The following is a 288,358-nucleotide window of genomic DNA, read 5'->3' as shown; positions in this document are numbered from 1 at the left end:
TATCTCAAACTATGATTAGTGTAAAGCCCTTTAAATTAGCTTGTTGATTCAGTCTCCTCAATCACATCATATTAATTCTCACAGATCTGTCACTTAAACCTTTCATTTTACTTTAACAGTCCTCAAAAGCCTCATAAAAAACCCCTCACTGATTAATTTCTCACAACCTTTGCATGTAAATCAAAGGATGTGACCACCACAGAAATTGTTGAGAGATTATAATGCACACATAGATATTAAAACTAATACACAAGATGTGTCTGAGGGCTTGATTCTACTTCCATGGAAGTAAATGGCAAAATTTTAATTAACTTGGTGGGTCAGGATAGATCTCTAAATACATTGTGTAAGAGAAACACCTGTAAAGTTTCTGATGATTAACAGCTCTTGAACATTTATCACAGCTTATTTGCATAGTGGGGACGCCTAAGGAATGCCTAATAAAAATGTTTATGTAAGGTATGTATTCTGTATTGCAGTAGTTACTTTCAAACCTTTATATCTTGGAAAGTGCTAACAGTAGAAAGGCAAATACTTTACATTGTAAACATTTCTGGATAAAGACCTTGGGCTAGATTCACAAAGAGCCTTAAGTGTGGTGAGGCTGAGCGTTGTGATTCCTAATGTTTAGGCGCCTAGAAAATCACTGGGATCCACAATGCCTGAGTTTAGCAGCTAGGCTCCCTATACAACAGGGAGAGAAAGAGGCACTTCAGAATGGGATTCACAAAAGCCAGCGTGCTAGGCAGCTCCTCGCCTCAGGTAAACAATCTCTCACATTGGCAGATAGACAATGGGAGATGCCAACCAGAGGGTTGTGTGCTAAGCCCTTTTATGCTCTTATGACAAGTCTACACTTAAAATGCTGCAATGATGCATCTGTACCACTGTAGTGCTTTAATGAAGATGCTCTAAACTGATGGGAGAGAGCTCTCCTCTTGTCTTGGTTAATCCACCACTGAGAGGCTGTATCGGTGTTCTCCTGTCAACATAGTGCTGTCTATGTGGGAGGTGGTGGTGTCAGGTCAGTGTAATTGTATTATAATTCACACCCCTGAGTACTTATACCGATACAGGGCTGTGGTGTAGACCAGAATTCAGAGATAAATCTGGGCTGCATGAAGGCATCTCTATCAGGCCTGGTCTATACAACAGACTTTTGTTTACCAAAGTCAGCTTCTTGTGCCAACACGGGGGTGTACACAGTACAATCCTCCTTCTCCCCTCGCTGCCGCCGATCCAACTCCCCTGATTTTGCAACAAAATAAAACCACCTCACAAAAGGCGTAGAGCTTTTTGTGCCAAACTTTTAGCAACGAAGTGTCAGTGTAGACACCACGCTTGGTTATGTTGTGGTAAATGTCCTCCAGGAAGTGTTCCACAATGCCCATCCTGACTGCTCTGGCCATCAGTTTGAATTCCGCTGCCCTGCAGCCATTCGTCCCAGGAATTTTTGAAATTCCACTTCCTGCTTGGCTGGCATGGAGAGCTCACATTGCATCTTTCCAGCTGACCATGGCAGTTCCACACAGCAAACACTCTCCCTCTTGGAGCACCCTGGAGCTTCTGGATCTGATTGGCATTTGGGGAGAGGAGGCTGTGCAGTCCCAGCTCCGTTCCACCCAAAGGAACTTTGGTACCTACAATCAGATTTCTTGTGGCACGGTGGAGAAGGGCTATGAATGGGACATGCTGCAGTGCCATGTGAAAATCAAGGAGCTGTGGCAGGGGTATCAAAGGCTAGGAAGTCAAACCATCGCTCTGGTGCAGAGCTAAGACCTGCCACTTCTGCAAGGAGTGGGAAGCTGTCCTTGGCAGCAATCCTACCTCCACCACCAAGAGACCTGTGGATACCTCTGTGGGCCCAGAAACAATGGACACCTGACTCAACCCCAACGAAGAAGTCACGGACAAGGAGGTCCAGTTGGAGGACGATGCAGAGCAGGGGACCGGGTCATTTGGTGACGTGGGGAGTCAGGATCTATTCTTGACCCCAGAGGGTTCGAACCAGTCCCAGTCCTCCAGCTCTGGTGTGCAGGATGCCGGGGAGGGGAGCTCTGGTAACTGATTTTTTTGAGCTGATGCTCCTCAGTTACATGCAGTATAGTTTTGTCCTTTGTTCTGTTGCATTATACAGCTGGTTAAAGGGACAGAAATGCAGAAGAGTAGCTGTGTTTGCATGTGCTTCCCATTTCACTGTGCAGCTAGGCAGTGCGGCAGAAAAGTGTGTTAATGCACACCAAGATTGAACAGGAACCCTCCAGACAGATCTCTAGGAAACTTTCCTGGAGGTACTCACCAATTCTCTGCCAACGATTCCTGAACAGAGTTGCTTTGTTTCTTCCCCTGTTGTAGGAAACTTTCCCACGCCAATCAGCAATCCCTTGTGTAGGGACCAAATCGGCACACAGGTGAGCAGCATAGGGACCCGGTTTGTAGCAGCTCACATGGAGATGTACCCTAGCATCCCTGCTTACTCTCAGGAATGAGATTAGCTTCTGTCGCTCCCGCCTGTGGTAAATGGTGGCACAATTTGAAATTTTGTCCCTACCTTCCTGAATCAAGACCCCAAACAAGCACCCAGAACTTTCTCCTAGCTTGTGTGCCCCCTCCCCCTGGGCACAACTCACGATGCCCTGATTGATCATCAAGCTGTGCGCCGTGCCAGGGGACAGTGAGAAAGAGGTGTATTTTACAATAATGAATCAGTGCTCTTACTGCACTGACAATCATGCTTCTATTCATTGTTTATTATGCTTCCACAGATGTCCTCTTGAGGGGAAACCCCTCCACACCAGCTGAGCACCTGCAGCTGATTAAAAAAAAAAAAAGACCACAGAGAAGCAAAGAGATGTTCCAAGAACTCTTCCAGTCCTCTGAGGTTGGGAAAAAAGAAAAAAGGGCATGGAGGCACACTGTGTCCGAAAATCAGAAAATTGATAGGCAGGAGAAAAGGTAAAACCAGGAGCGAGTGATAGCAGGTCACGAGTGCGTGATAAAAGCCATGGAGCAGCAAATGGAGCTGCTAAAGTCACTTAAAACGCTGCAGACTTAATTCATGCATGCTCGCCGCCTCTTGCAGCCAATACAGTGCTTTCCATGTTCTCCCCAAACTCCACCCACACATTCCTACCAAACTCCCGGCCTGTCTTGGTACCCTGTTCACTCCAGCCCTTTAGACAACTTCGAGAATGATAGCTGGACTTACATCCAGCTGTCACAGCTCACACTGCCTCTGACTGCTTTCTCCCCTTCAGTCCGGCTTTTTGTGTGTGTTGTGAATAATTGTTATTTAATAAAGACATACTCTATGAAGGATAAGCAATCTTTGTCTCTTTCACATGGTGGTTGCAGCTTATATATATACAGTACAAGCTTGCTAGCAGTCACGGTATGGCACAGTGCTGTTCACAAAGATGTGTTATTGGTGCTCATTGTCAAAATGTTTCCTCAGCGTCTCCCTGATTCAAATGGCCCTTTGTTGTCCTCCTCTAATAGCCCTGGCATCTGGTTGTTTATAGTCAGCTGCAAGGTTATTTGCTTCTGCGCTTCACCCAGGAGGAAATTTTTCACCCTTAGCTTCACAAATATTATGGAGCACACAGCAGGTGTCTATAACCATGGGAATATTTTCCTCATTTAGGTCTAAACTGTGATAAAAGCATTGCCAGTGAGCTTTTAATCTGCCAAACGCACATTCAACAGTCATTCAGCACCAGCTCAACCTATTCTTGAAATGCTCCTTTCTGCTATCCCAGTTGCCTGTATAAGGCTTCATGAGCCATGGTAGAAAGGGGTAGGTTGAGTCTCCCAGGATCACTATGGACATTTCAACATCCCTCATTGGAATCTTTTGGTCTGGAAAGAAAGTCCCTGCTTGCAGTTTTCTGTGCAGGCCAATGTTCCTGAAGATGCAAGTGTCATGTACCTTCCCTGACCAACCTGCACTGATGTCAGTGAAATGGCCACGGTTATCCACAAGCACCTGCAGCACCATAGAGAAGTAACCCTTTTTATTGATGTACTCAGTTGCAAGATGGTCTGGAGCCAAAATTGGGATGTGTGTGTCATCTATCGCCCTGCCACAGTTAGGGAATCCCATTGCTGTGAAGCCATCCACGATTTCACATATATTTCCAAGACTCTCTGTTCTTCAGAGCAGAATGTGATTAATGGCTCTGCACGCTTGTGATAACTCAACGCCAATGGTGCACTTCCTGACTCCAAACTGATTAACAACCGACTGGTAGCAGTCTGGAATTGCTAGCTTCCACATAGTGATCGCCACTTGCTTCTCCACTGAGAGGGCAGCTGTCATTCGGATGTCCTTGCAGAGCAGGGCATAGGCAAGCTCTGCACAGAGTTCCATGAAGGTGGCCTTGCACATTTGAAAGTTCTGCAGCTACTGCTCGTCATCCCAAGGTTGCATAACGATGCTATCCCATCACTCAGATGGAAAGCGGCAGTGCACTGTGTGCAGATGCTCTGTGAATGCAAACGGTAATCTGGCGTCGTTTGTTTGCATGACACAGTAGGTCAGGCATCTCGGATTCCTGTTCCAGTTGGGAGCTCATGATATACTGCACGGGCAGCCGCGATGTGTTCAGAACACTGACAACAGTGGAGAGCAGTGCAGGATCCGTCCTTTCAGATAGAGTTGGTGGGTGCTCAGGAAACTGGGGCCATTGAAAAATGCCACAAAACGCAGTTGGAAACCCATGGCATGATGGGACGAAAATCACTGCATCATAGGATGTTGAGCCCACGCCCTGGATGATGCATTGCGATTCTCTCTGCCTTCCCACAACCCCTAGCAGCACAAGGTGGCGAGTTACACAGTGGGATAGCTACCCACAGTGAGCTGGTCTCACTGCCAATGCTATAGCACCAATTGTTGTGTTTTGGCGACACAATGAGTGCTGTGTGAGAACAGGCACAAGCGTTGTAATTACAGCGCTTTTTGATCATTGCTGTAACTTGCGTAGACAACACTCTGTAGTGTAGACAGGGCCACAGTCTGGGATTGTCAGTTGCAAGCCCTCTCTTGGTGTTCAGTGCCTAAACCATTTTATCAAGAAGATAGTGGGAGGTGTCTCTGGAGTGGAGGACTTCCCTCATAACTTTTAGCCCAATAGTTAGGGCACTCACCTGGGATGTTGGAGATCCTTGGTTCAAGCCCTTCCTCCTCCTGAGGGGGAGAAGGGATTTGAAGTGGGATCTCCCCATTTCTTAGGTGTACGTTCTAACCATTGGGATATGGGATATTCTGAAAAGTCATTGGAGATAGGGGGACTGGGAGTTAGGTACTTAAATGCTTTTGTGAATCTAGTCCTGTTTTGTAAAAAGCAAGCCACTGACTGAACGCCAGAGTGGTTTGAAGGTCCTGTCAAAGGTAAAACCAGGCTGTAACTTTATCTGTGAGGTTGATCAAGGCTTCCATTATACAAATAGTGCACCCATGCAGGCATTATTGTTACTTTAGGAATAATTACTTTTGAACTGGCTGATTTCTCTCTGTGTAAAGTTTCAGCTATTCTGGGTTTTTTTCCTTTATTTTTCTGCGTATTTAATCTTTTCTTATTCGTTTCTGAAATTATCCTGCAAGGGCCAATTAGAACTTCTACAAAAAGCTACCGGTTGCCAGCCACATTTAAAAATATGAATGTTTTCATCTTCCCCCTACAATACAAAGGTCAGAACCCTCTTGCACCATGTATAGCACTTATGGCATTTTGTAAAATATGTTAAATTCTGTAGAAGGGTAGCTGTGTTAGTCTGCATACAGCAAAAACAACAAGAGTCCTTCAGCACCTTAAAAACTACCAAATTTCTGCGGGCATAAGCTTTTGTGGGCTGCAACCCACTTTGTCAGATGCATTTGATGAAGTGGGTTGCAGCCCATGAAAGCTTATGCCCGCAGAAATTTGTTAGTCTTTAAGGTGCTACAGGACTCTTGTTGTTTTTGTTAAATTCTGCATTAACAAAAGACTAGCCTGTGTATTTTAGGTCTCTGTATCATCTCCATTACCATAGTATCTGTTTCTGTCTTTATGCTATGATCACCATGGTACTAGGCCATCTCTTCTAATGTAGCCAGACCACATGCAAACCTCACGCTAGTATGCAAACTCCATTTAAATCTGATCTGTTTTCCCCTTTGGAACAATTATTCATATGTGCTGCAAGATAAGTTACCTATAATATTTTGGGAATACTGGAGGTACTATTCAACTAAGCAGAAATAAACTAGGTCTAACTTTTATTATTAAACTGATTTTGGCTGGGACATTAAAATATTCAGATAAAAGGAAGTTTGAATAATTGAAGGGATTATGGGGTGCACAGGTCAATTTGGGAGTAGAGTCTAAATTAGGCAAGGGGTATGGGTATGTGTCCAATTTAGAGATTCAGAAACTGCATATTATTATACATAAAAAGATTAAAGAATTTGTTTTAAAACAGCAATACAAAATTATGTGTAAGATTAGAGGAGAACCACCAATACACACTTTGTTTTAAAGTCCTAGAGTGCTACATCATCTCATGAGCAATCTCACATGCCCTTCTCTTGAACACCTATGTTTTCATATGTAACAGGTATATTTTCCCCATAGCCCATAAGACTTTAATTTTGTTATTAGTTTTATAAATAAGATGGTCGCCTGAAGCAATGTCTACCCTGTCAAAATATCAGTCTTTTAAAATGTTGACATAAGAACTTTTTCCATCTTCATCCTCAGGGTAATGCCAAAGGAAAGCTGTGCTATTGGCTGAACAGGAAAAATTACAATGCAAGGACACAGAAATGTCAGAAGTCCTTTACTGTGTCAGTAGACCAGGTCAGAGCCAGAGTCTGAATGTCAGAGCCAAGGGTTGAGACAATCAGAACCTGAAACACGGCTGAGGGTCAGAATCTTAGTCAGAGTCCAAATGCCAAAGCCAAGGATTGAGACAGAGTCAGAGTCAGGAATCAAGGCCAACCAAGGGTCAGAAGAACCTGCTTTCTCAGGCTCCAAGTAATCTGGTTCCAGAGTAGGAGCAAGGCTGAAACAGGACTGGAATGAGGCTGGGTGCAGGGCAGGGTCGGGGCTGGAGGAGTGCAGAAGCAGGGCATGGAGTGAGGAAAGCACAGGGAGGTAGAGAATCCACAGGCATGTGCATTGAGTAGCCACTGAGCTGCTGCCTGCTGCAGCTTCTAGGCTTAATAGCAAGCCCCCTGGCTAACTTAGCTAATCAGATGGCTCTGCAGTGGCCCAGCTGTACTCTGGCTGCCTGATGACTGGGCCGGCACAGCTGCTGGCTCTCATTCATGACAATATGGTATTTAATAACTTTATCAAAGTCAGTACTGCTAGGAATCATTGTGACAATGTAATTTAGTCTACATTTTCAAATGTGACCAGTGATTTTTCGGTGTTCAGTTTCGAGACCTCTTAAAGAGGCCTGATGGCGGAAGGTGCTGAGCCAGCCACCTCCCTTCTGGCAGTAACTTCTGATTACATTAAAGCCTACGTTTTCAAAAGTGACTAGTGATATTGGGTATCCAGCTTGTAAAGCAAGAAAGGGTGATTGGTCTACAGGGGGAAATTCACCAACATAACTGTAGAGCAATATTTATTTATTTATTCTGGTTTATTTAATAATTGTGTGTGGATATTCTCTATTCCAGAATAAAAATGTTTTTATTCTGGAATAATTTAACTATTTTGCTATAACTGTCCTATAGCTGTCCTGTGTACCAGCCCTTAAGAGTCCCCATTTTTTGAAAATCTTGGCAGTTATTTTTTTTGCCCTGGTATATATGTATATTGTATCGATTTATTAATTCCCAATCTATTAACCATGGGCCAGACAAATCACTACTCTCACAACATAAAGGAGATGGAATCTGGCTCTTTTGCCTTGTTGATCATTCCTCCAGTATTAGAGAGTCCCTTTCAAGTGCAGAGGTAGTGCAGCAGGCTTCTAGGTTATCCTTCTTGCAGCCCCCTATGCATGGATGTGTTACATGGCTAGTCTGCTGGCAGAGAGTTACTTGGAGACTTTTGTCAATTGGCACATGTTAGAGCAGCCCCCAGGCTACTCCAACCTATAGTAATGCCCATCAGAGAATCATGAAGTAGGAACAAATTCTGACACTTCCTTGCATACCTCTGAAATTTGGCATGGCAAAGAATTTTGCCATGTAACTCTTGAGAGTGGGATTTTCACAAGTATTTAATGTTATCAAATCGTTCTCCCATCAAAGTGGCACAATTTTGAAGAAGGGGACATATTCTGAAATAAGTGTGTCCACATACAGACATACATCAAAATAAGATAAGGTCTAACACAGGTACATTTGGTGCAAGTTTGCATGTAGTTTAGCCTCAGGAACAGTTCCCAAAGGACATATAATAAAGAGGTAAATGTTTAAATAGAAGGTCTTATATTGTTTCTTTATTAAATGTTATTAAACATAGTGTTCTGATCTGTTGCTAACCATACAGAGTGGTTACCAGTATTGGTGAGTTTTCTGGATTTTTGCCCTGTGGAAAGGGTTATAGGCCACTGGTATAAAATTGCCCTGAGATATAAAAACATGTATATCTAAAACAAATTTCCCCCAGTGTTCCAAAGGCATTTGCTTTTTCTAAGGACTAGATCTATAAATGTTTGCTTTGAAAAAAAGTAACAAACCAAACCAAACCTAAACAAAAACCACTCTTCCACAGTTGGCAAAACAAAGCAAATCTTAAATTTCTTAAACACCAGTATTTCACCCTTGAATGCTTCAGACATAGCTGCAAATAGAAATTCATCATAAAAAAGGTGAATTTGGGAAGACACTTCAATGAAATTATATTTGTGGCCATTTCTGAAGTATTTGAGAGTGAAATACTGGTATAAAAACCTAAGAATAAGCATGTGGGGGCATGATCCCAGCAATGAAGTTATTCCTATTTATACCGGCTGAGGTTCTATCTTGAGTAATTTAAGCCCCCCCCAAATAATATTTGAAATCTGAAATCTGTGGGTACCTGCAATATATATTTATTATGGAAGTGCCACTTTCAGCCATAGCTGTCCTGTTGAATTGATTCATGTAAAAATGCACTTTTTTTCACTGCAAGCTTGTGGCAAACTTGGTCTCACTCTTGAAATCACACAACTTCAGCTAGAGATGATGATGAAAACTAGCACAGCCTATCCTTGCCTTTTTTTTGTTTGCTTATTTTTATAATTGTAAACTATGTCTTGACAACTAAACCCTGAAGCAGGAATGGCAAACAAGTACCAATTTGCATACGTTTCAGAGTGTAGTAAAGCCGTAATGAAACACACGATGGCTGCCAAATAGTGGGTTAATCAGATAAATTGGGTTAGTGTTATATGAAATTGTGTATAGTGTTCAGCCGTACATGGCAATTCCTTCATGTTTGTGTGCTAAGGGCTGGTCTACACTAGAGAGTTTTGTCAACAAAAGTCTGTGTTTGTGGACAAAAGAGTGCTGGTGTACACGCTGCAGTCCCTGTCCTCCCCCACCGACAAAAGTGCCCTATTTTTTTCGACAAAATAAAACCACCTCGATGAGAGGTGTGTAAGGCTTTTGTTGAGGCAGTTAGGGTGATGCAGTGTCAATGTAGACACTGGGTCCCCTTACATCAGTGGGGCTGTCATTGTCAATTTCACTGCTCTGCTGGAGTGGTGAAATTGACAAGAAAGCCCAAGCCCAGGCTGTTGCAAGCTGGGGCAAATCCTTCCTGCTCCCAGCTGGGTGCAGGGTGAGATGCCTGGGCGGTTGAATCCCGGCTCCTGGCTGTGAGCGGGAAGGGGAGAAGCCGGGGCAGCTGGACCCCACTCCCCAGGGGCGAGAAGTGCCAGGCTGCTTCCCCGAGGAATGGGAGGAGGAAAGCCCATCCCGGCTCCCAGTGGGGAACAGGGATGGGAGGAGCCCAGGGCTGGTTGCTGGTGAACAGGAACGGCGGGGGGAGCCTGCCAGAAGCCAGCCTGTGTGGCTTCTGACAGAGAACTGAGCGAGACCAGTCTGTCAGCTCCCCACGTGCGTCTCTCCCACTGCCCCTCTTAAGGTCGGTGGAAGTGTTCCTGGTGAGGACACACTCCACGGACCCAAGAAGGGCAGTGTGGATGGCAGGTAAACACTAAACATAATGTAATTACTGCGGTGTCTGTAAGTCAACATGTATTATGTCAACTTATATTTTGAGTGTAGACAATGCCTAACTTTAACATGGATAGAAGCTTAAGGAGAGAAAAACAGTTTTGGGGACTCTGGGGAGTTTCACAGGCCTTTTTTACCTAGTTGTTTTTCTCGTAAATCAAACTCACATCAGTTTTTAAACATAAATTGCAATCAGGTTGTGCAATTCATGTATCCTGCTATTCCACATGAGATACCTGATATGGATTTTTGCCAGTTACTTTAATGTAGTGGGTTTTTAAAATCTGGTTGTTAGTGTTGAAATGTCACGGAACATTCATAACAATGTTTGAGTCCCATGCACAAAACGTCTTAATTGTCCTGCCCTTCTGTATCTCTACATCTTCAAATAAATCAGCATAGACCACTCTATTTTCCCTCAGTATAAAATTGGTGTTCTGTAGCCTTCTCATACTCTTTCCTCAGTTACGAGTTGTGCAAACAGTCTGTCTGGCATCACCATAGCTGGAAACAGTTGTTGAACTTTCATCCATTAATTTCAAATACATTGAAGACTGTAGTACAGTAAAATCTTTTAATCATCACTAAGGTTAAGATTTTATTGCAGTTATTTTTAGTAAAAAGTCACGGACTGGTCACTGTCAATGCATGAAACTTCACAGAAGCCGGTGTGTCTGTGACTTTTACTAAAAATAATATGGGGGGAAGCTGGGCTGACTGGGCATTACTGAAGCCCGCCTGGAGGGGCGATGAGAGCCTAGCCCCACTGTGGGAGGGGGAGGGTCCAGCAATCACATCCCGTAGTGGCTTGGGGCTCCAGGGTCCACCATAGTGGCTCAGGGCTCTGGGGTTCCCTCATCACCCATGACGGGTCGGGCTGTATATATATTTAATATATAATTGTATATAGACAGTAAGGCTTGGTTTCAGAGCACACAACTGATGATAAAGAATGTTGAATTTCTAATGCCTGTCTGCCATGGAGCACCTCTGCCCTCGGACAAGTCATTTCACCTTGCCTCAGTTTTTCCACCAGTTAAATTGAGAGAATGCCTGCCTCTCCTGAGTATTAAGACAAAACTAGTCAACATACATACAACAAACACTTTAAAGATAGAAAGCACTTAAGCGCTTTTTATTTCACTTCCTCTTTCTCTTTTTTCCTATGGTGTGAGATTTTCCTGTGTTTCTTCTACTGTGTTGTGTATGTCCTGATCCTTCTAACTAGTTCTTTAGCTTGTTCTACTCTAAAGTGCGTCAAATGTAGTAGAGAATCAATCCAACCGTGTAGGACTGTCAGACATCTTTGCAAGAATCTGGGATGCAGCACCAGTTACATTGGGTGAAATTTGGGACAGTTGGAGAATTACAGTTGGAGAATTATGGCCATCATCATCAGCTAACTTGCCTACAAATGTTGAAGAAAAACTGAGAGTTTTTTTCTTCTTTTTTTAGGGAGGTATTTGTACCATGAACATGTCTCTAAGGTTTTATTTTTATAAGATTTATACAGCTACCCCTGCCAACGCTGTAATTAGTTCACACCCTTATTGAAAAGAACAGAAAAGAACTCATCTGAGGTAATGCAAGAGTTCTGGAAACAAATACAGCAAACTATAGTGTGCACATGGCTTTCCTATGTTGGCTGTTTTTCTGGCATTGTGGTATGCTTGACCATATGGTGCAATTTATTTAGGCTGATTTTTGTGGCTGCTATTTATTTTTTACTGGTGAAGTATTAGTAAGCATGGTCCACTAGAACTCGCCATTCTAACCTGACCAGCCACTGTTACCTAGTCTTATAATTATGAATACAACCCAGCGTAAGTACAGCCATGTCAGAAACCAAATTGACATGGAAGACGGAGAGTGGTTAGGGATCTTTATTTTCATTTTATTAATGAACAGCTGTCAAAGAGGATTAGGCCACAGGTTATAATCTAGAAAGTATGACCTTTTGTTTGTTAGTATTGTGACATTTGCAGGAGATTAGATTTCAATGAACTGACCTCAGCTAGCCCTCATGGCTATGAACCAGAGTCGCTTTCTTTCTCTCTCTTTGATGTATGGTGCATGCCAATTTTTTGATTAATCTGATTGCAGTTCTATGTCCATGAAAACCATAGTTGCTTCTTTCTTGATTTAATGTAATGGCTATTCTGGTGACTGATATATCTATCCCATTTGGACATTCCATGGAGAATGTGCCCTGTAGAATAGAAAATCTTTATGCAGCATGCACATAAGAAATAGTAGTAAATATAGTGTATCACTGGAATATTCTCTGGTGAAACACTTCTTTAAAGCTATAATATTACCTTTAATAACTTTTGTAGAGGAATTTTTCCCTCTAGTTATTTAGACTTCTATATACTTTTGTCTAGGCTTAGAATGGATATGCTTTGGCTGATATGTCCTTTTTTGTTTTTGATAAGGCATGTGTGTGCATATGAGAGAGAGTGAGAGATATGCATTAAATGCAAACTGGCAACTGTGTATTGATTAGAGAAGAAAAAATTGATTGACTTGAGTTTTGAATGTAATGTCTGATGTGAGATTCAAATTAGAGAGGAGTTCTAGTTAAACAAATGACTAAATCAAGTTCAGTGTACAAGCAGAAAAAAGTTAGTCAGAGATCTGAGCATCAAACTGTTTTGTATGTTTTCCTTCTCATGAAATCACAATCAAAAGTGAAGATTCTGTGGACCCAGTTTTGTCCTTAATTATGCCCATTCAGCTGTGGAAGAAGCTGTGACTAGTGGAAGATCAGGAAGGAGTACATCATATTGCTTCTACCACATGAATGATTTGGTGATGTTTCTAAAGGGAGTTTCACCTAGTCTTGGGCGGAAGGACGATGGCCATGACAAAGGGACCATGAATTGAAATATAAGGGGACATCCTGAGGTAAAATTCTTCTGATAGTTCACTGAGAGCTCTCTAATAGAGGAAGGAAGGGGTCATCCTACAGTATTTTATTGATAAAAGACTTTTTGGCCTGGTCTAGGGATGTGAGGTTTGCATGTGTAACACCTGCTAACTAGCACACATTAAATGTCTAGTGTAGACATGTCACACTGCCTTAAGCATGTACTGAACAGGCAGAATTTAGGGTGAAGCCTAGGCTACAACGTGACCTGCTCTAACATGCCTTCAGATATGTTAGCTTGTGTCTTAATGAATGCTAAACTAACTTGATTGAAAACCTTACCTTTTTGCCTGTCAAAACAGAGCCTTGCCTTTCCTACACTAATGTGGGCACTATTTCTCAGTTGTAGGATTCAGTTAAACTGAATTCCTATTTCTCTTGCACCTGCGGTATCCCTCAATTTCGCCTGTTGAAACTGATGCCAGATTTGATGGGATAAATCCACCTTGTAATTAAATGCAAATCAAAGCATTTTAAACAGGTTTGGCTCAACATACATTGAGCGTTACAACTCAGTAAAAGAAAAAATCAAAACATTTACAGAATTGGATGTCTGAGGCCTGGTCTACACCTAAAACTTAGATCAACCTAGCTACATTGCTCAGTGCTGTGAAAAATTTCATGCCCTGAGCACCATAGGTAGGTCGACCTTATTCCTGGTGTAGTCATGGCTTCTTCTGTCAACCTAGATATGGCCTTTTGGGGAGATAGATTAACTACATCAACAGGAAAAAACCCTTCTCCTTTTCCCACTCCAGACTTTGTGTCTTCACAGTTTTTCAATAAACAACCTAATGAAATTAGTACATTGGGTGGATGCATTTAATTATCTGGCCATTGCTTAGGTAGCAGAAGCCTAAACTTTGTAGGTAAATGAGATTTTTGTTGAGAAGTTCCTTCTTACAGTCTCCCAATACTTCAGTTTGAGGCTTAGATATTTTAGATTTTTGGTATGCAGCTGACTAACCTTTTGGTAGAGATGGGGGGTGGTGGTGGTGGTGGTGAAGCAACATCTTTTAGTGGACCAATTTCTGTTGGTGAGAGAAACAAGCTTTCAAACTTACACAGAGCTCTTCTTCAGGTCCACCTTACCCACTTTTCTCTTTTATATCCAGGGACCGACATGGCTACAATAACACTGCATATATAATATTTTGGTACACATTTAGCAAATGAACCGTATAATTTATTGTCCCCCTTGGGTAAATGTCATTTATTAGTCATGCTGCGGAAATATCAATGAGCTGATTCCAGTAGATCAGTGTTAGCACTGTAAAACCTACCATAGCTGTTACTAATGGCTTTGTCCCGCACTGTGCAGGTGTGAAGTTTTGCATGTATAAGTGCAAAATAAAAAGTGATGAACAGGGCAAAGAGCACTACTCTGGGCAGGGATGGTTTTAGTTTGGGTTCATGGGTTCACTTGCACCCAAAGAAATCATGAAAGCAAGGGTTCCAAAAAAGTCAAATACAAGGTCACAAGTGCCACAGAGGCTGACCAAATCTGAGTGGAGTTGTGACCCCACTCACTAGGTCATGACACCTGGAGCAGGGAGCCAGGCCCAGTCCTTTGGGATAGGAACCACCACTGCAGAGTGAGTGTGGGGAGGGCTTGCTCTCCAACCCCTGTTTTCCCCTGTACTGGGCCAGGATTAGGGTTGCAGTGCCACGGTTGGAGGTTGCTGCTGTGGGTGGTCGGTGCCCCTTCGTCAGCTTAGTATAGTGCACCCATTCAATCGAGAGGCCACATCCATCCCTGCTTGGGCCAGGGACTTTGTATGTTCTTGTTCTAGTACAACAGGGGCTCTTGCACCTGTTTCTGACTCTTGGGCACTACAAACAATAAACAGTGATCATAAGGATAAATTGAGAGGATGCTGTTATGTGGCCATCTAGTTACTTTGGCCTGGTAAAAGAAGTAAGGCCAAAGAGAGGGGCATTCAGCTATGTGCCTGCGTTGCATCCTTAGGATTGCTGTTATGTCAGGACTGCACATGGAGACAGCATCAATTAGTGCATAGGGCCCTGAACTGGGGCTTGTGAGATCTGGATTCTAATTCCAGCTCTGCTGCTGTGTGAATTTAGGCAAGTCATTTCACATCTGTGGGTGTGTCTCCAATAAGAAAAATGGTGTATTCTTAACTCGAGTTAGCCAACTTGGGGTAACTAACAACACAAGTTAAGAACATGCCTTTCTTCCTATCGAAGACAAGGTTTTCCCTCTCAGTCTTTGTCTTGTTTAGTTAGACTGTAAACTCTTTGGGGGCAGAGGTTTTCTCTCACTATGTTTCTGTTCAGTGCCTCGGACAATGGGGCCCCAATCTGGGACCTAAAGGCTGTACTGTAATACAGATGACGTAATAAATCCATGTTTACCCATTCTTTGCTCACTCACCCCTTTTTCTACCCTAACCTTTTGAGAGTAGGGAATAGATGTGCAAAGAGGCTTGAGACAAAGGGATCTATAGGAAGAGAGGATTGAGAAGACTAGAAAGGACTTGTTGAGGGAGACAATTTATAGATGTAGATGGGTTTGAGATTAAACTGTATATTGAGGGTGAGGAAAAGGAGCTTGAATGTGATGCAGTTCAAGACAGAAAGTTAACATGGGGAAGTGTCCAGTGCCGATGTTACAGGGACAAACCCATGATGTGAGAAGGAAACAAGGAGTCTAATGCACAGGAGATGGTAGACTTGAAACAAGAAATCATGGAAGGCAAGGAAGGTTAGAGCTTGTAGCAGATAGGGAGTAAAAAGGGTGACAGGCTGAAGATTACAAAAGAAGTGACTAGATGTAGATAGGAAAAGAATAAGAATGACAAATGTTGAAAGAGATCAAGTGGTGTTGAGAGAGACAGAATTTGGAGATAGAGATCAGGCAAAGTATATGTTTAGTTAAGAGCAGGTTAAGGGGGCAACAGCTGTGATAGTGAGTGTGGGAGTTAGATTTCCTTGCCCTTTTCCCCCAAAAGCCAACACTTACGGAGGATAGCCCAAAGATCAGTGGTTGATTTAGGCTTTGGAGCATTACAATTAACATAGCAAATGTTCCAGTATATGCCAGGTAAGTGTTCTGTGGACAGAAGGTTTGACATTTCTGACCAGACCTCTTATTCACCAAGTCTAGTTTCCTGCCTCAAACCTATATAAGATCCTTCACAGAAAGGCAAAGCCAAATTAATACCTGGCCATTATACATTGGTGGTGAAATGTTTCCTTCCTGATCCTTGTGATGAACAGTTTATGCCCTGAAACATGGGATTTTATAGTGCTTATTTTAGCATGATCAGCTTTGCTTATTTTCCTTTCCAAGAGTTCCTTGGGAAATGTTTTCAGGAGGGATATCCATTAATTCCTTTGAGGTGTTTTAGTATGCCTATCAAAACATAGGTTGGACCTCTTCCAGGAAATGATGCAGGAAATGTGGTTAAACTAACAAATTACATCCCTTCTCCCCCTCCCCCTTTTAACCCTCCTGGTCCCAATAAAGGTATAAAAGTGAAGGAATTATATGAACCTCTGTTGCTTGCCCATATCTGCTTCATGCTGATTACTTTATGAAATACAAAGAACCTATGAACATGGCAGTAAGAGGTCTCAGGGAGGTCAAATGTAATAATACAGTTAATCATATAATAAGAATCCACTTTAAAACTAATAGAAATAGAATAACTCAACCACTAATAATATAATAATGCATTAATAATATGTTTGATTTTTTTTCTTTCATGTCATTCCCTATTGGTGGCAGTATGAAATATGGTTTTGGGCATCAAGTTTGTGTAGCTCAAGCTGAAGGGAGACTTCAAAGTAGCAGCATGTCACAAGAGAGAAGAAAAATTGCTATCAAAACAGATTACTCTGTGCATACTTAAAAACAGCTTGTAGATTTCCCCCTTTCTGAAGTCGAGTCCCAGGTGGACAAAATGGACTCAAAACAAATCCTTAGTAAGCAGTGTATATTAATTGAGTTAAAGTTATTTCCATTTTAGAAATGATTTTACTCTTCCATTTTTGTACTGGTGTGAGTTAAAAACTTTTATGATTAAAAATAGGACGGATGATGGCAGAATGGATCTGTTTGTGTGTTTGGTACAATGGCTGGAATAACAGCAGCTGCACGGAGAAGTGAAGGTAAACTAATATAGATTAACTAAGCAAAACAAGGGTCTGAAGTCAAACTGTCAGTGGTTCTATCAGTTTGCTCAAAATCACTGCCGTCAGATCGATTTCTCTGGATTGACTGAGCGATCAGTGAAGACCCGCTCAGTTGATCCAGAAATTGACGTCCGAAGACCACCTTCACAAGTGGTGTAGCGCTGCGTTGATGGGAACACGATTCCCGTCGGCGCAGTGCAGTGAAGACGGCACGCAGAAGAGAAGCAGAGAAGTCAATGGGAGTTACGCAAGTTTTTTGCATAGCTTGCGTAACTCCGGTCGACTGCCGCTGAATCTCGGAGGTAAGTGTAGACAGGGTCCTATTCTCTTATACCCAAAATAGCTGAAAAATCTCAGTCACCCGTCATGTTTTAATTGGATATATAGTAAGAATTTTTGGGGGAGGGGGAAAAAGTGGTGGACACTTTTTTGCCATAGTGATCTATATATATTTATTTTATATATATATTTATATTATTTATATCATATATGTAATTTTGAATTGTAAGGAAGTAAGGACAAGTGAAGTTAGTGTCTTCATGTATTAGATGGAAACAGTTTAATAGCAATCTAGGCTGATCTTAAAACATACTGAATCAAACAGGAGTGATTGGTCAGAAGAAAGGTCAGCTGATTCATATGTATACTGTTTGAGATCAGTATATAGGCATCTCACTATCCATTCACATGACAATAGGTCCTCCTAAGTAAAAGGAAAAAGTCTTTTTGGAAGGCACAGCTTATAGTATGAAGAAAAGTATTGTTCATAAAGCCTAAACTGTTTTATCAAACAGTTTTTGTTTTTTTAAAATCGCAAAGATTAATTTTGTGTAACTCTTTTTAAGCCATGTCCCTGTGCACACACAAGTCTCTACTTTCTTTAAAAAAGTTGATCTTAATTAATTGTTTGTGTGTCCTTGATTTGGGGAATGTGTAATCTTTTATAACAAGAATCTTTTCAGAAACTGACACTCTACAAAGTGGTGTTTAATATTTCTGTCTAAGGATGGCAAATTCTATCTGGGGTACAGAGTTGTAAACTGTAAAGATCTACAGGCACATTGAAGAGATGAAGAGTATCTGGCTTCAGAATTCCTTTTCTCCTTCGTTTGAAAAAGACAAGCTTCTGTATAGTGACCGTGTAAACAAGGGGAATGTGGACGATGTATTGTGTCTAGAGCAATGAGAGACAGGTGAAAGCTAAGAAACTGCTGCTTCCGGGAAGTTGGCTATGAGGGCTCTCCAGGTTATTGTCAAACTGAGCTTTTCCTTATTGCTAATTGCGTCTCCGTTGATTTTGTTGTCAGCCTGACAGCAGTCATAAATTTCAGTAATACTGGGATGGAAACTTGACTGTCAAAGTGACCTAATTTATGCCTTTCTCAGGCTGTGGAGGTTTGGAGTGTATGCTGCATGACAATTAACAAAAGTATCTGTATTACAAATCTTACTTTTTAATTTTGTTAAACTGAATGCTTTAAAGGTATTATGAACAAAGCACTGAGAGCAGAGAGCACATCACTTATCAGTGGGGATAAAGAAAAAAATATAAGACTGAACTGCTAAAGATTTGCTTGTGCAGACGTTTTCCCCTAAAGTTTCCTACATTTGCAGCAGCTAGTACAGCTCTGCCAGTGGTAGCAGCAGCAGGTGTGCTACTGCAGACAGGCTGCTGCTAGCCAGTATTGTCTTAACCCTTGTGTCCTGATCTTCATTGGGAAAAATGGTGGTTTTTTAAAACCACGTGTTATCTCACGTGTTAAAATCATAATGTTGACATGGCAAGTTTTAGTTTTAACACGTTAGTTGGTTAATGTAAATCCTAGGCTATAAGTTTATCTATGATTTACCTCAACCAATTACATGCGTTTAAACTTGCCTTTGTTGTATGTTAGGATTTAACTTGTTGACTAAAACATCTTTTTCCCTAGTGAAGACAAAGCCTGTGTCTGTGAACCTGTTTTCAGCAGAGTTAGGTGATTCAATGGTTAAAAAATACCGGCAGCCAGTCAGCGCTTCTTACATTACGACTGCGAGAGCTGCACCAGTGGTAGCAACTCTGGGAAAATGTAAGAGAAAATCTAGCACAGACAAGGCAAAGAATCAACAAAATAGTCTTTGATTTAGTATTGTGGCTGAAAGCAGCATGGATATGGCAAGTGAAGTGCTGGATTTTTCTTTTTTCTTACGCTCAGTTAAAGTTTCAGCTTGTGTCAGATGTTTTTTGAAATGCTGACATGATCAAGGATTGGAACTCTAAACTAGTCAAATGCATAATGCAAATTGAAAAATGTTGAACAAAGCAAACAATCACTATATTTGGAAAAGTATCCTTAAATTCATTCCCTTAGTGAAATCCTGTATCTCTCTTTCAATTGGCATTTCAGGCATACTGACTGAAAGTCTCTGTGGGATGACTGGTTACGAATGTTTTCACACAAGCACATTATCTTTAAAATCGGTACATAAGCTGCTTTTTCCCCCCCAAAAAAAGTGAATAAGCTTGTAAAATAGTGTATTTCAAACCAAAAAAAGTCCTTTGTCTTATAGACAGATCTGATTCATCAAGCAGCATCAAGATAATTGTCACGATTTTCATTTTAAAAAGAAACCAAGAAATCTTGGCACAAATGTAAAACTTTCTGTTGCTGTACTGGCCTGCTGCCTGGAGCTAAATATTTGTCTCATGGATTTTTCTTCCCCCACCGGGAACAGGAAGCTCTGTAACAAATGAAATACATTCAGATTGGTAACCAAGGCCTGTCATTCAGGGAAGAAAAGATACTGTAAATCTTACATAGTAAGAAAATGAGATGCAGTGAGTAATAGATCTCTACTGTGCTGAAATGTGAATGGATGGTAATTATTTTAGATTATTAAAACACGTCCTAATATGGAGACCGTCTTCTTTCCATAAAGAATTAGCAAACGTGTTAAATGGGTTTTAGTTATAGATTCAATAAGAATTCAGGCTGCTATTGATTTTAATGTTACCAGACACATTTTCCCTCAATTTTTTTTCTTTTTTTAAAGTTTAACTTAACACCCATCAGTGAAGCAGGCTTTTCTGTTGCTGAATGAAAAACAACTCGGCCTTTCAGTCTGCGGTACTGAACAGCAGCCAAACAGGAACAGTGAGACCCACTTTTCACTTACCTCCCCCATCACAAAGCTAGTGAAGATTTCTGTGTGCAGGACCTGCGTGAAACATGTTATGGGGCAGATGTAGAATCTTCTTGTCTGGTCAAGGAGCAGTACAGTTATCTGTGTTGATGGAAATGATGACATTAGTGCCTAATGAACAAGAGGCTTCAGTTGTACTCCTCAGTCACCCCTTGTGCCTCTTTCCACAGAACAGCGCTGGAGATGGCTGACCAGGAGGCTGTTTGTCTTATTATCCAGCTGCAAAGTATCCATGTGGCGGTAGCTTTTCTTCTGTGACAAATTACCTAGAATAAAAGAGAAAAACAATTAGATGAAATACTTAAATAAAAACAATACCATCAAAAGACTAGAAAATCCCAGGACACCAGAAGTAAAGAGGAGGTGCTTTTCATTCTCCCCCTCCTCCCTCCCAAGACTTGCTCTGGGCTCCCTGCACAAGGTTCCACCACTTGAACTTTCTTCCATGCCAGGAACAAGCAAATGTAAGAATATCTGACATACAGCAGACCCTTTCCTACTGTGTAGGACTAGGTAGAGGACAAATCACTTCTGTTCCTCTTCAGGTCATAAGGATACTTTAAGTCACAGAACCACATGCCTATGGCTGAAGTTGATTTACTGATTATTTAAAACTGCAGAATGCAAAAATAAGACACAAGTTTTTGGTTCTGACTGAAAATACTGCAATATTCTTGCTTATTGTTTTTGCTTTGACTTCATATTCTGCAAAATCACCTTCACTCATGTGGAAAATATCCACAACATTTAACAATAATAAGCCATTTAGGTCCTTTTTAATCTTCATTCCATCTGCCACTAGCTTTATTTTGTTCTTATTGTATTGTTTTCAGATTGCTTGGATGCTAAAGCTAGGTTGTTTTAAATGCAAAATTTTAGTTGCTCTTGCTTCTCCCTGCTTCTCTTCTGTAGATAGTTATATGTGTTTTTCTGGTTTCTTTTTAGGAATATCATACTGCCTGATTTTGGGGAGGGAAAATGGTTTAATATATTGTAAAGTAAATTTCTGCTCGAAAGTATAAACTTCCATATTTTATTTTTTTCTTTAATGCCCATAAATTTGTCTCCTTGTTGTGGATGATGTATGTTTATGAAAAGGCAGTTTCACTTCAGCGCCAGCCATCTGAAACAATCTGGCACTGTCTGCATCATCAAGGGTGTATCTGCACTACAGAGTGAACTCAAGTTATCTGCCCTTAAATTGCTGCTCTCAAGTTTGCTTATCGCTAGTGAGAGCGGCCACACTGTGAAATAGAACTCGAATTGCTGCATCCACACAGTCACTGAACTCACTTACATGTGGTGCTAAGTCTTGTCGGAGCACAACCCATTGTACTTAGTGCCACAGTAAGCTGAGCTGCTCTGAGTACTTTTCCATTGATTTGTGGGAAAACTTATTTGTCCTTTCTGGGCACACAAGGGGAATTGCGGGAAGGCCCTGGAGGAGTGTGCCACCTGTATCCTCACCACAGAGTGGTTGTGTTAGCAGCTGATGAGTTGTGCTAAATCAAGGTTTTAGCTGACTGGCCTGATAACTCTAGTTAAAAGCATCCTTGCATTTGAGTTAAGGATTTTTGTGTGTATGGTACTTGAATTATAACTGGAATTAACATGCCAGTAAAGACAAGCCCCAACTATCCTATCTTTTTTTTTTCCCCTTCCTTGTTTATATCACAGTATTTCTGTCAACCTTTAAAATTACTCATTGCAATCTATAATTTTGTAATTGTATTAGGGCTTTTAAGCCACTGGTCCTGGAAATCAATAAGAATTCTTCCATTGGCTTCAATGGGCACTGGATTGCACACTTACTGTGTGAAGTGCTTTGTGATACATACTGTATGGTATAGAAAACATTTGTATTCAATCTAATGTTATCTAGTAGTGAATTACTGGTAATGATCTCCCACACCGATTTATAATAGAAACACTTCTGTCCAAGTCAGGTTTTATGTAGCTAGCTTCATGGTAATTTTTTCATTGAATTAAAGTATGGAAATTAAAATAGAATGCCTTCTGTGGTGAGCTTGGGAGAAAACCAGAAGGTTTGGTATTGATTATGTTTGTGGCTATTCTGAGGTTTTTTTTACTTCATTTAATAAAATGCTCATAAAATCTTACCCTCTCAAACCACAGAATTGAAATTTTGTATCAAGAAAAGAGGTGGTTGGTGGTAAAATTACTAAATGCAATGTGAGAATTTCACTGGTGCTAGAGTATTGAACTGTAGGTAAAAGTCAAGAGATCTTTCTCTCTTCACCATCCTGAAACATACCACTAATGATTTTAAGGTTGAAAACACAGATTTTTCTAATGTTTTGACAATATTTCTGTCTTTCATTGGTTTTTGTTTAAAGAAATCATACTTTTATATTTATGTATTTTTGGTAGAGAAAGTGATGCTGAGTGAAGCACAGTACAGATATTTGCTTTACTGTTGTGCTTAGCAATGGTTTGTTTGGTTTTTAAATCAGTCTGTAAACTATTTCACTGTTTAGTTGTGGAGGGTTTTTTGGGGTCTTGTTTTTCTCTGTTTTTCTTCCATTCTCTAAATCAGTCACATCAATGGTTTATGTGATTTACTGATTGGTTTTGGGCTCTGGAATTAGGTTGTAAAGTGCAATGCCCTCGATTCTTGTTTCAAAAGTGTGGTCCCCAATGTGGACAGTAGGTAGTTGGTGTTCTGGTCAGTTCTGGAGTTCAGGTGCCTTTAGAAAGCTGAAGGAATACTGGGGAAATGTGTGTGGGTTTGTTATAAATTGAATTCAAATCTTCCATAAGTATAATATAGGATAATCATTCACAATGAGTTGCTGAAATTACATCCATTGTTAACAGTTGGCTTCAACTTGCAACAAATCCTGTGAGAGGCACAATAACCAATCCATTGTGATTTGTGGTAGCATGTTTCACATAATGATCTTACTAGTGCTTTCCATCCACTATTCAACTTGCTGTTGGCTGCAGGAAGTTTGAATTGCTCTGTGGCCTTTTAACTATTCAGTATTTTATTTTTTTTTCTTAAAAAGAATTCTCATTATAAATCACTACCTTTTAGTCAGTTGGTGCAGCCTGTTCTATGGTGTTGTGAGGCATAGCTGTCACCAAACAATGAATTCAGAATATTCCGAAACAAGTGGTAAATATGAATCTTCTACTTGGGGGGCTATGTTTATTTTTAAATATTCTAATTGAGTTTTAAACTAGGGCATTTTTGGTTATCAGAATTGAATGTGAAACAGGAAGAGGCCAGGGCCCTGTATAGCATTTCTAATTTTGGCAAATTTCTCATTGAAATACAAGGAAGGAAGATAATTGAAAAGAAAAGCATGTGTAACATACTTAAAATAATCTACTCCCCCATGGATCGGATCTATAAGAATTCCTGATAGCTGTAATATCACAGACACCTTCTGCCTTTGGCTGTTTTGGACATTTAAAACCGCAAATACATTTTTTTTATGATGAATATTTTAACTAATCTGTAACATTATATCAGCCCTAATAGCTAGTAAAGGAGAGCAGAGTTCGTGCTTTTTTTTTTTTTTTTTTTTTTTTTTTTTAATTTTTTTTATATGAGCAAGTTGGCACTCTTGGTTAAAAATAAATAACAAAAGAATTACAAAAATAAATATCTGTAGCATCTTAGTTTTTAGTAAAAAGGCATTTGTAGAACTGGCTTTTCATTATTATTATGTTCCAGGAAATGGTGAGAGCAGACCTTTCAGGACAACTGTATTTTGGCAGAAACTTGCATGAAATTTTATAGGCTCTTTGACATATCTGGAATATGTATAAAATGGTAAATGTGCTTCATGTTGCATTTCTACTGACTCTAATGGGAGCTTTGGCTGTGAAAGGAATGCAAAATGGGGTTCTAAAGGAATTGTGAACAAAGTTCTTGGGAGAAATTTTTGTGTACGGACTTTTACAGTTCTTGCTCACATTAGCAATTTATGTGACAGTTGCTGAGACCTGAGTTCTATTTTCAGCTCTGCCACTGGTCTTCTGGGGCAAGTTATTTCCCCTCCCTGTTCCTCAGTTTCCTTACCTCCTTTTTGTAAAGCACTTTGAGATTTACTGTTGAAAAGTGTTATATAAGAGCTAGGTAATTATTTATTAAGATGACAGTCTTATAAATATTTACACTAGAGTTACTTCAAGTGGAACTGCTTGTTTGGTTAATCAGATAACATATATATTTGCAGGATTGGGTCCATAAAGAAGTGGGACTTCTAATATACTTAAGGTATATGTTCTATATTATTGCACTCTTTTAGCATAAGTGTATCTGCTGATATTTTTGTATAGATGTGCATCTCAGCATAATTTCTGAAGTTAAGTTTAACAATGGAAAACTCATGCTTCTAGTTTAAACAAAACAAAAAGCCCAAATAACCCAAAAACTATTAAAAAAAATTACTCACTTTCAAAAATTTTAGCAAGGCTCAGAAGTAACCACATTTTCTAAAAAAGAGTTTTCTCATTTTTTATGATGGAGAACCTCAGCCCTTCTTCCTACTGTGTACATATATTTATATTTTATATTTTAAAGGAAATGAATCTTGATTGGACTCTGATTAGTGGCTTGGCGTACTTCATTTTCATACTGATTTCCATGTGGAAAAAAGCTAGAGACAGACGTAATTTGGGGTGGAGAAGCAGCCGTCCCAAAAGTTTTCTGGCTGTGTTAATGAGATGAAAGCCTGCAAGGCAACTGTAAGAACTGGGAGCAAGATGTTTAACTGTATAATAGAGTGAGGTAGAGAACGGGGGAGGAAGATTTTTAGAACAAAGGAAGAGATGATTAAAGGAAAACAATGTAACACATTTGCTTTCCTTTCCTTCTATTATTTTTTCACGCAGTTTCAGTTTTACTTCTCAGAAGCATTCCCCTCCCAATCACAGTATTGTGCAATTAGCCACGACAAAAATAAATCTGGGGTCTTTTCTCCTTCATATAGTCTCTCTACAGACGCAGTCTTGGTAATGCTTCTAAACTGCTCAGTGTTTAGCTTATCAACCCCAGTCCTTTTAAGGGTTGCAGAAATCGATGGCATCTGGGAAGTTGGGCAGGAGTGGGCATATTCAGTTTATAGAATATATATATTTTTTAAAATTCTTTTTAAGATCTTTGTGAAGTTTTTTGTACAAGTAGGTGTTGGACTGGACTGTCATGCAAATGGGTTGGCAAACTAGTACTTTTCCTTGGTGATTGCATCTTACACCGCACAATGTAAGTAAGCATTTAGCATGTCTCTATACTAGTTTCCCTTCCCCCTTCAAAAATAAACACACAAATAAAATAATTTGTTGCCACCAGGGATTCAGCACCACCAGCAGTAGCAATGGTGGAAGGGATCACATAGACCATCTTACACTGTAGAGCAGAGATCCCCAAGCTGTTGGGGGTGCGTGGAGGAACATTCAGGGGGTGTGGCAGGGCCTACGCCAGCCCCCACAGCAGGTAGGGAGGGAGCACCACCCTGCCCTGTTCTGCCCCCAACTCTGCCCTCAGCTGTGGCTCTGTTCCTGGCCAAGCCCCCAGCTATAGCCCTGGCTTCGGACCCTGGCTTTTGGCCTGGCCTGGCCTGGCTGCAGCCTCAGCCCCATGGCCTCTGTCCTACTCCCAGCCTCAGCCTCTGGCCCTGACAGTGGCCTGGTCACGGTTCCTCTTCTGTGTCATTAGGCACTGCTTGCTGCAGCTTTTGGTCCCAGTCCTGCAAAGTGTGCCTGGGTGAAGGGGGATTCACCTGCTTGCAGGGTCGGGGCCTTTTGTTATTCTGCAAGTTTTGTGCAGTTTGAGGTCTTCAAGGGCCAAGAACACAAAAGTGCTCAACAGTTTAGTGAGAGACCTCTAAACTGTGGCAATACTTGCTTTTTATTTTTAGATGGTTCACTTAAGGCTGTTTAGCTGTAAAGTTTCAAATATTTGAAAAAAAAATTAGATTGGATTAATCTTTTTTTGTTAAAGCAAAGGAAGTTCCACATGCTCGTGAAGATTAAGGGACAATAGTTCTAGTTGTCTGCTGCTGATAGGAATACAACTTTTTTAAAGCAAAGTCTGACTGACTTTTTATGTCATAAAGAAACAGTGAAAAAAAGGGAGAGCAGTGACACAAAGAACATTATTTTTCCTTAGTGCTTCTTATGCACTACAAGCCTGGGGGGAGGGGGGAGAGAGAGATAATTGATGATAGGGGTTGGTAAGTATTTCAAATAGACTTTTGTTTCTCAAACTTTGACATTTATGGGCATTTATGAGCCGTGCGTTATCCTCACACACTTGCCACAACAACATGAATCATGTAATTGATGGCCACTGCAGTTTCTCTCTCTTTTCAGGTTTTATATAAACAGTGTTATATTTTACTACTTCATGCAAAATTGTTTGCACTGCCTGGTTCTGTCAAGTACAATTTTTGATTATTGCACTTAGTTATTAATTTCATAATACCATACATGTGAATGAGCATGACAAAACAAAGATGTAGAGCTAACAGTTTAAGACCCTGATCCTGCTTAGAGCTCTGTGTGGTGAGACCCCTTGACCCATGCACAATCCTGTTGGAGTCAGGAGGCTCCATCCAGGCCCAGGGTCTGCCCACATGGAACAGATCTTGTTTTTAGAGGATGTGACTGGTTGTTGAGCTCTAAGTCCTGTCCCTGGCTTTGCCTCTTACTTGCTGTGTAAAGTTGGGCAAGCTGCTTAACTTTTCTGAGACTTCCTTTTTTCTGTGCTTGTGAGATAGGTGTTATCAGTTACATTGCGTGGCTTAATTAATATTTGTGACATGCTGATTAACGTACTATAAAATTAGATTGCTTACATTATCTGTGTTCTGCAGTATGTGAGATAATGTCCATTCTCTTTTCTTTTCAGTTTACTGATTTTGGTTTAAATTAGTCCTTCATTTTAATTTGTGTTTTCTCCTTCATCCAGAATGATTGTAGTGATATGTCAGTATTGTATGCATATAGACTGACTTTTTTTCCTCTCCTGTTTGCCTCTTATTCATGCTAGATTGGTGGGGGGTGAAATTTAGGTGCTTGTGTTCCCATTTGCTGAAGTTCTCTATGGCCACTCAGGACACATACAATATCCTATTAGCTCTGCTGTGTCAGTGTTGAATTGGTAACTACCGCAAAAACATCTTTTGTTGTTGAACAGCTGTACTGTTTGAAAAGCTATTTCTAGTAATGTTTTTGAATTGGCATAACACTCAGAGATGAGTAACAACCCACAATGCTGTCTAGTTCTAGAACTAAATCAACGTTTCTAATGGTTTGAATGCACAAATGCACCTTCTCTCATTGTATGTTAGTTTTGATTAACTGAATTCTTGAGAGATGGGGCACATGGGAGGAGAAAGCAACATTGTTTGATGTTTGTACGGTTGAGGAGATAACCCTTTTGTCTACAAAAAACCATGAATTCAGATTTTGCCTGGGGATGCTAAATACACAGGCATTAGTGCATAGTGATATGGGAAGTGGTGCAGATAGAATATTGAACTTAGAGGTATACTCCCTATAAATTGGCTGAAATTATAGAGCCCAAGAACACTGAAAACAGTTTATAAACTGTGAAACGTTGTTCATAATCTTATTTATTCAATGCCTAGTTCATGTGAAGACTTCAAGATTGTAGGTTCCCTTATATAATCTGAATTTCTTTTTCACAGTGCTGTTCCTTTGCCCTAAAGTGTGGGTTGGAGGGGAAGGTGGAGAGAGGTGAGGAAAGAATTATTCAGGCCAAGATACTACAGTTTCCTTTGTACTTGAGGAGATGTACCATGTTATAATTCCCATTTTTTCTTTAAACTTTTTGGTAACCATAAAGAATGTGTGTAAGTTCAAAAAAGGAATGGGCCGGACCTGAAATATTCAAGCGTCCCAACTATTCACAGATACTGACAGATCACTCACAGGTGATTTGGAAGCTGTGCACTTTCTCAGGTGTTTGTACCAGACCTGAATGACTTAGGCTCTCTGATTGTGAAACAGTTTTACTTACACAGTTGATCATATGCAATGTTAACAAAAATGAGTTACTGTGAACATGTTCTGGTTATTTTCATGTTACTTTTGTTTTCTTTCTGAAAGTATTTAAAACAGTGGTGGGCCTGGATGGTGGGCTGTCGAGTCTTTCTTCATGGCTTGCAGTCTTCTTCAAGATTAAATAATTTGTGGTTGAAACTTGTTACCATCTGATGTGGTTTTGGTAACAGCGTATGAAATGTTTGGTCTCAGTGCTGTTCCAAAGTCACCAAATCATCCTCTCTGCAAAAGCCACCACCACAATTAGCATGAATTTGTGACCTGCTGGCAGTCTCAGAAAAGATACCAAGGCCAAGATTCTCAAAAATAGATGACTAAAGTTAGGCTTCTAAATTTATATGTAGGCATCAAAATAAGAGGCTTGATTTTAAAAAGTGCTGATTTACAGGGTTCTCAGCCCTTTAGAGTTATGGCAATTTTCATACAATTGCCTTGGATTCCTTCAAGGCCTTTTGGAATCCCTCACAAGCTACTGCTTCAGGAAGCTGTGCAAGGAACAGGGTACCAAGATCAACACACTGCTTCATTGGTGGACTGGTGTCCACACGGGAACACAGGGCAGAACTGCACCTGAAAGAGTAGCTAGTGTAAATGCACTGCACCATTATTGTTTATCCTGCTGCAATCCCAGTGGTTCTGTTATCCAGTGTAATTGCATCCCAGGTTATTTCTCCAGTCAAGGTTTAAGGCATGGTTTTTGTGTTGACAGTAAGAGAAGCTTTATTTGGAAGCTGCCTATTACGTATCTGTGTGGATAGCAGAGGGGACGGTAAAGGTTTTGGGTTGTTTTGTTTTTTAAAGTGTGTGGGGGGGTGGGGGGGTGGTATAAAGATGTATAAAGTAGAGCTGAAAGGATTTTTTTTTCCAGTCTTGTTTATGTACCTCAGAAATGTCATGTCTGGTCTCCCTGGTTTTGCTGGAGGGAATCTGGAATGTCTTGGGTTTTTTTTGTGAGTTCTGACACATTAATTGAAGATGGGTAGGGTGTTGAATTAGCAAAGTATTTTTTAAAATTCAGCATCTTAATTAGACTTTAAAGTTCAAAAGATGTTAACAACAACCTTCTGATAATAAAGATCACTTTATTTTCTCAGTTGCTCAACTTTAAATTTCATGCCTCTTGTGATGTCACCATTTCACTGGATCTCAAGTCTTCCAGCCTACACAGGACCTGAGTTTCTAATATAAGCAATAGATGGACAAAACAATAGTCCTTCTTTATACATGATAAAGAAGCAAAAAAGACACAAGTCCAATTTTTCACACCCCTTATGTGCAGGTCATGTATTAGGTCTCAAGCTATTAATGTGGCACCTTTCATGAGCATTAAATTAACTCATACAAAAGACACGCTTGAGAATTGTATGTGTCATAAACATTACGTGTATAATTTGATTTTACCCTCTTTGTGATAAAGCATAATCGATTACTCATTTCCAAATATATGAGAAATGCTGGGGAAAAAAAGTGAAATAAATTCCACTTAGGTATTTCTAACTGGAAAATACTTTTTACAAATGGTGGAATAAATGATCTTGTATTTTCACACTCTTATTAAGCTGAACCCTTACATTTGGGAAAATGGCAATTTATCTCCTAAGTGCTAAAAGCACTAGAAATTCATCCTACAATTTCTATAATAGCCCTTCTTGAAGAAATCTAAAAAATGTTCCATTAATCTCCTGACCTTTACTTGTAGATATAAATGTTGAATACTTTGAAAGGTGAAATCTTGGGGGATAAAAAAAAATTGATGAGGATTGTCTTAAATGCATACATCCAGTAATACTTAAAGTTTAAATCTGTAGCCTTGGTAATAGTAATTTTGTCTCTTTGCGGAATAACAGCAAGTCAAATTAATTAATAAGCACGCTTAAGAAATAAAAGGATTATTTAGGAAGGTATGTAGGGTCAGTGAGGTTATAATGTGTCACAGCAGGAAAGGGAGCATAGCATGATCATTTGATAACTACAGCTTAATGAAGTATGAAGAGTAGCTAATGAGGTGGGCTGTTTTCTTAAATAAGATGCAGTAGAGGCATTTGAAAAGTAGTTATATTTTTTTTAAATGTTTTCTTTGCTTATATTGGGTGTCTGTTGGAATAAAATTCGCAAAAATTAATGTGCATATAAGGTTTTTTTTTTCTATTGCTCTTCTTTGTATCTGATTAAACTAGATGCCAATACTTCCATGTTTTTGTTTTCTCAACCTCTCCCTCTTTATTTCTACTCTGAGAGCATGCTTTGAAAACCACACCTGTCCCTTGGGCAAGAACCTTCAAGGTTTGACTTGTTCCAACAGATGAGCTGAAAATGAAATGTTTCCAAATTAGAGGTGGAGTTGAGTTGTTGAAAATAAATTCAAGATTGAGAACATGATGATATTCATATTTTGCATCCAGAAGTTACCAGAGTTTCATAATTCTGCCTGAGTCATTAGCTATAGTGCCATCATTTTTTTTGCACTAAACTCCCGTTGAAGTCAATGGAAATTTTGCATAAAAATGTTGGTGGCAGGCTAAGTAAGGGTGACACTGAGTAAGGGCTGGGATTGTTGTTGTTTGTTGTTGTTGTTTTGTTGTTAAATTGTGAAGTTGTATTACTACAGACCCTAATCATGATTGGGACCCTGTTGTGCTCAGTGTTGAATGAACACATAGCCAAGCAAATTAGTTTCAGCAGAAAAGTTCCTAACTTTGGATTGCTTTGGGGAAATAGAATACCATGTAAGTCAATTTTGACCAGTGAGCTCATCAGCTTATTCTTGGTAATTAAATTGCACTTGTCCTTTGTACTTGTGCTTTGCCTGGAATATTTAGGGTCCTTTTTTTGTTTATCTTCCATTAATCTTGATGTTTCCTCCACTTGATGGGCAAATTTCACTTCATTAAGTTAAAACTGAAATAAGACATTAATTTGAAAGACAGAAAACTGATTTTTAGTTGGTCATGAATCTTTGGCTAGGGCTAAGATGAGCCAGCAATGCCCTCTACCACCCTTTGGAGTTGAATCTCAGACCACAAGTTCTGTGCCAGCTCTTCTATTCCCATCTGCTACTGCTTACCCCATCCTGTCACTCTTCCAGTCATTCACCCAAGGTGTGTGCAGCTCATTTTATACTCACAATGATAGTACATAGCACAATGTGGTCCTGGTTCATGACTAGGACTCCTAGGTGCTATGATGCTGCTACTACTAAATTACTTAGGATGGGAAGTTAGTTTGAAGGGATAATTTCAGACAGTACAACTAATAAAATGAATAAAGGTTTTTATATCCTTCTCCATTTTAATGTGCTAATAATTCTTTTTAAGAGTATGAACATCATTGAGATTATTTTAGAAATGGTTTGGGACAGAGATAACTGATTCTTCCCACTCCCCTCCCCCCACTCCCGCAGCCAGTTATCAGGTAGGCTTACTGTACTACATATTTTTGGTCATATGCAATATCCTGTATTTTTATGTAGTTATATATTTGCAGATAGAAGAATCCTACTGCTTATACCTACTTAAACACAGGTTTTGTTTTTCACATTATTTTTATTGTCATTATTGGAATAAATGCACTGTTAAATTTGAAGTATAAAAAGCACTTTTTCCCATCTGTGACTTCAGTCATACAGGCCTCAGTCCTAGAAAATACAGTCTCAAGAAGTGATTCTCTCTGCTATATAGCTGGAGATTTTAAGGAATAAGTTAGTTTCTCAGTTGCCTGTAGTTTCTGGGAATCTGTTGTAGTCAGTTGTGGGATCTAATGGCAAGGTGTGAATTTTGACTTGACTTGTGTGCAGAAGAGGTGATCAGTTCAAACATGGATCCTGCAGGGCCATTCCCCCACCCTGTTTATTTGGCTGTTGTGATGAAGAGGGCCAAACCCAATGAACAGAGTTCATTGAAGACGGAAGTACGGAAGACGGAAGTACGGAAGACGGAAGTACCACTCCGGCAAGTTGTTCCAGCTGGATGGATCCTTGCACTGGTGTAGATTTCAGCAGGGCTCTGTGTGAGAGAGCAGCAATCTGCTAATGAGGAACAACTTGCAGGTTTGAGAGCTAAGTTTGGTTACATGGTTTCTACTGACACAGTTTAAGAAGTAAATTTAAAAAAGTATATATTGTTTATAAAAATCTTACCTATTTTGTCTGTATCCTTCTGTGTTACTGTTCAGATATTGCCTTTATTGTGAGACTGTCAGCTTTTGGGGGCACGTATTGTATCAACCTGTATGGCTGCACGGTGCCTAGGACAGTGAAGGCATGATCTTGATTTAGAATTTCTGGGAGTTACTGCAGTACATATAAAAATATCATAGTTTGCCACGTCCTTTTTTAAGTCCCTCAGTGGCAGTTTTTGTAAGAGGGGACAAAATCAGTTTCAACACCCCCCTCCACTCCCCTAAATGCTTTTATCCCAAAATCTGTTATGGTGGGAATTTGCTGACTTACAATTATATATATAGAAAAGCAAATGCGACATTTGGGTATAGAATAGTTAGAATTAATTAGTTTAGATTAAACTTTAAAAAATGCCTGATTTAGGAGCTGGAGTCACATTTTCAAAAGTGAGTTAGGCACTTAGGCATCCAGGTACCACTTTATATTAGATTTAGGTCTTATCCAGACTGAAAATTGGCTGCTTCAAACATGTTAAAGCAGCAAAACCCCTCTAGTGCAGACACAAAATAAGCTATGCCGAGGTAAAGCTCCGTATACCGGCATAACTCTATTAGGGCTTTTACTGGCATAACTATATAGGTCAAAATATCACATACCTAATAGATGTAATTAAAATGGTAAATTTTTTTAAATGTAGACCAAGCTGTAGTCTTCTAAGTGATTCTTGAAAATGGGACTTTGTCTAAGTGACCTAGGAACCTTTTTTGAAAACTTTAACTTTCGTCTACCTTGAGTTTGCAAAATAAACAAGAGGTAGATTAAACAGTGCATTTTTTCTTTCACTCATTTTTATTGAGAAGTATTCCATTTCTCTTTAAGATGTTCCTCAGTTTTACACAAATACTTTATAACCATAATTTATTAAACATACAGTAAGTAATAATCTATTCTGAGGAACACTGTTGTGCTTTATGGACACTTGTCCTGATCAAACGCCATCTGATTCCCTTAAAGATATTAAACGTGCCCATATTTATTATTTAGCTGCTTTGCTTTTTTTCCCATTAGCACTTACATAGCCCCTTTTCATCTTCAAAGTGATTGACTAACATTGACTAATCTGTGTTACCCCCTTGTGAGGTAGTATATTATCTGCCCTGGTTTACAGATGGACATCAAGGAAGTTTTGGAATTATTAGACCTATGTCTTTTAAAAATGAGCTAAGTTACAGACAGATGAGTGAGAGCTGAATATTTCTTCTCCTCTTTCTCACATCTCCACCCCCTTGCCTCTTGTGTGAATTGTTTCTCCTGGAAATGTTACCTTTGAAGACTCACACCAAATTAGAAAAACAGCTGCCAGCCACACGGTCCTTGTTAAATTGTGCTTTAACCATTGTTGTCCTTGCAGTAGAAGCTAGTGGTTACTTTAGTCTGTCCAAACATTAGTTCTTGCTCAGTTCTCACAAGCATCGTTGTCTTTGTTACTAGTGTGTGTGGCTTGGCACGTGTTATCTATGTTGTATTTTAACTTTGCCTGTTACTGTGGTTATTGCTTCAAGGTTTAGTTTGAAGTTTTTCAGCGATATGAAGGCTTCCTCTATAATTTCCTTGATTTTTCCTCCTTGCTTTTGTATAATTTAATGTAAACAAGCTTTTTCTAAATGACTGATGTATTTCCTATGCCTTGCAAACACATACTCTCTGGGAAGAGGAAGGGAAAGGAAGTTTTGGGGCTGTTTTTATGGTTTTAATTTACTGTATTGTAACGTATACCATTAAGGATACCTCTCCTGCTATAAAACTAATGGTTGGGCAAGTGGTCAATGAGGATATTACTGATATTAACATTTTGTTTGTTTTATAGTTTTTGTAGGCATTTAAAAGCTCTATAGATTCCAATCCAGCTAATTGTATTCATATTGCTTCTCTGTAACCCCACATTTAATAGGACCTTCACCATTAACTTTCACATGCTCATGAGCAGCCCATAATGCTGGAGAATCCAGACTTCTTACTGGAGAAGAAAAGTTTTACTCCTGTTAAAATACGTTTTATAGCAGGTGTTCTCTCTTCAGAAAATTATTATGTAAGCAGATTACTTATTATTCATGCTGCAAGGTATGCGCTTTTAGTAGTGGATGTTGAATTATTTGCAACACATTTTACGTGGCATCAAGAGAATTTTTAACCCTTAGGATTGAAGTGGGCCTGAAATATGTAGTGGATTCTTTATAATTTAAATCTTTAAACCAAGAATGGGTGTCTTTATAAAAGATGCTCTAGATCAGCCACAAATTACTGAGCTTGATGCAGGAATTAATGCATGAAATTCTATGGCCTGTGCTATGGAAGACATCTAACTTGCTGATCACAAAAGACCACTTCTGGTCTTAAAATCTACATTGTAATCCTACCTATCCTACAGATCCAAATACAAGTGAAATGTGAGCCATCTGAATTTATGAACCGGATCATAATTTGGAGATTGAGCTCATTTTAAATTTGCCCTCCTTTCCTTGATGTTAATGTAAAAACTACTAATTTCATGTGTACCACTCCCAAGACGTATTCTTTTTTATTTTTGTAGTACAATAGTATCAAGAGGCCCCAATTGGGATCAGAGCTTTGCAGACATACAATAAGAGACAATACCTGCCACCCCAAAGAGTTTACAATCTAAAGACAAGATGAAAGAAGGTGGTGTAACAAACAAATGGATGGGTTGATGAATGGCAGAGATGGCAACAGCTAAATGTGACCATGCTTAGCATAGTTTCTTTAAAAAAACAAGGGGGGGGGGGAAGGAGAGGGATTCCCACATGCTGACTGGTTGAGAAGGTGGAAATTGGGAATGATTTACAAAGCTAAATAAATGTAAAGCTCTGGGGTAAAATTTTCAAAAATGTCTAAGTGACTTAAGAATTTCGGAGCCTAAGTGCTAAATGACATAACTCACTCCTAAGGCTCCGAACTCACTCAGGTGTTTTTGAAAATACTGCCCTTTTGTTTTTATAGTTGTGGAAGTTAGATAAATTAGGTATTTCCCTGTTTAATTATCTGACTGTAGCAATTTTTTCCACAGTATATATTTGAAATTGTACTCTCCTTCCCCACTCCCTGCTCACATGACTTCATGCATGGTTACTCCACATATAATTACCCTTCGCAGCAATTGATCGAACCAATGACCCTTGCTTCTTTTCTTCACTTAGCAGTTGCACACATGATGCTGCTTTTGCATTCCACAGAAGAATCTGCCAAATTCATCTTTCAAAAGGACATCCAGGGTAAAGATTTTTTTATCTTGTCCTGTAAAAACAAAAGGGATTAACATGTAATGACGTCTGTATTTACCAGTTCAGCAACAAAGATATGATCTGCATAAAGGTGTAAACAGTGAGGTGGCAAAGTTTGCAGATGATACACAATTACTCAAGAGAGTTAAGTCAAAAGCAAACTGAGGAGTTTCAAAGGGATCTGTGACAAACTGGGGTCACAATCCAGACTAGTGGGGGGCTGTATCACCCTACCATTGCTTTACAATGCCTTGCTTGAAGTGGCTTCCTTCTCAGCCACTCACAGCCTTCCAGCATGCAAGCCACACCCAGAGTGTGCGTGTGTGTAAATGCAGCCTGCCAGCTACACCCTGGCTCTCACCAGCCTTGGTCATACCACAAGGTGACCCCAGCACACCCCCAGTTCCAGATCTTACCGCCAAAATATATGTCCTGTACTCCCCAGCCCTCTCTGGATAGTACAACTATATTAGGTCCATTATTCCTTTAAAGGAACAATATGCCAGTTTATTATTTTAAATAGAGTACCCGGACACTCCTGTTTAAACACATTGAATTAAATAAAACAGTAAAACAAGTTTATTAACTGCAAAGAGAGTTTTAACTGAGTACAAATCAATGAGGTATAAAAGTTAGAAATGGTTACAAGAAAAATAAAGATAAAACACTTATTAGTTTCTAATTTAACAAATGATATTAGAGTTCATCAAAGTTTTTCACCACATGCTCCAGCAGATCACTGATCAAATTCTCTAGAAAGGACACCACCACTCCTCCCCCAGTCCAACAGCTGTTTTCCTTTGTGGTCTTAGTTGCAATGCCAGAGACCAACGGGGGAGAGAGGAGGGTGTCTTGGCATGTCTATCCCTTCTTTTTATAGTCCTGTCCCCTGTTTGAGAATCACTTTCAGCTGACAGAAAGGTGACATGCAACCTAGTAAAGAATGGAAACTCCATGCTTTTTTTTTTTTGGTGTTATTTTTGTTGCTAAAATGTACATTTTGTCCATGGGCACCGGGTATTGTAGATGGGGGAAGGCTTAGCCTTCCCAAACAGCCAGGCATGGCCTTGCTCCCTCCTGCTGCATCTGCCTCAGGCGCTGCAGCAGTAGCTTCCCGCCCGCCAGTGCTCAGCCTCCCCTGAAAAGGTAGGGGCTGGAGGGGGGCGAGCCAGCCGTTGGTTTGGGCTGCCCGGCTGGTACTCCGGGGCTGCTGACGGGTGCTGGGGCCGCCTGGTGGTGCTCTGAGGGTGGCTGGGGCCATGCGCAGCTGGTGCTCCTGGGTGACTGGTGCCACTGGTGGGCATGCGGGGCTGGGTGCGGTCGGGGATGCGCGCGGACACTGCTCTGGGGTGGCTAGGGCTTCTGGCAGGTGCTAGGGCTCTGGGGTGCTCTGGGATGGCAGTAGCTGCCGGGGGCCACTGCTCCATGGTGGCTGGAGCCGGTGCTCTGGGGCGGCTGGAACCACTGGTGGGCACTGGTGCTCCTGAGTGGCTGGGGCCACTGGCAGATGCTGGGGCTGTGTGATCGGGGCTGGGCATGATTGGGGACGTGCTGTCAGGGCTGGGCATGGCTGGATCCACCAGTGGGCACTGGGGCCACGTGTGGCTGGAGCTCCAGGGCCGCTGGCACAGCCAGCGTGTGCTGGCCAGGACTCGGGGTAGATGGTGCACCCTATCGGGACTTGGGGTGGCCTGGCTCTGGGATGGAGCAGGGCTATTCCAGCTGCAGTAGGGTGAACTCCAGGTGGCAGTGAGGGAGGGACCTAGCTTCAGGTGGAAGGGGCAGGGCCATGGGCTAGCCTTCTCTAACAGGCGGTTCACCCGGCACCCATGGTTTTGTCCCTGACCCCTTCCTTGCCAAAGAATGGCCACTTAGCAGGTAATGGTCTGTTACCCATGTTGACACCTGGCTGAGGCATCAACTTTGTCTCTGAGGATCTGGTTTAGCCACTCCTCAGATTTATTTGAGAAACGTACTTGAGTCATGATTTCAGTTTATATTCATAACATAACATATAATTTTGCCATGTGCATTTTGCCATGATATTATTGATCAGTAAGTTACGAGTTTTTAAATGATACCTCACAGGGCATATATTGTACAGACATCACTACAATAGTACGTAGGCAGTAAACATGGATTCTGTCAAAGGATCTCATTAAACTGGGTGACTGGTCAAGAAAATGGCAGATGAAATTGAGTGTTGATAAATGTGAAGTAATGCACATTGGAAAACATAATCTCAAATATACAAACAAAATGATGGGGTCTAAATTAGCTGTTAACTCCAAGATCACTTTCGTGAGTGGTAGTGTGGATAGTTTTCTGAATATATCTGAAAATAACTAACAGAATGTTAAGAACTATTAGGAAAGGGATAACAAGACAGAAAATATTATTATGCCACTGTATACATCCATGGTATGTCCCCACCTTGAATACTGTGTGCGGTTCTGGTCCCCCATTTCAAAAAGATATATTAGTATCAGACCTCATCAAGATGAAAAATTTACATTGGGCATGGAGACTGACTTTCAAATGAAAATATAAGCAATACATTTCTCAATTAAAATACTTATGCTTCATTAATATATGTGTAATTATTTTAATAAAGTATAGAGGCTGCGAGAATAATTGGAAAGTTGAAAGAGACACTTACTTGAAGTCTTTAATTTGATTTTTTTTCTGAACAAGCTTTACTTGGGTGACAGGTCAAATGCTGAGTTCTTACAGGTCAGTGATGGAAGCATTAGAAAGAATAAAATCTACATTGATTTATGCTTGGCTTGGAATTTTGAGAATTTGGAATCAGAATGAAATGAACATAGTTTTCAAGCAATTGTGGATCTGTAGCATTGGGATCACTATGTAGGACACTACCAAGTGTCCTATCACTTTAAAAAAACAACCTGACTAATTTGGACAAAAATTACTTTGACTCACACCAACAAAACAATCTAACTGTATAGTTCAGACTTCCTGTTAGTCTGTGTGCTGGATGGGGAAAAAAAACATACCCTCTATTTTAAAAATAAAATAAAACAATGATCTTTCCAATTTTTTTGTAAACTGATCAGATTTTGTATTTTAGTATTATGCTACTCATAAATAGATACTTAAAACCTCCCTGAAACTTGGACCTGCATTAGGACTTGCCAGGCTCAGACACGTAGAATAGTTATAGTATTATTGCAATTCAGTTCAATCTATTATATTTCATCCTTGCTTATATTAAGAACAAGACTGTGATTGATATATTTGTATTTATTGGTTGTGACTGAAAATATATACTGCAAACAGTATACCCACAGCTTTTAGAAAACATCATATGATAAAAGAGTTGCAGTTTTCCCCCCCCTGGACTTTGGCTTCATCTTAGTGTCAATGAAATTGGGCACATCTGCTTCTCAGAGTGTGTTGCTTGAATATGGGTTAAAATAATAGTATTAAATGGAGCTTCATTAAATGTTTAACTATTACAGCTAGTGATGATTAATTCTTGAAAGTGTAGTATAAACTGAAGAGCTGATTCTAGGTTCAAGAGGCTTGAGTAGAAGACTTATGCCATCAGAATACATAACAGAGCGTCATGTGGCCTAGGAATATTGTATTCTTGTATCTTTTATCATCAGTTATGCAGCAGGGGTATAAGAAAGGGCTTTGCTTCTAATATAAATACTATCTTGTTACAATTATCAACAATGTGCAAATGATAAATAATTTTTAAATTAAGGGCAACTTGTTTCCTGGCCTTGTCACTAACTGATAGAAAATAATGTACTATTGCCCGCTTATTTTTTTTTCTGAATTTGTGGCTGTTTAAAACTCAGAAGCTGTTAGCGCTAAAAGTTGAGAATTACTAAATCTTTGTTGCAAGATAAGGCCAAATGCCCTCGAAGTGGTTTTTCCCACATAGGAAACAGGGTGTTCTGTGGTCTTGCACTTGTGGAGTTTCCTTCTAATTCTCCAGCCAGCATACAAGCATATGTAAAACCAAAATTAATAAATTGACCCTCGACCCCACCTATCTTTTCAATTATTAGCCCTCCCCCCGGCTTTACTGCTAGACTTATTGATTAATCCTTTGTCCTCTGTTGCTCAACTTTCACTCTTTTCACTCTTTTTTTCACTCTTTTGCCTGGACTTCATTTCTCATAGTTAGGTTCCAGGTTTGATGGCGTATGAATTCTTAACGTAATGAAGTGGGCAGAAAAGAAAAAAAAATCTTTTCTGGCCTTCTTTATATGCAAGGAGGCAAAAAAAGCCTACATATATAGATATTTTAATTTTTCAGCTTGCCTTTAATGGTATGATATGCAAATTGTTGGAAGAATGAATTACAATTTAATCTTTCCTGCCTTCCAAATTGTTTGAAGAACTTGAGAACCAGCCCTTATATGCCTTTGAAGTTGTTTTTTCCATGAGCAAGGAGTGGTTCCTGTTCCTATCTAGATCTAACTTGAAAGCTTTTTCTTTGGAGCAGAATCTAACAGCAAGTGTAGGGATAGAGCAGGTATCCTTTTCCATTCACTGGAGAGTGCCAAACTAATTCACACTCAGAAGATGACAGATATTTACAGCATTACTAAGATTGTTGCTTAAAATGTAACTTGAGACAACTTCTATATACACTGAGGTTGTCTTTGAGCTTAATAGTGTGGGTTGTATGATTCTCAATATATTCAGTCTTTAGGACTAGGTAAAGACAAAACTGTATAAAAATTGTATACAATTACAGCTTGTTACTAGAATGCACTAAATTTGGGGTCTCTCTCTTTTGCTTGTACCTTGACTCACTTGCTTAAGGACTGTATCCAAAATAAATGAATAATTTTTAATCGAAGCTCCACCCATGTCTGCTTTTCCCGCTTTATCTTGATATTGCAGTTCCAACAGGGTGGTGGTAGTTTGACTTCCCTGATAATGTAGAAAACAGTGTGGGGGAGGGGATGCTTTATACATTGGTACATATCCAATATTGATACAATGGCTTGTATTATTTCCAGATTAAACTCTGGTTCTTTGTGGACATGAGTAATTGCAATTTCCCTTTCATTTAATGCATACAAGAAAACAGCAGTAAAGAGAGCTAAGAGGAAGCAGGAAGTGTGCTATGTGCAAAGCTTTTATTCTGACCCCATGATGTCAATCAAAATGCACCAGTTTGCCTTGAGTTGGGAGATAGGGATGGTTTTAGCTGTTGGATGTCAGCGCAGCATCCACGTCGTATTGTTTTCTATAATAATTTCACGGGAATTTCAAAAGCCGATATCTTTCTACTGGATCAAATACCTATCACTGACTGATATTAGTTCACAGAATTGCATTTTTTCAATTTAAGAGGTGTGAGCTATAATTATAGAAGTTAAGTGGCTAGTATTTTTTTTTCCATAATTAGTTTTGGTTATTTTCTCAAATTTCTGATCTGACCACCTGGAAATTTTAATTTATTAGAACATTAGCATAATCTTAAGAACTCCATAGCTGTGGAGATTATATGTGTCCGAACATTGCTAGAATTATATATGTTAATATTCCATATAGTTCATTAATGCATATAACACCAATTGCCTGCCCTGATGAATCCCCAATTCCCAAACCATCTCCTGATACAGCTAAACCATGAGTCTGTGCAGTTTAAGAGAGCCTGGCTTTGTCTGATGGACACCAGGGACATTGCATGTAGAATAACTAGACACTGAGCTCTTATGTCTGTGTAACTGAGCTGCTATTAATTGTGCTTTCATTAACTCTGTACTGAATGGAAGAAGCTTTTTTAACAAAGCCATGAAATGTTGGCAATGAGTGCCTTGCTGAATTTGATCAGTTCTAATTGAGGGGAAAAGTTTCCCATTGAGGAGCAGAGTTGTTCCTAAGAGTAGAAAGTGGGGAAGGCTATTTCAAATCCATGTGTAGGACTGGTTCAACATTACTTGATTTTTTTTACTTGTTCAGATGGATATTGAAGGGAGTGGGAGAGGGAAGAGAATGTCAATGACTCATAACATATGAAGATAGCAAATTTATATTTTAAAATAATTTTAATATAGGTACAAATAATATAACTTCATATGGAGGTGGGGTACAAAAAGTGATTTTATTTAAAAACAAACAAACAAACAAACAAACAAAAAAAAAATCCCAAAGCAAATATTGTTTAATTTATTAGAGATGACCAAGAAAAAAGAAAAAAATATTCTGCAAAAAAAAAACAAAAAAAAACCCCTCAATTAAAAATTTTGAAATTCAAAAAATTCTGACCAGCTCTACAGCTGGTTGAACAAAGTGATGGAAAGGAAATTGTCAACTTCAACAAAAATTTCCCATGTATTTTGCAACTATAAAAATGCTGTTAATTTCAATTTCGAAAAACTTAAGCAGGTGTAATAGTTTAGTTACATTATCTATCATCCATAAATTTCATAACACACAACAATGACCTTTGTTAACAAAGAAACTTGAAAACAGGTGGTGATAATAGTTCAGGAAACAGATACTGTGGGCTAGGGCTGATAATGGGGGGTTGGTATGGGAATGAGCTGAATAGTGAAGTGTGAAATAAAGAGGAGAGGTGCAGGCAACATTAGAGACACAACTGCATTTTTAAAAGGGACTTTTTAGCGTGGGGCAAAGAGAGAGGCCTAGGTTATCCCAGATTGTTCCTGCTTGTGATATATTTTCTAGTTAGATAAATAATTAGCATTGGATATTCTGGTATGGGAAGAGTGTGTTGTGCAGTAGAGGTGCCAGAGTTAAGCAAATGTGTTTTCTTTCTATTGTATGTTGCACCATATAACGAAATGAACATATAGAGGGGTTTGTCTCCTCTAAACAGTTACTTAGCCCATCTTGGATTTTAGAACTTTAAATCAACCTTCCTTCAGTCTGAGCTGCCTTTTTTTACTTCTTCGTTTAGTTTCCTTTTCTCTTTATTGGACATTTCTGCACAGTTCCTGACTCCTTTGAGAATGGTGGTGTGCAGAATATTGCATTTTTGAGAGCTAAACAGCAGAGATTTGGGAAGCTTCTGTGATGGAATATATCTCTTACTAGTGATGATCTGTGCCTTTGCTGATCAAATTTATGGTTTTATGTTACGTATGAATAGGAGTGGGCAAATGTGTGTCTGCCTTTTGCTGGGAGATTTTGTTGATTTGTACAGGTAGTGAATGAGGGGGTTTTGGTGCAAACAGTCTGTTTGGGGTTATTGTGTGTGCTGAGTTGTGTTGGAAGAGGGATTATGCTCGGGGACTTTTGCAGGTGGCAGATGAGGGGTGTGCGCTGTGGTGAAAGGCTGTGTGTGTTTGTAGTTATTGAGTGTACTGGTTGCGGTGCTTTGTGTGTGGTTCTGAAGACCAGAGGTAGATGGGCCAAGTAATCCACCATCTGTGCAATCGCTCTCATAAAACCAATAAAATGGTTACATGCAAATTAGCTGTAGAATAAGGGTGGTGATTGGCTGCTGTCACAATGGTAGGACTCTTGGCATGGCATAGATACATGCTTTGCTGTTGCATGAGTGTAATTCATAAAGTCAAAATAGCTGAGAACTTAATTTGGATTGTAACAGACAGCAAATCCCAGTGATGATTGAACCTGGTGATATTCTGAACAAAAAAGAGCTCTCAGCCATGCTTGTAGCTGTTTCCTTCGCATAGCACTAACTCAACAGACATTCTCAGCTTCATAGTGACACCAGAGTGGAAATCCTGGAATCTTACTATAGAGATGAAGTGACAGTTCACAGAAGGATTTAGAGAATCACTGGATTACCCCATTGTCTTGCCTATGATTTGGTTTATAACATAGCTCTCTGGAAAAAAATCTGGTTAAGGAAAGTATATTTGAACCGTATTAGCAACAACGGTTTTAAAAAGCACGGTTGTAGCTAGAAAAGTTTCACTCCTAGTGGCCAAGCCTATATTGGCTGAAATGAAGAGATAAGCACACTGAGTAGTTTATCAGTCCTATTCCTCCTGATGAATTTCAGCTTCCTTAGCCATGTAGCCTCCAGTTACTCCTTCACTGGACCAAGATTAATTATGTAGGGAAATGCTCTGGTGCACCTGCTTTTGAAGGAGACTGGATGGGGCTTGTGAATGCCTCTATCTGCTGTTTATTTACTTTGTACCTTTGAAGGCACTTTGTGTGTGGTCAGTTTCAGGGTTGGTCGGTGCCCTCACTCTTTATAGACTGCTTTGGAAGGACCCTGTTCCCCAGGTTCCATGGTCTGAAGCTGAAGAGGCAGAAGTAAATGTGGACCCAAGTATTTTTATTGGTGGAGTTTAGACTCTTCCTGTGAGATCCCTTATGAATAGCAGTACAGAAGGAAAATCCTTGTCTCTTTTTTAATGAAGGAAAATAAAAATCTGTCAAACAAACAAAACCCGCGTACAGAGTATTTAAAGGATGCCCTATAAGAATGTTGATTGTTGGAAATCAGTTATTTTGGAAGTTGATCGTATCAATTTCTATGTTTTAATATTTTATTTGTGTATTAAAAAGTCTGTTTTCTTCATGTTAATTTAAGTATATAGGATTGCAAAGACTCATTACAAACAAGAGAGAAATCTGCCTTTTGTTTTTAAAAAATGCAACAACCTAATAATCATGGAAGCTTTGATGTCCCAGGAGTCTTATCCTCTTAGATGAGATACTACATTTTCAAAGCACGTTTTTTAGTCTGGAATTTCAGTTGTTGGGATTAGCCATTGTAACAGTGTCTTTCCTGCGGGGTTGCTACTGCTTTGTCCTGCTTGGCTGCATGTGGAGGAGAAAAACAATCACAGCTCTTGGAGATGCTTTGCCCTGATTATTAATCTTTTAGAGGGGCACTGGTCCACCTTAGCTTTGACTGAGAAGAATGCCTCTGCGAGGAATACACTTCTGGAGGTCCAGGAAAAGAAACAGCCCTTACTCAGGTATAAGAGAGAATTCTATCAGAAATATACCATGATAGTCTGTCAATTGCTTCAGTTTTTTTGTTGTCACAGGTGTTTTTGAAAGATTTTTTTTTTTTAATATTGATGTCTTTTTTTTTTACTATTTTAAACAAAATTAGTATTTAAATGTACATACAGTGCGATTTCAACAGCAGTCATGCTTGGCTTCCAATAGGAGGCTTTGTACAGGCAGTCCTTTAAAGACCAGAAGTACTCTGTTTTTTAAGAGGCTTAAGATGAATAAAATGCTGGGAGTTGAAGGCTATCAGCGACCCTTCTGAGTTTAATGAGGCCCTTTCCTTATTTTTTTCCTTGCTATTGTTTGGTGGGAAGCAGATCAGTTTTCCAGTGTGCCTCAAACTTTAGAATGCTGTGAAGTAACGAAGCAGAACATTAAATCTTTTAAATCCTGAAAGCGCTGGCAATCTATTCAGCGTTTCACAGCACTATTGTCAATAAAGAATTCATGTGCATTCTCAATGTTGTAATCCCCTGAGTGTGAAATTAGATCTGCTACCAATTTCTTTCTTTCTTATTTCTTTAGTTCTTTTTGGTATCAAATATAGTATGTAGCTTTAACAACCCTATCTGTTTCTTGGTATAAAAAATAGGGGATTACACTTCTGGTAAGCAGATTTCTCTCTCTCTCTCTCAGATATAGAGTTTAATAGTACATTTAATTAGGGTAAGTGCCAATGTGGAGTTCAAGGATGCTGTCCTTATTTAAAAATAAGTGAATATTTGAAGGAAGATTTAAAAAAAAAAAAGTGTATAGTAATGTTTGTTTAAAAAATAAAACAGCAACTCTTGAGTGGAAATCAGGAAAAACTGAAAAGATATTCTTCCATGTCAGGTTTACATTTTAGTACTTTAGATAAATATGTCAGATTTAAATATAGATAATTACAATAAAAACCATGTAAGATACTTTCTCAATCTCTTAAATGGTTTCTTTTCTATTGTAATTATTGTCAGGAAAGAATGCGTGTGTATTCTCCATGTTGTAATCCCCTTGTTTTCCTCGATGCTTAGCTCTTGCTCTTACTTCTTTCTCACTTTGAACAAGCCACTAAGTCTCTGTGTCTGTGACTTCAGCTGTGAAACGGGGTAATACTTATCTGACTACGTCAGGCAATGTGTACATTGATAATGTTTATGCAGTGCTCTTAATATGTAAAGTGGTTATTCATTATTATTTAAAAGGAGCCAGAATGTTTAAAAAGTACTATGAATTAGTGACCAGTTAATTTGAGTAAAATTAACTTTACCTGTTTTAATAGATCTAGAGCTGTCTCTGCATGGATGAGTACAGAGACGAGAATGGAAGGATGTGAATGGGGCAGGATGGAGTGAAAGGCGGGTGGGAGGGGAATCAAAATTTGATTTTATATATCCAGTTCATTTTCTGAATTACAAGGCTACCCCCAACATTCTGAAAACATTTCTCTCATCATACTTTACACCATTATGAAATCTTTCATATAAAAATTTCCAAGACACAGAAAATTTCCAGTGCTGTTGGGGGTGGGGAGGGGAAGGAAGTTAGGTTTCTCTGATGTGATGTCCTGTTTCCTACTTGTGACATATCTAGAAAATACAGATAATTTTTTTTGAACATGTGAGAAGAAGAAATTAATCAAAAAAAAAAAAAAAGTGGGATTTGGAGAAAACATCTCCAAGCAAGGAGGACGTAGGGCTGTACGTCTGTCATAAGGTTGCCTGCTCTGAGGTGGCCCAGTACTTTAGGAACATATGGTGCTTCTGTGATGAGCATGTGGTTTACTGAGGGTTAAGTGCCTATAAGCCAGTCAGGCTATGTCTGTATTTGAGTTGGGAGGTGGGATTCCTAGCTCATGTAGGCATAGCTATGTCACATTGAGCAGAGCTAGAATGCTAAAAACAACAGTCTAGGTGGGGTGGCACAGACGGCCATGGGCTAGCTGCTTGCGTACATACTCAGGGTGTGTGGACAGTTTCGTATTTGGATGGCTAGTCCAAGCTGCCACCCGTGCTACCCTGGCTACTCTGCTAATTTTAATTGAACGTTAGCAGAAGGAATCACACCTCCAAGCTCAAACATTGATGTAGTCACAGATCCTTAGAAGGTCATGAGTTGGGTGAAGAGATCACTTGGGTTCTGCATACGTTTGTGATTAGGTTTATTTTTTTGAATAGTGTGTATTAACTAGTTTGTGCACATCAGAAGCTGATTTGGCTATGGGTAATTCTGAAACAAATTATTGTCCTTTGATTTTAACATCCTACTCAATAAACTGAGATCTAAGTTAGTGGTTTTAAGTCTGAAAAAGAGCTATTGGTTCTTGCCTTTCAAAATCACTTAACTTTTTCATCTGATAATGAAGTGGATTTTTTAAAGAACCATTATAAAAGAGAAGCATGAAAGATAGATTCTGTAGAGTGATGTGAATATGTCTTACAATAAAAAAAAAAAGTAGACACAGTGCACTTTTCTAGCAAATAAAAATGTGGTACCAACAATTGTAATGCGATCAAAGGACACTGATATCATGCGTATAGGAAACCGAGAGGAGAATCTGAAAAATGGACGCTTCTTTATACTGATAAAATGGGTTTAAAGTTCTCTTGCAAAGGCTGTGACCCATAATGAAGATTGATTGATTGATTTTTTTCTTTTAAGTATTTACTTTCAAAACATTTCTGACTTTTCTTGAGCATCGATCCACAGCTACATTCTAATTTTGTAATCAAATACAAAATTCTTATTATAAATTTGAAGTCAGGCTGACAAGGCCTCCACAGATCCTTCTGTTATTTAGTCTGTCTGCTTACGTGCAAGACAGAAACCACTGCATGATCAAAACCATTTAACTCTGCCCCCACATTCTAAATATATAAGAATGCACAGACTTTGAATCTGGAAAATGAATGTAAGGAAATTGCCTAGATGTTTGTCTTCTTTAGGTAGAATTCATATAAAAATCTTGGGTCTTGATACGTGCATTGAAGCAACTGCTGTAGCACAGCAGTTCTCTCAGATAATTTGTTACATTATGCTAGAAAATAGCAGAAACTCCACAGTAAACTTGCCATTAAAAAGGTTTGCCTGCCCTTTGTTATTTAGGCTTGTAATATCCCTGGTGCATCCCTGGTCACTCTTGGAGTCTTACGTTTGGTATAATAACTGTGACTTTTTTCTCTAATGTGGACCTTGCCACGGGTATTCATGCCTTTTTGACTTCCAGACTGCCTTCATGTAATGTTATCCTTAATGATGCTTGAGCTCTTCAGCAGAATCAGAATGTGATGGGCCTCCAGGCTTAGTGGGGTTCTCTGTAGGGAGCTTTACAGTCTCATTGGCTTCCTGTTAATTTCTGGGTATTGATTTGGCTACCTCCTTACCCACATACAGCCGCTGCATCTGAGATCAGTGAATAGACACTTACTAAAAGTGCAGAGATTTAGATGTCTGTGGTCTATTGACAGGACATTGTTAGTTGAGGGTTTCCAACTCAGCAAATTATTTCCCCCATTGATTTGCTGTAGCCAAGTTTGTTGACCTTCAGGACATAGGGCACAGCTCATCTGTTTACTCAGCCTTTGCTTGAGGTGTGTAGAATTTACCAAGGAATCTGTTTTCTGATAGATAGTATTTGTATGTGTTAAATATTACAGATTCTTCCACTCCAGATATGACTCTAGTCACATTTAAAAAATGTTGTAAGTAAATATAATAGACTTCATAAACTGCTGATCTATGGGGAGATTTTTGTTCCTTTGTGGAGTTATAGTTTATCAAGAGACAAATTCATAGAGAGAAGGCTGCATGAATTTATGAGGTGAATGTTCTTAAATTTGTCTGTCAAGATATGCCAGGTGCAGGACACTCCATATATGGTATCACGTTCATTCTGGTCCATGTGGAAATAAGGATTATGGCCAGCATTCTTTGTAATGCTTAAGAATGTCAGTCTGAAGCGTTCTCATAAGAGGTTTTTCCTCCCTCTGTTTTAGGGTATCTGATGGTTAATATTGCAGTAAGTTTGTGGCTTGGATGAATCTTCCAGCTTTCATTACATTATCATTTTAATTGGAATACCAAGCATAATTGGGGCAAAAACACCATATGGAAGTGGGAGAATCCACAGGGAGACTCTGTCCCTTTTGAAGGTGGCCTTAGGGTTGTGTTTCAGGAGCATATTTGAATGATTTATTTATCAAATTTTAATATCAAGCATTATTAGTATACCAATACATGACATCAGGCTTATTTAAAAACAAAGACTATTTGAAATCTGTAAAGTTTTGAAACTACATTTTGATATGTATAATACTTTTAAAATGACATTCTTACCTACATTAAGGTGTTTTAAAACTACAGTAGAACCTCACAGTTACAAACACCTCAGGAATGGAAATTGTTTGTAACTCTCAACAAAACGTTATGGTTTTTCTTTCAAAAGTTTACATCTGAACATTGACTAATACAGCTTTGAAACTTTAATATGCAAAAGAAAAATGTTACTTTTAACCATCTTAATTTAAATGAAACAAGCACAGAAACAAGTTTCTTTACTTTGTCAAATCTTTTTTTTTTTTAAACTTTCCCTTTATTTTTTTAATAGTTTACGTTTAACACACTACTGCCCTGTAGTTGCTTTTTTTGTCTCTGTTGCTGCCTGATTGCATACTTCCGGTTCTAAATGAGGTGTGTGGTTGACCGGTCAGTTTGTAACTCTGAGATTCTACTGTATTTTCTGAGGTCCCTCCCAACCCTAATCTTCTATGATTCTATGATTTGGATAGAGAGGAGGTATAGTTCTCTGGTTAATAATAGAAGGACGATGATATATAGATGATATGATATGATATGATGTATAAATGATGATAAATAAACAATAAACAAAGTAGCAGAGTAAAATTGACTCACATCCACACATTAACATGCCAATAGTGTCTTCCAATGATCTCATAATGCTTTACAAATATTTTCTGCCACTGAAGTTAACGAGGATTTTGCCACTGGCTTCAATGGGAGCAGGCTGAGGTCCACTAATTACTTAAGCCTCACATCTTTGTCAGGTATCAGTCATTTTAAAGTTAAGGTACTGACCTGGAATTCAGGAAACACAGAGTGAAATCTTGGCCAATGAAGTCAATGTGAGGTTTCTCCCTAGCTCTACCAGATTTGCTCAGTGATATAAGTAGGTCACTTCGCTATCTTCTTCAGACTTCTCCATCTGTAATATAGAGATAACGACACCCTATGGGTAGTTGTGTTGCTCAGCTCATTAATATCTATAAAGTAGATTTTGATTTTTTGATGGAAAGTGATATAGGAATATTGATGGTTTATTATTATAAATAAACAATAAACAAAGTAGTAGAGTAAAATTGACTCACATCCACACATTAACATGCCAATTAAAATTTAAATAAAACAAAACTACACAGCAAGGAGTAAGGAAGGCAAGTCAAACACAAATTTACTCTAGGTATATTCATAGAGCTGAAGGTTTTAACCAGGTGGCTACTTCAAATCATGGTTTCTTTCAATGTAATGATTCATGGCGGGGATGATTATTCTCATCTGTGAGAGAAAATTACAGAATCACTTTCCCACTTTTGTAAGTGTGTTTGTCTGTGTGCATATGTAAGAAGACATGGTATCATATACCACTGAGTACCAGAAATGTAATTTTTTTTGCGTATTGGAAGCCAGAGATTTTAGTGAAAGAAATACAGACTTTTAAATGTTGTTCATATTGGTTGATCATATATATTCCTGAAAGTATGGGATTTCCATGCAAATTGTGTAACAAAGACATGTCTTAACGCTTTGCCTTCTGTAGCCTGGGGAATAGTTCTGGGTTTTAAATTTTGTTAGCTTAGGTTGTGTGACATGACAGATCATACTTATCCAGAGTTGAGACCAGATCCCCTCTCTCTGTCGGTGTGGGGAGTGGCTTATTAACCACAGCTTTTTAACGCAGTTTAAAATAATGCAGGTGATGTCTTCTCACTTGTTGGGGGAGAAGCGAACAGAAATCAATATTTAAATAGAAATTATTTATTCAGCAATGAAGAAACTGTAAAAAAAAAAAAAAAAAAAAAAAAAATGTGATTTTTTATTTTTATTGTAGGCCCATATGGATTTTTTGTTGTGGGGGTTTGTTGTTTTTGTAAGTGTACCAGTATGAACATTTATAGTATGCTATAATGCAGTCCTCTCACTAACAATGAAAGTCTGCTTTCTAAGTGAAGTGTCAAAACTTGTTAGTTTTCTTATTTTAAAAATGTTTCTTCGAACTTTCAGTGATGTTTGGTAGCACTGGACATTCTGGTACACTTTTCTCTGGGAGACTATGATACAAACATAGAAAACCCCAATAGAACTGGTGATAAATTTTTAAAAGATTTTTAAATGACAGAATAGCGTGCTGCACATTTTAGGATGACTTCAAGTAATTGGACAGATTTTACTATGACCAGTTTTTACTTATGTAATGCTATATTATTTTCAGTGGATAATTCAGCATGTGGTATTTGTGAGTATTTTGATTCCCTTCTCACCCTCCACCCAAAGGAAAACTTACCACTGCCTTAAACTTCACCAGAAGGATGCTTGTCGCTATTTTAAATCTTATCTGAAAGACACAAGATCACTAATTGAGAGATGGAAATGAAAGATGAGAGAATAGATTCTTCTAAAGTGTAACCTGCAGCCTCAAAAAAGTGCAACATGGATGTCTCTCTGCCCATTACAAGAGTTTTGTGTTTGAAAAATCTAAGCTGTCTTAAGTCAAAATAATGATTGTGTGATCAGCACTGAGAAGCTTATGGTTACCATACAAGATACTGTGCTAGGTTCCCTTGCAGGTTCCCTAATCCCCCGTCATCTCTAACCCCTGTACTCCCCTCCTGTGATCACTTGGGGAAACAGACCTGCATGCAGGGAGCAGCTGGCATTGCTGTTCGCAAAACGCTGCTCCTTTGGGGCTGTGAGGGGGAGGGGAGCGAGGCGCAACATCAGGGCTCCCTGCGTCCAGGTCACTTTCCCCATCTGGGCTGTGTAAGGGGAGTACAGAGAGCAGCAGCTCCTGATACTCCCCTCTCAGCGCAGCCCTGGTGGGGAAATATAAGAAATGTATAATTTCTTGATGAAAATTGTGCTGTTCTTTAGGAAGTGGTAATTTAGTATATTTATATTAGATGTATATGAACAAAGCAAACCTTATTAGAGTTCTTGCTGACTCTTGGATTTGCCAGTGTGTGGCTTCCCTAGAAATCAGGACAAACAGGATAAAAATATACTGGTCATGATGTCTAACCAGCCTCTTTTCACTGTTCACGTTAATTAAATAATTTAATTAAAGAGGAGGTTTGAGAAAAATATTGTAACAGACATGTTCTTGATTTCTGTATGTTATAATAAGGTGTTTATTTTGTACAAGGTTTTACCTGCTGACCTGAGTTTCTAAATGTAGGCTTATTGTGTATTTCTAATGGAATAGTTGGTGGTTACTGATTCATTCAATCTATTTTGTGATAGTTATAGCTATGCAGCTTTCATGATTATGTAAAAAGTGAATAACAACTTCAGTACTTTGGCTTAGGAATGAAAACTTTAGACTTGGGCTGGGTTTATAAAATTCAGGTCAAGGTCCCATCATACAAGTTACAAAACAAACTTTTCTTTTTAATTTTGTAGCCATTATCTTAATGTGGGTTGAACCTATAGAAAACCAGAAAACTTTACTGAACAAATACGCGAACAAATGGGAAGAATGGCTTTATTAAAATCAAAGTAAATGATAAAATAATGAAAAATAAAAGACTCTACCTCCTTTGGTAAACAATGCTGGTAAGGTTTGTCTTAGACAAAAGAGCCTATAGATAATAAGAGTTTGGATTTACAGTGGAACCTAATTTAGTAGTTTCAGTGTTCTTGCACTTATTCACTTCAGATGGAGGAGATTATCATCTGAAGTTCAAGTAAGAACCTCTTTAGAAATGGATTTAAATATGACATGTCTTCTTAGAGCAGTGTATCTCCTTTGGAATGATTTCTTTATTAACTGATTTGTGTAAAATTGTATCTGCTGAGAGATTTCATTTGCCTATAACAAACAAAAGGAAGGGAAAGGAATTCTCTCCCCTTCTTAATGATTTCAGATGGAAATAATTCCTTTAGGGAGGAGATTAAAATTATAAACCTTTTGCATATTGATTTGTTTTGTACATAAATGGAACAACGAAACCTGTCAGAAGACCTGTACTCAGCACAATAACATTTGAGCATGAAGAACTACTGTAAATACCAAACAAACATTTGAAGGATTCTATGTACTGTGTGTTTTTCCTACTTTTGAGTCAGATACGTAGATAATGTTAACTTGCATAGTTCCATTGAAGTCAACGAATATATGCTGATTTACACCAGCTGAGAATTTGACTCAAGTTTTTAAAATTTGAAATATTAATTCATAGTAGGAGTTTCTCTCTCTCTCTTCTGTGTTGAGGTGTGGTTGCTGTATAGAGATTGGTTCTTCTTTGTGACTGGTCAGTGAAGTGTTGCACAATAAGGCAGTCAGCACCCAGCCTCTCTTAGTCATACTGCAGTGTATCCAGCCATCAGAAACTTAAAGCTTCCTGAGTGTCTTGATTGCAGCATGGATAAGAGAATAAATTGTTTTTAAGCCTAGAACAAGGGGTCAGAATAACACAATCAAAGGTTACTGGAGAAATCCATATTTACCTAATCCGCTACAAAATTTTTAAATCTATATAACCCCAGATTTATATTTTAGAAGTATTATAAGGAGTTTTCAAACATCTTGAAAAATGCTTTTTAATACTTCTCAGATACAAATTCAGTATGCCTCAAACCCAGGTTAAATTAGAGAACTCTAAGGATTATTTCTCCAACAGTTTAGTAAACTTTGTTATAATCCCAGAATGTGATATTACTGTAATTTAAAAAGAGCTGAGAAAGTGCCTGGACTTGAACCGTGGGACTGCTTTCTTGATTTCCCATAGAAAGACTAAAAGGAGAAAGAGAAGTGTCTGTGTACCTTGCTCTCTGTTTAGCAAATGTCTCTTTGCAAAGGTGGTGTCTAACATATTTACAAAGTGAACAGTAAAAGTGCCAGCCATTTTAAGATTACTCTATCGTGAAAAATGGTTATTTCGAATATCTAAACCTCGCTTATTGCATTAGGTGGTCTCTGGTTGTGTACTACTGGCATGAAATAGATGTCAAAGCTTCAGCACTGGCCAATAAAGCCCTCTGGATCATAAATATTCACTGCATATTTGGAGATAAGCAGTCTCTAAATTAGAGTGTAAGATTTTGCTGTGTCACTCCTTATATCTCCCTTGAAGTTGATGGAGAAGCTTGGAAAGCAAATTCAGGAAGAACTTGACCGTTATTTTTACCGATTTATAGATTCCAAGGCCAGAAAGGACAGTTGTGATTATCTAATCTGACTTCCTGTATGAAATCGGCCATAGAACTTCCCGAGAATGTTTCTAGTTCTTATCTAAATAATGGGTTGTGCAGGTGGCTAAGCCAATGTTAAGCTCTGTGTTATCCTGTTAGGAGTGTTATAATTATGACAACCTGTTCTTCAGCCTTTCGAGAAGGTGTTTATTTGAAAAAACCACAACAACCAAACAGAGATAAATAGATCCCTTGTAGGCCATCTTCTGTTTTGCTGCCTCCAGTTGATTTTGGTGGGCTACTGTGAACGCATCGCTCAGTTGCTTGTATTTTCCATGCTGTCTTATTCAGTTCTGAATACACTTTTTGGTTGTTGGTGATTGATCTTTGAAGCTCTGAGTGGGTATTCTATGCTCATGCCATACACAGTGAGACATTAGATAATAACATAGCATACTCTTGCATGTAGGTTACAACGTAACACTATTTTGTCTCTTAGAATTCAGAAGGATAGCACACAAGAACCCCAAAAAAGAGAGAGACAAAACAGGCTGGTCCGTAAAACAGAGGGGCACAACACACCCACCGTACACTGGCTGTCTGCAGTGTGATTGCTGCTAGGCCCAGATTGCATGGTTCCCCAGAGAGACCTCAGCCTGTCAACAGGAACCAGAAAAACTGCAAAATTTTAAGTGGCAGTTCACACAGCCCACTTATTGTTACTCCTGGGAGGGTCCCTTTTTCAGAGGTGCTTAGATACTATGTTGCCAATGTAGCAATCTAGATTGGTAGTTACATCAGAGAATGCCTCTTGCATGTTTCAGCAGTTGAGATTGGCTGAAATGCTGTTGATAGTAGAGTTCTCAGAAAACAATTGCAGGACATTTGAAGGCCCTTGTCTCAGCTACCATGTGTTTTGTTCATCACTGGGTAGATGGTTTTTTAATATATTTCAGTTCTGTTTGTGTAGTTTTGTATGTTTTCCTTTCATAATTAAATTATTTCAATATACACTCTTTATTAGATATGCATATAAATATTCTTTCTTTTTCTGTATTGTTGCAAGGCCTGATGCAGTAAAATGCTGGTTAAACTAATGGCAGAGAGAGTAGGTTTTTATGGGTTTAATTTAAAGTATAAACTGCAGCTGACTAGTCTTCCTCTGTCCTCATACCCAGGTTTTGATTTAAATAGTATTGTGCTTTAGGATCTTATAATAAGCAGAGGTAGGGTTGTATCACTGTGAGTCTTAAAAACAGACCATAATGTAAAACAGGCAGGATGACATCAACCTATTCTATTTCGTAAGTGCTATGAACATAGTTACTGCATGTGTAGACAGTGCGCAGTTATGATTCTTTGATTTGATAACTCACTACATAGATTTATGTCCTCTGTACAGTGATATTTAAAAAGAGATCTTTTGTATTTTAAACCACCTGAAATGCTATTTAAGTGTGTGTCAATTTTCAGTTACAACTCTACATTATTTTAATCATGCAAATACATAAAACTCGTTTTACTTAATACTGCAAGTATTCCTGATTTCTTCTTTCCCCATACTCACCTACCTTCTTTTTTAGTTGTTAATTGTTTCCAGATGTAAACAACTTCATTATTTAATTATAGAAGCAGAGGGTGTTTGTTTTTGTTGCATTTTTGGTAGGTATTAGATTGGTTTTGTTTCATACTTTGCTTTTTCACCTTTTATAGAACTTCAGAGGGGTAAACGCACACACATTGTTGTTTCCTTTTATAGGGAACCAAAGTTTCTTGCCAACAATAACTAACATGAGAGCAGTAATTTGGTGAGACTCTGGAGAATTTTTAATGGCTTTTCTTAGCGAGGCTCTTTTACTCCAGAACAGACTTTTATTGCATCTAAGTGCAGAATTGATATATACTGTATGATTCTGTTGATTGCTAGAGAGCAGCTTTGTATAATACATAACACATTCCACAGGTTCTCAGTTACAAATGCTTTACTAACCCTAGTATGGTTTAGCAAATTTAATATTGTTCTGTCTTTAAATAGATATTCAACATGTGTGTGTCTAGTTAAACAAAGGGCCGGTGAGCCATAGAGCAGATTAAAAAAAATCATTTTTCAGTTTGGCTATATAATCTTACTAGGTTTCATTTTTCTTTAAATCCCTTGTTATGCCAAAGTTCCTATCCTTTAATATTATCTCCAAGTTTCCTGAGAACCTTCTGATCAAATGGCCATTTCGTTGGACCCCAGATCTGGCCTATTGTGTTGATGATTCAGAAGTTCCATAAATCAAGTAGAAGGGGGAATTACACACTAATATGTATATGATGGAAATAATAGGAAGAATTTTAGATTCGTGTTCTTCTCCATTAAATTATTTAAAAATCAGTTTCTTCTTCCCTGTATAAAGCTTTGTTCAAAGACCAAAGTGACGCTGGGGGATAGATAATAATTCTCTCTCTTTCCCCCTAACTACAGATGCAGAATGGCCAAGCAGTAGCGACTACAGTCTATGGGCAGGAGTACCAGCCCTGGCCTTCTGTTAGGGTTTTGGGCCTATTGTTGTCCTGTAGATCCTTCTCACATATGTTATCTATAGCCTGTGCTGCTCTGCATATCAAAAATGTGGCATGTCTGCTAAAGTTTGGCCTTGAGTGCTCACACAATTTGGCCCTGACATACCATCCTCTGTATTTAGTGACTACTTATTACACATACAGAATTCTCCCGATTCTGTTGTTTGCTGAATTGATCATGACCACATTTACAAAGAAACCCATGCCTACTGCGTTTGTTCCAGGCTTTGTAAAATGATGGTTTGTCTTTTTAAAGATGAATAAAGTATTTCCAAAGTATTTTGAATTCATCTGATTAAATGGTCTTCTCTCTTCCCCCAGGTCTCTCCACTTTAATATCTCAGCAAAGAGTCATCTAAATATGTGTGCTGCTAACAAAAATGGTGTGAGGGAGAGTAACAATAGTCAATAGGTCAGTTTGGTTTCTCTGACCGTCATTTCTTTTTGTAGTTAATCTGCAGAAACTCATCTTCAGGCTCTGAAGAAGAGGTACAGCTTGTGTCCATCCTCACCTCTTCCCACCAAATCCAAGGATCTGTAGAAACAAATCAATTTGGGGGATTCATTGAACACCTGATGACTCTATCACTTAGATGAAAGGATGGAGGGGACAAATACAAATGAGAAAACTTCAATAATTTCCTAGAAAACAGAAACTTTTGGTTTATTCTTTGTGCTCTCACTTTTGTCCAAGCAATGTAGAAATTACTAGGTATACTGGTTACAAACTTCACAAAGACACTGTTGTTGAATTCCTTTGGCTCATGGTTTTGTTCCAAACTCCGTATTATGGATCAGGAGACGGTGTAGATAAAGAGAAGCCCTGTGACGATGACTCCTAGCTGAGAGGAGGTGTTCAGTAAGAGACAAAAGTTGCTGCCTGTTTTGCCTAGCGCCTGTATCTCACCGCTGTATACACCCTGCTTCCACTGGCCCAAAATCAGGAGCCATTTGGTTTACATAACTGACTGTATGGAAGAAAAGACAGCAATTTTGAAGATGGTTCCATTCTGGTAGCTTTAAAAAACAGACTGATTTATTTTTTTATTTTAAAACAATTTTAGTTTTCAAAAAATGAGAGCTGGATATTAACTACATGGATGGAAAAATCTCTTCTGTTGAAGTAGGAAGCATCTACACTGTAGCGCTACAGCAGCATAACTGAAGCTGTGCTGCTGTAGAGTTTGTAGTGTAGACATAATCTTAGGCTTCTTCACTAATGAGTTTTACAGTGGCACAGCTGTACCAGTGTAGCTGCACCAATATAAGATCACTTGTATAGCTCTATGCCCATGGAAGAGAGCTCTCCCGTTGACGTAATAAAAGCACCTCAACGACATAGTGCTGTGCACGTTGCTACTTAGCCAGTGAAATTTGTCACTCGGGTGTATTTTTCACACCCTTCCGTGACATACGGTTTGCTGACGTAAGTGGTAATGTAGACATGGCCTTAGTTGCTTCCATTTTTGTTCCACTGCTATACTCTCAATGAAAGATATTCTATTTTTGTGAAACCTTAGATCTTTTAGTAGCTTCAAGGGTTTTTATTGCTGCTATTGTTCTAGCTAGCCCAGAGGTCTCCAAACTCTGGGGTGCGCCCCCAGAGGAACGTTCGGGGGAGGGAGCTCGGCAGGTCCTGTGCCAGTCCCCGTGGGGTGGGGAGGGAGTGCCACTCTGCTCCAGTCGTGCCCCCCCCCCAGCCATGCCTCTGGACCAAGCTCCCCAGCAGAGACCTGGAGCCCTCGCCCTAGCCTCGGGTCCCGGCCCCTAACCGTGGCCCCAGTCCCAGTCCCCCCCCCCCCAGTCATGGCTCCACTCCCAGCCCCAGCGGGGGGAGGGAGGAGAGCAGGCACAGACGAGGCGCGAGGGGGGCAGGGCATGATGTACAAATTTGGGGATCACTGAGCTAACTTCATCATTTTATTTGTCAGTGAACTGCCTTCTTTGACAGCTGGTTGAGCCCCATTCTTTGGTAATTAACATCCTGGAAGCTTCTGGTTTCCACCTGATGGGTGTCAACTTGATAATAATGACATTACTATGTAATACTGTTGTACGTGAACACCCCATATTCCCCCAGAAAAATACCCCTATTTTAGGCTGTCTGCACTTAAAGCACTACAGTGGCCCAGCTGCAGTGCTATAGCGCTTCAGTGTAGACACTTTCTACTGGGGGATTCTCCCCTTGCTATAGGTAACTACCTCCCCAAAAGGTGGTAGCTAGCTCAATGGAAGAAGTCTTCTGTTGATCTACGGTTGTCTACACAGGGGGTTAGTTTGGCTTAATTGTCTCTCTCAGGGGTGCGGATTTTTCACATGCCTGAGGGATGTAGCTATGGTGATGTAACTTTTCAGTATAGACCAGCCCTCATCCCTGGCTCTGCTTCCTGACCATGGCTCCGGCTCACCCATTGGCCCTGGCATTCAGCTTCTGATCCCTGGTTCTGACACTCAGCTCTGCTCTTGACTACGTCCCTGGGAGTCCTGTAGGCCTGATTCTTGACTCTATCTCGGCTCCGCTCTTCCCTGCAGGCTTGACAGCCCCCATGACTCTTGCCATTCGGCCCAACTGCCCACGTCCCAGTCATGTCTTGGACACGCTCATTCAGGCAGCATGGTAGTCAATCCAAACACAAGATTTTTGCACTGGGTTCTGGTTCCTCCACCTGATATGCAGAGAGGCATCCTCAGCTGAGATCTTCCAGAGCTGGAGAAACATGGCTGGCCTTCCCTATCCTGCACTCTCTAGTCACTGTAAATCAGCCCAGCTTCCCGTGGGGTAGTATCCTGGTCAGCTATCCATATTGGAGGCGTCACATCATGGAAAACATTTAGTGAGTTAAGAGAAGCTCATTTTTCCATGTTGTGGCTGCCACCACTGTGACTGTGTGGGCCTAACCAGCAGTGACCACCACCAGGGAGGTAAGGAGTATCCATGGAGAAGCTAAACTAAAGTGATGGGAAGGAGACTGATTCGAGCCTGCTGAAGGGAATGGACCTGCTGCTGTATAAGGGCCCTTCTGCCAAAGGTCACATCAGCTGATAAGTGCAAGTCTAGCTTGTGGTGTCTTAAGAAGGTATGGACTCAGCATTAAGTGACTGGACCTGCTATTGAATGGGAGAACCACAGGAGGATGATTTTCTGGCCTTCTTCCCTGCTTTTTTGGGGGGAAGGAAGGGAAGGAAGATTATCTTGCATCATTTTGGAGATCTGCTGATGTCTGGAAGAAAGATGGTGCCTCATCTGAGAGGCAGCAGTTGCAGCTGCTTCCAGCAAGGCGAAAAAACTAGGGGTATGGTGTTCAGTATCACACCTTAAGGTGCTGCTTAAGGAGCTGCCAGAGCAATTCTTTGTTCTGTGGCCAACTGGCTATCCATAACAACAAGAGCTTACAGCTCCTTGCTCAGACTCCCAGTCTGGAAAGCTCAGCCCTTAAAGTAAGTAGGTGCAAAACCCATTACAGTCTGCTTGACTGCCAGTAGCCTGGCTGGCTAAATAGGACCCTTCCTCTTTTCCTCTTGCTGGTTGTTGCCACATCACAAAAGTATTTTCTGCCTTATTTTATTGCTTGTATGATTACTTCCTTTAGTAGACTCAGAAGCTGAAAGACAAGAATGCTGAGCTGATTCAAAGGTTTCCTCAATTTATTTTTAGTGTTGAAAGCCAAGCAGCAGGTGATAACATTGTGAAGAGAGCTTGGAGTTAAAGTTTGGTAAAGGAAATAACATGTCTTGGAACTCAAGTGAAAATACATTTGAACTTAATTTCAACAGGCTGCTCCAATAAATTGTGATATCTAGTTGGCTGAAAAAAAAAGGTTTACCTCAGTGCAGGATTTTCCTAAATGATTTATCTTGGCTTGCCCCTCCTCTAAACTGGGAAGCTGTGTGTTTCCCTCTCTGAGTTCCTTTCTTGGCTGATCTTTTAGAGGCTGTTGGATGCAAATTAAACCTTCTCAGGGGTGAGAGGGAGGGATGGCTTCCAGCATAAAAAAAAACTGATTGTGGAAATATTTTTAGAAAGTTTGGCAAGCACTAGAATGGATCTTTCAGGGACGCTGTAGCCTAGTGGAATGAGCACAGTGCTGAGAATCTTGCTTCTGCTATTGACTCTTTCTGATCTTTCAAGTCACTTCATTTCTGTGCTTCAGATTCTCTATCTGTAACAACGAGGATGATGTTACTTTACCGTTATAAAGTGCTTTGAGATCTAGAGATGATACATGCCATATAAATTTAAAGTATTTGAATTCTCCTTCCCGCCCTGATCTCACCCCATTAAATGTGATTTTTTTTTAATATTAACGTTAGTAGGTATACAGTGCCTATTTTGCTAGATACCCTGGGATAAGTATTCCCCTAACGTCTCTCAAAAGAATGATTTATAACTGATACCTAAAATAAAAATGTCACACTTCAAATTGTGTGTATGTGTAAGCAACATTTCCTAGAGCTTACCAGACTATGCCATATAAAAATACAGGTTGTTGTTGGTTTTTTTAAAATTAATTTAGTGGATTGCCGTTGAATACAGTGGAAAGTGAAGTGTTTCTCTCATAGAACTATTGAAGATATGAGGCTCCTGTTTTTTTGCATGCTCTGGAAATGAGATGCTGTTAACGTAACGGAACCAATTTTCTCCCCAAATAACATTTTCCTCCCTTAAGTGCTTATGATACTGATGTGTTTCTTAAAGTAGCTACTTTAATCTAGATTCAGGGACAGGTTTTGCCCCCTGCTTCTCTGTGTTAATGCACTGCAAGTGACCAGGAGAGAATTCCACTGCTCCCATAGCAGTACCTGGGGTGGGTGTTGAGCTGGGAGTGCAGCTGGGAGAGTCTGCTGCCACTTAAAGCAGCCCCCAAGGCTACTCTAACTTATGAGGATCCCAGAGCGGCCCAGAATCTGGGAGGCATAAAATTATACCCTCCTTCCCCGTTGGGCTGTGCCTTGTGTGCTGCACCTCCCAGGAAGGACAGGGCAGAATTTGCCCCTTACCCTTTGCTCGTTGTAGATTAAATGCTCTGTATAAGTGCAAAGTATTATGTATTTATTTGTGTATTAAATGACACCTAATTGGTCATCTCTTTAGAGACAACAAAGAGTACATTAACCTGAAGTCTGAACTTTAATCTCACTTCTAGGGAATACTCATTCAGTGTTGAGGCCTACCGGCAGGTGCAGTATGCTTGTTCAGTGGCTGCATTCTTCAGAGCTGTCACCAGCACTAAATTAAATGCTCACACAAAAACCAAAGACTGGAACAGCTCTTCATATATGAAGTTCAGACCTTCATGGTAACACAATATAAAAACAAAATTAGTCCATAGACTTTTTTTGCAGAAGAGAAATGTACAGTACTTTATGAGAGTCCCTTAAAAAGTATGATTTTTATTGCCAAGTATAGTAATACTATATGACATGAGAGAATAGAATTGCCTGCAAGTGAAGATTTAAAATGTCTCCTGACATGTCTGTTGAGCCTGGGAAAAGATGCTGTTGGATAAGAGGAGTGAATCACTTTTCATCTGTTGAGCTGTCTACTATAGTCTTGCCACTATTGAAAGGAAACTCTTAGAGTGCTAAAGGTTGCCAAGAATGTAACTTTCATGAAGCCAGTTTACTTTTATTTTTAGTAGTTACCACTTTGTTTGCCTTGCATATTTTTTATTGAATGCTTTTAAAAATTAATTGGTGTTAAATATAATGCATTCTGTGTAATAGTGCTGTCATACAGTGTCTTTGTTTGGTGAGAATGAAGAAGCACACTGTTACCCAGAATTGTTTGGAAGACGTTAGCCGGAGACGCAAAGGTGACTCACAAAGGCTTTGGAGAACTGGCAATTTGCTAACCACAAAACATGGTATTATCTGTATTCTAAAGATGGCAGAGAAAGTAAATCTATTTTCCACTTTTATATGTCAGGGAGAAAAGTACTGTACACTAAAGAAATCTTGTCTCTGCTCTGGGCTGCCCTGCTAAGACTTTTAACGTGGTGGATTTAGCACAAGTAGCAATGGGAGAGCAAACAGACATTTGAGTCTAAAGAATCAGGCAGTTCCTATTAATAAATCATCATTATTATTACAAATAAATGCATTATAAACACATTATTCACTTGTCAGTTTGTCCTCCAGCCAGGTAGGTGGTTGCGTAACAAGCAAGCAGGGGTGTCAAACTCATATGCTATGGCAGGCCAGATTTGAATTAAATGTACTTCAAGTGGGCCATACATACCATAAATCGAAATACTAGGCACAACCATTTTTATGTAGTAGTAGTAGTATATTTTATTTGCTAGATATCAGCGATATAAAAACTGCAGTAAATTCACTTCTACAACTACTACTATTTTATGATTAAAAGAATTGATCAATGATTAAGAATGATAGTACTGTGCGATGCCCCAAGACCACACTGTCCCTATCCCGCCTTTTGGAGCGCTGTGTCTCGTGCACACCGTGCTCCACGTGCTGCCGCCAGAGTACACAGATCTCGTGGCAGCGCGCGACGCCGCAACATCTCGCGGTGTTGTACTCTCTGGTGGCGTCGCGTGACGCCATGAGATCTCGCGGTGTTGTACTCTCTGGTGGCGTTGCGTGACGCCGTGAGATCTCGCGGTGTTGTACTCTCTGGTGGCGTTGCGCACTGTCGCAAGATCTCGCAGCATTGTACCCTGTGGCAGCGGCGCGCGACGCCGTGACATCTTGCACCGTTGTGCTCTCTGGTGGCGTTGCTGCTGTGAGATGTTGCGGCGTCGCGCGCTGCTGCCAGGGGCCGGACCAAAAAGGTTGGTGGGCCGTATCCAGCCCCTGGCCGGATATTTGACAGCCCTGTGCTAAATGTATAGTACATGGTTGTATAGTAAGCATACACATGCACGTTACTCCTCTAATTTTATATTTACTACTGTGCATATATTTATGTACAATATATGAAAACATCTGTTTGGCATTTATTTTTATCATTGGTAGCTTGCCAGACACCAAACGTTTAAAAAAGGGATGCTTATGACAATGTTGTTATAGGTAATTAATTAGGACAGATTTCTAAGATTTTATTTATAACTATATTTTCCATCAGTTCTGCACAGTTAGACTTATGTTAACAAAGGCAGCCTGACTTTATAGGTAGATGGGCTGTGGAACCGGTACCAATGACATTTTTATTTCCTGTTTCTCAAGAAAAATCTAACTTTTAAAATAATATATATTGGCTACTCTTTTTTCTTTTAAGGTTCTTGTATTTAAATGAGTACAAGGGCGATGATAAGCAGAGTCCTGCTGTGTCTACCAGTACTTAGATTTTGCAAGTACAGGGAATAGAATAAAAAGCAAAGTCTATTTAATACCGTTGTGTCTTGCCAAGGATTCAAAATGTTTGAAAAGTCTTGATGCTGATATTCCTCAGTCTTAAAACCATTTCTTCATAAGTGGGTCTCTGTAAAATTTCTGAAGCCCATTCATTTGTCATCAAAACCTCTTCTGGTTTCCAGGGCTGTGTGTACCTTATTCCCCGAGCTGGCAGTTGATAGAGTATGGTCACAGCAATTCACCAACATGCTGTCAGTTCCATGATGAGGGGCTTCAGTGCCCAATTGGAAAAAATGCAGAAATGTTTGTCTTTGAGAAGCCAAAAAGTTCTCGTACTGAGGGATATTCAAGACAACTACCCTTAAATCCAGTAGAAAAATTTTGTTCTGTTCTAACATGCATGCATGTTTTTCTAGTATTTGTAGCTAAAGTCATCTTAATCCTTACAGTACGTGTCCTTTTTAATCAGAGTTCTGTTATTCTTAGATCACGGAACAGTTTGAACCCAGATCAATATGTGCAGTATTGCACAGAAGTGTGTTGCAGGTCATGTAGAAGAAAGCATAGTGAAGGTGCTATTTGGTATTGCTTGTGAGTTGAGATTGACTGACTTTCCAAGAACATCTGAAGAGGAAATTTAATCACTGTAGACTCTCCTTCTCATGATAGCTTTTAAGGCCAAAATCTAATCATGTACAGAACTCTCTAGAGATGAAGAAAGAGGTCAAGATGGACATTAAGTAGTTTGTCTATTGTGTAGAAGTGGAGCATTTTCCACAGGAGTGCGGTATTAAAAATTATTACCAAGCTATAATTAGACTGCTATAATGAACTGGCGGAAATAGCAATGCTGGTTTTTTAGTTGTATAAGAAATGAACTTTTGAAATTCAGGACATTTTTTATTCTCTAAAGCACCCATTTGTTTCAATTTTTTCTCTCCCTCTTGTTGTCTCTAAATTGTTTTGGAAGTTACTGTTTTGGGAGAAGCCCATTATTTTCTTCTTGATTGTTTAGTATCCAGTAAGGGAAAACTAGTGTACATTTGTAATTTCCATAATACATGATCCCTGCCCGCTTTCTTCCATCCACACATTTCATTAGTTAAAACGATACATTGATAGGATGATGAACTGTCTTTATAAATGTAAACAAGAATCCATTCATGGTGCTAATGAACAGAGATTGTAAATCCCCATTTTCTTTCCTCTTTGTGCAGAGTGGTGTCTGATGGCATCTTGTTCCCACTGATGATAGGTTAAAATAATCTAAAAATTGTCACATTTTTAAATGTTAACTGGTAACCAGCAGCCATATTCCTTACCTGTATGGCCAGTGTTTCTTTTATCTGCCAGTGGTTTGACAGCAACATCTTACTGTCCTGCCTGGATATCTTTGAATTGTCGCATGCTTATCTCTATTTAGAATAATGCTGCCTCTTCAGCCTGCACCACCACTACCACTTCCCTTCCCTAATCTCACTTTTTTGGCAGATGGTCATCAGACACTCTCATGATTCTTCAGAGGTTGTATAGGTTCCTGGCTTTTTCCACTCCAATCCACAGTGAGGGCAGACAGGGTATGTGCAAACAGCTTTTCTGGCATTCTCTCTGAACTCCTAGCCCAACAAGAAACTGTAATGGCGAAAAAAGTGATTCAGACATTTCAGAGTTGCAAAAGAATCCCAATATGGATGAAGGAGTGGGTATATATGTGAGTGAGTGGGCGTGGAGATTCTTCTGGTTTATCAGCGTTGGTGCGCCCACCCACATTGCATGCACATTTACCATTCATTCATTATTTAAAATGTTTATTTCTCTGTGTATTTTTAACAAGGCTGTCTCACAGGACTGATAAGGACTCTGCCCCATTATTTAATTTTGGATTACAGTAATGGAGAACAATAAATTATGTATGAAATCTACACCCTCTCCACCTCCTGTACATGTCAGCAACATTCTTCATTATGCTCATTCTCCACGTAGAAATTCTTTAAGCTAGAGCCCATTGCAAGGTTGAGGCGAGATTGCAGCATTCCTCTAGGTGTGGCATGTTTTGGTTTTATTTGGAAAGGCATGGCAGTTTTTGAAATCTGCAGAGTTGCAACATTCCCTACAGATTTGCAAAGCATTAGGCCACTGAAAATGCGCACACTTCAAAAACTTTTTAAGAGTGCTTTTCTCCCTTCCCTCTGGCCCCTGAAATTGACAAATGCAAAGCCAGAGGTTTTATGACAAAAGAAAAGCTAGAAGTTCAAAATTAATGCACAAGCTGACTGTATCATAGAAAAGAATATTAGAAGTTTGATTTGCATAAGATATATGGGTATAACTCCATTAAAAATCTTGTGAAAGAATTTGGCAGTCTTCAGCAGGATAGATGTGAAATGTGTGTGCATTTTAAATAAAGTATTCAGGACTCTGAGACCAATAGGTGTATTTAAGACCAGTCTGTAGTTCTGTGAAGGGAAATCACCATTTAAGTGCACTGTTGTCTGCAACTGGTGATCCTTCTTGTATTCAGGTGTGTAGGTTTCATTTTTTCCTTTTTTGTCTGTGGAATCTGTTGACCATCTTTTTGCCGACATCCTAATCTCAACCTTTTTCCTAACTTACTTATATATATATACACTCATGGGAAGATTGAGATTTACTGAGTATCTTCTGGAGAAAAAGAATAAGAAGTGAGCAAGTAAGTAAATCATTGAAGTGACCTGATTAAAACTGAGAATATGTTTTAGCTCTAAATATAGGAGCATGGTGCAGAGGTGGAAGTGGGATAGTTCCTAACAGACTAAACAAACATTTGCCATCCTTTAATTTCAAATGGTGAATGTGCTTTGGTGCTTGGAATGTGATGAGCACATCACTGGGTACCAATGTCACAAAGCTAGAGAGAGAACTGAATGCTCCTTTTTAAAGAGATGCATGTTCTGCTTTAGGTGTTAGCTGTCAGTCTTTATTTTTTGTTTTAATTATTAGTATTTATTATCAAGACTCCTATTCCTAGTGATATTCAGTAAATTGCATATTTTGCAAACCCAAGAAGTGCTAAAGTAAAAAAAAAAAAAGATTAATTTTTCTGCTGATCTTTAAAATTGAGGAAAGCTTTTATGGACCTAACAAGAGGATGAGTAGTGGGGATCATTCTGAATGTGAGTTTCCCCACCAGTTATATCTTCCCTTCTCTGTTGCTCCAGCCACTCCTGCTTCCCTCAGTTTTATCATTTATTTATCGTTGTTCCACTCGTTTTCTTCTCTACAAAGAGAACACACACAAGCTTCAGGCCCAGTGTTTATATTATACTACCAGCAGAGGGCGCTGCCTGTTCAGTATAGTCAGCATCCTTTCCTATCTCTTCCCTCTCTCTCAAGTGAGCAGACATCATGTCCCTTCCACAGTTTCTCTAGTGCTTATTGAATCCTAGAAATGAGGAATGGGAAATATTTATTAGGCCATCTAGTCTATTTCCCTGCCAGCATGGGATTGTTGTGTATTGCGCATTTACTAATGTACAGTTTAGCTTTAAACATCTATAGCAATGGGGCTGCCACACTTCCTATGGGAAATTTCTACAGCCTAACAAGTTATCCTATCAATACATTTTTCTTGGCCTCACCAAGGTCTACTGAATCTTGAGTTTATGGTATAATCTCACTGCAGTATATTACAGATCTCACGCCAGACAGAAGTATATATGCAGGTAATAAAAATATTTTGGTTAACCTGTTCAGAAATTGGTAACCTTTTTCAACATGCACTAAACTTAAAACACTGCAGAAACTAGTAAACTATAGTATAATTTAGCTCAGAATGATGCAAGTTATATAGAAGAAGAGAGCACACTATTTTGACTTTGTGTTTTCTTTGCCAGGTGCTCAGTGCAGCTACATTAAAGGAGACTGAGAGGAAACTTAAGTAACAATTAGATCCAAAAAAGTACTACAAAATGTACACCTCTTTCTTGGAAGGAGAGACCATGACTAGAAACAGTTGATGGTTTGACTCCGAGAACTCTTCTTCTGAGTGCTGTATCAAAAATTTCAATTGAGTATTTGAGAAAGTGAGGGGGGCAGTGAGGACAAGCTTTGTTCAGGCTTAATGATCCACTTCGCTTCTGACTTGCAGTGATCCTGGTGTTTCTGTCCTTGACCTCTAAGACAATTTTTTCATGTCTGCTGGAATTATATGGGGAAGCTTTTGTGATGTGGTCAAATGGCAGGAGACTGGGGAGAGAGATTAAAAAAAAAATCCTTTTCAGATGTGACTTGAAGCAGAATTGAACTGTGGTTTCCGGGGTTAAAGGTAAATGTATAACAGTCACCCACATCTGTTAACCAAAGAATCCAAGGAGTCTACCCCTCACCTTATTGACTTTTGCATAACAGAAAATTAATTAGATTCTAGAAACAGAGGACTGGCTGCTAAAATGTCTGTCTCTATTTTCTTGTATGGTCTGCTAAACTTTGCCCATCTTCTAGTTACAATGACTACTTAGACTCTTTTGTTTGTATGTTGAAAAAATGCAGACTTTTTAAAATTAAAATTATGCTCTCATTATCTTCCATGACTGGAGGAAAATTTAAATAAAAGCCTCGTCATCCTACAGTGATCAGTCCATAGAATGCCCCAGCTTCTGGAATTCCTTGGTCAATATATATGATTTTTTTCATTTTTCTCTTTCTAAACAATGTAACTTTTCATTTTAACCAAGTCTCAGTTTTGGAAAAAGAGTGGCTGCTTATGGTTTAAAGTGTCTTTGATGTTTTGCCTATGAAGAAGATTTCTGTGTTTATGAAGCCACAACCACATCCACACCCAATTTAAAAGACTGTCTATGGAAACTGGTTCAGCAACTCAGATTGCTGTGGCAACCTCTTAGATGTGGGAACTTCCTATGGGATTGTGGGACTACTGGCTGGAGAAGAATCACGTCTGAGTTTAAAAAAAAAACTAAAAAACTCTCTAAAATAAATGAGATTCAATTTTATTTCCTTACTGGGATAATAAGAGGGTTCACATGAGCTTGTTGTAAAGACAGGATCATCACTCTCCAGACCTTAATATCTCTCATCAGTTCAGTTACATTGTTCTGCAATAGTAATGTTTTTTTGTTCTACTGGTCTACGGGAATTTTCAGAAAATTCCTTGTCTGTAGACAGAAGATGAGATTTAAAAAAAAAAAGTTTGAGCTCTTTTGCCATATGCTATAATTTCCCCTCTTTTATAAACACAATCCAGAATTCTCCACTGTTAGCTTTGGTTTTGATGCTGACACAGTATGCTAACCATGCCTTCTTTTGTGTAAAGTTCCAGAGGGTTAGTTTCAGTTCATGTAGGTATAGCAGCAGAGAGATGTGAATTGTTCCATGGAGCCACCTTGTGGCTCACATGCTGATCATTATATCAGAGCACTCAAAGTTTAAAAACAGCCTTAGCCACTGATTCCAACAACATGAATTCAGTTATTCAAAGTACTGATGTTTATAAGCTTCTAGCTCTGTGACTAAAGTCAAATATCTTCCCAGGTGAAGGAATCCACAGTGCAGCATCTGAGATGATAAACACACCAGCCTTTATGCGCTCAGCAAGAGCTCACATATAATCCTGTAGGCTAGGAGAGGCAAAGCCTTCTCCAAAGTCTGATCTACACTTTGTTTTGCCTGCATACCTATGTCAGTTAGGGCTGAGAAAAATCACACCCCTAAATGGCATAGCTATGCCAGTAGAAGCCCCAGAATAGATGTAGTTAAACCAACCAAAAAGTCCTTTTGCCAGTTGATACAGTTTATTTTGTTTAGGGAACTGGTATAAGCTAAACTGCCAAAGGAATTCTTTTGCCAGTATAATCTGTCTCCACTAAGAGGCTTTACTGGCAGACCTGTATCGGCAAACTCTTTCTAGTCTAGGCAAGGCCTGAGACTCCACATCTTTAGAATGTTCTCTTCCATAGCATACACCAAAATGTCACAGCTCTGTCCAGTTAAGTCTCAATACTTTTAAGTATTTCTTTTGTGTTCAGTGATTGCTTAATTCATTTTTATGTTGGGAGGAGGCTTACTGAGGAATTTTGGTTTTGTATCAATTCTGGAATTTATTAGGATACTACACTTTAAAAAAAAAAAAAAAAAGGGAATATATTTTATTTTTGTTGGGTCGCTTTTTAAAAGCTTATTTTATTTATTATTTGCAAAGCAGTTTTATAGGAGGATTTTGTTTAAAGAGGATAATGGCATTTGGCTCACATTTGTTATTTTTGGTAGTGCTTTAAAACATAGAATTCCTCCTTGTTTGCTTCCTCGTTGTTGATTTTAATTTAATGAGCCTGGTTCTACTCTCCCACCAATGTAAATCAGAAGTAACTCATTTGACTTGGATGGAGTTGCACTGATGTCAAACTGGTGTAAGTTAGAAGGAGAATGAAGCCCATTCTGTTCCAGAAATAAAACTTCTCAAACCTCCCCACTTTACAGTGGATTGTATTAGCCTTGTAAAACATGGTTTGCAAACACATTTAAAATCCCAGCTTGTCAGCAAGAATGTATGGTGCTGTGTATGAAAATGCGGCGGTGTTGAGAGATACTGCCTGCCTTCTCCCATTGTTGTGTTCAAACAAGGTATGAAATGCCTGTCTGTACCAATCACTACATTAATTCCTTACAAGAATAGAGGAGGCTAGGCAACCAGAGAGACAGTACCACATGCCTGCATCTGAAGATCCACAAACTCAAGTCTTGACTTTCTGTGAGCTTGGACTTTAACATTGTTGCAGGTTTACTTTTTGTTGGTCTGACAGTTGAAATATGTGTGGGATGCTGAAAACAATATTGCAATTCAAAAATAAAAGTTGGGTTACTTATCTTTGGTAATATATTTTTTCTATTTCCCAATTAAACGCTGCCCCCCAACCCCCCATCCTTCCCCCTGCTAGATAATCACTAACAAAATATAAGAGTTCAAAACAAAATTCTCCTTTGCAATTAGATTATAGTGGTCTTGAAAAGGACATAGGTTGTTAATGTCTGCTGATTTGTTTGTTTCCTGAGCAATGGCCTAGTAAATAGGTCACTGGAGTGGGAGTCAGAAGATCTGGGTTCTGTTCTCATCTACTGTCTGATTTGGGGCAGATAACTTCATCTCTGCCTCTTTTTCCCCTCTCACCCTTTGTCTTGTCTGTTTAGATTGTAAACTCTTTGGGAGAGAGATTGCCAGTCTCTTACTATGTGTTTGTGTACAAGGTGAGTAACACAGTAGACCAGTGGCTCTCAACCTTTCCAGACTACTGTACCCCCTTTCAGGAGTCTGATTTGTCTTGTGTACCCACAAGTTTCACCTTACTTAAAAACTTCTTGCTTACAAAATCAGGCATAAAAATCTGAAAATGTTACAGCACACTATTACTGAAAAATTGCTTACTTTTTCATTTTTACCATACAATTATAAAATAAATCAATTAGAATATAAATATTGTACTTGCATTTCAGTTATAGTATACAGAGCAATATAAACAAGTCATTGTCTGTATGAAATTTTGTACTGACTTCATTAGTGCTTTTTATGTAGCCTGTTGTAAAACTAGGCAAATATCTAGATGAGTTGATGTACCCCCTGGAAGACCTCTGCATAGACCATGGTTTTGGTTGGGATCTCTAGACCCTACTGTAATAAAACCAGTTATGTTTTCTATATGCATAATTGCTTCAAATAATAATAAGGAACTCTGGGTTATGGTATTATAAGGCTTGTTATCTTTCTAGGCATTTTTATACTGTGCCTATCCAGGTAGATCAATGTGCGTTTACACAGTAGTCTGTAACAGCTCTGAAGGAGGGCAGGCTCATGAGCTTTTGTGTGAGTTATATCCATTGAATTTCCTACTTGCCTTCAAATGATTTTCATGGCTGGATATCATCAGTCACACTGTGTGAGGTGGCTGCAGATAACAGGTTTGGAATTGTGTCTGAATGATTTTCTCATAAAGTTGAGTCTGAGCAAGTATGAGTGATACTCATTTTGGTTGACTGTTTTATGTTCTCAGGTGGCGGTCTGTTGACAGACGCGTTGTGAAAGGTTGAGTCTACAAACAAGACAGTTTCAAGGAGCTTTTGATTTTATTTAATCTGAATGCCTTTGGGCTGTCTGACAATGATTTTGTTAATACCTAGAGAGAGAGAGATTGTCCAGGAAGATCCTTGCTCTTGAACAAAGGTGTTCACACACCATGATCAGTAAGTACCCCAGGGAGCAATACTTATGAATCATGTTGGATAATGTCTAGCCAAATCATCAGAAATGAAATTATAGGAAATGTAGGGATTAAATTAGCACGTGAATGGTGCCAGAAACCACAGCCCAACCAAAAACAGAGGAAGCCTGGGTTTTGTACTAAACTGAAACTTTTTCTCCTTACAGAAAATGTTTTAGTTTGTTGCCCTTAGGGAAAAGTCAGTGGTTTCAAGCCATTTGTATTTGCTTGCTTAAGAACTTTTAGGGAGTTCTATGAAGAATGAAGCACATAGATACTGAGAGTTCCAAAGATGTGTGAGTATCATAAAATATATTCTGTTTTATCTATCACAGTAAAAGTGGAACATATTTTTTCCTTTAGCCTTTCCCTCCATCCCACTCAGCTTCCTCTGGGTTTCTAAGAACTACTCCCTCTTCTCATGGATCCTGGATTCATGGATATAGATGTAATTGTGTTAAGAAAGTGAAAAATAAGGTCTTAATTTTAACCCATTTAATTCTGAAACCTAGATGCTCATTTGCATGTGTAACAGGTAGCAAGGAAGAAACATTGTAGGATTGGAAAGTAATATCATTGAATAGAAGTTAATAGAATTGGGCCCTTGTTTTTCTTACACTGATCTATAAAAGCCATTTATCTTATAAGATACATTTTCCATTTAAAGTATGTCAGATGCCGACATTTTCCACCACCCTTGCTGCACACATGCAGACATTTGTTTTGAACATGGTGCATCCTGTAATAATGGTAATTTAGTCCCTTTCCATTTTCACTTTGTAAATGAAGTCTAAAATCTATACATGGCAATAACTGAGTGTTGGACTGGTTATATTTTTCATGGAGCAAGCCAGTCAATTAAAGGAGACCGAGAGGAAATTATCCAAAGGTACAAGATAATTTTTTTCCCTTGGAGTTGCATCCTATTCCATTTATACATCAGGACAAAATAAATTGTGATATGATGACTGGTGCTGAGTTTATAACATTTGTTATTAGGCTAGTTGCCACTAAAATATATGCAGGAACCATATAATGATATTAACCATATCACAATAAGTTAAAATATCTTCCTGTTCCTGAAATGAAATATCATGGTGAGGTGATATCAAATTCTAAAATAAATGTCCCGTCACCACTTTTTCACAGTGGAAATGAGAACATTTCTCAGCTTACCTTGACAGGGTCAATCACAAGATATTACAGTACTCAAGATATCTCTAATATCTCTAATATCTTGAGATATCTTGAGATATTAAAAAAAAGGTATAAATGTTGGGTTCTTTTTCTTTCTGACATTTGGGCTTTTAGGGTACACTTGGATCACATTTTCAAGTTTTTTTTCCTTAAACATGAGGGCTAGAAACTTGCCTCTTCTTAAATGAAATCTCAGATTCTCACATAAGCAAATGCCACCAGGTGTTGGGACTTCAAGCACACCAAATGTTGCGAGATCAGTAATAAAATTGTGAGAGCTGGCAACACTGGAATAGCTTTTTCACTTGTTTACTTGCAGGAGTGGTGAAAGGCCTCAGTCTATATGTGCATGTGTGCATTACCTCACAGGGTGATTTCAATTTAAATGCAGCCTATTAAATTATTTACAGAAGACAGTTGGCTAACCCATTGTACTGTGTTGTAGGAGCCAAAGGTCACTTTGGTGTGCCTGGCTGATTCATAGGGTAATCTGATACAGTACTTAGCTCTTTGCTTCCTAGCCAGTATATTAAACCATATCCCTATATTATGAGTCAGAGCACCATAACTTTCAGAAAAAGATTAAGCTTTTCTTTTAAGGTTTCTGAAGGGTGTGTTTTAGCAGATTTTACAGGTGTGTGGGAGGTCCATTTCGGAGGAAATCTTGGTGTGTTCTACTATAATGTAAATCCTTAAAAAAACAAAAACTAGACCCTGGCACTTGACAGATAAACATAATCTTATTTTTGCAGCCATTTGTTTTGCATTAGCATTATTTAAATAAGGCAATAACATCTATTAGTAACATTGGTAGTTTCTTTTAAGATGCCATACTATTAGTCTGTCAATGTGGATTATATTGTTTGATGTATATTATACTAGTATCTGTCAGTGTGGATTATATTGTTTGACATAGTATATCAGGAGTTACGGTTCATTTTTGATTGCTGGTTTTAAACTTGTACTCATTTCAGTGTTTTGTCAATTTACAGCATTGTGCATAATCCCATGAAAGGAAATAGTGTCATGATGCCTGGACTTCTTATATTAACAACTTTTCTCCCCTTTCTGCATTTATACTTTGCCCTGTCATCCTCTCTTTCCATCCCCCTCTGACTTATTCTTCCGTTCAAGAGTGTCTGTAAACAGAAAAAATTATTAAGTCGTGTCAGAATTTTTAAAAAAACTCAGCTGAGATGATTTAGTGTTTTTACTTTTGGTAATGAAAAGAGAAGGTAGTAAAACATAGCACAGCCAAAGGCGAAAGACATTTGAAAGCTCAGTCACACCAATGCTGTTTTGTGAGTCTGTTCAGTGAAAACTTCCTGCTAGTGTACACATTTTGTTTTCATATTTATGAACTCAGACTTTTTTACACCACTTTGTTTATCAACAAGTCCTATATCCTGTACATAGAATGTTTGTGCAATTATAGAGATCAATAATTTATTTTCTCCTATCTAAGTCTGCAGAGTTGCACTTGAATATTCTTATTTGTGTGTGTGTAGAGTTCAGAAGTTTTCACTGCTGTCGCAGCTCTTGTCTGCGGAAAGGAGGAGTTTGCTGCCTTTGTGGGCCATGCCTTTAGGAGAGAGAGCCTATCGTATTTCACTCTAATCCAAAGCGATAGCCACGCAGTCTGTTTTATTGTTAGGAGAATCCTCCTAGAGATCTTTCACTAGGCTTTTCATTAAAGGAAAGCAGGACGGATGGGCTTAGGAATCAGCTGCAGCACAGTTTCCATGCAGCAGAGACATTAAGTACTCTAATTTATATCGTACTCTGACAACTTGTTTGATCTGTGGCTGTTTTCCTACTATAACGAGGTATTGTTTCTGCTGAGATAGAACAGACGACTGGATTGCGGGCACACTCCTGGAAAAATATGTCAGGGAGAAGAGTGGGACTGCAGTTTTGGATGCTGAGCGGAGACTGCAGAAAACATGTGCCTTGGTATTGTACTTCTACACAGCACTAATATGCTTTTCTGAAACTCCTGTAAGGTGCCACTTGCTGTTGTTTTTCTCCGTTTTGTTTTATTTGGCAGCTTACAAATTGCTGTAGGCAAAGCAGCCTCAGGAGAGTTGTATTGGCATGGTGACCCAGCTCCATACTGCTGCTGGTTTAAATGCAGCAAGTATTTTTATTGAATGAGTTGGAAGAAACCTGGACGCATCTTGTATTACAAGATTAGCATTTCAACAAGCACTGTGAGGGGAACAGGAGCAAATCCAGAAAAGGGCTTCTCTGACGTTGAGTACTGTAGTTGGCTTTAAAGAAGATGAAAAAAGAATGCACCTCAAGGTCTTTCAAACTCAAACAAAATTCGGGTTCCCTCTCACGTACTGTGAGCTGGATAAATTTCTCCTCCTTGTCTAGGCAGACAAAAAGATTGTTTCGCAGTGATGGTGAGCTCACGTCAATATGTAGGCAGCAGGTAGAAGAGGACGATGAGAACTGGACCTACAGAACTCAGCACAGAAAAGGTGACCCAGTTTTTGTCCACATTTAATTGTGTTCTTGCTTATGTACCATTTCTCCATTAGTTTTCTTTTCTCCCTGTTATCTCCTAAAGTTCCTTTTCTTTGACACTTGGGCTCTTATGACTAGTGATGTCCACTAGTGCCTTTAATCCAAGTCTCTTACTGGGGAGCTATCCACCCTTTTGGGTCCTACCCTGCTATTTTTATCAGGCTTGCTTGATCAAAGCTACCACAACTATGCCTACATGTGCTGCAATTGCACTTCCCAATTGCTGTGTAGACATGCCCCAAGAGGAGTCAGTGTTACTCTCCGAATGCTGTGTTTGAGCACTGAATAAGCAGGACAGAACTGTCCTGATCTTAGCACAATCTTGTAGTGATTTCCTTGGTGTGGTCACATCATTTCTATGGGAATTTGTAGAAATCCAAATGGAAAAAGCCTTGAACTTCCCTGATTGGGAATGTAATATTTATTTTATGGTGTGTTAAGTAGATTTTGTTTATGTATATTTACATTTCCATAATACTTGAGGGCAGGGTTTGTGACTGGGTCGTCACTAGTGATGACTGGTTTGACAGATGTTGAAAGGACCTCTTATTTTGCTACAGTAGCAGTGCCTAATTATGGCACCACTGTAAATTCTCTAACAGATTGGTAGTGTTTTCCTGACAACCTTAATATGTTAACAGGTGATAGTCCTACTGGAAAATGTTAAGCATGTTTTGCAGACACACTCTTGCAGGTGGCTCATAATCCCACTCAATAAAAGGGAGGTGGGAGTCATATAGCGAGAGAGTGTTTGGGGTTTGCACTGAGAGGAAGCCAGTGTATAGCCAAGCCTTGAGTGTTCCATTTGTGAATGAAGCTGAAACCCATGAAAGGAGTTAAGTTTTGACTTGTGCAGACTGTAGCAAAACGTGGCAGCCACCTGCTCACACATGAATCTACTAACTACATAGCAGAGTGAATTTCAGAATTGTCTCCATACTTCTATTGACAGGCTATTGTTGTCAGTGCATTTGTCATTGGCTGGTATACATGGTAAGATTAGTTGATAAACGAGATGAATCATCATTTCTCTGTAACTGCTGGAGGATGGCGAACACTGATTTGTTAATGGAAAGTCTAAGGTGATTTAAGTTGGAACGTGACTTCTATAAGAGCAGATAGGCACTTGAAGGACACTTGCACTTCAAAGTGAATTTTCCTTTTCTTTTTGGCAGCAGTAGTGTGTGTTCAACCAGAACATTAGTTTGACTTATGCCAAGTCAGAAATAAATATGGTTTTAGTAAGTGGTTTGGATGTAACCTCCCCAGCAAGAACACTAAAACACTAAAAAGGGTGTATGCAATTGTGCTGTGGTACCATGAGGGCGGAACTGGAAGTTGATTTGTTCTTTTAAAGGCTGCTGTAACCATTTAATTGCTGTAAAACTGCTTCAGAAGGACCTTCATTTTGCAATTGGCTCCTAATTTTTATTTTTTAGTTGTTGCCAAGTTTGTACAATATGATGATGGCTGTTGTGCTCAAGTCGGTTCTGTTACATTTTGGGATGGTATGTACTATTGGTCACAAAATTTAATGTACACTGTTTATTATTACATTAAACTTTCTTGCACCAGCTAGAAGTTCTTTAACAAGTGTTCAGATGGCCTGGCTGTGATGGGAAAGGGAAAGATGCTGATGGATTAACATAGTGTATTAATTTTGCTGGGAGCATTATTGTGCACTTGATTTATTGAAAATAAAGAAGTCCATTGTACAGAGTACAGGGGGATGGGAGGATTCTTTCTCAAATTGGTCAGCAAGCTATAAAAGCTTGCCTCCTTTGTCATAATGGAGATTACAGTATGTGGATTTTGAGTGGGAAATGGAGGAGGGATAGGTTATGGAGTGCTAAAATGCCCTACGGCGGCTTCTACAGAGGGAGAAGGCTCAAATTTGGCTTAATAATATGTAATGTTAGTTTGCCTAATGGATATCAGATCATACATTCAGTTCATACATTTCTCTACACCATTTGGCCTCATTGGCAGTCTGCTGAGAAAAAGCCTAAGAATTTAAATTATACACTGCTGCAGGTCAGGACTGCATTTTGTCTGAGTTGGGGTTAGGATGAGTTTGTACTCCCTCTGCTACAAACATTCCACCCTGTGCTGTTAGTCATGCACACTCATGAGAATAACCTACCACCAAGTTATGATTATTGATACCTGACTCTTGTGCTGTTGTCTTGTTTATTGTTTTGAAAGACAGAAACGTGATCAGATAGTCTTGTTCTCAAAATAGTACACTCCATTGGACCAGCACATTCCACGTTGCAAGCCTTTGTAGCAGTAAAACTGAGGATGCGCATCAGTGTCTGTTTTAAGTGTAAGATTTAATATACGTGTCACTAAGTTATAAAATGACTTCAGAGAAAAGCAAAATTGTAGATGAGAAAAAGGAGGGGTTTAAAATGCACAGTCTGACTCACTCCGTTAAGGATGTTCTGGTTTTTTAATTAAAATTGTATGTACATAAACAAAAATCTTCAGTGCTGTCAGGATAATTCTTCACTCAACTCTTCTCCTTAGAGAAAATGACTTTGCACATCAAGTTCATAGGACCTCCCTCCCCTTCTTCTTTACCTAATTGTATACAAAGGAAGAAGTTTTAACAGTGAAAGGCCTGGTATAAATGGGCAAAGAGTCTTTATTCAGTCTCTCCTTCTGAGCTGTACTTCTTTCCCCTGTCTTGAAATCCCTTAGTCTTTTGCCACTTTATTGTTCTGCCCATCTCATGTTGCATTCCCATGCCACTGCTAGATGACATGTAAAAAGCAATGTGTTGCTGACTCTCCACCAGCTAAATGGCCAATTCCAGTCATCTAGGAGTAGCAATTCTGAAATTGCAATGTGTAAAGTAATAAATAGGAGGCAGTGAGATTGCTTGGTTTACCTTTATTTTTTTCTGTTTGTTTATTTTAAATTAATTTACTAATTTGGGGGGAAATCTTGAGGTTCTTATTCAGGCAAACTCACTTACATTGAAGTCAGTTGATCCAGTATTTGGTTTATGTCAAAAAACAATTCTAAAGAGGTTTCAATATTCCAATATGAATAGCCACACAATATGCCTCTGTATTTTGGCACATCTAGAACCAATATGCCTCTGCTTTATCAGATGGGAAATCTGTAACTAAACAGATCTTCAGAATGGATAATGAAATACTAACTTGGCTCTGCTATTTGAAATTGCTATGTCTCACTATATAAACCTTTTCCTCAGTAACTATCTCAAGGAATTTTGACATCTCAGATCAGGCTTTTATCACCATATTTCTCCTCCTCTACAGCAATGGCTCTCAACCTTTCCGAACTACTGTACCCCTTTCAGGAGTCTAATTTGTCTTGCGTACGCCCAAGTTTTACCTCACTTAAAAACCACTTGCTTACAAAATGAGACATAAAATACAGAAGTGTTTACAGCACATTATTACTGAAAAATTGATTATTTTCTCATTTTTACCATATAATTATAAAACAAATCGATTGAAATATAAATATTGTACTTACATTTCAGTGTGTAGTATATAGAACAGTATAAACAAGTCACTGTCTATATGAAATTTTAGTTTATACTGACTTTGCCAGTGCTTTATATATAGCCTGTTGTAAAACTAGGAAAATATCTAAATGAGTTGATGTATCCCCCTGAAAGACCTCTGCGTATCCGCAGAGGTACACATACCCCTGATTGAGAACCACTGGTCTACAGGAATCTGAAATTTAGTTTTGATGTTCATTATCTCTTTGAGTTTGGTGTCTTAAGTGGTAGAGGAAATAGGAGTAGGTGAATGTGCCAGGCCCCATTTCTCATCACTTCTTCACGGAAACAAAACAAACAAACAAAAAAAATGTGCTTATACTCTTCTTATTATTTGTATAGCAGTTACATGTCTGCCCCAGTCTTCTTTTCTTTCTACTATATTGGAGGATACAGCAGAGAATGGAAACAGACTTTTGATCGATAATTGGATGGTGACGGATTCTTTCTGGGTTCAATCCTGCAAGTATTGAACACTCTGCCCCATATCCATTTACCTTTAAGCATGTGAGCATTGAAGTTGCTGGGGCTTTTCATGTGCTTGAGTGCTTTGTTGGATTGGGGCCAGAGTGCTCGGCACCTACCAAGCTCAAGACCCTTTGTAAATGGTGTTGGAATTTGTACTCATCAGACATTATCCATTGTATAAATAGTGGCAGGTAATTAAGATACCAGAATACACATGAAATAATGCATTTAAAAAGAACTGGTCAGAAAGGCAGATTGGGTTTAAGGCTTGTATGCAAGGTGCACTAGTCTGCACCAGATCTAGCCTGCACCAGTGTGTCGCGCACTATCAGGCCCATGTGGACCCTGCTGGCAAGCATTAAAAGTGCCCTAGTGTGTGTTAAATGTGTGTGCTTGAAACTACTGTACATTAACTTTTAGTGCGTGCCAGCATGGTCCATGTGGGCCAAGGTAGTGCGCAATATGCTCGTGTGTACTAGAATTTTCACCTCTCTGGTGTGGACTAACGCACCAGGAAGACAAGCCCTTTAGTCACATAGTATCCTGCTCTCTCTATTTTTTACTTCCCACACACTCAGTTCATGTTCCATTTTTCTCTTGTTTAGTTTTTCTTTATCACTTCTCATTACATGCATTCCTGAAAACTGTTCAAGGAGAAAACTGCAAGCCATTATGGCTGGAATCAATAAGAATGTACTCAACACATTAAAGATTAACAGATTGAACTGGCATTGGTATTTGTGGCCATGCATCAATATCATATTAGATTTTCAATAAAGAAGGATTGATGCATATTTGCTAATGAGTGTAGACGATCACAAGATGCTGTAATCCCAGTCTCTGTGGATTGGGGCAGATCATTTGAAAAGAAGACAGTCTTAATGGTCATGCAACTGTTTTGTTGTAATCTTGATTAACAGAGAGCTTACGTTATTTTGTTAATTCTGATCTTACGATTTCGTCAGACATTAAATATCTTATACACATCCCATTCAACTGTCCTTTAAAATTGTAATGTGTGAGAGCCCTTCAGTTGTGCATGTGGGATGTCACTGCTAAAAGGGAGTTGAGAGAGGACTGGATTAGTTTTTGTTCAAACCGTCCCCACAATTGAAACTTCTCGAGATGAGGTGAAACCCTTCAATTTTTTACAAGCCATTGTATCTGTTCTTTAATGCAGTGGTACATATTGGTGTAGTGACCCTGAAGGTTGCACTGGAAATTTCAATATCTCTGAAGGGATTTGAAATGGTGAGACTTGCACATCTTGGCAGAGGACAACATTCACTCTCTTTTGAGATCATCTGTCAAATTAATCTTGTCTATTCTATTTGAGGTTTCTCCGTAGTACCCAGCACCAGACTATCTGATCACTAAACGGATGGACATGATTTTCTTCCCTTACATAATTCCTTGTCACTTAATCAAGTTCTTTTCAAATACCCAGGAAAGGTTTGAGATTAAGCAATGAATAGTTTGGATGCTTCTCTGAATTTATGGATACCCCACCACAAAGCCACGCAATTATTTTCCAAACTAAGGTTGGTAGGCTGAGTCCTGTAGTAGTCTATTTGTGTGAAGCCCATTGGCCTGCTACTGCCTGTCAATGTTAATGAAAGAGGACAGACCTGTTTCTTCTTCCATCATCTTTGCAGTGGTTTTTTCCTTTTGAGAGTTCCAGGCTTCTTTTTTCTAGATTCTGAGAGATGTAGGTCATCTTCATTTTTGTGTGTTTCGCCAGTGTCCACATCTGCCAGTCTTCCTCTGTGACCTCCTATTACTCCCATGTCTACATTCTGTCACCCCTCTCCAGTTTCCTACTTCCCCTGGATGTTACATACAATTCAATTTGAGAGAACTGCACCCTAGGCCTGCACAAGTAAGTTAACTTGTGCAGAAAGTTTGGAATGGGACCAATAGCTTATGTCAGACTTTGTTGTTTTTCAAACAGTTTGTGTAGTTACGGCTAGCCTTGATCCTGTTTGTTCTTCCATCTTTGTTATTCTCTAAGGGAAGGTAGAGAATAGTTGGTTTACGGTCTGTGTTGGTGTTTGTACTGGGGAGAGTGGTTATTTTTTGTGTGTTGACTCTAAACAGCTAAGTTTCAAATACTTTACAGAAGCTGGGGAACTGTCAAGGACATATTTGACATTATATTCTGCATTCTTCCTTTCCCTTTTCAATAAAACAAAACTGAGAAGCTGTAATACAGATATTTTGACCTCTGAAAAAAGCTTAAAGGAGCAACTGCAGCAAATAGAATAATGCTCCATTTAGTGACTATTTTCCAGGCTTTGTGTGTGTGTAGGTGCAATAGCAGCACTGTAATTAAGGTTGCATCTCATTTATGCATTTGGGACTTCTCAAAACCTCTGTAGCCCAGACCATTGCTCCTTTTTAAAAAAAAAAAAAAAAAAAAAGGTAATGGTGGAAAACACTGTTGGAGTTGCTCTGTTCCCCTTCCCTTCAATGTCCCCTGTCCCTCCTATTTTCTTTCCATTTAGCTTATCACCTTCTAATTATACCCTACTGGGAGGGGGGGACGGGCTGGGAAGAAAATATAGTGGAACTAACACGATATTTGCTGCCATAGCATTTGTTCATTGTGCTTGCATGTTATATCCCTGTGTCCACTGTGTGTCTGTATTGACTATTTAGATTGTAAGTTCTTTGGGGACAGGGACCGTCTTTTTGTTCTGTGTTTATATCTAGCACATTGAGGTCCTGGTCCATGACTGGGTCTCGTAGGTGCTCCCGCAATACAAATAATGAATAATAATATATCGGCATTCAAAAATCACTCTTCTGAACTTTGGGCTGGCATGCCTTATCTTTTTTCAGATCCCTATTGCAAACAAACAACTGCACAGATTCCTACCATACCAATTTACTGCAGCAGCATATAGTGAATGACTTCATATGCAATACGAATGTGATATGCAATACAAATGTCACAACAGTTCTATTGATTTTGCAAAAAGATAAAAGGCACTTTCACCTTAAAGATGCTACACCAAGATTTACTGGCAAACTTCTGGACTTTTCCCCAAGCTTAAGTTCTCCAACAAGAGAGGGAGAGTCTTTCTTACAGCTCACAAACGGAGCTACCAGCTCTGAATCTGAGGTGCCTTCAAAGGTGAAAAGTCTCACCCTTCCCCTTGCCATGAGGAAGACAGATAGAAGAGCGGACTTTTCCCTGAAGTTGTCTAAGGAGCTGAACTAGCAGCCTATGCACTTTTTCTTGCTGGTGAACCTCTTGTAGTTTGATGTCTTCTGATGAGCCACAATTAGTAGTAAAGGGCAGAAGCAGGAGGCATTACTGGGTTGGGAGGCATAAATGAGAAGAGAGCATATTAATGTGAGGACATTTTAGTGGGAGCCATTAATAGGCTATTACCTAAGCCCCACCCTTCAGCCTCCCCACATGTCCATGCACACTCTCATTTGTCCTCCTCCAACATTCCCACTCCTTCGGGTATGCCTGGGAGGTCAGGGGAATGTGTGTCCCTTTGCTACTGTCAGTGTCCCGTGACAAACCTCTCTTACCTTGTCAATCAGGGAAGTGGTGTTTTTGTTTGTTTGTTTGTTTTGTTTTTTTAAAGATGACTGTTCCTTTAAAGATGGATTCAAACGAAGTTCAGAAGGTGGAAACCACTGGCATTTTGCTCTCTACAAGGCCAAAACTTCAGTGTAACTCTAAAACTACAATATGTGGAATGTTTTGTTTCCGGCCAAAAATCACAAAACTTGAAACATTTTTTATGCCAAACCTTTTTTCCAATTACAGACTGGTAACTACATGTGGGCTAAGGTTGTGGTGCCATAATAGCATAGGTGGTATGGATAATTACTGTGTATTGATATCAAATGCTAACTTGGAAATGCCACAACTATATGTTAGGTTTGTATTATTTCTCTAAGAATGTATATCAGTCCTGGTAGAGCAGTTATCAATGTTTTAAATTCCCATAAACTTGACAGTTAATGATTCCTAGAATAAGTAGTGATATTAGTGCTGCTTTATTATATCATTACAAACTACAAAGTTAGTAATGCTTTTACCATCTGTGATTGATTTAAATGCTGCTGGTATCAGGTAAGCTTTCTTTAACATTCCAAAGAGAACTTTCATAACTCTGGGACTTAATTTTTAGAATACTTTCATGCCTCAATATTTAACATTGTGTCAACACTTTCTTCAGAAACTCATTTTAGGGATTTACAACTTATTCTTAAAATTATTTTTTACCAAAGAAGGAAACTTGGTTTTCAGAATCTCAACTTGTAAATCTCAGCTTTTCTTCTTTTTTTTTTTTTTTAAAGTCCAAATTAAAAATTAAAAATTTAATTTATAAGTTTTAAGTATGTTTCCTAGATATTTTGACTCAATCTTTTGGGGTTTTTTTTGTTTGTTAGATTATTAAAGGAAATATTGGTGTAATTAATCCATAATATAGACTGTTTTTGAACCATTTATATTTTTAATGAAAAATTCTTTAATAGCATTTTTCTGTACATATATGAACTGATATATTTTAGTTAATAAAATAAAAATAAGGATGTTTAATACACAGACAATGGACTGTGCACACTTAGAAGGAGCTGTTAAGATCTTTTGGAGCAATACTCTGTGACAGATTGCAATGTCTGTAAGAAAAAGTGTTGTGCAAATAGGTCTTGAGGCTTTTCTGTAAGTACATAAATACCTATTTATAAGAGCCTAAATAAGTATTTCCACAAGAGATTGGAATGGCTCCCAGGTAAATCCTACACTGTTCATAGAAGTCAGTCTTTTTTAAATAAGAAAAATAAACTGGTATGTCATAAACACTGTTATATTAAAAAGCTAAATAGTGGAAAAACCCCTAGGAAGTTTAATGTCAAGTTTGATGCTCTGTCCTGTAACACTCTGCCTTTTACATATTGTCATTACTTGAGAACATACAGCTAAAATCAGATGCATTTCAAATGCTTATGCCACAGTAGTTGCCCACGCTTATGCTATATATAAATTTGACCCATAATGTGTTAATGTGAATGTTAATCCTGAATGCCATTCACTTGTCTATCGTTTCCCTACATTTGAACAGTTCAGATATTTCATGTGTTTTTATGCAAGACTAAGTAATTCTCAAACTGAGCCAGCAATTCTTGCTGTGTTTGGATATTTGTTTTCCATAAGGCATGCAATATTTGTCACAGCCTCTGGGGGCATTATGCATTTTTAAAATGCTAATGATATTCAGGGTCATTAGTAGCTTTTCTTGATGGTGAAACAGCTGGAGTTATGCAGAGCCACTAATTTTCACTTTTGTAAGTAATCACTAGTTTTATCTATTGACCATTGTTTTGCCATTTCCACCAGCGAACACAGCGGTATATGGCAAAAATATAGAGGTCTGATTTTCTGGACAAAATAATGAATTTCATCCACAAAAACATGATTTTTTCCATAGAAATTTTTGACATATTGCAGATGAGTCCAGATTGGGATCATTTATCTGAACCCTCCAACTCAGCTTTGGAGGTTTGGATAACATGGACCTATATCCAAGGCATTCTTGTTGCTGATATTGCAAAACTATTACCAGATTTGCCTGTTTTTATCCTTTTTTTCCAGTACAAAGCTATTTTCTGCCTTTTTCTTTTATCCCCAAAAGGGCAGAGTGAGAACAAAATAAGTTTTGCTCTGGAATTGTGATTGTATGTTTTGGTTTTGTTTGTTTTGTTGAAAGTTTTTCTCAGAAACGAAGACTTCTCTTCAGCAGCATTAATGACATCTCCTGTTCAAGCACTTCTTCCCACATCAAGGATATGGTGACTGGAGAACAGAAATTTCTGTTAAAGGAAGTTTCCAAACAGATGCCCCCCACCCCCTGCCTTTTTTTTTTTTTTTTAAAGGATACTGTCACTATTTCAGTATCTTTATTCATAGTCTCTCTGCAGTCTCCTGGGTCTGATGCTGCAAGCTGCGTAGTGCCATCATCTCCTACTGACTTAACTTTAATTTTTAACTTAAGTTTAGATACCTGTCACATGAGGCACTCAGTATCTTATAGAGTCAGTTCTTTGCAAGCAATTTTAATGATGATGAAAAGTTAGTGAAAGAATGTGCTACCACTGTATGAAGGGTTGGGAATCAAAATGTTTGTCACATAAGTTCTGTGTGTTTTTATTAGTTAACTTAAGTGTGTATTCATTTATAGTTATTTGTAAAGAAATATGAAACTTATATGACAAGCTGAAACTTTCGGATTAGCGCTTTCCAATGGAAAAAGCCAATTCTTTCTGTCTGGTTTTACAGTAGTAGAACGTCATTCTGTATGTTGATTTAGTTTCTCATATTTTAGACAACTTACAATTTACTTTAGCAACATACCTTTCTTTGAAATTAGATGTACAGTAACAATTATAATATCTTTTACATTCCACTGTGCTTGTGACTTATAAAGTACTTTTTATACTGTAGCTCTAGGCGGAGAGTTTACATTGATCTCTTTTTGGAAAAGAACGATAGACTGAAAAAAACATACGCCCAACAACTTGTGAACATAAAGCATCTAGATTCATAAGTGAACACAAAAATGTTGTAAATAGAATTGTCCTAAATTGTGTCTGTAGGTGGTGGTTGGATTGGCATGGTTCCCACAGCAGTAATGTTACTCTAGAGACTCAGAAATGTTATCATTTGTTTGCTTGCTCTTTGTAGTAATAAGAGAATGAACATAAAGCTGTTACTTCAGTATAGCAGGTGATTGGTTTTAATCCTTAGAAATAATTTTAAAATTGCATTACCCAGAGATAGCTCCTGAGTATAGAGTTTGCATCTTTTCCTTGTTCTCCAAATTTGGTCCTTTTCTGTTTCTTATTTTCACGTGTCTGGTCCTTATATTGAAATTCTGTTTTATCAGAGAGAGAGACTCACTGTCTTTGACTTTGACAGTCCACTGTTGGCTAACTTTATTTTGTAAATGATTATGTGTGTTTCAGCTAGGTATCATATGGAGTCTTTGTCTGCCACAGTGCTATAGACTCAGTCAGATCAAGTGTACTCTGTCACAGCTTCCACCAGCTGATAAAGTAAAACAAAATTCCTTTTTTACACCAATGTTTGCTGACCATCTGCAGGTGGTTAGGTTACTTGAATTAGTCTTCGGTAACCAACAAGAAGCCTGCCTTCATCCTTGGAGGACTTGCAGCTCAGGCTGCACCATTGGAAGCATGAATGAGGTCGAAGGGATAAATGTATTAGTTATGCAGACAAAAGGAAATTAAGGTGAAGCTAAGGTTAAGAGCACGTATTGGTAACTTACGGTTAAAGAACCTTACAAGAATGTGTAATTAGTTCTAAAGAAAACAGGCTATCAAAAAGGCAGGAGCTTCGGTCAAACCATTTGTAAATTAAGTTCTATCTACTGCATTTGCTCTCTGCTTTCCGTTTTTTGCTACAGAGTCTCTCAATAAAAACATAGAAGCCTTATTGAACTCTGGTGAACCCTTCTATTTTTAGGCGGTCCATAATTCAGGAATTCATGGGTCAGTTCACTTCAAGTGTGGTAGACCTAACCGACCGACTCAGAGGCCAATATATCTTGTGGCTTTTTTTGAGGGAAAGGAGCAAAATTGGAGTTAAATTGGGAACTCGGTTTTAACTTTAACTATGGAATGGTTACTGTATCGCTGCAGGACAGAAAATCTCTTATGTATGACTTATTGTTCTGAAACATATTAACCCCCATCCCAAAAAAGCAAACAGAACAAAAAAAAAATCTCCACAGACATAACCTGGCACTTTGAAATATGTAGAGTACATGCTTGTGGTATATGGCAGAGTTAAATTGTCAGTCTGGGCATAGTCTTTTGAAAACACAAGAAGATGGCATGTTTTCTGTACCAGAAAAATGTAATTAGAATGTACTCTTCCATATCTTTCCACTATTTCTCCTACATATGTCCCAAGTTCTGTGGCCTGTGTTGTGCAGGAGATCAGACTAGATGATCATAATGGTCCATTCTAACTAGGGATGTGAAGGTTAACCGTTCAAATGGCAATCAGTCAAATGGCAATCAGCTGTTTAAACGTTTTAAACAGCTGATTACCATTTAAAGGGGGGAGGAGGGGGAGTGGCAGTCTGGCTCGGCTTCCTGAGCGAGAGCAGCTGGGCAGCTCTTGCTTGCCATGAGGCTTGGAGCCAGGGAGGGAGAGGGGAAAGAAGACAGAGAGCTGCAGCTGGACTCTGCTCAGCTTCCTATGAGTGAGAGCTGCCCAGCCACGGCTCTGCACGCGCAGCGGGGTGGTGGTGAGGGAGAGCTGCAGCTAGGCAGTTTTCACTTGGCACTGGGGAGCCGAGTCCAGCACGACTTTCTCCCCCCCCCCCCCCCGTGTTTAACCGTTTAAACGTTCTATTTTTAGAACGTTTAAATGGGTTTTTAATTAAACTAATTTTTACATCCCTACTTCTGAGCTTGTAGTCTATGAGCAGCTTCTATTTTGGCACTTAACCTCTATGGAACAGATGGTTTTCATAGACTTTAAGGTCAGAAGGGACCATTATGATCGTCTAGCCTGACCTCCTGCACAACACAGGCCACAGAACCTCACCCACCCACTCCTATAATAGACCCCTAATCTATGACTCAGTTATTGAAGTCCTCAAATCATGGTTTAAAGACTCCAAGGTACAGAGAAGCCACTAGCAAGTGACCCGTGCCCAATGCTGCTGAGGAAGGCAACAAAAAAAACCCTGGGCCTTTGCCAACCTGCCCTCGGGTAAAATTCCTTCCTGACCCCAAATATGGCGATCAGCTAAGCCCTGAGCATGTGGGCAAGACTCACCAGCCAGGCACCCAAGAAATAATTCTCTGTAGTAACTCAGAACCCGCCCCATCTAACATCCCTTCACAGGCCATTGGGCATATTTACCGCTAGTAGTCAAAGATCACTTACTTGCCAAATTAGGCTGTTCCATCGTACCATCCCTTATCAAGCTCACTCTCCTGATCAGTCTGTAGAATATGAGAGGGGATGAAGGGCTGTGAATTAAGTGCAGTTGCCCATACACTCAAAATAATGCAGACGTTGAGATCAAGAACCGTTGATAGGGAAGATGTTCAGAAGTTGCTGAGGCCAAGCACTCTATGTGGTGTTGGGGGGGGGAGGGGAGGCAGAGTGAGTGAGAAAAGAGAACTGTCCTCTGAGAAGTGATGTGTTGAATGAAATGGTCACAATTTTCCCAGTGCATAAGCCAAAATCATGTGAAACACTCGTTCCCTATCATAAGGGTGTGTGAGGAAGCTCCGCCCTCTCAATTCCCCTCACACATTAAACCCCATCACTACACCAGTGGTTCTCAATCTGTTTACCATTGCGTTGTGGGCTCTGTGTGTTATGTGGGCCGCATCCACACAATATATATATACTGCCTGTATGGTCTGGGGGAGGTCACATGGGCCACAGCTGTGTGCTGACCGAACCGTAGGTTGAGAACCACTGCCCTGTGGACACCAAGCAGCATGTCCGTAAGCCATGGTGCAAGGAGCTATGCTCGCAAATTGGCAGGGCTGATTTAATTATTACCAATTTAAACCTTGTTCCCCTGCTGGAAGACAACACAACCAGTCTTGATAATGTACTTTGCCTGATTAACTGCACCTGCTGACCACCCCCAGAGAAAAACAAGAGGTTACATGCCTACTGATATAAATGGCAGATCATTTCTGGTATATCCCCGCAGACGTATCCCTTCATGTATACGCCTCCGCTCTTTCCCCTGCCTGTGTGTCTTGTGTAAAATTCTCTTATTTTCCTAGCCCTTTTGTTTTTATTTTGGACATTGTGCTCGGTGGTGGTTAAGAAATGGTGGCTTCATGCTGTATGTCTAATGAATACTAGAGTTTTTGTTGCCTTTTGAGATCTGAAATGTGCCGGTATAAAGCTGTGATTTCCACAACCTTCTCTGTACTATTTCCTTGTTTTCCCCTATTGTGGGGAAATCAGTTGAAGAACAAGGGGGTGGAGGGGAGAAGCTGAGTGAGAGCCTGACACCCCAGAATAGCCACTAGTTGGTGGTCAGGGATGTGAGTTATCCGGGATCAAGATCCTGCTCTGCCTGGTTTTAAGAAGGGACTTGAATCTGGGTTTCCCGCATCCTAAGTGAGTGCCTTAACCACCAGGCTGTTGTCCCTCTGTCACAGATTTAGCTGGACACCCCCTCTTGGAAACTCCCAGAGTGCTGCGAGGTAACCAACTGCTGGATCCTGTGTCTTTTAAGCCCCATGTAGTCTGAACAGAGTCCAAGCTCTTCCCCTGTCTTGGGGTCCCTAGGCATCCTCTCAGGATGCAGATCCTCTAGCACCCCTCCTGACAGCTTAGATCCCACAGTCCAAAACTATCTGCTCTCTAGTACTAATGCTTTTCCCTCAGGGTCTCCCACACCTTAAATACACCTTCTCCCTGGGCTGCAGCTTTGTGGGCATTCTGGGTCCACCGGTTAAGTCTTCAAGGGCATGTGATGGGTGTAACACATACAGACAGACTTTGTACATGATCCTAACACCATTGCTCCTTACTTCACAGCATGAGAAATACACAGATCTGTAAAGAATAAACTTACATGCCTCCCTACCTTAGTTTCCTCACCAATTCTGAACATTCTTTGGGCCAGGGACAGAATCCTCTGAGGGAGAAGGGGGAGAGGAGTGCAGGTCGTTCTTCTGCAGAGCATGGCTTGTCTTCCCAACTGTTGGTTCCCCTCCTCTCCTTCCCCGGCAAGTCAGCTTGCTTTGTCCTTCGTTGGTCCTGCAGCTAATCTGGGCCCCTTGCTATGAAACATACCATTCCCTTCCCCTCTTCTGCCCAGAACTTCCTGTGTGGCTCTGAGTGTTCCCCCTTGACCCACCCAGCCTCAGTAGTTTTTTTAAAAGGCTAGCATCAACACCTTCATGTCTTTGTCCTGCCTTTTTGGATTTTCCACTCTCCAAACAGCAGCCCCTACAGACAAGATGGATAAAACTGGTGGTTCTGGCTTCAGTTAACCCATTGTCCCAAGATGCTTCCGCTCGTATAGGTGGTCGATGAGTGCTAATGACCCTCCGTTGTACCTGGTGAGGGAAGGATGTGACACAGCCCTTGTGAGCAAAGGTGGGAACCACATACATCTAGAGATATTTAATGCCACAGCAATTTTCACAGTAACAACTTCATAATAACAACCATAATTTGTAAATTATACTGACAGATTCCCAAATCGTCATCCCTCTCTTCCTAGACAGATTTCTCATTGAAACATTTCTGCAAAACACGTGTTTTGATAAAATGGCACTTTTCAACAGGAAAAAGTTTAGTTGAAAAAACATTTTTTTTAACCAGCACTGTGGACGTAGAGCTAGAACGTGAGTCATGTTTAATAATAATGCTATGTGTAACACCGACAGACCCTGGTAATCAGCGGGCTGGATCGAACCAGTGACCTCTGAGCCTCTACTGCATGAACTAAAAAGCCATATATATGGTCCTTACCTAAGGCTGTAGCAGACTCATCAATCTCTAGCTGGGCTAGTGCCACTAGAGGGGGACAGAGCACCAGAATAAGCAGGCATGGGTTAAATATGCACTTACATTGCACCTTTCATCCAAGATCTCTTAACTGCTTTTGCTAACTTTAATTCAGCCATACCAGTCTCCACCCCCATAGGATAAGAATTACTATCCCAGTTTTGCGGATGTGTGAAAATGAGGCACAAAGAAATAAAGTGACTTGCCGAATGTGGCATAGAGTGATTCAGTAGCAGAGCGAGAAATGAAGCAGTAAATGTGATTCCCTGTTGCCTGCTCTTACAAAGGGTCAGCTATCCCCTTTTGCTCCGCAGGTTGCAACACAACACAGTTTGACTCCTTCTATTTGGCCTTCTCTGGCTAACTTAGACCTGAGTCCAGCATCTCCTCTAGGTGATGGGACTAAGAAACACAGGTAGGTTTCTAGGCAGACTCCATTTTGCTTAGAACTATGAGAAAGGAAGCAAATGTATCAGACTAGTTGTGTCAAAATGGAAATAGAAAACTCCTTTACTCTCCTTTCTCTGCACACTGAAGGCTGGGTTCTTGTTGAGTTGTTCCTTATTCCATAGATTATCAACCTGGAGTCTCATACAGGTACAGGAAGGTCATGACCTTTCTTTATGGCTAGATAGGAGTGTGGTGGGGGGGTGGGGGAGGAGGATGGCAGGAGAATTCTGAAACTGTAATTATAAAAGTATGTAAAAGGTTGAGAATCACTGCCTTATCCCACTCCGCACATGGCAAGGTACTAACATGGTTTCATATCTCAGTGCAGACAAGGCCTAAAGTGGCAATTTTTTGTTTTGCATTTTTAAGGAGTTGTGTGGGGTTTGAGTCCATGGTTTCAAATCATTAGAGAACAACATGGCTAAAATCCTGCACAACACTCAAAAATATTGTGGTAAATTGTTTCTGGACCACTGAGTGAATGTTCATTGCCATAGGAAAACTATGTCTCAATAACTAAGTATCATCTTCTGTTGCTCTCATTCACGTGTCCTCTTTAGCCCAGAATGGAAACAAGCTTTTTGTTTTTGTTTTGTATGTGTCAGCCAAGGGTTTTTCAGTGTGTCATTTATTGGAAGATAATCAGTGTGTGTGTGTCCACCATGCATTTTAATGTGCATTTCAGGGAAGCTACCTGTTCTTTTTGAGCCACTGATGGTCTGACTATGTTAAATTCTAGTTATTAAATGTGTGCTGTTTGGTATTTTTCTTCAGCGTAAACGAGGTAATCTGATCCTGCCAGGCACACTTCCCTTTCCATGCACCTGACTCTTTTAAGTGTGATTTGCCTTCTAGCTAGTAAATAAAACTGTAGCAGAATAATTCCATGTTTCTCCTACCTTACTTAATCATGACATCCTTACTTTTCATTTTAGCACCATTATTGTCAGCACAAATGTTATCATTATTATTTTATTGTAGTAAAAGACAGTCATCCTGAAAATAAATCCCATTGATTTCTGATGCAAAGTATTATTTAAGTGTAAATAAATGTGATAAAGGTTTTAGAACAGGTGATGGTGAGAGTGAAGCTTTTATTAACACTAAGCATCACTAATACAATTCAGTTGTGTCAATTAACCGGATATAATTTGATAGTGAAGTTCTTGCAGAGCAATGATTTTACATTTAAAAAAAATTTCTTACAGCATCGTCTGGATAATCCCTGGATAATCTTTTGTTTTTCTACATCACTCCCATTATGATGATTTCTTACCTAAACAAAACAAAACACCTTTCTCCCCCTGCCCCTTCTCCCCTTCTCCTTTCCCAAATCAGAGACCCTTCATTCACAATTTTATTCATTCTCCTCTTCGTCCTTATGGTAAATCCTTTATTTCTTTTGTCCTTCCTCTTTGTGCGGCTTCTATGGCTAAGGAATTCCTGAACACATTTAGAAAAGTTGGTAACAGATTCCTTCCTTGACATACAGCAAGTCCTAGAAGATTTTACCCTTTGTGTGCCCTTAACAAGTCAAACAAAAGATAAGATTTACTTATTCATGATTTAGTTTTGTTTGTTCCTTTACTTTCTTAAAGTTGCTGGTAAACATAGTTTTTTATGATAGGCACTTCGCACCTGGCAGGGAGCATTTATTTATTTATTCACCCATCTTTACAAAAAAGAACCTTAAATACTTGAGAATCTTGGTTTGCAATAAACTCAGTCTCCATAGCATGAGTTCTTAATTTGTTTCCAGTAATAGCAAAATGATATCTGTACAAATGCACCTACTGCAGGAGTGTAAATAATTTTGAAATATTAATATTAATTTAGGATTATACTTTTGGTGAGCTTCAGTTAAATAAATGATTGGGTTTTGGCCTCTGTTTGATTTCAGATGATTAAATTTTTAGTGTATATAATTGGGTGCCTCACACAGGGGAGATGGTGCTTTAGGGTAATTTTCAGAAAAGACTAGATGCATGTAGAAACCAATTTCAAGTGTCGCCACAAGTGTTTTAAGCATTTACAAATTATTTTTATTAATTTAAATTTTCACAGTTGCGGGAAATTATGGGGTGTGTGTCAGACAATAGTTATTTAATGACGGTAGATGTTGAGATTAAAAAAGTTAGTTTTATAATTGTTAAAATACTAATTGTCAACATTTTATGTAAAAATGTGCAAAGTAAATGTGCTTCCATCAAACTCTTGAGTTCTCAAGCACCATTTTTTTTTTGTTGTCTATCTGTAAATTTTTGTTTTCATCAATGAGAATAATTTTTTTGTTGGTTTGTGTGTGTATGGTGAAACCAACGTTTGCTGACATCTGCCAATTAAAACTCTAATCCTTCCAGACCGTCTTACAACTAAGGCTGACACATTTCTGCTCACTGGGTTCCTGGTGATCAAGTGCACTGTGGAGGGAACACATTGGATCTTTGTGAGATAGGGTTTAAAAGGTGCTCATTTAACCAGTCAAGCAATGGAGCAGTATTAACAATAGCGGCGACTGGATAGTACATCCTCCTAGGAAAGGATATCTGAATAAGAAAAAGAGAATATAATATAAAAAACAATGTAGTAGCAATCTTTGTTTCATATTTTTGGTAAGAAATGTGTACTTTTAAATATACTTTTAGAATTTATTTTAAGTTGATCAACTTTTGGGTCTATATAACATTGTTTCCCCTCCCAAGAACATCCTAGAAAGTAAATGAGTTCAGGTATATACAAGAAACTCCATTATGTGCTTGAACAATCTTTCATGTCTGTAAATGCTTTTTTTGTTTTAGGGCTTGTCTTCATTTACCTCCGAGATTTGGCGGCAGTCAACCGGAGTTACGCAAGCTACGCAAAAAACTTGCGTAACTCCCATCGACTTCTCTGCTTCTCTTCTGCGCGCCGTCTTCACTGCACTGCGCCGACGGGAACAGTGTTCCCATCGATGCAGCGCTACGCTACTTGAGGAGGTGGTCTTAATATGTCGATTCCTGGATCGACTGAGCGGGTCTTCACTGACCGCTCAGTCAATCCAGAGAAATCGATCTGACAGCGGCGAATTTGTCGCCATCAGTGAAGACATAGCCTTAGTGATTAAGAAAACAGAAGTCTTTGAAAGTGTGTTTTTTGTGGCTGTGGGTATTTGTGCATGTGAAATAATGAAACGGTGTGGTGGTTGTTTTCAAAAGTTGCCTTGGAATGAGGGCCAAAGTCCTGTACTTACATATGTGAATAGTTTTATTACACACTTGCTGAAATCATGCTGAACTTAAAGTTCCCTATCTGCAAACTGTTTGCAGGATAGGATAAAGATCTAATTTTTAGATTACTTATGTAGTAAATATTTACTATCTGAGATATATCAGCAATCACTGTGGTGGTGGTTCTTTACAGGGCTTTCTTTCAATTGGAAATCTAGTCTTTAGTTTCAATACACCTGCTTCAAGGTCCCCCACCCAATTTTGTAGATTTATAATCAAATTTTCCTATTTTTAAAATGCTCTTTTTCCTCAGTTGTTTTGTGGGGGAAATGCACAAAACAGAAAAAAAGTCTCTAGTGAAACTGATTGTATATAAAGTGCTATCAAATGTGCAAAGTAAACAGAAAATAGAGGGAAAAGTATTTTTCTCTAATATTTCAGCTACAATAAGATTTTGTGTTACTTATCACAAGAGTTGGCAATATAATTTTAGTGTGATTTTTAAATTAATGTTGTGACTTTAAATACACCCATGTGGACTTCCTGTAGCTGACTTTTTTTCTTGTTACTGATGATGTGAACATTGTGTTTTTTGTTCTGGCATCTCTGCGAGCTTTTCTTGATGGTAGACCTGCCGAGAGAGTGACAGTTATGTTTTGCAACTTGGTAGCTCTGTGTTTGAATGCACTTTGTAGCCCAGTAGCAGCTGAAACATGATAGAATGCAGATGGAGTAGAAATAGTCCAAATCCAGATCCTTGACAATTGTGAATTTGACAGCTCTGATTTATGGCATCAGTCATTTACTTTTAGGGAAATGGGGCAAGTTGGAATGAATGTTTCCAGAGTAAGAAGTGAGGTTTTATTTGTGCTTTCTCTTTGTAAATATTCTTTTTAAAAAGAAAAATGTAAGTCTTTTTTATAATCCCCTTTCTGTTTACGATTTATAATAATCCCTTTGGAAAGTTGAAATTTCAGTTTTCTTAAACTTTTTCTCCATCCAGTTTTTTTTTTTTAAATTATTATTAGGATAGCTTACGAGTGCTGGACTGTTGATATTTGATATACATATTTAACAAAACAAAATAACAGTGGAATATTTGGTAGTTGTCATCAGGGACTGGCATGCAACAAATTCCAGTGATTGTGCACACAGGAAAAAGAATGAAAGACACACTTTGACTTCTCAAAGTCCTTTTTATTTTTAAAAAAATACCTTCATCCATCTAAAGTATGGATAACAGCCTTGGAAAGGCAGATCCAAGAAGAGAAGTGGGCAATTTAAGAATGGCTATCCATGAACTTCATTATCAGGCCTGCCCACTGAACACTTCACTAGAAATAATGCTTTTATGAGAGACAGCAGGGGCAGCTGGAGTTACATCCCATTATATTCCATTCCTGTGGTAAAAAATTGTGGAATATGCACTTGTGCAGCATTTCTTACTAATAGCTGCCAAGTTTTGTGCCATTCTAGCTATGTGACATTTTATTCAATTAGTTTAGTGAGCTTATTTGCATGTAAATTCCACATAACCATAAACTTCAGCACTTCTGTGAGTTAGGGAAGTATGACTATTCCTGTTTTACAGATAGAGAACTAAGGCCTTGTCTACACTGGCATTTATGTCGGCAAAATTTTTGTCACTTGGGTGTGAAAAACACACCCCCCTGAGTGACTGACATAAGTGTTGCCAGAATAAGCGCTAGTGTGCACAGCACTATGTCTGTTGGTGATGCTCTCCCACTGACATAGTTACTGCTGTTTGTTGAGCTGGTTTTATTATGTCGGTGGGAGACCTCTCTCCCCACTACATGAGCGCTTATGCCGGCAAAATGTACATCACTCGGGGGTGGTGGTGGTGTGTTTTTACACCGCTGTCGGTGGCAAAATCGCTGCCGTCAGATCGATTTTTCCGGATTGATTGAGCGGCAGTGAAGACATGCTCAATCAATCCATAAGTCAATCTATTAAAACCATCTCCCAAAAAAGCATAGCGCTGCATTGACCGGAATGCATTTCCCGTCAGCGCAGCACAGTGGAGATGGCACGCTAAAGGGAAGTAACGAAGTCGACGGGTTGACTCCAGTCCATTTTGCCGGATTTTTTGCGAGTTTTGCCAGCAGTGTGGACCTAGTGTAGACAAAGCCTAAGACACAGAGACACTGAATGACTTGCCCAAGGTGACTCAGTTACAAGCCCAGAGAAAATTTGTGGTAGAGCAAGATCTCTCAAGTCCAGGCTACCATCCTTAGCACTGGACCAGCCTTTCTCTCATTCAGTCCTCCCACATGTCGTCATTCACCCCTTTCTACCTGTCTACCTGTCCTGGGCCCCCCATTCAGCCTTCTTATCTGTTGCCCACCCACTGCTGCCCCTGCCTACTTTGGGGTGTCAGCATTGACCAGGCACACAGAGTAGGTGTGACAGCAGCGTCTGTTGGCTAGAGTTGGGAACTGCAGCTCTTTCTTACATGCCATCACGGATGTCAGCAGATCCATCCTGGACTACAGGAATGCATAGAAAAGCTGCAAGTGCATGAATGTCCTACAAGACACTGGGCAGCCTTGCGAGCTGGATTTATTTTTCCTCTGAGATGGTGTTTTTGGCAGAAAAGTTCTCCAGGTGTACAATAAAAAGGGACATTTCTACTTTGTCATATGGCTATTTTGGGGATTGGTGATCACTGAACATGCTTTAGAGAAAGCTGGAGAGGAGTGAGGATTTCTTATCTGGATGAAACATATGCAAGATATTCTTAGTATTTGTGTTTGTTGGTCAGACTAAGTTATGAGGGATGGCTTGAACATTTAAAAAAAAAATAGACTCTAGAGATACCTGTTAGGCTTTGTAATCTGTCTCCCTGACAGTGCAGGATTGTTCCCTACTGTACATTGAATAATGGTTTGTCCAGCTGAGTTTATACTATGCCAAGTGATGGGACTTCTGCTACTTCCCTCTGGAAACCAATCCAAAGATAAAGCATCTACTTTGCCAAGAATTTTTTTCCTGTTGTTCAGTCTAAATTTTTCTTTTTGTAAATTCCCCTTAGTCAAGTTATATTTATTTGACACTTTAAATTGTTTCTCATAAATCAGCTTCTCCAGGCTCTCGCAAAATTTATTGCTCTTTTGAGTTCCTTCCAGTATCTATCTGTTAATGAGATGCCCAGGAGGGAATGTGCAAATCATGTATAGTTACATCAGAGCTGTATAGAAAAGGATTGTTAGAACCATAACAGAGATGGTTTTATCCAACTCATGGCAGGCTGACGCACAGCTGGGTGCCTCAGAACAGGCAACTCTACAGGGCTGGAGCAGTTTCTAACTTGCTGTTTGTTTCTCTTGTACCATACAGGGCTATTACGACTGCTTCTCTCCTTGCTCTCTATTGCTTTGGCTTTCTGCCTAACTGCAACAATGTGTCAGGTGGAGATGAGGAGGAGGCCAATGGAAGCCTTCGCATCCATGCTGTCAGAGTAGGATCAATACACTCCCCCTTACATTGGAACTTGTATGTTGAGGAAGAGAGAGGAGGGAACACGGGGGAAAAAGCAGACATGATCTGTCTCCCCGACTCTGCCTCCCTAACTACTTCCCTTCCACTACTCATTCTAGGCCAAACTCCCTGGGGAGTCTCCATCTCTCTAACCCTCTAGAAACTCCTCCATCCTCCTTCACAGTCTTGTTCCTTTCTTTGCTGGAAACTCTCCATCTTCTCCCCTTGAGAATGTCCATTTCTCCCAGCCCAGCTAGGGACTTCCCCACCCTCCCTCCAATGACAGCTGGAAGGGGAGCCAGTCCACTGTAGTTGAGGTACAGAAGCTGGCCTGCCAGATGCCCAGAGTAGACATAGGAATACTGAAGATGGCTGTGTCATTCCTTGCAGAGGGGACTCTGAAATCCTCAAACCACTCTTGCATGATATGAAGCCCTTGTGTGTGCAGCCTCAAAAGTGCATTGGCCATTTTTTCCTGGCGTATCACATTACAAATTCATATCTACATTTGCATGTCTAATTTCTCTGTTTGCGTTATTGCTTCCCAAGTCTCTCCATCCCACTGCATATCTGTGATTCTCCCCTGCACTCCCACCCCCAGATGTGCAAAGCTGCCTTTTTTCCAAGTTAAATATCATTCTGTTTTTTTTCTGCTCAAAGTTTTTAATTTTTCTCTAGGACCCCTTGCATTTTTTCGCAGTCCTCACCGGAGTTCGCAGTGGCTCCCAATTTAGAATCCCCTGTGAATTTCATTAATGTTCTGGTTATTTCCCCTTCCAGGTAATTTAAGGAATAGATTTAACAAGACTGGACCTAACACTGATCCTTCTGGTACCTAATTAAATGCCTCCCCCAACTTAATAGTTTAATTGGAGCTCTTTCCGAAGAATCAAAACAGCAAATGATGCAAATCCTCTTAAAACAGCAGTTATGGCAACCAAAGGAATATGTTTTTCTTAGTTTCATTTCTCAGATAAAACGTTGTCAAACCTTGAAATAGGGCTGCATTCTTCCCATCAGAAAAACAGGTTAAGCCAATGGTGCACAAACTTTTCCGGTTGTGTCCCCCATTACCATTAACCGAATCTGTCCATGCCTCCCCTCCCCCTCCATTATTGCACAGCCAGGCCTTTCTCAGCAGTGGAGCTTGAGCTGAAGGCGGAACTGGGAATGGAACTGGGGATGGGGGAGGAGCTGGTCTGGGAGCAGAGTGGAGCTGGGGCTAGGGTCAGAGCAGGGTTGGGGGTGCAGCTGGGCCTGGAGGCGGAGCAGGACTGAGGGCTGAATGAGGTTGGGAGCGGAGTGAGGCTGGAAGCATGGTGCAACCTCCCGGCCTGTCCCCCATGAGGGCTGGCCCTGCCTGGAGGCAGAGCAGGACTGGGCGTTGAATGAGGTTGGGGGAGGAGCAAGGCTGGGGGCAGAGCAGGGCTGGAAACATGGTGCTTCCTCCCCCTCCCCCATGGGGGCTGGCCCGGGCCTAGCCGTGTACCACCTGAACTGTCCTCCGTTTCCCCCATGTTCCCCCACAGTTTAGGGACCATTGGGTTAAGCTAAGTGAGCTCTGTCTCTCAGTCGTGGGATGCACCATCATAAGGTCTACCCCACTTTTCTGTTAGAGAAGTTTATTCCAAAGTTGTAACTCGCTGAAGTAACTTGTGTGTACGGTAACACATACTGAACAATGATAGTATATGGCGAATGGGATTCTGCATGCTATTAGTGCTGCTTTGTCTGTGGTTTCAAGGTGTATGCACCATTTCCTATGTTGGTTTTTGGGGGAGAAGCTCCAGAAGATAATTGGTGTATGCCTGTGCTTCTGTGTTTCACAGTGGGATCTGAATTGCAGGAGTTTTACATACCTGTAAATAATAAATTTAGAGCTCCATTTGCCAGTTATACAATGAGGTCACTTACCCTGAACTCTTAATTGCTCCTTACCGCATACAACTCTTTACCATCTAAGGATTCATCTGCACCATAAACAAAGGGATGATTACTGTAAGAGTAACCATGCCCACACTAGATTTTATCTAGCTGTGCGGGTAACAGCAGCAGGGAAGACGTGGCAGTGCAGACCAACAACTTGAGTACGTACCCATGGTCCCCAATGGATTTGTACTGGGTAGGGTGACCACCAATCCTGAATTGGGTGGGACAGTCCCGAAATGCAAAGTTCAAGTCCCGGTCCTGGGATGAATGACATGAAATGAAATGATAGCATTTGTCGTGGATTCCCTGCAGCACTTCTCTGTGCATGTCTGAGGCTCGGGTGGCGCCAGCCTCTTCCTCTTGTGGAGTTGGGAGGCTGAGGTGAGCCTTAGCCCCCCCACACCCCCTGACCACGAGACCACGCCCCCCGGCTCCTCTTTGCCCCGAGGTCCCACCTCCTGGCCAGGCAAGAAGCTGAAGTCGGGCAGTGGTAAGAGCCACCCAGGGAGACTGGGCCACTGTGGGGAGCCCTGGACCTTCCACCTGCCCTGGGCAGTGGAGACACATGCCAGGGGCTTCTCTTGGGCACCCTAGTCCCCACACCCAGAGCAGGTGGAGGGTCTGGGACTCCCCACTGCGGCCTGGGCTCTCTCAGTAGTTCTTACCATGGCCCGATTCTGGCTTCCGTCCTGGCTGGGGGGTAGGCCTTGGGGGGGAAGAGGAAGGGTGGGACCACAGAGGGAGGCGGGGCTCCTGCATGTGTCCAACTTTTATCTTTTGAAAAGTTGGTCATCCTAGTACTGGGGTGGTGAACCCATGCTGAAGCCTGTGCCACCATGTCTTCACTATTACCCACACTAGCTAAATGAAAGCCAGCATGGGTGTGCCTACCAGCATTGCAGTCACACACCTTCATCTGTAATGCCGGTGTACCCTTAGGTTCTGGTTCTGCAAGCACTTGCTGTGGGGCACAGAACTTAGTGTATCATGTTTAGCCCTACATGAGTGGGACCACTCATGGTGGTAAGCACAATACCTGGTAGTAAATGTTTGCAGGATCAGACTCTTACAAAGGCTCAGCACTTCTCGAATACCTGAGCTCAGGGATGTCTCTCTTAGGAGACACAAGGGGGGTACCCCATGCTCCAAAGGAAGGTAAGGCCATGGCTCCCCAGCCCCAGCAGCCTTTGGAGTACAGCCAGTGCTCAGTGGGTAGTGCCGAATCCCTGGAAGTAAGGTAGCAGTGGGCATGCTCCCGCTGTGTGGTTTGCATCAGCCCTACCCCACAGTTATTCCTGAAAGATACAATTAAGCCCTGAATAAAAAGAGTTAAATCCTACAGTCCTTACACAGGTAAAACTGCTGGTGACTGTAAGGGGGGAGGTTTGCTTGAGTAAGAGCTGATAGGATTTGGCTCACAATAAGAATGCTTTAAACTGTAACTTAAATTCATTTGATATCATGTTTGATTCCCTAATTGCTAACCTTCTTTACACAGGATGTGGTGGTCTTGTAGCAGTCCTCAGCTGGCGTTCAAAACAACTATGAGTAGGACTCTAGGGAGATTTTTGGTATGTTGTATGTATGTGTATATGCATATCTAAATACAAACCACACAAAGCACTGGCGGGGGGCGGGGAGAGGAGAAAAGCCATGCATTCCAGAACAAAAAACATTACAAAGAGCAGAGTTAGTAATTCATAACAAACAGTTGAGTTGGATTAGAGTGATTTATTTTTTTCAAATGCTGACCGATTGGTGGCTATAAGCTGCGTCCACAGCAGTGAAAAATGCTGACTGATGAGATAAAACAATTGCACTCAGGCTTATGCTGTACTGGGGTTGACTAAAGAGACACAGACACAGTAGCCTTTTTTCTTTTCTTTTCTTTTCTTTTTTTTAATTAGCAAAGGATTTTTTCAAATTGGTTGGGTGGGGAAATGAGAAATAGGGAGGTGTCATCTGTGCAGCTCAGAAATCAGTGGATTGGGTAGCAGCTTCCTGTAACAGCATGAGCTGGCCTGCTGCCATGCTTTTCTGGCTGTGTGCTTGAATAGGGTAGGCTGGGGAACAGCTGTACCTAGCACTCTGTGTTGTGCTTGGAAAGCTGAACACTTTCTCTCCTCTTCATGGAACTGCCTCAAAATGTTTTGTCTGAAAGGTGAGGGGGCTTCTTTGGGAAAGTTGTTCCTCTGGTTCTAGCCAGCAGGACTATGTTATTTCATAGGGATGGATTTTAGTGTTAAGATGACACTTTAAAGATACTTGCACCTTTATGTGAGTTTATTTTGTGCAGAAATCAGAGAGTGGCATCAGTTTGTTGTTCCTTTTGTTCTTATGCGCAGGCAAAAGACCCACTGCTTCCTGGCTGGAATTCTCTTGTAGGGTACATGAATGTTCACCAGACAAAAGGTCTAGCTTGCTATATGTGTGTCAAGTAAACTTGGGTAGCAGCTTAATGTAGAGAATATTTCAAAGTACAGAAACTTTTGGAATGGTTTATTATGTAAAGCATGTGCACTGGTAATGCTGCTTTGTGAGCTGTATCTGAGACTGCATCTCAATTTAATTATTCCCAAAATTGGACAGGATGTAATGTGTGTCTTGGGGGAAGTCAGAAGGAAATTAGTTTTTGTCATAATAATGCACATACTCAGTAGAAATTAATTCAGCTGTTTTGGGTGATATATTTTCTGGACCCAGAATAAATACTGAGCCATACTAACAAAAAAAGATATGGTGTGTATGCAAGAGAGAAATAATAATAATTAATAAATTGGGCTTTGTAAGATTGTATTCCTGAAAACAAAAGTGTGGTAGGGAGGAGTATTTTTCTTCTCTATCAGGTCTGTATTTTAGTACTTCCTCAGAAATGATCTTGCTGCTGCTGTCACAGTTTGCTGAAGTGTAGTTCCTGAAAGCTGACTGAGCAAAGAGCTGTTGGGGTGAAGTGTTAGGACTCTGACACAGATTTAATTTTCCATGGGAGAGAACAGTAAAATTAATATTTTATACACACACTTACTTTTCGTTTGGTAAGAACTTCTTGTCCATCTTTCAAAGTTGTAATATCAAAATGCTATCAAAATCATACCTACTCTATACCACTACAAATTATTTGTTACTTATTGTATCATGGTAGCGCTTAGAGGCCCTAGGCATGATCTGGGCACCATTGTGCTTGGCACTGCATTCATACATAACAAAAAGATGATCCCTGTCTCCAAAATCCTAGTCTAATTAGTGCCGTTATGTTTCCATAGTTTCTTGATAGAGTCTTAACTGGTTAAAGAACACTGTTTCTCTGTCAATTAGGTTCATTTAAATTGCATATTGGATATGCTTCTGCACATATGAACGAACTGAGAACGTTGTGTTGTGTTCTTTTTAAAAAAAAACTATTTAGAACATTGGGTTTTCAATTCATGACATGTACCCAACTCCGCAGGCCACTGGAATTTAAAAAACAAAACAAACCCAGTGGTTCTGAGCTGGTGATTGTGAAAGCATTCAGTTATTATTTTATGCAGGATATTAGTTACTGTTTAAACAAAGAAACTCTCAGGAATAAGGGTAACATTTTCAAAAGCACAAAAGTCCCATTTCCAAAAGTGTGCTAAGCACCTAGGAGTCTGTCTCATTGACTGTCAATGAAACTGTCTTCTTCATGCCTAAGCAGCTTTTGAAAATGGGACTTAAGCCCTTTCTAAAATTTACTCTTTTTCTACTACAGAATGCACAGAAATAGAACTTTTGTGGGTGGAAAAAAAAAAACAAAAAAACCCCACTCTGTATAATAAAGGACTTGCAAGTCCTGAATATCCCTTGATTTTTAACCAGTGTTTATGTAAATGCTAAATGCAAGGGAAAATGACTCAACATATGAAATGCATTTTATAAGAGTTTTTTCTTGATGGACAGATTGGCAATGTTAAGATTCAGAAGGCTACTTAAGGATGCCCTTTGAGTGGATGGCTGTAATGGATAACTGTTAAAATACGAACAGTGCATTTGTGATTAGCATTATGATCTTTGTCACACTCAGGGAGTGCAATCCAGACCTGTGAGGCCTTGTCACCTACAACTTGAGGTGCCTCATGAAGCTTTCTTGCTATGACTCCCAACCTGAGCTCCTGACAAACAGCATGCAGGTCACACACTGAGTGTCTGTATCGCTGCAGCCTGCCAGCATTCTCTATCTTCCACCAGCCTTGGTTATGAGCTGCACTGTGATCCCAACACACTCCCAGTCCTGGTTTCCCCCAAAACGTGTGTTCTGTACTGTCTATCCCTCTCCTGGACAGTCCAGATATCAAGTCTGTTGACCCAGTAAGGGATCAATTTATAACAGTTTGCTATTTTAATTGGAGTTATCCAATATTTCAGTTTAAACACAGCACTGGATTAGTTTGATTAAAGAAGAATAAAGCAAGTTTATTTAATGACAAGGAGAGATTTTAAGTGAGTACATGGTTAAAGAGAAATAAAGGTAGTAACTAAAACTTAACGAACTAGACTTGGTTCAAGGTAAAATTCTTACCACAGGTTCTCAGCAACATTGCTGATCAAATTTTCAAGTCAGGGTCACTCACCAAAATCCAAAGGCTGGTATTTTTTGTCTCTTCAAGTGAAAAAGGGAGAGAGCGAGCTAGGGAGAGATATCTTGGGGTGTTTTTGCCCTTCATTTTTATAATCCAGTCACCCTTTGAAATCCATTGTCCTGAGAGTTACCCTTGGATAAAGTTAATTCCTGCTGTGAGGTTGGAGTCATGGGGTCTTATGGGGGAAGAGGTTCCATGCTGTGGTTTGCTAAACTGCAGATAGATCTGTTCCTGCTCTCCTCCTTTACCAAAGAATGTCCACTTAACAGGTGATTGCCCATCAATTTTGATGACATCTGGCTAGAGGCATCAACTTGTCCTTTGTCTTTGAGAAACAGGTTTATCCACTCTGCAGACTAGTCTGGTAACCATTTCAGTCATAATTTCAGCTTATGTTCATAACTTTATATATAATGTTGCTACATACATTTCACTGTGATATGATTGACCAGTGAGTTATTAGTTTTTAAATGATACCTCCCAAGGCATATTTTGTACAGAGATTATTACAGTAGCATGTAGGTGTGAATACAGAGGTTCACACAGTCACATCATCATCATCCAGAATTTTTACTGTATGCATGTATCATCTTAGTCAGTTTGGTGATAAGATGGGCTTCCTGTCTTTCCCATTCCAGTTATGGTAGTTACACTCTGATGTTTCTCCTGTTCTCTGTATCCTCCATAAAAAATGGCATTGTAGTGCCATTTTATTATCATGGGGGATGTTCTCCACTTCCTAAAACAATTCTGAAATCAAGAATTAAAGTAAAAGCTAACATACACTATGCTATAGTGTATTTTAATCTATATTCATGTTTATCATTCTATAGTAATAACTTTGGAGGTACAAGTCTCTTATTTACTTTCACTTCCCCCAGTTTTTTTTCATAATTTTTTCAGTCGTGCCAATCTGTTTGATTTATCCTAATCATTGTACTAAGCTGCAGTTTGGGATATGTTGTTAAATCAAGATACAAATAGAATGATGGGAGACTGAGAGGTGGGTTTGTTTTCTGTCCCTTGAATAGTGCAGCCTGTTTGTCCTGTGGGTATTATGTTTTGTTTTCAGTTCAGAAAGCTCTAGGAGAATTGCATGTTTTATTTGCATGTTTCTATGGCTAGCCACTCCCATGTTGCTGTTCAGTAGGAATTTTCTTCACTCTCTGGTTATGATTAGCATTCATACATAGATGAATCAGTCATTAATATCTATGTATGCTTTGAATCATGTGTGTACTTGTGGGGGCTGTATGGCACTGAAATCCTCCATCTGAACTTGGGCTCACCACAGCTTTATAAGCTTGGTTTTGGGTTCAACATCCCTCTAATTTCTTTTTAAACTGTCATTTGTGCTCACTTTACCATTATCCTTGCCACCCACGTGCAGCCACCATGTCAGTATCAAAAGAAAAGGCACACACTTCAGAGCTACCATCAGTTTGGAATTGCTCTGGCAAAGGACAGCGTTCAGACAGTAGACCTCCGCCCTCATGTCCCCAGTTAGCCAGACTGTTATTTCCTCTAGATGTATCTCAGCTCTCCAGCATCAAGGAGCATTCGTTCTGAAATGGCTTTTCCATCTTAGTGTCCCATTTGGAAGTGCCAGGCGCTAACTTCACAGTCTCTGAGGTAATTCAACAATATTATGATGCATTCATATGAGTCTTATTTCTGGTAGACTGAAGCAGGTCTTATACCGATGTGCAGGGCAGAAGGTGAGCTGTTTTATTGCTCTCAAAGCTTGGACTGAAGAGATGGACATCTAGAAACTAAATATATTTTAGTCCTTATGAGTTAATATCAGGAAGGAGCATGAGCATCAGCCTCAGTTTGTCGGCCTGTGCTGAAGTGTGAGCTCAGACTTTTGCCTAGAATCAATTCTGGTGCTTTACAGAAGTTCATAGTTTACAGCATTTCCGGCCCCATTACCCTTCTGTGAAAGTGGGTGTGTGCGCCCACTGCTGTGAAGTATTTCCATGTCCTTGCACGTCTTACAACTGTGTATTTGGTAAGGGGAAGTTTTTCATACCAATAATAGCAAGGAGTTATGTTAGAAACCATCTATGAAAATTCTTGGGCATGTGGGTTGTTGCTCCCCAAAGGAAAGTTCCATGCTGTAAATGCAGATTTTTTTTTTTTTAATTAAAGATCAGAGGCTGCTCACCAGTTGTCTCATGTGTGTTGTGCGTGTAAAGACATTCCTTGGATTCTTTTCTTGGCAATGGTCTCAGAAAATATCTAATGTTTGGAATCAGAAGCAGATTTTCTCTGATGTCTTGAAACAAATGCATTTTCCAAGTTGAGCCAGGCAAGTGACAGTTTGTACGTGAGATTACTTTTTTTTCCATGTCATGTCTTACATTTTTTTCATATATGCAGCAGCAAATCAGAAGAGAGAGGCAGGGAAGGGAGGAGATTTGGTGTCAGTTAAAGTGACAGCGCTGCCTGCCTGTAAGATTCCAGTCATAATTTAAAACTGCTTTGTTTAAAACTAGGAAGCCAACTGGTTAGTGATGTGTATATTTATTCATCTAATGTGAATTAAATTCTGTCTTTTATTTCCATCTTGGACTTTGAAGTCCTGTGTGTGCTAAGGTTTAGAAACTTTAAATATTGTCTGTGTTTTATTTTGTGCATTATGTGGATCCTTTTAATAATGTACAGCAACCATGAGAGCACAGTTGTTCCCAACTGTGGAACAAGCGATCTTAATAAATACGTTGAACATAATTCACACATTTTTATATTGAAATTGGGAAAATATTAGGTTCTTCAGATTCACATATGAACTTGTCTAAGCTTTATTTTCTTTGTCTTTTTCTTGAAATCATTTTGTTGCCTTTTGTCTCACCCTCTCTGGTCTCCTAGCATCAGCTCTGGTATTTATGAGTAAAGTGATTGTTATCAGAACTGTTGCTGAGTGGACTCTAGTTACTATGAAGAGTGAATGGAATTGTAAAGCAAAAACAAATAATGCATGATTCTGAATGGCTAAAGTTCAATGTTTACTCTGCTCCTTAGTAGAAGGTTGTTTCCTTATAAATAAATGATTGATAAGTTATGGCAAGATGCTTCTTTATGATTATGATTCAGCAGAGTTTGGTAGCCAAGATGTGGTTATTTAGTTACCACCCCTGTGTTCCAGGCTCTTCATCTTCATTTTTTTCCTTTTGTACTTTACCGAGTTGCTCTCTTTTGCTTCCATCTACATAGTCTATTTAATTCACTTCTCTTTTTCCTGTACTCCTTGTTATATTTAGCATCTACTCAGAGAATCTCTACTGAAGTCTACTCAGACTGTAGTTGCTGATTGGCTAGACTGCTATCCTGCTAAGCCATGACCATCTCATTCCATTGAATGGAACACTTTACACAGGCCCCGTCTACACTAGAAAGGGTTTGCTGGTATAGTTACATTCAGTAGTGGTTTGTGAACTTTGGGGCAAGTGAGGCAATTTACCTGCTCTGCAGGGTGGAGTTGGGAGGAGCCGGGGGGTAGTGGGTGAAGCTAGGAGAAAGATAGCGGCAGTGGGGGAGCTGTAGGGTCCCAGGAGAGCAAAGGGTAACTCCCTGAAGAGCCCTATCTGTATCCTGCTCTTGCTACCTGTTGGGCTCTCCACTGTCCAGGGGGCCCAGCTACTCACCTCCCGACATCTCCTGGCTCTGCCCTGGACTTTCAGTGGCTTCACACACCAGAGGTCATAGTCACTCCTGTGATAGGAGAGGGAGGGGGAAGGAGTCCTGGTCTGGATCTGTCCCACCCCAGCATCCTTTCTATGCCAGCTGCCACTGGTTATATTGGTGTAACTATGCCAGCAAACCCTCCTAGTATAGTTGTAGGTTATGCCTACGGAAGAGTGTTTTCTTCCAATATAACTTACACCAGTGCCCTGAACAAAATAATATATATTGGGGATAGGACTTTTTTGTTGGCATAACTGAGTCTACATGAGCACTCCAGATGGCATAGCTGAGTTGGTAAGGAGTGTGACTTTTTCGCACTCCTAATCGAAATAGCTATGCCAGCCAAATTTATTAGTTTACACCAGGCCCTAGTTTAACTCTCAACAGGACATCTGTGTAAATTCCAAGATGAAAGCAGCTGGCAGCAGAGCAATAAAGAGCAGCCTACCCAAAACAGCATGTCCTAGTGGTCCAAGGGTCAGACCTTGAGAAGAGAGGTCTTTTGTCTGCCAAAGCAGAAAATTTTTATTAAAAAAATAACTAAACCCAACTATGTTTTAAATAGAGAAATTTAAAGTGGTTGTCGGTTAAACAACAAAAACTTTGCTTTTTCATGCTGAAAGGAACAGAGGGGTGGACATACAGTAGAATCTCAGAGTTACGAACACTGGAGTTACAAAATGACCAGTCAACCACACACCTCATTGTACCAGAAGTATGCAATCAGGCAGCAGCAGAACTCCTCTGTCCCCCTCCACCCCCACAAAGCAAATACAGTACAGTACTCTATTAATGTAAACTACTAAAAAAAATAAAGGGAAAGTTAAAAAAAAAAAAAAAAAAAAAAAAAAAGATTTACAATGTAAGGAAATTATTTTTGTGCTTGTTTCATTTAAATTAAGATGGTTAAATGCAACATTTTTCTTCTGCAGAGTGAAGTTTCAAAGCTGTAGTAAGTCAATGTTAAGTGGTAATCTTTTGAAAGAACAACCCTAATGTTTTGTTTGGAGTTAGGAACATTTCAGAGTTAGGAACAACTTCCATTCCCAAGGTGTTCGTACCTCAGAGGTTCCACTGTATCAGGAAAGACTGAAAGAGCAAATATTTGTAGCGTGGCTCAATGAGTATGTGAGGTAGCTGTCTGCGATATTTCTATAGGGCAGTGTTTCTCAACCTTTTAAGAAGCAAGTACCCCCTAACTTCTGAAAATTGTAATAAGTACCACTTTTCCACGGGATTTTATATTTACAGACTAATGTGGGCCATATATTGGAAGAAGGGCTGAGTATATAAGGCTGTGATATGACAGATGTCAGATCTAGTGTGGGTAGGGTTACCATCTTTACACCAGGGGTGCACAACTCAAGTATGTACCTGGGCTAGAGGTGGTGTTGGCCAAAGCTAGGAGACCTTGAGCAGCATGCCAGTGCTGGGGAATATAAAGCACCGTGCCATATTTTTTGCTAAAGATAGATTTGAGAGGAGGAAGGGGTGGGAGAGAGAGAGACAGGAAAAGAGGGTAACTGGTAAAATGGGGGGCTGTCATAGTTGTCAATTTCACTGCTCAGAAGCTGGGGGCTGTGGCTCGCTTCCCAGCTGGGAGCTGTACCAGGTGGGAAGTGGGCGGTTGCCGCACGCCTTCCCCAAAAGCCGGCGGCGGCTGCCTGCCTCCCAGCTGGGACTGGGCCGGAAGCGGGCGGCCTCCACCAGGCTTCCTAGGCTGTAGCAGCTGCTGCGTGGCCCCCAGCTGGGAGCTGTGATTGGGCGGGAAGCAGGGGGCGGCCGCCTGCCTTCCCCAGAAGCTGGGGGCTGCTGCCCACCTCCAAGCTGGTAGCGGATGGGAAGCGGGCTGCTGCCACCAGGCTTCCTCAGAAGTCGGCAGCTGCTGCCCGCCTCCCCTTCACTCTGTTTTTCCCTGGGTACCCCCTGTCTGTGTCTCGCGTACCCCCAGGGGTTCGCATACCATAGGTTGAGAAACTATGCTATAAGGTATGACTATCAAAGAGGGAGAGGAATAGTTTGTGGTGGTACCTGGAGTAATGGAGTGAAGCTGAATGGAACAAAAGGAAAATTTTGGGTTGGAATAATGGGGGGAGAATCTCAGTGAAATCAGCTAGGTTGTGGAATAGTATCTGAACAGAAATGTTGAAAGCCCCACTTAACTACTGGTTTTTGTATTACAGTAGCACCCAGAGGCTCCAGTTGAGATCAGGCCTCCATTGTGCTAAGCATTGTACAGACACAGAGTAAAACAAAGTCATTGACTCAAAAATTACAGTGTAAATAGACTGGACTGACTTGGAGTGAAAACAGCATGGAGAGGTGAAGTGACTTTTCAAAGGTCATGTATTAAGTCAGTGGCAGAGCTGAGATAAAACCTACATCTGCCTTATTCACTAGCCCGCACTCCCTTTGTTATTTGCCTGTTGAGTCATTCATCAGCAGACTGGACACAGTACCAAATAAATTTTGCACTGACAGTTGGACAGACAAGAGAGTGTTCTCTCCCATCTCTACTTTTTATTTTCTATGATTCAGTGGTTGCATATAAATATTTTTGTACACCGCAGCCACTGATTGTCAGTGCAACCCTTAGAATTGTTTGTTAACTGCAGCTAAAAAGCCTGCAAAAATAACATGGACATTGAACTTACAAAATGAAGGCTATCGTTTTGGTGTTTTTGTTTTTCCTTTCTTGAAGTTGTGTACAGGTATTTTTACATTTGTGACTGAATTAACAGCACTGGGTTGAAACTAGGCAAAATGGAAGCAGGTACTACATAAGCATCCTATTGAGATATGTCAAGATTTCTCAGTGCTGTGTTGGTATCCTTTGCTATTCCAGATTTGGGTGTTTTCTGAGCAAAGTTAGTCACTCTAAAATGTGTGATGTGTGAATTGTATAGATTCACTTGTGATCTCAGTCAGTGTTTGAACCATGGTCTTCAGAATTTCTTTAGCTGGGGTATTTAGAATCTGGAAGACTTTGATAATATGTAATACAGAACAGAAGAGATTTGACTTTGTCATTTCCTTGTGTGCCACTTTTTCAGTATCTGACTAGATCTCATACTTTCTGAATTCAGACCAATATGAACACAAAGGACAAAAATATTTGATCCTTGTATCCCATTAGTTTACACAGTAGTGCTGTCCACAGTATGAGACTAATTAAAATTTGACTAATTTATAGTATAAAAATGACATAATTGGCATAACTCAGGTATAGTGTTTTCCATATGTTCTAGTTTTGCCTTTAAAAATCTACAGCCATGTGAGCTCAGGGCACTTTAAATTTACGTTGTGTGCATTCCCTTCTCTTCCACTATGTATATATGTGGGGAAAGCTCCTTATTGACATCATAGCAGAAGCCATTTGCAGGTTCACACAGTACTGCAACTATGTAGAGGAATTGGTGGTCATTGAATGATCTGTAGGAGGGTCCTATGTTCTCATTACTTCACTTTTGTTTTCCTTGATCTGCCAATGTTTGTTTTATCATCTCTATTTTTTTTTTTTTTTAAAAAGGGGCAGACAGTGAGCTGGCAGGACAGTACAGATGTTGCTTTTCTACTCAACAGAGGACAGTGGATTCCTGTTAAGTTGGAGCTAGAAGCCTTATTTTAAGGAATAAAAGTGTGCATGCTAGAGAATACACTAAAATTTGCAAGAAAAATGATACGTGCAGCTGACTGGATCCATAAATATTGAAAGAATTTAATACAGAAGTGGCCTGTGAAATAGCATACACATATTTTAAGTAAGCCTATAAATATCTTCACAGGCTTTTCAAGACTTTAAGTCAAGTAATTACTTTGCATTGTTTAAGTATAGCATTACCAGTGCTGAATAGGGTATGTACTCTTCCAGCTTGCCTTTCTCACTGCCATCCATTCAGAAGGCTGGTTTTGCTGTTGAGGAGATGCCATACATTACTTAAGGGTTTCTGATGAACAAGAAATTTAGTTAAACAAAACTTTTAAACACTCAAGTTTGGCTCTTTTTAATTGGCTTGTTTTTACTGCTATTTCTTTTCTTCCCTCTTTTAATCTTCATATAATTTTGTTTTCATAATTGGCACAGAGCTTTTCTTTTTTTATATATCTGCAAAAGATAAAACATTTGTTGTCCTTTGGTGATAAATATCAGACTATTCCAAATAAATGACCTGCCAGCTGCCATGTGCTCATAGCATGTTGAGGGAGCTTTTCGCACATAGCTACGAAAGATCAACTTTGGATAAATAAAGTAAGGAACCCTAGTTTCTTCTTTCAACCTCAGGGTGACACAACTGATACATGGAAACTTGTTATACATGGTTCTCAAACACCTAAAAGGCTTGGGAGATCTGTGACACACCCAGAATAGTTTCACACCTTTATTAGAAGATAGTGGAAACTTTTTTCAGAAGCAGTATAATTTTATGAATAGGCACTATAGTTTAGTTTATCTTTTTTAGTAAGTTTACCATGTTGAAGAGCTTTTTATGTATGAGACATGGTGGGAGAATGGGGAGAGAGTAGCCATGAAAACAATATATTTAATTAGCATATGACATGTACATTTATATACTTTGGTGTGATGTCCTTTGTTTTTTCAGTGAGCTTCCCCGGAAGTGTAAGAATTACACGGAATATTTGCAGAATGTATATCACTGGCCATATGACAAACATTCTGTAGGTTACTTAAAATTTCTACTGATACCCTTTCTGGAGGGCAGCAGTTAATATCTTCTTTTTGGGGTCATCCAATAAGAGTTTTTCCTATCTAGGGTCTGCAGGATTGGATCCTACTTATCTGATGGGCATCATGAACATGACCAAGTATTTATTATTTAGCCTTGCTGTGAAACACTGTCAAAGTGCTGTTTAAACTAAAAATTGTAAACGTTTGTGACTGTTCTACCTGATTTGTTATATTTGTAACCAGCTTGTAATCTCTGCAAAGAACAATATTTAGTTAGTTTGACAAGACCTATTTTTCCGTGAAAACATGTTGACTGGTATTAAGGGATGAAAGTGTAAATTAATTCTTTATTGATAGTCCTGTCACAGCTGTTCCATGATTTTGCCTGCAGTGAATGGGATATCCTGTGTTTTTAAATATTTTGCCACAATAATAACTTTCTTCCAGTCCTCTGGAACTTCCCATGTTTTCTGAGATGTACTGAAAATTCATACGTAGTCCAGAAAGCTCCTCTGGCAACTCTTTTAAAACTCTTGTGTAAGTTATCCGGACCTGCATACTTAAATGTATTTAACTTTAGTAAATGCTGTTTAACATGCTCATTAGTTAGTTAATAGTTATGGTTGCAATAAGTGTTTTATCATCATTATATGATCTGAAAACATCATTGTTTTATGTGGTGATGTTCTAATAGACTGGTTGGTGTATATATAGTTCTTTGCTACATATGGGTGAAATGCCATAGCAACACAAATCTACTTTCTAAGGATATTTCTGGTTAAAATTTCCTTCTACTGCTACCACTGTTTCAACTCCATTAAGTGGTAGCAATTGTAGGAGTGCTAGTTTAGACTTAAGTTCAGGTAGTCACTGGCCTTTCTAAGAACCATGTTTTCTGTGCCCAGAGCAGGTCTTCACAGCGCAGTGCACCTTTGCTACACTAACAGTCCTATTAGTGGGACTGAAAAAGGGGCAAGAAACCTCATAGTTCAGGACAACTGCACATATATTCTGCTTCCGTAGTCCAGCAAGGGCACCCACTTTTAAGTGGCCAGCTCCTCAGCCTCCTCTTGGGAGGAGACCTGCATCTCTCTCTTTACCAAGGTCTATATAGACTGCACAGTTCCCTACGCCATGGGTTCCTCAGCAAGCCAGATTGCCTAAGCAAGCCTGTTGTCTCATGACCAGAACACGGGTGGCTGTGCCTAGTGGCTGAAGTAGAAGTCGGGTATTGTGGTTAGAACATGAGTCAGTAGCTAGGCATCAGAGCTGGAGTTAGAGGCCAGATATGAGAGCCAAGGGTCAGAGGTTAGGATTGGAGCCAAGGGTCAGAACTGGGTTACCTGGAGTGAGGCATGGTAGGGGCCAAGGCTGGAGGCATTGCAGCCATGTGCAAATGCTTTGAGCAGCCACTGAACAACTGCTGCTGTTGCTGCTGGGCGTAAGAGCTGGTCTGCTGACTCTTCCAAGCAATCAGGCAGCCTCCTACAGACCAGTTGCTCTTGTCAGGTTGTCTGGAGACTGTCTCTGCTGCAGGCCCCAATTCCTGACACCTGCTTTGCTTTTTCATCTCAGGCTATGATCATTGTAATTAATTGCACACAGTTAGAAGTTACCACATAACCCTTTAGCAAGTACATTATTCTTAAGGTGAAAGTGTTATAGAAAAAAATTATTAAAAACAATAAAAGAATCTATGCACATGCTGGTTAAAAGACAGGAAACAAAGGGTAGGAATAGATAGTCAATTTTCAGAATAGAGAGCGGTAAATAGTGGTGTCTCCCAGGGATCTGTATTGAGACCGATGCTGTACACCATATTCATAAATGATCTGGAAGAAGGGGTAAACCATGAAGTGGCAAAGTTTGCACATGATACAAAATTACTTAAGATAGTTAAGTTCAAAGCAGACTGCAAAGAGTTACAAAGGCATCTCACAGAACTTGGTGACTGGGCAATAAAATGGCAGATGAAATTCAGTGTTAATAAATGTAAAATAATGCACGTGGGAAAACATAGTCCCAACTATACATACAAAATGATGGGGCCTAAATGTGGTGTTACCACTCAAGAAAACGATCTTAAAGTCATTGTGGATTGTTCTTGGAAAATATCTGCTCAAACAGAACGTTAGAAACCATTAGGAAAGGTATAGATAATAAGATGGAAAATATCATAATGCCACTATATAAATCCATGGTACTCCCATACCTTGAATATTGCATGCAGTTCTGGTCACCCCATTTCAAAACAGATATATTAGGAATAGAAAAAGTACAGAGATGGGCAGCATATATGATTAAGGGTATGGAACAACTTTCATATGAGGAGAGAGTAAAAAGACTGGGACTGGTCAGCTTGGAAAAAAGACGAGTGGGGTGGGGACAATATAGCAGAGGTCTATGAAATCATGAATGGTGTGAAGAAAGTGAATAAGGAGGTTTTATTTATCCCTTCACAGGACGTGTGTGTGTGTGTGTGTGTCTCTGTGAGCCAATTAAATTAATAGACAGCACGTTTAAAACAAACAAAAGGAAATACTTCTTCACACAATGCACAGTCAACCTGTGGAACTTGTTGCCAGGGGATGTTGTGAATGCCAAAAGTATAACTGGGTTTAAAAAAAAAAAATTGATAAATTCATGGAGGATAGGTCCATCAGTGGCTATTAGCCAAGATGGTCAGGGAGGCAACCCCATGCTCTGGGCATCTCTAAGCCTCTGACTGCCAGACTCTGGAACTGGATGACAGGGGATGGATCACCCTGTTCTGTTCATTCCCTTTGAAGCAACTGGTACTGGCCACTGTCAGATGACAGGCTGATGGGTTATAGCCGATGAACCGTCAGTCTGACCCTGTATGGCCGTTCTTGTGTTATAATAAGCTTACCATAGATAACTCCCAACAAGGGCTCAGGCAGTTGGTAAGTCCTTCAACCCCACTAAGGATTTTTTGTAGTTACAATTTCATAAGAGCTGTTAGCTCAGAACAAGAACTCCTATGAATCTGTGAGGTATTCTTTATATAAATTGGTTCCTCTGATCTCGAGACTCTGGGAACAGGTAATCAGCAGACAGTCACCTTTCTTCACGGTGTAGCTTCAAAGGGCTGGGTTTTTGCATAATTGGTGGGTATGAGGGAGGTATGGGGGAGATTTGCAATCACCTTCCCCTAGATATTTTCCAGGCGTTCCACTTCACATGTACTGTCCCAAAAGGTCATTCTTATCTGCCACATTGTTCACTATAGTCCTTTGATCATCCAGGACCACAATAATACATAGCCTTTGCATTTAGTACAATGAACTCCAGAGATACTTAAACTTAATGAGATCTCCCAAAGATATTGCTGGAAATTGCCATATCTGTCACAAGAAAGATGAAGAATTTTAGGAAAATTTCCTAGTGAAGACGAGGCCAACTGTTTATACAGCTGAACCAGAGTTTCCTTTAGTTAAAATGATAGGGTACGTGCTTTGGAGGAAGGATAGAAGTTCTATATTTTCTCAGTGACAAAATCCTGGATTGTCCATATTGTGTCTTGTAGTAATGATGGTGAGTTTTCCGGACTGTTACAATTTCATCTCTTGTGTCGGTACTTATATACTTATGCAAAAGAGAGGCTCCTTAAATTATGAGGGAACTCTAGTTTTTCTTAATTTATTATTAACATCATCAAATGGGATACTCTAGTCACAAATGCATCATTTGTATTTTTTTTATTAAATAAATTAGAATAGAGCCTTCATGATATTTAAATGCACAAATGTATCCTCCTTTAGTAAGTCAGCTTTTGTTTCTTGATGCCTCAGTTATATATATCAGATGGAAATTCAAGATCATAATGAAATGTTAGGTGTTGTTGCTAGCAACGAGTTTACGCATAAATTGCTGCAACTTTTTGTGGGTGGGATGTCCTTTATCATGTAAGTCAGGTACTCACTGGTGACTGTGCGGCCACTGAAAAGCAGCAACTTCTGATGTGGGGGAGAGGAGAAGCAGCAACTACTGATGGGGGGGAGAAGAGGGGAAACACCAAGCAGGGCTTGTTTCAATTTTTTTTAACTCTTGGCTGGTGTTAGGAAGAATGCTGAGCTTGAGAGTGGAAGGATAAAGGGATCCAAACTGAGACTAAAGGGAAAAAAAAAGTTCACATAAGGACATCTGGCTATTTTAATAAAACTAAAAGAATGAAATAAATATTTCATATACTTGCTACCCAGTTGGGTTTTGTGAACTTTATAAGAAGTGGAGTCATTTCTGTTTGCTTGTTTTCCCTTGTCAGGAGTATGAACTTTAAAAAATAAAGCAAACCTTGAATCTCCTAGCTTTACTTTTTGCAATTCTGATTATATTAATAAGGGTACCTTTCCATGTGGTGGCTTTACCACAATCGAATCCTGCAATTAATAGCATGTGAGCAGATTGGCAATAGGGTGTTGGTGCTCTGTGGGCCTGCACACTATGAGTTGCGGGATTGGAACTTGGGGCCCAGATTTTTAAAGGTATTTAGGCATGGATTTAAATTAAGATAAGGCTTTCAGCAATCAGAAAAATGCACACTTGTGCAGATGCTACTGTGTACTTACTTTCCATGTACACTTAGGGATGGGTATGGGATAAGTGGGAATTTGTGTGAGTACATGTATAATTATGTGCATCTGCACTCTGGTGAATGCACATCTCTAATGACACCGCACCCCTCCATATTGGATTTAACTCAAGACCTTCAGCTCCAAACCCCAAACTACTTGAGCTACAGGAGTAACTCCATTAGATAGTCGCAATAGTAGGCCCCAACCCTCTGTCAACTAGCCATTAGAAAGAAATATTGTGCAAGCATGTCACACCCACACAGAATATGTGCATAGTTGTGAGAAGACAAATGCATGTGGATATGACTAAACGAAAGTTTGAATGGCCAAATACTAGCTCTGTATTTTAAGTGTTTATTACATGGTGAAGTAAATGGCTTTAAAAAAAAATCATTTGTTTATGTGCAGATAACTTATTTGTTGAAAGACTGATTTTGGAAACTGTTATAGGCTGGTCCATATCTCTTGATTGTGAGGCTAGTGTTGCAAAGTGGGGAAAAAAACAAAAACTTGGATACCTTCTTTTCTTTCAATAAATATTTTGGGTGGGAACAGAAGTTTTAGAATTTCCTGTAATGAGCAAATTCTGAATTTATTTTTCCTTGTTGCAATACAGACCTGACTCAAGTTTTTCCTACTTGCTACGTTCCTCAATTTTGAAAAAAAGGAGTTAGTAACCTTGTGGGCCACTTACCTGTCAGCTTCACTCTTGTAGGAATACTGTGTTGTAATTTACACTTAACCTGACTGGGGATTACAGAGGAATGTTTTCTGACTGGAAACTTTACCCACAAAAACTTTACCCACAAAAGCTGTAGAAAGAAAACTAGATTTAGCCCCTCACCCATGACTCCAGGGTTTTTAATTTTGGAAGTGGTTGTGGCACTATAGAAAGTTCTCCTTACTCTCTGCCAGTTAGTTTTAATTTAAAATGGGCCTGTTCAATAGTATTTGGATGTGTGATTTTTTTAAATATGATTCTCTACTCTCACCTCCTTTCAAAAGATATAGTTGATTTTTTGTTCAACTTTTTGAAAAGTTTTTCTAATTTACATGTTGATGGATGGAGACATTTGGTACATTATGATTTTCTTGTTGCTTCTTCTTTAAACGAACGTTTTCCATCTTGAAAGCCAGTCATTTTCAGAACATAAGTTAAAAGTAGTTTACTACTTTTGCTTAAAGTGCTAACACTCCTCTTAGTCTCCCTTTCAATTTTTGTGGCTTTGCAATCACATTTTCCTAATATTTAATGTTCTTATTTCAATTTCTGCAGAGGTATTGTAAAATTCCCCCACCAAAAACACAGCAAACTTTAAAGAAAAAACCAGTGAAACTGACAATACACAAGGTGCTGTCAGATGCACAAAGTAAACTGAAAAACCTTTTTTGCTTTAACCTCTTTCAATTAAAATGATCTTGCATTACTTTTAACAAAGGGTAAAGCTTTTGCAAACAGAAGCATGATTTTAAGATGATGGTGTCCTTTTTAAAATGTTTTTCAAAATCTCTTCTCAATCCCACCGTGCCTAAATGGACACTTATAGTGTAACAGGTCTATTAGGGGCAAAGATATCCTTGTGGTTAAAGCACATGACTGGGATTGAACAGAGAGAGAAGTAGAATCAATTGTCAGTTTTGCAGCAGTCTTTCTATTTGACCTTGGTCAAGCCCCTTAACATCTCTGTGCCTCAGATCCTCATCTATAAAATGGGGGAGTATTATCATCTGTCTTGTCTAGTTAGACTATACGCTCTTTGGAGCAGGGATCCTTTTTCTATATTTTCTTACAGTACCTAATACAATGGGACGGGTTCTGACCTCAAATGAGGTCTCTAGGCAGTGAAGTAATACAAATAATAACTAATGTTTTTTTAAAAAAGATGGATAGGTGACTAAACATTGTCAACACAAGGATATAAGATGAAATGAAAGCACTTGGTCCCAGTCTGGAAGAGTGAAAGAATTTAAACTCTGGAATACAGATTCCTTCTGCAGCAGCTGGTCTGATGATTTTATGGAATAGTGTGCTTTCTACATTATCATTCTGGCTTTGATCAGCTATTTTCAGGTGGTCTTATGACTTTTCCAAGATACTGTGTGAGTTACCTACAGAGTATTGGTTTGCTTGTAAAAAGAACAACAATTTAAGACAAAACAAGAGATGCAAAGGGTAGACTGCCTGTATACGTATTACATGGGCTATGGGGAGCCATACCTCTGTCCCTTTTCTCCATCCATGTAAAACAAAACATGCAGAAGCAGTGACTGAAGAATTGGATGGAAGAGGATGTACGTATAACAAATAAATTAGTCTTCAAATCTGCTTTGCCCACTCTTCTCAATGCAGTTCATTTTATTCGGTTATATATTAAGGTTAAACTCCTATAAGAAGATACACAGCTGCATAGATTTGAGGAGTTTGCATGTTGTTTTGTGGTTTTGATGTAGTCTGGAGTAAACCAGTTTGGTTTTACATAGATGGATAGGGTTTGTTGAAGAGGAAGTTGGTCACTGAAACAATGGCATAAGCCATAGCCTAGAATAGTTGGTCTAGAAAAGGATCTATACTTTGAGAATAAGTTATTCTGAGTTGCAGTTTACATTTTGCTTCCTCCTTTATTATTAGCAATAATGGCCAGATTGGTTAACACAGCTATTTGCAGATGAAGAATGAGATAGCATTAAACAAAGATGTCTTAAATCATCTGCTGACACCTTATTGTTGTTACTCAAAAATAATTATCTCAGAACACTATGAGCTTTTGATGTTATTATAACAAAGCCTCATGATATGTTGCAATTTTTTTACCTATTGCTGAACTGAAATTTAAATGTTTTAATTTTCAGTAACTGCATGATTTAATGCACTGTTGTTTAATCTTGTATTTAGAAGAGTCTTGATTCTTTGCCAGGAGACCATATAATAATTCTAACAGCTTGAAATGGAATAAACTTTGTTTTCTAAAATCCTGTTTTCTTTAAATGTTTTAGATTAAATTTCCTTTCTTGAAATAGTCACCCTGTCGGTCTCTCACCTCTTTCTCAACAGCCCACTACAATTAATCTTCCCATATAAATTTTAAGATGATGATTCCAACAAACTGTAAAACAGTTTTAAAGTTTTATTTACTACCTGAGGCCTATCATGTAACAATACAATCTGCTTTGACTGAGGGCCAGTGTGCAGTTACAGTGCCCCAAGAGCAGACCAGGGAACAAATTGTTAGTAATAAGTCATAATTCAGTGCCTTGTTCCCCTTTGCTCGTAGGAAGGGAGGGGAAGAAATCTGCACCAGCCTTTGACAAGGCTCAGGCTGCTTCTGCCTCCCTGCTTCTTTAGTTGCGTTGACTGGCATGGTGGGGGTGGGGAGCATCAAGGCCCCACACATTCCCCGGCCTTGCCTGTTCACCTGCAGAGGAAGTAGAATAGTGGCTATGCAGAGTCTGCTCTCCCACAATGTGGGTAGCCTGTACAAGGGAGTAAGAGGATGCCCTTTGATCCAGACATGGATGTCCTAATCAGGACAGGTTGCCAATGCTCCTAATTATACTGGTACTTCCAACCCTTTTAGGTTAAGGGAGAAAAGGTTCATCTGGATCTTAGGTGGTAGTGGGTACCCACAGCATGAGTTACCCATTGCCCAGACCGTACTGGCAGGCCCATCTTCTTGCCTCCCCTTTGCAGATCGATGATTCCCAAGTCACGAAGATGGATGGTCTTTATCTTTCGGTCGCACCAGGGAATTGGCCCAAGTTAACTAAGAGACTGGCTTTTATCTCTATGACTGTGACTTCCCACAGCATCTCTATTCCTCAACAACTGTGTGACTGTCTCATCCATAGACAGGGTGGCAGTCATGGGACTGAGTCAGTGAGCTTTGTTGGCAGTCAGCCTTTGTTTATGGAACTCACTTGTTGAGGAGATGAAAATGATTATGATTCACACAACAATTGTTCACCAGAACAATGCGTAAAGCTCACTCCTTTGATTTAGCTTTCCTAGAAAAATAACTACTGATATAAGGGAAGAAGAAGGGAGTATTATACCATTTGTTTCAGCCATTTGGATTTTATTATTTTCTTAGGTGCTTAGATGTTATGGAGGTGAGAGCAGTATAAATGCAGTTTGTTTCATCCATTAATTTAATTTTTCCATCATGAAACACTGACCATTAAACCTGACGTTATAGGTATAAAAGTGACAAATCAAGAGGAACTGAAAGCGTATATTAATACAGTTATCTCCAAGAAATGTGTCCATATAACTCTTGATTCTAAATAATTTACGTTTGTTTCCTTCTGATCATTGGACTGAAGTATATTATTCTTATGGAGCTTGACTGTTTGATTTAGAATGAGGTACTGCTAACTTGGACTGCTACTCACCAGATCCACCTTTCCTTTGTTAATAGTGGCACATATTTTTGTCATTGCTCTTGCTGATGGAATTAGATGCCGTCCTCTGACAGGATCTGTAAATCCTAGAGCTAATTGAATTCTTTTTTCAAAACACATTCCCTCATCCCCTTCAGACTGTTGTAAAGTATATATACCATATATGAACAATGGTTCCTAAGCAGTTAATTCTACCACTTTGTCTTAGAGATATGTTTCTTCAATAATTGAGATACTAAATAATATAATACTTGGTGTTTGCAAAGAATACTGCTTTCTACTGTATCATTCTTGTTTAAAATAGTGACATTTATTGATATAAGGTATTATTCAAGTCCAGTTAATGTACTTTTTTGTTGGTGTTGGTGTTGTTGCTAAAATCCAGGTTTTATCTGTGTTTCTAAGATGGCCTGGAACTATTACACTGAAACAAATTTATTGGGGGGGAGATTTACCACATGCTTTCCAGTTGTGTCAAATATATTTTCTTAGATCTTAGCCTTTTAAAAACAACAATAATAATAATTAAAAAAAAACTTCCTCCATGCTTTAAACCCACATTAAGGACAGTGGTCACGAGAAGGTTCTTATTTTAAAAGGTAGCCGTTAACCAAACCACATGCAGTGATGACAATACTGGCTGTAAAACTGAAAACACAGTTTAATTACCTCTGCTAATTAATTCTGCCATCCTGCTTACCTCGAAGAGTACCATATTCCTCAACCAGTCAGATTCATTGCAAGGACACTTCCAGCCAAATAAGGTATTGTATTATTACCACAGAATAAATGTTAAATAATATGCAGTCAGCATAAGCATTAGAATCTGCCTTTCTTTTAGTAGCCCACTACCTTGTCATATGAAAATGATATCTAGGAAATTCCCCCACCGTGCTGAGCCAAATTGCATGCTTGACTGTGGAGTAGTCTGCTCTGGAAATGGTGAAAATGACTTGTCTGATAGAACTAGATGTGTTTGTCATTCTTGGCCAAAAGTGTTGTTTTCTAAGGTACAACAAACAATAGATGTATAAAAAAGTAAAGTAATGCTGAACTCCTTTATTTACACCTTGTGATAATGCTTTTCACACACATTTGCTGTGAATACTCAGTGGTGAAACTGAACTACACTTATATTTTACACAAGGTCAAAAGGCAACTGTTTGCATGCAACTCATACCATATTGTCAACGTTAAAATAAAGTTTGGAAAACAACTTCTCCAAAACCCTCAAAACTTTAAAAATCATGCTGTGATGCTTGGATCCTGCGAGATACTAAATGCCCTTGATTAGAGCTGGTTGGGAATTTACTGGTGAACTTTATTTTGTCGGAAAATGCTAGTTCATTGAAACTGAAACTATTTGTGGGAAAGGGTCAGTTCTGACAACTCACTTGGTTTGATTTTTTAAAAGGTTTTGAAATTGCAAAAAAATCTTGTTTTGACATATTTGAATCAAAAAGTTAATTTTTCCAGTTCTAAATGACTTTTCATTTTGAAATTTTAGTTTAAAAAAATGTAAAATGTTGAAATAGAACAAAACTTTTTGATTGACTGATTAAAAAAAATTCAAATAACTGGTCTGTGAAATTTTTGAGATTTTGACTCTTTGTCCTGATTCAGGACAGGAAGAAATGTTCCAACTCTCAAATTCTTGCGGGACAAGAAAAATGTTTCCGATTCAGCACTTTGAAAGATTGGACCTTTATGTAATTTTGTGATTGATCAGTAGATGACACTACATTTATAATTGCAACCATAGCATACAAAGGCAAACTGAACAGCACTTCTAATTCATAATCCACAGTGGCAGCATCAGAATAATACATCTTTCCATTTCTCAATAAAAGGCCTTTTATAACACTGACCTATAGACCTGAGTCTATTGTTTTGTTTTATTTTTTATTTTGAAAATTCAATTGCACTATGACTTCTAGGTACAGAAAAGCCTTTGAAAGGAAATGAAGATATTGTCACACTGCTGTGTCCAAAAAGAAAAAGGAAAAAAAAAAAAAAAAAAAAGAGCTTTCCCCTGTGGGATTTTAAATCCATAAAGAGATTGTGACGGGATGGTAGTGGGGAGACTACTTTCTTTTGTTACCATGGTAATGAGTTTAATAATCAGGCCTGACACTGGTAATCCTTCCGCAACTGTGTTTGACTTGCCATTTAATGTGAGCTGTAAAATTAGCTGTTTTTCACAGCTGTAAATGAATCCTTTGCTTTAGTGGTGCTTGGGTGTACCAGCGTTACCAGCTTTATCATTCCATTGTTGCTCCAGAAACCCTTTTTCTTTTCTTTTTCTTTTTTTTGACAGATCATCTTTCATTCCATGTTTTCCAATACAGCAACAGCTTCATGAGACCAAGCCCCTAAAATAATGCAGCTTAATAGCTTCTGTTTTAACAGCCACCAATAACAACTTCTCATTAGAACAATTGTCAAATTGCTTTTGCATCTCTAATTACTTTTTTTAACCTCAGTCCCAAAAATGTACAACTCCCTTCAAAAAAAACCTGGTTCACGAATTATACTAACTTAAACAATCTTTCTCAGCAAAAGTCTTGCCTGTGTGGCAACAAGGATAAAGAAGAAAACCGTAGAAGGATTCTACTCATTTACCTATTGCTTATACAGCTGTATTTGTTTGCTTCCTTGTTTAAACGTTGCAAAGCAATGATCCAGCTAATATCAAACACATGACATCGATTGTTGCTGTTAAAATAGCCTTTTTTTAGCTGAAAGTAAATTTGATGACTGAAATACATGTTTAAGTGGATTTTAAATGTCCAGGGACTGCAAATAGTATAAAGCAAAATGTTTTTATTTTTATTTTCAGTAGTATCTTTCGTGTGATCCCCAAATGCTTTATTGGGTTAAATAATAATAATAATGGAATTAAATAATAAATGATAGTAGAAGAAGAGTGAAATTAAGAGACATAGAAGAGAGAGGGAAATGATATGTTCATAGATGAAAACAGAGTTGATGGTGCGGGGAGATACGGGAAGGCTGTTCCAGATGACAAGAACAGCAGAAGAGAAGACTTTCACACCGTCAGTTGAGAAATTACATCAGGGACAGGAAGAAGGCTGGGGACAGAAACAGAGACACCAGGACCGTGGGGTAGTCTGCAAGCAAGTCTGTGGAAGGCTTAACCACCAAAGAGGGCAATTTTGAACTCTGTTGAAATGCACGTGAAACTGGTAGAGTTAATTGGGGATGGTAGTGGTGTGGTCATGCTGCTTTGTAAGTGTGGGAAAGCAAGAAAATTAGGTTGTTTTTTTCCAAAGCTTTAATTCCTCATAACCTTTCAGCCACTTGTTTTAACTTAGATTAATCCTGAATTTTTTTATTTCATTCGGGCTTTGTTCAGTAGAGGGAGAGGTGAATGTGCATACTGGGCTTAGTTAGTTTAGTAGCAAGCTTCTCTGCTGATTTTAGGGATGGATAGTGTTTTGAACAGGTTGTGAGGCAATCCTTCTGCAGAACTTTGGGATTGTGCTTTCAGTTCACATTTCGAGCCTACATTTGACTATTTGGACACCAAACTGGTCAAGTTCCTTCTCTGTGCGTGGCTTTATATCTGGGTTGTTATGCACACCAACACCAGTAGCCTTGGTTTTGTATATTATGTAGTGTATTTAGTTTTTTTTACTGTTTAAATCTTGTGATGCATCATGAGCTCCTATGTGTGAGTATGTGTGCATTTAATTTTTTAATAAAATTAACCAGATGCAGTGTTGGTCACACGCACATAATAAAAAAATTATTTTTAAATTACACAAGAGAGTCAGGAGTGTGAAGTCCACAGACACTCCCAAAACCTTGTTGATTGATGTCTCATGACAGTTATGGTAAAAGCTATTCACATGTTTGAATTACTTTAAAAACTACAAAAGTAAGAAGCTGTGTCAGCATCTCACTAGAAAAGTTCATTTTTATTACATTTTCTAAAACATGTATTGGACTGAAAATGTAAGGACTTTTTGTTTGTTTTTTTTAAAACGCATGACTTAGTATGACTATCTTGGGAATTAAACTAGTGCCCCAGAAAGAGGCAATGTCTGCACACAGGTCTGGGAGCTAGGAACTGCTGTATTCTTGTCCTGGTTCTAACACCAACTCCTTCACTGGTGTAGAACATAATGTTAACCTTTCCTGCTGTGTGTCAGGTTACCCATTTGTAAAATAAGGATAGTAATTCCTGTGTGGCAAAGATGTTGTAAAGATTAGCTAATGTTTATACATCTCTTTGACAAAGAGAAATGCTTATTGTAAGTGCTGAATATTATTTCTATCAGGTAAGCAATAAGTATTAGTTGCTACGTGACAAAGTGCTGCATGCACCATTTTATTTACCTGAGTCAATTGCATGGTGTTGGTGTTTTGTAGACTTAGTCTAGGAAATGCTGTTGCTTTTTAAATAAAGTAGAATCTTTTTTTTTTAAAGGCAAAACAAATTAACGCTTAAAATTAAAATTAACCCTTAAAATAGAATCACTATCAAAATTGAGCTATATGGTGTGGGGAACTGTATCTTTATTGGCTCTTGCAAAAGCTAGTTGGAACTGGTTGTTATGTTACACAGGGGTTCATATTTTGCGATGCTGATCAGTTAGAACTTAGACATTGAAAGAAGAAGACTTCTGTCAGACTGCCGGCTCTGAGTAATCACTGAACATCATGTATACATTTTTAAAGCGCTCCCTTTACCTTTAAAATGTGACTATTGTGCATGCACCAATAGTTCTTGTGGCATTTAGCCTTACGTTGTTGTGATGTTTTGGGGATATTCAGACCAGTAAGGGGTTCTGTCACTGCCTGCCTTGTAGCCGTGGGTGCCTTAATGCTGTTTTTTATGGCTCAGAGCCCTGACACCAATAGCCAGCTTACAAGCATAAAGGTCTCACCCTGGCTTCCACCAGCCTAGTTACTCCTTGCGGGATGACCTCAGTAGCTCTTCTAGTCCAGAGTCTTCCTGAATCCATCTACCCTGAGTTCTTAAACTATCAGACACTCGGATTTTCCCCCTCTGGCTTGTCATCCTTGAAGGTGTGAAACCTGTTCAGTTAGCAGTTCACTTTGGCACCCACTTTGGCACTTTTGCATGCCAGAAACCTGCTTGTGATAAAAATAAACAAAATGTTTAATAGAAAACCCCCCACAGATTCAAAGATGAAATAGTAAGGGGAAGCACACACACACACAAGTTACACAGAAAATAAATATAAAGATGCAACTTCAGGCTTCACAATTCTATATTAGACACATTCTCTTTTGTAATAAAAGTTACCTATTGTCTCTGAACAGTTTCCCAGCGTGCTCTCTATCATAGAGGGGATCCAGTGTTTCAAGGATAACACCCCGCCTAGATGCTGGCCCTCAGCATTTGGATGTCCTTCATTTCAAACCTCTTCTCTTTTAAGTGTTTGCAGTTTATTTTCTTTCTCTCAGGGCTGCACTGTTGTAGCGCTTCAGTCTAGACAGTAACTACATCAACGGGAGGAGTTCTCCTGTCACTGCATGTAATCCACCTCCTTGAGAGGTGATAGATAGGTCGATGAAAGAATTCTTCTGTCAGTCTAGTGTTGTCTGTATGGTGATATAGGTTGGCTTAACAATGCCACTCAGAGGTCTGGATTTTTCACACCACTGCCTGATGTAGTTTAAACCAATCTAATTTTCTTCTGTACATCAGGCCTCAGACTATGGTGCTTCATGGTGGGGGAAATTCCCTCCTCTCTTCATTTTCCTGAACTGGGGGTATGTCTACACAGGATTTAAAAACCCAAGACTGGCTCATGCCAGCTGACTTGGGCTCGCTGGGCTCGAGCTAAGGGGCTGTTTAATTGTGGTGTTGTTTTTTCAGGCTCAGGCTGCAGCCCCGAGCTCTGGGACCCTCTCACCTTGGATGGTCCTAAATCCTGGGTCCCAGTCTGAGCCCAGAAGTCTACGTTGCAATTAAGCAGCCCCACAGTGGGAGCCTGAGTCAGCTGGCATGGGCCAGTTGCAGGTTTTTAATTGCACTGTAGACATTCTCTAGGGTTTTCTTTTCAGTTTCAAGTTGTTTCAGTGTTTTCTCATTAATTCTAATGGTTCACCACTGCCTTTTTCCTAGCTGGCCAGTGGATGAGTATTTGAAGTTCATTTCGAGTGAACATGAGCTTCCCGTAGAGCAGTGCATGTAGTGAGATGTCATCACTCTAATACATGAAATAGGAAGTGCAACTGACCATAAACGAATCAACAGAAAATGGATTTATAAAGTGCTGACAAATGTACAAAGTAAACAAAAGGAAGAGAGAGAAGAAAGTAGAGTATTCTGCAATCATTTTGCTCGCAGTAATCGTAGCAGTTCCTGTAGTTATAAGAAGATAGACAATTTTTAGATGAAAATGTGTTTCTCATGTGTCCCTATAATATGGAAATGGAGAAAGTAACTGTAACTTAAAATAGTAGCAAAGTAATAGTAATTTTCATACCAGTGCCAAGTGTTAATATCACAGCTGATTCATCTGTACATATGCAAGAACCCTCATTTGTACACTGTGTTCTGGTGACATGGTGTTTGCTATGAATGTAAACACAGACAAGTAAATCATTCTACAGGACAAGCAAACTAAATCTCGCTTGCAAACTCATATAATACTAGCAGAGTTTAATTGACCCATCCCATCCACCACATTGATGTTCTTGAGGTTCACAAATTAATTCATGTCTAGACATCACTTCTAAACAGAATATGTGCCGATAATGTTATTAATTAGCCAGTTCATAAGTAGTCTATATTTAAATGACCCAAACCGAAAACAGTATTTCTATTACCTCTTTTGCTACCAGTTCAAAAACTTGTACTCGCTGTCTCTCCGTCTCTCTTCCCTGGAATTAGCAGTGGTTCTCAACCAGGGGTACATATACCCTTTTGGGGTATGCAGAAGTCTTTTAGGGGGTACATCAGCTCATCTAGATATTTGCCTAGTTTTACAACAGGCTACATAAAAAGCACTAGCAAAGTCAGTACAAACTAAAATTTCATACAGACAATTACTTGTTTATACTGCTCTATCTACTGTACACTGAAATGTAAATACAATATTTATATTCCAATTGATTTATTTTATAATTATATTGTAAAAATGAGAAAGTAAGCCATTTTTCAGTAATAGTGTGCAGTGACATTTTCATATTTTTATGTCTGATTTTGTAAGGAAGAAGTTTTTAAGGGGAAACTTGTGGGTACACAAGACAAATCAGACTCCTGAAAGGGGTACAGTAGTCTGGAAAGGTTGAGAGCCACTGCTCTATAAAATACACAAAAGCCCATGAAAATCTTCACTGTATTAATAAAGTCACAGTCATTTATCGCTTTCCATTTATTTATTTATTTTTATAAATCAACTAGTGTTTATGAGGGAGTGATATCAACAGGATATTCAAAGATTTTCAATTAAACCAGTCTACAAGCATTTTTCTTGACATAACATTTATGTATTAGGAATAAATAAGTCTAAACAACCTGCTTATATAATTTACAATTTGAATACAAATACAAGAGAGGGTGGCAGAAACCGGATGATTTCCATGTTCCAAACCCTTAATAAAATCCAACAGGATAACCTATTGATCAGAAGACCCAATAGCATTTAACATGCACTTCTGTAGGCTACAGACACGTTCAATTAGCCATGTTTTCAAGTGTGTGCCCCTACAGTAAAGCTGATACATGATAATGGGATCAGTACTGAAATCCAGTTTTAAAGAGTATATTTACCATGTGGTAGGAATTAATGTCTGCACCAATTCTTTAAGTAAGGAATAAACCTTTTTTTCCCCATGAATCCTGAACATCCACACTGATGATAGGCATGTGGTAGAAGATCATTAAATTCTGAGTTACTTGCAAATACAAAATAATGAAGACTTAAAAAGAAACCGCAGCTTCATTCTTTCTATGTGATAACTACATGATAATTTATTTCTAGTGTATTGCAAACTCTCCCCCACTTCCAGTTCTTAGTTTGAAATTCTTAATAAAAAGAAAAATAAATCTTGTACATTGTCTGATAATACACTATGGGTGAAATCTTGAGTCCACTGAAGTCAATAGCAAAACTCCCATTGACTTCAAAGGGGCCAGTATTTCACCTTATAACTTCAAAAGCAACCTCTGAATAAAATTCTTACTGTTCCACTGCAAGGTTTAATATTTTTCTTTTTTTAAACAAAGGTGTCAATTCCTGTTTCAGCCTTGAGTTGTCATTTACACACAGACCCCCAAAATAGTACTCATTTCCTGTATTACCTGTTTTTAAATAATTTAACTACTAGTAATGTAGGTTATTAACCTGTCACTGCATTCAAGGTTTTGATAGCCAACTTCCTATAACTCTATTTTTAACCATTTCCTTATTTTCAAGCTCTGTTCCTAACAATTAGAAAACAAATTGATTACATTACACATAAAACTGTCAGAGTCTGACAGAATCACAAGAGAATGGGAATTCAGTGGTAAGAGAACACCACCCTATTGTGTCCAGGCATTCCCAAGATCTCAAAACAATGAGTGGTGCTGAATATCACGTGCTATAACACGAAGAAGTGTGGATATAGAATACATATTCTATATATATTATAGAAACACAGAGTATTATAAACATCAAAATTACCGATAATTCTCACTGATACAGTGGATCCACATCACCTTCAGACCTGTTATGTTGACAGTTTATCTTTGAGTACATTAAATAAGAAATTCTATCACTTTTCATCTGTGCAGATCCTTTGGGTAGTACAAGACATCCATATAGCTTTCACACCTTTATTATGTTGTACATGCTGACAATCACACACAGTTTTGATAAACAGCGTCTAGACACCTCAAAGAGAGAACAGGGGGTCGGAACCCCAAAGAATAAGCAGTTGAATCAACTGGTTTTTATAGTGTTGTTGGGTTTAAAAATATGCCAGGTTAGATCTTTTAGGAAAGACTAATGTTCTGAACTTGATGGTCATTGTGAAATATGTATTTATGTATATAGAATAGTATGCTCATGACCAGTACTGCAATTGCAAATATACCTTCACTGCTGTGAGGTGTTGGTGAGAGAAACAAGCTTTCAGATGACCTGAAGAAAAGCTCTGTGTAAGCTTGAAAGCGTCTCTCTCACCAACAGAAGTTGGTCCGATAAAGATATTACCTCACCCCCACGTCTCTCTAATATCCTGGGACCAACACAGCTACAACAACACTGCATACAACATATTTTATAGTGGGAGGTTTTGGGCCTACCCAAAGCTGCTTCTAAATATCAGCAGAAGAGCAGGTAAAACCTTATAATACACATAAATACTTACCTAATGTTACTTTACTTTTGCATGTAAGCAATTGCTATAGTTGCCACAAGGATGTTTTGTGATGGTGACTGGGAGGGGACGTGATCCTGGCAATTGTCAGTGGGGGTTGGGGAAGTGATCCATGAAACAGTCTCTATTTAGATGTGATCCGCAATATGAGAAAAAGTTTGACAGTCTGACATGAAGATGATTTAAAAACACCCTGATTCCTTCTTCCCTCCCCCTGCTCCCAATCCTACCAAAAATACAAAGTAAACCTGTAAAATCAACTAATGGATACTGTTTGCTCCAGCTGGGGATCATCCTACACATTGATTTGTTCTCTCTCCCCCTCCCTTCCCTGGAATTACCAAAATACCATGCTGCCAGCCAATCCTTTAGTAAATAAAACTAAAGGTTTATTATAAAAAGAAAGAGACAAACTATGAGAGAAATGTTAAAGGATTAAAGCAATGAGACACATACAATTGATTTGAAAGTCCATATATATCAGGTTTCTAGTAGAATTGTGGAGTTTGCAGGCTTGTATAGTCCCTCTGGTATACATCCAGTATCTGGATGGGTCTCAGTCCTTTGTTTCACTGCTTCAGTTCAGTTCAGTTGTAGATGAGTTGATCCGGAGGTAGGTAGGTGGCTGAAGGCTGGAGACGACTGAAAACAGACTAAAGATAAAATGTATCTTGGGCAGCTGTCTTTTATGTCCTTTGGTCTTTGCCATGCTGCTTGTGGAATTTTACAGGAATAAGATGGAGTCCGGAGTCACATGAGTAAGTCCTGGTGACTCATCAGGTATATCCCTGGCTTCTCCCCGTGGGCCCATTGTATCTGTGAATTTCTTAATGGGCTTATTAAGCAGGCTAGTGCTGCAGCCATCCTGTCTGTGGTGTCACCCAGACCAGCACAATTTGAAATACAGATATATCAACCATATCCATAACTTCCATTACACATATAACACATGAACATAAACATTATCATCTTACTTAGCACATCATAGCCTTTCTAACAATACCTGACATGGCATATCTCACATGAATTATTATGATTCTGACATATTAATGTTGAATAATGTAATAAATGCCCTCCTCCCCCAATCCAGCCAGCGTGACACCCCCAACACGAGATTGGTGTAGAAGGGAGTAATCAGAGCTCCTGAATACACCACAAGGGCCCCCCGATCCAGACAGCGTCACAGACATATAACTGATTTATTTATTTATTTATTCACTATAAATATAGCCACAGACTAAACAGAGCTATTTCCTACAAATTTTGTAACAAATATTAGGATTCAGATTTTAAAATCTGATATCCTTGCTCCAGTCCACGTATGTAAAATCCAAACATTTACTTTCTTTTTTTCCCTTTTCTTTAATCTGCATGCAGAGAGAATTTAAATGTCCTTAATCAAGGTGGATTCCTTTCAGGTTATGATTCTCTAGCTGTTCATGTTGCAGTGATCATGCTAAGTTAGCCTAGAATAAGCTTCTAAGATACGACCATCTGTGTGTGTCTATAGTACCTGGGTGGCATATAATCTGGGATAAAGCTTAAGAGAAGCAGCAGACTTCAGTGGGAGCACCAAAGAACAAGTTTGAAATCTGTTGCAGATGGATCTATTTCACAGCTCTGTGCTGCTGTGTTTCTTTGCTGTGAGAATCAGGCTGACCATAGGAAAATATTGCTGTGTCTATCGCCTAAAAAGTCATCTGCTTAGTCAGATTATTTTTTATGGATCATAAAATCCTGTTCAAAATAGCTCATAAATTAATTAAATAGTTTTGCTTACTTAAACTGAAGAGGAGAGCAAAATCTTTGTCCTCCATAATCTTTACCTTTCTGTCCATTTGAAAGGTTATGGACGGGTCACTCCTTCTGCTCCAAACTAGCCATTGGGGATACTAAGGACATCCTGTGGAGTAGCATTTTACAATGATTGCTTATGTGCACTGCCTGCCGTCAGACCCGATGGTTGGATGTTTGCACAGAAGCAACTGGCAGGCCAACCGCAATGATGATGAGGAGGAACTTATCCCACTGTATTCAAACAAAATGGGGAATAGTCACATCAAACTGCATGGGCGCCTCAAGAAAAAATTACTGAACAGAGAAGACAATTCCTACTGGCCAAGTAAGAATGGATCAGGTTCTTTTAGTTAATGATTTGAGTTGCTTAGTGTTACGTTCTCTCGTAATCATAATTATTTGGAAAAAATAAATATGAGATAGAATCAAGTCCTTTTAAACAAATAATATTGGTTTAAATCAGTAGTTGAATCAGATTCATAGCTTGTCTAAGTGGATAAAGTGTCACTGTTTTTTTGTTTTTTTTTTTTTTTGCAGGATAGTGTGGTTAGAAAAATTAATCTCATTTACAAAAAATACTGTAGTATTAAACTATGGGCAGTGCTTTTTGCTATGTAACTGATAAGTGAAGATGTGGTGATGTCTTTGTGCTGTGACATGACCACGTTTGAAAGCTTTTGGGAACCTGCTTCAGTTTAATTATTCAGTTTTGTTTTTTTTGTTTTTTTAGCAAAACCGTGTTTTGTATTAATGGAATGTTGCCATATTACTTACATTTTAAAGAACTGGAGAAGCAATCAATATACAAAGCAGAAGATAAAAATAAAACGAAAGGATAAGGTAGATTTGTTTCATAGAGGCTAAATCTTCCCTTTAGATGAAAACTACTATTGGTGCAATAGATGAGTACTTATGTCTCAGGTTTTTTCCACTGAATGTGAGGAGAGGAATTCCTGAATCATAATGAGTCTTTTTTGAAAGCTCAGGTTCCATTAGTAAATAGAGATTGAGATAGAGGACAGAGAGGAAAGAATCTATAATGGTAATGCTCAACTGGCTGTTGTTAACCTCATTGCTTGCCTCCCCTTTTCTCTGTCCATCCAAGCAGAGGCACCCAGCTGTTCATGGAGTGGTTGTTCAGAAAAGTGTAGGAGCAAAATGTGCACAAGACAAGGAAAGCTTCCCTTGCAAAAACCTTCTTGGCTTAATGGCACCAGGCTTTGTTGGAAAAAGTGAATTAATTCATTAGCAACTGTATTGATTTTCTTTTCTTCTTTGCTCTCAAGTTGATCTTCTGATGATGTTTATTTATCACCAACAATTGAAAAACATCTTTTGCCCATACAATACTAATTCTGATAAGTGAAATTAGACATAACTCTAATATCCTGCATTATAGCATTCTTCCGTCCAGTGCCAAGCATGCTTCCTTTGGTGTTGTGTGCCAAGGAGGGAATGATCTTGACCTGTTTTTGAATAGATATCCCTGCCCTGTTTAAACAAGAAATTATTTCTCAAATTGTAATTGAAGAAACATAATCTAGAGTGTCCTTCTGAGCTGAACAGGTCTTCTGTTGAGTTTTGTATCTAAGGGCACAGTGGCAGTTCTGGTTTAGTGAAAGGAGAAAAGAAAAAGAATGCAAAATTATATGAAATATCTATGGTATATGTGTATTGGGGAAAATGCTGAACAATTTCTTATAAAAAGAAATTACGAGATTGTTGTGGCTGATCAGAGCATTTGCTGTCTCCTGCTATATTTTAGGAAACAGACCCACTGATGGAGCTTTTGGAAGAATAAATGCAGTTTTACCAAATACAGATTTAAAGTTGGTTTGTTTTATTAGAATTTCTAATTTGCTACAAAGGACCCTTTGCTGAATTTTTTTTGGCTTTTAATATGTGATTCTGGTGTTAGTTTCCCCTTATGAACTATACAGGATAACTTGTCATGCTACATAGTACAGAGCTGGTCCCTTAGCAATGACCTTTTAGTATCTTTCAGTTTTAATTGCATTCAGGGTATGTGGAATAGTTGTACTGTTTGAACCTGCTTCTTCAGACTATGAAGTTACGATTAAGAAGAATAGATAGAGTACTCACAAATCCTGCACAGAGCTTTTCACTCCTTTCTTTTGTGTTGCATATGTGGAAGAAATTTCAACCCCCCAGGATCCCGTTGTGTCTTAATGAAATTCTCCTGCAAGGGAGGAGGTGGAGGTGGAGCCAGAAGGAAGATAAGAGGTGAACCAATTGTGGAAGCTATTTAGTTACTACAGTATTTAAAGGTATATGTTAAGTGTGCATTGGTGATCTTAGTTCCTTTTTCAAATAAACATTTGAAATTATTCCATCCACTTAAATTTAGCAAGTGTTTTGATCTCTCTTTTCATTCATATTTGAATATTTGTGATTCGTTGTTTGACGGACTGGCTTCTACAATTGGATAAGAGTTTAATGAACTCTGAACCAGGAGTTAGTATCATGTTGTGACTTGGAGACGTTGTGAAAATAAGACCCTAGGAAACTTCAGCCATCGACCCATCTAGTCTATAATTTAGTTTCTCAATATGCTGTGCAGGTTTCTCTCCTCTCCTGTCTAAGTGTATTCACTTTTCTGTTTTCAGTGTTTTAATGAAGTGAGGAGAAGGGGAAGGAATAGAGGTAGGTATCTAACACTCCAAATTCCATACATACAGGGAACATACATAAATGGAGCTACATTAGAAATAAATAACATTAATATACAGAATCAACAACTGCAAATTGTTTGGTTTGTGGCGTATCAATCTGAGATTTTGAGATCCTTAGAGTCAGAATTTACCCCATATTTACTCCCCTGCAATCTTGTTAACTTCAGTGGGGTTACATGGAATACAAGAGAATAACATGTGTCCCAAGTCCAAACCTTTTCAAGTGTTCAGGTTGGCCTGTAGTGCAGTATGAAAGGTTTCGTTAGTTTGCAATTTGTTCATTTTCAACATGCTTCTCTGGAGCATTTAGTTTGTTTTCAGATTATTCAATTATTTAAAATAGTTCTCTCAGTAGTAAATATTGCTTTTTGTTTTTTGTTGTTGAGTTGTGAAATGCTTAACATCCTCAAAATGTTGCAAAATTAAATTTTTCTGCTCTCCTGCTACCACTATTTAGTGTCTAATATTGTGTAAAGAGAACTGCTTGTGCTTCACAAGATGTATGCATTCTGAAGGGACTTCTACTAGCAATAGTTTTTTTCCCTGCCATCTCTCCACCGCATTTCTTCACTTAAGACAACCAAAGAGCATCCAGAACAATCATAACTAAGGCATAAATTGCAAGCACTATGGAGAAGTGTAAACCACCCACATTGGACAAGTACTGAGTATTTCACTTTTAAATAGTAGAGTTTGTTTTATTTTTAAATTTGTCAATGTTTATTTTAAGGAACAAAAGTGTTCAAGAGCTGAAGCAATTTCTGGGAACAGGTAGTGATAACTGCAGAGCACAGTACGTGCTTATTGGCTGGGTTTTATCTCTGTTGATAAAAGCCTCCCATTGGGGTTCTTATCGAGCTGCATGAGAACAGCATTTCAAGTGGTTTCACAGTACTGATTTACCCCACTGAAAAAAGAACTCCATATTACTAAGGTCGTTTTAAAGCATAATGTAGTCAAATTATTGAACTTTTTCACAAGTTAAAGGGCCACCCTTATTTGAGGAGTGGGGAATTATTGTGTGTTCTGCAGTAACATTCCCAAAAGCTACAGTTTAAATTATATCACTTTACTATTTTGTAGAGTAAAAAGCTGTAGTATATTTAAATTTGACATTGTAAAATGTCTATGTTGCTAACCTTGCATTGGTCCAGTGTCTGTGACTTTGTTCCTCTGCCCATATTACTGACCCATTTCTTATAAGTAAGTAGGGTGTGAAATCAAGCAGAGTCCAGGAATAGAAATAATGTGTCTTTCAATAATCTTTCTGCACTCAAGAAAAAAAACAAGCCAATAGGTCAGCAAAGCAACAGTGACAGAGACATCCTCACTTATCCATGATTATAAACAAACCCAGCAGCCTAGATTGGTTGCTGCTGGTTTCCCAATAGAGAAGTTAGGTTGAAACACTGTTTTATCCATGAACTGACAGGTTGTCAGGAACCGGAGGGTGGGTGGTTTGGGTTTGGAGCCTGTTAGCCATGACTTTGTCTGTGACTCTGCACTCATTACTGACCCATTTCTTATAAGTAAGCAGGCTAGTGAAATCAAGTAGAGTCCAGGAATAGAAATCATGTGTCTTTCAATAATCTTTCTGCTCTCAAGAAAAAAAACAAACCAATAGGTCAGCAAAGCAACAGTGACAGTGTTAGATTATGTTTGACATTGGTTAAGAAACTTCTCAGTGTTTTTATTACCTAGTAGCAACATGAGATGGAAAATGTTTTATTTTTGTGTTATTACCAGGGATCCTACTTTTCTATGATAAAACTCCTTCCCCCCCAATCTCTAATAAAAACATAAAAAGACGAGCTTTTCTGCGATTAAAATGAAACATTGAACTTTTGTTTCCCTAGCCACAGTATCACTTGAACACAATGTAAAGGTATCACTTGAACACAATGTAAAGGTATCACTTGAACACAATGAAGCAAGTTCGAAGCCTCCCAGTGCCATCAATCATTTTATAATAAAATTGATAGAATTGCAATTTTTATTTCTTACATATACCAAATGCTTCTATGTCTGTATTCTATATTTTCAGAAAATTGGGTTTGTTTGTTTTTTAAATGCATAAAAAAATAAAGCGAAAATGGCTTTTATACCAACATTACTCACTTTATGAGTTAGTCCTGGAGGCTGATGTGACATTTGAGCTGCATTAAAACATGAACCCCTATACGCTGTTGAGTAACCTCTAAATGTTGCAAGCAGTTTATTGGAGTACGTTTAGCTACGTACATTTAAAGCGCATTCAAAAGTCAACCACAAGAGGGGAAGGTTGTGCACATTGAATAAGTGACACTGATACTTCCAGTAAAATTTAGTTGTTAGTTAATTTATTGTTTTTATTTTTTCACGAAATGTAAAAACTAAAGATTCTCTGTAAAAATGCAAATTCTGCATTTTCCTATGCCAAACGGCTTTCTAGGTTCCCTGGTTATTGCATTTTATGAAGACACTAAATGCCCAATTTTAGGAATTAGGTGCTTTTTTTCCATCTACCTATATAAAAATGTAATCTGCCAATCAGGAAATGTGTGTGTGAGTAAGTAAATTTAAGGAATATGAGTAATTAAGCTAAGTTATAGACCAATTGAGCCTTCAGAACAAAGTCTTGATTTCTTATTGTTAATTGCCTAGAAATGTCTGTTTTTTCTCTGTCTTTTCTATTTCTCTCTAGTGTATCCATCACTGTAGGATCTAAATTTCCCAATTGATAGTCATCATTATTTAAGCAAATGCCAGAGTAACCCAGTAACTTAACCATGACAATGAAGGGATCAATCTTTGCTTGACACAGCTAGATGCGGAGACAAAGGTGGCTGTAAGTCACCTTTATGCCTCTCCCATTCCTGGGTGTACCTGAGTGTTGAACTAGCCTCCTGTGCAAGTTAGAGCAGTCACCAGACTTCTCTAATTTCTGCCCTCAGGTACCATTCTATCAGCTGGGGATCAGCAATGTGCATTGTGCTCCAGCCCAACCACTATTGTGTTTTCTCCCCACCTTGTAGCCCCTTATCCCTGTTACGGGCTGAACTTAACAGATTTGACTCTTTGTATTTGCAATTGAAAAGATAAGTTCTGTTCCTGTAAGGGTCATTGTATGAGCCTTTACTGTAAAGAATTTGGTCAGGATGGTAGGTTTAATACCCTAAATTGTCAAAATTTGGAAAAATTATCTGTAGGGACACTTGGGGAAGAAAATAGAGATCAATTTTGAATGCTATTGAAACATATTGAATAAAGAGTGCTTATGATGGGATGCTGGCAAAGTGGTAAATATACTAAAAAGCAATTAAATAGATGAATAGAGAGGCCTACATGTGGTCAAGCAAGGCAGATGTGTTGAAGGGAGAACACTTCAACAGCCTGGCTGTTAACTCCAGTGCTAGGTGTAAACAAAATCATACACGTTTCTGTTCACTGTAAGAATTTCTCTGAAAGTTCTGTTACCCAAGAAGTAGTCTGTGGCACTCAAAAATGATAGAGAAGTGGAGAAGAGGTTTTGATAAAGAGCTTATTAACATCACTTGTGTGAATCTGAAGACGTCTGAAAGAATGCAAAGTATAGACACATCTTTGTATAATCTCTTAAAATTCGAGCAATGAGTGTCTGCTTTAATCAATCAGGTGGAGGAGCCTTACAAGAAGTTCAAATCTGAAGCAAATGAGGTATGAAAAGCCTGTTGCAGGAGATGGTGGTTAGAGTGTAGATAGAGTATGTAGCCACTGCAGTAGTTTAATCTGATTAAACATACTGAGATGTGCTTTTAATGAATATAGTATATTCTCAAAGCTTTACTATGGATTGCTCCATCCAATGTGTTGTAGTCAACAAGTGTTTCTGTGCAGAGAGCAGTTGCTATAACAGGAGAAAATTGGATTTAAAATCAGATTAAGACTGGAACACAATAAGCAGAACGTTAAACTTTATGGGGGGACAAGTGCAAGCATTTTAAGGACTTTCCTCATCAGTCTGGCAAACACCTAATTGAATCAGGCTTACCAACAAAAATGGACTATGGCGGCATAATTTAAACCTATTTTATCTTGTCATGGTTCATAAAGGTTGCTTCTCAAAGACACATAGCTGTTTCCAGATGAAGTGAAAAAAGGCAGTCCGCTTGCAGTTGAGGTACATGTTCTGCACTGTTGGATTGTGGTTAACTAGTTCTGTGATTGGACTAACTTCTGTTGGTGAGAGAGAGAGACTTTTTTGAGCTTACACAGCGCTTGTCTCTTGCACCAACAGAAGTTGGTCCAGTAAAAGATATTACCTCGCCCACCTTGTCTCACTCATATCTTGAGGCTGACACAGCTACAACGATGCTGCGTAGTCCTCTGATGAAAGTGTTGGTTTTTCACTATGGCCTTTTAAAGCTCACTGTTCAACATAGCATAATATTGGTGCCCAAGCATGTGATTAATTGGTGTCCAAGATGGAACAATTTTTACAGTGGGGGTGCTGAGAGTCATTGAACCAAACTGTAAGACCTGCATATAATGGAAAGCACGTCAAACCAGGAGTGCGAAAGCATCCCCCACAACCTTAGTTCCAGCACCTATGCATGTGATCACATTTTCTGGTAAAGTGTGTGTGTGTGTGTCTCTCTCTCTCTCTCTCTCTCAGAGCTAAAGCATATGTGACAGTGTTGATGGAGCAGAAAGGAAGATTAGCATAAGATTCTCTTTGCAGTTGATTAAGTTTCAAGAAAACTGTTAGTAAAAGTGAAAATCTTAATACACCTCCTTTTCTTCCTTTTCCCCCCTGAGTCATTGTGCCTTCTGCCCACTCTTCTCCCATATGTCATTCTCCAGCACGCATCATGCATTGGAAAGCTGCAAGCTCTAGTAATGCCCTCCTGGAAGGATGCAGTAGGATATTGTCCTGCAAGCACTCTGGGTATAGTTTTCATCTAATCATACTTATATTTGATGTATCTGACACCTACTCCCAGATATTTAGTCCCAATAGGATTTTGACATAGTTTACATTGGAATCAGAACACCAGGCTGATGGAGCACTGTACAGTAGTGCATTACATTGATCAAAAATATAAATACAAATATAATCAAATTCTACATATAATTTCTATGCGGATTGCATAACAAAATGAATTTTAAATTACTGTTTTTAAAAGTAGTGTTGGTGTTAGGTTGAAAAGATTTTTCTCTATTATTAATTAGGACTAGCAGAATAAAATAGTTGGAAATATTTAGACTGGCTGATGCTATGTAAGTCACTTGAAGATCCTCAGGCTTTCTGCTTGTATCTAGATTCAGATCAAATCTGATCTTTTTCTGTCTTTTAACCACAACATCCAAACCCTTCTCTGTATCACTGCCTGTGATATTCATTGCTACATTGTTAGTTACAGGATACAGCATCCTTGAATCAGATCAAGTCTGTCACTAACTCACTTGGCTGCTGGTGCCAGCATTTTTGAAGGAAATCAAATTTACCTTTTACTATCTTTATGGATGGGGATTAATAATACCAGTTTATTGATTCCTCTTAAATATTACTAAAAAATTCTAATAGGATTGGTGACATTAAGCACCAGCAGTGCTGTCAGTTCATCAGTAAACAAAAGTAGTCCATCTTAATTTGTCTAATTACCATCCCACATGTGGACCAGCTGCCTCACTAAACAAAAGCAGTTGATCACACTATCTTATTAATTGCATATTAATTACTGCATTCATCTTAACCATATGGGAGATGTTGCTGAATGCATTGAAGGCTGTTTAATAGTAGGAAAGGGGAAAATGAAATAGTAATTGTATCTTCAGAGCATAAATCTCAGAGGTGGTGTGTGCACGCCTTCCTAATATGATCCATGTGTTGTCCTTCTGCTCTTTCTGTTCTTTGACTTGTACTGAAAATTTGGAGAGATTTGAACAGAACGACAAGTGATCATAATGAAGTATGTCTTGGTTGATTGACTGCAAAACAAAACAAGTTGGTATTTTATTTGTATGCATGTCTGAGTGGTAATTTATTACAGCTATGTCTCTTGTTCAGAGCTGTTAATTATAAGCTCCATGTTACCTAGAAAAAAAACTTGGTGAATGATTCTGTTTATCTCTCTGTCTGGTCTCTCTCAGGTTCTGGTTCTTATTTTAATGTATGGGACAAAGATCTGGATGGGATTGTTTGAGAAGAGAGTCCTGATATTAGTTAGTGATGTGCCAGATATACATAAACAAATACAAAACTACTTGAAGTTCAAGGTTTTATATATTTTGCTACAGACTTGTGTGAGTATCTGTCACCCAAAAAGGACCATTTCGGAGGAAAATTGGACCTATTAGCATAAATGCATCCCCACCCCATTTTTTAAGTTGAAGATGGCTTTTGCATTTGAAACAGGGAACATTTTCATTTTTGCATGTGAGACAAATTGTGGAGAAAAATGAAACACTGAGAATTTCTGTGGAAAAAAATTCCACAAAACAAAAATGTTGATTGCTGCATGTGTTTAGTGTCAACCCATCTTTTATAATGATGAACTTTGTCACTCTTGGAGGCAGGACACTGAAATGCTTGCCAATATTTATTTTTTTCATGCATTGCGAATGCATCTGGTGCCATTGGAAAACACTCAGTAGACTTAAGTCATAGAAAATGGAGGCTAAGAATACAGTGCAAGCACTGACTTCTTCCCTTTCACTCCCAGTCTTACATTATTGTGGTCTAAGTCTCTAGAAAATTCTTATTAGTGTGCATAGCTACTGGATTGCAAATCAATGCGTGCCACAGTGGTTCCCGGTAGATGGCAGTCTTTTGCCTTATGCTAGACATTCACTCTTTGCTGTTTTGGAATGCAGCAAGTTTTCCTTTTAGATTGCAGAATTCAATGAATATAACAGAGGCAATAAGAAGTGATACTTATGTGTTTCTGATAGCATTTCTGTCCTTAGTTTTCTGTTTTACTACCTGTGTGTGTGTACGTACGTACACACAAACCATACATATACACACGTATATATATGATAATTCACATTAACATTTTATGGTTTGTGTATTCCTTTAGATTTTAAAAGGTCCTGATTTAGTTGAGCTAATTATAGAACCAGGCTCAGCAATGTTTAGTATCTGGTTTCTCTGCTGTCCACAGTCTCAGTATGCATTTAGGCTATGTCACATGGATAGAGACATAACTGAAGTGAGTGTGATCCTGCTGGTGCTTTGTAAAACGTGATTGTTTTGCAGCAATGATGATCTGAGTAGCTTTAGTGAGGCAAATGATGTAAATCAGGTGATATGTAGTATACTCTTCAAGAATTAGTTTCATGACAGATGAGCTCTTGAAAAGACACCTGCTACCCTCTATATCTGTACAAGGCCGGTATACTACAATTACGACTGCTATACTACTAAAAAAAAGAAATCTAACGAAAACAGGAGAGCTAAGGCCTATCCTAGTAGTTTCCCCATGCCCTTTGCAAACTCTATAGGAGGGCAGGAAAGTCCTCTTGGAATTTTTAAAGCAGCGAAGTCGCAGGTTGACTTGGCAACAGGAAGGGCAATGGTGGAACTCTTAAACTAGCTTTCTGGGAAGGGTGTGCTGTGAGTGAATGGCTGATTGAATTCCCAACTCCCTGCTTTTATAAAAGGAAGTATGGGGCTGGAACTGGAGTATGCTTTGTCTTACTCAGAAACTTTGAGATTCTTGGCTGATTATCAATTGGCTGCCCCAAAATGAGCCTAGGAACATTTTGGCATTAAAGGCTTAGCCCTACCTTAGTATCAACAGATGGTATTTTGTTTGTATTCCCTAAACCTTTCAAAAGAACAGAGATTGGGAAAAGGTTAGATGAGTATTTTAATACCATATTTAAAAAAATCTTCAGAGTCCCCGTGTGTAGTAGGTAATATATAATTACAAATTCAAAATATATTTCAATTTAGTAAACTCGAGGAATACACTGAAAAAATAAAAAGAAAACATAAAGGTTGTTCAATTTAGAAAAATATTAATTGGACTGGACCAAGCATATTGGCAGAATACAGCTCATAAAGACTAATGCCTGAACAGGTCTCTGATTTTTGCTCATAACTCCAGATAAGTGGTGTCCAGCATATAAAGTAGTGCATTACAATTGCATCTCAACTGTAAATATAATTAATAGATTCCAAAGCCAGAAGGGACCGTTTCGATCCTCTAGTCTGACCTGCTATATAACACAGGCCATAGAACTTTCCCAAAACAATTCCTAGAGCATATCTTTCAGAAATACAGTCAATCTTGATTTAAAAATTGCCTGCGATGGAGAATTCACTACAACCCTTGGTTATTTGTTCCAATGGTTAATTACTCTTTCAGTTAAAAATGTATGCCTTATTTTCAGTCTGAAATTGTCTAACTCCAGCTTCCAGTTATCATATTATACCTTTCTCTGCTAAATTGAAGAGCCCATTATTAAATTTTTATTCCCCACGTAAGCAGGTACAGATTGAAATCAAGTCAACTGTTAACCTTGTCTTTGTTCAGCTAAATAGACAGAGGTCCTTGAGTCTATCAGTATGACACGTGTTTTCTAAACCTTTAATCATTCTCGCGGCTCTTCTTTGAACCCTCTCCAGTTTATCAACACCTTTCTTGAATTGTGGACACCAGAACTGGACACAGTCGTCCATTGTCAGTCACACCAGTGCCACATACAGAGGTAAAGTAACCACTCTATACCTACTTGAGATCCTCCTGTTTATGCAAATCCCCAAATCTTTTACAGAATCCCTGAGTCAACCCTCCTGTAAGCATGGCCTACATTCTTTGTTCCTAGATGTACACATTTACATTTAGCCATTGGTTGCTTGCGCTCAGTTTACCTACTGATCCAGGTTGCTCTGTATCTGTGACCTGTCCTCTTCATTACTTACAACTCCTCCAAAATGTCACGTGGTACCAAGTCAAATGCCTTACAGAAATCGTAAGTATATTACATCAACACTACTATCTTTATCAATCAAACTTGTTGTCTTATTTAAAAAAAAATAAAGTTGGGTCTGGATCATTTGGGTTGATGCTGATGCATGAACTAGAAAGAGCAGATTGAATTTTAGATCTCTTGCTTCATCTGCTGTTTTAGCAGTTAGAAAAACATCATTTTACTTCTAAAGTGAGCAAATCTGACCTGGAGTCACTGAGAGGCTATAAATATGAAACCCCATGATACCATTTTTGCAGTCACTTATTGGAGTGGAGCTGCACTTAATCAGTCTCCATATGTCTTCCATACAGAGAGAGATTTGCTTCAATCTATTTGTCATTTTAAAATAGAAGTCCTGCAAGCACTGGGCTTAATTGTTAGGTTGCAGTTCTTATTTCTTGTTTGAACAACACTTTGTCAACACGGTAGCAAACATTCAGCCTGATAGCTGGATTTGACTCTCTTGTTGTATAAATCTGGCCCTTGAGAGAGACTAAGCATCTGTTGAATTTAATGTTTTGTTTTTTCAAATTCAGTTTCTAACTCTTACGGTTTGGAAGCATACCTTCCAAGTGTGAAGTATGCCTTTCTGTTCAAATGCACAGATAACCTGAAACAGTAATTCTGAGAGGTGCTGACATTTGTCTCAACACGTTAACTCTGAAGCCTAATGACAGTAATTCAAATGACAACTTTTACTATTCAGTTTCAGCAGAAAAGTTCATCTATTGCATTTTTCCTGTTTTGGATGCAGTGACAGATACAGGGAACTTAACAAATGTGATGATATAAAGGCTGGAAACCTAGTGGCGCCAACTTTTTTCTCTCTGATTTTCAGTGTCTTAAGCTAGGTCTTTCCTCGGGGGGGGGATGAGATGCCATTGGCTTTTCGGCTCTTGCTGAAAACAGATGAGTGGGGTTTTTTTTAAAACATGTTTTTCCTGTAGTTTTATATTCTGGTTGTTAGGGGGCTTAACCTTGACTTTGTCCTGAAGATTCCAATTAAATTTGTGACTGGCCCACGGAAAGTTTGACAATTCTGTTTAATTTAAATGATTTCTTTTTAGTTTTTTCTAGCAGCACTCTTTTTATCTGCCTGCCTTTCCTTTTGTTTGTTAAACATTTGAATGATGAACATGAAGGCATTGCTAGACCAGTGATAGTGAGCTGGTGTTTTGGAAGTGTTGGATAGGGCTCTGAACAGATGGTAGCAGTAGTGTCAGATTAAATAATTAAGTAGAGATAGAGACAGATGCACTCTTTCAGTGCACAATATATAAGGGAGTTTTGTAGCAGTAGATTTAACTTGTTGTAAGCCAAACATCCCAATAGTTACTGAGGGAGATTTGTAGTGTAGTGCAGGTTTTTCTCTGGTGTCTGATGTTGGTGAAGATTATTTTGTCTATCTTGTTTTCAGTGGGATTCATTCATCAGAAGGAGATGTTAGTGCTGTTTGGTGTTGCATTAAAAATGTGTACTCAAAGCATACATGGAGAAAGGTTTTTTTCATCTCTTAATGCCTACATTAGGCACTGGCATAGTATTTTAAGCTTTGGGAAATGTTTTGGATATTTTAGGTGTCTATATTTAAAATCTTTTGACAAAGTTGACTCATGAATCAAACCAGCTGTGATAAGAAAATTAGATTGGAGTATGTTTTTTTACATGTCTGTAATGAACTTGGCATGGTTTTTGAACTCTATACATAAAATAGTAATTTCTTATAACTACTGTATGATTGGGGGGTGTTTGGGAGTGATTTTGCACTAGATAACTTCTCGCACGGTTATAAAATAAGGATATTGTCATGTGACACTTTTGTCATGCCCGTGTATTGTGAATCCCTGAGATACTGTATTTCACCCAATACTATATTTCATAGTACTTAATAAAGGTTGCTGAGGAATAGAATGTGTCTTTATCATCATCCATAAATGTGAGCAAAGAAATGAGAGGCTTTTTCACATCACAATGCATCCTAAAAACAAAATTATTGAGGTTTTATTGATTAAGTTTTCCTAAGGGTTGAAACTTCATTCGCATAGACTGCTTCATTGATTGATTGATTTTTATTTTTTTTTTGAAAGCACTGTAATTGAACATTCTCCTTTAGTGGGTCAAACCTTCCCCATGAGTCTACTGGAGACTGCTCACTGACTACTTTCATCTGGCTTTTGTATGTGCCAGTGACCAAAATATTTATTTTTTTAAAACAACATACTTTAATGCTTGAACAACATGACTCCTCCATTTGTGTTTATGTTCATTGCCATAATTAGTGCCTAACTCATTGCCCTGGATAATTTAAGTATAAGACCAAATTGTTTAATAATATTATTGGTATGTAGAGTTAGAGCTCTTTTTAGTTACATTAAGTGAGAGTAGAATTTGGATCATTCTAAACAGCTTTAAAATACACCCACTGGAGCCTGAAATGGAACACACTACAGTTTTGAAACTTTATTAAAAGGTGTCAAGGTTTACTCCTTTCTTCATTAAGTATTGATAATTCTTTGCCTTTTTTCTACTTGTAATTACAGCGCTGGCTGACGTCCACACTGCCCTCCTTGGGTTGGTGGAGTACGTCCTCACCAGGAGCGCTTCCATCTCACTAAGAGGGGCAGTGTGGGGAGCTGAGTGCCCCACCTCCCTGTGGGCTGCCCCACCTCCCCACTCCCTGATCTCAGCCGGGAGCTGGGGAAGCTGCCTGGGGCTTCTCCATTTCCTGCTCTCCACCAGAATGGGCAGCCATGTCAATTTCACGGCTCAGCCCTGTAATTGACAAGGCTGCCAGGGTCAGAAGCAGGTGGAGATGCACCCAGATTTCTTGCCCCAAATTTCTTGCCCAGGCTGAGCGGGAACCAGCTGCCCAGGCTTGTAGCAGTCCGGACTTGGGCTTTCTTGTCAATTTCACCACTCCAGCCCCACCACAATGTAAGGGGAGGTAGTGTCTACATGGACATTGCGTGGCCCTACCCAAGCCGACAAAAGCCCTACACACCTCTCATCGAGGTAGTTTTATTTTGTTGAAAAAATAGGGCAGTTTGTAGATGGGGGGTTAATTACAGTATGTACACCACCTCTGTTTTGCTGGTGACAAAATTTTATAGTGTAGATCAGGCTTTAGGTTGGGAACTGAGGGACAAGGGATATATTTTTGCAGTTAAGTGGGCCTTACTCAAATTGTAATTCTACTTTAATAAGGAAATTGTCTTAATACAATATCTAGTAACAACTAAACCCACCAGCCCCTCCGTGTGCAGTACTTCCATTGGAGACATAAGAGGTTCCATGTGGAGAGGGCTTGCTGCATTGGGCCCTATATTACTCTGCATTTTTGTAAAAATGATTTATAACCAAGTTGAGCCCTGTCTGTGTCCGTTCTAGCCAGGTGAACCAATGTTTAAAGGTGATACTTGTTTTAGAGGTATGAGCAGAGCACTAAATAGACTTAGCAGTTCAAGTTGTGGTCCCAGCTCTGTAATTGATCTGCTGTATGGTCTCGGGCAAGTTATTAACCTCTTTCTTCTCTTTCTCATCTGTGAAAAAGGCCTGCTTAACCACTTTGTGGATGTTTTGAGGATTCATTAGTTAAGGTTTGCAAGTTGTCTTGAGGAGATGAAGTACTATATAATTGCGGCGTTGTTGTTGTTGTTATTAACACTGTTCTGGCTAATGCTGTTACAGCACTGATATAAAAAGGGCATTTTATACATTCACCAAGTGTAAATGTCATGAGCTAGTTGGGCATCAACTATAATTCGTCTCTGAGTGCTGGTTCTTGTGGGTATTCACTGTGGGTGTGCATGTGCTTGGGACCAGAATAATAACCATTCTGCACCTGTGCACTACGCCTCCTCGGGCTGAAAACTGAAGGCATAAGTGGTGGCACGGACTGACTGCCTCTTAGTTCCTGCTCGCGGTCTGGGAAGGAACATCCTGTGGCAGTAGCTTCTTGGGCTCAACTTTCCTGTAAAAAGATTGTAAATAGTTTTAATAGTTTTGTTTGTTAGTATATAGTTGTAGTTTACAAGCGGGGGAAAGGAAGTCACCCTATCCAACCTCCCCCACAGTTAGCCTTCCTTTTTAAGGGTGTCTCATTCCCACCTGCCTGTATCCCTCCTGCTTATTTTTGTTACCCTGGTATATCAGGAATTTGAAGTTCTGTTTTGCATGTTTGTGTTTGAGGACTAGAGAACTGGAGTGAAACCTTTCTCATTGTTCAGCTAAAGGGATGTGAAGGTTTGAATCTTTCACAAAGAGAGATTTTCTCGTGTGTGTGTGTGTGTGTGTGTGTGTGAGGAGTTTGCTGTTGTTAATTCTTATGTAACTCAAAGAATTATATTCATCTGACTAAAACTCTATTTCCTTCTCAATTGCTTAGGTTAAAAGTCTCTTGTGATGTTATAATCTCACTTGTTGTTCAGTTCTCCAGCAAAAACAGGGAAGATCTGATATTTTTTATGTTAAACAAAAGAAGCAGAAACATTCTGCCCCCTTTCTTTTTATTTTATTTTTTTTGCAGAAGATGGGAGCAGAAATGACAGACTTTCTTTATTAGTCAGAAAAGGGGCACAAGCCCCAATTTTTTCCCCTTTGTAGTTCACTTTTGAGGAGGAAGTGGCAAATTTGTGTTTGCTTGATGCCCCCACTCTCCATTTACACTTCCAAGGACATTTTTTCAGGAAGTATACGTGATGCTTCTGTTTTGTTTTTCTTGGATTTGGGTTGCCCATAATGGTACCTCGTTGCAAACAATGCTTGGGTCTGGAATCACACTTAAGTCTAACAAGGTTTCCACCTGTAAAAGAGCACCTTGGAAGACTGGATGCTCACAGTTGTTTTCTGCAGATATTTTAATGGCTTGACACTCATCTCTTTCTTAGCTACATCTTTTAAAATCCATAAATATATTTGCTTTGTTACTCTTAAAGGACAAGTCATCTTTAAGCTATTAATGTTAATTGAATGCAGCATGGGTAGGTTTGAGTCGCTAGATTGTGTTTCAGTGACACGAAGGATGTTTGCATGCCCATGTATTTTATCAAGCAGGGATGGAACGAAAATATCAAACCAGCATCCATATGATGATTTTTAAAAGTTCAGCAAATTAACATTATAAATTTATGAGACTAACCTTTCATTTTAAGGGCATCATAGGGACATTTTAATGAAAAGGAACTGAACCACACAATGGTCTAGTCTAAATTGTTTTCCAATTTTATTTGGTGTTTGGTCATGTGATCAATACGTACCTTGACCAACGAAAGACATCTTCTGGAGACACTTTAGAATGGATGTTGGCTCAGATTGTAGTGGCATCCTAAGTAAATTATGATTCCTCCTTGCACCTTCTCACAGCACAAGGTCAGGTGGTGTTATATGAAATCAGTACATTACTGTAGCTGAATGATTTTGTTTTTTGGAGGGAGACTGTTTTGGGATAGATGGGTGGGTTATGGAATAGACATGAGCAACACATATTGAAGAACAGTTATGGAAGGTTAGTAACAATTTTTTCTTCTTTGAGTGCTTGCTCATGTCCATTCCATGAATGAGGGGACACTTTGGGACAAAAGTTCAGAAACAAAGTTTTTGTGATTGATTTTTGTTGATCTCTCATTTTTCTGAAAAATTTTCTATAATAGAAAAAACAAAATGACAAGACGAATCCAAGTTTTCTATCTGTTTATTTTCACTAGCATTGATTCAGAAAAATCAATAAACTTGAATTTATCTTGCAAATCTGAAGATCTAGATTTTGGAAAGACTTGTTTTTCTTCAACTGCCACCCTAGTTTCTGATCAATTCTTCAGTATAAGTGAAATCTCAGGATCACAAACGCAGCACAGGGAATATTTGCAATTTACAATAAAGAATATTTTCTGATGTAATCTAAAAAGACATTTCTCGGGCGGGAACAAATTTCTTTAAGCTAATGTTCCCTTAACTAAGTGCAGGAATTGGCAGAGAAAAATGGTTGCAGTTGCACCCCTTCATTTAAAACAAAACACTAAAAAGTTGCACATTAGCTAAATGTTCTCTGTTCTCCTTCACATTCTTGCAGTATTTGACTGGAGATGTCCCCACCTGAAGAAACTGCTATTTTTCCTCTGTGTAGCTCTGCCTAAAAGACAGCTGTCTCTCTCTTTTTGGTGACTTGCTTATATGCTAGAGCTAGAGAATGTGAGGGAAGATTTTTGAACTGTTGAAGGAATGAATGAATTAGCTTTTCTTGTGTTGTGGCCTAAATAGGATCATCAGATCAATCAAAGTCTGTTTCTTTTCCACCCTTTCTTGCTTAGGTTGCTTCTCCTTCTCCTCTTCCTCATTTTTCACCTCCTCTAACCTCCTCAGAGTCTGCAGCCCCTAATCTCCTATGAGCATGAATTAATGAGGGAGCTGTTGTGATATCTTTAAATCAATACCTGCTTGATAATCACGTATGCGGAGAGAGACTGTGGGCATACTCCCCTGTGGATTCCGTAGGCCATGGAGCGCTCTCTCTCTCTCTCTCTCTTTTACAGCTGCTTTTGAATAAAATACTTTCCTCTGCCCCCCACCCTGTTTTCTACTCTTCCTGATTCTAGGTTTAATGAATTATAATTTGTTAGTAGCTGGGGAAGTATCATGCTTCATGAAGAGCGAGATTGCCTTGAAAGAAGCCATTGTGAGCGACTTGAGTTCAAGATAGGAGGGCAGCTGAATGTATTGCCACTTGGGAGCGCCTTTGTGGTGGGAATGAACTTTTGTTCTCAGGAAAAATACCCTGAGTTGGCCAGACATGACTGGCTCTAAGGGGGAAAGAACCCTGTATAAGTTATAAGTTATTTATCCCTAAAGGAAAACATCCTGCTGGATCCACCTCAAGGGTACCAAATAGTTGATGGCATGAGGGAAGGTGACTGGAACTGGAATAAACTTGGACACAGTTAGACATTTTTCCATACCTGAGCTGCTTTGTATTCCTTACCCTCTTACAAGAGGCTTTTTTAATTGAAGGAAAGAAGTATACTGTCTAAGAGCCCAATGCTGTGAAGTACTGAGCACCCTCAACACCCTTTGAAATCAATGGAAGTGGAAGACACTCTGCTCAGCCCCTTGCAGGATTGGGCCTACTTTCCAATTTCTTTCACTGGCGATACAGGGAACATGTGCTCAGACTGTGTAAGGTAGCTGACATTCTGATTTAGCCTGGTGGTTGTTTTCTTGTGTCAGCAACAGCTGCTTGGAGGGATTTATGGAGAGATGACTTAGAGAGCAGTTTTAAGTTGTATACTTCCCTGCGCCTATGGTCATACTGTATATACCTTCCTTCTCACGTGTGTGGAAACCGCTTCATATTGCATGGACATATGAGTTGCCGAAGAGTAGTGCTGATATATTTTATTTTTCGGTGACTGGTATGTCTCTTGAGCGAAAACATTTAATTTGATATTGGAAATACACATCTCTCCTATGTTATTTCACTTATTAAATGGAGACACAGTGAAGTAGTTCCCAGTTTAGCTATCCATTTGTATCTTTTTTGTAACTCTCCTTTTAAAAGGTTTCCAGAGCATCAGTGACTTTCATTTCTTTTGGCTAAACAATGTTGTGGCTAAATCGTACAATTTTAACATTTACATTTTGAGCCTGTGGTAGGTACATCTGATAGTAACTTGGCACATCACTCATTGCATGAACTTCATGGTGTTTGTCGTTTGCGCTCAGCGTTACCTACATGGAAACAAATGGTGAAACCCTATTAACTTGAGTGGGAGCAGGACTAGATTCTTTATTTGCTGAGTATTTGCTGAGTTTTGCCTAACACAGTCATGTGTAGTATGATAAACAGAAATAGTAGAGGATACAATACATTTAACACTTCTTGGAAATGTTCTCATCATGCAAAATTGCTGTAGTGCCTTTGACAGATATGTTGTAAATCTGTTTATAAACATCCTAGTTTTGTCTAGTTTTGACGCTTGGTTCTTAAAGCCTCAGATTTTCACAAGATTGGTAGTGGGGTAGAGTTCCGTGTATTAAGTGAATTAAGGTTAGATAATAAAGGAATGCTATCTCAGTGGCCTGCCTTAAATGTCTGAGGAAACAAAATATTTCCAGATAGGTTCACAGGAGCCAGACCTCTTCTATGGCTGTGATTGTCAGGGGGTGTGACTGTCCCAGATGGTTGTCATGGAACAGGTCAGCTGGAAACCTAATCTAAAGAGGGAGGAAAGAGGGGAATGGGTGTAGCGTTTCATGCACTCCATATACAACGGATCGCTCATTTGTAACCCTTCTGTATTTCAAAGATTTAAAACATGTGCATGTCCTTTATCATAATCTACAGTGCCACTGTTATTGGCAAACTTTAAAACAAAACAAAATAAACTATGCTGACAATAGCCAAAAAAGAGCACTCTTCAATTTACCTGAAATTGAATATGCAGAAAGACTTCTATATGGTGAGAAAGCAGAAAAGCACAAGTTTGCCAGTAATTCTATCCGCTACTCCAAAGGTTTTGAATAGGCATTTGTGATACTAGATGATGTGCCTGTTTTAATTACTTGTCTTTTACTTGGTGCTCTAAACCTTTTTTTCTCTCCAGTAAATAACCTGTAGTGTTTCATTCTGTAGTAACAGCTTGGATTAATGATCTCATCAAATACAATATCCCTTACCATTTAATCCTATTACTTTCTGATAACCAAAACCAAAAGGGAAGTAATGTTTTCATTTTATCAAACATTTTTGAATTTGCCAAACACCTGCTTATCTAGCGTAGCTGCTTATCTGGCCTACGTTATCCTAGCATCTGAGCACCTGATAACCTTTAAGGAGGAAATGCAGTTATTGCTTTTCTTTTCATTTACTATTAATGAAATGTGCTGGATTTACAATCTTGGAAATAGAAATTCTCTTCTGGACAGAAACAGCATAGGCAATGACCGTGTAAGCTTCATGACATTGCCCCACTGCTGATGTGCTTTTGGAGAGGCTGGGATGGTGATAAGGTGTTGATTCTCCATACTTATTCGGTCCTTAACTTCTCTGCAGAGCGTGCCAACAGGAGTGCCACTGAAAATGGTGGCTGTTTCCAGGGATGTGGACACCTGTTCTTTAGGAATTGGACTGAGACCATGGACTCATTTCCTTCAGCCATCGGATGATAAATAACATAATTCAGATGTGATGTAGTTAGTCTAGATTTGGGTCAGCACCTAGGCCAGGTCTGCACGTCAGAATTCTGACGGCACAACTGTGTTGGTCAGGGGTGTAGAAAGGTAGGACGCCTGACCAATACAGCTGTGCTAGCAGAAGTCACTCGCGTAGGTGCAGCTATACAGGCAAAGCCAAGCTTTTACTGGTATAATTTGTTTCTGTCATGGGGGATGGGTTTTCTAAAGAGCTACTGTGGTGCTCTGGGGTTCAACCCAGACCAGTAAGGGTTTGGGTCACCACTTGCCCATTAACCCTGGATGCCTCTGTGCTATGCAGTGTGCTCACAGCGCAATAGCCACAGCCTGGCTTCCACCAGCCTGGTTACGCCTTGCAGGGTGACACCAACAGCTCTTCCAGTCCCTAGCTCTCCACAAAAACATCTCACTCCGCAGTTATCAGTCCGTCATCGACTGTAAGGCCAGAAGGGGACCATCATGATCTTCTCATCTGACCTCCTGTACATTGCAAGGTACGGAACATTGCCCAGTCACTCCTGTAATAGACCCTTAAGCTCTGACTGAGTTACTGAAGTCCTCAAATCTTGATTTAAAGACTTCAAGTTACAAAGAATCCACCACTTACACTAGTTTAAAACTGCAAGTGACCCGTGTGCCATGCTGCAGCGGAAGGCAAAAAAAACCCCTCCAGGGTCTCTGCCAATCTGACCTGGGGAAAATTCCTTTCAGACTCCAAATAAAGTGGTCAGTTAGACCCTTACAATTTCGGCAAGACCCACCAGCCAGACACTTAGGAAAGAATTCTCTATAGTAACTCAGAGCCATCTAGAGCCTCATCACTGGCTATTGGGGATGTTTGCTACTAGCAGTTGCAGGTCAGCTATTTGTCATATTAGGCAGTCGTATCAGACCATCCTCTCCATAAACTTATCAAGCTGTCTTGAAGCCAGTTAGGTTTTTTTGCTCTCCTTGGAAGGCTGTCTCAAAACTTCACTCCTCTGATGGTTAGAGACCGTCATCTAATTTCAAGCCTAAACTGGTTGATGGCCAGTTTATATCCATTGTTCTTGTACCAATACTGGCGCTTAAATTAAATAACTCCTCTCTCTCCCTAGTATTTATCCCTCTGATGTATTTGTAGAGAGCAATCATATCTCCCCTCAGCCTTTGTTTGGTTAGGCTAAACAAGCCAAGCTCTTTGAGTCTCCGCTCAGAAGGCAGGTTTTCCATTCCTTGGATCATCCTAGCAGCCCGTCTCTGCACCTGTTCCTATCTGAATTCATCTTTCTTAAACGTGGGAGACTAGAATTGCACAGAGTGTTCCAGATGAAGTCTCACCAATGCCTTGTATAATGGTATTAACACTGCCCTGTCTCTACTGGAAATACCTCACCTGATGCATCCTAGGATCGCATTAGCCTTTTTTCAAAGCATTTTCACATTGGTGGTGAGCAATAGACCCAGATCTTTCTCCTCCTTTGTCATTTCCAACAGATAAGTTTCCATTTTATAGCAAAAATTCTTGTTGTTAGTCTCTAAGTACTTGATCTTGCACTTTCCACTATTAATTTTCACCCCATTTTTGTAACTCCAGTTTCCAAGGTCATCCAGAACTTACTCTGACTGTAACATGCACAGAACCCCAGTATCAAATTAATTGCTCGTTTAAAGAGACAGTACACAGTGACCCGTTAACTGGGGATACAAAGCACAGCTTTATGGTACAGCTGTGTGCACACAAGGAGCGCTTTGCCAGTATTGCATACCAATACATTGCTCTTAGTGTAGAGATGGCCTTAGAGGTGAAATATCTCAATACTTACCCCTGAGCTAACCAGTCCTCTAACAATGGATTCTAAACAAATTCTTCGGCAAACATGAATACTGGCATAATTTCAAGGAGGATTTTTTTGTATATGTGACCTTTTTTTTAAAATTATTTTTAACCTGCTGACTTTCTGATGGTGAGTAACACTGACATGAAATGTGCAGTGTTAAACACCCTAAGTAGACCATTAGAGGAACCACTTACAAATTCCACTACCACTAAAATGATCAGCAAAATCCATCCATACACAAGGGGAAATCTTACTTCGAGTCTTTGCACATCTGGGATGCAAGAAGTGAGGTTGAAAAAGCTCAAGGCCTCATCCCTGTCCCTCTTTTGCATCAGCTGTGGGATGGAAGCCAGCCTGGGGGAAAAGCATGCTGCACCCTTTCAAGCAGTGTAGTGCTTGCCACTCTGGTGTGTGCTTATTCCAGGATGTCCAGATTGTCTCAGTGATGAGCCAGACAGAGTACCTCTGGGATTTGCTGCTATGGAGACCTGCCTCCAATTGTGGCTGTGTTATGAAACACACTTGTGGTTTATAAAGCACTTTGGGGCTCTTTAGTTGAGAGACAATATATGAATGTAAAATATTATAGCTTCCATTCTGCACAGTAGTGATTCTGAGACAAACCAGCAGGGCTGGGAGTTGGATGCTTCTCAAAAGCACCTGCTTCTTCATGTTGCACTGCGAAGGCTAGAACTTGTCAGCTTTTGGGGCAGACTAGGACCCCTGCTGCTGGTATTACTTTCTCCAAAGAAAAATCCTTTCATTGTTAACCCAAGGCAGTTGCGGAACCTTGCTTTGTAAAGGAGGACTTGCTTCTTGAATCCTAGCATTGTGTGACGGGCATGCCCTGCAGAGCAGATTGATGGGGGTACTTAGCATTTTCTCTTTAATGTCAGTAAAACAGTAATTCACTTCTAAATAAGTATATATACTTATGTACAGAAATCTTTAAAGGCATGAGATTAAAGGGTATTTCAAAAAGCCTGTCCATGTCAGCTCTTGCACAAGTGTCATTTGTTGAATTATAGTTTCGTCATTGGACAGAAATGGTTTGATTAGCTTATTACTAATTTTGTTAATGGAGTTTTCCAAGTTGATCCTAATTAGGATAGCTCAGCATGTGACCGAATGAAATTCAACTTGTAAGATTATTGGGTCGTTTCCATCATTGTAATTGTCTATAAGGGGGGAAAAAGTATTTTGAGAACAAGGAAATGCAAGGAACAAACTCCATGTTGGAGACCATTAAAATGCAGGTCTTGGGACATTAAGAAAGTGGGGGAGGGGGAAAAAGGGGGGGGGAGGGAAGAAGGGCATCCTGATTTGCATGAGAATGCAACCTTCATTTACAACTCCATAGAGATTCAATTGTAGAGCCTTGCTGCTCATAAATGTTGCCTATGGAATGGGAGGGAGGGATTGAGGGCGTGTTTGGGAAACAATAATTGAAAGCCTCACTGTCCCAGCCAGTTCAAATTCCAAACACTCACAATTAGCCTGGGCGATACAAAGGATGGATATTAAAGTAACCACATCTCTCTCTGCTACACTGTAAAGACTTTTGGAACATCCTGACAGAGCGGTGAAAACAGAAATTACCTACAACTGTCACTGTTCTGTGGTGAAGTGAAACCCGGGAGAAGAGAGGAAAAACTGTTGATTTGCTGGAGAATGAACTGGACGAACCAGCATTGAGGCAAAAAGCCTGATCTTGGTTCTATGCAAATATGAATGATTGGCTTTCTTTTTTTCTTCCTTCATAAATTGTAACTAGCTGCTCCCGGCCCCCAGGATTATGTTTCAGAAGGAGGCGTTCAGGTTCAAGGATTGTTAATGGTTTCTAACTGCCAGGACAATAAGAGCAACCTCTCAGTTGTGCAAAAGGGAGGGGTGGGGGTGGGGGGGGAAGAAGGGTGTGGGAAGAGACAAAGTTAGTAGGGTTTGCAGAGCTTTGGCAAGTAAAAATCGAAAATCAGCCCCTGCTTGTTACTACTGCTTTCTATGGGATCTAAACTCCAAGATCACAGATAGGCACCTCGGAAATGGTGGTGTTCATCAACACAAAGCTGAAATCTTTAATTAAACTTTTCAAGAAGAAGAGTAAGTAGTTGTGTGCATGCAAGTTTTCTTTCTGGAAAGTTGTAATTTTTGGTAGGAAAAGCTCAATATGTATTTCATACTTCCTAGAAACTCTTATAGGAAAATCTGTATGTTTCTCTTTCACTGCACCTTTCATAATGTGCAGGGGCAGTGTTATTGAAGGAAATGTTCCTGAGCATCTGCTTCTTTGTAAGAGTGAGTGAGTGAGTGTCAACTTACTTTGATTTCCTTTGTCCCTCTGAATGGCTTTGAAGAAGCAATACTTTTTCATTTAATGTAAACTGTTTGATTATGAGATTTGAAAACCTTGGTGTACATATCATCATTGTATGCACAGGTGTTACTCTTCTAACATCTTGTAGCCCCAGCTGTACAGCTGCTGAACATGTGCAGAATTTTGTGGTGCTGTTTCATTGTGTAATGTCATTGTAGTCATAAACTTTTTAAAAAATCATTGAGATTCTTGATTTACTTCCATATTTAGCTGGTGCGATTTAATCCATTGAGACAGGCTAGTTGAGTATGATATGGCAGTCTGAGTGCGTGTAGCACATCTTGGTCGTTTTAATTATGCTCTAGATAAGTGGTGATAGACGTCTCTTAACATGGCACTGAATAGAGCTGGGCAATATGGCTGGTGTCTGTCTGACTTTTTCTTTTCTTATTTCGTAAGGTGAATGCAAGGGGTTCTTTCCTGGCAAGTCAGTGACAGTTAATGTACCTTTTGTTTCCTGTAATGCTAGGATGAATGATATTGTGAACAGGCAGTGAATGACTTGTCTTGTCTGTTTGTTATCATTTGGATTTGACCTGTGATGAGCAAGGACAGAGAATGCAGCCATACACCATGTCAGCATTGTCTGCCTTGCTGCATGAGGTGTTTTCTATCACATCCAATACAATGAAACTATATACAAGAGGGGAGGGGCCAGGCCACGTGGCCAAGCAAACTTATGGGCAAATGAACAGTCCAACAAAAATATTATGAAAACGTTTATTAAAGGATCTGCCAGAAAACCACAGTAACAAGGAAATTCAGTTAAGTCTCAAAAAATGAGTCATCTTTTACCTCATTTCTTGTAGTATCCTGTTGTATTGAGATTCTGAAGTCAATTTGTCAGTTCCTTTATTTTGTTTAACTAGCCAATACATGACTTTACGGTTGAAAATATTCTTCTTGGCAGTGTGCTGTCACTGATGAAATTGGTCGCTTTTCAGATATAATGAAGCTTTCACCTTCACTCTGTGCCTCACAGCCTGTACAGATCCTCTGCCACTATGCAAGGCATTACGTTTCTAATGCTTAAGGATATAACGCTGTCCCACTGTGTTATATACTGTAGTGGGAGCTGCATGATTTAAATGCTGTCCCAACTGCAACAAATGAGAGGCAATGAAAACTCAGAAACAGGGGCAAGAGGTGGAGAACAGTTAGGTGACCAACACAATTTGGTTGAGCCAACAAAACAGATGCTTGGGAGGCAGGCTCAGCTGCAGTTTTTTGCTTTGGAGAGCTGGATGCACAGCATGTGCTCTGAAGGGCAACTGCTGCTCTAGAGGGATCGTAAAATGAGACGCGCACACGTGCACAAACACACACACACACACCCTTTTCCTGTCCCTACAGAGTGAAGGGTAAGACTGTTCAACCATAAAAGTTTATATTGGTAGCAAACTTTCGACGACAAGTAATGTCTCCTTCTCACAGAAAATAAATTATAAGTAAATCCTGTGGTGATGTACTTGGGTTAATTTAGTAGTTGATTTATTACTAGATGATGCTTGTAAAGACTGTTGAACTTGAGAAGCGCTAAGTGTTTTATTTTAATATATTTTTATGCAAATGTATTGGCAAGTTAGGCGTGGTCATTGGGATCATGCCAAGTTGCCATTGTGACCTGGCCAATTTGTTGTCAATATGTGCTGCTGTGATGTGTAAAGACTGTGCGCTTGATTCTGCTCTCACTCGTAATGGTGTAAAGCCAGTGTATCTCATTATCATCAGTGGAGTTACTTCTGATGTATACCAGTGTGAGATCTGAAGAGGCCCAGTCTGTTTCTATATTAGTATCCTCAGTCCCCACCCCTTCTAACCATTTATTCATGGTCCTCATTCAGCTGCATTTAATTTTTGCATTACATTCTCTCTCTCTCTTTGCAGCTGTCTCCAACCTAGATGAAGAAAGTAGGTGGACAGTCCATTATACCGCTCCCTGGCATCAGCAGGAAAATGTATTCCTGCCTTCCACAAGGCCACCTTGTGTGGAGGATCTGCATCGCCAAGCCAAGCTGAACCTCAAGTCGGTACTAAGAGGTAAGATGCCACCAATAAGGCTGTTGCTCCAAAAGAAACAGCCTGTTCTGCTGTCTTAAACAGATGTCAGGTATATTGGATGACATTTGCCAGTGGAGGAGGGGAAGTAATTCTTTTTGCCATAAGAGATGAGTAAATCCCCAGCTTTGCTGGACTGTGCTCTCATATGGAGGGCAGAAAAACCACCTTAGATGACTTGGTGCCTTTATAAATTCACATCTGCCTTCAAATCCTTCTTTTAAAAATATCTATATTTTAAAGTTCTGAATCAGCCCATTTATTGCCTTAAGAAATAGCCAGACAGAATTGGTATCTTTTTCAGGCATTTTATTGATAGTGGTATGGTAGCACATTTGTGGGAGGGTAGCTGCTTTTGAGGTAGCAAAATCAGCTTCCAAGGACCCTGTCCATAGCGTAGCTCCTTGTTCACAAAAATTTGCATTAAACTTTTCAGGACTAAATTCTGCCCTCACATACACATGCACTGCTCTCAGTGAAAGGCAATGGGTGTGCTATTTGCACACTATGGCTCTAAGGTTTTAGGTAAGAATGAGAAACCATGCTGGAGTTTGAATGAATTTCTGTGTTAGAAAGAAACCTTTTTAAAAGTTACTTTTATAAACAATTTAAAAGAAAAAATGTGTAAGTCTATAGAGATGACTTCTTGCTAGCCTGTCCATGTGTCTATGACCAGGGCCATCATTGCATTGTCTTTGGTGTAAGTGACACTATGTTCTGTTGGTGCAGCCATTTGAACAATGGCAGTCAATGGAGAAAAGTTTGTGGGTGGAAGCAGAGTTTTGAGACAGTCTCGGTGCATAGAAATTTTTAAAAAAAATATTTACCCTCAGATAGATTATTCAATAAAGAGGGTATCCCTGCACCAACATGCCATACCTGCAAAGTGCCAAATCCTTCAAGACCCATTGATTTCAGTTTGTGATTTGGTTTGCAGAAAATATTTGTCTGCAGTTGTTGCTTGTCTTTTAAATGCATAGAAATGTTCTTTTAATGGATATGAATGGAGAAACATTTTGTTGCCATATTTTTGTTTGTTTTTGGTGTTTTGTCTGCTTTGTTTCAATTCTCTTACCTCTTCAGTTAATTGGGTTTCACCATTTCTTGTTTATGTGCCTTTGGCTGTAATTTAATAGGGTACTCTTGACAACCAGCATTATTGGATCACACGGGGATCCACAGATAGCCTGCATGCTCTTCTATTTATTACGGGTTAATATATTTGTTCAGTACTTTAGCCTTGAACTATCTCTTGTAGTGGTAGACTTACTGTGCATATGCAGACATGCCTGTCAGTAATTTACAATAAAAAGGCATTTGCCCACTGTAGCTTAAAGAAAATGCTGTTGGTACTTAAAATTTTCAATGTCAAGTCTTAACTACTTGTTCTTCCATTTTCTACCTATCGTGTATCCTGGAAACTTAATCAAAGAAAAATATATGGGCCGAATTTGTCCCTACTGTGGCTTCCTTTACTTTTAGTATTTATATTAGGAATGAATTTCCTCTTCTATCTGTAACAGATTTATATATATATATATATAAACCATATTATAGTGTGCAGTAGGTGCTTTTATGCTCCACTGGCCAATATATAAGCTTCAGAATATCAAAGTAAGTGGCAACACTGCTGCTAGCTTTCCCTGGAACTTTTTTTCTTTAAAATAAATCCTTCAATGCTAGCTGCTAATTACTTATCATAAGCAACTCTTCAAAAATAAATCCATGTATGTACACATCTGAGGAAACTTTGATTAGGAAGCAGGTTTTGGTTTCATGTTTCCAAGGGCTGGTAATGAACATCAGAAGAAAAAAATTACTTCAGATTTACAAACAAACAAAGGTTCTTCAACGCTGTTTTTTAAATTATCTCATAAATGAGATTTCTGGTCCAAAAAGATGATGATACAGTGTTTAAAGCAGATATTTGAATAGTCTGATTTGCATGGTTGAAAGTTAGGGTTCTCATAGCAATATTAAAACTGTCTCATCATGTGTGGGCAATGTTATGAGAGTTGCACCATATCTCTGCAATAACACAAAACGGAACATATGTCCCAGGCTTAAAAAATGCATGTCACCCCTACTAGCTAGAGGCTAATACAAAAGAGATGGGGCTGGGCAATGTTAAGAGGTCCATGGGTGATGCCCTAGGGAGCTCCTCCCACCCTCTCCCCCTTTTCAGTGCAATAAAGGCAAAGAACTCTGGAATTCATACTCTGGTGCTGGTCCCTGTCCCTGCCTGGAGCCTTAAACTGTAATATCAGACCTTCAAAGGCTGATAAATTTGTCTCAACTTCCCCTTCTTCCTGGCATCTGGCAAGGAGAAGGAGCTTCTTTTCTTCTCTGTTCCAAAGACTTGAGGTAGTTTGCCACTCCTCCCTCAGGCTAGGAGGAGAGAGTGATCTCTGCAACTCTGCCTCTCCCCAGAGAGGGGCACACAAGCTCTTGTTAGTATTCTGCCATCAAACTGAAGGAGGTATTGGGTTGTTTATCTTGGCTTACATCATCTCTAGATACTGTTAACATATCCATGCCAGATATGGCTTTAAAAGACACCAAACTGAAGAGCACCACGTCAGATATTTTCACAGACTTCAGTCAGGAAGATATTCCAGGATCATGCTAAAAGGTTTTTCATGAAGTGCCTTTCATGTCCCCATTTAAAGCAAAACTAAAAATTACATTTCATGTTGCAGATGTTGAATACTCTGTTATAGTGGCACCTCCATACATATTTCAGAATCAAAGTGCAAACATTTCCAATGTACTAAATGTAAGTTCTCTCTTCGAGTGATTGCTCATATGCATTCCAATATAGGTGAGTGCGCGCCCCGTGCACGAGCCTCCGGAAGCTTTTCTGCCCCTAGCAACCCCCTGCGGGTCGGCTCCTGCGCCCCCTGGAGTGCCGCGCTCATGTCGCGGTATATAGGGACCCTGCCGACCCCGTGGCCCCCAGTTCCTTCTTTCCGCCCGTGACGGTCTTTTGGAACGCTGCCCCTTGCTTTACCGCAAGTAGCAATCTCCTTTAACCGGTTCTAATCGTATAGTTAGTTGTTAGTTAGTTAGTTTGTTGTTTAACGTTAATAGTTTAAAAAAAAAAAAATTGTTGTAGTTTAACGTAGTTAGTTAGCCCTTACGGGCTCCCGGCGCCATGCCGGGCACTTCGGGATCCAAAGCCTGCGCGGAGTGCTCTAAGGCTTTCCCGATCAGCGACCCGCACGATCGCTGCCTTCGCTTCCTGGGCGAGCTTCATAGGAAGGACAAATGCCGTATCTGCAAGTCCTTCAAGCCCAGGACTCAGAAGGAGCGCGATGCCCGCCTCAGGACGATCTTAATGGAGTCGGCGCTTCGCCCAGCCTCCGAGCCCTCGGGGTCTCCATCGGCACCGAGCATCTCATCGGCGCACAGCGCGCCCCCAGCACCGGCAGCGGCACCGGCGCACAAGGTGCCGAAGAAAAAGAAGCGGCTGGAGGCTGTGTCTATGGACTCCCCCCCCTGCGACTGGTACAGCAGGGGGTACAGCAAGAGCCGACACAGGCGTCTCCACGCAGGGAGCCTCCCCCGACCCCGGGGGGTGGGGGACCTCTCCTGCAAGGGCCGTCGACGCCGGAGGCATTTGTAGCGGCACGGGCTCTCATGGCCATGCCCACGCCTCCATCCCCCCCTCGGCCGAGGGAGTCAGGGTTGGCGTCTCTGGGTAGATCCGTGCTGGGTTACCCCGGTGGGCAGGGGAGACAGGAACCATCGTCTCCCCCCAGACGGTCGAGGACGGGGAAAGCGGGAACTCCCCCTCCTCGCTCCGACCTTAGGTCGTCGAGCACCTCGGTACCGCAGCAACGGGAGCGGTCTAGAGGTTCCGAGAGTAGCCGCTCTCCATCGGGCAACAGATCCTCGGTGTCCCGCCACCGTCCGGACAGCCAGCCGGCACCGAGGGAGGCTGACTATCCTCGCACTTCGGTGCGCAGCCCTCAGCACCGGTCTCCCGGAAAGGACTCTCGGCACCGACCTGGCTCGCCTGCGGAGCCGAGACGCTTGGAGCTTCCACGCGAATGCCGCTTTCGTTCCTCGGTGCGCAGCTCCCGGCACCGAACTCCGTCGCCTAGAGATGACCGGCACCGATCCCGTTCTCGGCACCGGTCGGACTCTCGGCGCCGACCTCTGCGGCGCCGATCAGGCTCTCGGCACTGATCGGACTCTCGGCACCGATCGGGCTCTCGGCACCGATCTAGATCCCCGGTCCGGGCCCGCGCGGATTCCCGGGACAGTCATCGTTCCCGATCCGCAGGTAGCCGTCGGGGTCCAGCTGATCCGGAGCCTTTTCATCACCGCTCACCGTCAGCGAGGGCCTCCAGACTCAGCCCGACGAGGTCCCCGGCACCGCATGCTTCGGTACGCAGGGATTCTCCAGGGCATCGGAGAAGACGTAGCCGCGGGAGAGACCGCTCCAGGTCGCCGACAGCTGACCGCCGCAGAGCCAGGAGGTCCCGGGGGAACTCGTCCAGCTCCAGCCGTTCCCCCCCCCCCCCCCCCCCCCGCCGTCATCGTAGGCACCGCCGCAGCCGCTCCCGCTCCTCCCGGAGCAGATCACTGCCACACCGTGGCAAGGACAAGGGGAAGCGCCCGAAATCGCGCAGCCCGGCACCTTGCGGGCCTGCAACGGCTGCGGCACCCGGACCGGTACGGACGTGGATGCAGGGGCCCTGGCAATGGCCCTACTGGGGGCCATGGCCTCAACAACCAACCCAGGGCACGGTGTCGGTTCCCTCAGTGGCCGTCCAACCCCCACCTCCTAGTCAGGACAGATCGGACTCCTCGGACGAGGGGTCTGACCCTCTGGAGGGTCCTTCTACGGGTCCCCTTCACCAGTCCTCCTCCTCCTCCCCTCCGGACATTACCTCTAGGGACCAGAGAACTCCCCTTCCTGATTTTAAAACCCATCAGGAACTGCTCAAAAGGTTAGCTGATAACCTACAGCTTGACCTGAAAGAGCTTTCGGAGGAGGAGGATCCTCTCTTCGGGGCCTCGGGCTCAGCAGGCCCCTCCTGGGTGGCGCTCCCCGTCCATGACAGGGTATTGAAGGTGGTCAAACCCCTGTGGGAGACTCCGGCATCAGTGTCGGCCACCTCTAAGACGGCGGAGCGCAAGTATTACGTTCCCTCCCAAGGGTTCGAATACCTATACAACCACCCCCCCCCCCGGGTCGTTGGTTGTAGATGCAGTCAATCAACGGGACAGACAAGGGCCCCAGTCGAGTACTCCCAAAAATAAGGAAAACAAAAAATTAGACTTATTTGGGAGGAAGATTTATTCGACGGCAGCATTACAACTACGCATCGCAAACCACCAAGCGCTCCTTGGCAGGTATAATTTGAACCTGTGGGCTTCCCTCCAGAGGTTCCTCCGCGCACTACCATCAGACATGGCGGAGGACTATAATACCATCTTACAGGAGGGAGCGACGGTCGCGGAAGCGGCACTCCAATCCGCGAGCGATGCCACCGACGCAGCAGGAAGGGCCATGGCATCGGGAATCGTGATGCGCCGGTCGGCGTGGTTGCAATCTTCTGGCCTGTCGTTGGAGGTGCAACAGGCCATCCAAGATCTGCCCTTTGATGGCGTAGGCCTGTTTTCGGACAGAACAGACAGTAAATTACACGCCCTCAAGGATTCTCGGGCCACCCTTAAATCATTAGGCCTCTACGTGCCACAGGCCACAAGGCGCCAGGGCAGACAGCGACCCCAACGGCAGCAGCAACAACAGCCTGCCTCTAGACTGCCTCCTCGACCCCCTCCACCTAGGCGTGGTCGAGACCGTTTTAGGCAGTCAAACCGCCGAGACCGCCAAGGCCCTGCAGGGGGCTCCCAGCAGGGCCAGCAAAAGAACAACAAGCGGTCCTTTTGACGGGACGCTCGAGGGCAGCTCCTTAACACTCTCCATCCCACTGGATTCCACTCTACCCTTTACGGACAGACTGCATCCCTTCCTCCGAGAGTGGCAGGGGATAAACTCGGACCGCTGGGTGCTCAGCGTAGTGAGACGAGGCTATGCTCTCCAACTCTCGGCATTCCCACCGGACTCTCCCCCTACCCCGTCCCTCTTCAGGGACCCATCTCACGAGCTACTCCTCGTCCAAGAGGTTCACTCTCTTCTCCGCCTCGGGGCGGTAGAGGAAGTTCCTCCCTCGGAGAGGGGCAGGGGGTTCTATTCCCGTTATTTCCTTATCCCCAAGGCAAAGGGAGGCCTCAGGCCTATTCTAGACCTTCGTCGTCTGAACAGATTTATCAGACGCCTCAAATTCCATATGCTCTCCCTAGCCTCCATCATTCCCGCTCTGGATCCAGGGGATTGGTATGCTGCCCTCGATTTAAAGGACGCCTACTTCCATATTTCCATCCTCCCTGGGCACAGACGTTTTCTTCGTTTTATGGTAGCGGGTGCCCACTACCAGTTTTCGGCCCTACCTTTTGGCCTCTCCTCAGCACCCAGGGTTTTCACAAAATGCATGGTGGTGGTAGCTGCCCACCTCCGGCGCAGAGGCGTCCAGATCTTCCCCTACCTCGACGATTGGTTAATACGGGGAAGATCCAGGCTTCACGTACAGAACAGTCTAGCCCTGACCTGCGCAACTTGCACCAGACTGGGCCTGCTCATCAACGAGCAGAAGTCCACACTCACCCCAGTGCAGCGGATAGACTTCATCGGGGCCACCCTAGATGCAGTCCAAGCCAGGGCTTTCCTTCCCCTGGCCCGATTCCAGACCATGACCGCCATCATTCAGGAGTTATTCAGATTTCCCACGACGACAGCCAGGCGCTGCCTTCAGCTGTTGGGACACATGGCGGCATGTACATATGTGGTGAGACTAGCTCGCCTCAAACTCAGGCCCCTCCAAGGTTGGCTGACTTCGGTGTACACCCCATCCAGACATTCACTCTCCAAGGTGGTCACCATCCCAGCCCAGGTCCTAACGTCCCTCAACTGGTGGACAGACCCGAGGGAGGTACTTCGGGGGGTTCCCTTTGCAGAATTAACCCCATCTGTGACGCTGATAACGGACGCTTCCGACGTGGGCTGGGGAGCCCACATGAGCCGCGATCTCAGCACGCAAGGTCTATGGTCGCCTCACGAGCTACACCTTCACATCAATGTCCGGGAGCTACGTGCAGTCCGTCTCGCCTGCAAGGTCTTCCTCAGGTTCCTAATGGGCAGAGTAGTGCATGTCCTCACGGACAATACAGCAGCCATGTTTTATATAAACAGGCAAGGGGGGCACGCTCCTCCACTCTATGCCAGGAAGCCATACAGCTATGGGACCTTGCGGTGAGGCACGACTTTCACCTCTCTGCCTCTCACCTCCCCGGGGTCAGGAGCGACGAGGTGGACCGCCTCAGCAGGTCATTCTTACCCCGCCACGACAGGTCGCTCCACAAGGAGGTGGTGTCTTTTCTCTTCCACAAGTGGGGCACTCCCCAACTGGACCTGTTCGCCTCTGCGTGGAACAAGAAGTGCCAGAGGTTCTGCTCACTCCGGGGATGCGAGCAGGGCTCCCTCTCGGACGCCTTTCTAATAGACTGGACGGGGCCCCTGATGTATGCGTTTCCCCCGTCCCATTACTCCCCAGAGTGCTCCTAAAAGTCAAGAGGGACAAAGCGAATGTTATTCTCATTGCACCAGCCTGGCCCCGGCAACACTGGTTCAGTATGCTACTGGACATGTCCATTGCCGAGCCAATACCGCTTCCGAGGCGTTACGACCTCCTCTCCCAGGATCGGGGCCGTCTTCTACACCCGTACCTGGACTCCCTCCACCTGACTGCATGGAGGCTATGTGGTTAACAGAGGGAGAGAGGGCCTGCTCAACACAAGTACAGCAGGTTCTCCTAGGGAGCAGGAAGCCTTCCACTCAGGTGCTGTATAAGGCTAAGTGGAAGCGCTTTACCTTTTGGGCGGAGTCCCGGGGGATCTTACCTAGCTCATCGCCCATACAGGCAATCCTAGAGTACCTCCTACACTTAAAGATGCAGGGCCTCGCACTAGCCTCCCTGAGGGTACACCTGGCGGCCATCTCGGCCTTCCACCGGCCGATGGAAGGGAGGTCTATCTTCTCTCATCCTATGTCCTGTAGGTTCCTGAAAGGGATAGAGAGATTATATCCGCAGGTTCGCGACCCGGTACCTCTCTGGGACCTGAACTTGGTTCTCTCCATGTTAACGGGACACCCATTTGAACCCATGGCTACATGCCCTTTGCTAGTCCTGTCCTGGAAGGTGGCCTTCCTAGTAGCCATTACTTCGGCCAGACGGGTCTCCGAGTTGAGAGCTTTGACCTCGGAGCCCCCTTATACTGTCTTCTATAAAGACAAAGTGAGGCTGAGACCCCACCCAGCATTCTTACCTAAGGTGGTGTCTCAGTTTCACTGTAACCGAGACATTTTCCTCCCCGTGTTCTTTCCCAAACCACACGGATTGGAGGCAGAGCAGAGATGGCACTCCCTAGACGTCAGGAGGGCCCTGGCCTTTTACATCGATCGTACAAGGCCATTCCGAAGGTCAACCCAACTGTTCGTCGCGGTTGCTGAGAGAATGAAAGGCTTACCTGTCTCTTCTCAACGCATCTCTGCATGGATTACCGCCTGTATACGTACCTGTTACGATCAGGCAAAGGTGCCGCTTCCCGGAACAGTGACGGCACACTCGACCAGAGCCCAGGCCTCGTCAGCAGCCTTCCTGGAGCGGGTGCCCCTGACGGACATTTGCAGGGCAGCAACCTGGTCATCTGTCCATACCTTCTCATCCCATTACGCCATCGTACAACAGGCAAGAGACGACGCGGTTGTAGGCAGAGCCGTCCTAAGAAGGGCTACTCGACAGTGACTCCTACCCGCCTCCATGGTATGGCTACGTAATCACCTATATTGGAATGCATATGAGCAATCACTCGAAGAGAGAAAACAAGGTTACTTACCAGTAACTGTTGTTCTTCGAGATGTGTTGCTCATATCCATTCCAAACCCACCCTCCGTCCCCGCTGTCGGAGTCGGCAGAAAGAAGGGACTGTGGGCCACGGGGTCGGCAGGGTCCCTATATACCGCGACATGAGCGCGGCACTCCAGGGGGCGCAGGAGCCGACCCGCAGGGGGTTGCTAGGGGCAGAAAAGCTTCCGGAGGCTCGTGCACGGGGCGCGCACTCACCTATATTGGAATGGATATGAGCAACACATCTCGTAGAACAACAGTTACTTGTAAGTAACCTTGTTTTTTTCCATGTAGTTTTGTCGCCCTCTTTAGTGATGATTTCCATAAAGCATTTAGGTTAGATGGAAAAATAAATGAATGTCAATTTCTTACCACTTTCTTCTGCTGAAGCCTGAACCCCTATTACACAGAATTTATCATAAGTTAAAGGAGAAAAATTTTATCAGATCCCCCTGGTAAAATATGGGCAGCACATCACTATTCCTCCACCAGTCTCTTGGTTGCCAACATGGAAAGAGCTCTCCACTACACCATCTTTTCCTCAGTCTATGATTTCAGTTTCTCTCTTCCTGAGAGTAATTCCAAAGCTTCCTTCTGCTGCTACTCATGGCTTACCCAAGTAGCAGCAGAGTGAAATTGACATGATTCTTGTCCGTTTCACCGATGACTTCAGGGGCCTGTACCAATGCACTGCAGATGCATTGGCCAAAGTCTTGTCAATGTTATTCTGCTGTGGCTTGGCAAAGCCTTGCAGAATAAGGAAGACACCTTTGCAATGGATCACATTTGGCAGTTTGTCTTCATAACCTAAAGTCTAGAGATGAGCTTTATCCAACTTAAATTCTGCTGAAATTTTTGGCATTGTTGGCTAGGGCTAGTTTTCTACTTACCATTTCTGAAAGGACAAGTGGATTTTTTAAAGCCTGCATATGTGCATCTATGGTTAGAGAATAAACTGCAATTCTTTGCATTATGTTATGTTGTATTACCTAGAACTCTGTGACTATGTAGTAAAAGGCCCTGATGAAATGCAGTTATATAAAAGCAGTGTTAGGTTGCTTTGGGAACCTGAATTCTGAATTTCTGTACTCTGTGATTAAACTTCACTTTAACGTTGTATTAATATTTAAAATGGTTAAATGTTACATGTTAAAATGAGGTCGGGGCAGTACGACAACTGCTGCCAAAGCTACAGAATGCGATATCATCGGAAAGCAACTAATTGCTGTAGTGTGGTGCGTTAAATTGTGCCTGTTCCAGGGAAGTCTCCTGTCCAAATAGTGTTTGGTCCCAGCTTTTCTTATCTTATGAGATCCGACAGTACCACTGCCTATAGATGCCAATCTGATTCCAGGCTAGTGATTTTTTTGGTTTTTTTTTTTCATTGAGGCCCCAATGAATCGGAAGTAACTATTCAACTCAGGTTACAAATAACAAAGCAGAAGCAGAGTGGTTGGCACTAAAGCCACCTGACAACATATCAAATGTTTGAAATTTTTCAAAACAATAAAAAACACACAAAAAGTTTATTGCTGTCAAGGTATTCTCTGGTGGTCACCCTTTCTAGGAATAAGCACGTCAAAACCTGCTTAGTTTTTAAAATTATATAAGGTCATACCAGTTCACACTGGTATAATTTTAAAAGTTCAGCAGGTTTTAGACGATATTGTTTTATGGGAGGAATGACTTTCAGTAGTTCTCTTTGCATATGTTTCTTGTGCATCTCTTCAGGAAACACATGCACATGTTTTTGTTTGTGTTTTTACTTGGTTTAATTTTATAAACTTAATAAAAATATATATTTTAGAAGGTTTCTGAAAGAGTTCGAAAACTTCTCCGTCTCACTACAATGTGTAAGAGAATCCATTTGAGAAACAACATACAATTTGTATATGCTGATGAATGTTGTATTTAAAATTCTTGCACCCATAAGGCACAGCTATGTCTTTCTGAAACTAAAGTGTGGGAGAAGACCCTGCTTTGCCTGCTTATAAAACTATTTTTAAATATTAATGTCTTGATCTGGCATCCAGATTTGTTCAAACAAGGTAAAGGTGCTAGTCCTCATTTCTGATTTCATGCAGTACGTAAGTACCATTTGAAGCTTTTAAAACCAAGATTATGAATGATCTGAAGTAAAAAACCAAAACATGTAAAATTGATGATGCACATTTTTCATTCTCAAAAAAATGCTGAATGGATTTTGATGTAGGTTTTTTTTTTGTTTTTTTTAAACTAAGAAGCCTTTTAGGCTGAAATCCATGCCTGAGAAATTTCAGCCCATTGTGTGTGTGTGTGGGGGGGGTGTACTTTTCAGAAAAATTATAAATGACCTAAAATGAGGTTCCGGAATAGAAGTGTGAGCTCAGTTGAATTGACTAATAATAATAATTAAAAAAAATCTCATTTCAGTTTATTGCTTAACTTTATTTAAAAAAAAAAACGTAGAGCATCATATTCTGATTACAGTAATTATGCCATTATTTTAGACAGTCTATTTCCACTGCCAAATAACCTGTCTCTTCTCTTTCTTGGATGTGATTGTTTGGTGCAACCAAGATCTTGGAATATCCAATAGAACGGATGGAGGGAGGCAGGGGGCAGCAAAGATTGAAGATCAAACATTGCCGTCCAAGATGCCTGTTTCACTGACCTTCATATCCAAGCTGGTCTTACTGTCCATTCCCAGAGCATTCATCTTAGCAAGCATCTCATTGACTTTCTCACAGGTTCACTATGTTCCCTGGCATAAAAAATGCAGATCGGAACAAAATTATGCCAAAATTCTGTGGGTCTTAGAGAGAACTCTGCAGTTCATCTGAATATTTCTTCTGTGGGACTAGTGGAGGTGAGTGGGCCAAGACAAGTAAAGGAGTGCAGAGACTGTGCAGGAAGTCAAGCTCCCAAATAGATGGTCACTATATATAATGATCAACTGCACTATAAACTCCATTTCAAGGCCAAATGGGTGCTTGGCATGTTTACTTCCATGTTACCATTGGCTTACTGGGTCATGTGCAGAGTTGTGTGGCTCCACCAAGGGGGAGTCACAGCGCATGGAGGATTAATGTTGCTGTGAGCAGCATTAACTAATTCTTTTTTGTTTTTTATGCGGATTTTAATCTGTTACAGAAGAAAAATGCTGCTTGCTGCTATAATTCCTAGAATACTCCCATCACCAGCCCCTTTGATCTTTGTGACCAAGAGGCTATGCAGAGTGGAGGGATTTGCACCTTACATGATCACTGTCCCTTTCCACATGTTGTCACAGTTTTCCCCCACAGTTTTGACTTTTTTCTGAGTAACATGGTAGTACCTAAAGGATCATGCAATGTGACCTTCAACCAGTACCAGGGATCCTGCAGCTGTAGCAGTAATAATTCTGTTAATAGTAATGGTAACACCAAGCAATTGTCTTGTATAAAAAGTAAATAGAAAATAATCCTCAACTAACCAGCTGAACAATAATTTAAAAAGTGACCGGCAGCAAGGACAACAGCAGGAAACACTTTAGGACACATGACCATGAGTACAGCTAATTGGACTATGATGGACTATTCAAGAGTGTAATTATAAATACACTTATCAAAGCTTTGAGCACATGTTTACAGTGTGAGTAACAAAATCACAACCACTGGTCCAGTGTCTAAAAAATAAACCTTCCAGAAATCCCCCGAAACTCACTTTCCCAACACCTTGACAAAATTGGACCAGGTGCAGGACTCTGCAGCTCTTCTCTCCCTCCCCCCTTCCAAACTCAGGTTCTTTTGCCACACCCTTTCAACCATCTCCATCCTCAGCAAAGCTGGGAGAACATATAAGCATTTCAACAATCTGAAGATCACCATATCAGGACTACGGTGGGGAACGTGCCTTCCAAAAATCAAGGATGTGTCACTCAGAACACCATACCACAAGCTTGGGTTTAAACCAGAGGGAGGGAAAGAAGAGAATTAGATGGAGTTGCTAAGGCCCTGTTTGCAATGAGAAGTTGTTTCTATCACAGCAATGAGTAGCTAACCACCAATGTAGTTGCACTGGTGGAAAAAAACAGGTTAGCTGTGCCGGTGCAAATCATGACTTTCCTTATCTACACATGGGGGTTGCTTGAGTGCAACTGCTTCAGTGGCTGGCTATTGATTTCTGGAGTCAAGGCAACTACTCAATGTAGACAAGGCTTTAGCTGGTCACAACTGCCCTGATATCACTCAGGGATAGAGGCATCCAGTCTTTGAGTTAGCCAGGGCTTGAATTATTTAGAGCTTTATTGGTGGTAACCAACATCTTAAACTTCACTCAGAAGTCAGCCTCATCCAGTGCAATTTCCAAATGGATTTAAGGTATAGGCCCTTGTAAAGGACTGTCCGGTAATCCCATATATAATAGAAATATAAAGGACAGGAGGTCCAGTAGATCAACTTCTATGTTATTTATAACATCTGCAGAGGCTTCCTGTACAAATTACTGAGTTGACATTGCAGTTGCATGGATTCAGGTAATTTACATATACTATAGGGATCAGTGCTCCAGGCACCAAGTGTCTATGATGATTCATTAGTTGTCTCATCTTGTGGGGAATGGGGTTTGCTGGCTGTGGCTTCTGTTTTGTGCTGTTAGCCAAGTACAAGAAATGTTTTTAGCAGCAGTGATTGAAATGTTTGATTTATATTCCAGAAGGCATCTGGTTAACATTATAAAATAAAACCAATTTTCCCAGAAAGCCTTTATTATCCCATCCTGAAAGAACCTCCTGACGGGTATGTGTTTACCCTTTGTTTTCTCCATGCCTCTGAGATGAGCAATATTGGGGTCAGCCCCACTCGTGGATAATCCTGTTGAGAAGATTATTGTTTTAACAGTAATCTTGTGTTTCATTAAAGAGCTGCAAAGTAAAGGGGAACCACTCAATATTAACAACAGGTCTAGGCCAGGTTCACAGAGATGTCAGGATGTAAGCTCCTACCAAAACCTTAGTGAAATAAAAGACCATTAAGGGCTAGGAATAAACCATATGTGCTAGCAAGGCCTTGTTCTTACAAAACTGGGAAATAAAAATCAACTTATTCCTCATTATTTTAATTTCAATAATCAAGTTAGTGCCGGTAGCTCTACCCATGTAGTCTATCCTTTTTACTCCTTTTGAATTAATTCACAGTACATCTGTTGTTGATTTTGGCAGAGTTCCATGTTCCAACTGGCCTTTCTCTAAGGAATTAAAAAAGGAAAAAAAGTTTTGAAAGAAAATTGGACAAAACTACACCAAGAAGCTAGACTTCACATGTTGAGCATTGCTTTCATGCTGAGAAATGAGAGCTACTGGGGCATACTCAGAATGCAAATCTATAGCGTTAGTTAAATACCACACCATTCGGCATGAAAATATATGGAGTGATTAAATTTAGACTGATTACATGTTCTCATACACACAGGGTACATTGAAAGCACTTTACACTAGAGTGTTTGACACGTAGCTAAGAAGCAGTAAAAATCCCCAAGAAGAATTTTTTTAAAACCATCTAAAAGACATTTTGTATGTCTGATATTGTTTAACTCACAGCCCATAGCAGTATTGCTCTAGTATTCTTACGTTTATTGAGCCTTACCATTTTTCAAATTTATGTGTTTGGTGTAAAAAAAATTTTTTTAAAAAAACCTGTTTCTTGGTAGCTGTATTGACACTGAACTTTTTTCAACAATCCTGTACCAGAGGCATGGGGATGCTAAGTAGCTTAGGGTTTGTTTTGAGTAGGATTAAAAGTGTGGGTTTTTTGGGAATGTTTTATCTAACACATTTTGAACTCTAGTGTAGACAGGGCAATGTGTACTTTTAACGTGTGCTAGCTGGTCTAGTTGAAGTGGGGGGGGGGAGCCTTAGTTAATACATTCTAACAACATCTCTTTAAATCTTAGTCAAGAGAAATACTTAAGAGAATTGCTAATCAGACCAGAACTTTTCACTTCTAATCGGCTGTTTAAATTCAGCCCAAGTCGCTGCTTGATTTGGTGACCTAAGTGAAATGACTTGTCTCAAGCATTGTCTATATTGGGAATTTTCCCTGAATCCAGTAGCTGATGGCCAGTTGCTGATGTAGCTAATCCTTAATGTAGACAAGGAAAGCTGTGATTTGCATCAATGTAATTGATTTGGATTTCAAGCAGGGCTAATTATCCACTGGTGGAAATCGCAGCTTTCCTTATTTACACTAGGGGTTTGCATGGGTGTAGTTTCAGTGGCTGGCCATGAATTGATGAAATTGACAGAAATTCCTAGTATAGACAAGGCTTTGGTTGAGTTCTTAGTGCAAGAATACAGCCATCTCAGTTGCCCGTATAACTCACATTCTAGTGTTTATCACTCTTACGCTATGTACAGACTAGGAAAATAGATCATGTTTTCACATTAGTTAACATGTGTTATGTAACATGATGTTAAACAGGACTTTGCACCTGGTGTTGACATGTTTTAAAACATGTAAGTGGGTTATTGACTGTCATTTTAAAACATAGCTTTCTGGGTCTATACTAAGTACAAAAACCTGTTTAAAATTGTGTGTGTTAACGTGTTTTAAAACCTGGCCCATTTTTTAGCCTAGGCATGAACTTGAGGGTATTCCCTCAGCATCTGGTTGAGGCCTATTGTAGGGGACAAAGAGGGAGACATTACTCCCAGTGTGGTCGATGTTCTATTTATGGATAAGAGGCCTCCATTTCCAGGACTATCAATATGGCATTTTGCGGGGGATGTTATATGTACTCAGCTTTTTGTTAGCAATATTTTAAGAATCTAGTATGTTAAATTGAAAATGAAGCCAAGTGTGTTAGAAGATATTTTTATATAAACTGTGTTCAGTTGTCTTAGAAACAGAAAATGTCCATAAAAAGGATAGAAAAGGTGGTTATTTTTTATTTCAGCATTGAAAATGCAAGAATAAATGAACATAGAAAAGGCACAGTTAAACTAATTGCATTTGTTACCAGTAAGCACACCAGTGTTACATTCCCATAGAAATTTAAATTAGCTCAAGACAAATGCAGATAATAATTTTGAAGTCTCCCCAATGACAGCTTGTTACAAATGATATTTGTTAATGTCTCTTTTAGCTTATTGCCTTTAGAAAGCTGATTGAGCTTTCTTTATTGGTGAGCCATTTTGATCATCCATTCTGCTGGAATTTGCTGGTTGTGAAAGGGCCAAGTGAAAAAGAGAAAAGAGACAATGGAAATATTTAAATATTGTGATGATTCGACACATGTAACTGGGATTCACCTACTGCAGAGCTCTTTCTCTTCAGTCACGTCTGGATCCTTCCTGAAGAATTAATCAGCAACGCCTTATTTGTCAGATATTGTACAAGAAAAAAACCCAGCTGTATACACCAATGGTTCCCAACCTTTTTGACTCGCGGGCCACAAATATCATTTTTACAACCCTGAAGGGCCTCCAATCTAACAACTCATAAAAAATGTATTGACGTATACAACATTGATGACAAATCACTACATATTTAAAGTAAACATTTTGATGCTTCTGTGCTCATTTGTACATTCACTAATACACCTATAAATTACTCACACTCACACACAAAGCACTAGTGTAGATGAGTGACGGTCACTACACACTGAAGCACATGGCCTGGCAGCTAAGTCACAGTGTGTGCAGGCCAGACCGGAAGGCACTGATTTTTAGAGTCCTGCCCCTCTCTTCAAGCATGGTGGGTCCTGGCTGCTCCGCCAGCAGCCCCATTGCAGCCAGATAGAAGGGGTTTAGCAAGGAGGCTGCCTCCTTGCTGATGTCCCATCCCCCTGGCTGCACACTGGGAAACCCATATGCGTCCTGTAGCCCTGTGCGCTCTACCTGGATACCTAGGCAGTGGCTCCTTTCTGCAGCCAGGAGGATGGGAAATCAGTGCTCCCCTCCCTCTGGCTCCAGCAGGGACCCCAGCATCTAGGGACCCAGGCAGAGCGCTTTGCTGTGCTCCCTGCTGGAGCCAGGGGAGGGGAGTGCTGATCTCCCATCCCCTTGGCTGTAGCAAGGAGCCTGCACTGGTCTTGTAGCCCCACTCCGCCTGCAGGAGGGGAGTGGCAGGCCACTTTGAAAGACCCCTGTGGGCCACTTTTAGCCCCCAGGCCACGGGTTGGGAACCACTGGTATACATGGTGCACTCTAAAACAAACAACTCTCCCCCAGTATGTATATTCAATCACTAAGAATACACACTTTATTATTGCAGTTGTGATTACAAATCCAGGGAGTGAATGCTTCATGTAAAGAATCAGCTTTTACACACACACAGCTGAAAGCCGGCTGGGATGCATAGTTCTAGGCCTAGCCAAAAGAACTGAGAGCTCTGTAGCTTGACAACCATTGCAGTGACAGTGATGGATGTGAGTCTGAGCTGATGCTCCCTAATTAGCCTATGTGAGCACAATTGTCATCCCAATCTGTTTCCGAAGTTGTGGAGTTGAAACCACAAGTAAAGTGGGGAGAAGAGAAGCAAGGAGAGGGTACTTTGGTGCTTTTGTGGCAAAACTAAGCTGATGACTCTTCCTTTCAAGAGGTCTAGACTCTTTGGAGATGACTAAATCCAGCATTTACGCACCTAGGAGCTGCCTCTATCTCTCAGCTATGGATAACCAGTACGATTGATAAAGCAGTAGGAGCTTCAGCATCTTATTGTTCTAGTTATCCCAGTGACCTCATCCCAATGTACTGATAAAGTACAAGATTACTGTGACAAATCTTTCAACTCTGCCATTGATTCGCTGTGTGACCCTGAACAAGTCACTTGGTCTCTGTATTCCTCTGTTCTCTAACTATAAAATGAGAATAATACTGTTTATTCCACTTTGTATGGATGCAGAGTTCTATATAAGTGCAAAACACCTGCAATAAATCTGGTTTCTACAAACACCTTATACTTAATATGACATTAAAAGAAGGGTCTGATTTATGTTCCAACATAGCAACTATGTCCCTTAGTCTAAATGAGCCAAACAGATTGCAGCTAGTGAGGACAGATGGTCCAGTGGATGGGACACTAGCTGGTGACCTGGGTTAATTCCCTGCTGCACAACAGACTTCCTGTGTGGCCTTGGACAAGTCAGTCTCTCTGGGCCTCGCTTCCCCATGTGTATAATGGGTATAACGGCACTTCCCTACATCACAGCGGTGTTGTGAGGATAAATATCTTAAAAACTGTAAGGCGCTCAGGTATTACAGTAATGGGGGCCCTAAAAGTACCTCAGAGAGAGATCAGTCTATCCTGAAACAGACCCCATTTTGCCTAAGTGTCTAAATCCCCATATCATCTGCAAAACTGGACTATCACAGTGAATCTCTACATCAAAACTTGCTTTAAAATATGCTGCAGAGCCATACCACTAATGTCCAATACTGACTGTAAGGCAAGTTCATGAACTTTATCTAACGCACCCATTTTAGACAGAGAACAACAATTTTCTCTTTACTGAGTCAGGAATTCTAACAGCTGTGCTGCCCCAACAGATTAGTTGAAAAATCTTTTGTTCAACAGTCTCTAGGTGGTTTGGTTAATATTCTGTTTAGCCTCATTTTATAGATGGAGAACAGAGGAATACAGAAGTCGATCTAATAAAACCACTTCCCCGAGGGTATGTCTACACTGCTGGCAGCACCGCCAGCAGTGCAGGATCGATTTTTTTGGATTCGATTGAGTGGCAGCGAAGACTCGCTCAGTTGAACCCAGAAGTCGACTGTGTTCATCCATCCGGCAAGAAGCATAGCGCTGCGTCAACGGGAGGGCATTTCCCCTCGGCACAGCGCAGTGGAGACCCCGTGGTAAATAGACGTTAGGAAGTTGATGGGAGATACACAAGTTACTATACATAGCTTGCGTATCTCCTGTCGACTGCTGCTGAAATCTGTGGCCAGTGTAGACCAGGCCAAAAAAGTGTAGCGCTGCGTTCGTGGGTACATTTTTCCCGTCGGCACAGCACAGTGGAGATGGTGCGCTAAACAGAAGTTACGAAGTCGACAGGCGTTACACAAGCTACTCTGTGTAGCTTGCATAATTCCCGTTAACTGCCGCCGAATTTCACTGGCAGTGTAGACCAAACCTGAGATGTTTAAAATCAACGAGAAAGAGTTTTTGACCTCAGGGAATAAAGCAATATTCCAGTCGTGTGCAAGGACGTGTTTACAGATGTTGGTCAGCAGATTTAAGCAGGAGATTGGACTAGATGACCTACTGAGGTCCCTTCCAGCCCTAATCTTCTGTCTTTCTATGAATTTTTCTATGGTTGGCAGGTCAGCTGACTATTAAAATTAATAGCCCATCTCCATGATCCCTCCAGCCCACCCTACTGATGCAAGACACAGTATGAAAGACTGTGCCAAGAAGTCACCCTGATTTTAGCCAAGCTAATTTTTCAGGCATGCAAATCCAGCTGTCAATTTGTTACTTGTTCATTTTTCCCTTCAGCAAAGAGAAGACTTATAGTACAAAGACAATCCCTATGTGCTCTTTTCCACCCCTCTTCTTGGTCCATAGAGCCTCCTCTACTGATGCAACTTTGCATAGAGACATCTGCTCTGCCATGTATTTAGTGCTGGTAGAAATTACCCATGGTCCAGCTGGCATTTAATTTGGGATTTTATCATTTGGTCTGAAGTTTCAGTTGAATTAATTTTCTTTGGATGCAAGACAAGAAGCCTGATGCAGGCGTTTCTGAGCAATTTATTTCTTTTGCTTTAACTACCCAAATGTCTTTAAATTTTCTAAGTACCCATTGTTAAATTAATTAATGAACGCAGGAATTTTTATTGCTAACCAATAAATGCTTAAGATATGGAGAAATGGGGTTGCTTGTATCAGACCCTTTATCTATTAATAATTATACATACCAGTTTGTTTTATTTATCTATATATAGATATAGGTATAGATATAATATATTTCTATATATACATTGATATGTATTATATATATATACATACACACACATACGTTTATGCATACATACATGTATGTGGGTGGTATGTATATTATATATAGACATGCTGATCTTGGGGCTAACGCTGCAACTCCCGTTCATGTGGGCAAAGTTTACTTACGCAAGTAATGGTCTTAGGACTACTTTTGTAAGCAATGGCTCCAGGATGTGTAGTCTCCAAAGGGTTAAAAGGTAGTACATATCTGAAGGCACAAAAACAGCACATCAACTATGGGGGTTTGAGTTAGGTACAAGAAAACACATGAAAATTTGGGAGATTTATTGTGTATGTTCTTGGCATTTATAGCAAATATAACTGTGGAAAACATTCAGAAAATAACTGTAAATCCACTTCACTCTGTTCAATTCTCCTGTCTGTTTAGCTGTTGCTCTATATGGCAGTAAATTTTGCTTCACATAAATTTTCAAGGTATTGAGATTAGTTTTAGCTGTTGGAAATTCTGCTGGTATGAAGTATCAACTAAATGATAAGATTGGGATGGGGAGAAGCTGCACAAAAACCCTTCCAGCCCTTCCCCCAATACATGCACTCTCTTTTGGCATTGAGAAATGCAGTGTGTATGTCTGACTAGACAGACAATGCACAAGTTAATCCTGTTTTTTCACAGTAATACCATGTCAAATGAATTAATGAGGTATCAATTCTGTGCCGTCTGTTCACTCAATTGATCTGTGACACAAATTATGGTGTAAAAATATGGTCTCAAATTGTTTGAAATGCAGTAAATTGCTTATATATGCAGTAGTTGCTACTGTGCATTAACTACTGAGGGTCAGCTAGAGTTTGACATGAGATGGGAACTGTCTCTAATACAAGAATGACAAGTTACCTTTTCCGGGTTTGAGTTTTTATCTAGCATTTTTATAGGAATGGTCTGGATACACACCACAAAGGCTGTTAAGAATTTGCAACGAAGAGGTCCAGTTGTTCATCTGGAGCCTGATCGTCAACCCTGTCCAACTGATGCTAATAACATTTAAAAATGAAAAACTCACTTAGTGCAACAATTCTTAGCTCACTGTTTGTGATGCAACATTCTGTTAGAGAGCTGCACTGACTTCCACTGAAGCCTCTCTATGAACTCCGCTTTGACACACTACACTATCTACAAAATCCCTGTCCTTAACAACAGTAATGGGGAGAGTACTGTGAACAGCTTATGTGCTGTCTGTGACAGGCGTTTGCCTTGCATCAGAATTTAGCAGTGTGGGGTAGTAAGAGGCCCGGCAGTCGTGAGAAAATGGTCATATAGCACCACTGACTGCTTAAAAACATTTCCTTCTGTAATGTGCCTCCTGGATAACACACCTAACCTGTGATCACAATTGTAAAAATGGCATGGGAGCCTTTCAGAGGTTTCTGACCCTGTTTCTCCCATCACAATTGAAAAATAAAATAAATTAATTAATAAATACACCTACCTGTCTGTGTGAATAAACACAAACAAAACCACCACAGCAACAACCTTGGATAAAATATGGCTCTCTGACGTGGGTTATAAACTTTTTTTCCCCTGTCCACACACACAAGAATAAACCATGTTATAACACCTTCTGACAACAATAATTTGAAACAGTTATTTTTGTAGTGTAGGTAGGGCCTTGAAGCTGTAAATATTACTAACATAAGGAGAGAAACAAGAATCAGCACTGAAAGATGATGGAGGAGCCTATAAAATAAGCACACACAGCTATAGCTACAGTTCCATCAGCTTTAGCTGAAAGTTTCCAGTTTCAAAAATTAGAAGTGGCTCTACTCTTTTTCTGTCTATACCTCTTCATTTAGTGATTACCTCTCTCACCATAGGAGTTCACAAAGTTAGTTAACTACAAGAACTATTTTTAGTTACTACAATACTTAGGACTTCTCTATGCATCGGACTTCTCTATGCATATTCAGAAATAGTTGTTCTGGAATAACTTCATATGTGGACACTCTTATTTCAGAATAAGTGGGTCCGCTCATGGAATTATTCCAGAATAGCTATTCTGCTTTAAATTCACATCCTAATTTATTACAGAATAATTTTTTTGAATTGGAAAATTCTGGAAAGTACCTAATTGGGTATATCAAAATAGAAAATTTCAACATTGCAGTTCGTTCAACATGTCAAAAGGATGTTTTTAATTTAGATTCTCCTGACAAGGAAAATCAAAATGTGTTAAAATCAACGTTTATCTGTGGAAAAGTCTCTGATTTTGATTAAACTACTTTTCTAAACAGAAAATATTTCATGTGAAGAATTTTGATCAGCTCTTTTTATAAATCATACAGAGACAAAACAAAAACAAAACAAAAAAAATCCTTAAAAAAACAATTGTTTCAGCTCACGGCAGCTGTACCTGTATTTCCCCTCTATGGTTCAGCAAGGGCACCCACTCCAAACTTGAGGCTCCTCAGCCATCACTTCTCCCTCTTTTTCTCCCACTCCTTCTCCTGGCCAGAGTATTTCCATGCTGCACAGTCCCATGGTTATAGCCTTGTCTACACTAGCACACCCCCTGAGCAACATAAGTTTTGCTGGCAAAATTTGTAGACAAGGCCGAAACTGTATTATCCCCAGCAAAAGACAGACTGTCTAAGCAGGCCTGCTTCACTTTTCTCTTCAGAGATGGTACACAATGTAATTGCTAATAGTTAGAAGTTGCCACACAATTTCTTGTAAGCAAGCACTTTTAGTCTCAAGATAAAAGTATTACAGAAAAATATATTGAAAACAATAAAAGAATGTACATGTGTGCTAATAAGCATACCAGAGATCACCGCCTAATTGCAACCAGGGCTTATTGCCAGGGGATGTTGTGAAGGCCAAAACAATAAGTGGATTCAAAAAAGAATTAGATAAGTTCATGGAAGATAGGTCCATCAGTGGCTATTAGCCAAGATGGTGAGGGATGCTACCCCATGATGTGGGTCCCTAGGGCTCTGACTGCCAGATTGTGGAACTGGACAACAGGGGATGGATCACTTGATGATTGCCCTGTTCTGTTCATTCCCTTTGAAGCATCTGGCATTGGCCACTGTTGGAAGACGGGATACTGTGCTAGATAGACCATTGGTCTGACCCAGTATGACCGTTCATATGTTCTTATGGCTCTGGTTGGTGATTAGTCCTTTTGACACTTTTGTAAGGTTTGAGGCCTCCCTTGGTTTAAACGTCTTGTCCAGAGGGAAGGTCCTGAGTCAGTTTTTACTCAGGCTAATTAACCAAAAATCCTTTCTTTCTCTGTTGGTCCCTAGAGAATCCAGTTTGAGCCAATGTATATGAATATCTCTTGAGATGGTGGTAGCTCTCTGGAAGTGTTACAACCTGTGTTAATTTGCCTAACCACCCCGCCACTGTTCTTAGTTCCTGTAGAGCTGTGGTCCCCCTGCCTTATGGGATTACATACAGTCCTTCAATAGTACATTAAACATTTGCATTTTTAATACAGTGTACTCCTAAAATACTTGAACTTAAATTAGTAAAGTTTAACTAGGATATTGCAGGGAATTGCCATCTGTCACATCACCAGCAACTACAACCCACACTCCTTTATTTTACTTTGCAATTTATCTTTAAAGGCTGTGTCTTCACTTTTCTAGGAGGTGATATTTGGGGTTTGTTGGCTTTTGCAGTGTCATCCTATATTCCAGGGTTAGTTACAGTGATATAAAAAGGAGCTGCTCTCGAGGACAGATCGGAACATATTAGCAGAAAAGCCCACTAACGACAATACACTGTCTTTATTGTACAGACACATTTAGAAACCCAGACAATAGCTGCGACTTTACAGTAAGATCCTCTCAATTTCCCTTTGAATCAGATATATGGCCATATAATATGATGCGTTAATGAGGTTCATAGGGACCGATAAGGAAAAAAATGGTCATGTGCCCTAATTCTGTACCTGCCAAGTTAATTGTGAGACTTGGTCTTGCATTCCATTAAAAACATTGCAATTTAAAACAGGCTTTGTCTTATAGAATTAGATTATTGTATTCAATAAAAGGGCTTTGTGTTTTGGAGGCTCTTTTAGAGTATGATGTTCCTTGCCATTCACAGACTGCTTTATGGATGTCTTCCTGAAAACAGTAGAGGAGTCAGTGGGCAAACCTAGATGGTAGGGTATGAGTGAGAACCTTTTGAATAAACGGTAGAACAAAGCCAAATTATTTTCTGGTTGCAAATTGTAGTTCCATTTAATGATTCACTAAGCAAAATTCCTCCTTAAAAGATGCCCTCAATAAGGAAAAAATGGAAATTTGTTTACATATATATAAAGAGAGGAAAAAAGAGGTCAAGTGGTAGGGAGTGAAGTAGGTCTGAAACTGTTAAATGGATGTTCTCAAAACACCTCTTCTCCAGTAAGCAATGTCAAAACCTGTTTGCATCATGATAACACACGCTGTACAGGAGACATTTCAGTGACTTAGGTAGAGGTGTAAGAAATACTTATTTTTGTTTGTGATTTCCTAATCTCTCAACAGATTCAGATTTCAATTTCTGGAAATGTAAAACTAACAGTTTGACTGGGCAGATCAGTTTGGACGTCTCATCTTGAACATTTAATTTTTCCTTATGCTCCAGCATCTGTTAATCTTGAGCACAATCACGCTGAATATCAATTAGGAAAAGTAAACAGACAGGAGCACAGCTACAGAAATTTTGTTCAGGGAAATGAAGTGATACTGGGATTTTGGCCATTTTGAATTGGGTTTTTTTTATCTTCCCCTCACTTTTACTCTATATTCCTCCTTTACACTGAAGACACTTCGTTTTATGCTCTTCCCACTTGGACTGACAAAGGCTGACCTGAGGTTCTAAGGATCCCTATGATTTGCACTCCTGCCTCTCCTTCTAAAAAACACTGTAATGATTGTGTCTTCCTCAGGCTGGCAGGCTAGGTGAATGGTCAGTGCCAAAGTCACTTAGCAGATGGTGCTTGAGTAGTGAGCAATATCCTTACTCCAAGCGTAGGGCACATTATGGAGGCCTACCAGCCTGGCAAATGAGACCCCCCGACTGTTGCTAGCACACCTCCGTTTGCTGTAGATATGCTGCCATCTGTCAAAACACTGAGCCAGGCCACACTTAAAAAACAATCCTTTCTCACTCTCTCGCTTATCTACAGTCTTTCTAGAGTCCCTGTCACCTGAGATAAATTAAATCTATACTTATATGTATAGAACTTCAAAAAATGTATCCTATTATCTGTGACAGTATTAATGTACTGTAGAGGTTCCTATCACCAAACTCACAGTCAATATTGTGTATTTTCTTTTTAGGTTTGCTGTACAGTAAAAAGTAATAGGTATTGGCCGTTGTAATATGCTATCAGTAGATGTGTGTATGTATGTGAAGTGATGTACATGTGTAATTACAATATATTATATATGCGTATACCTGTGCATATTTAATGAAAAATAGAATGCATGTATGATGTCTGCAGTCTAGTATTATAATTCATATTAGAAACTGTCCAGAAAAAAGATTAGCTATGACTACAGACATAAGGATCAGTACATTACATTACATTACACAGGAATCAAAACCCTTAGTTACAATTAGACTTATATGCATCAGAGCTTTATACTACATACATTTATATCAAGTGAGTTTTATGCTGAGAGAAGTATAAATAAATTGATGTGACACTGGTGTCTATGCCTTTCTTAAACTAGACGCTGGATACAAATAAGAGAGTATGAATAACATGTTGTTTTTTGTTTTGATTGTTCCTTCCCCTCCCATGTGCAGAATGTGACAAACTGCGGAGGGATGGCTATCGAAGTTCTCAATATTACTCTCAGGGTCCAACTTTCTCTTCTTCAAGTGAAGCCTGTGGAAGTTACCAAGATGATTATGAAGAAATTGAGCGAAAGGTAAGGTGGTCTGTCAAACAATTTAAAAAAAACCCAAACAATTAATTGTGAGATGGAAATAAAAATATTAATGATTAATCACAGTTTTAATTGCACTGTTAAACAATAATAGAATACCGATTTAAATTCAGCATGGAAGCATGTTCTCTGGAATGGTGGTCAAAGCATGAAGGGGCATATGAATGTTTAGCATATTTGGCACTGTAAATACCTTGCAATGCTGGCTACAACAGTGCCATGCAAACGTCTGTTCTCACTTTCAGGTGACATAAATAAGAAGCGGGCAGCATTATCTCCCGTAAATGTAAGCAAACTTGTTTTTCTTAGCAAGTGGCTGAACAAGAAGTAGGACTGAGTGAACTTGTAGGCTCTTAAGTTTTACATTGTTTTGCTTTTGAGTGCAGTTATGTAAAAATAATTCTACATTTATAAGTTGCACTTTCATAATAAAGAGATTGCACTACAGTTACTTGTATGAGGTGAATTGAAAAATACAATTTCTTTTGTTTATCTTTTTTACAGTGCAAATATTTGTGATTAAAAAAAATAGTGACCACTGTACACTTTGTATTCTGTGTTGTAATTGAAATCAATATATTTGAAAAGAACATCCAAAAATATTTATAATAAATTTAATTTGGTATTCTATTATCGTTTATCAGTGAGATTAAAACACCAGTTAATCATGACTATTTTAAAAATCTAATTAATTTGCGATAATCGCTTGCGTGAAATGTGATTGGCAGCCCTAGGAAGGAGGCAGGAGACTGGGAAGAATGTATTAAGCGGACTATAAAATCTGCTCTTCATATTATTTATATAGGCTGGGATTTATAAAGAAGATAGATGCCAAACACCCATTGAACTTCAGTGGTATTAGCACCTGAGTTCCTTAGGTTCTTTGAAAATTCCATCTCTCACTATATGTATCTATATGTAAATAAAGGTCCCATTAGTGTGATACAAGGGTGACAGTGTGATGGCCTGGTAGTGTTCCAGAGAGAAGGTGTATCTTACAGTATTAACAATGGCAGTATTTTGAAATAGGGTCATGTTTGTTTTTACTAATCTTTTTGTGATCAAGAATCAGGTGAGGTTCATTAACCCAGATACACAACATGATCACAACATGTACACAGACTTCATACCCTGGTCTAATTTGGTTATATAGTTTCACTACTCAGAAGTTCTGTCCTAATCTATCCCATCTCTGTGTAATGAATTCCAAGGGAATAAAAGATTTCACATTGATATTGGTTTGGCACACTGCCTGTCAGTTTGCTTCATATTGTGTCCTCTGTCTCAACTCAGTAACACTGGGCAATTGTCTCAGAATCTGGAAATTACTGAAACCAGCGAAGGTTGATGGAAAGGGACAGTTTAGCTGTAATATTAAGATGGTTTTGTAGTCTTTATGTGATTTTGGTCAAGATTATATATATCAACTACAGAAACACTATGTTGCATTAATATTAAAGTTCTGAATTAACTGTGTAAAAGCAAGAAAATTGCAAGCTGAGACATGGTAACCTGTCCTTAACTCATCCCATTGTGCATAAGTGTTGGAGCACATGTGGTATCCATGATATTGTATCCTGTAATATCCTAGCACAAAATATTGCTTGCCCAACAATAATCTGCCATTCTTTTGTCAGTTTATATCACAGCCTTAACTTTATCGCAGTTTAGTTTCTTTTTTTTGCTTGTTTAATACTAACATTTTACCATCTGTTTGTGTATGTGTTTCTGTATATAAATAAATAAATTATTTGTGTCTATACTGTGAGTTCTGCAGGTCCTTTGAATTCAATATGAAGTGACTAATACTATCATATAGTTTTTCTATTTCCATTATCCACATCTCTCCATGTCATTGACAGTGCTGCGGCTTTGTTAGAAACTTCAGCTAGGTTGTGATTCTATTCTTACTGTGCTTTATACTATACATTGTAACATCTCATTTACAACTGTTGTATGCATTATGGAAGTAAGACTATCAAGCACTCTATTATGGAAACATTACAATGATAACTTGCAAAGTCCTATTGAAATCAGAGGGAGTCATAATATAATATATGCCTTGTATTATAGAAAGTATTGACTGTATGTTCATAGTTGTTGGGGTGTGTTTGTATGTAAGTAAAATTGCGTGTGTATGTTGAAATTGTTGTAAGTATCTGGTTGGCCTAGTTAGTATTGTAGTCCTTATAGATAAATAGTCCGCAAAGCTGCATCTGTAAAACTAATGAGGTATGATATAACATTAAGGCTGTTTGTAGATGAGCAGACTAATTGCCATGGATAATGGAGACTAAACACTGTCATCCTTAAGGTTTCTGTGGTATGTTGTTTTAAAATGATTTATAATGGAATTGCTAATAATTTGTTCAGTTACTCTATGCATTCCGAAATGTTTAAATATAAATGATTACACTTCATTGAGTGAATAGTCATTTCTATTTCAAATTAAAACAGCTTCCTATTAATCTGTGTTACTCAAAGCATGGTTTAGTGTGAAGGAGATGGACAGATGCAAGGCTGACACAGTTTTTAGTGACACTAATTAACTGAGCACCATTAATTCTCTCACTCTAGCTTAAAACTTAGTAGGATTTATCAATTAGCAAAATTGCAGTGATGCTCTCCCTTCACACTGTACAGTTTCAATGATGCAAAGAAGAACATGAATCTATCTGTAGCAACTTTTTTTTAAACTTTAAAGTGATATTCTGGAATTCTACTCTGTTTGAATTAACACCTTTCAAAAGCCATTCTCTAAAATTGAAGTTTAATCCCATTGGTAAAAATGTCAAAGGCTTCTAAGAATGTAGCTGTAACTGTGACTTGAGCCCATAAGTTTTCATTTGTGGGTAGAAAAGTACTCAAGCAACTGTTTGGATTTGAGCTCCAAGTTCTTCTGTATTGCAGCAAGACTGATTCAATCAGCAAAATCATCCCCTCTTCATGAAAGTTTTCTAATGATATCCGGTGTTTATCAAAAGCAATCAAAGCAAACATTTAACAGGCAGACCAGAGGAAGGGCATATTTTAGTGTTGTAACTGGAGAATAATATAATGTATTAGTGGATCAATGAATTCTCATTTATTGTTTGAAAACTTCCCCCTAAATTAATGTAATTCCATTTTTGCTTCAGGAAAACTATATTATAGAGCATGATAATTTCAGATAATAGAGTCATCTGAAGTTTCCATGCTCTCTAAAAATTTCTGAAAGACTAGATGATGTAGTTGGATAATTCATTTGTTTTTATTCTCTGGACACTTGGCATGAAATCATGGTACAAGTATAAGTATAGTTCTCTCAGCTAAGTCACCAGAGGATGATGATCACATCACACAAAACACTGTACAGTCTGTCTGCTTAGGAAAGGTTTGGACTGGCAGAGTGTCTGGTATTCCAGGTGAATATTCCAGTGAACTGTCAGGGATGTATAGGCGAGTTTATCCAAATTTTTAAAAATGAGAGAGAGAATAAACAAGCATGGATTTCTGAAAGATCGCTTGTATGGTGCAAAATATTTAAACTTCCCTTTTTTCTCATGAATGGCTTCTAAAGTATAGTGTGCACAATATGAACCAAGTTCTTTATTAGTGTAACTCCACTGAGTAGAGTTCATTAAGGATGAATTTGGCCCTTTGTATTTTAAATCTCAATAGTAAAAACTTGCTTGGTCCCAGTCATTCTCTTTTTTTTAAAAAGAAGGCAGAAACTCTCAGTACTTTTGGCCGACAGTGTTTCCTAGTAACAAAGATACAGAAATAAGAATGTGTTACTTCAGTAACTGATTCCCCCTTGCTTTCTGAAAGTGTATGTACTATAGAAATTAAATGTTTGTCTTTTTACATGTTTTTCTCATTCGTTCTTTTTCACTCATTCTTTTTCTTTCTTTTTCTCTCACTCAACAGTCTAGTCTGTTAGACTGCCTGTCTCAGTCTTGCATTAGCGTCTGCTGTTCTTTGGTTCCATGGAGCATCAAGGTACCTAGCCATAATGGAAGCATCAAGCTGTCCTCGTTGTAGCTTGATGTTGCTGTAGCATTAGCACATCTGCAATCTTACTGTACTTTTATTCTTTGTCCATCACCTGCTGCTTTTTCTTTGTAAAAACAAACCAAATTCACCACCAACAAAAGTAATGATAAATCCTGTCATGCCCTTTTTACGTATTAGCTCAGTTTTCTGCAGCCCAGGATTCTTTTTTACTTGATAAACTAACACATTTTCATCACCTTTGCAAACCTATTAACACTTGCTTCTCTTGAAACTGCCACAGTGAGCAGTGTGTTTTATTCAATTCCTATTTGATGCTGATGATCTAATTCTATTAGTTACCAAAAACGTTCACATACTGTGATTTGGAAAAGCATGATTTCACAGTAAGGAATGCCGAATGCACAGAGATACATCATACTGTGCCCTTATTCGTTGGGTGGCAAAATATACTTCACACTTGTTAATAGGGAAGAAAATATATATTTGTCACTTGCTTATCAGAGCTGTTTGTTCTCTTTTCTTTTCAGCATTCTGCAAAGGTGGGATCTGTAGAATTCATCAGTAGAAAGGAATTTATTAATAGTATTTAGACATGGGAATTGACATTTGAAACTGACTTTCCAAGGAGTCTGAAAGAACTGGGTGCCTAGCTTCCTTAGGCCCTTTTGAAAACCCTACATTGATGTTATGGGAGCTCTGAACTGGCTGCATTGGCTCTTGTAACAGTATGGATTTTCACTGGTGAAATTTCCTTTAGTGTATACAGGCTGAGAGAGGCCTGTACTCCTTTGGGAGCCAAAGGTCCTGTGTTATACTGCTTCCTGCTTCTTAATACCCCAAAGATATGGCAGGCTGGCAGTTGTAATGTTGTTGTGTCTGCATAGCAGAAACAAATGTCATACGAGGCACTGTCTAGGAAACCATAAGGCACTGAGGAGATAATGTAGTGAAGAGATTAACAGAAGGGCACTGTCCAAAAGGAAATCTCATGTATATGTTGGATGGGAGTTTCAAAAGGCCAGAGTGATTTAGAGGCATAAGTCATATTGAAAGTAAAGGGATTTATGCCTCTAAATCACTTGGAACTTTTGAAAATCCCACCCATTTTCTTCAAAGGGCGATTCAAATTGTAGAATTCCAATGCACTAGGAAATAAGTAAAGAAACACTAGCAACAGAGGAAAGAGGCGATAAAGGTGATAGTAGAAGACTTGATGCTTTCTTTCTTGCTGAGTCATTTCTACTCATAAAAAAGCACTCCCTTAACAAGATAGTGAGTGATAAAAGTTCTGGGGCAAAGGCTAAGGGGCTGATGAATTAATCAAGAGAATTGCAGATAAGCCTGTCCAGGTTGTCCATTTTGAGATGAATAATGTAAGAAATGCTAACTGTACCTAAAAAGTCATTCCAGCCACCTTGCCTGGAAACAGAGAGAAGGTTAGGTTTCAGATGTTGTTTGAGTGTAGGGGACTGGACTAGATGACCTCTCGAGGTTCCTTCCAGTCCTATGGTTCTGTGATTCTATAATATGAAGTGAATGATTTAGATACCAATAACAAAGTTGGTAAGTGAGACTGAAAAAGGAAAATATATAATCAATAATGAGGATTCTCCCAGATTCAGAGGGATTTGAGGATTGCCACTAATTGGACCAGTAGATGACAAATTTAATGTAATTCACTGCAAATTCATAGTGAAAGTAGCAGTGATCCAAAACACACTAAAATGACTAAATGAAGTAATTACAGAAACTGGGGATTGACCAGGATAGGAATGTAAAGGTGTTTGGTTTGGGTAGGTTGGTTGGTTGGTTTGTTTGTTTTTACAGAACAGCACATGAAGCCATCAAACTAGTATTTGCCGGGAGAAGATACTGCAAACAGGACAATGATATACATGAATAGAAAGCTGAATTGATGCTTTCTTATCCAAAGCAAAGTTCTGCTTATCTGTTCAGAGGAGTTTTAGTCATAGAAATTCAGTGTGCAGGGTGAATGGCATGGTTATACATTTCAAGTTTTTTTGTTGTAAGGAAAAATTTCTAGAGCTTTAATTTGTCATTTGAGAAGACAGGTCTTCCACATGACCTTCTAGAAACCTTTGGGGCACAATCTGTCTCTATTAGGAGATTAAAAGTAAACAGGAAATTTAGGTAGAACATGCTGTGAAATAATCACCCTGGGGTCAATTGCCAGTTAGTGTCTTTGAAGCAAATATTATAAATCTTCTGAGGAAGTAAAACCATTTTATAGGTAATGGGAAAACTGAGGGACAGCATCACAACAAAGTGGTGAAGAGTTTAGAGAAAACAGCTTTGTTGAGCCAATTTCTTTGCGAACCAAATTTTCCAAGGGGGGAGGTCTCACTCCAACCTCTGTTTGAGTTCAAATTTTTTTCTGTAATATCAGTTGTGCACATCAATGAAAAATTGTATATGGTCCCAGTTAATCATTTTCATATGCAGCAAAAAACTGAGCATTAGGCACTAGCTCATACAAAGTTATATGCGTACAAATCAGAAGCCATACTTTGAAATTTGGACCTATTGGTTCAAAAGAAAGGCTAATATGAAGAAGGAAATTTTTTTAAATGGCAAAATCCCTTTCTAATATTTCATAAATACTCTGTTCATGGCTACACCGATTTGCTATAATCTCATAGTAGTATTTCCCCTTGTGCTACCACTGTGATGTAATGTGCCTTATTTGATTAAAAGACATTCCTCCAATTAGAGCTGTCCCTCATCTAATCGGCCTATGCGCTAGTCTAGAAAAGTAGATGACCTTGAAATATTTTTAAAAGGCCTATTTTCATATTTGGCAAGAAATCTGTATCTCCTATAATCGGGCAATTTAGAGATGAACCATTTCAATGCAAAACTGACCCAGGCTGCTGTTCCCCAACACAAACTGCTGTGCACAGTTTTGGTGAGTTTAGGTGAGCTGTGCACAGTTTTGTAAACGTCATGCCTTTTCAGTACATTGATATGGAAAAGTGTAAACAAATAACACCCACCACTACCGCTCTTCACAGGAATATGAAGAAGGGGAAGTTGTGTGCTTCCAGAAGCCAGTACAGAGGGAAAAATTCATCTATAGTTGGAGCCTGATTTCCCACCCTGCCCCCGAAAAAAACCCCAAATGTCCAAAACTCCCTTTTAACTGAAATACAAATGTACCCTCTTGCTTGAGAGAGCAGTTTCCATCAAAACAGCATTTTAGGCACAGTCAGCACAAATAGTGCTTTGAATCACTTTTCACAAGGATCTTCACCTGTGATGTTGTTTGCTCACTTGGCTGGTCAGTTCATTTTCCCCCCCTTAATTTTCTGAACCCTGATTTTTCTGAAAAATGTAGGCAGTTGCCCCAAATCTTTGGATAATCGGGATTGCACCATAGTTATTGTTTTCCCCATCCCAGATGCCTTTGTTTCCCCTCCATCTGATCACTCTACTGTACAAGAGCTTCATGTAAAAGAAAAATATCTGTTCCCTGTTTGTCTGAGTAATTTTCTTGAATGGGAAGAAGAGTTTCTTAACTATCTCTGTCGCTTGTCACACTGGAGCAGCCCCTGGTGATTGCCTTGTGACAGCTGAGATCTAGAGTACAACATAGTTTCAGTGTGACAGTTATCGATTTTGACAGTATCAACCAACCAGAGGAAAAGTAGGTTACTGGAGCTTATTGTCACACACAAAGGGCAAAACTGTGCTTAAAATATGTCCCTTGGCGCACAAATCAAGGAGAGAGAAAAACCTTTGTATGGAAATAATGTTACTCACTATCAAACAGATTCTGACTACCCCATTAAAAACAAACATGCACACCATTTTCCCTATTTGTTCTATTGTACTGTAGCACTACAGGTTAACACCACTTACGGTTCAGGGTCATTTGCCATTTCATTAGAAACCCATTATAACTCAGCTATTTTTTTTTAAATCAAATTGGACTGAATAATGGCATACAAGCTGCCATTCCTTTATGTGATAGTGTTTGTTAGTTTTTCTCGGTTGCATAGCTCATGTAGTTTTGTTATATGTTTCAGTGGTTGGAAAAAAAACGTTGTGAGGGTTGAGATTTTTTTAAGCAGGTTAGACCTCAATCCTCTGCATGAAGTGACTCCCATTGGCTTCACTGAAGCATAGCCACAGGGATCTGCCCAGGGAGCTTCTTGCAGGATTTAATGAACTTATTAAAACTGTGTTGGTTTTTGGAACCACTAAAATATAAATGGAAGTGTCCATAGATCATAAAATACACCAGTATCATCAATATATTATTCAGTAGAGAAATATAGGAACTAAAATGTCTATAGAACCTTCCGTTTTTTGCTTATTTCTTTTAAATTAAAGAAAATCCTAAACTTCAAAGCATATTCCCTTATCATGGAAATACTGTACAGTGTTGTTATTGTCCTAGGCCCAGATATATAATTTACACAGACTTCTCCCCAAATCCTCAGTCTCAGGCCCATAAATGGTGGCTGCGAAGCACCTACAGAGGGTCACAGATTCCACCTCTATAGGTGGCAGTCAAGCTATGAGGAATGAGTGATGGCAGGGGCAGACAGGGATCAGATAGTTCATTGAAGAGCAGGTTTTAGATAATGCCTCCCTAATAAGGGGTTGTTCCTACCTGGCAGAATGACAAGGGGACTGAGTGGGTAACTTCACCTAGCACAGCGTCCCAGTAGAGATTGAAGATGGAGGGTCTTGGGAGGATGGTGGTCAGAGAAAGAAAAGACCCAACACCGCAATTTCTCCTAACACTTAAAAAAGGTTTTGTTTTTCTTTCTAAACAAGCACTTTTCTACAGTTCTCCTCTCTTCTCCTGCCACTGGGGTTTGCTACCATAACCTCCCTGGCCCCAGCATGGGAAGAGAGCTGAGAATTTATGAAAGGTTGCTCAGGGATCTTGACCCTCATCTCCAAGCTTATGGAGTGTGCACAGTGCCCTCTGCTCTGCATATGCACTGCGCAAACTGCCCTTGGAATTAGTCTTTCTGATGCCACCAGCATAGTCACATCAGAAGGGGGTTACATTCTTCCCCTCCCCACCATGCATAGCCCCAGAATTTGGACCACATAGTATAACAAATGATGGTACCACTAAACAAATGTCACTTAGTGCCAAAAAAGAAAGGCTTTTGGCTATCATTTTGGGTAGTGAAAATAATATGTGACCTTTGTTGTGCCCTACCCACCTACCCCAAATAGCGGCATGGATTTGAAGCATGGTCCTTTGATAAGGAATGACTTTACCAGGTATACAAACCCTGACGGTGATAGTGTGGTAATAATTACATTTCCCAGTAAAATTCAGTGTTGGTTAGGGTTTCTTGGTCAGCCCTCGAATAGAACTTAATGGTTTTGTTCCTTGATATTATCAGCATATACCCTTTTCCTTATTGCTGATGTGTGTCAAGGTTTCTCTCCTGTACTTTATTTTAGTTCTTTGCTTCACCGAGCTGCATCAAAAACTGCCTCTTCATAACAGGCTTCTTCTTCAAATTGTGCACATCCTTAAAAAGACATAAGAACAGCCAGACTGGGTCAGACCAATGGTCCATCTAGCCCAGTATCCTGTCTTCCAACAGTGGCCAATGTCACCTGTTTTAGAGAGAATGAATAGAACAGGTAATCATCAAGTGATCCATCCCGTTGGCCATTCCCAGTCTCTGGCAAACAGCAATCCCTGCCTATCCGTGTTATTAGCTATTGATGGACCTATCTTCCATGAACTTTTTTTGTTTTTGAACCCTGTTATAGTCTTGGCCTTCACAACATCTTCTGGCAAGGATTTCCATGTGTTGACTGTGCTTGTGTGAAGCAATACTTCCTTTTGTTCGTTTTAATCCTGCTGCCTATTAATTTCATTTGGTGACCTGTAGTTTTTGCGTTATGAGAAGGAGTAAATAACACTTCCTTATTGACTTTCTTTACACCACTCATGATTTTATAGACCTGTATCATATCCCCCCTTACTTGTCTCTTTTCCAAGCTGAAAAGTCCCAGTCTTATTCTCTCCTCATATGGAAGCTGTTCCATACCCCTAATCCTTTTTGTTGTCCTTTTCTGTACCTTTTCCAATTCCAATATATCTTTTTTGAGATGGGGTGACTAGATCTGCACACAGTATTGAAGATGTGGGCGTACCATGCATTTATAAAGAGGCAATACAATATTTTTTGTCTTATTATCTATCCCTTTCCTAATGATTCCCAACATTCTGTTAGCTTTATTGATTCCCAACTATGGGATTGTTTCCCTCCGCTCCAGTTTGATGTCCTCCTTCCTTAAGACTTTCATCCTCCTCGTCAATACAGAGGCTGTCATATCGGGGGTGGGACCATTATACTGTGTCCTGAAAAGTCTCATCTGTGTACCTCTCTGCCTCCCTTAGCTCCTCCGTTCAGCCATTTTGGTCTCCAAAGCCCGTACACGGTCTCTGAGGGCCAGGAGCTCCTTGCACTGAATGCACACGTATGCCACCAGCCCATAGGGCAGGTAATCATACATGTTGCATTCAGTGCAATAAACTGGAGAGTCCCCACTCTGTTGCTGGATTTCTACCTGCATTTTCTTTTTACTCCTGCAACTCTTTCTTTTGTTGTTTGTTTTTTATTGGGGGGAGAGTGTTTGGCTTTCGTTTACAGAATGTTAGTGAAGTGTATCTAACACCCTCTCCTTCCCCCCAGCTCCCAGTGAACTCCCTTGCAAAACTCCCCATTAGCTGCCCCTGATTGCTAGCTCCTCTGGTCTCTTAGAAAAACCCTGGTTCTCCCTGAGTAGCACTGCCCACTCTTTAAGGGTTGATGGGTGATAAAGGGCTTGGAGATCAAAGCCTCATTAAGAAGTTCTCAGCCTTGCCTAGCAGACAGCTAGGATCAGCACACAGTCCCCCAAACATACAGACCGCATGATATACTTCAGTTAAGCAGCAAGCACACTACAGACAACAGACTCATCCCAAGGGTCACGTAGATGCTCCTCCTTCACCTGGAGAGCACCCCCGCAAAACTCCCTTATTAGCTGCTCCTGTTCGCTAGCTCCATCACTGCTAGATAAACAAGTGCTCAGTTTTAATGTCCCTTACTAGCACATTACTAAGAGAGGCATACAAGGAGGCAAATACAGAAGTTAAGTAATTTGACAGCACGTAATGCAGTTGTTCTGGAAGTAAAAACTGCAAAAAGGACTACATTAATAAATAACTTTATCATTTGCCATGCTCAATCAAGACCGTTACTCTTGCTACTCAACATATACTCTTGAATTTGAACAGTTTTGTTGGAAAAATAACAGGTTGTCGTTTAAAAAAAAAATTAGATCATACTTTTTATGGGCAGGCCATGATATCCTTACTCTTGCTGAGTAGTATCTCACTCCACGAATAGTCCCGCTGTCTGCAATGAGACTACTTGCAATGTCAAGTACTGTTCATTGTGGGTAAGGCTATCGCAATTTGGCCTGACGTTTTTTTCTTATAAGAAATTCATACTGTTGTATACATTTATTTTTGTAGTGCTCGGCCCCTTCTCCAGAAGAGGAAAAGCTTATTAGCATCAGGAGAACTAGAACGCCAGTTTCAAATGAATTTTCTGATATCAACACCCAAACTAACTGGACCAAGTCACTTCCATTGCCAACACCAGAGGAGAAAATGCGACAGCAAGCACAAGCGGTCCAAACAGATGTGGTTCCTATTAATGTAACTGGTAGGCTTTTAATTTTAGTGGTGTTTAGAATGCCTGGGGGGGTGGGAGGGAGGAAGATGGACCCTAGTCAATGTTGTTTCTTTATTTTTATCTGAAGCACATGGTTTAGTTATATCACCTGAAATAAATACAAGTTACTGCACCTTTATTTCAACACAGTGGTTTGTGAACCCTAGTCAGACACTTAATTTAATGAAGGAAAATTCTTATTTTTTAATGGGTTAAAATGAATATTAATGAAAAAATATCCTAAACAGCGTGGTCTTGAAACAAAATAGAAGTTGAGATCCAACAGGAAAATTGCTGCCAATTACATTTTGCAATGAACTACAATGAAAATTTGTAATGGAAAATCATCCATTTTAGTACTGGCAATGATTTTCAGGATTTTCTCTTAAGAATTTATGGAAGGGGAGTTATCAAAAGGTTTCTGTCCCCCAAAGTGGGAGAGTTTCAAAATTTTGAAAAAAAATTATATATAACTATATTATTGATGGTAAGAGACTTATAGGGAAAGCAGTAGGTTGAGGGTATAAAAAGTGTTGTGGGACTGCCTATATTTATGACTGCTGGTAAATTTCCTCCCTTTGTTATGTATGTATTTCATATTTCCTTAGTCTCAGTAATATATTGACCCTAAATGTAAAAATATGTTGTGGGCAATTTTAGCTGCATAGTTCCTATTTAAAACTATGGAAGTTACACTGCTGAAAACCAGCTAGACCCAGAAAAGTTTTTGATGTATCCCAATTTAGAACTTTCATGAAAGATTAAATCGACACTTAATTCTTCCTTGTATATGAATATTATAAAGGTTGTATATTATAGTTTGTTCAAGATATGTGTGTTTATGTTTACATGCCAGAAATAGGAAGATACTCGAATAATTTCTGACTTATTTCTAACCCCCCTATGGCTTCCATTTGACTCCAGGTTTACCATTATATTGTACTCAAGAGTGTGTGATATTTGATTTTGTTTAATAATTAATTCAGACGGGTTGTTCCCCTCTCCTGTTTGATTACTAATAACTGTATCACACATGGCCCTTTTATTAATATATTTTTGTGAAAGCCCCACATAGTTTTAATGCTGAATGTTTCTGTTGGTGAAATTTTACAATGCTATGCAACTTCAGGCCAATAACAAATACTACAGAGAAATCTGCAAATCAAGAGAAAATATCATGAACATTAAAAGAAGATACCAGAAAACAATGAAATGTTTCAGATCAACAGCATAAACAAATACAACACTGAAGTATTACAGGCCAATTGGCATTATCTTGGGAATATAGGATACACAGGTGCAGAAGGCAGTATTATGGGAACAATGGATTATCTGCCATAATCATTATGTCTGAGCATGGCTTAGATATTGTGACAGCAGGAGCACAACATACTTATAAATTGAGTAATCTGCAGTTCACATTAATGACCTCTGTGTACTGCAAATGTACAGGGGAGACAAACAGATGGAAAGAAGTGGGGGGGGTGGTTTCATAAAAAAGATAAAGTAACTGCCATGAATTTAAATTAGCTATATTGGAAATGTTTAATTAATCTGTACAAATTGTACTTGTAATTTCATCAAGATTAATCCAAGTGGTGTAACAAACCCTGCTTTCTTTGAAATATTTGTTTTGCACTCTATTCTTTCTATTAAAGTGATAGTAAGGAGCTCTGAAAGTAATTAGAGAAAAGCAACATTACTCTTAGGTATGTAAACTACTCTATATGAGCCATGAGGTTTTCTTGTCTCTGAAATTATTACTGTGCTACTTTAAAAATAATGAACTGAGAGCGCCATAGTGAAGGGGATCTATCCTTCATTGCAATCTATTATGGGTGTCAAAAAATTTACTCTTTCCCCCATGTAACTTTTGTTTTTATAAATTTCCTATGTTAAATTTACTTATACAGGGGAGGAAAAAAATGAAGAATGATATTTAGTTCTGTGCCACTCTTTAAGCCATGCTGTGCAACATACATAGCAGCTTTTGTTCCCTTGCTTATTCTTTTTTAATAACTGATGAATCTTATGTTGTTTGCACAGAAGTGGGACAAAAATCCCTATTCATTATTATTTGATTGAAATAAAATACTAACCCTAGAAGTGGCTTTTGGAAATTGAAAGCATTTTTGAAAGTGCGTTAATAATGAATATGCTACAAGGCATCTTACTGGGATGTGCAACACATGGCGGTGTGCTGGCTGTTTAGCTCTTCAGTAGGACAGATTGCAATTAACACATTAATATTACAAATCTGGTGACTGGTCTGAAGGTGCATGGTTACTACATTAGGCTGACAAACTGCTGACTAGACATGGTTTGGGAGTATATTCAGTCTCTAGGGTAAACTGGGGCTGAACTTGTTCCGCAGGGATTTTGCTTCATTTTTTAGAGGTGGAGTGGTGGCCAGCAGGTTCTACATGTTAATCAAGAGACATATAGTGGTGTCTGCTGCAGTGAGTTTGCTAGGACCATCATCCAACTATAAAAGCATCTGGTGGTGAGTGGTAAGATAAGTAAGGGGTAAAATAAAGAGAAAGGTCTGATTCTGCAAAGCACTTAAGCATGTGCTTACATCTTGTTGACCTTGTGTCCATGATTTAACAAGTAAGATACAGTGACTTCAGATGAGGACTTCTAAGGACAACTATTATAAACCATTAAGAACAAAAATTAGTATTTTTAGATATCTTTATTAGACTTGGATAAATATGTATTTTAGCCTCAAACAATGCTCAAAGTAAGAATGAAACATCCTGATTTAACTTAATTTGGTAATGATGCCACTTTGTCCTTAACATTCTTCGTTGGCCTTAACATTCATCATCAATATAAATTTGGGCCTTTTCTTACTGCCTTTACTCACACGAGTAGTCCCACTGAAACCAAAGACTGATTGCATGAGTAACGGTTGCGGGATTGGATCCAAAATTAACATAGTGACTTTCACACGTTACATAATCCATACTGCAAAATCAAAGGCAGAATAAGGTAAATGAGGCTGGAATGGCAGTGTTAATAAACAGAGAATTTCCTTCTTTGAATTCTCTTTCATTATATTTAAAATACTTTATTCTGGAGGATTTGTGATTATATATTTTTGTCTTTTTGTTTTGCATTCTAATTTTGTCAGAATCCCACTGTTTTGTTTGCAATTATTTATTTGTTTGTTTTTTAAATAGAAGAAGAAATTTTTGAAGAAACAAAAATCCTTCTGTTGATAGTTCATCCAGTTCTTTGGACCTATAGTAATGTGGGTAGAAGTGCTAGTGGTTCATCTGAAGGCTGGATTAACAAATGATCCTGAACCTTTAAGCAGTAAGGGTCCCAGAATCTCATTACATTTAGTGTATGTCTACACTGGAATAAAAGACCTATGGCACAGCCACAACTGACCTGGGTCAGCTGACTCGGGCTTGTGAGACTCAGGATGTAGGGCTAAATCTTGCTGTAGAGATGTTTGGGCTCAGGCTGGGTGTGGGTTCTCCTCCCTCACAGGGTCCCGGAGCCTGGGATTCAGCCCAAGCCCAAAGGACTACACAGCAATTTTACAGCCCCACAGCCCAAGCCTGCTGACCCAGGGCCGCCGCAGATGTTTAATTGTGTAGCCGTACCCGCAGGGTACATCTGTACTCCAGTCAGGACCAGTGATTGCCATATTTGAGCTAGCCTGCTAAGAATAGCAATGTAGCCCTGATGGCATGGGCTTGGCCACCCAATAAGCCTGCCTGGGAATCTGGGCATGTCCTTGAGTGGCTGGTTCATGCTGCCGTGGCTACCCTGCTATTTTTAATGAGGTAGTTCGCATATGCCCACATGTGCTGCCGTAACGCCTCCCAATTGCTGTGTAAATATACCCTCTACAAGTGCCCTCTACAAGTAGACATCTGCCACAATGTTTTGGGGCCCCTATATTATAGGGCCTGGGGAATTCCCCCCCATCCCAATCTGGCCTAGCTTTAATTAGCAGAACCCTGAACACTGAGATGAAATTGATACAGTCACAAAGATTTTGGTTAGCAAGAATGCTCTGCATTGGGACACAATGATCCATTAACATTGATCAAATCCTTTGTATATGATGAATGGAACTGCTATGCTTATTAGGCATGTGTTTTCAGATGTAAAGTGTTGTAGAAATTATGATATTTTCCACACTACCTGTACAATGCACATCACAATGATGTGAAGTAAACCAGAAGTCTGACAAGTACATTAGCTACTGTGTTATGTGCAGTAGCCACTTTTCAGAGGTAAGTAATTTGGCCATTGATTTTTTTTTTAATTATGAAACAAAAACATAGAAAAAGACAAGAGAATACACGAGGTCAAGTGTTAATAGCACCTGTTTTTAAAACCGTGCCTCCAAATTAAGGCAGATTTAAAAGTGCTTAAACTCATCTAAAGGGAATTTTTATTTTAACAATTATTTGTGGGGGTTTTTTAATTGAAAAAAGAGCTTGCGCACTGCAATCTAATTTTACTGGGGAAAATTAACTTGGCTGACAACTCATAAACCAAGTTTCATCTTATTGTGAATTAAAATGGCCAAGTTGTGAAACCCTGAAAAGTGAGTTTCTAAAGAAATGCTGCTCAACCTTAACTAGAGCGGTGCTGCTGGGTCCCATTATGATACAGTAAATGGTCACTATAAGGCTGTCTTCAGTAATGCACTCTGATATACACATGACACAAGTTCCTCATTCTGTAGTAGTCCAATTATGAATGTTCCATTTATAAGGGTTCAATAGTAACCAGTATTATAGTTTATTAATACTCTTGGCCTTTCACTTATGGAAACTGGGACTGAAATATAGCTGAGATCACAAGTAAAATTAATTTGGTCTCACCCGGGTTCCCAATAGATGTTTATCCACTTTATGAAACAACTATACCAATTTGGTACAGTTGCTTGGCAGTGTTTCCTTGAGAATGCTCGGACTGAAAAAGAGTGCTGCAGGTCAAGATTTAGGTGCATTGGTGGAGCTACATGAGGAATTTACCATTGGTCCTGCCTTCACAAAATCTGTTCCTAAATTAACAGCATTACTTTTTCATTTTCATGGAACAATCAAATTTGCTGTCTCCTCCCCCTCCCCACAAAAAAAATAAAAACCAAAACCGTAAGAGGCCAAATTCAAACTTGATGACTTTAGTGGAACAGCAACTGCTTCAGTCAGATTTGAATTAGGCCCAGGGAGTCAAAATCTCTCATACCATGCACCTTTCTATAACATACATATTCTTCAAGCCTTATTGTGAAGATATGCTGTATCTTTTCCTTCAGTGTATACCCTCACTGTAGGACAGAGCTAACATCATTTATTAATGCCTTTTTTCATTTCTACAATGAGCTAGTGGAAGAAAGTGCATGATGTCAGCGTGCTTGAAAGTAATGTTGCTTTGCTTGTTCTACTACACATTAGGGGAGAATTTCGACCGCCAAGCCAGCATTCGGCGGTCTCTAATTTACACAGACACTGTGGTAAGACGGCCGAAGAAAGTCAAAAGGAGAAAGACTATTACAGGAGTCCCTGACAACATACAAAAGGAGCTAGGTATGGCTCATCAGAACTGTATTCCATCACTATTCATCTTCACTGCTTACCATTACCTGACTAATAACATCTTCCAGTGCTCATGAAGTCAATACAGTCTGATAGCCTATTAAAGTTCCAAATAAATGTGTACCCTATTGCAAAAGGCATGTTAATTCAGGCCAAATTGTTTGTGCATCTAGAAATTCAATTTCTCTGTTTGCTGATTTCAGTCAATTGATGGGAACACATTATTTGAAATAGTTGTGTTACTGGGACAATAGAAATCTGCAGGGATGTAAAATCCATGCAGTTAGACTCTTCCTACAGATTTTGCCCCATGCTCCAGGATATAAGCATCCATTTAAATAAAAATGAAGTGTTTAGGCATTTTAGGTGTGAAGAATGCCTTACCATTGTAAACCAATTAATGGTTGTCTTACTAGGTCTGCTGCCATTCACACTGAAACAAAAATACCCAAAGAACCTTCCACTTCCTCGTTCAGAACTAATTGTAACCTCTTAAATGCCAGCATTGTCAATCCTCCCATTGATCATGCTAGACATACTAGAGTAGTACAGTAACTAGATGTTTAATGAGAATACTTCAGTGTCCTGATGTTCAACTCTTTTGCATGTTCCAGAGGAACAATTTTCTAGTCAGTTGCAACCACACTATTTAGGATTGTGATCTAATAAGTTAGGGATGTTTGAAGCTGGTGGAGCTTTGAGTTTTGGCAAACCCTTTCAAACTTTTTTTTAAAGGCCTACAAAACTAGTATGAGTAAACAAATCTTTATTTTCCCAGTAATTTAAATCCATGCTTTTTCCTGTTTTAAAGATAATTGAATTTTTTCTAAATTATAATTTTTTAGCCAAAGGGACTCCAATAATTATATATTACAATTATAAGAATTTCCAAAAAATTGAGGTAGTGCAAGCTGGGTGCCTTACATCTGATAATACCTCATGTATTGATTATTTTTTCATATTTTCTCTCCCCTGCATTTTTTCCACCCATTTCTTTTTATTCCATTTCCCCCCCCCCGTCTTCCTTCTTTCTGCACTCCATTTTTCAGTCTCCCAAGCAGAACACAAAACTTAGGATGTTTGAGTAGGTTTGAAATTAGGCAAAACAAGCTCACCTGTCCCAATTTCTGACATAAAAAAGGCAGGCTTATCGCAGACTTAAATGGGAAACCCAGGTGCTGAACAAAATGGTGCTGTAAATAGAACAGTTCCCTCAAAATCCATCATCAAAATGTCCCACTATGGGAATCCCACCTTCCTTTTTGCTACCAGACAAGATTCACACACTGTAACACTGTTTTGAATCTTCACATAGCAACTTTATGTTCTTCTTCAAGTACTTGTTTATGTCCATTCCAATGTAGGGATGTGAGCGCCGTGTGCTCCGCTGCCAGAAGCTTTTTCTAGTGGCACATGCTGGGTATGCTCTGGTGCCCGCTGGTGTGGCATCCTCATGGTGCAGTACATAGGCAGCTGCCACCCCACCACCCCCTCATTTCTTTCTTTGCATCAGTGATGGTTGCTGGAATGCTGTTCTTCTCTTGCTCTGCAAGTGGTATGCCTCAGTGGTTGTGCCTGTAATTAGATGTAAATAGTTAGTTAATAGAGAGTAAATAGTTAAGTAAATTGATCTTAGATTAGTTTAAGTACTTAGGATTCCCACCCTGTGGGCCTAGCCCACCCAGTGCACCGGGATATGCCTCGATCTCAGGGCTTCAAACCATGTGCGACTTGCCTGAAGAAAATACTGGTAAGCAACTCACACAACCGCTGACTGAATGCTTGGGAGAGGGACACGTCCCAGTGAAGTGCCAGATTTGTAAGTACTTGAGACCCAGGACCAAGAAAGACAGGGACAATAGACTAAAGTTCCTCCTAATGGAGGCCACATCTTCATGACTTTGCCCTGCGTCAGAGTGAAAACCAGACCCCCAACACTGAACACCTCCTTGCTTAGGAGCGCTCCGGCCTCAATCAGAGAACCACAAATGAGTTGGGTATCCCCAGCACCTAAGACCACCCAGGACCATGACATTTCTCTGGTGCCCAGAAAGTTGGCACTGTTGGCGTGGCAACATTCCCCAGCACCGATGCCGAAGAAAAAGTCAAAGAAATTTGACTGGGGACGCTCCCCAACAAGAAAGAACATGGAGAAAGTGAGATCTGTGACGGACCACTCTCAGAAAACTGTCAGCCAGCTGGCACGGTTGACTCTGGCCCTGAAGGAGGAGCCTGTTGAGTCTGATTCGACCCTGGCAGCACTATCAACACCAGAGGCATTCAAGGCAATGAGGAGTCTCTTGACCCTCCTGGCACTTCCATCTCCTTCAATCAGCTTCGACGCAAGAGGCCGCCTCACAGAGACTGGCCCTGGCCTTGGGCAAGCCGGCGATGATAGCGCGGCACTGCCCCCCATCTCATCCAATCTTGTGAGCCTTGACGCTGCAGCAACAAAAGATGGTACAGCGCAGGTTGTGATCCCAGCACTGGCCAGCGTCCCAGCACCTGCTTATGGTCATGACCTGCTTTGGGTCATGGTGCTGCTCATGGTCACGACACTGCTCTGATGTGGGCATCGTGGACAACCCAGGCTTTTCAAGGCTCCCACACAGGTTGCTCATATTTGGTGTCCTCTGAGACGAGAGCATCCCCTCCTCCCTTGTCGGTGCCAGCAGCGGTGGTGATCAAGGTCCATGGTACCCCCATGGGGGACTTGCCACCACTGGAAAAGGTCCAAGACCCCGGGACTGTCCTGACCGCCTCGTCCTTCTCCCCACACAAAGCTGATGCTGGTATGTCCATAGCTCCAATGCAGGATGATTACAAAGCCCACCAGGAGCTCTTAAAGAGACTGGCTCGAAACCTCAGTCTGAAGGTGGAGGGGATTGATGACTCTGCCCCAGTCTTGGGGGACATATTGACATCCCACGGATCAACAAGGGTGGTCTTGCCTTTCAGTGAAGCCATCTTGAGCTCCTGCATCCCTTCAGCCATAGCAAAGCGGGTTGAGAGGAAGTACTTCGTACCCCTGAAACAGTCACGAGTATTTGTACACGCTCCCTCCCCCAGGATCCCTGTTTGTGACCGCAGCCAACGACTGAGAGAGGCAAGTGTTGAGGCGCAGCTCCTGGCTCCAATCGTCAGGCCTGCCCTTGGAGTACAGATGACCGTGCAGCACCTGCTGTTAAAGGGTAACTCCCTCTTTTCCGACCAGATGGATGTGTGACTTCACAATTTAAAGGACTCTCATGCCACCCTAAAATCTCTGGGCCTCCACATGCTGGCCTCGTCCCGAACGCACTTTAAGCCCCAGTCTTTGGGCTGTTTCCAACCACCACAACAAAGATAGGACTTTGGATGGCGTAGAAAAAGGGGCTTTAGGAGGAGACATCCTCATCACTCCTCGTCGGTCCCCACGGCTACAGCCACGAGGCAACCTTCGGGCCCTAGGCAGAACTTTTGAAGGTGTGATTGGGGGCAACGCACCAGTCCAGAACCTGGATTTTACCCTGATCTTTGAAAACAGTTTATCTCACTTTTACGAGGCATGGGTCAACATCACCTCAGATCACTGGCTGCTCTGTACGGTAGAATTGGGATACACCCTTCAATTCTTGTCTACCCCTCCTTTCCACCTTCCCTCCCTGTCCTCCTTCAGGGACCCTTCTCACGAGAGACTTCTAACCCAGGAGGTGCACCCTCCTGAGGGTGGGAGCAGTGGAGGAGGTTTCTATGGAGCGAAGCACGGGGTTTTATTCACGCTATTTCCTGATCCCGAAGTCCAGTGGGGATTTCAGACCGAACCTCATGTCACTGCACCTGATGGCGTGGAAGCTTCATGGTTGAGCAAGGTGGAGTGGGGCTGTTCAGCTCTTGTGCAGACAGTTGTTATGAGTAGCAGGAAGCTGTCAATCAGATTGGCGTATCTGGTGAAATGGAAGAAGTTCTCGTTGTGGGCATCAAGGAAAGGGGTCCTGCCAAACAAGACACCCTTGCCTCTTATCCTGGACTATTTGCTCTGCTTGAAGAAAGAAGGCCTGGCAGTATCATCTGCACGAGTTTACTTGGCTGCAATCTCGGCTTTCCATCCACCAGTAAATGGCCAGACAGTAGTTTCTAACCTGATTTGCTCTCGGTTTTTGAGGGGTGGGAGCATTTATACCCCCAGGTGTGTCAACCTCTGCCTCCCTGGATCCTCAACCCGGTGCTGTCAAGGGTCATGAGGCCCCCGTTTGAGCCTATGATGACATATTCCCTGCTCCATCTTTCTTGGAAAGTAATCTTCTTAGTTATCATTAGTACAGCTAGGAGGGTTTCAGAGATCAGGGCCCTTACCTCTGAACCACCGTATACTGTCTTCTTTAAGAACAAGGTGCAACTTCGACCATATCCATCCTTCCTTCCTAAGGTACTTTCACAGTAGCCAGGACATTTTTTTCCCGTTTTTTTTACCCAGAGCTGCATACTACCAAGGAGGAACAAAGGCTTTCCTCTCTAGATGTTAGGCGTGCCTTGGCTTTCTACATAGAGAGGACCAAACCATTTCAGAAGACCACTCAATTCTTCGTGGCAATTGTGGAAAGAATGACAAGGGATCCAGTCTTAGCTCAGAGATCACCTCATAGATTACATCATGCATATGCCTGTGCTGTGATCTGGCAGAGGTTTCGCCTCTTCACCTAACAGTGCATTCCACAGGGTTGCAAGTTTTGCGGCACAGGTCCCAGTTCTGGACATCAGCAAGGCAATGACCTGGTCCATCCATACACATGTTCACTACACACTGTGGCATCACACAACAGGCAAGGAGTGAAGCTGCTTTCAGACAAGCAGTACTACAGTCTGCATCAATGTGGAACTCCGATCCCACCTCCTCATGGCTTGGGAATCACCTATATTGGAATGGACATGAGCAAAGCACTCAATGAAGAAAAAAATGGTGACTAACCTTTCCGTAACTGTTGCCCTTCAGGATGTGTTGCTCATGTCCATTCCAAAACAGGCACACCTGTCCCTCTGTCAGAGTAGCTGGCAAGAAGGAACAGAGGGGGTGGCAGAGTGACAGCTGCCCCTATATAACTTGCCGTGAGGATGTCATTACAGGGGACACCAGAACCAACTGGGCACATACCACTAAGAAAAATCTTCTGGTGACAGTGCACCTACATTGGAATGGACGGAGGTGAGCAACATCTTGAAGAACAACAGTAATGGAAAGTTTAGTAACTGTTTTTATACTACCTCTTGATGTGATGATGAAATGACATTGTTTCCTACCTACAGTAATTTTGAGACTCTCTTAATGTCCTGAATGCTAGGCTTGTAGGATGCAAAACAGACCTGGGAAAGTTGGATTTGCCATGTGAATTCTGAAATGAATAGCAAGCCGATTAGGGAGCACTGTGTGGAGGATGTCAAATAATTGTGACTGAGTTGCAGACAAGACGTGGAAAATCGTGCAAAAGTAATAATGGACCTTTATTAATTGTGATAATTTGGAAAAGCCAGAGAAGACCTATTTGTTTAAGAAAATTTGCTGGAACAATGTAAACACTCACGTACTATGTTATGTCTGCTAATTTTTTTGATAACCAGACATTTTTACTGCAACTATATTACAGTCATTAATGCCCGGGGGCTGACAGCGGGAGCCCCGCCATGTGCGGGGCTGTCACTGGGACACTGGCCGCTAGCCACCTGGGGCTGATGGCCGGGATCCCACTGTCAGCCCTGTGCTGTCAGCACTGCTTGGCTGACAAATTGCGATGGAAGCCTAATATTGAGGGATCTGCAATTTCTACAATATTGCAATTAAGTAGGGCCTTATCCATTCTGTTTCCCTAACCGTATCTCAAAAACAACTTCTTGTTAAATATTCCACGATTCATTTTGTTGGAATGTGGATCCAGATCAATTCCAAATCCAGCAATTACATTGTGCTTGTCTACAATCTCCATGTGATTTCAACTGAATAAATCCCTCTTCATGTCTTTAACATTGCTGTGAATGGCTGCAGTGTATACAAGAACTGGTATATCTGGAGACACCAAAGCTGCCATGTGCAGGCTAAATAATCAACCCATAGCAGACTCTTGTTATATCTTATTTGTGCTTCAAAAGGAAACAAATATGAGAGAACCAAATTGGACTAATTTTATTTGTTGTTATGGAGCTTTCAAAAGACTTTATAAGACTATACAGTTGGGATTTTCCCTGCATTTCTCTGTTTCCTTTTGACAAAAAAGACAAAATATAGCAAAAGTCTTTGTTTGACATGTATTTGGTGTACTTAGTGAATTTGATGCCATCGGAATTTAACCAAATACACTAAAAGGGAACATTAATTGTACCCATGAAGATCCCAATGAAAAATATCTTTAAACATTTATATTTTAGCATACTTTGGAGCATTGTCATTTTGCCATGTTTTCACAGGTGCATTTCAATGATGAACAAAGTGATCCCTATAAATAGTCTGTAAAGCACTTTGAGATTCTTTTGCATGAAAGGTGCTCTGTAAACATAATGTCTCATGATGGCCCTTCACTTGTCCAGTAAAATAGGTGTTCTCATATCCACATTGGACTGGATTTGGGCAAGATTCAGAGTATCAGACTACTAGAGATACCATCTAGAAACTGCAAAGGGACTAAATTTATATATGTTATACTGTTGCTGAACAATAGTAACTCTTACTAACAAAAAGTGGGAAAATGGGTATTAAGAGTTTGTTAGAGTTTGTAGAAATTTGATTATTTTTTCATAGGTCTAAATTATCTGCATTAGCTACATAGACACCATGTCTAGACATACAGCACTGTCTGGTGAAGATGCTCTGTGCCGACAAGGGAGAGCTCTTTCATTGGCATAAAAAACCCACCCCTGCGAGTGACATAAACTATGTCAGCGGGAGAAGTTCTCCTTCTGACATAGCACTGTGCACACAAATGCTTATGTCTGTGTAACTTATGTCGCTCAGGAGGGTGGTTTATTCACCCCCCTGAGTGACATAAATTATGCCGACATAAAGCTGTAGTGTAGACATAGCCTTAGAGATAATGCTCCAAAGGTACATATCTGCATGCCTTAGCTTTGCTAAAAGCTCGTCTATACTTACAGTGCTGCAGCGGCACCACCGAAGTCCTTAGTGAAGATACTACCTATGCCAACAGGAGAGGTTTTCCCATTGGCGTAGGTACGCCACCTCCCCAAGAGGCAGTAGCTATGTCAGCGGGAGAAGCCTGCCCATCAACATAGTGCTGTCTACAGTAGGAGTTAATTTGGTATGACTGCATTGCTCAGAGCTGTGGATTTTTGACATCCCTGAGCAACATAGTTATACTGATATATGTTTGTAGTGCAGACCAGAAATACACACACACACTCAAGCAGCTACCTTCCATCACCATTTCCTGTATCCCGCTATAACTCTTCTCTGGATGTCAGGATGTAGCTTTTTTGGAACTGATGAATCTGGGTTACACCTGCCAGGAAGAAAGAACATTCCCTTCTTTTTCTTACAGAAGAGCAGATATCAGAGAGAATCTACTGCAAGCCTCCCCTCTTTTCACCTCTTTGTGAAGTTCACCTTCCTTTTCATATACCTCTAGGTTATGGACTGGACCAAAGTCACCAACATTTTTTCATACTTTTACAGTACTACTTCAGTTACTGTGTACATACTGTGTGCTGACTCATTTATTAGGGATTTAGGATTTAAACTGAACCAATGCTGCCTTCACCAAGACCTGAAGCTGTCTGGCTTGCAGTTAAGCTTCCCCATAAGCCTGCACCAAAGCAATACCAATGGGTTACTTCATTCAGTTATTCCAGGCTCTAGGTCTCCTACGCTCTCTTCCTTAATAGCAAAAGCTATATCTCTGCACTGGTCCTACAGCAGGAATTACATCTAATCCACCATTATTGGAAGCAAAGAAGGGCTTTCTTCAGCACAACAGGGATAGGTTCAGTAGAGTAAATTGCTTCAGAGTTTCCTTCCTCGCTTGTTTTTTCTTTTGTCAGGCTTGAAGCACACTTTGATTCTTTCTCCTCTTAACAGCCTGGCAGCTAGCCTCTGCCCTGTTCTGGTCCTGAAAAAATCCTCTAAGCATACCATTTCTATCCATGACTGCTGCTCTTGCAACACATCTTCAATAATAGGATTCGCCACGCTTTTCAACATGAGGTCCAATTCAGTGTCCTGTTTTTTATTCATGATAACTCTTTTTAAAGGAAATGGTTTAAGGGCCAGAACTGAGATCAGAGGCTTTACTTTAGCTCCTCTCTCTAGCACCTGCTTCCCGATAGGTCCCCAAATACCAGAATTATTTGTGACAACCTATCAGTGGTCAGGATAGATATATCTGACAGCTGAAGCCAAAATGGTCACTCCCACACTTGCTTTCTGGTAGGACAGATCAAATCATTTGGTTCTCACCAACCATCCATAAAATGTTCTAATCGTCACTTTTTTACTTGTTGCCATTCATTGGAATTTTTTCTTGTAAACAACAGCTGATAGGAAACAATTCCTGTGAAGTCCTAGGAAATCATCTCAGCAAAATTTGAGCAGCTATGACCCCAAATGAAAATAGGCTTTAATAAGTCAATCCATAGGTGTTTTGTTTCTTGGGGGGCTCAACTACTCCACCAAGTTCCTGAGCCCTAGTAATTGCTGTATACTGACAGAAATATTTTTGGTTTGCACCTGATCACCTTCTCAGCTAGAACTCCAGATGACTAGAGGTTCCAGAGAAATGTGTATGGATTCCATGCAGTGGTTGGCCACTCAAGCCATGGAATTTCAAATCCTGGTGGTCTCTCTCTCTCTCTCTCTCTCTATATCCTACAAGGTCCTCAGAGAAGATATTATTTCCTTTAGGGGCATTGGGCATTTATGCTGTTCACTGGTGGTATGTCTGATAGGGCTGCAGCTTCTGAATATCATTGAGATATTTGGTTTTGGGCTTATCCATTGTACTTCTATAGTACCATTCATCTGAGGATCACAAAGAGCATTTCAAACTCTAATGAATTCACAGTGAATTACAACACTCTTAAGAGACAAATAAATATTATCCCGTTTGCGGATGGGGCTGGTGAAGCACAGAGAGGTTAAGGATAATAACCTTGCCTGAGGACAGAGGAGCGCCCACAAATTCATATACTTGTAAGTTGATTTTTGTTGTGTAGATATTATAGATTGCACACTTCTGCAAGTACCAGGGGAAAACATAGAGGAGGAAGTAACTCAGGCTGTTCACATGCAACAACAGGGATAGTGCTAGCACTGCACATGCAGCATTCCTTCACTCAGCTTACCACCTTTGGAGAAGGCCTAGTAAGTAGGGCATGAGTAGAAGAGCTAAGTTCATGAACATGTCTGAAGCATAAGTGAGAAGTGCACGTGCTAGAAATAATCATACAGCCAGACAGAGAAGGTTTGGAAAGAGAAACTGCTTATATATTTGTTGAAACAAACAATATTTATAACAACAGTACTACTAATTTTTCTCTTATCCAGCCCTTCCATTTGCATTCTCTTTTTACCTCCCAGTCGCACCTTTTGATGATCCTCCTTAATTAAGTGCTGCTGCTCTTAGAGCAATTACTGCAGAGTAGCATGAGGCTCTCTCTTCCCGCTGCATTTCATCCAACCCTAGGGACTTAAATGCAAACTTTTTTCTCCAATCTGCATGATTAATCACTAATGGCTAAACGCTTTGGCTATCCAAGTAGGCATTAATGTCAGGGCAAGACTGAGCTCCGTCATGTGATGGGGTATTTTACTTTTGTAAACCTGTCCCAGGTCAAGTGACTGGGGTCAGGAAATAAAGTTGAGTCTCCACTCAGCACTTCTGATTGGCACCCTATAAATGTATGAGCTCATCTTGATTCAGTATTCAGTTTTCTCTGCTTGCTCATGGAGTGCGCCCTATTTGGGTGCCTCTTTAGTATTCCCAGTCTGGCAACAGCGAGGTTTGATGGGTAAGATACTAAGCCCAGGTCTCTCATGTGGTAGTGCACAGCATTCATCACTGAGCCAGGGGGCTAGACATCACCATTTTAAAACTCCATACATGCTGATCATTATTCTCAACCCCATTTTGCTTCCATGGAAGTTTTTTATCTAGTGCAGCTACTTCTGACTCCTCAACATCTGTAACTCAATTTTAATTTCTGAAAAAAATTGCTGATGTCTCTGCTTAAACACTATCGTATCTGCAACCAGATGGGCTTTTAGCTGGTTCTTGGTGTCCTTCCAAAGCTCAAATTCTCTTCCAGCATTTGGTATTGTGACAGACATCTTATAACTGTTATTAGAGGTTTCTAAATTTAATATTCAATTAATGGTTTGAGCTCTTCCCCAGAAACTGCTGCTGAACAATACACATTCCAGAAGCTGTAGCAACAAAGGCAGTTCAGGCTAAGAATTTTCAAAAAGCCTTCATAAGAGTGTGTAAGAGACAATCTGGCATTCAATGAGGAATACCAAACAAACTGGGAACAATAACACCCTCCCCACCCCCAAATTCCACCACGCTGGGGTAAACCCACAGCATTTTAAGAGCGGCCCAGTGAATTCCCACAGATTTCCCTGCAGATTTCTGTTGTCCCTGTTCAAGAAATGGAACTGAAAACAGGTACATAATTGTGCAATTAGACAAGGATCACCACTCCCACTGATTTCAAAGGAGGTTGTGCATTCATCTGGGGACAGAAACAGGCCAATGCAATTTCACAATTTGTCACTTAGTCTTTTTTTTTTTTTTTTTAAAACAAATTCTTTAAAACCTCAAAGTTATGTTCTCTTTAAAAACAAAAAGAAACTTTTCAGAATATATTTCTTGAATTAGCCTACGGTTTAAGTCCCTTGTCCTTCAGCTATAGTCACGTGAGTCTCTGACCTTTGCACCTGTACAGAGCCCCACAGATTTCACTGGGACTCCACACTGGGTGCCTGTTACAACTGTGGAGCCTCAGTTAAGTCATGGGGCTCTGCAAGGGATATGCCTACATGAATCTGATTGCAGTACTGGGGCCCTAAAGTTTACCTACCTTGAATCAAATTTTGCAGTCCTTGAATATGCATAAGGACTGTTAGATTAGGCCCTAAATTGTTCTTACATTTTATTTATATATTTTGTTGTTCCTGGAAACAGTTTAAAATTTCTGTGCATATTTACAGTAAATACATTTGTCCCAGTAACTTACACTCTAAAATTTCAGCTTCTTGTCTGGGGTCAAAGTCTTTGGTGTTGTCCTGCTTTGTGAATGGTACTACTATGCTGAATATTTAGTTTTCCTATTTGTAGCATTTTAAACAACAAATACATGTGTTTCCATGTATTTTTAAAGCTGCTTCTGTAAAGGAACAAATTTAGCTTACCTTTACAATATATATACTGAAATTAAATTGTCTCAGCCAATCAGAATGCAAAGATACCGTATAGCTACTGTGATGCATAACTGCAGTTTATTTTTACACCGTTTCCTGCATTATCACAACTGTTATTTCTCTACCTATGTAATACACAAATTCCTTATCTCTAACTGGCTAATAATAGGTGACACCTGGTCACATCACAGGGGCAGGGATCTTTGTGCTGTGTGTTTTTATAGCACTGTGCAAAATAGGGTCCTGACCCTGTAAAATAAATACAAATAATAAGAATATGATTATCATTATTGTAGGTTCTTTCTCAATAACTAGACTCTGATGATGGAAATCTCTACCTTGATTGACTGCTATAGTCCGTCTGCTCTGATAGGCTCATGCACTTAGAACTGTTTGCCAGCAAAACAGTATCTAATCACACTTCTCAATCCCTTGGCTGAAGCAGAAAAACTGCATTTTCATGAGAGCAGAAGAATCTACACACGGGCAAACAAAATGGGCTTAAAACTGCTTAAAATTTACTTTTTTGCTGTGAAAAAAGTAAAAAAAATTGAGCCTTTTATGTGCTGCTTTCCTCCTAGAAGCACCACCCCAAGTAGTATCCTTCCCTTCTCTCCCAAATACTGTTCACTTTGATAGATGCCAAGAATAAAAATAATTGAATAAAAATAAATAAATAAAAAAAATATTTAAAACTGAATGGGGGAAGCACTTCTACCAATCCAGTTGTGTTTAGCAAATAAGAAAGAAGACAGGTAGTGGGAGAGGATGCCAACTCAGACACGCCACTGGGTCACTTCTGAGAGCAGCTTGCAGGCAAAAGTTTGAAAGCAACCATTTTCTTCCTGTTCAACTGCTTTTAGTGCTGTAGCATGAGTCCAAGTCTGAGACTCACTGTGACAGGTTTCAAAACAGTGTAAACATACCCTTAGACACAGTCTCTTTCCTTTGCTTCCTCTTCTGTTTGTAACTTACTGTAGTAACACATCTGAAGTGGGAAGTAAGAATCCTTCCAATCCAGTTTTAAATGCTGTTTAAAGAACAATAAGAACAATTGTTTTTTCTTGGCACAAAGACCTATAAAGATGTACATTTATAATAACCTGATGGTCCTTTCTGTTGATTTAGTAATAGCTGTATAGGGCTTCTAGGCCCTACAGCAATACAAATAATAAATAACTATGATAATATATCTTGAACTAATACATTCTTCACCCTTTGTCCTCCAAGTTTGTTTATCCCAGGCTATGGTATTTGCCCCATAAACAGGAAGCACAGCAGTCCTCAACATCTGTTTGCTTTTTAAATAAGGGCTGCAGGTATTTGATGGTGCTGGGCATTAGATCATCAGCTGAATGAGTTTTCTTGTTTCTCCCACCAGTTTTCTTTTTTCACTGTAGATACAAAATAGTTCCAAGGCGAAATGGTATTTAATCTTTTACAGATCTAGGTAATGTCTTTGTTTTATTGCTTTCTTTAAACATTTGCTTTATTTGTGATACAGCAAAGCCCATTGTCAATACTTATCCCACACAAAGATTTGAAGAGGTACTGGTGCCTTCTGAAAAGACTGAAAATAATAGTGTTTAGAAATAGTTTTGCAGATTCTAATATTTTTTAGATTTCTCTTCCCTTATTCATTGTTGCCCAAGATGTTAGCAAAGAACCAAATTTACATTTCTGAGGCTTTTGTCTGTTCCTGCCCTTCTGGAAGTGGTGCAGTATTACTCAGTGTGTAATGTAACGGATTGCTGTGGAAATTATCATGTTATAAACAGAGGATGTTGTGTGGAATAAGCAGTAGATTCCATAAGCTAACAGTCTCTTGTGATAAAGAAAATGGGAAGATAAATGTAGAAAATTCACACTGCATAAGTAGAGTTTGTTGCTACTGCATGGTTTTTCAGAAGGCATGAACATCTCTCCACAGCTGTATAATCTCCAAGAGCAAAAGGAACAATGACCTAATAATGAATATTACTATAATGTCTTTTAAATTAATAAGAACATGGAAGTAGTGAAGTAAGTACTTGTGTTTCCAAGGAATAATTGTTGTTTTATTTTGACTCCAACAGTTGGCACTAGCCAAAGTGACTTCCGAGGGCATTCAATGTATGTCCCAGGTCACTATTCCACACTAGGGAGACTAGACAGCTATCACTCGGCTACACAGCGATCTGAAACCAAGGACACCAGCTGCCAGACAGAGGAAGTCAAAGTTGTACCCCCTTCAGTGAGAAGAATACGAGCCCAGAAAGGACAAGGGATTGCAGCCCAGATGTGTCAGTTCTCCAGTTCATCTGGAAACATGTCTGTGATGAGTGATTCCGCCGGGGTTATATTTGCCTCTCGCCTAAATAGCGACATGGGTTTTCACAGCCTGCCTCGACCTGGAGCAAGAGTGTCTCTGCAGTCACTAGAACAGAGGCAGAGCATCTCTAGCCAGGCAGAAGACATAGCTGGCACTTTGCCACACCAGATAAACAAGTTGCAGGTTGATGATAGTGTGATCCATATAAGGAGTAACCCTAGGACTGGGACACTGCCAAGGCCAAAGTCCCAAGAGGTGAGAAGTTATGAAAGTGAAAAAGCTGCAAGCCCAGCATGTGTGGTCTCTCCTCATGCTACATATTCAACCAGCATCATACCAAATGCCACCATATCATCCTCTTCAGAAGTGATTGTTATTCATACCACCCAGAGTGCTGGGCCATTGGATAGTAAAATCACCAGCTCGCCTTCCTACACAAAGCCCAGAGATAGTCCCGTTGCCAGCAATGCAGTAAGCATGAAAGAAGATCACCATTCTTCCAGTGGTAACTGGAGTGAGAGCAGCTCAACACACCACTCGCAGACCTCAGATACTATCTCAGCCAATGCTACCATGATGCTCTCTCTTGGCGACTCAGCGGTCTCTCTCAGCCCCCCAGGAAAAGTGGAGAATGGGTCCCAAAATATGAGCTATAGCTGTAGAAACAATCACACTTTCCCAGGGCACTCCCAGGATAGTGATGGCAGGAGTGAATCGAGTTATCCAGGGGACAGATCACAAAGCAATATGAACAGCACAGAGCATTGGGTGTACAGATCTAGAGAAAAGGAGGAGACTCCCTCACACAAGCCATCCTGTGCCACTCCAGGTTATTCCACTCCTGTCAGCAACATGAGTAGCAGCAGCCTAGAGAGAACTTCAGTCAAAGAAGATTCAAGTTCTCTGTATTCAGTGGACCATGACGGCTACTACACTACCATGCATTTGGACTCTGGACTCAAGTCAGGTAAACCATGCAGTAGCAATAATGGTTTTGGAAACCCTAGGCACAGTGTAATTAACGTTTTTGATGGAAATGAGAAGAAAAATGAAGAAGAACGGTCAAGCCATGGTGACAAATCCCTCACACGCAACATCTCTTTGAAAAAAGCGAAGAAACCACCTCTTCCACCATCCAGAACAGACTCGCTCAGAAGGGTCCCGAAAAAAAAAGCCCAGTCCACCGGACAGGTACTGGATGAAACACTAATCGCCACCCTCCAGCATTCACTGCAGTTAAACCTTAAGTGCAAAAATGGTAGCTCCCCATCCCAAAGTCCATGCAGTGATTATGAGGATCCCTGGGTGCTGCGCTCTCGCAGCCAGAGCTCCGTCAGTGCAAGTAGCAGCATGATGTCCACAACGGCTCCAAATATGTACTCTCTCTGTCCTGTCACTCCATCCCAGAGTGAAACAAGCAGCATCAAGTCGGAGTACGCTGACCAATGGGGTTACTACAGTGACTATGCTGGGATGTCAGATGATCAGTTAAAATGCCCAGTAGCTCATTCTGCAAGCACAACAGCCACCCTCAGTGATTATCGCGTCAGCCACCTCAGTGATGGCTCCAGGGCTTCTGCGCCCCAAGTGGCCAGTGGACTGGCCAAACCAAAGAACGCTTCCCCGGAGAAGTCTCACAGAGTTACGTCACCGTCTAGCGGCTATTCTAGTCAGTCTAACACACCCACAGCACTTACTCCAGTGCCTGTGTTTTTAAAATCCATGTCACCAGCAAATGGGAAACCCAAACTGAAACCCAAAGTGCCTGAGAGAAAATCTTCTCTGATATCTTCAGTATCCATCTCTTCATCCTCCACTTCTCTTTCTTCCAATACATCTACTGAAGGGAGCGTGAACATGAAGAAACTGGACCCAGCCCTGACCTCCCCTCCTGATGCTGCTGGTTCTCCTCCTCCGACCCCTCCACGTTCTCCTCATCATCCTCTTCCTCCTCCGCCCTCCCCCCCAGCAGATGGAATGGATCTGCCTCCACTCCCAGCCTCCCCCAGCTTCCCTCCACCCCCGCCAGAGGCTGTTATAAATTCTTCCTTTCCCCTGAGTGTTCCATGGTTTCCTTCTCCTCCACAGGAAACATCCTTCAGTCCTTTTTCTGCCCCTTCTCCTCCCCTGTCATCTCCTCCTTCCTCCATTTTCCCCAGTGTAGTACCTCCACCAGCACCACCTCTTGAACCCAAACTGACACAAGATGCCACTAAATACTCACAATGTTCTTTTAAGAAATGTAATCAGGATGATTCTGACTGCTGTCCAGTGAAACAGCTAGCCAACAAGCAAGACTCCGGTAGGCCTGTAATGCCCTTAATAACCACCAAAGCACTGCAAATGGTACAACTGAAGTCTGTGAAAAAATGTACAGGGGCACAGGCTGAACAATCAGCTGGATCTGCTTCTGATGCCAACTCTCAGGAACAAGCGACGGTAATTTTGTCACCACAGCCTTCTGTAAAACCGTCTCTTTCACTAAGGCTCAGTAACAGCCTGGATGAAGAGATGAAAACTCACAGTGCTTCATTCAAAATCTTAGATCAGACTCCTCCTCAGAGGTCACTTCCAGGTCTCGGTGGCAGTGCACCTGAGATCGGTAGTGGCCAAAGACCTGGAAATGCAGCGGATCTAATACAAACCTTCAATGCTGATGTATCAGGAACAAACACTGAAGAAACACCTCAGTCTCCTGTGCAGAATGAAAAATCTCACTCTGGCCTTATTAGTACACCATTTCAGGGGCCATGGGGATCTCCATACAAGACTCAGGGTATATCACCAAACAAGAAGCCACCTCCTATTTCAAAGAAACCCAAACTGTTCCTCATCGTGCCACCTCCGCAGCTAGATTTTACAGCAGAGAAAATAGCTAAAGGGAGTGATGCTGTCAGAAGCACATCAAGTCCAACCGGGAGAGAGACCGTTGTTGCATATTGCGAAGAAGCAAAAAATTGTCTCTCAGATGGACTTGGTTCCAATGAGATGGACTCTGGCAGCTTCGTTCCTGAGGGAGGAGCTGCTGGTTCCACCTTCTTTGAAACAGTGGAAACCAATGTCTGTATGGTACAGCCTGTTGCATCACCAGTTCAAGAAGCTCCCAAGCAGGAGCAGCAGACCACTTCGGATGAAGGAAGCAGTTCAGACAATGGAGACAGCAGCAGTAACACTGACAGACATCCATCTCAAGAAGATGAAGGTGGTAAGTCTGTATTTTTATCCTTCCGGTGTAGCAGGAGCTAGTTTAGTGATGGTGGGGGTTGGGGAAGTGCTACAGCATTCAAATTTTCACCCGTAGAAAGGGAGGTCCGAGACTAAAAATCATAAGGAAAATCACCAGACTCAGATTAATCCCTGATAAAGATTCTTTCTCTGGTCAGAAAAGCGGTGGATATAAAAGCAGCAGCGTTTTATTTAACTGCATCATCTATTTTAAAAATCCTATGAAAACATGATTAGTTTGAAGAATTTCAGTGACTTGTTTAATGGAAGCCCTTAAAAAAAAAAATCTTAAAACATAATTATGTGCTCTGTATATGTAAACAAACATAGGCATTTCAGACACTGCAGTTCCCTCAAAAAAAAAAAAAAAAAATTGCTGTGAAATCACTGAGAAAGCAGCAGTATGTTCAGTATATCCCTGGATGTTTCGCTTACTGTAGTGAAGAACAGGGTGGGCTGCTTTAGTGGAAAATGCGCAGTTTAGGACTCCAGTGACAGCCCGTTTGTATTTTTCATTCCTTCTGCATAGCTGAAGTGTTTGAGTCGGACACAACAAATAATTCATCACTGCCAAGCAACAGTTACAGGGCAGGGAGAGAGGAGGTGATGACGCCAGCTAGACCGAGAACTACTGAGGATCTATTTGCAGCAATTCACAGGTACCACAGAAGTTGCTGTCTGTGTTGCTCCATCCACTAACTCTCTCGCAATTCAATTAATAGTCTCTTCCCAGGAAACCTAATTTTGATCATTTTTGTTTTTACTGCAAAATCCCCTTTATTTTCCAGTAAATATCTGTAGTAGGAAGTCAGTAATAAACACAAGAATGTGCATTTTTATTGCTTTATAATAATATTTAACTAATTCTGCACTAAAAATTGTTCACAGTTAAACCAGTTTTGATAGTCCCAGAAATCTCCTGACCCCTGAAAATGTCAAGTAACACCTTGTGTATTTTGTACTATTCTTAAACTGCCTGATTAACTTTACTGTTGCTTTCTTTGTGTATCTTTTTGTTTTCATTCCCTTTCCCCTTCATCCCTTTTACTCTCCTTCGCTGGTTATATGGTGCAGTTTGGGACAGAGGCTCAACGCTAATGCTTCATGGCAAGCGTGGCTTAAACTGGCAAGTAACATAATATATATGTCAGTCATATGGCAAAACATATGACAAGTGCTGGATTATAGTTTGCCATAATCCAGTCTGTAGTGGGATATTTTGTGTCAAATTGGTTTAGCAATGAAAAGTGCAATACAGATTCCATGTATCCATTCCCCTGTTTAAAAAAACAACTCAGGAGGTACCTAATTTTTCATTTAGTTTTCTTTAGGTTTAAAAAAAAAAAAAAAAAAAAAGCACTTCAGTGAGAAGCAGGCGCACCATTTAACCAGCCAGTCTGCAGAAAAAAATGATCTACAATTGGAACAGTTGAAGAACTTGCATTTGGAATGTGTGTGGTGTTGGTGCCATCTTATGGCCATGTCGTTTTCTTCAAAACACATAGGGGCTAAATTTCCAAAAGATCATTGTAATAGGTTACTTGTACTCCCTAGGAATTTAATTAGTTAGTTTGTGTACACCTGCATGGTTTTTCCATCACAAATGTTATAAAGCACGAAAAATCTAGTGGCCAATGCACATGGCTAGGAATCAGGACAACCAGGAGGCAAATATTGTTTCAGACATATCACAATTTGGAGTTTCCATAACTTTTTGATATCCTTTAGAAGTTGGCCCTTAGTATCTGTTCCTTCTAAGAATGGATTTGTCATATTCTTAATATGTATGGCACTCATTGTGAAAGTAACAAATCCATTCTTAGAAGGAACAGATACTAAGAACTAAATGCTATGGAATATAGAGAAAGCGTTGAAAAAAGAAAAATTTGGATACATCTGAAGCTGAAAGAATTATTGTACAAATGAAATGTTGCTTCTTGAAGGCAATATTTTACATTATATACACACAAAGGTTCACTCTGTATGGAATATATACATGGAATTAATGTGTATGTTTGTGTGTGTGTAGAGGCAGATATATCTATACATACACATACATAAATTTTAACTACTTGGAATGAAATTTCCCATGTCGGATGGGTGCCTGCTTCACCTGCTGAATTTTTAGGAAAGTTTCGGGGGGGGGGGGGGGAATGGTTCAGTTGTTTTCAAGAACAAGACTAGGAAAAAAATAAGGTTGTTTTGGCCATTTTAAAACACCCCCTACATCCCTCTTCCCTTCCCCCCATTTCATTGAGAAGCTCTTGTGTCTCCATGCTTTGGAGCTAGGGAGACCAGATATCCCAATTTTATAGGAACAATCCTGATATTCAGGGCTTTGTCTTATATAGGCGTCTATTACCCCCCACCCCATTCCAATTTTTCACACTTGCTATCTGATGACCCTATTTGGATTCGCAGGGAGGTCAACCTGGATTAGAGATGTTGCTTTTTGCTCTCCCTGTGAAAATCCACCAAACCAGATTTAGCTGAATATTAAACCTCTGAAAATCTTGGTTTGTGCATGCTCCAGAGAGGTTTGTTAATCAGGGCTGGCAGCAAATGTTCCATCTTCACTGAGCGTACTGCAATCTTCTAAGAGCTCTAGGCCAACCATACTGAGTGAGCTCTACGCACTCAACCACAGTGTTCACTGAACATGCTTCAGCCTAGGACAAGAAGGACTTTTCCTGCAGTTCTTTGAAATTGTAATTGTGTCTCTTTGGTGGCTGCATGAAGCCTGGGCTCAGAGTATGCCCTGTTTGTGGCAGCGTGCCACAATTTTTCCAAGGAACTTAAGTGAGAGAAGGGAAATGACCATTTTTAACCATTTAAATGTCAGCTAAATCTGAATGGAATTTCATGGGGGGTCAACGGGCATAGACCCAGGGGATTCTTCCTACGAAATAGCAAAGTCAGGCTGCAAACAGTGGAGGTGCAATATAGGGGTCACTACAAGCTACCCCTGTATAAAATATAAATGCACATACTAAAATCCAAGCATTATTTTCCCTTGCTGCATAGGCCCTGACACAGAGATTGACTTAGATAGGGTGGTCCTGATCTTGGACAACACTGGTACAATATTTTTTCCACTTATAATCCTTAACATTGCCTATCCTTCCTCAGAGCGGATGGGTGCCAGCACTGCTCTTTTCTCTCAGCTAAAAAGATATAAACAGCAGCATCTGAAAATTACACCAGTTACACAGTAAGTTGACCACAGGTGTGTAATAGGTGGGATACACCTGAGCTCCCTCAACACAAAAGGAACTTGAGACCACTCCCAAGTCTAGATATCATGTGGCAACAGTTTCTTGCTCCCATCAACTTAGCCAATGTACTGTATTTCAGTATCTTGTTTTCTGTTGGTAGGTCAGAATGCAAAATGCATCTGAGCTTGCGGTGGAGAAAGCTCAACCTCTGGCAGAAATGGTGATGAAAAATTACATCAAAATGTCTTGGTGCACATAGAGTTGTACCATTTATGGTTTTAATAAGGGGAATGGTCTGTATTGTACAAGTCTTTTCATAAATAGTAACATGTAATTTCTTGTATAAATCTTGCATTTGCAACAAGTGCTGAGAGTCATTTTTAATCCTTTGGTGACACTCTATATATTATAATATAGCATTAATACACTTATCTATATGCATTCTTACTTAGTCAATGTAATCTTGTAAAATCAGGGGCAATAAAAATCCAGTTCCCACACACTTAAGCTTTTCTGATTTTTGCTGTGTTTTCTATAGTTTTCATTTTTAAATTTAAAATCATGTAGCTCTCTGGCTGCAAAGATAGATTTCATGTTGTAAGTTAGCAAATTGGTCTGTTCTTGGCTCTGTAGTCAAACAGATGGGAAATGCAGAGCACCAACAGCATTCTGAACATATGCCATTTATCTTGAAGGCCTGATTTTAACCATTTAAATTCTTTTTTAAAATCATTTCATCTAAAAGGATTATCCAATTCTTTTTCCTCAATTTTATCTTTTGTGTTGTTAACGTGAACTAACTACATCCCTAAACTCTCCTAAAGGAACTATGAGCAATAAACAGCATGGGTTTCTAAAGAATATGTGCCAGGCACACTGGACTGATATGTATTTTTTATGATCAAATACCAATATTAGTGGACAAAAAGAATAGAGCCTATGTCTAGATTTAGTGAAGTTATTGGCTTCAGAAAATCTTATTAGGAAAATACGTTCAAATTGGCTTGGACATCAGTGCTGTCAAATACAATAGATTCACTACTCCTATTCCGAGGAATAAGTATAGTGGATTGCTCTTTTGACTCCTTTATGCCTCAAATATCTGTTTTTATATATATACAGGTTTAATGATGTCATTAATAGATAAAACTGGAAGTATAAATATTTAGTCTACATCCCTTTTCCTGGGTTATTCCCCTCTCTGTTTAAAGGAAACTTACTATCTTGTTTATTAGTTTGTTGAATAGACTTCCTCATTTATTTGGGGGGAATAAAATTTATTTTTATATTTAAAATCTCAGATCCAAAAGGAAAGTCCTTGGCCGCAAAGATTCTGAAGATGACCGCACCCATAACCATTCTCCTTCACCCCCAGTAACACCCACTGGTGCCTCCCCAAATCTAGCTTCCCTCAAGCAGCCAGGATCAATTCAGAGAAGCATTCGCAAGAGCAGCACCAGCAATGATAACTTCAAAGCCCTGCTGCTGAAGAAAGGGAGCCGCTCAGACACCAGTTCACGTATGTCGGCAGCAGAGATGCTGAAGAATACAGATCCGAGGTTCCACCGAACGAAAGCAGACTCCTCCCTTGAGCTTCCCGACAGCCCTGGAAGTTGTTCACCCAGCAAGAACAAAAGGGCCCAGGAAGAATGGGCCAAGAGTGAAGGCCTAATGCCAAGGAGTATGTCCTTTTCTGGCATTAGGTATGGCCGGTCGCGAACACCACCCTCTGCTGCCAGCAGCAAGTACAACGTCCGGAATCGTATCCAGAGTAGCCCCATGACTGTTATTAGCGAGGGAGATGGGGAAGCAGGCGAACCAGCAGAGAACAGGATCTGTAGGAGGTTAGAAGAGCGGCAAGAGAGGCACCTCGATGTATTCAACAGTGATGAAATGGACATTAATGATTTTCCATATGCTGAGGAGGCCAGTTTCAATGAGATCCAGGCTCCAACCCACTTAGACTTAATGACTCGACGGGTAAAACCAAATGCTTCAAAGAAGTGTCTAAGCCCTTCAGATGAAAAAAGTTAAGAAGTGAGAACAAAGGCATTTGGTGTTAAGTCTTGCAGATGGTATAGAGAATGAGTAAGGAGTAGATCCTAGGAGAAAGCCCAGTCCAGAAGAGTTTGTTTTGCTGAGCATTTATTACATGAACTTTATATGTTTGTTGAACACTGGAGCACTGATTGCTCTGCATAATTGGGTTGGGTAGGACTTGCTTTGAGTAGGTGGTCTGCCGCTTTAAAGAAAGTAGCAGTTGAACTTTTTCATAAGCCTTAAAAGTCCTGTCTGGGCGAGTTTCCTCAGATCCTGTGGAGTGTGAATTTTTTAAGACTTTGTAATTTTAAGATTTTGTAAATTTAAAGTAACCCTAAAAAGAGGATGGGAAGCTTCTGTGGTACAAAGGGGCAGTTGCTTTAAAAGGCATTTTATTTCTGCGGCTGGGGAAGAGGCTGAGAGCCGTGGCCTGTTGGAGGTAACAGGGATGGGGCTGCACAGTTTTTGTGTGCACGCACCTGTTAATTGAAGCATGTTGTGTTAATGTCAAAAGGTCAAAAGATTATGAATTGGTGCAGGTATATTTTTCCAGGGGAAAATATACTTTAAAAACCTAACACAGGAGAGTGGGCACAGTGGTAACACAATACTAGCTGCTATGCAGCAGTAGCAACTGTCACATATGCACTCTCATTTCCAAGTGAATTGTTTACTTGATTGAAAATTGAGTGATCCCTTAGGAGAACTGAAATAACTAGATGCATATTTGTAAAGAGAATGTAAGCAAATAATAGGAAAATGGGAGAGGAATAAACAATACACTGCCAGAGTTGAAAAGTTTCATGTGTCTGAAATAAAAATCACAGAACATGAATTTGGGAGCTTGCACTAGAAAGCGGTAGATGGAGCCTTTCCATTTAAATTAAACGTGGGAGTTACATTTTGCCAGACATTTTTCTTCCATTGATTAAAATGGAAAGATTTATTATAACTTCTCATCACTTGAAATGTCAAATATTTGCTAACTTTTGGTTACCAAAGAATAAGTTAGTTATTTTCCTTTCTGATTTGCCTGCAGTATTTCTTTAAAAAAAAAAAAAAAAAACACAAAAAAACCCAATAATTTAGCAAATTTTGTTTTATTTTATTGTATATTTTACTGATGGTAATAGAAGTGTTTAATGGTTTTCATTTGTAAAGAAAACAATTGATTAAAACTGAAACATTGGCTGGAGTGTTTGGTTCATAGTAGGAAGGAAGCTTTTAATTTTGAAAAGGAATTTTGCATCATTTGATGGTTTGTGCAGTTTTTATATTGTTTGTAAATAATGGAAGCTGTTAAAATACCTTTTGATCTCACTTTAGAATTTATACATTTTTAGACTGCTTTTAAGAAGAAAAACCCTCTTTGTAGATTATTTATTTTAGTGAAATATGCTTGTAACTCCTTTCTTCAATCCCTTATTTGTTAGTAATGTAAATTTCAGGGGCCTTCACTTAACTCTTCCCTTCAAAAGAGGGGGATGATGACAATGCTGTGACTCTGCTTAAATAAAACAAGGCTGCCAATTGCTATCTTGTCTTTTGAGTTGATAACATCTGTCAAAAGTGGCATCCAACATTTTGTGCTCCTCTATAGAAAACCATGCATCTAACTACTAATAACCAGTTCATATAGTGAAACTTAGCAAAAATTGTTAGATGCCACTGAAGTGTATCTCTGCCTCCCATTTCTACATATCTTTTGGGACAAACCCAATAGCAGTGAATAGGACAGAAAAAATCCTAACGTCTCCACCCCATACTGTTTACTGTATAATTTTCTCACATGTTAGTGTTCCTCCTTTCTTCTTTGCTTCCAGTCCCAGGGAACTAAAGTTCTAGAAGCAGCAGATGAGGAGTTAAATCAGTGGGAGCCAGTTTGCTCGTAATACAGGCTCTGCAGTGCTGCATGTCTAAATCCCTGGAACAATGGTCAGATGGAACAGTGCATGATAAACTTTCTAAACTTCAGAGATGTTGAGCAGGTGAAAATAACAGAAATAGGCATTTGATTATTGGAACCAAGTAAAAACTAATTCAGGTAACCAACATTTAAAATAATTGTTAATACTGATCTGAGCTATTTACAGCTATAAAGACACATTGCAAAAAAGGGGACAAGTGCTACATGTTAAACGCAAGTTGTAATAAAACAAAGGGGAATCACATGGTTATTTTTCTTCCCATGTCAATCAAATATTAAATGTAGAGCTCCATAATTTCATGTAACAATTAGCACTTACATTTTCAAAGTGCTGCACAAATGTCAACTAATCTCATAACACCATCCTGAGAGGAAGGTAATGATTCCCAATTTGCAGATGGGAAACTAAAGTGCCTGATGCTTCAAGTGTGCATGTGAGTACATGTAGGAACGGAGTTCAGTGTGAACTACTCACGTGTCTGTGGCTGCAGCATCAGGCCCTCAGACAGGTACCCAAGCCACCTAGCAAGCAACTCAGTGGCTGATCAGGTATACAAATAAGAATTTAGGCGTTTCTGGTTTCCATCCCTTCCATGTGTTCAGTCGCATCTCCATAGTTAAGACTGAGTTGAATTTTGAACTTATATAAGACATATTCAGTATTGCAAAAGTAGAATAAAACAGAGACAATCCAGGGATGTAAGCAAAAGGGAAAGGATGGAATGGGAGATCAGTAGTATGTGTAGAAACTGGTGACAGTAATAAAATTAATATTTTCTCTCAAATGGACAATAAAAGTTAGCAGAACAGAGAGAGAGTTCGCCGTATGAAGAAAAATTGAAAGGACTAAGACTATTCAATTTAGAAATATGATGAATGAGAGCTATTAGAGGTACACAAAATTAATGAATGGTACAGAAATGGTAAACTTGGTGCTCTATGCACCCAATTTTCCTCTAATACTAGCACAAGGAACATCTGATGAAAATGAAAGACAATGCATTTAAAATTGTTAAAAGGAAAGACTTTTTTACAACACATTCTTACCTTGTGGCAACGTGTTTCAGAGGCCAAGAGCTTAGCAGAATTAAAACAAAACATTTGGCTAAGGAGACAAGCCAAATAAATTTATTAGGATTTTTTTAAAGAATGCTTTAGTCAACTATTAAGTGAGGAAAACACTTCTCGAAGAGCAGGTTATTCAATAATTGTCCACCACTGGGTTTCTTGTCCCTTCTTCTAAGCATGTGGTACTGGCAACTGTCAGAAGCCAGGGTACTGGACTAGATGGACCACGGGTCTGATATGACAGGGCAGTTGTCATGTCCCAAATAGTAATATATAGCTCTCATAAATTATTAGAATGGATGACTTGGAAAGGCCGAGGCTTGTGTTGGCTGTGTTGTGTTTATGTGAGTTGCTTGTTACATTTTGAAACTGTTATTTATGTGAATGCAGATATATCTCTTTTCTGAGGCTGACTGGAGTAGAAAGAACCATTTCAAAGTTGAGTTTATCCTCCAGATTCTCCTTATTCTCTTTTTATTCTTTTGCATTGCAAATATTAGCATCTTCTGTTTTAAAAACTTGATTTCCTTCAATCTTACCTATGCAACAAAGTTAATATTTGCAATGCATTTTGACAATCAAAAATAACATGACATGATTTATTAAAACAGATACAGTGGCCTGTACTGAATTTTCTGATATGTACACAACTTCTCCTCAGCAACTTATTCTTTAAATCAGATATAATTTTGTCCACAGGGTAATGTTGGAAGGCTTGTTTGCATATCCTCCAACTAGTTGTTTGACTGTTGATGTAAATCAGAAATGATTATTGAATCTACTTCGCTATGAGGTGTTTTCCTCTTTTTTAATCTTTTGCTCACTTGCCTTTCTATTCCACTGAATATTCTCTCCAGTTTGCTCTTTAACTAATTGTACACTCTACAACACATGAGCACAGGGAGCCCAAAAGCAAAATGCAACCTGAGTCCTCAAAATTATTACTAAAATGTATTCATAACATATACAAAATTGACATGACCCTTTTCAGACAGATTATAGATCCTCTGCTCCAATAAACTTACCATCTAGGCAAGACAAAGAATATACAAGGGACAATAGCTCAGATTGAGGAGGAGGTGGAAGCTATTGGTTATGAGACGTTAAGGAAGGATTTCTGGAATAATTGCATTTGAAGGAGGGGAGACTGTCTGACAGACACGTGTGCACACTGTCTAAGCATAGGGATCAGCGTGGGAGAAGGCACAGAGCTTAAAGTGGCAGGAGAGGTGGGGAAACACAGAGAACAGAAGAAGAGGGGTTAATGAGAGCAAGATGTAATGTGTGCAAGATTGTGTATGATCCTGAAGAGGAAGGTTGGGGAATGATGTAGTCAGAGCAGTGTCAAAGGAAAATCCTTTTAGCTGCAGGATTTTTATGGCGTGCAGGGAGAAGAGCAAGGAGGCCAGAAGGAGACAGGTAGTTAAGGCCAAAGCTGGTGAAAGTTTTAGAAGAGAGGAAAGGGCAGATTCTGGTGATATTAAAGGAGAAGAAAATGACAGGATGTAGTGAGTTTGGATATGGCAAGTCGGGGGGAGAGAGGTCAAAGATGACATGGTTATGAGACCGATAGGATAGTGGAGTGTCAATAACAGAAAGGAGGGGTTGGAGAGGAGCAAGGACGTGAGTTCACTTTTGGAAAGTGAATCTGTGATGGGACGGAGAGAAGAAATGCTATATAGGCAACTTGAGAGTCAGTGATAGTGTCTGGAGGGGAAAAGTTAGGCAGAGAATATTAGGAACTTTTATGCACAGAAGTGGTGCTTGAAACTCAGAGTAGATGCAGTCATGGGGACAGTAAGTGTTAGAGCATGGAGGGGGAAAAAGGAGGGGCCAATGATAGAATTTTAGCAAAGGAAAGGAGGATGTAAAGACAGCACAGAGTTGTGGAAGCCAAGAGAGGACAAAGCAGGGGAGAAAGGTAAATCATGAAAGGCATCAGATCAAAGAATGATGGAGACAGAACCCATGGATTTACCTAGGAGAAGGTCATTAGTGCCCTTAGGCAGGGCAGTTTTAATGCAGCAGAAAGAGCAGAAGCTAGAGGGGAGGGGAGATCAAGGAGAGAGTTGAAGAGGGATGTCAATACAGCCTGACTAGACACTGCACTCTAGGATTTGGATGCAAGATAGTTGAAGTAACGATGGAGTCAAATTGGGACAGGGCAGGGGAGGGGAGGGGAGGGAAACAAGCATGCTTCAAGACACAGAGGAAGGGGGGGGCGCATGGAGAGAGAGCTATTAGAGATAAAGGAGACAGAACCAAAAGAAGTTTTGGATATAGGAACATATGAAGACAAATTGAGGGGTTAGATAGAAGCAGGCAGAAGGGAGACCTTAGACTTGGAAACTGCTACAGAGGAGGAGAGGAAGGAAAGAGTTTGTCAGCTACTAGAAAAATGAATTCCATGGCAACCTTCTGTGTGTAGCTGGAGGTTGAAGATAACTGACTAGCAGCAACTTTTTTGGCTTGTGAGGCAAACAATTTAGACTCATCTCTGAAGGAAGAAAAGGGCAGGCAAATATTATGGTTGTGTACATGTTTCTAATGATAAAATGTACAGGCAAGTCAAAATCACCTCTCTGCTTATATGTCCATCTCATGCTAGGCAGACACATTCTGCGCATATTTTTACAGAGGTTGGAAGGCCCATCAAGCTACCAGTCATGCTAACCTAATGAACAGATCACTAATAAAATTCCCTTCCTAGAAAGAGGCAAGATTTCCTGCCATGTCCCAACTGCAGGCCTTGTCTATGTCAGTTTGACTAATTAAATTGATCTAATTAAACCAGTGCAAACTCCCTAAGGAGATTCCCTTAAACCAGTTTGACTGTTCCTTAGCTTGACTGATTTAAAATCAGTTTAGTTAAACCTGTGCAACTTTTCCTGTTTAAACAAGGTTTTGCTCTTGTAAATTTTCCAAATTCCTTTGAACACCAGCCCACATTGATTTAGATAGAGAACCACTTCCTAAACCCAGAATATATGTAATCAGGACAACAGTAGTGGGCAGAAGGTAATCCCTCCATGCTCCATCACTTTTCCACCTGAAAAAAACATGAATTGAGCAGACATCAATGGTACTTCATGGAGAACCACCATGAAGGATATCCTGGTGGTGGCAATTGTATGCTCAACCAGCCACGGCTACTAGCCTACAGGCTTACAACTTCTCTCAAGAGGCTTTGGTTATGGAAAGAAAGAGATCTGGATTCTGGGCTTGAATCTGACAGTTAGGTAAATCTCTTAACATTGTTTTGAGTGAAGATAAGCTATTCTGTCCATGTGTAACTTAACTGTGTAGTGAACATGCATGTCTTCTCCAGTATGCTTTGGGTAACACAAGCTTCTGTAGAGCCATCTTTTTCATGGCCAGCACCACTCACTTCTTTAACATCAATTAGATGGGATGGGGCACTACTTACAAACTTTAAAACTAATTACATAAGATTATTAAAACTGGGAACTTCCCCAACAAAAAAGTTAATTAAAACCCAATTAAGGTTGCTGTGTAATTATGTACTTACCTATTCCATCATTTTACACAACTGAAGCAGTTACAAGAAAAGACTTGAGTAGCTGAAGCATCTTAAGTCTTAATCTGCCCATAATTTTTATAAAACATATTTGTTTATGAAGCACCTGTTTCATCATCATACAACCTTAACCTTGACCCAAAATGAATATTCTTTCATAGTCAAGACAGCAAATTCTTCTAATAGAAAAAAGAAACATCTCGGTTCCATCAGTTTAAGAGCATTATTAACACTAGATCAGATTGGACCTTAAAAAAGGCTATTGAACTTTTGCCACAGAGCGTGGAACATGACAGTGGTCACTCTGGGAACACCTACACTGCAATTAAAAACCTGTGGTTGGCCTGTACCAGCTGACTTGGGCTCAGGCTAAAGGGCTATTTAATTGCAGTGTAGATGTTCCTGCTCAGGTTGGAGCCCAGGCTCTATGACCCTGCGAAGTGGGAGGGTCTCAGAGCTCGGACTGCAGCCCAAGCCACAATTAAACAGTTCCTTAGCCAGAACCCTACAAGCCTGAGTCAGCTGGCATGGGCAATCCATGGGTGTCTAACTGCAGTACAGACTTACCCTCTATGTTAAGAATCTGAATTAATATATGCTGAACAAAGAAGAAGGCAAAGGTGGAAATTGTTTTGAAGGAGAGTAAACAATTTTATAGTACTCCATTATGCAATAAGTACATTTCATTCTCACAGATGATTACATTCCAATGGCTTTTTTCAAACAACCTTTTGGGCCAATCCCCACTGAAGTGAATGGCAAAAGTCCATTAATTTCAGTGGGAGATCGGGCCCTTTACCAGTGAAATTCAATCTGTATAGATAATATCCCACCGTACAATTCCTTTCCTCTCTAATATACTACCCTTATTGAAACCAACTTTAGAATAGCATTAGACAGCAGAAATCCTAACTACTGTAGAACCAAGAGAGGGAAAAATCCAGTAAAAGATATAGGTTTAAGAAGTACGTACTTATAAATTAGATCTTAAATGTATACCTCAGGTTTTTAATAAAAGCTTGACATTACTGTGTCTGGCAATAACAATTTTAGGAACACTAAAAAGCTCAGGAAACTCTAATTTAAATTAAAAAAAAAAACCCAGCAAATAAGAGAAACAAAATAGGCTTATCTGATCTTCTCTGCAGAAAAACAATGCTTCTGAAGCTGCAGCAATCCCTTGATATTGTTTTCTGTTGGTCTCTTCATGTTCAGTCTAATACAGATTGTAAACTCCTCAAGGCAGAATTTAGGTTTTTTATTTGTTTGGAAAAGACCCTGCACAGGCATGATGTTAAACAAATGTTAGTTTAAGTGAAATTAACTTCAGGAACAGTAATTCCTTTTTGAAGCTGTGAGAGCATTGAGATTCTGGGGTTGGAAGGAGTATCTACTTCTATGCAGCTACCTCATGTCAATTTAGAAGCAGCTTTGATGGATTCTAAAGCCAATCCTAAACAGCTCTCCTAAAACAGGAGATTGCAACAATGTGCTGACATAAATACTTCTGTTAATTTGGGATGACAATATCATCAAAGGATAAAAGCTTTTAAAGTGAATGCACCAATAGTCACCATGAACGTATATTACCGTCTTAGTATAAAAAGCAAAGGTAACAATTGAAATGATTTGAATATACTAACACTGGATATATAGGTGTCTGTCCTAGTGCAAGAAGGCAAACAATGTATTTCAGAAGGCAAATAGTGGAGGCTTTGAGGCTACAAAAAAAATATTACTAGCAAGGTGTGGGTGTATTATATCACTATCTATACTCTGACCAGTGTAAAGCTGTTAGCTGTTCAGTGGCCAACAGGAAATGGTTAAGTGGTCTCAGTTCAACTTGCAATGAACAGCTGTCCTCATCACAGGAGCCAACATAATAATTCTCAATACCAGGCATCCTTGCTGACAAATTGGGCATAGAGGTCCAGGATTAAATAGACAAGAGGATTGGTCAGGTATTGTCAGCGCAGTAGAGTGTAGTTTGTCCCGCACTGAGGAAAGATGTCTTGCTGCTGCCAATATAGCAACTATCATGAGCACTAAATTAATATTTATAAAAAATGGACTGTCAGTCTAGTGCTGGCACAGTATATGCCATCATGTAAGCTGTGAGAGTTCAAACTCAGCTGCTCCAGTAAACAGCTCATTTGATCTCTACGGGCAAGAATCTAAGTAGTCCAAGGCAAGCTGAATTTAAGTTTTACAGCAAGGCCGCCCTAGTGTGGCAGACTGGAAATGCTACACCAACTACATTCATTGTTAAAAGGTGATTAAATTAAACATGAACATAAAATTCAGGACAGTATCCCTTTTACATATTACTTATTTTGTATTATCCCCCTTTCAACTTTTTCTTTTGACAATCCATAAATATACTATAGATAAGCGGGATAGTGCTACATTTTCTGTTACACTGAAATAGCTAATATTGCTTTTTAAACTGTCGTCTTTGAGGTAATAACCCATTGAGATGACCGAGGCAGTTCGAACCTCTGTTACTGCTTTTCTGCCAGTTGCAGATAAAACCACTAGGTTCTGGTTTTCTTCACAATCATCACAGATACAAACTTTAAAAAAAAAAAATAAAAGCTTACTGTGGATTACATTTCTGTGGTGAGGGAAGTTCCTTGTGTTATGCTGTAGCAACCTCTCTAGGCGTGTGGTAAATTGTACTGATGAATTTTAGGAGGAGGGAAATAGGGAAACATGGTGTGAAGTGAAAGGAACAGAAAACATTTTATAGCTTTCTAGTCTAAATGAGCGTGACCAGTCTCAGACTATTGACAGAATGCGGAAAATGTAGTGTCATTTGAGAATAGGTACATTTTAAACCTGCTAGATTATAATCTGTCTAGATGTTTAAAAAAAAAAAATTTACTTACAATTTCCAGACCAAAAAACTGTCTGAATAAACTGAACTTCTGTCTCTAAAGAAAGCATTTTGTTTCCTATTCTTGATTGCTGGGGTTTCCATTTCTCTTGATAAACCACACCTCATTGTGTCTATTTAACAATTTAAAAGGACTGTCATAGCCAGCAGTATAATAGACCTTTTCATCAAACACTTTCCCATCCCGCTTCAAACTTTTTGCTAGTGTCAGTAGTTCTTCTTGGTTCTTTGTGGCATTGGAATATCCTCCAAAGGACCTGTCAATAATAATAAACAGCAAGAGAGAGCATGAAGAAAGGTTATCACTGCTAAATCCAAGATTGTGCTCTGGGCTGCTTGCTCACATCCAGCATGGGTCTGCAGTGACTTTTGAAACTATATAGTTCACCCCCACAGAATTGTTCCCTAAAACCTGTTTTCTAGTGCTTTGCCCAGTTTAATCTGTTTCAAATGACAAAGCTTTTGCAACTTCCCTTAAAATACCTCCATACTAACAAATTTTACCACTGGGAAAATGGGGTATCTTCAGGCCTATATGAGAGCTGTTCCTCTTGATGCAAAATGAGTAAAATGTATGACCGCACTAGTAAAGAGTATTGTCTTGATGACCTGAGAGTGCCACTGTGAAAAGCAAAATTCCAAGAAACATGGCTTTGAACATCCAAGATTAACGTTCAAGAACAGGGCTAGATAGATGGGACTCTTTCCCCAGCACTCATTTAAGTTTTCTTTTCAGGGGTTTGTAACTATGGAAGCTCTGAAGCTTACATGGAAAGTGAAGTTAGTTACTTTATGCTTGAAAGTTAACTTTCTCTCAGAACTCCTTGTTTTGGTTTAGATTGGGGTGGAGGCGGAGAATTGATCAATTAATATTTTACTATATACTTGAACATATATTCTTAAATGTTTTAAACTGGGAAAAAGTATAGTGGTTTTTCCCAATCCTATGTCTTTTTCATAATTTTTTAATTCTTATATAGCAAAATATAAAAGGTATCATTTTTAAAAAGAATGCAAGAAGATCTCCATCCAGGGATGTTCAATAAAATATTTTCAGGACATGATTTCTGTATATTAATTACACTTACTTGGCTCATGTGAAGAAAAGGTATGAGAATACCTTGGATTTAATTACAGGTTAATATAAAGCAGATTACTCATTCAATAAAGCATGTGTATGCACCATGTTATTCATCAACTGACTGCCACAAGTTGGCAGACACAGTTTAGCTGAAGAATATCACATTGGGTTAAGAAAGTAAAGTGTCAGGACTACCTCTTCTTTTGAGGAGAAAAACATTTTTGATAATATATAAACTGTCTTCTGCACACAGACTTATTACCTGCACTTTGCAAAGTTAGAGTAGCTAATACATACCTGACAAACACAGTCATTTCTGGTCTGTTTTCAATGAAAATATCAGACTCTGATGGCTTAGGTGGATCTGCTTGATGATCAGCTGGTATATAAAAAGAGACTGTAATGGTGGACTCACAGAATGGGCCTGCACCGGGATCCACGTGGCACGTTACTGGAGCTGTCATCTCTATCTTCATCCCTATCAGAGGCAAATAAGCAATAGCTCACTGCTCCGTCAAAAATCTCAGGTCAGCTAATGTATAATGTCAAGAATGAGAGAGAATGCACATTGGTCGCTTTATCAAAGGTTGCCTTTGATTTATATTTAATAAAAGGTAAAGAATCATTTTAATTCATACGTGTTTGCTCTACTGTTGCATTGTATTAGGATTATCTCCATCATCTGCCTGTAGCAATTTTTAAAGAAAATACTTAATGGCAAATTTCTACTTGTTTGTAGCAGATCCTTCTGTTTTGACTAATCTTCCACTACCACAGACCAAACCTCTTGTCTACACTTGCAGTGGCACACAGCTGCATGCCGCAGTGAAAGGTAGGGTGCATCCACACTGTGAAAGGCTCTGGCAATGGGGAGGCAGCAGGGAAATGTTCTGGCAGCTCCCTACTGGTGGAGCCTTTCACTGTACTGAGGAAAGGCTCTGGAAGGGGTAAGGACATCCGGGAAAGACTAACACCTTTTCCTGATGCTTCCTCCCCCTGGAGCCTTTCTCCACCAGAGCTTTTCTCCACTACCAAAGCCTTTCACTGGGTTGGGGAAAGGCACTGGCAGTGGGGAGACAGCAGGACACTACACTGCTTAAAACAACAGAGCCAGTTAAGGTACATAGCTTAATTGTTCTGGTGTGTTTCTACTCACCTAAGCCGTGCCTCATCATCTTCACTGCTATTTACAGTGTGCTGAGGGGTGTGCAATGTCTCTCTACATACTGCCATATGCCTACATTGCAGCTGGAAGAGAGCCTTGCAACCCAGACAGACGTGAGCTAGCACACTAAAAATAACTCTGTGGATGTTGTGGTTCTGGTGTAGGCTTGGTTCCTTCTAGGCTTGAGCTCAGGTAGCTAGACCAAGTGACCACTCGAGCTAAACTGTCCACACAGCTATATTTAGCATGCTAGTGCTCTCTACCCTGGCTCAGAGGGTTGCTCTAGCTGCAGTGTAGACATAACCTTAGTCTAGCAGTATTCAATACTTGCTCTCAGGAGGAGATCTTGGAAACAGCTTTTTTTTTTTAAACGGGTTAACTGAAAATTGAAATTACTTACGCAGTACAAAAAACAACAAAATCTAATTTTTTTTTTTTTTAAGTAGTTTTAGGTCCAAAGCTTATTAACTAAAAATTAACTCAGTTTGGTAGGAAATGCCCTCGGCGCTCTCTAAATCAATTGCTCACTTTCATGGCAAATGCATCACCAGCTATATCTCACCTTTGTAGAGGTTCTATGCTACAGAGCAAAATAATGTGTAACTGTGTTATCAAAAAATAAACTACATGTCAATCACTGATGAATGCCCTCAAATAACAGTGGGGAAAAGGAACCTTCAGCACATCACTGGTTTCAAACTAATTTCCAGGTTCTAAAAATCACGAGCCAGCTCCCACTGCTTTGATAAACCAATATGCTGTGGGCTGGGGCACTTCTGCATGGGCTGCAGGTAGTTTAATGGACAGTGAGAGTTTAGCTATTTTGTTTTCAGTGAATGGCTTGGTTGTGGAGTTTCTCTTCCAAGGGGGTATAAGAGCTACAGGGAGGAGCTCTGCTGCCTCTGTCTAGAGAGCAAGGTTGCTGGCAAGAGACAAGGATAAGGTCTAGGGAGAAAGCAGGCCCTAAGATCATGCCTTGGACTACAGGCTCTGAAAAGACTCCAAGAGGGGGTGAAGTAGCCACAGGAAGCAGAGAAAGCTCCAGTGGTAACCGTGGTGAGTAGAAGATAGGTAGGAAAGACCCCAGGGAAACAGCAACAAAGTCAGAGCTTGAGCAGACCGTGGTTGCTAGGCAGAGGGTCCCTGGGCTGGAACCTGGAGTAATGGGTGGGCCTGGGTTCTCCTACTGCCCACTGGAAAAGTGGCACAGAGTGGGCAGTGGATCAGAAGACTGTGATACAGTTTGTCCAGTTGGCCTTTATTACCCTGGAAGGGGAAGACCATAGTGACCTGGCTAGAGGGCCAAGTCACCAAGAAGGAATAACCTTATTACAGAGAGAGAGACACCATGGGGTGAGCAAGCAAAGGAAAAGGGTATCAAACCAGACAGAGCTATCTCCAGACACCAGCACAAGCAGTGGTGAGTAAACCATATGATAGTGCATAACATGTTTTGTTATTTATTGTTTACTTTTTCAATAACTTACAATACAAAAATATTCAACCATCAATAGCGATCAATCAGAAGCCAAGTTTATGGGGAATAAGAACCACTGGTAATAGTAAGGATATTTAATATTTGATTTATTCCAGATGCTATATTTAAATGTATTTTTAATTCTTCCTCTACCCTCTACAATGAGAGATTTAATAAAGCCCATTTAAAATGCTACTGCTTATTTCAATTTAGGTGCTAAGGAAGACACTTGGTGTTAATACAGTGTTTCTTAAAGTCTAGGGCATGCACCCATTTGGGTGGAGTGACTGACTGTTTGGAAGATGGGTGTGCGGTGAGATCTCAACTGTCTTCCAGTGGCTCAGGTTTTTTTTTAAAAAAACCCAACAAACTCTCAACGGCTGTAATAACTAAGAAACACTCCTTGTTTTCAAAGTTAACTAATACAGAGACATTTGCCTCTACACTAGAGGGTTTTGTTCACAAAAGTCAGCTTTTGTCCACAAAACAGAGAGGGTGAACACACTGAAATGCTCCCCCCACTAATGTAACTCCCCTTATGCTGACATAATAAACCCACCTCAATCAGAGGTGTAGGGCTTATATTGGTTTAGTTAAGGCGACTTGATATCAGTGTAGACACTGCATCCCTTACATTGGCTGCGGTGCTGTCATTCTTGTCAATTGCACCACTCCAAGCTCCCCTGCCAGCAGCCTTGGCACTTCTCCACCTGCTCCCTGCAGGAGCCAGGGTAGCCTTGTCAATTTCATGGCTGAGCTGTGAAATTGACAAGGCTGCCCAGCTCCCTGGCTGGAGTGTGGGGCAAGAAGCTAAGGCAGCTGGACCCCCACTCCTCACAGGTAAGAAGCCCTGGGCAGCTTTCCCTAGGAACAGGGAGGAGGGAAGCCCAGGGCTGCTTCCCCCCTCTCCTGGCAGGGAACTGAGTGGGAGGGGGGGACAGGCCACCAGAAGCCTGTGGGGCTCCCAGCAGGGAGCTGAGAGCCCGGTCTCTCAGCTCCCCACACTGGCCCTCTTAGTTCGGTGGAAGCGCTCTTGATGAAGCTCTATTCCACTGACCCAAGGAGGGTAGCGTGGACACCAGCCACTGCAGTAGAGTGGCTATAAGTTTTTCTAGTGTAGACAAGGCCTAAGTCTGCACAGAGTCTGAAACAATAGCTCTGGGGTATGAGCTGCTCCATTTATTTCAAAAGCTGCTAATACAGAAGCTACTTTAATTGTCCTGCATTAATTCTTTCATTGCTCAAAGCAGAAGGAAGGAAGATCTACACTATAATCACCAGCATTCCCAAAGTGGAGTGTGGAAGAAACACAAGAGACTAATGGAGATATAGAAGATGTATAGATTAAGAGGTATAGCCATTGCTATAACATAGCAGGGTCCCAGGTGACAGGATAGGCTTTTGTTTTCCTGAAACCAGGCGGGGGGGCTCCTCAGCTCTCAGGTTTAGAAACATTGAGAAGCATAGCCCTGAGCATCTTACCTTTCTCATTCTTGCCCTGAATATAGTTAAAGAGCTTCATGAAGCCAGTGCTGATAGCTGAATCATAGTCCACTGATTTAACAGAAGTGCTAATCCAGTTAGCTGGTTCATACCGCCGCACTTCATAATCTGAAGCCTATAAACAAACAAAACGCTATCTAGAATAGTACTTCAAATAGTACTAAGAGTGATTAGAAGTTTGCAGAAACAGAACTCATTCACTTTTACACCACAGATTTAGCATTGGCATTACTACTTTCCTTATCTAACAAACTTTTTTTTTTTTTAAAAGGGGTAGGAGTATTAACTTAATCAACCAGCCTGACATTGCTGGAGAAAATGATTAGGTACCAGGGAGTTAGAAGAGAGAGAGAGCCCAATTATCACTCAAAATCTTGAACAGTGTTGCAGATCAAGTTCAGATCAAAACATTAGAGGGTTTTTTTTATTTTTAAAAAAAGTCAGGAAATACTTGGAAGCTTTTCTCAGTGTTAATTTATCCAAATTGTACATTACTGTAATGGTAAAGAACTCATTTAAAGGGGAAAAAGCATACATACGATAACTAAAACCCAAGATTACCATAATGAAACTTTAATCTTTCCTTTATCTTTAGTCTTTCTTTGTTCACAAAGTGCTGTCAGAGAATCAGTTTCCCCTGGTTGTTTTGGGGGTGGTGGAGGAAGGGGGACTTTGACTGAGCCAAAGAAAAGAAACTTAAAAAAAAGTTATTGTAAAGATACAACCTGTCAGATCTGAAACTACTTCTAACTCTTAAAAAAAAATCCAATTGATGGTATTCCTTTAACAAGGAATGCAGCCTAACAAGGAATGCAGTCTGGTATGCAATATGAGTAAAGAGATAGTATAAGGTTAATAACTTTTTTTTTTTTTTGGGGGGGGATTTTCTTACCAGATACCATTAATATATTGGATTAGAAATTCACACTTTTTTGTATGACACACATTTTACAATAGTACCTCTCAAGGCTCACTTCCCCTCCTATTCATAAATACTTGGACCACCTTTGAATGATTTCTGTGACAACTGCAAGGATTGCTTACATTGAAAAGTAACATTAGGAAAATCAATTGTTTTTAGTTGTCTTTTAATGTAGTTTTACATAAATCTTTTTCAGCTATTAATCAGCCAGTGTGTTGTGACAACTCACAAGCTTTCAGTAAACCATGCATCAAAGTTTGACAGTCTGTGCCTTACACTACTAATATGGAAAACCTTAAACAATCTAAGGCTGTGATCTCAAAATACTTGCACTAGTGCATAACTTTTCTCATTAAAGTAGTTCCCTTGTTTTCAGTGGGACTACTCATAAGAGAAGTTACATGCTTGCATGAATTTGGAGGACCAGCACAGGACATCGGGCACTCTGGAAATTTGGGTTCAATTCCTATACTAACCACTGACTTCCCAAGTTACACTGGGCAAATAACTTAAGAAAACTAAGGGGCAGAGAGATTATCTATAAACAGGTTTAGTAGTCCCTCTCTACCTCACAGAGACATTGAAGATAATTATTAATGTTTGAGATTCTCAGAGCTTGTATAGATGAACAGTTAGTGCATGGCAGGTTAGGGTGTAAATCTACCTTACACCAGCATGCCATGTATGAATTGTGCACTAAGTCACTATCTATGTGGATCCTGCTGCTGCTCACCAAAAGTACCCTAGTATGCTTTGATCTACACTGCTTTGAAACAGGAGTAGGTCAATGTGCACTAGAGAACTTGTAACGCACAGCAACAGAGTCCATATGGACACGGTGCGTGATATGCTAGTGCAAAGTAGACTTACATCCCAGTCTGCTGTGCACTAACTGTTCATCCAGACAAGCCTTCAGACATTATAATAATGGGGAGCAATACAAGTGCTTAGATACTGCTTATATTTTGTGTTGCAGTTTGGTCAACAAAAATAAACTCCCTGGTTCCAGCTTTTCTGACTTTAGTTAGCAAAAGCCTGTAAAGTTGGGATTGCAAAACCAGAGCAAAGGAGGTGTAAAACTGTTTTATTTGCCTTTACAGGACTTCCACTGAAGTAGTTCTACTGATTTTTAGGTTTAGGAAACCTTTGTTTACCTAATTTAGATTATAACCATAAACCAACCTGACTGTACTTAATGTGGTTACAGCAACCTTAAATTCTGCACTTACTTGCATTTTATTTTAAAAATGCAAGATTTTGGTTGCATTTAGATTAGTTTTCTGTATCTTTGATTCTAGAGGAACAGCTAGCTAACTAGTTCTGACACCAGCGAGAGTGTTGGTTTGCATGGCTCCAATTGCAGGTGGAAACACCCCAGAATTATAGCGCCGCATAACTTTTTGTAATGCATCTCACCCTGTTATAGCTACTGGAAAAAATCTACCCACTGCAGTGTGGTATCTTGTAACTCTCTAGTGAGCAGCAAATGACTTGACTAAAATTCCTGTGAAAGAGCCTGTAACTTGACTTCTCCACTCCCTCTTCCCTTCCAGGCCCCCAGCTTCCCGCAATGATTAGCCCTCGTTGAAGATCAGTAGCCATTTGGCCCTTTTGTGTGATCAGCCGCGCTCGCCGTTTCTATCACACAGCCCCCAGAGTGCCAGCCTCCTAGCACGCTGAAGTCCTGCCCTGTGTGATCTGTCTGTTTCAAGCAGAACATTATTTCCCTGCTCTTCTAAACAGCGGGGCTACAGCGCTTTAACTCACGGGCCCCGTACCGCCCGCTTCTGCCGAGAGCCGAGCCTGGCTTGCCCTGGCCCGACCGGAAGACAGCTAAAAACGAGCGAGCGGAGAGGCGTTTTCACCTGGCTTGGCGCCGCTGCCCACCTGGGCACCTCCAGCCCCGAGGCGAGAGCTCGCGCGTTGGGCTTCAGCATGCTGGGGAAAGGAAAGCGGGGCCAAGTTAGCGGGGCATGGCCGGCCCGGCGCCTTGAGCCCCTCTCCCGCCCCCCACCCGCTGTGGGGCTCCCCGCGGTGCGCCGCGCCTCACCCAGCCCGCCGCGGGGAGCAGCTCAGCATCTCTTCCCCCGCCCGCCCGATCCCGGGGGCCGGGCCAGCAGTAGCCACACGGCCTCTCCTCCCCGCCTGCTTCGGCATCTCTCCCCCATGCACCCCCTGCCCGTGGCGGGAGCCCGCGGCTGTTCCTGCCTCCCGTGCGCTGGGCGAGCACGAAACCTCCGTCGGCCGCAGCCCGCCCGGCTGCTGTGCACGGGCCGGGCCCCGCGGCGAGGTTTCAGAACCCCGGCTTATGCAAGCCCCGGCGCTGGGCGCGCCGCGCCGCACGGGGGCCAGAGGCGAAGCTCCGGGACCCCAGCGCCGCGCCGGGACCGGCTGCAGCTGCCACCTCCAGCAGCCTCCAGCGAGGCGCGCCGCGCGCTGCCTGGGGGGAGGGGGCCGAGCCGCGCGCGGGAGAGACGCCGGCTGCTCCCCGCCGCGCGCCCAGCAGGGGCTCGAGCGTGGCGGCAGCTTTCTGGTGCCCCCCCCGCCCCACTCGCTGGCTGCCCGCGCGCCGCTGTTGCAGGGAGGGAGCCTGCCTGGGTGCGACGCCGAGCGGCGGTGGGTTGGAGAGTCCCGCACAGCTCGCGCCAGACCAGGCAGCGCCGGCGACGACGAGTGACTCTCGAGCGAGGTGGGTGGACCCAAGGGCTGGGCCAAACTGCGCGGAGGATCAGTGGAGGGAGCTGGGAGCTCCCGCGGGAGGGAGAGGCGTGCAGCATCTGCCGCTCACTGGGCGTGTTATAAACAGCCTGGGAGTGCACTGGGGTGGGGGCGGAGCATCAATGGGGAGGCCCAGAGGGGCGATGGGGCAGGGTTGCATAGGTGCTAGAACTAGGGGTGCTGCGGTTGGGGTAGCACCCCCCCTAGTTAAGTGGTTTCCATCGTTTACAGTTTGGTTCCATGGCTCTCAGCACCTCACTGTACACATTGTTCCTGCATCACTGCAGGGCTGTACACAGGGTGACCAGATGTCCCAATTTTAGAGGCACAGTCCTGATATTTGGGCCTTTTTCTTATAAAGGTGCCTATTACCCCCAACCCCTGTCCTAGTTTTTCACATGTGCTGTCTGGTCAGCCTAGCTGTCTAGGAGCCTGTCTCACACCGCAAAATCCTCCTTTGCTGCAAAGGGAGAGATTAAACGCGCCCGCCCCCTATTAGGGTTAACCGGAGCCTTAGTAACTGGGGAATTTCAGAGCCAGGCTAACACTTCTACAGAGACGTTTGTTCCCGTGAGGCTGAGTGGGTGTGGTCCTCTAGCACCCTTGCATGCACTGAAAATCACACTCTGTCAAGTCTTAAAAACCAAGTCCCTACAGACCTTCCTACCCCCACCCTAGACACCCTTCTGACTTCAATGTGAAAAGGTCTTAATGGCCTCTATGGCAGCCTTTTAAATATGAATTAATCTGGCTGTTTATGAGTTCGAAATCCTTTCACAGTCATCCTAAATGAGTGAGATTTGGGCACTTACTACATCATGTGTGAACAGCGATTTGTATCTGTAGATGTCTCTTCTATGGGAAAACTAGCTAATTCATCTGGTGCATTGCAAGGGGGAATCCCCCTCAAGATTAAAGGTGATGCGAAGAGAAAGAACTTTTCTGAAATTATGTATACATAAACCCGATGGTTCCAGCATGTTACAACAGCTGCAGTATTTAGGGAAGGGTAGGGAAACCAGAATTCTTAGAATAGGGCTTGCCAGCTCTCCTTGATCTAGTGCAGCGGTTCTCAACCTGCTTACCATTGTGGGCTACATATGCAGCTCTATGTGTGTTATGTGGGCTGCATCCATACAATATATGCACTACCTATATGGCACTGAGGATGTCACATGGGCCACAGCTGCATGCTGATTGGGCTGCAGGTTGAGAAACACTGATCTAGTGTAAAACATGAGATTATACCTTCCTACCTTACAGGGGTGCTGTGAGGCTAAATTAATTCCAGTAAAATATTTTGAGCTTGATGGAAGGTGCTATAGAATTGCAAAATATTATCCTGATGGTGAAAGATTTTAAACACATGGATAGCGTTTTAGATTATGTAAGTGCATGGAACCAACTGTTATTGAACCATTACTTTGAATCTCCTGCATTTAAAATCTCAGCCAGAATGATGTATTAACCTAAAGCCAAATTAATCCTAGGTATTACCTCACTGAAGTCAAAAGGTGAACTGGCCTAAGGATGAACTTAATGTTTTGTATTTAGTTCATCAGAGTTTTCGTCAGCATATTTTCATTGTTGTTAGTCAAGATTTATGTTCAGATATTATCCCTCCTGTTTTTCTGGGAATTAACTAAGAAGCCTTACATAAGGCCCACCCCACCTGTTTCAGCAGGTTTAATTTGTACTGCACCCTTTTCCTTCAGGGCTGATTGAAAAGCAATGATTGATATAGCTCTACCTTCTCTTGGGATCAGATCTAAATTGAGGGGGAAAATGGACTACTGTTCATGTGGCTTTATTCTCTTGGTTTGTACTTCAGACAAAAGACAAAGGTGCTGAAGAAAATACCGTAGTAAAATGCACATAGCTTAATAAATACACATTCTTTAGGCACAGAGTGGCATGTTTGGTATCAGTAGGTCTCTTTCAGGACAATCTCACTTCTGTTGATATATAGGCAAAGATTTAATATGGTTGGTCAGGTTATTATTGCACTTTGGTACAGAGAACGTGTAATTCTTTTGTTAAGTTTATTCCTTTAATAGGCACTAACATTTACTCAATAATAATACTAATTGTATTATTACATACATTTATTTTGCTGTACAGGCAACATGTTCTCTGGGCAAGTATTGGTTGGGGCAGGTTACACTGTTCCTAAAGGAAATGCTTATGCATAGTTGGTCAATGTTAGTGTAACTTATGAAAACAACTCTGATAGTTTTGTTTATTAAGTAGAGATATAAAATTTTAAAAAGCTTTAAGGAAGAATGTGTTGAAGGCACAGATATGGGGTAAAGAAGTTCTTGGGGAGTTATTAATGTTCAGCATGGCTGGAAATCTGACCTTGAGTTAGACATGCAAAAGAAGAGAGAGTCAAAATTAGTGGGCACTTCAGGAAATTTGGATCTTAAATCTCTCTGTGCACCTCTTTCATATCTATAAAACTGAAACAGTTATGTCTAATATACAGGGCTGGTGTGAGCTTTGACTTGTAAGTGTTTATAAGGTGCTTTAAGCTCCACAGATGGAAGGTCAGCCAAAGACTGAATGGGCCTAGAGACTCAGTTACCACCTTATCCCTACAGGAGGGCTGATCTACTAATATTGAGAGAGCTTCGTTCTCCAGAAGTCTCAAGCCAGAACCTTTGATCAACACTATTTTATATATTCAGTGGCAAAAAACTACATTCAACACGGAGTTAATGTTGCTTGGTGGTATGTTGTCTCCAGAATGTTGAGCTGGGCAAAACAGAAACTTATGAAAACCAGGAAATGCAGAGTAAGGTTGCCCATGCAACTTTAATTCTGCTGTCTTTCAGCATGCCCCAATATGTTCTATTAACACACATACCTTTACTCTGCCAGCCCCAGAGTTGCTGAAATGTACAAATTCTTCACCTCCTTTTATAACCCATTCATTCTCGCTCTGAGGATTCCACCTAACACAATGAAAGGGTAAGTCAAAAAAGTTGCCCACTCTGCCCTCCTTCTGTTCTCTTGGAGCTGGCAGTAGCCAATGGGAATTATCTGCATACACTCCAGGTGCAGTCAGGGTGTTAGGTGTGCCTACACAAGGTGGTGGTTGACCCTGCTTGGTAAAGGTGTGTTTGTGAAATAATCACATGCGTGGTTTACTTTGAGAAGTGTGACAGAGCTGTGATTCTGACATGAGGAAATCTGTTTTGCATCCTTCAGTATGAGAGTAAAAGGAAGAGCTTCATGTGTATTGTCAGGAGTCAGCATGCATCATTGAAGTGCAGAATTATGTACTGAATGTTACATAATTAACAGGGCACAGGTTTTATTACGAAGGATATTATCAGTAGCGAGTTGTGATATAAGAGCAATCTAAGCATTTATTTTATGCATGTACTCCAGGTAAAGTGAGTGTGGTTGGTGTCAGGTGTAGCTGTGCTGAATGGTGGAGGCAGTAGTTAGCTCTGCTTGATAGAGGTGTGTTTGTGTGATCTGTGGGTTACTTTGAGGTGTGTGACAGAGTTGTGATTGTGATATGAGGTGATCTATACTTTGCACCTTCTCTTGAGTGTGAGGCAAAGGAAGAGCTGCACATTTACCTTCAGGATTCAGGATATATCATTTCTGTGCAGAACTGTGTAAGTTATGTCGGTAGCAAGGCATACAGCTTTTATTAGAAAGGCTATTGTCAGCAATGAGGTGGAATATAAAAAGATTCTAATGCTTTAATGATGGTTAGGTGCAAGTGTAGGTTGAGATGATATCCTGTGAGCAACAGTATGTCTACATTTGAGCTGAGAAGTGTGATTCCCAGCTTGCATAGATGTACCCAGAGTTAGCATGATAAAAATAGCAATATAGCTGGGGTAGGACAGATGGTGGCCCACCCAGAGCCTTTGGGTATGTTCCTGAGCAGCTAGCCTGAGCTGTCGCCCATCCTACTCTGGCTACACTGATATTTGTAGCAAGCTAACTTGAGCAGAGCTAGCGTGAGTACATATATTCAAGCTGGGAATCACGTGATCCAGCTGAAATGTAGACATAGTGTGATGCTGGCAGGCCAGGTGCCAGCTCATGCCAGGGCCCATAGGCCTCAACTGGACACTGACAAATACATAGTTAGTAACCAGTCTGGTTCACCTGTGTGTTAGTATTAAACCAAGTATTACGTTTATGAAAATGTGTTTAGACTTTATGAAATGCTTGTAAGTTGTTGCATGCATTATCTCACTTAGAGTATCTGTATCCCAAGTTATAAGATAATACTTAAGTGTTTGCTCTGAAACAGCAAAACCACCAGATACTGAAGCATTAACCAGTGTGAAATACTAGTTTACCATGGGAGGTGTTTATCTCCTGCCCAGCAAAAGAAGGCCAATATACACCAGACAAACCATTGTAGAACATCAGAGGACAAGAGACTTTGATTGCTTCCCTCATGCCCAAGAAGAGGAGACCTGCATTGGGACTTGACCCATTAGCTTGACTCTGGGGGAAGGGAATAAAAATCCCTGACAGGAAGAAACTCTATTTCTATGCTGCTTAGATTTGGAGAGGGCAAGATTTCTAAGCATAAGCAAGGGATCCCCAGATGCTTAGCTTGAGTTAGTCCTAAATGATAGCTAGAACTTGCATATTACAGCAGCTTCTATCACAGGGGTCAGCAACCTGCGGCACGTGTGCCAAAGGTGGCATGCACGCCGACTTTGAGCAACACATGGTGCCCTGGCTGGAGCCATGTTGCTCCCACCCCAAGTGCCATGCGCCTGACCCCACCCCCACTGACGCAGTCCTGCCTCTTCTCCACGTGGGCCGAGCGGCACCCTTGACCAGGAGTGGCGCAGCCCCTCAGAAACTAAAATGCAATTGGCTTGAGATAAGTGACCGGTCCTTTGGGATGAGAGTAACCTGAATATTATTGTGATTTTTTTGGTGCAAGGGACCATCTATCACAAAGGCAAGCTTTCCTAGGTGGCAAAATAGACTGGAGTACCCAAGGGGACTGTTTGTGACTCCGTGTTTAGGCAGTTATAGTGTTTGACGAGTTCACAATTGATGCTTAGTTGGTGAAATCAAAGTATAAAACTCACAACAGTTTTGGGGTTTGTGCCCTGCTTCTTAACAGTCTGGTACTTATACTTAAGTCACTCCAGAAGCTTGACACATTCTGTCGAGGTAAGGGAGTTGTAATTGTGAAGTTGTTCTTAAACGGAACATGTGTGGTATTCTTGCTGGGGAATTGTCTGTGTGTGTATGTATGCCAATATCTGGAACCTCCTGAATCAGATAGGGCCAGTGGCCCATGTGAGTATGTGCTGATTGTGTATTGAAGCATTGCTCTGAGAGGGTAGAGGGAAGGTGGTGTGGGCAACCCTTCTCTCCCCAACTTCCTTGTGTTAGCTGGAATCCTCTGGGTGAGAGCAAATGTTTTGTAAAAGGAGGCAAAGAGCTAGTACATTTCAGCAACTGTGGGGCTGACAAAATAGAGGTATGTGTGTTAACAGAGCGTGTTGGTGCAGTGCTGAAAGAGGACAGAGTTAAGGCTGCATTTTCTGGTTTTCAGAAGTCTGAGTTTTGCTCACGTTCTGCAAGGGGATGACATACCACCAGCTGTAGTTAACTCTGTGTCAGTGTAGGGGTTTTTCTGGTTTGATTTGGTTTGGGGGTTTTTGGTTTTTTTTTGCCACCATATTTCCTAGTGGTTCTTTTCCTGTTTATGTATGTAAACAAAAAGAGTTGTCGGCAGGATTTAGTAGTCATTTAGGCGGTTGTACATATATCACGTCCCACAGTTAGCATACTGTATCCACCACCCTCCCTCTCCACACACACGTCAGCTGCACCATATCAGCCCACTTTGGCATCCCTCTCTAGCCATGACTCTGACCCATTCAATGCATTACCCCCTCCAACGTGCCCCCCTTCCAACTACTATACACAGGCCCCCCACAATAAGCAGGGAACGCATCTCCCTGAAGTCTTCACTCCCTATGAAACAAATGTTTCTGTTGACGTTACTTCCTCCCTCCTATAACCTGACTCACATGCAGTGCCTGGAGTAAAGGACAACTGTCTTACAGTGGAATATTGTTCTTGGTTGTGTTTCACAATGGTTTGAGGGTGGAGTTTGTGGCCAGGCCGGTGAGAGGAATCACAGACGGAGTTTCAGTTCCAAAACTTTTTATGTTTTGAGAGAGCGATCCTCTGATCCCAGTCCAGTAGATGTACCCCATCTCTGAGAAAGTCAGAGCTTGTAATGTTTCTATACCATTATAACATTCCAGGGTGCAATCCAGACCAGTGGGTGGCTGTGTCACCCCTGTCCTGCAAATTGGATGCCTCACAATGCTTTGCTGCTGTAGCTCCCACCTGGGCTGCACATGAACAGCCAAACGGCAGGCAGGTAACACCCTGAGTGTCTGTGTATAGCTGCAGCCTGCCTGCAGCACTCCAGTCACACTCTGGCTTCCACCAGCTTCGGTGACCATTTGCAGGGGAACCCCAACCCAGTCCAGGATTTCCCCCAAAAATATGTGTTCTGCACTGTCCAGCCCTCTCCTGGACAGTCCAGAAATATTAGGTTTGTTGCTCCTCTTTAAGGGGATCAATATACAACAGTCTGCTACCCTAAATGGAGTTATGCACACAGTTCTCAATACTGGATTATTTTTGATTTAAAGAATAAAACAAGTTTATTTAACTACAAGAAGATAGGTTTTAAGTGAGTACTGTACAATTATATGGCATTAAAGTCAGAAATGCCTACAAGAGTAATAAAGATAAAATGCTTCCTACTACTAAAACTTAACAAACTAGACTTGGTTCAAGATGAAATCCCTTACCACATGTTCCCCATAACATTGCTGACCAAATTCTGGGGCCAGAATCTGCTCCCAAAGTCCAACGCCTGTTTCTTTTGTCGTCTTAGGTGGGATAGGTAGAGATGCCCTGGGGTGTTTTTGCCCCCTCAGTTTTATAGTTCAGTCACCGCTTGAAATGCATTTTCCTGAGGATTACCCGTAGGATTACCCACTATGAGGACAGGAACAAGGAATTTGAGTGTGAAAGAAGTTCCATGCTGTTTGCTAAAATGCGGATCTGTCTGTTCCTGTCCCCCTTTCTGGCCAAAGAATGGCCATTGACAGGTGATTGTTGCCCATTGGCATCAGCTTGTCCTTTGTCTTTGAGAAATCAGTTTACCAGTGTCTGGTAAACACACTTCAGTCATGGTTTCAGCTTGTGTTCATAGCTTTATATATAATGTTGCTACATACATTTCACCATGGTGTTGTTAGTTTCCAGATGATACCTGACAAGGCATATTTTGTACAAAGAGCAGTACAAGGGTGTGTAGGGTGTGAAGACAGGGGTCACAGCCATACACTACACATTTTCTTGTAATCTGTGAGCCCTCCAATTTCCGAATTAATATCCTTCCAGTGCATAGCTTTCATTTGGGATGCACTGGTAGAGCTGTGGGGTATAGGGGATTGGGCTGCAGAGCTGTTTGGGATGCACTGGCAGAGCTGTGGGGTCCAGGGGTGTGCATGCACTACTGAAGCTGTGGGGTGCACAGGGGCTGGGGTTCACTGGAAGAGCTGTGCAGTGCAGGCAGGCTGGGATGCAGCATGGTTGTGTTACACTAGCAGAACTGGAGGTTTGCTATGCTTCCCTCACCTGAGCCCCCAGCATTTCTCCCCAACAAGCCATCCCCATTTATCACTCTTGCTGCAGCCCCACGCCCTTCTTCCCCTAGTACCTTGCTCCTCCACCCACTCATACTTTTTCACTTCCAGGAAGCATTCACATGGCTAATTCTTTCCCCCTAACGACTTTGATTACTAAGGCCTGGTCTACATTAGAGAGTTTGTGGACAAAAGTCCGTTTTGGGGGTGTATACACTGCAATCAACCCACCGCCAACAAAACTGCCTTTTTTTGACAGAATAAAAACCACATCAAGGAGAGGTGAGTAAGGCTTTTGTCGGCATAGTTAGGGAGACGCAGTGTCAAGGTAGAGACTGCCTGCCCTTACACAGGTGGTGGGGTACACTGTCATTCACCAGCAGAACAGTGAAATTGACAAGAAAGCCCAAGCCTGGGCTGCTGCAAACCTGGATGGTTGGTTCCCGCTCCTGGCTGGGAGCAGGGTGAGAACAGAAGCCAGGGCTTCTCTGGTCTCCACTCTTGACTGGGAGCTGGGTGCTTTTCCACCTGCTCCCCATTGGAGCAGCCTTGTCAATTACACAGTCTTGAAATTGACATGGCTGAGGAGAGCAGGGAAGGGGGAACCCCCTCTAGCTTCCCCAAGCTCTGGGATAAGGGAGTGGGGGGGGGCAGCCCGCAGGGATCAGAGAGATGGGTTTCTCAGCTCCCCACACTGCCCCTGTGGTCGGTGGAAGTGCTCCTGATGAGGACGCACTCCACCCACCTGAGGAGGGCAGTGTGGATGCTGTAATTACAGCAGTGGCTGTAAGTCGACCTGTATTAGGTCAACTTATTTTTTAAGTGTAGACAAGGTCTCAGGCCGTGGCGACACTACAAATTTTAAAGGGCAGTCGCTCTGAACCGACGGGAGAGAGGTCCTCCATTGACTCAATTACTCCAGCCCCTGTGAGCGCTGTCCACACCTGTGCCTTGGTTGGTGTAACTGACATCGCTCTGGGAGTGGCTTATTCACACCCCTGAGTGATGCAATTTATATACCGACCTAAGATGTAAGGTGTACATAGCCTAAAACTGCCACCCATGACTCCCAAATTGTAACAACCTCCGGCTAGTCAGTGCAAAATTCCTTTTGTCTTAGGTGGGAGCTAGTCATTAACTTTTCCTTAGTTATGTTCATTGAAGGGTGAGTTCAAAGCCATCAAGAAGTCTGTGATTCATCCAGTCATGAGTATCTCTCAGTTTAGCGGTACGAGGCAGCAAAAGGAAAGGTTTTTTTGGTTTGGGTTGGTTGGTTGTTTTTTTGGAAGGGGCTGTAACTCAGGAACACTTGGTCAAATGACCCCAAATTATGAGTGAGAAAGAATGATGATAAAACTCAAGTGAGCTCTTTGTGTTGCACCTGTCCAATACGTTAGCCCCCAGCTCTATGATTTTGACTGAGACATTGGTGGGTGGTTTGGTGGATGATGGTTTTTCTGAGTAACAGTGCAACCACCTGGTCATAACAAAAGATTTAACATGGCTTTGGAGAAGTAAAGATAGTCACGGAACAACTTGGACAATGTTTATGAGAGAAATACGCGAGCTGAAGGTTTGAACACACAGAGCTGTCTGCTTGGATTCTTGAGTTATCTGTGATTTATAAGTGGCACTTGTCTTTGCCATCTGATGTCTCAGGGCAAGAGTGTACTTGTAAATAATTTAGATAAGAATAAAGAAGAATAGATTTTGAAGGTCAGAAGGGACCCTTTTCACCCTCTACTCTGACCTCCAGAATAACACAGGCTATAGAATTTCTTTCATCCAGTAATTTCTGCATCAAGCCATAACTTGAGCCAGAGCATATCTCTTTAGAAAAAAGATCCAGTTTTTGCTTTAAAGACTTTAAGTGATGGAGAATGTCCCACCACTCCAGGTAAGTTCTTCCAATGGTTAATTACCCTCACTGTTTGGTTTTTTTAAATTGTGCCTGTGTACATGTCAACTTATTTCTTTCCCAACGAGAGAATAAAATATATTCCTGGAATCCAAATCTCCCTGACTTTCAGAAACTGGGACAATATTTTAGAAGTGTGTGTGTGGGGAAGGGGTATGTGTGTGAATTTAGAACTCCTGGATGATGCTGAAAAACAGTCCTGGAAAGTGATCCCATGTATCCCACAACAAAGAGAATGACAGTGTTCTGACCCTTCTCCTGCCAATGTGTTTTAACTTCATCTGAAAAGAGTAAGAGTGACTGACTCTTCGGTTCTGTCAGAACAGAACAGATGTTCTGACTTTTGTTGCTGGATCTCCAGTTACTAAGGGCACTTTAAAGTGGCCTTCAAACAGCTGGAAATAACCAGTGGAGAATTCCCCTTGTGTTCAGGACCTATCTGTCAACATAAAGCTGGTAGAGATGTCTGTGCAGCCTCTTGCATCAGCCACCCCTATGTTTTTATCATAAAGTGAGAAGGGGGTATGTCCAGGGCGGGAAGGAGTGCCCCGATTTTCCACTGGCGGAAGGTCCCTTGGAGATTGTAACTTAGTAGTGTAAATTAAAGCTGCTTTGATGCAGCTCTAACTTGCATTGGGGTTGTGTGGCTGAGGACCAGAGAACTGCCTCAGGGAACTGAGGACTAGGGAACTACGCTGAGCTGCACTCAGGCAGGGTGGAAAACCTTCTTTATTGGGGAACATTCAAACCAGTGACCTAAAAGTGAAAGGCACTTTCTTCCATTATGTATCTTGTAAGCCATCAAGTCTTAAGCTGGGAGGGGTCATAAGGGTAAGCTATAAAATCTTGCAAATAGGGAACTCCAGTGCATATGCTGGCAGATCTAGAAACACAGTAAAACTATCAGGTTAAACTATAATAGCTTTAAAATACTTCTCAAGCATCTATGCAGCAGAAAATATTACAGGAAAAGATCAGCCCTCTTAAGAAAGAATGACAGGGAATTAGGACCAGAGGATAAGAACCCCCTGAGATATTAAGCAATTATTTTGCATCTGCCTTTATAAATGAAGAAGGCAGGCCAAGACCCAAATGTAGGATCAGATTTAAGGGGAATTAGGCAGTGTAGAGATGATATCCACAATAGTTTTTTTTTAAGTTAGAAGCTCTTAAAACTGAAATGGCACAAGGACTAGACGATACACATCCAAAAAGCATTAAACAGTGGCAGGCTAAAACCTTTTGAGTTGGACAAATGTTTCCACAAGGTCACAGCCCAAGGTAAGCTGTGGAAAATTGGAAGCTGTGATCATGATATTACAGAAAGGGAAAACAAAAATGTAGGAAATAGCAAACAAGTTTAACATTGCCTACTAACTAAAGTGAAATGCAACATCACTTAGACTTATTGGTGTAGCGTGCTATAAGGGTCCTGCTGCCAGTCCAGCGTTAGGGACATTGCTACCCACTTGTTTAGCTCCAGATTCCTTCTCAAACTGCTGAAATCCAGAAATGCTGCATCTGAGCAGCATAGTGCATTAAATGGGTTTTGTGTCTAACTGAAATAGGTGCCTCTTGAAGTTAATTTCTAGTCAGAAAAATGGCAGAATGGGATTCTGTATTGACTTTCATTTGATCTCCATAGCTAATGTGCTGTGTTTACTTTATTTTTCTAACTGCCAGTGCTGCAAATTTAGCCTGGGATTTGATATTCAATCTGAGTTCATTTTGTTTCTTACATTGTAAGTGGTAAGAAAAATTCTGCTGTTTTTGGATTTTAGTTCATAATTTTGATGCATGAATCAGACTGGAATCCAGACAATTCTCCTGTGGATGTATTGGCTCTGCAGTGTTAACAGGAGGAAATCTTGGGTTTGTCAGTCAAGAAGTGGACATAAATTGAAGATACAGTGTATTGAAAAATTACTGTTTTTTCCTGGTAACGTCTCTGGCTATAGCTGTATTTTACTATTCCTCCTAGTGAACTTGAGAATATATTAGTTTCTGGCTGAATAGCTTCATTGTTCAAGCCCAGAGAAATTCAAAAAAAGAAACAAACAGCATAAACAGTGAAAGCTGTAGAGGAGAGACCTCAATACTGACGAAAAATGATATTAATAACATTATAATTTTTTTGGTTGTTACAAACTTGTTTGCACCTTTACTGAATATTAAGATACAGCTACAAGTATGTTGTAGCCAGGATAACTGGAAATATAATAATACATATGTTTAGCTAGTTATGTTACAAAATGTTAATCAAAGAAATACCAGAAGGCTTCTCTGAAGGACATGCAAATATCAAGAAGCCAACCATGTAAAATATTTGTTTTAGGTAGAGGCCTAATTGTAAAAAAGGAGGGTAGGACATGTTATCAGAGCCATAAATTGAGGTTGTAAAATGGCCAGACCAACTCTTTTCTTTTCAAAGGAAAAATCTCTGCTTGTGTTTTTTTGAAACTCCAGTAAAAACATGTGTAGTTGGAATTTTTTAAAAAACTTTATTTCTTAAATGTTGAAATGACAAACACCTTTGTGAAATGCATATTTGCACATACGTTAGTTAAATGCAAACTCCTAATATTATTACTATATAAATGGTAAAATGCTTCATGTACCAACATGGAACCTAATAACCTTGCTAAACTAATTACTAATGTAAGAATCCATTTAAGTATAGAATATTTATATTAATGGGAAATAAAATAATTACTGAGAGTGTTCAGGCAAACCCTTCCCCACCTAGGGAAGACAAGAGAAATCATCGTTCCAAAAATTATTGTATATAGTCAACAAATTAACCTAAAGACTTTCTAAAAGTTTTTTAATTTTAAGAGTGTTTTGAGAACTGGAAACCTTTTATATAAAGAACAAAAGTGTTTCGACTTTTTGAAAACAGAATTTCATTTCCTGTCAAACGCCAATAAAATGTAAAGAATATTTTAGAGAATGGACTGAATAAAAAGAGTTGAAACTAGCTTTGGAAGTTATCTGAAGCTTTCTAGCCACAAGAAGAACAAAGGCAATTAAATAAATGTTGCCTATTCATTAATGAACTACATGTTCATAAAATGAGGAGGCTCCTAAGGATTACTCATGAAGCATGGAGCCAGTGAGAAAGTGACAGCAACCAGCTTGAATCTAAACCAACCTGTTTTCCAATAACGTAATGAAAATAAGAGTATATAAAAGACTCTGAAGTGTGAACGTGTGTGCATGTATGTACCCACGCATGCATGCACTGCTACTCTGCTTATGCAGCAAGCGTTCCACAACTCATCCTGTCTATCACTATAAGCAAGCTGCCACTGACAGACAAGAAAAACAGAGTCAAGAAGAAACCAATCAGAGAAAAACCTCCCCAAAACTTCTGCATGCATTGGTAAGAGAATGTTAACTAAAACACTGCCAAGGGATTAGATTTATAGCTCTTGTAATGATTTTATTGTACTATTGAAATGCTGTTGCAATTTAAAAGATCAATCACCATATGTTTGGACCATGTATTCCTGGAGAGGAAACAGGAGCTGAACATTGGTAAACAGAAGAACAGTGGGATTTAATTGGACATGGTTCTTAATATTTGTATTTGGTCTGTCTCGAGACAGCTCCCTAAATCACTTCTTCTAAGGAATTAATTTAAATATTTTCTTCCACTCCACAGGATTTAGTTGATTGCTGACTTTGCCCAATTATAAACTGTTTAGGTTATTATTAACCAGACAGGCTTTACTTGCCCTTAAACAAATTATATTGCTATATATAAACTGTTTTAAGTATCTAATGAGATACTAAAACTGATTTCACAATAATTTTGGGAAACAGTGTACTTTGGTCTTAATTTACCAAGAGAAAAATGACCCACCAAAGGCAGGTTCACTCTCCAGAGTATAAACTCTGTTTAAAAACTGTCCACAGAAAAGCATACAAAAGAGACTGTAATGGAATTAACAAGTTTCTCACTTGTACTCTATCGTTCATGTTATCTTGTTTGTTTTCTTGTTCTTCCTTTAATAATAAAATAGCCTTGGTTAAAAAGTGTGATTATTTTGCTTGGTCCTGACCATGGTGTTTCCTAAGGTATGTAAGAACTCCTCTGACTAAATAGTGGGAGCTACACTCCTGAGTTGGCAGAGAGAGCAGCAATCATTAAGAGCTGGTTTACTATTTCTTGTTTCAACTTCTAATTACTTGTCATCGGTCAGAAAAGAGGGCTTGCAGCTGGGCCTGAGATCAGCTCTAACTGCAGCTGAAATCCCTAATCAGCCAAATAATCTGATTGCGTGAGCTGCATTGCCAGAATTGCTCTGAAACCTAGCAGTAGCACTTTACCAGTGCCTCCTCAACACTCATGACTGCAGCTGCAATGTCTCCTGTGTTTGCCCTGCTTCCCTGTTCAGTTTCTGACTCCAGCTGTAACCCCTGGTTCCTGTCTTCAACTCTGACCTCTAAGGCTGGCTGCCTACCTGCTGGTTTGTGACAGTATCCAACAATTTAAAACCTCCCCTTTCCAAGGTAATGCAAAGGTATATTAGTTTTAAAATAATTTTGCTTTAATAATCTCAATTATTGTCTGTGGCATGGGTAGATAAATGAGTTTTCAGAGATGACTCTGAACGTGACCGTATCCATTCAACATGGTAATGAAAACTTGTTGCACGCAAAGCACTTCGTAATGAAAAACGAATAGTCCAGATTATAACAAGAAGATGACACGTTGCATATTTATGCTTTGTTCTGAGTGACAGCCAAAGTCAGTATACAGAATTACTGTTGCCCCTCTTGTATTACATTTTTGTATCGGACATAAAAGTGAATTAAATACAATGAGAGAGAAATGGAGTTTGGGAATCAGGGGTTAAGGTGCAGGCAACAGGTTTATAAGAGGGTTACTTCTGGACTAGCGTGTTCTGTACCATTTTTCATCCTTGTGCATATCCTTCTTCCTGTTAGGATGCTCTAGTATTATAGAAGCTGGTAATGAGAGCTTTAAAGAATGGATTCACCCCAGTGAATGAAAACACAGAAGTCCACTATAAGAAATAGGTTTGCAATTGTGTTGTGCAGCAATTGCATCACCAGAATAATATCAAAGGATTGGTAGAAATATGCTGTGTTCTCTGTGGGTCTGAACCTGTCCAAAATTCAAGGAGAGGTGGTAAAGACTTTGGAGAGACACTCCAAATGCTTAATTTTTTCCAGGCAGAAAAAAAAATGTCTCTTGTTTCTCAAGGCTGGTGACTTAAATATAGGAAAAATGAAGTGGAGAAAATGTCTGCGGGGTTCTGAGATGGGCATTAAAGAAAAATAGATACATCCAGGCCTTTTAAGAACAGCCAAGGAGACAGACACATGGGATACTGTAGTAATGATTTACATACCGGGATGTCTTGTTTGACTTTGAGTATTACAAGCCTCAGTTCTTGTTTTGCCCTGGTATTTTATTTTTGACAATAAACTCTGTACTAGACTAGAATTGAGCTGAGTGAATAGTAGGGGGAAAAATTATGAACAAATTCACTTTGATCATTAGACCTTCTCTTTTTGTTCGCTTTCCATGAATATTCAAGAAAAGGATCAGATTTTGTTTACACAAATGTTAATGGGAAAACATGTGTGTGTTTGTTTCCCTCCCACCACCCCGCAAGTACTTCTCTGAACTCTGAGAATCAAACTTCCAGATCTTATTAATTCCCCTCTTCCTATTTGTTACCGAAGCTATGATCATCCAGTAAAGGAAATGACACCATGTGACCAATCACATAGTGTGACTATTGAATAACCAATAGCCATAACCCACCCTTAACAAGCATTCCATAGGATATGTCTACACTGACAGCGGCAAATTCACTGCCATCAGATCGATTTATCCAGATTGATTGAGCGGAAGTGAAGACCCACTCAATTGATCTGGAAGTCGGTTTAATAAAACCACCTCCCCCAAAAAGCATAGTGCTGTGTCAATGGGTACACGTTTCCTGTCGGTGCAGCGCAGTGGAGACGACGCACTAAACAGAAGTTACAAATTCGACGGGAGTTACGCAAGCTACTCTGCGTAACTCCTGTCAACTACTGCCAAATTTCACCAGCAGTGTAGACCAGGCCATAGGCTGAAACTCATTCACATTGAACAATGAGTAAATGTGAACAAACACATTCATAGGAACTGCAATCTGTTCATGGATAATTTGTGAACAGGAAAGGGACTGCATTTAATGAATAAATTGTTCTCAATGAACGTCTCCCCCAAGTCTTAATATGACAGTTACAATTTCACCTAGAGCTGGAAAAAATTGTTTTAATATTTTATCAAAATGTTTGGTTTATTTTCAGTTTTTCCAAATTAAAATATTTTAATATTTGTTTATTTGGTCATTTGAGTCTAATGATGGGATTTTGGGGATGGGAAATCAATTTTTAAAAAAATAATTTTTCAGATAGAAAACAAATGATTTGTGTAAATGAACATTTTTCCAAAAACATTTTTTAGGTGGAAAAATTATGGTGTTTTGAGAGAGTGAGGGAGCATATGTCTAAGAAAAATGTTTTTGTTAAAGTGAAAACAGCTGTTCAAAAATCAGCATGGCAATAAGGACCTTATAGACATCATCAGTTGGTCTTTTTCTTTAATCTTTGAAATCCAGGCTATAAATATTCATACTGGCAATTTTGTTACAAACCAGAGAATTCCTTTTTAATTGCATTCACTTAAATGCTGAGTGGCCTCAAGGCATCAGCAACAGTGAAAATTTAAAGCCCTGTACCAGAAGCGTAGCAGGAAATGTCACTTATAAAGGGAGTCCCCTGAACTGTGTTTTAAAATATAGTTTGTCACAGCTAGAGTACTACGTAGTCAATATTCATGAGCTAGCTTGCAGCAAAGAATGGGTGCCAGGGGCCATCTCAGTGCACAAACCTAAAGCAATTTTATTTAAGAGTTTAGTTTCTAAGCGCCTCTGGTGCAAAGGAGATCTTCAGTCTAGTTCATTTGCTTGCTTATACCTGAAGTAACTAAACTTGCATTGCTTCTCAACCTGTATGTATTACTGGAGATAGAGACTTTGCACATTGAAACCTCCATGCCAAAGGGAAATAATACAACTTGCAAACTGGAATAAATTAATTGTATCTCTTGATTCTCAAAATAACCACAGCCATATCACTATTTGCACTCTTGAGAGCATCATTAAGCCTAGAAACAGAGATTGCCCTTCAACCTTTAGGAGGCCTTTTTTATAACAGGGGCACTGTAGTTTGCAAATTCTCCTTGTAAGGATAGACAGATGCTTACTGGGAGATCTTACGCACACATCTTATTCTTATTCAGACCGTCTAGTATCTTTTGGAGAGAGAACTGCACATAATTATCTTTCAAATCACTACGAATTCACATCCATAAAAACTCCACATATCTGCTAAGATTTTAATTTTTAATGAGCTCCAATCTTCACCAAATTCAAACAAAATTTTTAAAATGTGCATAAGTACTCTGCATATAGAGTATAAGTAACAATTTTACAGTGATCTAGGAAGACATTTGCATAATTAATAATTTAATAAAAATTAATTTGCAAAATTAATGACAAAAATTTTCTATTTCTACATAAACTTTGGAGATCATGAACAGAAATGAATTTGGAATAATCTAATTTACTGATCAGAGAAGACATGATTTTCAGAACTCATCTGTATATATGTTACTTCGCTGCATTGCCAGACACAAATCAACTAGATAAGCCTGCATCATCAAACCTGACCTAAAATAAGTTTGCTCTAGTGATCTAACTGATCAGTCAGCATTTAGCACTTTAAAATAAGTACCCATCTAGCAACAGGCTTAGACAGGTCATATGCTGAATTGATCTAAAATAACTTCATAGGATTCTAGAGATGAGTTAATTCACATTTGAGGTTGGGTATTGATTTTGATTGCAACCAAAATTTTGGAGTGTCTGGATTCAGGCCCATTGTGACAAATCAACATTAATTTACTTAGAATCCATAGTTGATATAGAATATGCATAATATTAAAATGAAATTATAGGAAATTGAGACTTGAGGGGGACATTGAAGTGGCTCTAAATTAATACCTTCAGCCAGGGACCAACTAATATCCAAAGCAGATAGCATCTCTCATCCCACTCCAACAGTGCTAACTCTGAATAAAACACAAAAAGCAATCTCTGAGAGAAAATAAACTGAATTTTGGGTGTACTCTTGTCACCACTTAAATTTGAACAAACATCCACCTTTCAAATGTACCTGGGATTACAAACAGGAACCCCAAACTGTTTCTCAAAGAGGGATTTGAAAAAATATTCAGCGAGCAAGAGATTGACAATCATCACCTCTTTGGAGAGGACAACTGTGTAAATATCTTTCAGGGAGACAGCTGTCATGACAAGTCACCCTTAGTCGCATGTAAAATCACTGGCAAGTATAACTGGGCCAACTGGGATGCAAAACCTGGAACCTGAGATCAGAGGCTGGGTCTCTGATACTACCATGGTAAAGTAACAAGAGATGGAAACAGATTGGTGGAGAGGCTGAGTGCTTGAGAGATGTAAACATGTTGCTGCTTCACTTTAACTGTATGGACTGGAGTGACTTTGGACCTTTTTAGATGAATTTGACAATTTTAAAGATGTATGCACACCTTATACTTTTTTGTACTGTGACTTCCTCTCTTCATACATTTTGTTTTCAGTAAGATCACTGTTGCTTGATGTTTTGAGGCAAATTCACTGTGGGCTGCATTCTGTAAGGGAAATACCCTGTGTGTCTTACATTATTTTTGCTCACAGTAGGAGTGTCTGCATAATAACACATTCATAGAAGGTTCTCATGAAGCCATATTAAAATCCCTGAGCCCTGTCTATACAAGTGGTTTAGTAGTACTGCTTTAACTGCACAATTAATCAAAATGAGTATTTATTTAACTCCAGTGGAGTTACTTGTTACAGAGTAACATGAGTTGCATTTTTTTGGTAAACATTGAGTTGTTAGACAGTTGCATTCATATTTCCTCCAGTTCCTGTAATTCTACTTCTGTATCTAAACAGATACATTTGTTTGCCTAGTGATTTAAGGGGAACTGGATATTGTTTGTTTAAAACACAAAACCGTTTTCTCACAGTTGATTTACTTTTTAATTTTTTTTCTAAATCTTTATACCCTGCAGCTCATCTCCAGCACTGAAAAGGGTTTACAGGGTTTGATTTCTCTCTTTTTTTTTTTTTTTTTTTTAAACTTTAAATAAGAAAACAAAGTAAAACCATCAGCCCTACACAACTTAACAGGACTGCACATCTGCTTATCAGCTGCATGAATATCCTGCTCTGCCAATAGTTGCCATGATGTCTGTTTCTACTTAATCCCAAATGGTTGAATCTCCTTTGATCCTTTCTGCTTGTTACACTCTGTCGTTCCTGCACTTAAAGGCAGATTGCAACCTTGATTTACTCTTTGTAGACCTGACACTGTTTAGCCTGGTGGTGGTGGTCACTGACAATACTTTGGAAGCCTCATTTCTTCTTTGCTCTTCCTGAGATCTTTATCATTGCTGTCACACTTACAGTATAGTGAATTTGTTAATACAGATACTTCAAATTAAGTTACTGAAATGACCAAAAACTCAATTTAAAAAAAACAAACAAAAAAACAGAAAGGAAGAGATTTCAATGGTAAAAGCCCTTTCAATAATTCATATATATCGACCTCTGTTCATAGCTGATAACCCACATCCCAGATTCAGCTCTCTAACCCAAATGCGTGTCCTTCGTTTCAGTGAATTGATGAAACTATGAAACATCATTCGTTTTATTCCCACAGTTCCTCCCATCCCACACCAACCTGGTATTAACTCCTGTGTTTGCTGCTGTGAATTGAAGTTAGAAATGCTCAATCATGAAATGTGTTAAAGTTCCCACATCAACCCAAGCTCCTTCCTCCATTAATTTTGTTGTTTCCTCCATTTGAAGATTTTTGTCACTAATGTCAATGACGAGGGGGCTCGTGTTTGTGCCTTGATAGGTTGCAAGCTTCAGCCAAAGGTGTTTTCTTAGGAAGTCTCTTTACTGCTGTTTGACCAGTGTGTACTCTCTTCATAAGGAGGCACCGGATCCTGAAAAAGCTCAATGTGAGCCCCTTCCATAGAAGGTTTCATAGTGGCCTCCTCATACGAGGGAGGCAAACTTACAGTGAGGAAGGTAGCTTCAGGGAGCAGAGTGGAGTAGTGGAAATTCTGCTCAGTGTTCCAGGGCAGCACTGAAAGGAAATCTGACACGTCACACTCAGGCAGGGGCTCTGGAAGATCAATACTGAAGATCTGCCCCTGGGGGCTTGGTCGCTGGCAGCGGCGGTACAGGAAGAGCAGCAGGAATGCCAGGAAGAGCAGCATGGTGGCAGGCAGGATGATGCATAGAAATGGTTCTATGTCGTCTTTGGTCGAGCTGATCTGATGTCTGCTCTGTAATTAAAAGAAACTTACTTAACTTTGAATCTCTCCTTTTTTTGCTCTTCTTCTTATTTTAACTGTTGGATACATATTACCCCCTTCCCCACCCTACCCCAATTCACCAAATGCTTCTGTTTCTATCTTCCATATTGGCTTGTCTCAAATTGTAGTTGTAGACCAGTGGTCTGCAGAGCTCTCCTTGGTGGTCTACAAAATGAAACACCTTTGAGAACCTAGGACAGGAAGAACTGAAATACTGATAGGGGTTTAGAGGAAGATCCCTCTGTGAAATGGTCCACCAAAGAAAAAAGGTTGGAGAGCCACTGCGTGAAACCCATAATTTCTATTTGAGCTATAGCATATCTTCAGGCCTGGAAGGATTAGATTTTTATTGGTAAACATGGGTAAAGCTGAGTTAACCATACACACAGAAACTGATGGGGGGGAAAACATTCCATTGATGATGATGATGATAGAACCTTACACATAAGCAAAGTAAGAAAAATGTTGCTTGAGATCTTATTAGTTTGATTTAAGATTATTTACTTTGAATATTTTGACATAATGTTGACAATTTGTCTTTTTAATGGTTATAAAGCTTTAACTTTTTTAATCTGAACATCTTTCAATAAATAATTATTGTGACTCGTCTTTTGTCCCCCATAATTTCCCACAACCATGTAAAAAAAAAAATTTAAATTGAGAAAAATAAAAAAAATGTATAAAACCAGTAATTTTACTTGTCCACAAATTAAGAAGTAAAAATTGGAAAAAATGTTTAAAAATATCTATTGAAATTATTTGAAAAAAAATCAAATTCTGCCAAGCTGATACATCTTTTAGAAAAACATGCAGTCGTAATTGTAAGGCTTCGAGCAATGGAGAATTCACCATATCCCTAGGTAAATTATTCCAATAGTTAGTGGCCTTCCGTTGTTAAAAATCTTTGCTTTATTTCTAGTCTGACTTTGTCTAGCTTCAGCTTCCAACCATTGGTTTTTTAAGTACTTTTTTCTGCTAAATTAAAAGCCTATCTGCTATCAGAAATCTTTTCCCCAGGTGGGTACTTGTAGTCTGTGATCAAGTCACCTCTTAGCCTTCTCATGGATAAACCAAATAGATTGAGTGCCATAAGCAACTTGTTATAAAGCAGGTTTACCAGACCTAAAATCATTCCTGTAGCTCTTCTGAACCCTTTCCAATATTTCAACATCCTTTTTGAAGTGTGGACACCAGAACTGGACACAGTATTTCAGTAATGGTCTTATTAATGCCATATGCAGAAGTAAAATCACCTCCCTACTTCTACTTGATATTCTCCTGCTTATGTATCCAAGAATTGTGCCCTCTTAGCACAGGAGATCATGTTCATCTGGCTATATACCATGACCCTTCCACCTCTTGCCTATACTACTAGGTTAAAAATACATGACGTGAAGAAGAAACAAGCAGAAGAAAGTAAAATTGAATTTTGCTTTCTTCCAGCAAACTTAAGTATATCAAGGACATTTCTATTTTTTTGTCTCTAAAGTACTGTGGGCCTGATCCAAACCCCATTGAAGTTCAGTGTGGTAGAATGAGGCAGGGCACCTGTGGGGAAAAATAGTGTGTGATCAGGTCATAAAAATACTGTGTCCTAATGTGTGCACACACAAGGAGGCTGAATTAAGGTTTAACGGGCAACCATACTTCTGGTATTTGCCAACTTTTGGGGGCTTGACTTTGCAAGCATAATAATTTTTTGTTGTAGTTTTGTGTGTTTAAACAGATACTAAAATATAAACTAGCTGGGATTAGAGATTGTCTGTCTGGTTTTCTCTCTTTGAATTTGGGGGGGAGGGCAATGGATCCCTCTTTCAAAAAGATTATCTACTGTTTAGTGTTTTGTATTGTTACTTACACGAGTAAAAAGTAGGTGTAAATCACTACCATTCCTGTTTAGTAATGTTTCACATCTGCTCTCCACTTGCTTTGCACATGTACAAATGACTCCCCAAGGAAAATATGTTGTGGAGAATCAGGCTCTAAGTTACTAATGCTTTTTTTTTTTAAATCAAAAGTTTTTTGTTTTTTTTTATAAAGTTCATTATTAAGGCCAATCCTGCAGTGCTTGAGGCAAAATCACATTGTTGCCGCTTTGTCTGGGATAGAAAAGATGAGATGATTTTGATATGCCTCCTGCCAAACACTCTACGTTCTTTGTAATCCACTAGAGAGGTCGATACAAGAAACATTTAGTTAGTAAATTTCTTATAGGCATATCTGAATACTAAAAACCTGCCTCATGGAAAAGCATATTTGGAGACAGCTTGACTTATCTGTCCTAGACTTTCTGTTTCCCACCCCGCTCCCTTTTAAAATGATTATTACTACAGAAAGCTGCATTCTATGAAGACTTTTCACTTCTTAAAGGGACAAATTCAAGTTTCGTGTAGATCTATTTGAAAAGGGTATGGAATGGAAATATTTTCATGAATTTAAACCAAAAAAAAAATCATATCTTTCCTCCAATGTGCTGAGAAGCCAAATAGCAGAAGTAATGTACAAGTGCATAGGAACTAGAAAGTAAAACTGTCTAAAAACAAATGATACTGAATTTTAGTGTCTAGATCAAGTGAAATAAAAAGCAAAGACTATATGCCAAGAAACTCTGTAAAATTTAAAATGATGGCATTCTCTGGACTTGTTTGCTCCTGCTGCTGCTTGTTCTTCATTTCATAGAGTCTAAAGTTTGAACACTGATCATCATTCTAGCCTAACCTCCTGTATAATACAAGACTTCCAAGCTAGAGCATATCTCTTAGAAAAACAGCCAATCTTGATTTTTTTTTTTTTTTTTAATTGCCAGTAAGGAAGACTCCATCATGACCCTCAATCAGTTGTTCCAATGATGCTGACAAGCCCTGTGTGTGTGACAGTACAGTTGGTGGTTGTGAATATTGTGATGTGATATAAACAAAGGATTATGACTTTGAGTGAGACAGAAGCAACAGGAGCAGATGGAGTCCCTTAGTTTTCATGAGAAATGGCCTTTGTAATAAAGGAGAAGGGAATGAAAAAAATCAAGAAAATTGTGACACACACACTTGGGCTGGGGGGAAGGTTACCATTTGGCATCCACTGGTTCATAGAGCTTTAAACATAAATAAGGTTACTTGGGCATTTTAAATAACTTCATGTGACATTTATTCTCTCTCCCTTAATTTATATCCTACGAGGAACAGAAACAAAGGGTCAATTTTCATACAACTGAGCACTGGGAAGGAACATGAGGAATAAAGCCTTTCATTACAACTCAGACTGTACATGTTTTAACATGCTGGATATGTACAACTACCAGCTTGGAGGTTACATGACCCTTGTCAATGTGGATAGGCTTTTCAACCCTGTTAGTTGGTAAAGGAATGAAACCTAGAGAACGGATTAGTTGTATGCCATTTCCATAAGGAGGGACTCCACTGTCAACTCTAATAACTAATTAGTTAAATAAAATAAAACCTGTAGCTATCCCCTTATTAGGTCATCTCACAACTTCACGTACTGACTCATTTTAGAAGAAGTTGTGCTTCCTAGAATGATGTAGGGGTAGAAAGAAGAGGCCTGGGCTGCTGAGTTCCTGCTGAGATTATTATTTTAAATGCTGTTGCGATTTTATATTAGTGATTTGTTAGGACACCGAGAGCCTTGGATAGGTATATTATAATTATTTTAAATATAAATAAATATAAAAGATGAGGAGAACTGAATGATTAATTGAACACGTTCATGGTTTGTTTTTTGTTTAAGGGTGGAGCAGGAGATAATGATACTTCCTACTAATGGTAGGAAGTTTAGGAACTTTAAGTGAATTAGGTACATAAGTCACATTGGAAGTCGTCAGGATTTGTGCTCCTAACTCGGGCACTTTTGGAAAAAGTCACCTGAGTTTCTTTAAATAGGTTTCTCTTATTGTTTTAAAAATGTTTTCACAGCATTATTGAATGTTATATAAATCCACATATCAATTTAAATGTCATAAATCCTATTTTAATAGTAATTTTCTGTCTACATAAACATTATTTTTGTTGCGGAGTAATGTTAATCTAAATTTTCAAAGTTGTTCATATCATCCTGTTAACATGGAAGCAGAGCAACATTTCAGTTTGTTGCAAATACTGTATTTGTTTTTTTCATCACAGGTCACTTCTGTTGACAAAAGGACATTAGTTTAACAGGATGAAGACCTTGCCATCCATAATCTATTGTTCTGGTAGTGCCACTAATGGGCTGGTTCTGTTCAACTTAATCCTGGATTAAGTTGGGGACATAAACCCCACTTTCCTTATTTTATTTTTGTTGCAGTGTGCTTGAGAGCTGCAGAAAACAAGACATCAATCTCATTCCTGGTGTAACTTCTGCTCAAATTGATGCATTTACACCAGGGTTAAACTTGCATCCTAAAGATCAGACTGCTTTCTGTACATCTCAGGCAACAATGGAAAAGCAGGCTGTGTTTTCATCTGATAGACATTTCCCTTCCCCCACATCCCTGCATGTTTTCCCTCCACTAAGAAGTAATCATTGTACAGCTTAGAGAACAAGAGTTCATTGCTGAGTACTATTCACTCTAACAGCTGTAGAAGGGCTTCTAGGGATCAGATCCAAAGAGTGTGTGTATATATTTAAAAACAAGGAAAGGGGGTATAAAATGTAAACTGCAGTATACTCATTTTTTAATTCATTTGGAAGAATGAAACTTCTTTTGCTGCCTCTACTTGCAGGTTTTTCCTTCTCAAGTTTTAAAGTTTAAATATAGTGGTGGTGGTGGTGTGGGAGAAAAACAAGCTAAATGCAATGAGGAAATGCATCAACTTTCTGTAATCAAATACTATCTGTTTCCATTTGTACAAATCATGCTGTCCCAATATCCACTCATTACCACTCTCCCATACGCTAAAGTATTACACACAAAAAGCCAAAGAACATTCTTCAAAGAGAAGCCATGGTACTGACCTGCAGCTGTGTTTCCAGAAGTGGCACACCTGGTTCACTAGTTAACCAGTCATAGTTTCCCCTGTCCGCATGTCCAAATTTCCTCCAGCTGCTGCCTAAAAGCCACCTCATGCTGTCATTAATCTGATACTCCGTCTTAGTCCTTCCACCTTGCTTCACAGCTTTAAACAGTGCCCTCACCTCTTAGCCCGGACCCGGAGGGGAGGCTCTCCGCTAATGATCCTTTATAAATTCTTCTCTGTTGACAGTGGTGAGGAGTGGAAAAAGTAAAAACCAACCAAATAGATCTCAGATGCTACTCTCAGTTCCAACTCAATCTCTCTGGATTTGCTTCAGTGGCCTACATTACCAGAAAAGCTGGCATCAGGTATCAGGGACAGGATAGTATTCTGATTGGAGAGTTCCCTGCACTAGGATTATTAAAGGGGAATTTGCATGTGAATCTGTTACCACATGGTCCTGACTCTGTGTGGATAAATAATTTTCTAAATTTAGATATCTAATAAACACTTTTTTTTTTAAGAGCCCCCAGGCCCAGAGAAAGTTCCTTGCACCTTGTAGGAAAGGGGGGAAATAGCCAAATTTCTCTTTTACCTTTTGCTGTAACATTGAGTAAACAGTGGTTTCTGGGTAGACAGGCAAGGACATAAGGCTGAATGCTGCGCTGAATTATTTAGGAGCATTAGAATGTAGATGTTAATGATAAATCCAGTGAGAGATCTCTGCCAGCAAAGGTTTTGGTCACTGAGAATATATGATTTCTTCCAGTAATAATAACAAATCTGACAATTGCTTAATTCTGCACTTGTTTATTGCTTTTTAGGATAAACATAGTTAGACTGACATCAGTTGAGCTTAAAAAAAAACAAACCCCAACAATGTGTGTTCAGATCTCATGGAGGTGGTATTTAGCTAGAGAGAGGTGGAAGAGGACTCTTTCTTTCTTTTTTTTTTTTTTTTCCCACCCAGAAAAAAAAAGAGAGAGAGAGAAAAGTGGACAGTTATTTTTTCATTCTCAGTAAAAGAAGGGACTGTTCATAATTGATCCCTGCAGCTTCATGGACTTTCATCAGGTTACTGAAAGCTTTGCTTATGCAGGCAAGAAGGAACATGGTGTGTAGGTAGAAACACAGGTCTGGGTGTCAGGATTTCTAACTTTATTCCCTGTTCTGACACGGAAGTACGTTTTTCTTTTAATTTAACACTTGAAAAAGACTTGGAACCTGATTTGTCCAGTAAAAGGCAATGGGAGCTGTGGATATTCAGCCCATCTGAAAATAAGGTTCATACAATAAGGTGTGTATATATACACACAGTTTAAGGGACTTGTATATATTACTCACAAAAAACCAACATCCTAAAAAAACATTGTAAAGGTTGCAAAGTCAAACACTCAAAAGTTAGGAAATGCCAGAATTATGGTTGCTTGTGCAACCTTAAATTGGTCCCTTTGCCTATGCATTATGATAGTATTTCATTACAAGATTACATACTATTTTTTTCCACAGGGCTCCTACCTCATTCATTGGACAGAATGGCCCTGCTCTAGTGATGAATCAGGGTTCTGTAGTGAGGGAAACTATCTGTAGGACTCTTCCTCATTGTTTTGCAGAAGCTGGAAGGCATGTAGTGAGTGAGGCAGGGATTGGAGGAAGAGAGAAGATGGTCTGCTTTTTATGGCACTCAAATGTCACCCTAAAGAATTGGACTCTATCCCAGACTCTGCCACAGAGTTTGTATGCGATGCTGGGCAAGTCACTGAAACTTTTCACAAAAGTTTGTCTGTTCTTTATTTTGTAGGTGTATTACTTGAGACCCGGGGGTCTAATTTGCAGAAATGCTCAGCACTCCCATTAACTTCAGATGCAGCTGAGACAAGTGACATACTATGTAATACTGATTACTCTGAAAAATCAGGTCATAGATGTCTCGAGTTTGGCAGCCAAACTTAGTAGTTTGATTTTTTTATTTTTTATTTTTAAATCTTACTCTGTGGTTCAATTCTCCATCTGTAAAATGGGGGATAATACCCTCTCACAGGGTTATTGTGAAATTAAATTAATGTTTGTGAAGCACACAGATACTGTAGTAATAAACACCACAGAAAAAACCTGCTCTGAAAGATTAATTCCTCAGAGTTTGAGTATGCAGTAAAAAAGGCCTGGGGCCACATGCTGAACAATGAGGAGAAAACAAAATATTGAATAGCTGCTCGTTATGTGAGCACTGTCTATTGTGTGCATTGAATGAAGCAGGAGGTGGGTGGAGGGGGATGGGAAGTGTGATCATGCAATTTAAAGATGGTGTCATATTGCAGGTGCCCAAAGGCTGAATTCGGGTTACACAAACAACCTGAATTTTGGCACTTCCTACCTTTTGAATGCTTCACTTTGCAACCAAAATTCAGTAATGTGACATATCAAACCACATAAGGGTCATCAGCAGGGTTGGATCCTTTAGATCCACCAAGGACCTCTGGCACCTGAGCTAATGGAGTAACTTAATGCGGCAGTAGTAGGTTTTCCTACTGCACTACGAAGGGATGAGACCTCCGTTTGCCTGTGGGTCTCTGAGATATTTGCTGAACTGACACCTGGTCCCAGTCTCCACTCCTTGGATATCTCATCCCAGTCCCAGTCTCCTTGCCCAGTCAGTCCCAGTATCCCACTTACAGTTCCTCATCCAATCTGTCTTCCCCCCTCCCGCCCCCACCTTCCCATATTCCTATTGGCCACCAGTCCAAGGCTTCTTATCCAGTATCTGTCTCCCCATAGCCTCTTTTTGATTCCATGTCCCAATCTTTCCCCTTCCTGGCTCCTTATCCCGGTCTCTTTGCTGAGGCAGCCTCAGTTCTTTCCATACACTAGGGATCCTCCATCAGTTCTGTCTCCCCTTCCCCCCACTGCATTTTCTCAGCCCAATTTGTCCCCATTCCTAGCCAATCCCAGAGTATCCCCTCCCCCAATTCCAAATCTATTTTCCCCTCTCCTCTCCTGCAGCCTCTAGTCCCAATCTATTCCTACATTTAGGTCTGGCTCTTGTCCCATGTGCATTTGAATCAGGCAACTTCCTCCTCAGCTAGAACACAAATTTGATAATAGAGCAGCGGTTCTCAACCGGTGGTACTTCGAAGAAGCTGGGTGGTACGTGAGCCGTACCGCGCCGCCGAATCCGCCATCGAAAGTCTCCCCTCCCCCCCCAGCTGCCGCGAAACCCCGCCGCCGCTGCAAGTCCCCCCCACCCACCCACCCCCGAAAAACCCTGCTGCCGAAAAGGGGCAAACGGCGGCAGAGTTTCGGTGGAGAGCATTGTTTCCCCCCATGTAACCCTGCTGCCGCCGAAAGTTCCCCCCCCCCTTTTTTTCCCCGAGTGGTACTTGGGGAAAAGAAGGTTGAGAACTGCTGTAATAGAGGGCTCCTCAGTCTAACAGACAAAGGAATCAGGTGATAATGTCTGGCAAAAGGTAGACAAATTCAGACTAGAAATAGGGGGCAAATATTTAACAATGAGAGTAATTAGCCATTGGCACAATTTACCTGAGGTTGTGATGGTTCCTCTACTGGAAACTTGCAATTCAAGATTGGATGTTTCCTAAAAGATGTGCTCTAGCTCAGACAGGAATTAACTCAGGGAAGTCCTGTGGCCTGTGTTGATCAGTGGCCACTCCTGGTTTTATAATCAATTAATCATACTAGGCCCAGCACCGAGATCGAGAACACAGGAGAGTCTCTCTCTGCTCATTTTGAGGGCCTGGCTCCAGCCTGGCATAGAGCAGCTAGAGTTGCAATTGTAGGGAAAATCACTGCACTGAAGTAATGCCCAGTGTGGATGGAACTTCTGAAGATTTTAGTCTGAGACCTTAAGTGGATGCCCTTGAAGACCAGGGAGGGGGTTTCAAATGTGCAGTTAACTGTGACACTTGTCTCTGCTCCTACTCTCTCCACCTAATGTCACACCTTCTCTGTTATAATGGCTGCTGTGCTGGGAGAGTACCTAGGACACAATCTAATTGGCGCTACCATAATTTAAATGTTACATAGCAATAGTAAATGATGCATTACCCCATTGAATTGGAGTGTCTCTTCCTGAAAAGCTATATGTGCTCTTGTGACAGGAAGAGCCTTTATCTATTGAACTTATGGCAAATGGACACTCTTTTTAAGGACAAAAATCAGTCTGTTTTATTTCTGTAGGGTCTCAACCATCTCAAGATTTGGCCTTGCTTGAAGCTGAGAAGTCTGAATGTGGAACAGCAACTTTTTGTGTAATTTAAACAAAAAAAAAAAAAAAAAAAGGCTGAAATTCTTTGGGAGCAAAACCAATTTGTGGTCTCTGGTGTGTGTTGGAATAGTTACATTAAAGCCAAGGGACCTACGCTGACTTGTGCTAGCTGAGAATCTGGCCCATAATATTCCAAGCACTCTTGTAATCTTTAGCAACTGAGATAGGAGGAACAAATTCCAAAACATTGTTAGAATATTGTCAGATACCTTGGAACGGAAGCAACAGTGGCAGTGGGAGAAGAGGGAGGTATTTCTGTGGTATTGATCTGGAGTTGCTGTGGATGAGCAGTCGGAAGCAAAGAAATAGAAAAAGAGAGACCGAAAAAGCCTATTTGGAGCATCCAGTCTCTCCCTCCTGCCAAAGCAGAATGATATCCGACAGGTATTCCTCAGTGTTTTTGTTTACCTTGCATGTTGTGAAGAACTTCACAATGAGATTTCGCCATTTCCCTGGAAAGCCTTTTTTCTAAAGCGAATCTGTCTGTTATGGACATTTTCCTAAACCTAGTCTAAATTGTCCCTTGTTGAGTTTATCCCAATAATTGGTTCTTCCTCTTCATCCTAAACAATTGTTTTCCCTCCTTAATATTTGTCCTTCCAATATCTGCAATATCTAGTGTTGTTTTATCCCCCTTTTAGCAAAGCTTCAGCTTCCCTCTGTCTTTTCTCTAAAGTCAAGCTCTCTAAACACTTATCGTCTTTAAACTTCTTTGGCACCACTATAACTTATAAATCTTCCTTGAAGTTGGGGTGCCCCCAGAAGCATGCAGTATTCCTATACTGTGTAAAAGCAGGCCATTACCCTTTGGTTAGTGGGAGTTGAACAGACCTGAAGACCTAATTCCATGAATGTTGGAGTTGAAGGCAAATCAAATCCCTCAATCTTGTGATGGGTTTTTGTTATGAGTGTGTGTTTGCCTCTCGTGAATGTGTTTTCAGAGAGCATTTTCAAGGCTTTTCTCCAGTCACAATGATACTCAAGCAGGGACAGAGAGAACACATTTGTGAGAGGGCCAGTGGCGAATAATTTTATTATTTGATACTCCACCTGCATAATTTAATGTGACCTAACAGCAACAGAAAGGTAAGAAATGCCCTCCTTCCCATCACCCCCAGGCAGGTGCCACAGCAAGCTGTTCACTCAGAGGCAGGAATGAGGACCCAACCTTATGACACTTTGGTGTCACAGCCAAGTTCTAATGTACATTCTGCCCACTTTAAAATCCCCCTCCACTTTCAAAGATATGTGATGTTTTTATTCTCTTCCTGTCCTAAGCTGTTGTGTGTTTGATTTAAATAGCTGAGAGTTGGCTTCAGTATTCCTATATTTGGTGTGTTTGAAGTGTTTTGGGATATTTTTCAGGCTAAAAGGTGCTATGTTATTTATTACTGTAATATGTCTTCCTTTAAATGGGTAGACAGTATTTATGCTGTCAAAAGCCTCTGCTTCCTCTGGTAGTGGTGTAAATGTTGCCATCTCTGCGTCTGTCTTAGGCCCTGATCTCCCACCATGTATGTGAATGGGAACTTTGAGTTTGATCTCCATGGCAGGAGGATTAGGCCTCTAGCTAATGCGAATAAGCTTGCTTGGCATATCCAAAGCAGGCTGTAGGCTTGATTCTACATTCTGTTACATCACTTTTACCCCAGTGCAACTCAGCTGAAATCAGTAGAGTTACACAAGACTCCAGTCTCCAGACTTGAAGAATAAATACGTTTCTTTATCCTGGTCTGTTTTCTGCCTTTCCACCAGGGACCATTATTCTCCAGCCTTCTACTCTTCCCAAGTCATCTACAATATTTATTTGCAATTTCATACACAAGCCATAAGTAAATATCTCAATCAATAATTAAAACTAACTGTTGGGCTATGCACTCTGCTCTTCCCAGCATTCTATCTATAGAGATGCAGAGACCAGCAATGTCTTCACTCCCAAAATAATGTATGATCGAAGAGCTCTTTTTGATTTGTGGATTATGTAGTCTGCCTCTTGCCGAATCTCTATTGCCATTGTTTCTTGCAGTGCATCTTCTAGTGTTCTTTATTCAGATTCACAGGACCTGATTCTCATGGGAGACTTCAATCACTCTGATATCTGCTGGAAGAACAATACAGCAGAGCACAAACAATCCAGGAAGTTTTTGGAGAGTGTCGCTGACAATTTCCTGGTGCAAGTGCTGGAGCAACCAACTAGGGGCCAAGCTTCTCTTGATCTCCTGCTCACAAACAGGGAAGATTTGGTAGGGGAAGTAGAAGTGGGTGGCAACCTAGGCAGCAGTGACCATGAGATGGTCGAGTTCAGGATCCTGACGAAAGGAAGAAAGGAGAACAGCAGGATACGGACCATGGACTTCAGAAAAGCGGACTTTGACTCCCTCAGGGAACTGATGGGCAGGATTCCCTGGGAGGCTAATATGAGGGGGAAAGGAACCCAAGAGAGCTGGCTGTATTTTAAAGAGACCTTATTGAGGGCACAAGAGCAAACCATCCCGATGTGCAGAAAGAATAGCAAATATGGTAGGCGTCCAGCTTGGCTTAACAAAGATGTCCTTGGCGAACTTAAATGCAAAAAAGAAGCTTACAAGAAGTGGAAGCTTGGTCAGATGACTAGGGAGGAGTATATAAACACTGCTCGAACGTGCAGGAATGAAATCAGGAAGGCCAAAGCGCAATTGGAGTTGCAGCTAGCAAGGGAAGTGAAGGGGAACAAGAAGGGTTTCTACAGGCATGTTGCCAACAAGAGGAAAGTTAGGGAAAGTGTGGGCCCCTTAGAGAATGAGGGAGGCGACCTAGTGACGGAGGATGTGGAGAAAGCTGAGGTACTCAATGCCTTTTTTGCCTCTGTCTTCACAGACAAGATCAGCTCCCAGACTGCCTGGGTGGCACAGAATGGGAAGGAGGCGAACATCCTGCAGTGCTGAAGGAACGGGTTCAAGACTATTTAGAAGGATTGGACATTCACAAGTCCATGGGGCCGGATGCAATGCACCCGAGGGTGCTGAGGGAGTTGGCTGAGGTGATTTCAGAGCCATTGGCTATTATCTTTGAAAGCTCGTGGCAACAGGGGAGGTCCCTGAGGACTGGAAAAAAGCAAATATAGTGCCCATCTTCAAAAAAGGGAGGAAAGAGGATCCAGGGAACTACAGACCGGTCAGCCTCACCTCAATCCCTGGAAAAATCATGGAGCAGGTCCGTAAGGAATCCATTTTAAGGCACTTGGAAGAGAGGAAGGTGATCAGGAACAGTCAGCATGAATTCACCAAGGGAAAGTCATGCCTGACCAACCTGATTGCTTTCTATGATGAGGTGACTGGCTCTGTGGATGTAGGGAAGGCGGTGGACGTGATATACCTTGATTTTAGCAAAGCTTTTGATACGGTCTCTCACGGTATTCTTATCGGCAAGTTAAAGAAGTATGGGTTGGATGAATGGACTATAAAATGGATAGAGAACTGGCTAGGGCATAGGGCTCAACGAGTAGTGATCAATGGCTCCATGTCTAGCTGGCAACCGGTCACAAGCGGAGTTCCCCAGGGGTCGGTCCTGGGGCCGGTTTTGTTCAACATCTTTATTAATGATCTGGAGGATGGGGTAGATTGCACCCTCAGCAAGTTTGCGGACGACACTAAGCTGGGGGGAGTGGTAGATACCCTGCAAGGTAGGGATAGGATACAGAGTGACCTAAACAAACTGGAGGATTGGGCCAAAAGAAATCTAATGAGGTTCAACAAAGATAAGTGCAGAGTCCTCCACTTAGGAAGGAAGAATCCCATGCACAGCTGTAGACTGGGGACCGACGAACTGGGCAGCAGCTCTGCAGAAAGGGACCTGGGGGTAATGGTGGATAAAAAGCTGGATATGAGTCAGCAGTGTGCCCTGGTTGTCAAGAAGGCTAATGGCATATTGGGCTGTATTAGGAGGAGCATTGCCAGCAGGTCACGGGAAGTGATTATTCCCCTCTATTCAGCATTGGTGAGGCCGCATTTAGAATATTGTGTCCAGTTTTGGGCCCCCCACTACAAAAAGGATGTGGACAAGTTGGAGAGAGTGCAGCGGAGGGCAACAAAAATGATTAGGGGGCTGGAGCACAGGACTTATGAGGAGAGGCTGAGGGAACTGGGCTTGTTTAGTCTGCAAAAGAGAAGAGTGAGGGGGATTTGATAGCGACCTTTAACTACCTGAAAGGGGGTTCCAGGGAGGATGGGGCTAGGCTGTTCTCGGTGGTGGCAGATGACAGAACAAGGAGCAACGGTCTCAAGTTGCAGGGCGGGAGGTCTAGGTTGGACATTAGGAAAAGTTTTTTACTAGGAGGGTGGTGAAGCACTGGAATGGGTTACCTAGGGAGGTGGTGGAATCTCCATTCTTAGAGGTTTTTAAGCTGAGGCTTGACAAAGCCCTGGTTGGGATGATATAGCTGAGGTTAGTCCTGCTTTGAGCAGGGGGTTGGACTAGATGACCTCCTGATGTCCCTTCCAACTCTAATATTCTATGATTCTATGATTCTATGATTACTTTTGAATGATTCAAAAGCACCACTATATTGCTTGGGAGACTAAGGCCCTGATTCAGCGAGTATTATGCAACAAAATTAGGCACATGCTTAAGCATCTCACGAGTTGCATCATATTAGCTAATGAGGATTTGGAAGTAAAGAATTTAGAGGTGGGGGGATGAACCTATTGGGTCATCCAGTCCATTCCTCTTGCCAAAGCAGAATTTTAGTCCATTGACTTCTCAATTGGACTATCATACTTTAAAACTAAGCACATACTTGTGTATTATGCTGCCCTGGGGCCTTAGTACACTACTTCATCTCTTTCTCTTCATTGTTCATCCATCCCTTCATTTCCACAGGTTAAAGGACTTATTGTTTGCTGATATTCAGCTTGTCACCAGCTGTTATTTGTGTGGTGATCTTCTCATTCTGTGCTCACAGATAAGAATTGAACGTGTAGCTCAAACTCCATACTGCTTCCCCCTTAATGAGTCAAGCTGTTTTGAGAGGGATAATGTAACTCTTCTTTTCTCCTCTGGTTGTAAGATAAGGCTGGAGTGTGTCTTTGGAGGAGGGGAAAAAAGGATGCTGAAAGTATATAGAATTTATGTGTAAACTTTGTTCTGTTTTAAATAAGTTTATTTGCAGATTTTATACAGAAACAAGAACCAATACATGTACACAGTAGGAAAAGCAAACAGAATAAAAATGTGTATATATTAATGTAATTACTAAATTAATGGGTTGGTTTTTTGTCACACTGGAAATCTTGTCTAGAAAATAAAACCTATAGTTATTAAAGCCTACAAAATGTAAATACATTATCTCTTCTCCACTCTGCTAGACTCTGCAGAAAGCAACTTTGACTACAGCCTTTATAATTGTGTATAGCAACCATCTTTTGTATTACAGTAGTGCCTAGAATCCCCAGCTGAGATCAGGGCCCCACTGTGTTAGGCTATGCAAACACATAATAAGAGAAGTCCCTGCCCTAAAGAGCTTACAAATTCAATAGACAAGGAAAAGATGGAGAGAAAACAGAAGTTACACAGCATGTCTGTAGTAGAGCCGGGAATAGAGCTGAGGTCTCTTGAGTCCCTATTCTGTACTATATCACATTTCATTCTTGAAAGTCAGGGGAGGTGAGATGTAGAGTGACTCCTAGCCACTCACTCCTTTCTGTAGTAGGAAGGCCCAGTGATAGAATGCTAAAATCGTATTATAAAGTTCAGCCACGAGGTTGTGCCATGTGTAACATACCTTACCTGAGCTGGTAGCAGCTTGTTCCTTGCAATACCTTAAAGCATCTCATAGAGAACACCTCTACCTCTCTCTTTCCATGATGGAAGATCTGTAGCCAGTCCATATCTGGAACAGAAGCCTGACCTGCTGGTAGCAGTCCTGCAACCTACTGTGTACAAGTATTACATGCCTAATCCTTTGATTTTTTTGATGATCAAGCTTCAGTGACATTTCTTGTTTCTCCTACTACTGGAGATTAGGCAGAACTCGATTCTAGCCAGCTTTTGGATGTTTGCTTCATTGCTTTACAGGGCCTTCCCCCAATAAAGAATCTGAAAGCTGTGCAGCATCATTCCTCTTGAAAGACAGTCACTGAGGGCCAGATTTTTAAAGGTATGTAGGTGCCTAAAATGCAGTTAGGTGCTTAGTAGGATTTTCAAAAGCCTCTAGGAAGTTTGACCCCCTAGTGATAGTGACAGAACTGATGGTTCATAATTTGTGTAGAGAGCTTATTCTTACGGGGACAAGTGCATTAGAAATGCTTAGCTAGATAAATCTAGTTCTTCAAAGCCTCTTGGAAAGAAGAAGAATATGTCAAAGCAAATGAATTCATCTACAAAACTCCACTCCAGTCAAAATCAAAGTCCTTTGCAGCTCCTTTCCGTGTATGTCTTTGGAATTGATTGTTGAGATTTCTTTGGTTTTACAAAAGTGACTAACTAAATGACCATAGAAGTGTCTCCTCTCTACCTATTCTTGTGCATTTTTTACACAATTCCAGACATACGTACCATGTTGTCACTAGTAACTAAACCTAATTAAGGTTAAATAATTAACAGTAAAGCTGACCTCACCTTCTGCGCTAAAACCCATTTTGGATCACAGAGAGGAGCTTGTTCAATAGAATTTATAATAGCGATGTTAAATCCAGATAATTTTATGAATCTATGTGTGCACTACTTAAAAATTCTATAGTGTATTGACCACCTCTAGCAGTGGCAAGAATTGCAGTATCTCTTTGCTTAGAAGGCTCTGAGAAATAGAGGTAGATACCACATTACTATAGACAAATATTGAGGTGTGACAATTATTGAATTTGAAGTGGTCCCTACTAAATATAGCTTATGTTTTCCTTTGCCAGTTTCTTTCCATTACTCTGGATGTAACATCAATGTTTCATACAGTTCAGACAAGCATCCATATCAAAGTGCTGAATCTTTTGAGACTTGTCCACTAATGATGGACATCTGGCCTAACAACATCTGCTTTTCTAAGGTTCTACTGTAGTTCACTATTTCTGTATTGTGTGCCCTGGCGCACAACTTTTTTTAACACCTCTTCAAGGCTGGCCTTAGACACAAGCATTCAAGGGTATATCTAGACTGCAGTGAAAGATCTGTGGTTGGTCTGAGTCAGCTCATGGGGCTTCTGCTGTGGGGCTAGAAAATTGTAATGTAGAAGTTTAGGCTCAGGCTGGAGCCTGGGCCCTGGGACTCCTCAAGGGTGGGGCGGGGAGAAGGTCTCAGAGCCAAGGTGGCATCCTGAGCTCAAATGCCTACAATTCTTAGCCCTGTGAGCCCTGCTGACCCAGGCTCTGAGACTGTTGCAGGGTTTTTTAATTGCAATTTAGGCCTATCCTAAGTGCCTGTACTTACTCATCCGCTCAGGACACAATCAGATCAACTCCTCCAGAAAGACCTGGATGAGTTAAGCTCATCATTGGTCCAGCTTTCACTTTCTCTGGCAGCAGGATTGAAGGATGGAAAAACCAACCACCTGCCACTGACCCCACGCCCCTTTGCAAGAGTGGAATCTGTTGAATTAATTTAGACAGAATACATGCGCGTTAAGGTGTTTAATGTAACCCAGTCGCTGTGCAACGCTAAACAGTATTAACAAAAAAAGTTTGGGGTTTGTTCTACAGAGACCTCAGTCTGCTTAGTACCATGGCAAACATACCATTAAAAATCTTGTTAAACTTTTATTAGAGATGAAGACAAGAAGGAAAAACAGTTAAAACATTTTATATGTATTGAATAAAGCTTTTATTTTAACAACATCCCTTGTTCCCATTCCCTTTCCCATGGGCAGGAAAGAATTTTAGAAGGAAATGCCCCCCATCCCCTCATCTGACAGTCTCTTAGGCCTTGTCTAAACAATTCCCTGAGCGACAAAAGCTTTGCTGGTGTAAGTGCTAATGCAGACAAGGCCTGAGATTGTATCAAAGATGACAATGACTGTCCTTTTGGGAAGAAGATAAGAAGTTAGCTGAGATGGGCTGGAGCTGCTGCTGTTAAAGTCTGATCCCATTTCATCCCAGGGATAGGAGTCAGCTGGCAGAGGTGGTTATGTCATCTTGTTCCTTCTCTCTGACCTTGCCTGATCAGGACATCTCTCAGGATTAGGATGAAGAAGGCCTGGGGTCCCAGGAGATGGTGGGGGTTGGCAGCCATCATTGTGAAGCTCATTTCAATGGCCTCCATCTAGTCTTCCATATTTTCACCCCAAAGTCTCTTTAAGGATCCAAAAAGGAAGTGATGGACAGAATAGCCCATCCCCTTATTATGTTGTCCACCAATTAGGACTAGTTTCTGACACCAGTTTTGGTTCACTGATTTCCAACCCCACATTTTCTTGTTTACCAAGTGTGATCTTAACACAGTCCTTGAGTTACATCAGTAGGCTTTTTGTTTAGACTAATTCAGTCTTTGTCTCCCTTTCGAACTTTTTCCCATCAACATTTGTTGCTATAAGTTATTGTAACATATTATGAACTCTTTACAGTTGATCACATAATTAAGGTAAATTTTAGGCCCAATTATTCTAACAGATCAACCTGGGGACAATTCACAGACACTCCCTTCAAACATTGTTGATTCAGACCCACAAATTGTGAGGTCAGCTTTTCATAACTGCAAATTTATAATTCATTTTCTAGCCACTAGATCCAGGTCTTTCTCAGCAATACTGCTTTCCAACGTCTCCTTCCTGTTACACAGCCGTGTTTTGGAATGATTTTCTTTTTGACGTATTAGTTTGCACTTTTCCTTTAATTCCTGCCATTTCTCTCCTCTTTTAAGGGCCATTTGTATTTTCTCACTAGACTCTCATGTGTCTTCAGTTCCCCTTCACTTTGTATTCTGTGTGGATGTAGTTAATGTCCTTTTATTTCCTTTCCCAAGATCATGAACAACATTTAACAAAGCAGGATCCAACAATGACCACTGCATGACCTCACTAAAACAATTGAGCCCAACTAAGTGCAATCATTGCCATCTATTACTTTACTTTGCCTACAATCTAGTGATTTTGATTTTGGATCCATTTAACAGTACCATTGTTCAAGCCTATTTGATTTAATTTTTCTAATAGAATTTTGTGAGTCTGTATCGTGCTTTAGTGAACTCCAAGTATGATGTCCACTCTACTGTGTTAACTCTCACTGATGATTTAGTAAATTGGATCAGTGAAACCTGACTGTCTTCCTAACATGCTTTATTCATTGTTGGTCCCTTGCTACTTATTGTTCTTATTGTCTCAATCTTCTAGGTGCTGAAGGAGTTTTATTCCTCATAATAGTTGTCTCATGTCTTGATTAGGGACTGAATTTAGATGCACAGAACCATTCTTGTGAAAGTAGCTCTCTTTCCCCTGTTTAAAAACTGGAACCAAATCTGCACATTTAGCCTTCTGAAACTAGTCCAGTTCTTCAAGAAGCATAGAAAATGCCCGATAAGAGACTAGTAGAGAAACTTATTAAGCCATTAAGACTGGAATATGAGTCCAAACCAGCAGATAGAAAATGTCAGAATATACCTAGTACTCTTTCACAAAATTCTGTGGACTGCTATATCCTATATGTTGTCATTAATGTCATGATATTTAGTCTGCCTGAACTTATTTCTTTTGTTAAAGAGATGAGAAGTGTTTGAGAAGCTGTCAGATGGAGTTTCCAAAATACACTGCGTATATTTACTGTATGAGTGTATTGATCTTTATATACATGTAGTAGCAATAATAGCTATGAATTACGACAACTTCTAAAATAAGCACATTTTCCTAAGATTAACAGTGCCTGAACTGGGTCTGGGTAGGAAATGATGGGATGCTTTCACTTCCCTCCCCCCTCAGTTTTTCTTCCCATTTTTCAACAAGCAGAGCTGAGAAGTAGAGTATGGCATAACAACACATAGCAGAATGAGAACCTATCAATATGAGAAATCTCATTTAAATCACTGACATGAGCATGAGGGGGGATTTTGGGGGTTTTTTTTAGAATCTTTCAGCCATATGATCAAAGCTTTTTTGTTCTTGTGTTTTTGCAATATTTATACTCCATTTCAGCAGTCACTAGAATACATATTGTAACACTTTTTTCAAAGGACTTTAGATACAACCATTTAATCATCACAAAACTCTAATGAGGTAAGTACTAAAAACTATTAATTCTTATTGCAAATAAGAGGAAACTGAAGTCCCAGGCCACAGAGACAATCTGTGTTAGAAATCAAAAAGCTGTGGCTCCCAGTTCTGTGCTCAGTCCCCTAGAACACACCTTTCTTTCTAAATGATAAGAAAGTTAAACTAAGTCCATGGACTACTGAATCCAGATGAAAGTTTTTGAATTGAAACATGCATTATTTAATAAAGCATTCACCAACAGGCTCCTGGGAATTCTACTGCTGATTTAATTTAGAAGACTCAGAGCTGGAACATCACCCTGATCCAAGCACATATTGCGTACTATTCCATGATTTCAAAAGGGCAAACCTAAAAAAATTAAGGGAATTATTCAGGAAAGTTGGCTGGACTGAGAAACTCAAGGATCTGAATGTGGAGGGAGCTTGGGATTAGTTTTGGCAACTTTGACTTAAAGTATCTAAAGCCTGCATCTCAAGCAAGGGGAAAAATTCACAGGGAAAGTTTGCAGACCAAGCTGGATGAGTAAGCATCTCAACAGGTGATTAAGAGAAAGCAGAAGGCCTACAAGGAATGGAAGATGAGATGGATCAGCAAGGAAAGCTACCTCTTAGAGGTCAAAGTGTAGGGATAAAGTGAGACCTGCCAAAAGGCAAGCAGAGTTGGACCTTGCAAAGGACATTAAAACCAATAGTAAAAGGTTTTATAGCCATCTAAATAAAAAGAAAACCAGGAAAGAAGAGGAACTGCTAAAAACTGAGGATGTGGTGGAGATCAAAGATAATCTAGGCATAGTCCAACACCTAAACAAATACTTTGCCTCCTTTTTTAATAAGGATAATGAGGAATTTTAGGGGTAGTGGCAGGGCGGCTAATGGGAACGAGAATATAGAAAAGGGAAAAAACCATATCAAAGGTGGTAGTCAAACTCAAACAGTTGAATGGGACTAAATCAGGGCCCTCTGATAATCTCCATCCAAGAAAATTAAAGGCACTGACACATAAAATTGCAAACCCAATAGCAAGGATGTTTAAGAAATAAACTCAAGGGGTCAAACTGGAGAATTGCTGTTTCTATATTTAAGAAAGGGAAAAGGCGATCAGGGAAACAGGCCTGTTTGTTTGACCTCAATTGTATGCAAAGTCTTGGAATACATTTTGAAAGAGAAAGTAGTTCAGGACATAGAGGTAAATGGTAATTGGGATAAAATACCACATAGTTTTACAAAAAGTAGATCATGCCAGACCAACCTGTTGTCCTTCATTGAGAAAATAACTGATTTTTTTAAAGACACAGGAAATGCAGCAGATCTAATCTACCTGGATTTCAGTAAGGCATTTGATACAGTTACACATGGGAAATTATTAGTTAAATTGGAGAAGATGGGGGATTAATATGAGAATTGAGAGGTGAATAAAGAACTGGTTAAAGGAGAGACTACAATGGGTCATACTGAAAGGTGAACTATCAGCCTGGAGGGAGGTTACTAGCGGAGTTCCTCAGGGATCAGTCTTGGGACCAATCTTATTTAACATTTTTATAAATTACCTTGGCACAAAAAGTGAGAGTGTGGTAATAAAATTTGCAGATGACACAAAGTTGGAAGATATTGCCAATATGGAGGGGGACTGGAATATTCTACCAGAAGATCTGGATGACCTTGAAAACTGGTATAGTAGAAATGGGGTGAAATTTAATAGTGCAAAGTGAAAGGTCATGCACTTAAGAACTAACAAGAATTTTTGCTATAAGCTGGGGACTTTTCATTTGGAAGCGACAGAGGAGGAAAAAGACCTGGGTGTGTTGGTTGATCACAGGACAACTATGAACCGCCAACGTGATGTGGCCGTGAAAAAGGCTAATGCAGTCTTAGGATGCATCAGGCAAGGTATTTCCAGTAGAGGCAGGAAAGGGTTAATATAACTATACAAGGCATTGGTGAATCCTCATCTGGATAACTGTGTGTAAAAAAAGATTAATTCAAACTGGAACAGATGCAGAGATGGGCTGCCAGGATGATCCGAGGAATGGAAAACCTGCCTTTTGAGAGGAGACTCAAAGAACTTGGCTTGTTTAGCCTAACCAAAAGAAGGCTGAGGGGAGGTATGATTGTTCTCTATAAATACAGGAGAGGGATAAATACCAGAGATGGAGAGGAATTATTTAAGTTAAGCACCAATATGGACACAAGAACAACTGGCCATCAACAAATTTAGGCTTGAAATTAGGCAAAGGTCTCTAATCATCAGAGGATTGAAATTCTGAAACAGCCTTCCAAGGGGAGCAGTGGGGGCAAAAAAACTAATTAACTGGCTTCTAGACTGAGCTGCATAAGGTTATAGATAGGATAGTATGATGAGACTGTCTACAATGGCATGTAGCCGATCTGCGTCTGCTAGCTGCAAATATCTCCAATGGCCAGTGATGGACACTAGATGGGGAGGGCTCTGAGTTACTACAGAGAATTTTTTTCTTCAGGTGTCTAGCTGGTGGTCTTGCCCACATGCTCAGTGTCTAACTGATCGCCATATTTGGAGTCAGGAGGGAATTTTCCCTCAGGTACCTGCACGTGATGAAGTAACTTGCAACAGGATTAGCTGCTCTCTGGCCTTGTTACTGGCAAACATTTCTGGGAAGTCTCTCACTGTTGTGCTTCTCCTGGGCAGCTCCAGTGGTGGCAACATTCACATAGATATGGTTTAGGCAGCTGCTGCCATTTCCCCCCATGTTGTTTGATCCACTGGAGCTGTCAGTGGATCTAGAGGTTATCTCTGGCTCCTGGATATTGTCTGCAGTATAGGAATGTTTTCCTTCCTTCCTAGGCCACAGGGCTGGGTGCGGCATGGAGGGAACTGCTTGGTGCTCTCAGAGAAGAGATGCCGGAACAGGCCTAAATCCAAGGAGCTGAATCAGGGCCTTGCTGGTCTTCAGTTGCTTCCATCTCTTGCTTTCAGAACTTTGGATGCGTTAGGTTTCAGGTGTCCGTCTCCATGGTAGAAAGGACAATGTCCATCAACAAGGATGCTTGCTCTCCTGAAAGCATGTGTTGTCTTGGAACTCATTGAGTTTATTCCAGGAGAAACACACAAGAGTCTATAGCAACCTGTTGTTCCCTTCCCTCTTTACCCCTAAAAAAGGCTGAAGAAGAGTTGACAGAGTATCTAAAAAAGGGTATTAGGCAAGCTAGATTTCAACCTGCACCACCTTTTCTTTTTTCATGGTCTGCTTTGCAAACTCATAATCTTTCATCTCTGGAGTTTTGAGCTGGCCGCAGGAGCCTACATGAAGGTATTTAATTATTTAGTGTTCCTTTAAAAGAAAAGCTAATGTATGCAAGAGAGATGTAAGATCCGCTCTGATGAACATCAGTGCAGCTGGGACTGTACATGAACAATTAGAGTGCTCAAACTCCATGGCTTTTTCAATGGAGCCCATTGTAATTCAGTGCAGGAATCCAATACTTGTATTTTTCCCATGAGGGGATTAATTACATTGCTGTGTGGAACATTGTGATACAGAAAACCTTTGTCACCTTTCTCTCTCCTATATGAGATATGTACAAAACGTTGATAAAATGATTTCCCTCTTGTCTGTCTTCACTTTCTCTCAGAGTTGATATCCTCACTAATTGTCTGGGCTTGAAACCATTGGGATCTTTTACCTCTGGTCACCTTTGTCTCCTTGATCCTGTGGGCAGAATTTATTTACTATGGTTCATTCTGGAAATCTCATCAAAGCATGTTAGAGTTGGTAAAGTGGACTACTGCCCAATCCTTTTATGGTCACATCCCATTTTGAACAGGCATCACTGGGCTGCTCCAAAGCCTTCATCTTCTCTTTCATATTTTTTCCAAATCAGTAGAGTAACACTAGGTCATCACTGAACAGATGAGGTAGCAGCACCATAAGATATTCAGTTGGAAAGTCTAAAACTCTGGGTTTAGGAAGAACTCATCATTATTTTGCAACAAATTAATCTGCAAATTTACCAGGATTCTTACCACAACACTCACATGAATGTTCTCTCAACTCCTTCTGTCCCTTTTGCTTCAATTTTATAAATAACAATGTTTAGAAACCTCTATTGTCAAGCAAAATAACAGCTAATTGAAAACCTACCAAGAAAGCTGGTAGTGTTTCTTGTTTGGGGCGATATTAATTTTAACATTGCTTGGCTATATATTTGCTTTACATTATGTTATTTTAATTCAGATTCTTGGACATGATGGCCCTTTTGCTCTGGAAATGTCTGTTTGCAGATTGTCTTCTTGATAA

The 288,358-nt window shown here is 40.3% G+C and overlaps 3 protein-coding genes across 11 annotated transcripts; 1 reads left to right on the top strand and 2 right to left on the bottom strand.

Moving 5' to 3' along the window:
• The first annotated feature begins 75,737 nt into the window (after positions 1-75,737).
• Positions 75,738-227,839, top strand: NHSL1 (NHS like 1). 6 transcript variants are annotated; one of them, XM_067542314.1, is made up of 9 exons: positions 75,738-76,080; positions 160,801-160,953; positions 186,681-186,805; positions 198,345-198,537; positions 203,976-204,107; positions 217,590-221,030; positions 221,580-221,709; positions 224,180-224,261; positions 225,567-225,703. In XM_067542314.1, the coding sequence occupies exons 1-8, from the start codon at positions 75,876-75,878 to the stop codon at positions 224,226-224,228; spliced, it is 4,428 nt and encodes a 1,475-aa protein (XP_067398415.1). In that variant the 5' UTR covers positions 75,738-75,875; the 3' UTR covers positions 224,229-224,261; positions 225,567-225,703. The 6 variants fall into 6 exon arrangements, with proteins under 6 accessions (XP_067398415.1, XP_067398409.1, XP_067398414.1 ...); XM_067542308.1 differs by lacking the exon at positions 224,180-224,261 and having other exon boundaries at positions 225,567-227,839; XM_067542313.1 differs by lacking the exons at positions 224,180-224,261; positions 225,567-225,703 and adding an exon at positions 222,125-224,165.
• Positions 227,840-233,170: 5,331 nt separating this feature from the next.
• Positions 233,171-244,629, bottom strand: HEBP2 (heme binding protein 2). 4 transcript variants are annotated; one of them, XM_067542304.1, is made up of 5 exons: positions 244,477-244,629; positions 243,748-243,820; positions 240,940-241,075; positions 237,113-237,293; positions 233,171-235,991 (listed from the first exon to the last, which is right to left on the bottom strand). In XM_067542304.1, exons 2-5 carry the CDS (start codon positions 243,817-243,819, stop codon positions 235,793-235,795), a joined length of 588 nt encoding a protein of 195 aa, XP_067398405.1. In that variant the 5' UTR covers position 243,820; positions 244,477-244,629; the 3' UTR covers positions 233,171-235,792. The 4 variants fall into 4 exon arrangements, with proteins under 4 accessions (XP_067398405.1, XP_067398407.1, XP_067398406.1 ...); XM_067542306.1 differs by lacking the exon at positions 244,477-244,629 and adding an exon at positions 244,055-244,465; XM_067542305.1 differs by lacking the exon at positions 244,477-244,629 and adding an exon at positions 244,091-244,465.
• Positions 244,630-264,254: 19,625 nt separating this feature from the next.
• On the bottom strand, positions 264,255-269,753 carry SMIM28 (small integral membrane protein 28). Its single transcript, XM_067542232.1, has 2 exons — positions 269,643-269,753; positions 264,255-264,662 (listed from the first exon to the last, which is right to left on the bottom strand). The coding sequence occupies exons 1-2, from the start codon at positions 269,751-269,753 to the stop codon at positions 264,255-264,257; spliced, it is 519 nt and encodes a 172-aa protein (XP_067398333.1).
• Positions 269,754-288,358: the final 18,605 nt, after the last annotated feature.

The sequence above is a fragment of the Emydura macquarii genome, unplaced genomic scaffold (assembly GCF_026122565.2).
Source record: "Emydura macquarii macquarii isolate MOO-44397 ecotype Brisbane River unplaced genomic scaffold, CSIRO-AGI_Emac_v2 contig_705, whole genome shotgun sequence".
In the NCBI taxonomy this organism is placed as follows: Eukaryota; Metazoa; Chordata; order Testudines; family Chelidae; genus Emydura; species Emydura macquarii.
Note: the sequence above shows the minus strand (reverse complement) of the source record. Positions and strands in the feature narration are given on the sequence as shown.

Excerpts from the sequence above, each read along its gene's own strand:
- NHSL1 (XM_067542308.1), top strand. The coding sequence starts at position 75,876 with ATGAAAAAAGAATGCACCTCAAGGTCTTTCAAACTCAAACAAAATTCG. Across the intron at positions 221,031-221,579 it reads ATCTCAAGAAGATGAAGGTG|CTGAAGTGTTTGAGTCGGAC; the intron begins GTAAGTCTGTAT and ends CCTTCTGCATAG. Across the intron at positions 221,710-225,566 it reads CTATTTGCAGCAATTCACAG|ATCCAAAAGGAAAGTCCTTG; the intron begins GTACCACAGAAG and ends TTAAAATCTCAG.
- HEBP2 (XM_067542304.1), bottom strand. The coding sequence starts at position 243,819 with ATGCTGAAGCCCAACGCGCGAGCTCTCGCCTCGGGGCTGGAGGTGCCC. Across the intron at positions 241,076-243,747 it reads GGGCAGCGGCGCCAAGCCAG|GCTTCAGATTATGAAGTGCG; the intron begins GTGAAAACGCCT and ends GTTTGTTTATAG. Across the intron at positions 235,992-237,112 it reads GAAATGACTGTGTTTGTCAG|GTCCTTTGGAGGATATTCCA; the intron begins GTATGTATTAGC and ends TATTATTGACAG.
- SMIM28 (XM_067542232.1), bottom strand. The coding sequence starts at position 269,753 with ATGAGGTGGCTTTTAGGCAGCAGCTGGAGGAAATTTGGACATGCGGAC. Across the intron at positions 264,663-269,642 it reads TTCTGGAAACACAGCTGCAG|AGCAGACATCAGATCAGCTC; the intron begins GTCAGTACCATG and ends TTTTAATTACAG.